The sequence below is a fragment of the Paroedura picta genome, chromosome 10 (genome assembly GCF_049243985.1).
Source record: "Paroedura picta isolate Pp20150507F chromosome 10, Ppicta_v3.0, whole genome shotgun sequence".
Lineage (NCBI taxonomy): Eukaryota > Metazoa > Chordata > Lepidosauria > Squamata > Gekkonidae > Paroedura > Paroedura picta.
In genome coordinates, this window is record NC_135378.1 from 53,702,904 (window position 1) to 53,909,793 (window position 206,890).

At 41.7% G+C, this 206,890-nt stretch overlaps 2 protein-coding genes and 2 long non-coding RNA genes across 8 annotated transcripts; 2 read left to right on the forward strand and 2 right to left on the reverse strand.

Moving 5' to 3' along the window:
* Window positions 1-71,191: 71,191 nt before the first annotated feature.
* On the reverse strand, window positions 71,192-91,011 carry LOC143819082 (uncharacterized). Of its 4 annotated transcripts, none has more exons than XR_013224773.1 (4): window positions 90,822-91,011; window positions 85,264-85,412; window positions 73,799-74,875; window positions 71,192-73,237 (listed from the first exon to the last, which is right to left on the reverse strand). It is a non-coding gene; the product is annotated as an uncharacterized LOC143819082 (long non-coding RNA). The 4 variants fall into 4 exon arrangements; XR_013224775.1 differs by having other exon boundaries at window positions 73,799-73,900; window positions 84,869-85,412; XR_013224774.1 differs by having other exon boundaries at window positions 71,194-73,237; window positions 73,799-73,900.
* Window positions 91,012-91,028: 17 nt separating this feature from the next.
* Window positions 91,029-170,575, forward strand: FREM3 (FRAS1 related extracellular matrix 3). Its single transcript, XM_077300200.1, has 24 exons — window positions 91,029-96,524; window positions 99,024-99,113; window positions 117,356-117,502; window positions 125,693-125,923; window positions 126,100-126,225; window positions 130,918-131,169; window positions 145,246-145,395; window positions 146,846-147,055; window positions 147,563-147,760; window positions 148,789-148,953; window positions 149,150-149,332; window positions 150,015-150,145; window positions 151,154-151,312; window positions 152,985-153,288; window positions 154,954-155,085; window positions 156,512-156,843; window positions 158,831-159,023; window positions 159,871-159,975; window positions 161,050-161,177; window positions 162,994-163,128; window positions 164,738-164,864; window positions 165,827-166,014; window positions 166,104-166,250; window positions 167,293-170,575. Exons 1-24 carry the CDS (start codon window positions 91,289-91,291, stop codon window positions 167,815-167,817), a joined length of 9,594 nt encoding a protein of 3,197 aa, XP_077156315.1. The 5' UTR covers window positions 91,029-91,288; the 3' UTR covers window positions 167,818-170,575.
* Window positions 170,576-170,865: 290 nt separating this feature from the next.
* On the reverse strand, window positions 170,866-196,820 carry SMARCA5 (SNF2 related chromatin remodeling ATPase 5). The gene is made up of 24 exons (XM_077300202.1): window positions 196,481-196,820; window positions 194,455-194,526; window positions 192,291-192,457; window positions 191,173-191,273; window positions 190,306-190,406; window positions 188,874-189,053; window positions 183,933-184,088; window positions 183,717-183,848; window positions 181,699-181,767; window positions 180,542-180,651; window positions 180,206-180,432; window positions 179,527-179,648; window positions 179,290-179,442; window positions 178,345-178,477; window positions 177,770-177,918; window positions 177,383-177,502; window positions 177,169-177,279; window positions 176,345-176,458; window positions 176,029-176,151; window positions 174,853-174,985; window positions 173,829-173,947; window positions 173,253-173,465; window positions 172,045-172,155; window positions 170,866-171,166 (listed from the first exon to the last, which is right to left on the reverse strand). The coding sequence occupies exons 1-24, from the start codon at window positions 196,634-196,636 to the stop codon at window positions 171,101-171,103; spliced, it is 3,138 nt and encodes a 1,045-aa protein (XP_077156317.1). The 5' UTR covers window positions 196,637-196,820; the 3' UTR covers window positions 170,866-171,100.
* Window positions 196,821-196,902: 82 nt separating this feature from the next.
* On the forward strand, window positions 196,903-200,755 carry LOC143819084 (uncharacterized). 2 transcript variants are annotated; one of them, XR_013224777.1, is made up of 2 exons: window positions 196,903-197,424; window positions 198,226-200,755. It is a non-coding gene; the product is annotated as an uncharacterized LOC143819084 (long non-coding RNA). The 2 variants fall into 2 exon arrangements; XR_013224778.1 differs by having other exon boundaries at window positions 196,920-197,040.
* The last annotated feature ends 6,135 nt before the right edge of the window (window positions 200,756-206,890 follow it).

The window sequence follows — 206,890 nt, forward strand, 5'->3', positions numbered from 1 at the left end:
GTTGGGATTTTTCCCCCTGTTGTTGTTCAATCAATTTTTTTAAACAATTGGGGGGGAGGGGGCTTGGATCAGTAAATTTATAGGACAAAGAAGGAAGGGAAATAGAAGAGTTTCCTTTGTTCTTGTAAGGTTTGGATGCCTCTCTCTCTCTACTCATTCCTGCCTCATTCAGCACCATGGCTACTGTAGTGTCTGAGCAGTGCTCCCTGCGGTAAACACATAAAGTGCAAAGGGGAGATAAAAACCACTAAGCATGGAGCAAGCAGTGCCAGGAAGAAGCAGCCGTTGGGTTCATCTCCCTGCTGTGCTCCTGAATGTTTGGGATAATGTTATCTCCTGTATGTGTGTGTGTGTGTGTGTGTACATGCATGTTTCCCTTGCTAAGCTTTCCTTTTTTTCTTTCTCCCGCCTTCTTTTACTTCTTCATACTAACCACATTTGCTTTCCTGCTTTCGATGGCTGTAAAAAGTGAGGTCTGTGTGCACTCTGCTTTCACTGTCTCCCTCAACTTCAATTCCACCTCTTGCTCTGTTTGTAACAAACCCAAAATGGTCAACCAGTACAATTTCATCTGCTGTTTCCAAGGGATTTTGTGTGTGTGCTTAGGGAAGGAAGGATTCACAAACTGCTTAGCCCACCCAGATATTGGCCATTTATGTCAGGATATTCTCACCACACAGGATAGGGAGTCAGAGGTAGAATAAAGAGTGTTCTGTCCTTCTGCGCACAAGCTCTAAGGCTGAGCAGCAATGTGAAAAAGGCAAAATGATTTGACAAGTTTTATGCTATGCATTACTGACAAAGACTAAAATGAACCCAAAGAATGGCTTGTTCATCCACTTCTCTAATCAATATCAAATCTATTATAAGTATTGTAAAGTCAAAGGTTTTCTTCAGAACAATATATAATAGTAAGGAAAGCAGCTCTGCATCTATTGCAAGTGTTCTTGCTCTTCATGTCTATGTCATGATGACTCAGTTCAATCCATGGAAAGCCCATGACAAAACCTGCATCCACAGTGCTATTGAGCTAGTTATTGCCCATAGTTAGCGTTCACAGATGCCTTCTCCTCGATAGGCAAAACAATCAAGGTACAAATCTTTGCTCATGACAGTGCAATATTCAACATTCTGCAACCAGATTTCTCTACTGGAGTTTAATGATTTATTTTTTAAGTGCATCATACTAAGTACTTCTCTGGAATAATTTGTTGTCTCCTATGCTGACAATGAAAGACAAGGCAGGTAAGGGCAACATCCTTCAACTAGGGTTTGTTTAGGTTGGACCAGTGATTCTACTACCCTTTACAAGTACTAATTCATCCAGCATAAGGATTGAAAAAAACACAAAACTTTTAAATTGTGTAACATGTCAGCTTCCATTTTAGGAATGGGAATTTCTATTCAGAATAAGAAAAAGTATGGGCAAAAAGAAAGCATTGGTGGTTAGAATCCCCCCCTCCCGAAGTAGCAGTAATCTAACATCATTTTCCTGAGCTGCCAAGATAGTGACTATCTGAATTACTTCGACTTGAGCTACTGCTTTGGCAGTTAATGTGGCTTCTTCTGTGGATTCTTAACTATGGTAACTGGGTCCATAAACAGACAAAATCTTTCCACAAATATGTTTACAGAAAAAATCTGAAATCTAGAAATATACAAATGGAGTGTTAATGCCCCCCCCCCCATGATAAAACCCCTGTAGCTTTAGGAAATTGATCACATAAATTGCCATTGCTAGGCAACCACAACAGTATTGCCCACCTTTAAGTCTTAAGGTTGGGGGAGGAATCAGGGCCCTTTCCACGGCTATTCAACATTTGAGGGAGGATTCCTGTGCTTAGACCTGACAGCAACAAAATCCAGTGTGGTAGAATCATTAAAGTTTCAAACAAAGATCTCAGAGACCCAAGTTTGAATTCCCACTCTACCACTCACACACACTCAGACTAACCCACTTCAGAAGGTTGTTATGAGGACAAAAGGTAGGCAATGAGATTGATGTAAGGTTTGGGTCTCTATTGTGGAGAAAGATGGCATATAAATGAAGTCAATAAATAAATGAGCCAATTCTGGGAGGACAAATTATAAACTCCTTACATAATAATTTAATAAATAATAATAATAATAATAAATGTAGTTGAAGATAGGGAACAAATAAAAGCTCGGTTGTTTGGTGGGTTTAATGGAGAGAAGGAATCAAGAAAAGGTAAGGATATGGGAGCTGACAGAAGGAGGGAAAGAGGAAACAGTAAGAGGAGGTGATACAGAGGAAATTACCCCCAAGGTCAACCAGCCCTATACAACTGGGTTTCCTGAGGAGGGGTTGCCAAGGAGAGGGTAAGAGGGAAAGCATTGTGGAGGTGGTTTGTTTAATTATTTAACATGCATTGTTAAGACAATTTAAAAGAGTTAAAATATATGCAGAGACATAAAAAATAGCCCTTAAAACTTTGGTCAGGAAGGAGGGATCACTAAGGGAATGAGAACAAAATGAAAAAGTTTTCACCCAACTGCTTAGAAGGCAGGGGCACTTGAAGCAAGGCCTCCAAAGATTACCATAATGGCCAGGTAGCTTCCTAAGGAAGGAGGTAGTCCTTCCGATCTGAACAGTAAGGCTTCTCTTAGGAAGAAGCAGAGCTGAGTTACCTGGGAAAGAACTGCTGGGAAGGTGGGTGTTTTTTTGGGGGGGGATGAGGGGGGTGTTCCTAAACTGCTAAATTGTCAGGGAGCACTAACTGAGGTTGCTTTGTGAGAGAAGAGCATCTGAAGGTGCATGGGCGCTTGTAGCCTTCTGGAGGGTGGCTATTTTTCTGGGTCTTTGTATGGTCTTCTGCTTGTTTATATGTTTTTAATTCCTAAAGTTTTTTTTAATTGTGCTCAATAAAAGTAATATAATTTAAACATTTATACAGGCATTCAACCTTTGAAAGTCCTAACTGTTGTCAGTTGGGTTTTTATGGTTCCATCTTATGCCTGTTGAGCGAGGTGTGTTTGTCTGGGGCTGATGCTGTTGCTGCTGGAAGGCGGGGGCTGTGGGCCTCTGTACTGTAAGGCAGGGGTTGTCAACCTGTGGTCCTCCAGATGTTCATGGACTACAATTCCCATGAGCCCCTGCCAGCAGGGGATTCCCCAGGTCCCACTTGAAGGCCAGCATCTCTAATTTAATAGCCCAAGATATTTTCACACAGCACAATGGCTATAAAGAAGTCAGGCAAAGCTCATAGATCTCTGTCCATCTGAAGAAATCAGAAGGCTCTTTTTAAAAGAGGTGGCTTAGATTTGGATCCAGAGAGGTCAGGCAGAAACATAAACAGAACTTAATGCTGTTCCATGTGTGGTAGATATTGTGCAACACCTAGGGCCTTCCTTTCTCTATATTATACTGGCCAGAAATTGGCTGTTTGTGATTCTGCAGGGGTGGAAACAATAACTTAGTGCATGCAGCTACTGCTGTTCTTTCCTCACATTTCTCCGTGTACAAGAGCTCTAGTGTGTGGAAATTTTGCACTGGATCCAACCCACTGAAAGGAAAAGGTGGCTTTCTTAAGGACACGCCTTTCCCCTTTTAAAATGCTAATAGCAGAAAGCATCTGGCTCTGAAGAGGAGGTAACCAGCTAAACTGGTCCATTACAATCAGGGCTACATGCACATGGAATTTGCTTTTTACAGACTGGCAAAGATCCATGAGCTTCATATGCCTGATGGTTACCTCAGAACTTCCACTTTCTTTATTGTGAAACCTACATTGGCTAGGAGATGCAATCACATCATCTCCCACATTAACAAAAACCACATGTGGCATAAATGCCACAACAGAGGCTCAAATGAGTTTGTAATATGTCTTGTGTGAAATTGCCAAAGCATCTCGCTGTCTGCATTGCATTGCGTGCGGTAGCTGGGCTGTCGTCTTGCCATTGTCCTTGGCCTCCTGTCTCTTCGGAACTAACTTAACATAACAGATCATCCTCTGAGCAGTCAAAGGGGAAGGAGGGAGTAGCTATACTAAAATCTGGGAAGAGAAATCATTTCAGTATGTGGCTCCGCAAAATATACATCATGTAGTATTTAAACATCCTCTTTCAACAAAGTTTTTTAAAAGCTATTTTTACTTGTTTAGCCTATTTAGCAAAGCATACTCTTGTCAGTTAAGGCAAGACTTTGAGCTTCAAATTACTTTAGCCTGTTACAGCCATTTCATGAATAACATGCGCTTATTATTGGGGAGAATAGGCTTCCAGTGTGTTAAGATTTTGTTTGTCACTCATGCATTGGAACCCTGCTGTTAATGGCACACAACGTTTTGTGGTTATACCACAATTTAACCCAGGCTTACACATACAAACTAGAAACTTGGTGGTCTATTTTAAAAAAATACACCCAATAAAGCAAAAAGGTATTGGAGGAACCTGCTTTGTGGGTTAGTAGTTGCAACAGGTTGTAGCAAAGAGAAAAAATGTTAAAAATGCACACCGAAGAGCAGCTTCCGATGTAGACTGCATTATTAGCAGGAAAACACATCAAAAGTTAGCATAGCTAATACTGATGGGAAAGACTGTGGTCTAGTAGGGCACAAATACTTCCAAGCATCAGTATGTGTATGGAACTTCTAGAAGTACATAGTTCACCATCCATTTCAGCAAAGGAGGCAGATCAATTCCCATGTTTATACAATGTACTTAAACAATTTTCAGGCATCACTCACACTATTTATGTGACCATATGATCACTGTTGGCTAAGCAAAACGAGACATTTGGTTTAATTCAACCATTCACCATTCTTTTTGCAAGTTTGTTAGTTTTTTCACTTTGTTTATAATGTGTTAGCTCCATTGAACATTGATGTATTGGGATGAAATTCGGTGCACATGTTCAGGCTAGAATTCTATGTTTCTAAACTGTTACTGAACAGCAGTTTGCCCAATGAAACCATATTAAGAGAGAGAAATTTAGAATAAAATGCCCTGATTTCTTCTTTGAATTAGAATGGAAGTGAGAGTACAAGTTCAAGACAAGCACAGGTGAGCTGGGAGGGGAAATTGAAGCTGAAAAAAGGCCCTACCCACAGACCCACCTTGGCCCTGGACCCCAAAGGAAGGAGGAAGGCAAAGGCACTCTTCCTGCCCACCAAAGGGGTGGGGAGAGAGAGGAAGAGGCAGCCTGGCTACCCAAACTGGTGGACCATCATCGGCTAGGATGCACAGAACTTGGTGGACCAAACACTGCTTCTATCACTCTATGCAGAGCTTAGGCAGGCCAGGTGGTATGGAGCTCAGGTTGGTCAGCTGCTGCCTCTCCTGGTTGGAGCTTGGGTGATTGGACGCCTCCACCCTCATTCTGGTAAGAGGTTGGATGGGCCAGCTGACTCTTTTGAGCATCACTCCCTAACTCTGTGTGGGATTTTAGTCCTTGAGGACAACATTCTGCAGACTCTTCAGCTCAGTCTCCACATGTGTTTTCAAGAGTCTTCATATTCAGGATTCAGTTCTACATTCATGTACAAACTTAGGCTAACCCTGTAATAGAGCTAGGGAGGGTTGCCAGCCCTACCCCCAGCCCCCACCCCCCAGCAGGAAATGGGGGGGAGATAGAATTGCTGAATCCAGGTTGGGAAACTGCAGAAGATATGGGGATGGAGCCTGGGGAGGACAGGGATCTTAGAAGGGGTATAATGCCATAGAATTCACCCTCCAAAGCATCAGTTTTCTCCAGGGGAACTGATGTCTTTAGTCTATAGATGACCTGTAATTCTATTGTGAGGATAAAATGTAAGAAGATAAAGGCATACATGATCTCCCTAGAGAGTGAGTGAATATGTCATTTGAACTTGCAAACTGGAGAATGTAGATTGTCCAGTTATAAAACTATTTTTAAAGCAACGTGAATCAAAACAAGCAAAGCCTACAAAGCTAATCCTCATATTGCAGATGAGCACCAGCCATTTGAAATCATGTCTGCAAATTCTGGGAGATGGTTGATGCTATGGGGAAGCTCTGATCAGCCCAAGAGTTTCAAAAAGAACCTTTGATCACGCTCTATACTTATCACTCTTGCAAAGGCAGGTCACTGGTTGAACTGGTTACACTGGCAGCCTAGAAATTGCTTGTATTTTTAAAATAGTAATGGGTTTCTAGACAGGTTTGACTACATGGAATAGAGTTTTGGATTAGGCATCTACTCTTGATTTATTGCAATCAGATTACAGGCCTAGTTTTGAACTGAGATGATACCTTGATCTGAGCACAATCTCTGGCTGCAAACTGGCAAGGGAAACTCTTCCAGTTTGATTTTATTGGACCCATCAACAGCTTTTGATACTGTCAGCTATACCATTTTACTCACGTGTTCTTTATTAGAATGTTATAAATTTTTAAAATGAGAGAATTTGTTATTAAAATGGTATAGTTGCGTGTTCTTTGTCCCTTCTGCAGAAGTAACTCATGAATGTCTCTGGCACTCTATGATGATATCTGGTACAAGAGTTGCAGTTTGAATTTGATGTATGTTGTTTTATGTCTTTCAACTATGTTTTTAGCTGTTTATATATTTTGCAAGCCAGTTAGGGTGTTGTTGAAAGGCATGATATAAATATTTTCAATAAATCATTGAAAATGAAAGGCTGCTAGGTCCAAATTGGCTCCTGACTGATCTCCCAAACCTGCTGTACTTTTCTCATACTTCCTGCTTCTTTTGGTCATCCTCCTTTGAAAGAGCCCTCCCAGGAGTTACAAAGCATAAAGTGGACAGCCAACAGGAAAGGGAAGAGGGGATTAAGACTGGAATTTAATACCTGAACAAATGTTTACAATTTTGCAAATGGTGTTTTGTTATTACATTACCAATGGGAGAATGCCCAATAAAAGTTCTTAAAAAAGAAACACATTTGTCTTTCAAAAATTGGAACTCCTTTGTGCTCTTTTCTCTCCACAACGTTATGGTTTACACATTCTATGGCCAGTGCTGGGTTCTGCAGAGGCATGCGCAGACTAAGTAGGAGGAAAGTGGGGGAGAAAAGAATTTGAAGTGCTGGTCCACAGCGGTTTTGGCTATGATCAGAAAGATATATATGCACTAATATATGTCTGTGTGAATAAGGCCCATTTTCCAATTTGGCCCAAATCCACACCAAACCTCAAAGATACCTTCCTTCAGCTACATCCCAGCCCTGTGCTACGGGAGCTCCTGACTTGGATCCCAACTTAAAGGATTCCTCTGAGCCATGGTTCACACAAATGGCAAAAAGAGGTCTTTGACAAAATGGTGAAATGCCACACACATACACACAATACCTTTATTGGCATAAAGCAGATTAGCAAAATGAACAGAGATAGTCAGGATACATTAAACAGTTTAAGTTTAAAAACTGAAGACAAAAATTCAGCTGTAATAAAGGTGACATTGGCATCCTTATCGCTCAACAAAAATTGGCAGATCAGGTCTTTTGAATGATTTCTCCATTTTGGTATAAGAGGTATAACATGCCTTCACTGGACAATAAACAAGGGACAAGGGAGTGTTTAATTCACAGGGACATAGTCTATTTTCGAAAGGAATCTTGGCAAATCTCCCTTGTAATACTTTGGATGGAAAGGCGTTGAGCCGAGCAAGCAAAAATGTTCCGCGATAAAGGGGATTTGCCAAGTTATAGAAATAAGCCAACATTATCCCATGCTTCACTTGGAGACCAAGAGCACGGGGAGAGCAAATTGCCGGGACAGTAGAATGAACTTTTTGGAATTCCTGATCGAGGAGCCTTTGTGAAATGCCTATAGCAAACAAATAAAGTGAAATAGAAAACAGAATTTTATTGAGGGGAAATATCCAATTAGCTTGATTGGGAAATGAAGACATTCAAACAGCTAAAAATAATACCAAGTATCTGAATCTTTAAACTGCCCGTGGCGCCGCGGGCGGCGCCACGGACTATATAAAACACTAAGGGCTGGTGGGGAGGAGTTAGGGCGGGCTCTGTCCGAGATAAAAACTCGGAGGAGCGAATCAGGAGCCGCAAAGTGGCTCCTGATTCGCTCCTCTGTGTGGCAAACCAGGGCCAAGTGTCCAATTGGGAGGCGCGCTTTGCGCGCCTCCCTGTTGGACACTTGGCCCGTCTCCCGGACCCCGCACCACACACTCCACTTCTCCCGAGCCACCATCCTGCACGGATGGCCGCCAGGGAGGAGGCTCGCCCCACCCCGCTGGCCTCAGGGAAAATTATTTTCCCTCTGCCCAGTGACTGCCCTTCCCTGCCTTCTACGCCTCCCCGGGCGTTGCCACCCGTGCCCTTCCCACCCCACCACGAACATCCATCCCCGCCCGTGCCTTTACTTCAACCTTGCCGCTCGCCACTTCTCCGCTTCTCTTCGGCCTTTGCTGCCGCTGCCGCGGCCAGCCCTCACGCTCCGACGCCCTTCAAGTGGTCCGCAGCCACACGGCCACAACTGCCCCGCCCAGTCCTCGCCGGCCACCACCAAAATGGCCACCGCCAACCGGAGAACCCCCTGAAGCCGGTCATACGCCCACCACGAGCCCAGCCATCCCCACCCGGCCCAAAAATCGCCGCCGCCACTCGCCGACCCCCCTGGAGCAGCTCAGACGCCCGCCGCAAGCAGAGTCGTCGCCGCCCACGCACCCAGCCCTCGCAGCCCGCCCCGATAATGGCTGCCGACACCTGGACACCGCCATGCAGCCGCTCACACAGCGTCAGGCCGCCGGGGAGGCTGCCGAAACACCACCGGCAAGTCCCCCGACCCAGCAGCCTACCAACGCAAACTTAACTCAGATGTGGGCAGCAGCGACGAGATCGACAGCGGCGCCGTGATTGCTTGCGCCAGAAGATCCGCCATCACTGGAGGAAGTGGCGCCGCGATCGCAGCCGGTGCCCGCCCAGCGAACGGCCGTGCCCAGGCCGCGATCGGCGGAGGGGCTATGCTTTGCTGCGCCCAGCCGTGGCAGCAACTCGCCTGCCAATGCCACGGGCCGCCGAGGAGATGCAGCACGCTGAAAAGCCTCCGAGGAGCCACGTCAGGAGCCGATGATGAGCAGCCAGCAGAAGCCGCGGAGGTGCCGCCGAGGAGATGCTGCAGCCCAGCACGCTGAGGAGCCCAACCCGCCCAACCCACAGCCCAACCCGCCCAACCCACAGCCCAACCCGCCAAGGAGCCGCCGAGGAGCCGCCGCCCGCCTCCTCTTTCTGGTAGCCTTCCGTCCCTCGCTCTGGCCCCTGCCTGCTAGAGCCCACTGTATTCTTCATACAATGGGCTTTTTTACTAGTATATAAATAAAACGGTAAAAGGGTACTGGAAGTAGTTGGGACTCATTGCCTACCAATCATGTTGGCTGCTCTTGCTGTCCAATCCCTGATTGGCCATCTGTCCAATGAATGGCCAGTCAGAAGGGATTTATTTATTTATTTATTTGTTTATTGTTTATTTATTTATTAGATTTTTATTCTGTCACTCTCAGACAAGCTGGCTCACGGTGGCTTACAACATAGTAAAAACATTAAAACCCTATAGAATACAATCTAACAGATAAAACAGCAAAAAACTGCAAGATGGCAATCACACAGTCCTAGGCCCAGTTTTCCTCATTGCATCTGTTCCCGGCTATGTCATTTAGATGTAAATCAGATGTAAACTGGGGGCAATAGTAAGCCCCCTCCTGGGGGGTCCCAATTATACAAGGACAGGGAAGGACCCGCTGTTATCATCCGGTATTCAGCCCAGCCTCAACCAAGAGCCTGGCGGAAGAGCTCCATCTTGCAGGCCCTGCAGAACCCAAAGAACTCCAACTGGGCCCTCAGCTCTTACAGGAGCTCATTCCACCAGGTTGGGGCCAGGACCGAAAAGGCCAGGTGGTTTCAACAAATTCATACCTGTAGCGTGTAGGACCCTGCAGGGGGCATAAGGTAAGGTGCCCATCTGTCCCAAAAACCACGGGACACTTTCCTAGTCTTTGTCCTGGGTCCTGTCCAGGTCCTTAAAAGTCTCGCCAGCCGGAGCCCCCTCCATGCTTCCCTCCCTCCCTCCCTGCCGCCTGGCCAGCAGGATGGCTGGCAGCAGTGCTCTGCCCTGGCTGGCCTGCACAGGCATGCCAGGTAGAGGCCTGCTCTCGGCCCCCACCTGGCCTGCGCCAATGCTACGCAGGCACACAAGATGGGAGAGGTGCGTGGGAGGCGTGCGGCGGCGGGAGGCGAGGCTAGCCCAGTCGGAGGGATGGGGGAGGCCACCACCGCACGTGCTGCTGCCGCCGCCCACACAACCACCGCCACTGCCACCCGCGAGTCTCCCACGCACCTCTCCCGTCTTGTGCGCCTGCATGGTGGCAGTGCGTCCCGCCATACAGTTTCTAAATTCTGGTCACCTTAGCATAAGGAGACAAGTGGTCCCCCAGACCACATATAGCCTTAAAGGTCAAAAACAATACCTTGAACTTGATTTGGAAGCAAACCAGCAACCAATGCAACTGTCTCAGCAACAGCTGGGCATGGGCCCTTCAAGATGACCTAGTGAGGACCCATGCAGCTGCATTTTGTACCAACTGCAGTTTCCGAGTCAAGGACAAGGGTAGGCCCGCGTAGCACAAAGTCCATAAACTTTGAGCACAGGTATATCTTACATTACTTTTGATGATTTTAATGGATTAGTTCATTCCCCAATTGATTTGTAGTAGTGGAACATTCATATATGAGTCCAAAGAAATAAGCAAAACAAGATAAATGCTATCCTATTTGGAGTCATTTTATCCTTTCTGGATGCTTTGAGATCCTATGGATAAATATTGGGTTACATAACCCATATTCCTGCTAAGAACAGTTTGGTTGTATAACCTCAAGCCTGTTCCTAGTGATAGCAGCAGGTAACTCTACACCAAGCCTTTGTGTTGATTGTCAGGCTGCACAAGTTATGCTGGGGGACAAAGCTGGGGCTTACCTATAACTGTCAGGCAGTAAGGGAATTGCTGGACTTGCACGCTCCTTAACACTTCCTTCTGAAATACTTTCCCCAGAGCAAATTCTTTCCTGGCCTTCTACTGACCTATCACCGTTTATATATAGATGGACAAACGCTCAGTTGGATGCTGTTTCATGGACCATGTAGCACTCCATCAGAAGGGGCAAATGTTTCTGAGAATTCTTGAGCTGTATTTACTATAAGTTGTATTTACTGTGAAAACTTTCTCTCTCTGATGCAGAAATTCTGCCTCTTTCACTAGTTTGTCATTTTTGCTATGCTTATTAGAAAAGTTAATAAAATATTCAATAAAATAAATTCTGGTAAATGGCCACAAAATGGACTAGATGGGCATGGGGAGTAAAGAGGGTGTGATGGGTACTGTGTAATTGTTAATTGTTCAAGAGTTTCAATGTTTTTCTATTTGCTTCCTTGGGGAGCCTGATCGTGTAGAAAGGTAGCATAAAAACGGTTGAAATAAATAAATACATTCTGGCTGTGCTTGCAGAAACTGAGCATGGAGGAGTCCAACAAGTGGTGACCTTAATTAATGGGGTATAATCATACCAGACAGCCTTATATTAAGGGAACAACCTATTTCTTAAATATGTGGTACTAGCAGGCAGCAAGATGCTGTAAGAACATAAAGGATAAAAAAGAGGTTTATGGTATAATTTACTCAGAAGTAGTCCCATTTTATTCAGTGATGCTTACTCCCAAGTAAGAGTTTTATGGGATTGCAGCTTTACCACACAATGGTCTGTAACACCATTCCAACCTAACTGAAGAGACTGAAGTAATTGTTAGGATTGCACTTAGAAACATACGTTTGTACACATACACAGATGGCTCATGCAGATACTGTTTTAGCTATTGGTTCTAAAGCCACGCTTATAAGCTTTTTATGCTCACAAACCTAAGGGTGGCCTTGGTTGCGTGTGGTTTTTTTTTTTTTTTTTTTTTTTTTTTTTTGCATATTGTATTAATTTTGAAGAAGTTCCTGGAAAAGGAGTGGAATGTGCAGAATTTAATTTCCATGGCTGGAAATTTTTTGGATCACTTAGTTCTCGTAAAGCTGTGAATATCCTGTTTAGAACATTCAGAGGAAACTGACCTAAGCACAAATTTTCTTCCATTATATTTAATCTTTTGGAGATTCTGATGAACAGGAACAACTTGCCTCTGCATACAGACAAGTTGACAATTCTGATGTTTATCAGTGTCTGGTTTAGTAATTTCAGAATGTTTTCCATAGTTATGACATATCACATCGAAAAGCAATTCTGCTAATTATCGTTTTCCTCCCGTTCACATCATACATACAAAGAAGTGCTAGAAGAATGCACCAGCTTGCCAGCATTTATTCGAAGAAATACCTAATCCGATCAGCAGTTTTCAGTACCTTGTGGACTTGTTGTCTGTGATGTGCTGGTGGTTCTGATCCTACATAGCAGAGTGGTATCAGGCAATGGGGGAGGTTCACATTACACTTTTGCTATGTGATTCTACAAGGTTCTATTATGTCTCACATGTCTCATCTACATAAAACAGCTGGGAGAGGTTTTAAGGCATTTGAAGGGAGTTATCAGTCACTGTGCTGATGATGGGCAAGTCTGTTTCTCCTTATCAGCAAAATCAGGTAAGGCAGCAGATGTTCTGAACAAATGTATGGAATAGGTGATGGTCTGATGAAGGCTAATGAACATAAGTGAAAACCAGACAAGATTTAGGTGCTGATGGTTGATAATGAGGAAGCATACTGATCTATCTATGTAAGGTTACACTCCTCCTAAAGAAACAGGTTTCCAGGCTGGAAGTTCTAGTAGATCCTCTTGTGCAGATGGATATGCAAATTTCTTCTGGGACCTTTAGTATCTTTAACCAACAGTGGTTGTGCCAACAGTGCCCTTTCCTGGAGAAACAAGGTCTAGCCACAGTTAGCCATATCCTGAACATATCCAGCTTAGTCTATTGTAATGCTCTTTGCAAAGGGGCTGTCTTTGAAGATCTTCCAGTAATTTATTTATTTATTTATAATTTAATTTATATTCCACCTCTCTTGACTAAGCTGTCTCGAGGCAGCTCACAACAATAAAATGGTATACCCCATAAAATTCATTAAAAGTATTAAAATCTACAATTACATACAACAACCTTTATCAAAACCATAAATCCCCAGATGGCGGTAAAACCAGCTGTTACCTTATATTCTCGTCAGCTGGTACGATCTTCCAATGCATCAGTAAATGTCCATTTATTCTCAGTGTACCAATGAAACTGTTGTCAGGGGTCATCAACCCCCGGTTCGCGGCCCGGTGGCAGGCCGCCACCAGCCACGCCTGCCTTCCCTCGCCAACAGCAAGAAGGAAGGGAAGAGGCAGGCGCAGCCGCCGGCATGGTGGTGACACGAATGTGCATGCGCACTGTTGCTGCGCATGTGCGTTAGCGCCCCCTAGTGGTGAAAACACGCACACGCAGTTGCCGCACATGCGCGTTAGCGCCACCTGGTGGTGAAAACACACATGTGCGGCAATTGCGCGTGCACGTTTTCACAGCACCCGGGCCGTTGGGTCTTCCCTCACTCCGGAGGTGGTCCCTGACCTGAGAAAGGTTGGGGACCGCTTGGCACATCCGGTCAATGTGTAAAAGAATTTCACTGGCTGCTAATTCACTGCTACATGCAATTCAAAGTACAATTCATTCCTTACTTTTAAAGCTCTAAAAAAACTACTTACTCCTATATGGACCTGCCTGATGGTTAAGAGCTTCCTGTTAAGAGGCCCTGTTCTATGTTTCATCTCTAGCCCCACCCACCCCCCAAGTCCTCTAGATGTTGATGGTGGATGAGTGGATAATTGAGAAGGGGGGGGGGGTTAGTGGTAGCTTCTTAGCTGTGCAGTTCCCTCCTTTTATGTCTTTTGAGTTTTAATATCAAGATTAAAACATTATTTTCCCTTTTCAGGGTAACATCTACTGACCCTTGGGCTTGTTTTATTTGGTTACTACAAGGAGTAGCATATTTTTGTAATGTTGTTGGTTTTAATCTCAGTACAAAGTTTTATTTTAATATTATTTAAGCTGTCTCCTTTTAAAAAGATGTGTGGGCTATAAATATTTTAAATTAGGGGATTCACTATATAAAAAGATCTCTAACCTTAAGCTCATTACTGATGTTTCTCTCAGAATGTGTTTGTAACATTTGAGAACTTAGCCTCCGGGGAAGGGTGTGGTATAAATGTAAAAATAAATAAATATACATTAAAAAATTAAAATAAAATGGTTCCTTATCTGCCCTTGATGAACCAAGGAAATGGTGAGCCTGAGCCAAGAGTAACTACTGCCATGTTGAATGCCCCAACTGCATAGACCCAACCATTCAAATGGCTGTTTATTTTGAATTGTGAACAAATAATCAAGGCAAGGACTCCGCTTGGAGGCAAATAGGCATTGCAGTCTCATCCATGGAGTGTGGGTGTGCGTGAAAACTGAATCACCGCTACCACTGGAAATTGAATTACTGCTACTAGAAATTGAATCAACACTCATGCTAGCCATCTCCATAGAGCAGGCTTTCTCAGCCAGGGTTTTGTGAAACCTTAAGGTTTCTGGGCAACCCTGGAAGGGTTTCCTGATTGGGTGGGAGTTAATTAACTTTAACATTTATATATTTTAAAATGCTAAACATTTATCATGTGATATGACCATATATGGTCATGTTGATCCACCCCTTGTCCCAAAATGGCCAACGATGGGCCTGGAGGGGGTGGGAAGGTAAGACACCATGTGTGGGCATATACATAGCTATGCTTCTCAACCATATTCTGCACCATTGCTCCACTTCTGGGGTTTCTCAAAACCTGAAGAATGTTTCAGGGGTTTCTCAATAGTAAAAAGTTGAGAAAGGCTGCCATAGAGTGCCATAGAGTGCGTATTCATCAACATATTCATCCGATTCAATACAGTGATAAGGGTCAACATACAACTGAAAACGTGCCTGCTAAAGGTGGCCTTCCAAGTTTATTATTATGTGGTATCAATGTAATGTTTTTAAAAAATTAATTATACTTGCTTATTTAGCCCTCTGACCTTGAGCCGTGTCCTTGTCTCAGTTCCTATGCTTGTGAAACCAGAAGATCACAGGCATCATGACTCGAGATTCCTCACTGGATGCTCATTAAAAAGTTCTTGACAAGTTAAGTAGGGAATAAACAACAAAAATAAAAGCCAAGTTTTTTTAGGCAATGGCTGAATTATAGATTATAGTGGTCATATCAAGTCTCACACCAATACTGTCATGGTAAAAACCATGCTAACAGATTATATTGTCCGTCCATCCACCTGAACAGAACTGATTGAGATCACATTAAATTGTGAAGCAATGAGAGTTAAATGTGTGCACAGATGGGTACCCAAATATGAATTATACCCGAATGCTAATTACAGACAAATATTTAAAACAACACATGTAAATATTAATGGTCAAGAATTCCCTTGGTGATGCTGCTATATTACTTCAAGCAAGTAACCAATTATATAAATGTTAACTGAGAAACAAATGTCACTGATTTTAGTGGGACTGATATGAAAAAAACACACCTAATCATAGAATCATAGATCTAGAAGGGGCCATACTTCTAGTCCAAGTCCCTGCTCAATGCAGAATCAGCTTAAAGCATCCATGTCAATTAGCTGTCCAACTGCTGCTTAAAAACCTCCAGTAATACTACTCAGATGCCCAGATGTATGAATGAACATCAAAATAAAAACATTAGGGGAATTGATATGAGATGGAGCCACAGGAATGAGGGAAAGTTGTTTCACTTAATGGAAATTGAGGGTGGGACTTTCTTCAAACCAAAATATGGGGAAAAGATAAATACCAATAACATGCTTTTGTTCCTTCCCAGGGACTAAAAGAGTGCAGGAGGAGTGACAGTAATAAACAGGAAAACACAGTATGGGGAGATTACCCGCACCCCTTTCCCAGAACTGTCTCCCCAGTCTGCACGTTCCTCCATGAATAGAATCATGAACCTGTAGTCTGGTTCATGAACTGAACCAGTTTGCATCAGTTCATGAACCATTTAAAATTGAAATTATTGCTTTCTGATCCTCGTGAAAAGTGTCCAGGAGCAGAAAACAGGAGTTTAAGTTGTTACCAGCTATTTCACCTCCAGCTTTTTGCTCCACGTGGCGTTTCTCAGAGATCATTTCATCCCCAGCTTTCTGCTCTTCATGAAATCCACAGGGAGCAAAAAGCAGGGAGTGAAATACAGAAAAAATACAGGACCGACAGAAGTTGAGAGAAATTAGGGGCTTCTCCTTTAAGGCAAGCTTGTCACATGAGCAGGTGTGGCCTATCAGAGGTTCTCTACCACGGAGCTTGCTTTCCCAATCCGGATTTGAAAAATATTGAGGGTTAAAAGCACTCTAAGATATCGCACAATAAAGGTAGGGTCACTCCGGATTAATCCTTCTTGCTGCAGAAGGAAAATTTAAATCGCCCCAAATCCAAACGGAAATTGCATTCTGTGTAGACGGCAGGGATTGAATCGACCTGGGATTGGAATAAAAGCTCTGTGCAGTTCACACCCAGGATACTCTGCTGGTCTTGTACTCACCATTTTTCAAAAACAGACACCACTGTGAAACTGATGAATTAGAAATTATTGCTGATGATCTCAAGACCAACAGGTGAACTGAACTGAGCCATGCTAGAGCAGCTCAGCCCGTGTCCAAAGATGAAACTGGACCTCTTTTTTCATTAATAGAGAGAGGTTGAGTAGGGTAAGAAGCAGACCTGGATCTAGTTCAACTCTTTTCACCCAACACACCTTTTTTGTTCTTCACATTATGCCCCACCCACTAATCTATGTGTAACCTGGACTGCATTTTCAAAATGGCTGTCTTCATAAGTTGCTCAGAGGATTCAGAGCAGAGTCAGTGGTCATATACAACCAAACAGAAACCTATTATATCCTTTTGTCATCTGATACTTGCTGAGGACGTAATAGTCATTCCAGCCCTCGGCTCTCTGCTGTTCAGCATGAAAAAGTCAGTAGCTTATTCGACTGGCTGCCATGATGGTACAGAGAGCAAAGTGCCTGGGTCCTGATAATAGAATCCTTCATTTGAAGATCTTGATGCCTTGCAAAAATGCCCATAGTTAAGTCAAGTTCAGGAGTGCCTTCTCGGAAACATTCAGGAATTCTCATGACTGCTTATCTGAAAGGCTGAAAGGATGACACAGATGCATGACACACATTCGAAGGGGACATGTAAGCAGTGCCAGCTGTCACCTTCCTGGTAATATGTAATCGGAACAAACTGTCCGATGATGTCACGTCAACATTTCCCCACTTTGTACAAAAAGATGCCAGCGAACCAGAACATATTGCTAGAGGATGAGTGCCCATGTTCTCCCCATCCCATAGTGTGTGTATTATGCTCAAAGTAACACATATTAGACATTTTAAACACTTTAAAGTATTATCACCTTTATCAAGCCATGACCTTTCCCTTAACTTTTGTTAGATCTAGTGTGTTTAAATGACAGGCCTCTAACAGAGCTGTTGTCACATCAGTGAATCTGCTCAAAGCACTGGCTGGTGTGCCAGATTTTGGCATTCCTGGATCTGTGCCCACTCAGCATGTTTTCCCTCAGTTAATGAAGCTCTAATTTTTTGGCAGTGCGTTTACAGTATTGCAGACTGCAGCCTACAGCACTGCATTTATTTACACCTTTCAGACGACTCGCAGAACAGGTTTCCAGTTGCACTAAGCTTTGGATGCAATGGAAAACAGACTCTCCTGTTTCTCTGCATGTTTACAGCATCATAAATAACAAGCTGATGTGAAGTGTTCTAAGTGCAGCGACATACTTAAGATGCTGTGACCATACAGAAATGTGCTACTTTAAACAAAGTTGTGAAAATAAATAACACACCGTATCCAGATATTTTTTCTTATTCCAAGGGTAATATTCCCCACACTGCCCACACCAAAAATTTTTATTTAACTTTATGTTTTGCATAACTTTTTAAAATCCCTTTACACTATACCTCAAAGTAAAATGAAGTTCAAAGTCAAATGAAGGCTGCTTAATGAAAACAAGCATGAATGCAAACTGTGTGATATCATTTGCTTGCATTTTTTAAGACTTTTGGTTTTATGCTCAACTGCTGTGAATTCATGTGACAAAGCAAGTCTTTAATAACAACTTGGAGAAAGATTTTTTTATTTAATGTACTGGTCTACCTTTTTTTTTTTCTTAGCTGGTAATGTCTGATCCTCCTGGAATGGACAGTGTGTTTATTTCCAAATCTAAAATATACCACGTAGGTAGGGTAATATTTTACTGGGAGAATTTCCCTTGGTGTACAAGGTGTGCATACTTGCAAAGATCTCCTGGGCTAGCAGTTTCTAATCCTGTTAAAAAAAATGAAAGGCTCAGTTACAGTACTTAACAAACAAAATATTTTAATACTCTGCTACTTTAAGAACCAAGATCAATTTACCTCAAGATGTACAGATACAGAATTTATAAAAGGATTCCCTGTGGAATGTTTGACTCCACACTGGAATACAATATATACTTGTATTGACAGGCATTTGTGAACAGCCATTATGGGATTTGTAGGGTTTCTGTGGCGATCCCTCTAAACCATGGCAGTCTATACATGTTTTACAGATAACTGACATGAAAGGATGAAGATATTACAAGAGCACACATGATTTTGGTACAAACGTGTAAAGTATCATGAGAATAGAAGAAGAAGAAGAAGAAGAAGAAGAAGAAGAAGAAGAAGAAGAAGAAGAAGAAGAAGAAGAAGAAGAAGAAGAAGAAGAAGAAGAAGAGTTGGTTATATGCTGCTTTTCTCTACCCGAAGGAGTCTCAAAGTGGCTTACAATCCCCTTTCATCTCCCCACAGCAGACACCCCATGAGGTAGGTGAGGCTCAGAGAGCCCTGCTTGGTCAGAACAGCTTTCTCAGGGCTGTGGTAGGCCCAAGCTCACCCAGCTGATTGCATGTGGGGGAGTGCAGAATCAAACCTGGCTCACCTCCTAACCACTACACCAAGCTGGTGACATAGATATCACTAATGTAAGCATGAAAACAAATAACAATTTAGTGGTCCTAGACAGTTAAACAATAAACATACAAATGAATTGCCAAAAGCATGGCAGATTTCAGGAAATCATTCAGTCTGTTGAACAAGTATTTCTGAATCACAACATTCAACCTGATATTCTCTGTCCTAATTTCAGTTAGCAATTGTAGAATGGTCATCCAATTAAAAGTATTGGTTATATTAGGGCAGGCTTTCTCAGCCAAGGGTTTCATGAAACCCTGGGGTTTCTTGACAGCCATGGAAGGATTTCCTGAATGGGTGGAGATTTAATTAATTTTTAAATATATTTTTTAAGTTTCTTAAATGTTTATTGGGTGATAAGATCTTATATTGTCATGTCAACCCATGAACCCCCTCCCAAAATGGCCATTGATGGGCCTGTAGGGGGTGGGAAGGGGAAGGACCCTGGGTGGGCATGTACACAGCTATGTTCCCCAACCAAGTTTTGCATGATTGTGCCATTTCTTGGGTTTCTCAAACCCTGAAGAATGTTTCCGGGCTTTCTCAATGGTTAAAAAGTTGAAAAAGGCTGTATTAGGGGTTGACAATTGTTCCTCAGTTATGAGTAGATACCACACATTACAGCTTCCACACTCAACGCGCAAGTGCCTACAACCAGTTTTCCAAAGTGGCTTTGGACAGTAGACTGGAGATCTGCAGATAGCAGATTCACTGCCATCTGTAAGTAGAAATAGCTAGTCAGCTGAGAGTCTAATAATGTGAAACCTGTGATAACACAGATTTACTTCTGTTGGGCATAGATTGGTCTTTTAAATGCTCTGATATACACAGTTGAGTAGCCAGTCAAATTTATGACATCTATTAGTCATATCAACAATACATGTAACATAGTCACAGCTGAAAAATTATTTGTTTGTTTGTTTATATTTTTATACTGCCCTTTCCATATGGCCCAGGGCGGTTTACATGGAACGTTTTAGGAAACATACAACATTATATTAAATAACAGTCACAACATAACACTAACAGTTCTAACAATAAATAAATATGTTTAACAGCTTACTATAATTGATTCATTAAACATTTCAATAGAACAGCCCCTAGGGAGGACAGAATCCTTCAAATTATGGAGGGTATGGCTTGAGGGGGACCGCCAGATGTACTTTATGTCAGATGTTTTGAAGTCAGATTAACCTCAGTCAAATGCCTGGTGGAGGAGCTCTGTTTTTCAGGCCCTGCAGCATTCTGAGAATTCAACCAGGGCCCTGATCTCTTCAGGGAACTTGTTCCACCAGGTGGGGGCCAGTACAGAGAAGCTGGGGGAGGGATGGGCATGAACCAGCTGATGAGCTGAAGTTCATCATGAATTTTGGCTTAGAGTTCACAACTGAAGCTCATGAACTGAAGAACTGAGATGAATTACCACAAATCTGGACAGTCCATGGTAGTCCATGGTGGTTCATGAACAGCAGAAAGCAAGGGGCTAGCTGCTTTACAAGAGTTCCCTGCCACTTAACTGTTTGGTTTAAATGCCAATGTAGCTAATTTAGTACTGGTCTTATGTGGGTCGTTCATGGTTTCCTGGTGAGGACCCAAGCAGCAGCATTTTGTACCAGTTGTAATTTCTGGATTAGAATCAAGGGTAGGTGAGCTACAGTAATCCAATATAGAGGTGACAGTTGCATCGATTACTGTGGCCAGGTGTTCTGGCGCCAGATAGGACGAGCCTCTGTGGGGCTTGCAGGGCCAGGTGGAGTGGCGGCTGGAGAGCTGCAGGGCAGGGCCAAGACATTTCTGCCACCACTCTGCCCAGCCCCCGGGGGGACGCCTTCCCTTCCCCTTTGGACCAGGAAGCCCTCCAGCTGCCTCACTGCAAGGTGGCTGGAGCCCTTCCTAGTCCAAGGAGGAAGGGAAACCACCCCCTCCCCCCTTCTAGCGCCAGTTTTATCAGTTACAACGGGCTTTATTTCTAGTTGTAATATATGCTTTCTTTGGAGAGTAAAGGTTGAACCCCTTGTTTGGGGCAGGGGCCACTTGATGCCACTTGGACTCCCCTTATAACTTCTCTTGCTCATGCTGATGGTAATGATCGCTATAACATCAGTGGCAGCTTCTGTGATCTAGTGAGAGATTGCAGCTTGTCTTTGCTTGCTGCTAACAGCAACTGCATTAGAGTGGTGATTTGGGGGTCACATTTCAGATGTCTGCCATGCTCATCATCAAGTCACTATTGACTCATGACAACCTCAGGCTCGAGGGTTTTCCAGGCAAGAGATGAGCAGAGGTGGCTTTGCCTTTGCCTTTCTCTGCCTAGCAACCCCAGTCTTCCTTGGTGTTCTCCCATACAAATACTAACCATGGCTGATCCTGTTTAGCTTAGAAGCTCTGATGTTATTCAGCTAGGCTGGACTATTAGGCTGCTACAAGGTCCCCTTACTCACTAAAAACATCAAGTGGAGATTTGTGCTAACAAATCAAACAGATCAGAACAGGGAAAATAATATTACTGGTAATACTTCATCGTGTTCATATATATCCATTATTCTAGTGTCTGGCTCAGATTTCATGGTGGTCAGAGCAAAAAGAGTGAGAATTAGCAGGTTTCCAGTCAGAAAAGCCACACAAATCTTGCCACAGAAGAGAATTGGAAACATGGCTTTATCCATTCAAAGTGTTTTTAGCAATCATATTACAGGCTCTCTGGTTTGGGGAGGGCTCCAATTCAAAATAAATCAGCATGAGCTTTGTAAAAAATTCATTGCAATTCATTGCAATTAACTGAACGGTTATCTGATACTAGAAGTGATGTAATAATTGACTCCAAATAGAAAGAAAACCTGCTTCACACTCACCTGAAGATGAAGCTTTCACTTCCTGTATGCAATGCTAGATATGAGACAGGAAATGAAAGAAAAATGATTCTGCTCATGGGAGTGAGAGCCTGTTCAAATATTGTCCTGGATTGCACCAGCTCAGAATGTACAAGGCCCACTTGATTATGAGGGGGGCTGGGGGTGACTCTTGTTCTTTGAAGATAGATTTTTTTCTCCCCTCCCAGGTACCATTTGTGGGAGTGGCAGGATATAAATATAATAATAATACCACCTTCCTCTGCAAAGCATGAGGCTCTGCTGGTGAGTCCAGAAATTTACAGTAGACTCCCTTTGATCATGTAGGATTCCTGAGATGAGCGGCATCAGAGCCTTTCTTGCTTATCACGCACAGTTAGAGTTCACTGTCTCCCATCATCTGTGCTATGCAATAGAGAGGTAGGTCCTTTTTACATGTAGGTCCAGGAAAGGGAAGGATCAGCAGTTTTATCTTTTCTCAGCTGCCTCACGTTAAGGGAAAGACTCTTTCTATGGAACATGTAGTTCTAACTATTCCCACTCAAGAAGGTTGAAAGTATAACCATTCTTTTACTTGAATGTAAAAAAAAGAAAAAACCCAAACAAACAAAACTCAAACCATATGTTAGACCAGTCCTGTACATAGGCCAGGCTCTGCTGGCATGTGTAATGCCAGCACGTATAGGAATGGGTTGCTGTGTTTATGCCAATAAAAGGTTACTGACTGACTGACTGACTGACTGACTGACTGGCATTGCTGTGGTCCGTGGCTCACAGGTATAGTGTTTGCATAAAATTATAGGCATTTTGTTTAGCCATCAGCTGAACCACAAGTCTCAGCCAATCAACACTGCGACAGGAAGTGAGATCACAAGCCTCAACCAATCAACACCAAGACAAGAAGTAAAACCACAAGCCTCAGATAACCAACACTGAGAAAGGAAGTGAGATCACAAGCCTCAACCAATCAACACTGAGACAGGAAGAGAGACCACAAACCTCAGTCAATCAACACTGCGACAGGAAGTGAGATCATAAGCTTCAGCCAATCAACACTGAGACAGGAAGTTAGACCACAAGCTTCAACCAATCAACACCAAGACAAGAAGTAAAACCACAAGCCTCAGATAACCAACACTGAGAAAGGAAGTGAGATCACAAGCCTCAACCAATCAACACTGAGATATGAAGTGAGATCACAAGCCTCAGCCAATTGACACTGAGACAGGAAGTGAGATCACGCACCTCAGCCAAGCAACACTGATACAGTTGGAAGACCAGATGGAAGGTGATCTGAAGGACATTTGCCTGAGTCTCTGGAGATCCATTGCCAATCAGAGTAGACTACACTGACCTTGATACACTCATGGTCTGAAGCACTGCTTCATGTGTTCATGAAGGTGCTTACTAGGGTGCATCCATGGACTGAACATCTATATGTGATGCAGTTGAGAGGAAAGGGAAGCAAGCAGTAATAAATCAAGATGGGTGAATCCCCAGGCAGGAAAATTTGCATATTAATACACAGGTATGTGGTAAGTAATAAACGGTAATGACTGGGGAAGGCACTGGCAAACCACCCCGTATTGAGTCTGCCATGAAAACGCTAGAGGGCATCACCCCAAGGATCAGACATGACCCAGTGCTTGCACAGGGGATACCTTTACCTTTTTATGTGGTAAGTGGTCAGCATGTTTGCATGTGTTTGCCTATAGTGTCCCATAGCTGAAATGAAGAGGGAAATTCCCTGATAGGGCTAGATGGACTCTTAGGACTATAACTATGTGACTGGAGAGAACTAAAGTTTTGCTGCAGATTTACAGTCACCTTCACTGTCAAAACAGGAGACCTTTGGGCATGGTGTACAAAGAGCTCCCTCACTGACCTCCCCATGTGGCACACAATAAAGACATGTTTTCTTTACAAAGATTTTCATCCTTTCCCAATAAGCAACTGAAAAAGGCAATGAGTGAACGTAAGTAGGGGATCATTTTCTATAAAATATTCTGCATAATTTTGAGTTATATACCTATACAACTGTATCTTTTCATAAACTAGGGACCTGCCAGTCTCTAAGATTGCCAAGAGCTGAAAAGCATGCTTTGGTTTCTCATTCAAATGTGCCCTTGAATGTTTTGCTTCACTGAGGGCTCCACAAGGTGTACATGTTAAAAGTTAAAGGCAGCTGTTGCTTTCTTGAAATGGACCATGCTGTCTCTTTTGAAACCAGGTGGGTGTTGCTGGTGGTTGTTCTGTGGCTCTATCACAACAACATGACTCAGAATTCAAACGCAGCCGGTATCAGACAGAGAGTTTCTGAATAGCAGAGTCATAGAAATAGCACTTTCATGAAACATCTGTCTCTCTCAGAAAGGTGCCTTTCAAGTACTTAACTCTTAAAAGAAATGCTGTAAGCTGTTCACTTGCCTTAAATCTGAGGTGCCAAAAGGCTTCCAGTAACAGCTTTGCTAAAGATACCCAGAAAGAGCCATCTATCTTAAAAGAGAGGTTTAGTGCCAGTGTGATTTAACAGTATCCATGGTTTTGGTGACCTCTAGCGTCCATTCGAAAGAATTCTAATTCAAGATTGCAGTGAATGAGATCCAGGACATCTTTCCCACACAATTGGTCTTTAAGTACGGGAGCCAGTGTGGTTCCTTCAGAGGCTGGTAGCTGGACTGGGGTGCTGACTCAATTGGTTTTGGGGTTAGAGCACACTCGGTGGTCTGTGGCAGATCAGTAGGTTGCTAAAGGCATGTCTGGGACAAGTCACTTTGATGGCAATCCCTGGAATGAATGCCAGGCAGTGAGTCCTGAGTCTGAGGCATGCAAACTTACATACTAAAGTACATGGCCTTTAGCCTGAAAAGTACATGAAGTTCACATACAGCCAGTAAAATGTTTGTTATTTGCTTGGGTAGGAATGCTCTAGCAAAATGTCTGTTGGGGGGAGAGAAAAAGAGACCATATACATCTAGAAAAAGGGTTTTTTGGGGGGTGGGGGGTCAGATTTTCTCTTCTCGCACATGGATTTTGTCCAAGGAATATAGGGCATCATATGTGGTTCTCCCCTTCATTCCCACTGTTGTGTGTGCAGTTTAGCAGAGATTGTGAGCGGAGATCTTAGCTTTAGCATCAGGGATACATAATTGCAATTGGCTGACATGCAGGATCCAGCCTGCTACTGGTTGTTGTCTTTGTCCAATCAGGGAGCTCTACTTAGGGTAAATTGCAGGCTTTGGTTGGAACCATTTAACTGTGCGTAAGTTGTGGTGGTGGGCTGTTCAGTAGTTCAATTATGTGTAACCAATAAAGGGCTGATGCTTGCCTTATTGAACCCACTATTTACCCTACCACTGCCAAAGTCAAGGCCATCCAGCAGACCCTGCCACCAAAGTCCAAGCAGGAGCTGCAGTTCTTTCTCAGCCTTTTCAACTTTTACCACACATTCCTGCCATATAAGGCCACTGTTGCTGTTGCTCCACCACCTGCTTGACAAGAAGGCACTGTGGGTCTAGAGCCACATTCATCAGGTTGCATTCACATCTATCAAGAATCTACTGTCTTCCTCAAGCATCTTGACCCATTTCAACAAAAAGCAACTAGTTATCCTGACCTGTGATGCGTCTCCGCACAGACTTGGGGCTGACCTCAGCCACTGGTTATTGGATGGCAGAGAGGCTCCCATCACATTCTACTTATGGACATTGTCATTGGTGGAGATGAACTATGCCCAGATCAACAAAGAAGCACTTGCCATTGTGTCTGGGGTCAAGACGTTCCACGATTATGTCTATGGGTGAAAGTTCATGGTAGTCACTGATGACTGATCACTGTTCTCCACCAATTGCCAGACACCCCGAATTTTGTCATCTCAGAGGCTGTGGTAGTCTGGGACTACAAGCTGCTGCGCTGGCTTAGCTGGGACATGAAGAAAGCTGACACCCTCAGACACCTCCTGCTGCCAGCCATCTATGAGGACCCATCACCGGCCTATGGGGCCTGCTGCTCAAGACCCTGCCATGGCCACCACTCCTCACTTCAGGGATCACCACATTCTCCACCAAAGATTGCACCCTCTCCTGCATCCTCAACTGGGGGTGGAGGAGATGGCTGGAAGGGCACCAAGACTCAATCTTTATGCCATTCACATCCCAGGAGAACAAACTGTCAGTCTGCAAAGGCTGTCTGCATGAATACCATGCAGCTACATCTGATTGTTAATGAGCCTCTTGTGGCGCAGAGTGGTAAGGCAGCAGAAATGCTAGCTGAAGCTGTCTGCCCATGAGGCTGGGAGTTCAATCCCAGTAGCCGGCTCAAGGTCGACTCAGCCTTCCATCCTTCCGAGGTCGGTAAAATGAGTACCCAGCTTGCTGGGGGGTAAACGGTCATGACTGGGGAAGGCACTGGCAAACCACCCCGCATTGAGTCTGCCATGAAAACGCTAGAGGGCGTCACCCCAAGGGTCAGACATGACCCAGTGCTTGCACACATCTGATTGTGGACATGGATGAGGAAACTGAGGACTGGGTTGCACATTGCCAGACCTGCCAGACTAACAGACTCGAGATGCCCTAAGCACTGGTGCAGCCCTGGGAGGTAACATGGTCTGTGTGGTCAAGGCTCCACATAGACTTCACAGGATCTTTCTTAAAGCAGTGGACTCCCACTCTAAGTGGCTGCTGCCTGCAATCTTCCTTATGAAGCTTGGGGAAATGTCTTGGTAATTACACTGGCTTTGAATCCTACACTTCCCCTAACTCACATAGCTCCTGAGCAGTAAAGTGCCCAGCACCAGAGTCATCACCCTCTGCAACAGAGAGCTGTACTGTGAGAGGAAGGAAAGCATAGGATGCAAGCCTACCATTGTGAGAAGGAAAAGAAACTTGAATTGGATGAAACTTAACCAAAGGAAGCTGTGTTTAAGGAAGTAGATAAAAGGACCAGAACCATCACACAACAGGGCCTCCCAGTGCCAATCCCCAAAAGCCACCTACCTCACAGGGTGCCTGTTGTGGGGAGAGGAAGGGAAGGCGGTTGAAGGCCACTTTGCGACTCCTTTTGGCAGAGAAAAGCAGGTTATAAAAAACAACTCTTCTTCTTCTTCCTCAAAAGGCAGTCCAGAATTATGTCATGATTAATTGTATCAAAAGCTGCAGAGTGGTCCAGGATTATTAACTGGATCACAATCTCCGAGTCCATCTCCCTGTGCAAGTCATTCATCAGGGTGACCAAGGCCATTTCAATCCCATAACGACGCCTGAACCAGATGGGGGGGGGGGGGGGAATGCAGACAGAACACTCATTGCAAATCATTTCCATAAGATAAATATTAGTGATCTTGGGAAAATATAGCATTATCCAATCGGTAAAGTTGCCTGCATATGGGAGAAGGGAAGGAGCACCAGCTGGTCTGGGAGGAGGCATCTCTTGTTAAGCCACCATTAAACTGTTGTTTTTAATGGGGCTATAGAGTTCTGCAAGTCTTCTCGCATGCCTTCTTTGTTTGAATTGTTTCCATTTACAAAGTTATTGACCGGCACAGCATGACCATAGACTATTGTTCCTACCATGCACTGGGCAAAGTTTTTTCTGGTTATATTCTCCTTGCCCCTTTATGCTTTAAACATGGCTGTTTCCCAATACTACTCCTCTCTTTTTCTTGAACTCTGCCAGGGGGGATGGTCACCACCACCCATTTTACATTTGAAGCTTCTGAATTAACCACAAACTGCCCTCCCTTTAAATAGGTTTTTAATTGTTCATTTCCCCATAACACTCATTCGAACTCTCCTCTCCATTCATGAGACCAAAACTGTTTATCTTTTATCTGGGGACATGGGCATAAACATATGATGTGGTAAGTGTAAAGTATACCACTTCCTTTCACACATGCCTATTACAAACAAGCTCTAATTCTATAGTACATTTTATTTTACTACCTTCTACAAGAATTTCTATACAGAAACAGAAATAACCATTATGTGGCAAAAATCACTTGCCCACATATTGAAAAAGCAGGATTAACTCCAGCTTTGCAGTAAATTTAGTAAGTGTCACCTTGGCCATATTTCTGTTACCAAAGAACCTCCTTGTTATTAAATTGCAGGCTTGAAAAGCTCCTCACAGTAAAAGAGGGCAATGAGTGCAAACAGGTTTCAAATGAAATCCATAGCAGGTCAACCAATTCCTGCTAGAATAAGAGTTCAGTCCAAATCAATGAAGTGTGTTCTCTATTTTTATCCTACCCTTTTTTATTTGTTTATTTATTGAATTTATATCCCGCTGTTCTCAGAGACCGGTCAAGGTGGGTTACAGAAGATAATCCAAACAATAAAACCCCGTAAAATACCCATTAAAACCCCAATAATTACAATTACAACTACCCAAGATGGCAAAAGCAACCCTCCTAATAGGAAAGGCCTTACGAGGAGGAAACCAAGCTGCGCCAAGCTGTCCCCCCATCAACATCCGTCTATGTCTTTAGCTCCACCCCTTCCTCATCAATCTCCCTCTCCTTCTCTGTCAATCTTCCCCTTCATCTTCTCTGATAATACCCCTCTTTCTTCTTCCTCTCCTTCTTGTCAATATTTCCCCAATCTTTCTTTTCCTTCTCTCCTTACCTTAATCTCCTCTTATTGGTGGTTCCTGAAGACTTTTTCCACTGCCTCTACAAAAAGGAGATAAGAACATTCTCTCTACTTGAGCAGAATATGATCTTTTATTTTTGGGATGGTATTTAAATCCCCAATGGAATTGCAACAAAATGATGCTGTTTCTTAAAAAGAATTTTTAGAAGTCCACAATACATTTTAAAGACAAGCCTCCTGGCACGTGTCAAGAACTGTATTGATGACATTCTATTTCGAATGGCAATTATTTCTATAGTTTACAGCTCCCTTTTCCTGTATCTGAGGTTACATTCATAGATTATTATGTATTTGTGCTCCTCTTGACTTTGTTTATCTTTGTTTTGCTCAGTCTTGCTATTTGTTGCTTTGGAAATAAGAATGGTCAAATGGATTTCTCATGAAAGATCTGGAAAAAACAGAGAGAGGGGCATTGGCTGCTGCAAGTAAATATCCTGTGAGAAATGATTTTGTATCTCTTGACACCCAGTGTAGTGTTAATCTTCTCTATCACGCTGAAGTGCATTGGGTTATCCTTCATGGTAACTACCATAAGGAAGAGCTGATTACATGTGGAGATACTGTCTCTCATTAGCAGCTTTAAACCATGGATAGAGATCAAAGTGAACAAAGTGGTTGTGTGTTACTGTGGATGAAAGGATGCATAAGGAAGCCTAATCTGGACTGACAGCAACTGTAGGTCATCAAATGATAGTTCTCAATGAAATATCAAGATAAGAGGCCACACGAGAGATGGCATGATGGGTCCTCTTCACACTTCCCAACTCTGAAGAAAACATTTCCCTCCAAAATAAAACATTGTTTCCTCACTGACTGAGATGCCCCTCTAGCATGATGGGTTTTGCACAGTAAAAATGATCCCAATAAATAATCCCAATAGAAACAACATCTTTTGGGGAAAACTTTTTGCAAGGTTTTCTGCCATGCATGATACACCTAGGGTTCAACAACAACAACAACAACAACGACAACAACAACAACAACAAATCCTTTCTCCCTTTCCTCCTCTTGGTGAATGAGCCATTACAGAAAACAGGATCTCTCTACATGCCTCTCAAATTCCTAATCACTTCTCCCCTTCCTCTCAATCAAGTTTTATGAGTCCCCTGAATAGAGAGAGATGTTGATTATTTCTGTGGGGGACCATCCATGTACACGCACTGTATCCATGAAGATACATAGAGAGATAATCTTTCCTGTTATTCTCATGTTTCAGCCACAAGGTCAGAAATAGTGAGTGTGAATAAATATTTACTGTATTTCCTGTACTGACTTGATAACTGTTTTGGTTTTATAACCTTTAGAGGGGCATGTCAGAGAGTGTTCTAATCTGTTTAGGTCTCAACATCATTTTCCCCTTCATAGTTTGTTAAATTATCATGGACAGATGTAAGCAAAGAAAATGATCAGTGATACATCAGGTGAACTTTGATGTAGAAGTCTAATCCATGGGTTAAGGATTATAATTGGTAGGTAGACAGTTTCAAATAATATAAGTGATTCATAACGCCAGTGCAAACTTCAAGTGCTTTAATTCCAACATAAATTCCCTCAACCATAAACAAAAGACTTATGTCCAATTTTTTCCACCCTCATCCAATTATGCTATCTTTTTCAGAGAACTGTTTCATATTCCAGTTTTGAAAACATTTTTACTCATGGCATTAGCCATACCTTTGGTTTTTTGTGCAAATGATGTCAATGTGTAATAGACTGCCAGAGTAGCTAATGTAGATTGTATTTGTATTTGCATCAATTGATGCACTTTTTAAGTAGATTATGTTGATAATCATCTTTCACATATAGAGATTGTTTTTGTGATTCCAGGTCTTTTTTCCTGAACAGTTTTATCTAGTTGATAACACTCAATCAAGGACAACACTCAGTTTCTACATAACATTTTCACTAACTGCATATTGTTTAATGACACAGGGAAAGTACAAGATGGGTAGCTGTGTTAGTCTGTAGCAGTAGAAAAGAGTAAAAGTGCACTAGTACCTTAAGGACTAACAAAATCTGAAGAAGTGAGCAGTGACTCATAAAAGCTGTTACAAATTTTGTTAGTCTTTGAGGTGCTACTGGAATCTTGCTCTTTTCTGCAGCCTCAGTTTAGTCATTTTAACTTCAAGGAAGAATTCAGGTATGATTTGATCTGTACAGCTCACCCCCAACATCACATTTCATGTGAATAAAATTTCTATCAACTTTCTTCACTGCCCAGATTTCACATCCATACATAGTAATGGAGAATAAAAAGTAAAGGTAAAGGTATCCCCTGTGCAAGCACCGGATCATGTATGACACTTGGGGTGATGCCGTCTAGCGTTTTCATGGCAGACTCAATACGGGGTGGTTTGCCAGTGCCTTCTCCAGTCATTACCGTTTTACTCCCCAGCAAGCTGGGTACTCATTTTGCTGACCTCAGAAAGATGGAAGGCTGAGTCAACCTTGAGCCGGCTGCTGGGATTGAACTCCCAACCTCATGGACAGACAGCTTCAGACAGCATTTCTGCTGCCTCACTACTCTGCGCCACAAGAGGCTCTAATGGAGAATAATATGGCACAAATTAACTTGATTTTGGTTGCCAGTGACATGTCCTTACACTATTTGGATGCAATTCCCAAAGTTATTTGTAAAAAGTTTTTAAGAACAATCAATTTTAACATAACTTCTGAAGGTCGATGCACATGTTCATCTCTTGATTACTAAGGCCATATAAATATGTTACAAGGGAGTACTCTTTGTTTGTGGCAGGCATTAACATGGCTTGCACATACCCTCCTTCTTCCTATTGCATGCTAAAAAAGATGAAAGTCTTCTTGATCTGGGAAGCCTATAATCCAACTCCTACTTACTGGGCCATCTGAATATAGGTGACTGTACTGTAGTGCTACAGGGAAAGGAAGAAGATATATTATAAGCCAGACACCTAGTATTACTGGGTTCTGTGTAACAGACACTGTTCTGTATTAGACTGTACAAACCACATCCGTCCTGCTGTTTCCCTGCCATTTAGACTAAAAGGGATCAGCACAATCCCAACATGGCATGCCATCAACATAAATGACATTCAAAACCCATTGGTCAAGAAGCGCTATAGATTGGTCTGAAACAGTTTTGATTATACGAAACACTAGGTATGGACACAAACTAGGTGCCAAAACCAATAAAATCAGAGACCAGTCGCACCTTTAAGACCAACAAAGATTTATTCAAGGCATGAGCTTTCGAGTGCAAGCACTCTTCCTCAGACAAAGAGTGCTTGCACTCAAAAGCTCACACCTTGAATAAATCTTTGTTGGTTTTAAAGGTGCTACTGGATTCTGATTTTAGATGACAAACCAAAATTTGTACTGAATTTGGCCTGGCTTGCACTGAGGTTCAGTGGATGTACCTTACTTGAACATTTCCCCAGATTTTTGTATGGATTGATTTGGAATTCACCTTTCAGCTGTTAGGTTCAAATGGCTGTGAGCCATTTAAATCATCCATTTGGTTTCTCCTAAGCCTAACAGTTAGGTGAGCATGCCCACTCACTTTTAGGGTGAAATAACTCACATCTTAAATTTTTATTCTTATTTAAATTTAGTTTTCTACTTGTATTCTGCCCTTCCCTGTTGGCTCAGGGTGGATAACAAGAAGGTTCAATTCAGTGGTAAAATACAGATAAGTTAATATATAAAAGAAATAAAATCTAATAATAACATTTAACATTTCATTTAAAAATGAAAACCAACATATCATGGCCATGAGAGCCTAACCGTTGACACAGATGGGTGCACCTGGCCTCCTCTTGGGTTGTCAAGCAGTAGGCCATTTAAGCCTTCCCTTTCTCTTCCCCCCTAACACAATCTCTCATGGCTGCAGTCTTTTTAAGCCTTTCCGTTCTCTCTCCCCATCAAGTAGGGGGAGGGAAATGGAAGAGTTTAAATGGATAAGAGCATACTGGTATGCCCCTGCACTGTGAGCCTACAATTTCTGAGATCCGCTTAAACCCCTCCATTTCCCTCACCTAGAGAAGAGGAGTGAAATGACGGGCTTAAATGGTTCACTGCTGTGACAGCCTCCCATATTGAGCTTTTATTGTTGCAGTTCTTTTAAGCTTCCTGTTTCCCTTCCCTACCAAGCAAGGATGTGCAAAAGAGACCTCTGAAATGGCTCACAGACATTTTAGCCTATCAGTGGGTGGATGTAGATGTCCACTGTAAAAGCTGAAATGGCTGCCAGCAATTTTAACAGTCTCTTTCATTCCTCCCACCTTGGAAACAGAGGGGGAATGAAACCAATGGGTTAAATGGCTATCAGTCATTTAACTTTCCCCAGGCGATCCCTCCTTTCACCCAACTGTAGCTGGGAGAAAAGATGTCTGAATTGCCGTATCAGGGTTTTTGTTAATTTTTTAAAGTTCAGTTCAGGAAAATTCCAGTTTGTGTCTATCCCTACAAAATACTATTTCCCAGCAAGGAAACAACATAAGGAGAGGCAGCTTGGTGTAGTGGTTAGGAGTGCGGACTTCTAATCTGGCGAGCTGGGTTTGACTCCGCGCTCCTCCACATGCAACCAGCTGAGTGCCCTTGGGCTCGCCACAGCACAGATAAAGCTGTTCTGACTGAGCAAGAATATTTCTCAGCCTTACCTACCTCACAGGGTGTCTGTTGTTAGGAGAGGAAAGGGAGGGTGACTGTAAGCTGCTTTGATATTCCTTCAGGTAGAGAAAAGTGGCATATAAGAACCAACTCTTCTTCTTCTTCTTCTTCTTCTTCTTCTTCTTCTTCTTCTTCTTCTTCTAAATCAGTTCTTATTTAGAATTGTGGTGTCTCACTGAAGCCCATCATGGAGCCTCTTGCACATTGGATGGAAGAAGTGAGGGAAACTTACACTTTGTAACAAGTATTTGGGACAGATGGGATCTCTTAAACATTAATTTTTACATTTTGCCTTCCATTATTACGTTGGCATTTGATCTTCAAATAAAGCTGTAAAAAGAAATAAATTTTATATAAGGGAGCCATATTTATGTTTGTTAAGAATCTGGTGCTCGTAAAAATGGGTAAAATTGAATCCAGAACAGACAATTCCAAGAGCAGTTTCAGTCAGACCAGTTTTCTTTTGAGGTAGTAAGATCTTCATTTGTAAATGGAGATATTGTTCCTTGCCTGTCAGACTTGTCATATAAAAGAGTCCCTTTCCTATCCCATGTTACAAGCTGCCCATTGTAACCAGAAATACATTCTGTTGGGGAAGCAGAATTTTCAAGTTAAGTTAATACCTTTTAAAGATGGGATTATTGCAAGGGTGATTACTAGAGATATCTACAAGTCCTGATCCTTCTTTGATTAGAAGAATAAAGAACTCAAAGCCATTGTGCACTGTGATTTGTGGCTTGGGCCAAGTAGTATGATTTGCTTTTATCAGGCTCATAATACATCTTGTTGATGGAAAAATGGTCTATGGCCATAAAGAAGACAGCTGTTGAAAAGGAGAGGGAAGTAGTGCACATGTTTGCCACAGATAGTTTTATTGTGTATACTATGCCATAAAATCTGGTCTGCTTAGAATTAGAACAGAAATGTATAGCATAGCAAAGCAAAATAATTATGATTACTTATGAACTTACTTGAAATGCATTTACTTAGAGGCAAGATCAATGTTAATTTTAGTGCTACATAATCTAGTAGTACTGTCCTATGCAAGTTTACTTTCAGAATCATACTCAGGACTATTCATTGGAGTTTACTCCATGTAAATTGTCTTTAGGATTGAGTGTTTATGCATGACACTGAAAATACTGTTTACATTAGATGTATTAGTAATGTGAACATTAAAGGTAAAGGTAAAGGTATCCCCTGTGCAAGCACCGGGTCATGTCTGACCCTTGGGGTGACGCCCTCTAGCGTTTTCATGGCAGACTCAATACGGGGTGGTTTGCCAGTGCCTTCCCCAGTCATTACCGTTTACCCCCCAGCAAGCTGGGTACTCATTTTACCGACCTCGGAAGGATGGAAGGCTGAGTCAACCTTGAGCCGGCTGCTGGGATCGAATTCCCAGCCTCATGGGCAAAGCTTTCAGACGGCTGCCTTACCACTCTGCGCCACAAGAGGCTCTAATGTGAACGTTAACCCTACATTATTAAACAACCAGTAACCACAGCAAAATCTGCTTGGATTGTTTCCTTCAATGAAAAAGGAATACCTTATGAGAAAATATATTTACCGCTATTTTCTAGAAGCCTATGAATATAGGTGGCCACTTTGTCTTACCATCTAATGGCTCTTCTTCAGCCATTCAAAGAAAACAGCCACATCAACTGTGAATAATCACACATGTATGATCAGCACTTAATCATCCAAATATCAAGTGATGGCTTGTATGCATCACATTTCCAACACCTCATATAGTTTTTTTTTCCCCAATCCCATCATCTTTCCATTCACAGAACAACAACTTCTGTTGGTGGAAGGGTTCTTTCTACTCACATCAGTTTCGTCAGTGGATGGATGGATGCCACTGGAACCAACTTAATGAAAGTCTGTAGTAGGACAGCAGTCTAATTTGTTGATGCTGGCATGTACAAGACATACTGTATGGGGAAAGTTCAAGGTTTGCACTGAGCAACTGAGAGGGCTTCTGAAATGAGATGTGAAGAAACAAGTTCTGTGAAGAGAATGGACTGCATGTAGACTGCTCCTTTAATTGTACTGGACCAAAAACGTGCCTATTTTACATGCTTCTGTTCCAGCTTAGTCACAGGGTCAAAGAACAGTGGATTTCCCCACCCAGAGCATAGTCCTTGCACTAAAGAAACTAATCGATGTCAGGTACTTTCAGCATAATCAGCAGACCATGACAGACAGAAGCATCCCGTTTGGGCTTTGAGCAACTGACTTGAACAGAACAATTAGGAAAGATTGTCCAGGCTTGATCATTCTTTGTCATACCCTATTTCTCTTCTCTCTGGTTCACCTCCTTTATGACCAAATTGTGTCAGTCTCAATCAACCAATAGGGATGTGCACCAAAATGTTGGTTTAGATTTGGATAATGTTGATCATATAAAACAGACAATTTAGTGGCATTTATAAAAGACTAATAACATTTCTTTCAGTTGAAAATATTGTCTTTTATTTGATGGCTCCAATTATTCTTTGTATTAAAATAACCCAGACCTGTCTACTTGTTGGGTGACCACATATTGTTGGGTAACTACCCTTGCAGATAACACATTTGGACTCTTTGCAACTCTGAGGAAATACTAGACATGCCGTCCCTCTGTATGCTGACTCTGGAAACCTCCAGCAGCTGCATTCAAGTTCCTTGGGTGCCTTTTTGTCCTGGTCAACCGCTTCAGCTGTCCTGGCACCCCAAGCACAGCATCTCCCTGGCCAGACAGGATCAGCAGTCACTTCTTCTTCAAAGCAAAGCAGAGAATTTGAGCTCTCCAAGAAAACTTACAGCAATTTCCTGGCTCTCTGTTACAGCAAAACTATGGTACACGTTATCAATTTCAGCTTTTTAACCACAAAGACACCAGCCAAAATGTATTTCCCTTCTTCATTTTTTTCCTTGTAACTATATTCTGAGACTCTGGCCTGGATAGCATAGGCCAGCTCAATTTGCTCAGAAGCTAACAAGGATTGGCCCTGGTCAGTATTTGGATGGGAAGTTACCAAGGAAGGCTAAGGCAGGGGTAGTCAACCTGTGGTCCTCCAGATGTCTATGGACTGCAATTCCCATGAACCCCTGCCAGCGTTTGCTGGCAGGGGCTCAAGGAAATTGTAGTCCATGGACATCTGGAGAACCAAAGATTGACTACCCCTGGTCTAAGGTCTCTATGCAGAGGCAGACAATGGCCAGCCTCCTCTGAGTTTGTTTCACCTTGAACAGCCCTCAGGGGTGTGTCTTAATGACAAAAGAAACCCCAAACCAAAAAAAATCATCAAGTTTTAGTCTTGCTACCCATCTTAGGGCAGGAAGTCCCCATGCTAAACAGCTGTCAGTGACCACACATTATGTATTCCCATTTGCGCTATTTACAGAACGAAACAATTTATATAGCAATATATATTAGATCCCATCTGCCTCATTGAGTTTTTCCCCTGAGTATCCGTTCACTTTGTTACTATACTGTACTAATTGAATCAATAAACAAATTAAAATCTTCAAGCCAACATCAATATATGTTTAACGGCAGGGGACAAAATGGTTTTCTGTGCCTTTACTGCAAAAACATGCAGGAGAAAAATGCTCTCAGCATATGTGGTGGATTACTTTAAGTTCAATCACTTACTTGATTCCAGTACGGCGCACAATGCATCCCAAGTTATGTTTCAATGATCTACATTCTGTCTGTCTGAGTAAGTCATATGTGTACATGAATTATGCCACAATGATTCTCCAGAGATGCACAACTCATTTTAACCAGCTCTCCCTGAACCCTGTATGACAGAGCAGTACAGTTATATCTATATGTCACACAGCCGTTCTGGGGCTCCTGACTTCCCCCACTTAAGGCCTTCAATGAGTTTATGGCTGGGTTGAGATTGGAAGGAGGACGTTGACAGTCTCTGCTCTTTGTTAGTTAACACCCCCATCCCGCAGGAATCCCAGTTTGGAAAGCACCACAGGCTGCAGCTGGAATGAGGAGGTGGGAAGATCAATTTGATGAACAGATCTCCACTCATGGTCCTTTAGACCCAACCTAAAGTATGCAAAGACATGCAACATAAATGGTTTAGCAGAAAGTGTATTAGTATCTTGTATTCCGTGAGCAGGATCTAACCCAAGGGTCACAGAAAATGGCGATAATAGCATGCTTCAGAGCTATACATGCAAAGAAAGCCCATGCTTGGATGTGGCATGCTAGCTGTAGCAGGTGAAGGCACAGTTGCAATACAAAGTCTAGAAATTTGGTCTTGCCCTCTTGACCAGGTATTAATGCACAAATTAAATTATGGCTATGGAGAGGAAGAAGTTATTCTGTGGCTATGAATTAGTGCAAAGAGAGTCGTGAACCATAACAAGGAGCTAGATTGGTCTTATCTTCCTTCTGTTATCAGTTTCTGCTTCAGGTTTGGATTTGCTTTGGTGTGAAATTTGGATTTTGGCGTACAGGATATTCCCACCATGGCACTCAAAGTCTCAGGTAACTGATATTCATTGGATGGCATTTGATGAGAGACATAATTCTATTGGGAGCATACAAAGTTGCCTCATTACTGAGTCAGACCACAGTTCTTTCAGAATCATCTCCTCTGAGTGCCACCAGCTCTCCAGAGTCACAACTGGATAGTTTGCTTTTTAAAAAACCTGGAGATGTCTTGGATTGGAGCTGGAACCTTCTGTGTACATAGCAGATGCTCTGCCACTGAGCCACGGCCCCACACAAGGCTATTGAAAAAAATATTTGCATTGATATACAGGTGGCCAATCGAGTTAAATCAGAACTTAATAAGTGCATGGAACATGGAGCTGTACAGTCAGCTTCCAAAGGAGATGAACAGATGGATGCCAGGCAGCTGTATGGGGGAGAAACAAAGGCAAGGGGCTTTCAGACTGACCCCTTGACACCTGCCTGGCATGAAACCGGCTATGTTGCTGGCAGTGAGAAAACTGGAAACAACTGCTGAAGCCTGCAAAGTGGGGGAGGGGCAGAAAACCCAGCAAATCAGGCACAAAAAAATACAAAGGAGAAAAAAGGAACAAGCTGCCAGCATGAAAGCAAGGTGCAAATAGTGTAAAATGATTTCATTTATACACAGAAGATGATGGAGGATATTTGGGGGAATCATTTGGAAGATGTAGCTGTCAGAACAGGATAATAAAGGGAAAGAGGAGAAGAGAGTCCCCCCCCCCCCTCCAACTAGCTTAGAAATTCTTCATGGTTATTTGCTTCAGGGCTCCTTCCAATATTACAATGTTCTGCTTTTGTTTTGCAGACATGTTCATGGTAGATGCCAGAGAACAGCTAAACGCACCTGTGATCTGCAGTTTGTATCTTGTTTGTTGTTGCTTAGGAAACTCACATAGTACACCTCAAACTATTATTTGTTTTTTTTCTATTTATTTTTGCATTTTAACCAACCTTTCCCCATTGAGATTTTACAATTTAAATGTAAACAATCAGTTTATTAAAATACAATTTCCTTTTAAAATAGAATAGATAAAAGCAACAGTACTGTTGAGTGTCTGGTGTCCTTTCTTCTCAAGGAGAGGATGGAATAAATTTTGTTCAGATGACATTTCTGGATGGATTAAGGCAGGGAGGCCAGGCAGTATTTTGATGTTCTTATAGGCTTCAGCGGTAGGTCTGGTAGAGCAGTTCTGTTTTACAGGTCCTGCAGAATGACTGAAGATCCCACAGGACCCTGATTTCATTTGGCAGAGTGGTCTACCAGGCCAGGGCAAGGACCAAAAAAGGTCAATTTAAGTTGGGGGGGGGAGGGGGCAAGGGATCATAAGCAGTTTTTGTTGACTCGACCTGATACCTCTTCTGCACTGGGAATTAGGGCTGGGCAAGTACTCGTTTGGTTGTGGGGCTAATGCCCGCATCAAGATGACATTAGCGCCAGGCTTGGCCTTTCCCAACGCAGGTTCATGGCAAGGGAATGCAGATATATCCTCCTTTCCTTTTTTGCCCCAGGTGCCAAAAGGGTCTAGGTCAGGGCAGTCCCATATAGCAGGGGAAGAGTTGGGCTGTCCAGTGCACTTTGGGGAACATAATGGAAGAGTCAGTCTCACAGGTATGACAGTCCCAGACTCGTTAGGGCTTTAAAAGTCAGAAACAAAATCTTGAACTTGTCTGTCCTCAACTTGGAGCCAGTGCAGTTGGGAGAGCACAGGTCGAATATGCGCCCTCCACTGTGTCCCAGTGAGGATCTGCTCTGCCACATTTTAGACTAGTTGACATTTCTGGAGCAACTTTAAGGGAAGCCCTGCATAGACTAAGTTGCAATACAGGAGGATTAACCCAACCAGTCAACAGAATAGATTGTTGTACTGATTTAATAAAAATAAATAACTTGTTTTAATTCTGATACTAAAAAAATCCAATTTAGGTACTTAATCAACAAAATGACTAGAACCTGACTCATACATTTGGTTTTCGAACATCCCTACCTCTCACAAATCCTGCAACTCCCTCCATGAAAACATTACATCTAAAAACACATGGTGTTAGTCTATGTAGCAATGGCACCCTTCCCATATTATTCTCAAGAACTATTCAATGTACATATTGCTTCTTATCTAGCACAGCTAGACAAACAAAAGGGTACCTTTTATGTGAATAAAGTTAACATTTACAATTAAGTCTTATACAAAAATAAAAATGTAATATTGCATATTGTGAAATGTAAAGTGATCTTTGAAAGGGACAGTCAGGAGGCAACAGAACAAAATTTGTGTCCAGTGACATCTTTAAAACCAATGAAGTTTTATTCAAGTTATTATTCAAGGTATATATATTAATGTCACTACCCCCCCCCCCCCCCAATTAAATCCAAACAAATTGTGACCATATACACTAAGCTCACTCTGCCTGTTGGGTCCTTGCATCCGTCAATGTTAATTTGCTGCTGGTAACTTCCATTTCAATGTATCTGAAGAAGTGTGCATGCACATGAAAGCTCATATCTGGAATAAAACCCTGTTGGTCTTAAAAGTGCCACTGGACTCAGATTTTGATCTGTTGCTTCGAATAAACATCGTTACCCTCCTGAATCGATCACTCGGGAAGCAGAATACACCAGAGGGCAGTATTGCCCCAAAATTGTCACGTTTACCTTGCACTTGTATTTATGTTCCTTTTAAGAAAAAAACTCCTGTCTTTTCAGAAGACTCCAGTTAAATAGCTCTTCATTTTTGTGAGTCACACATTCTCTAGATTTGTTTTTCAATACAATTTTCGCCCACCAGGTTTGCAGAATCGTCATTGCTGGTTGTTACTGGACCTGTTCTGAAGATTACATCTAATGACTAAGCATGTACAATTATTGAGATGTGACATCATTGATTAAAAATGAAGTTTATTTTAGTACACTTTTATCTCACCCTTCCTACAAGGAGCTCAGGGGTCTCTGGTTTATCCTCTCAACAACCCTGAGAGGTAGGTCAGGCTGGCCCAAGATCCCTCAGCAAGCTTCTATGGCAGAGTAGAGATTTCAGCCTGATTCCAGCATTCTGATTGCTATACTTTATCAAGAAGCACTGTCTGTACAAAGAGTAGTTCATACATCTCATTGGAAGATGATGTAGCAAAATAACTGCCAGGAATGAGTCCCTGGGATATTAGTAGGATGCCAAAGTTTCATTATTTGGAGAAGGAACTGTAGAACTGAAAGGCTGAAATATTTGATTATATTTTAAATGTTTAATATTTAAGGAATGTGTAATATTTCTGTACAGAACATAGATCTCACATATCTTGCCTGTTATTTGATAAGAAACTGAAAAATATTTTAAATGTGCAGGAAGGTAATTTTATTTAAGCTACCTACAACTCCAACACATAATTTAACACAGATAGTTGATGAACTGTGATGACAACTATTTGCATGAAGAGATATCTCTATACCGTATCTCCATATGTCAAAAACATCTCAGTTGTTCAAAGACACCTCCAAGATCAAAGTAAGCATTCCTGATATTCCCCTTTGTCTCTGTCCAGACCTGCAGAGGTTTGTTCCTTTAATACACATTATTCCTAATCCAATATTACAAAAAGAGTTAACAATAGCTACATGGTCCTGGTTAACCTTTTTTTTTGGGGGGGGGGGTTAGGGTCTTTCCTCACCTGTAATTACCTGGGGTCAATTTCGCTATAACTAGCATGTACCAGGCACCCTTCAGCACCAACTGTAATCTTCTGCCATTTGGTGTGGGAAGTGAAAGGCAGTAGGATGTCTCTTTCCACCAAGTACACCAGTGCTGTAAAGGTAGTAAGGTGGACAGGTGAGATAACTTTGCTGTGCTTTGCCTCGTTAATCCTGCTGCCACTACTTTGATCCCAGACTGCTCTTCTTGCAGATTTCCTTTCAGCCGCTCTCCTTTCTCTAACCTTCAAAGCACAAAGTAGCAACATGTGTTTTGGAACCTCTTTCTATCCTTGAGCTACATAAATAGCTAGAATACCTAGTATTGATTTCTTTAATACGGAGTATCCATTCCTTTCCTAAAGCACGAAGCCTCATGCGGACTTCATTCCAAAGCAGAGGCTCCTCCTCTTGTGGCCAGCCAGCACTGCTAACATTTGTCCCACAGGTTTCCCAGGGGAAACTGTAGCTACTCTTCTCAGAGGCGCTTCCTTTGCTACAGCATTAAGACAGGAGCATGAACAACTGCTGTGCCATTAGTCCCCCAAGCATTCCTGCCTTAGCCCGCAATCACTTCTTTTGCATATAGTTTGGTCCATTAATTACATACACACACACCCAAAATTACTGGGTTCTTGTAATTATTAAGATCCAAAATTGGTCTAATATTGCTTTTGTGCCAATAGATTGCCAGTAGACCATTTTCTGCTTCTGCAGGTGGCACTGGTGTGAAACAACAATACAAAGAGCTGCAGCAGATAGAGATAGTTCAATCTGCACTTGAAGCTTTAGTGATCCCGAAGAATGAATTTTGCTGTTGAGAGCGTCATGAACATTTGCTAGTATCAAGCTCAGGTTACCTCAGCAATAAATATCTATGGAGCATGATAATTTTATATAAACAAGCTTGTTTTAGAAACATCCTGGCTCAGGAAATAAATGTTTGCCCTTTGCCAAGCTATTTTGATGGATCATTTGATAGCTTTCTTAAAACACAGTCTATCAAAATAGCTTTGACACACTCAAGACAAGGAGGGGAGATCATGGTTTGTATGCATTCCATGGTACGAGCTTTCCCTGGTGATTACCACTATCATGTGTGGACACAGAGATACGAGTGAGTCTCTGCTCTGTGAAAGACACACCTCTGTGAAATGGCGAGTAAATTCATGTTTGTGACATTAGAACCTAAGAAGGAAGGGCAGATCATGTGTCCCAGTCCTTCCCCTTTCCCTTTAATCATGGGAAATGTTACCTCTGCAACAGCTCTACAGTGCAGTCCCAGTGTTTTTGCAGGGTTGGACTGCAATTAAGGGATGCATGCAGGCAAGTTGAATTATGACAAGGCTGAAAATAATGATGGCATTGAGTTTAACCTGGCCATTTTCTTATTTCCATTTGTAGCCTCAAGTCTAGCCTCATGAAATATGCACATTCCGCAGAAGACAGCGCTTCAGTGAATTTTGATGAGCTTTTGTACAGAAGAGGACAACCAGAAGTTGATTGTGTAGGTATCTGACTTTCAGTAGAATTCTGCTTTAGACCTTTGAAGCACCTTAGAAACCACAGCCTTCCTCTATAACCATCACTTTAATATAGTAAGGCAGGGACTACTTTGACAATGATCTCCATAAATCAGACAAGAGTGATGAAAATGGCAAATGGTATTTTGTAATGGTGCTAAACTCTCATTACCATGATCTGCTGCATCCAAACCTGGACATTTTTTGCATCCAAAGTTAGAATTTTAAAATACTGTGGGGCTAAAAAAAATCCCTGCTCTCTCACTGTAATAGGAACCCTCCTGCCATTCAACTCCTTGCTGGTGCTTCCAAGACACTGGGAGAAAATGGGGATAAATGGGGTGCGCTGGCACTGAGAGTATTGGGAAAAGATACTATAAGATCTGTGCTAAGAATGGTAGGGTTTAACCACAGAGTTTTGATTAAATCCTACAAGGTAAAGGTATCCCCTGTGCAAGCACTGGGTCATGTCTGACCCTTGGGGTGATGCCCTCTAGCGTTTTCATGGCAGACTCAATACAGGGTGGTTTGCCAGTGCCTTCCCCAGTCATTAGCGTTTACCCCCCAGCAAGCTGGGTCCTCATTTTACTGACCTCGGAAGGATGGAAGGCTGAGTCAACCTTGAGCCGGCTGCTGGGATTGAACTCCCAGCCTCATGGGCAGAGTTTTCAGACTGCATGTCTTCTGCCTTACCACTCTGCGCCACAAAAGGCTCCTGATTAAATCTTAGAGTGTCATAGAATCATAGAGTTGGAAGGGCCCACAGAGGCCATCTAGCCCAAAGCATCCTAAAGCATCCAAGAAAAGTGTGTATCCAACCTTTGCTTGAAGACTGCCAGTGAGGGGGAGCTCACCACCTATTCCACTGCTGAACTACTCTCTGTGAAATTTTTTTTCCTGATATCTAGCCTATATCATTGTACTTGTAGTTTAAACCCATTACTGCGCGTCCTTTCCTCCGCAGCCAACGGAAACAGCCTCCTGCCCTCCTCCAAGTGACAATCTTTCAAATACTTAAAGAGGGCTATCATGTCCCCTCTCAACCTCCTTTTCTCCAGGCTGAACATTCCCAAGTCCCTCAACCTATCTTCATAGGGCTTGGTCCCTTGGCCCCAGATCATCCTCGTCTCTCTCCTCTGTACCCTTTCAATTTTATCTTTGACCTTCTTGAAGTGAGGCCTCCAGAACTGCACACAGTACTCCAGGTGTGGTCTGACCAGTGCCGTATACAATGGGACTATGACATCTTGTGATTTTGACGTGATGCCCCTGTTGATACAGCCCCAAATGGCATTTGCCTTTTTTACCGCTGCATCACACTGCCTGCTCATGTTTAGTTTACAATCCACAAGTACCCCACAGTGTTACCTAGAAGCGTATCCCCCATCCAGTAGGCATGCTTTTCATTTTTCTGACCCAGATATAGAACTTTACACTTATCTTTATTAAATTGCACCTTGTAATTTGTCAATCCCAATGTAGCGTCCAGATTTTTGCTAGAGGGCATATGATGTGCTGGCATCATGCCAGCATGTGTGTCCACATCTCCTAGTACATCTCAAGGAGTGCTGGCTGTAACTGGTAACCCTAAGTGGGATATCACTGGGAATATCACTGGGAATAACTCACTGGGAACATGAAGGTTAAATCTTAAACCTTAAATAAAGGTTAAAATGGTTCTGCAGTTTTGAAAACAACCAAACAAGTCTGTTTGCTGTGATAGGCTTGCATGCTGCTACTGTTATGTATTCCTTATGTTTGCAAGGGTTTTTTGGCTATACTGTAAAACTGATTTGTTTGCACACTTGATAGACAACTGTTTGATTATGTCTGTTATGCAGTCTGCAGGCACCCAGGTTTGATAATTAAGTTACTCAGGTTTGGTATTTGGACACTGCAGCAGACTCTCTCTCTTTCTCTCTATGTCTCCTTCCTCTTTGCTTTCAGTGTAATATTGTGAAGAAAACTATTGTGCAGCGTCTATTTTAATACCTGTTAGCAGATTTTGCAGCGCTTAGCTTCAGCGCAGTTTTTGAAGCTCTTGCTATGAACTATTGCTTGTTAGGATCCATCTGACTGAGAAGTGAGGTGCAACTTAATTACAGAAACAAACACATCTATCTGTGTTCAAATAACACCTTTTCCTATCAACTGCATTTTCAACCTCCTTTCTTGTAATTTCCTTTTGCTTCCATGGTAATTTGCTCAGGAACATAGGAGAGCTGATGCTGCTGAACAAAACAATCATCCCGTATCACCACTAATTGATGCTTTTCGACTGCACTAGCATTTATAAAAACAACTCTCAGTCTTTTTTCTTTCCTGTTTTCCAGATTGCACAGAAGAGTCTCCTAAAGGAGAGCAGTCACGTAGTTCCAGTTGAAATAGCCGCTGTTCTTGTCCATCTGCCGTGTATTCCAAGGAGAGCGTTCATAGCCACTAAGAGCCCACTGCAGCTAATAGAGTGCTGGGTGGACAGGTCCCCTTGAAGAAAAACACTGAAAAACAGAACCTTAACTTTGGAAATGGAAGACGAGAAGGCTAGGGAGATTAAAACTGGATGACGGAGATATCAGTCCACTATTTATGTTCACTGGGCAAGTTAGGATTGCTAAAACCTTTTCTACCAGTGGAACTCAAAGGCACAGCTGCATACATGAGTGGCAGATGCTGCAACGTTACACCATCTCCTGGCACAGTGAGACCAAAGTATCAACTTGTTGGGGTCGTTTCTAAGGTTCGCCGCTAAACTTTGTTCTAAATTATGGTCCTTGCTTAAATCATTTGTTGTGTGTGCATTTTTGTTTTGTTTTTTTCACCCTGCCTTTCAACATAGCACACCGAGATATGATGCAAGCTTGTAAGAATTAATGTTTCTCTACCTCTTGCTTAAGTTCCTTACCTAGATTGCTCGGATGAAACAACAACATGGATGTTGATACTGCAAAACATTTGATGCCTTTGCAAGGTGTCCACCCATATTACCTCCACAAATATGACTGGTACGTCTTTATTTTCAATAAAAAAAGTAATCCACAAAGCACAATAGCTAGTTGGACTTCTAGTACTTTGTATCATGCAGAAATTAAATTGCACCACAATACAGATATATTAACATATAAATCACGGACTAAAATATCCACAGAGTATCTCTGCTGTGGAAGATGCCTCTTAATCCACCTGTTAACTCTGCTAAGAGAAGCTCATTGAAAGGAGTGGACCAGTATCTTCCTTTCCCTAAACTGTGGTTGTGCCTGAAAGCAATGTGTGAAATGAGCCCTATGTTATCCTCAGTCACTGAACACCAAACAATGCCCTGTTTAGCCCAGCTATAATGTTGTCCTATAAATATTGTACATCTCTTGTACTATAAAGGCTTCTCTTTTTATCCTGTACAATTGTTTTACTCCATTCTTGGTATTCAGTATGATAACCCTTCCAGCTATTCAGAAGATGGCTTCTCAAAGCCGTGCCAAGGGGTTGAAAATCTCCTTTCATTGATCATGCCAGGAAATCAGCAACCATTTCCTTTAGCTCAGCAATATGTAGGGCAGCATAGTAAATCTGATGCTGACAATATATTTCCAGGAAACATTTACTTATTATTAAACTGGAAAGATTTGTTGCAAAATAGTGGGCTTTTATGATCACATGCTGAGCTTAAAATACAGACTGTTTGAGAACTGTCAGCCTTCATGGAGGGATACAAACTTGGAAATGACTATGCAGCACATTAAAGCTTCAGTCTCTTGAGTGGGAAAACATCATGTGGTGGACGGAAGGAAGACCTGAATGTCACTTGTAGCCTGAACAACACATCTGTCCCAACATGGATTGTGGTGGGCCAAGCCACCCTGCGTGGTCTGCCAGTGATCGTATGCAACTTCTGGTCTGGACGTATTTACTTTCAGCCAGGGTGCTAGAAGCTCACCACCTTATGCTGAGGCTCTGTGGGGCAGCCCAGGCAGCCAAAAAGATAGTCAAACGTCCTTGGGTTGCTGTTTAGAAATTACAGCATCTATGTATTTACTTACTTCATTTATACTCTGCTTTTTCCCCCAATGGAGACTGATAGCAGCTTAGATCGTTCTCCATTTATTTGTTTAGGCTGAGACTGTGACAAGCCAAAGTACCAACAGGTTTCAGTTGTAAAGTGGGGATTTGAACCTGGACCTCCTAGATCAGGAATTCCTAGCCATGATTTCAGGGAACCCTGGGGTAACATGAGAGCTCCCCATGTTGCTCTACATGCATAGTCTCCTTCTCCACAATGGAAATGGTATATGATAGATTGATTGGCTCCCACAGCTTACCTCTGTACCCACTTTCTGAAGGGGCATGTCATCACTTCTGGGGGTTTCTTGAAACTTGAAAAAATATTTCAGAGGTTTCTCCACAGTCAGAAGGTTGAAAACGCTGCCCTAGAGCCTTGTCTGAGACTTTATCAGCTACACTACATTTCCTCTCACAGTCTAGAATTTAAACACAGGCCAAAAATTGCTTGGAATTAGTAACAGAGAGCACCACTAGATAGAGTCTGTAGATATTGTGATGTTATACAATAAACTGCATTTTACAGGCCAAGAAGGCTTTTCAGCACAGTCTTAGAGACCTATAGCTCTACTCCTATCCCCTGGGAATGTTGTGAAGTAGTGTTAGTATCAATCTGTCCCATTGTTTTAAAGGTTATAGTCCTTAATTGTTCTTTCTGACCTATTTTGCCTTTAGCTATGAGTTATTGTATACTGCATTCCTAATATTCAGTTCAGCAGCAACAAATGCTACATTTATGTCACAACAGAACCAGTGTTATCTCGCATTATTATATCAACTCCTACAGCACAAATTCTTAGTCTCCTTTGGAATAGAAACTTAAAAGTGTATGAGCACAAGAGATAGTAGATTGTCTTCTGAAATGTTGGAGGTTCTGGGCATGGGCAAACTCCCAGCTTTGGATCACAGTAGGATTTAAAAAATATAACACTTAAAAACTCAAGAAAACCAGAAGGTTGGCATAAGGGTTTTCAGATTACCAGACGAGCCATAGATATATTCTTTGTTGCTTGTTTTCATTAAGGACCAGCATGAAACAGCTGCTTCTCCTCCCCAAAAAAGCAGCAAATTCCTTTGCCCAGTGATGAGAAGAAGGAACAGAACCCTCTTCAGGCACTGAGAATGAGCTCAATGGATTAGCAAACAGAATGTAGCCGGCAAGGTTTGCTTACCTAATATTGGCCTGCATGCCAGTTTCCAGGTTCCAATGGATGGGCACAAACCAGCTCACAAATGAAATTTTGTGATGAATTTTGGCTAGTTCATGATTCATGAAGTAAAGTCCATGGCAAGTCAACCAGCATGAATTTTCCATATTCATGGAGATTCGTGCTGGTTAATGAGCAGGTACATTTAAAGACAGACTGTCATCACTGAAACAAAATGTTTACAAAACTCCAAAGCAACAACTTGGAAGGTATTTAGAGGAGCAATCAGGGGAGGACCACTGTGACTTGCATTTTGACAGGCACAGATTCAGGAGTGTATAAGAATGGATCCTGTCCAATCTAGAGCTCCCAAACTTGCAGGGGATCTTCAGCTGACCCTCCTCTACCAGGAAAGCAGTTTTCTGTGGGTATGTTATTGGGGGGAACCTTGGAACCCATAAATCCAATCCTCACCAAACTTGGATGGCAGGTAGAGGAGAGTCAAAGATTCCTTGCATGTTTGGGGTCTCAGGCACACCAGTATTCTACCACCTCATGAACCTCACAAACTGATCCAGTTCATGAGGCAGCTAAACGTTTGTGACAGTATGTGGTTCATGAATAGAGCACACTAGAAACCACAAACTGAACCACCTGTCAAAGTTCATGCCCACCCCTAGTCCTGGCTCAGTATCTGCACTGGATTCTATATCTGGTTCTTCTGCAGACTGTGCCTTAAGTTCTCAGTCTTCCCCCTCTCCATATCTTTCAATGAGTGATGTCAGACTTGTTATCACATTATCCAAGGTTTTAAAGGAACCTTCCAAAACTAATTAATATCTGCAGTGCTCTTTGATTGCTCTGATACATTAATTATGCCTCAGTGGATTTATTTCATTTGCTGCCCATCATCTGCTGGCTTCCTATTTGTACTACACATTGGTAACTAAGTGGGGTTACAGGGAAAAAGAGGGCACACCAAATTACAACTGCTGTATGTCAAAAGACAACATTAGTGAATGAAAGGTTTCAAAAGACATGGCCAGAGCCAGATAAGGCCCAGTCTCCAGGTGAGTGATTCAGTTTAAGATTCCCTCATTTGATTGCAACAATTGTCAAATAGCAAAGCAACCAAACCTTGTTCTACTTCATTATCTCTGTCTTAAACTGCTGGGCACTGCTACTTCTCTCAGGTAACACCTGCTCCCTTTGTAGCTGGTGAAGCCCATGTCAAAGCAACATCCTCTTTGTTTAACCCAGCTCTGCAAAATAACAAAGCAAAACAACCCCCTTTTTTATTCTGGTACTGCACTAAACACTGACAATTGGTATTCAAGGGGTGTGCTGCCTTTGAACATTTAGTCATCATCCCCCCCCCTTTCTATTTCTCACAGTTCCAAGAGATGCCAAGCCTTCTCCTACTCCCTCAGTGCAGCAACCAAGGGCTTATCTATCTATCTATTTATTATATTTCTATACCGCCCTCCCCGGAGGCTCAGGGCGATTTACATTAAACATTACATCTCTGGTTGTTCAGCACCAGAGATGTTCTGTCCTGAATCCACCCTGGCTGCTTGAGTCGACAATGGGCTAGCTTGGCATACAGCCTCTCGTCCTTAAATGCCTCAAAGTGCTTCCCAAACAACTCAGACTTAACCACTAATCTACACCAAATCTTGGTGGAACTTTACTACTATGGCTAATACCTATTCATAGAGCTGTCCTTCGTGATGTTATGAAAAATTCCCACACATACTGAGACACATCTTATGGCAGCAAATGCCATATATTCTAATTATGCATTGTGTGAAGAAGTGCTGTCCTTTTCCCATCCTAAATCTACTGCCTATCAATTTCATCAACTCTCAGTATAAGTTATTAGGGAAGAGGGACTAAAAGGGATCATACACTATGTATAAAAACAATGTGATCGCTAGAAAGATCTACGTGTTGCAGCAAGTTCATCTTCTGTACCATTTAAAGCTCTGGGGTTTACATGTGGTTAGATTTTATTTGCTATAGTCCACATTCTAGGCTGCTGGCTAAATGGTAAGAATGCAGCAAAGTCTTCTAAATGAATGACAGATTGCAATATTAAATATTGAAAAGAGACAGCAAAATCATTCTCACTTCCTTTTGCAAGGACCTGTTTCATCAGAGGTAGAAGGTTATACGAGGTTCCTTCTAACTAACACTTGGACCTCATTTGCACTACCTTAGTAAGAACACCCATCCTATTTATTGACAGTGTTCATTTTTAGTTTGAAAATTTCATTTATTTCTCGTTGATAGTTACCCACTTCGAGCAATTTCGTGCAAGTGTTCTGTTGTTGTTGTTGTTTTTAAAATCATATGGCCCAGCAGACTTTGGTTTCTGGACATCATCTGCACTACTAGGATAGGGAAGATGGTTAGCACTGAAGGTTTAGACTAAATGGTTCTGGGCTAGATGACACATTAACTTGCCTTAAGACATTTCGGTCTTTAATTGTTTCTTGCCATCTCTGCACCAGTGCTGGCAGCTACCCTGGTTTAGATCAGCTATGCTTCCCCATCTTCCCCATGAGAAGGGAAGCTAGCTCGGGCCAAATCTGCTAAGAGATGGATGAGGATTTGTCAGGCAGGGAGGTGGGTAGCAGTGCAAACCAAAAAACTATTTGACGTCAAATGCCACTGAAAATGTTTGGAGGTGCATTTGCCTGTGATTTGGATGGATCTGCATGGGAGTAAAACAGTGGTCTTGCAAGAATATACCCAGTAGCTAAGTTCTGGGTCCCTGTTTTTGTGCTACAGCTTCAAGTCATGCACTTAGAATCCCACAGTACCTTGCCAAGTAGTAATACTTTCTGAACACTGTCAATGAGAGCAAAGCTCTCAAATTAGTCTCAGAATTACAGAACCACCACTGACATAACAGTCAGCTTCCAACTGTAAACAGATGGGACAACAAATATGTCGATGACACACATTCCAAGAAAATACAGCTCTAGAGGCTTCCTCTGAAAATCAGTCAAGCAATTGTTGGACACCTGCATATTACTAGGGTGACACAAGCTTCTCCGCAAACACATTCAGCAGGAGAAAGTATTGTACTCAACACCAGCATGCCAAGCTTCTGATCTGTTTGGTTTGCTGCTGTCCAAATTGAACAGCTTTGCAGCTGGGCAGTAGCTCTGGTAGTAGAGTTTCACACCCTGGCCTGGCAGGATCTATTGCATTTATGGAGTGGGGTAATTAGTTGTCTCCCAGGGTCAAAGATGATCAGGTCAGGTAATTAAATCATGCGGCAACAGAGCAATGCACAAAATAACAGCAATAAGCAGCAATAATAATAAAGATGATGATGATGATGATGATGATAGTAGTAGTAGTAGTAGTAGTAGTAGTAGTAGTAGTAGTAGTAGTAGTAGTAGTAGTGGTGGTGGTGGTGGTGGTGGTGGTGTGATAATGACAACTAGTATGGTGCAGTAATTAGACCATCATTTCAGAATATGGGAAACTCCATGTTCGAATACCCACTCTGCCATGGAAGTCTTTCAGGTGACCATGAGCCAGGCACATTCTCTCAGCCTGACCTACCTCACAGGGTTGTGAGGATACAATGGAGAAGAGGTCAACCCCCCAACTTTTAATGAAAGAAACCAAGACAGTTGTGGTTGCTTAGCAATTGACATGGAGGGCAACTGTTTTTTTTATTTTTATAGCTACAGATCCTCCTTTTATCATTTGGGTTTTTAAAATCAACCCCAAATGTATATTTTTTAGATTTCAGATTTTTCTACAATCCTGGGACATTTTTCAGCTTTGTAGAAAGATGTTTCTGGTCTGTTCATGACTCCAATCTCTAGATCAGGATTTTTCAACCAGGCTTTCATCAGTCCCTGGGGTTTTGTGACAGCCCTGGAAGGATTTCCCAAATTATTGGAATTAATTTTTAACATATTTTAAAAATTTGTTAAATATTTATCTGGTGATATGATCATATATAGCTATGTTGACCTGCCCATCCACCAAAGTGGTCGATGACAGGTCTGGAGGGGGTGGGAAGGGGAGGGCCCCCAGGTAGGAGTCTACACAGCTATGCTTCCCAGCCATATTTTGCAAGATCATACTACTTCTGGAGTTTCTCAGGCCTGAAGAATGTTTCAAGAGTTTCTCAATGGTTTCAAAGTTAAGGAAGGCTGCTCTAGATTTAAGACCGTTTTTGCACAACAAATTTGCCCCCAGGACAGCCTCTCATTACTCATGGGTTTTAGTGCTGCTTCCACATGATGTTGGCAGCAACCTGGACCTCTCAAGTGGCTGGTGGGAGGTTTCCCAAGTTTTTCTCCATGATGAGGGAAATACCAAAAAAAACAGTTTGCCACTTCTTGTCACACTTCACATTGGTGAGCAACCATGGGCAAGCCAGATCGAATAATTTTTTTAAAAATGGTGCAGTCCACATTGCTGCAGGACCACAAAGCTACATGCCCTCTATAAAACTAAAATGTTTTCCTCATTGTGCTTGATAATTTTGTGATTGGGCAGCCAAAACACATTCCTGTGTGTGTTTTCTGGCATTTGGGTATGAATGGGAAAAGAGGGGAAGGCATGTGATGAAGCAGCCCTCTCCTTAATAGCTCGGCATCTCTGCTCTGTGTTTTAAATCGTTCCTGTGAATACACTCAATCAGTTTCCAGTTACCATGGCCAGCCTATCAAAAATGAAGCTGAAAATAAAGAGATACCATTATAAGAATCCTGGAAAGAGATCTAAGGGGGAATGTTTTCAAGCAGGAGGTGACACGAGCTTTACCCCCTGTGCGGAATCAGTCCCAGATGTGACCAACTTAGCTATTAGAATATAGACAAGTGATGACCTACTGTACTCACAGAGTGGCCTAAACTGGACCCTGTTGCTGGATCCACTGCCACTTCTCTTCCTCCCCTTCACTGCTGCCATCCTTGGGATCACCACTGCTCCTGCCCTTCATCTCCAACAACTAGCACAATTACTCAGGTCCTGCAAGGTGGAGCTCTTTTTCTAGGCTTTTGATTGGGGCCAATGAAGAAGTAGCATCTATCAGACCCTCCCTATCAAAAAGATGCCCCCAGACCTACTCCAGCTCTGGAAAAACAAAAGATAAACTGAGACTGTTGATGCTGATATTCTGGTTTTGACATTAGATGCTATTTTAAATTATAAATTTATCTTTTTGGATTTTAAATCAATTTTAACCATTTATCCTACTGATGTTGCTTAATATGATGTACACTGCCCTGAGCCGGATGGATGGATATAACTGTTAGGCCCAGAGTTTAATAAAGAAAAAACTATCAAATTTAAAACGGTATACAATTTAAAATTCTGCTTGCTTCCATTTATTAAATGTAGAGAGTTTATTTAGCCAGTACTATCCGGCAATCTGGAATGACCCATCTATTAATAGGAGGGGAGATGCATCTCAAGACAGCCCAGTGAGATATGATGCTTGGTCCTTGGCCTCTTTGATTTCTTATGACAGCAAATGTCATTTCAGCAGTAAATCAAGCGCGTTTTTCTCATAAATTTTTCTCACAGTGAAGTGCAAAGTCGCTTGGAAGAGAGATGTTATGTCAAAGAATTTAAGAGCTAAATGACATTTCCTCTCTTTAGAAAGGCTACATGGAAGTCTTTAATACTTCAGGCAATGCTATGAAATCACATTAAACTTTGAAATGTGAAGAGTCCACAGGAAATGGTGGTCTGACTATACAAGTATAGCTAAAAGCAGAGACACATTTAAGAAGACTAACCATACTTCCATACATGATAAAATTCAAAACATTCTTCCAATTCATAATATTTTTGTTTTCATTTAACCAATACCTAGTACATTTTCACTCTGCCCTTCCTCCAAGGAACCAAGAGCAGCATATATTGTTCTTCCTTCCTTATTTCATCCCCACAATCAACCTGTGAGGTAGGACAAATAGTGTGACTGTCCCAAAGTCATCTAGATTGCTTTATAGTAGAATGTAGATTTGAACTCGGCTCTCCTAGATTGTAGTCCAACACTGTAAATACCATGGTAACACCATGGTAAATGTTACATTTCCAGCCTTTCAGTTCCATCAGAGATTAATCTGTTTAAGGTATTCCATGCAGAAGACAATCAATGACATTTACAATTGGTGGATTTATGGCCATGGCTATAAGGCACTTCTGGATTTTTCCGACAGCAAGCTATAGCATTAGGAGGGAGCTATTGCCAAAATTCCTTCACAGACGCTGCTGACTTCCAGGACATGTTGCTGCTTGCTCACTTTAGCACTAGGAATATCTCTTTAGGATATTATTGGTAGTTATTTCAAGGCACTTCCATAACATCTCTACCTGACACTTGTAACACATATTTCCATCTGCTACTGGAAGCTCCTTAGGTGAAAGTTTCTTCTCACAACTGAATGCATATTTGCATTTCTTTGTGTTCTTTAAGATCTCTAGCCCTGGAACTGGAATTTATATTCTGCTAGTGACTAATGGATTTTTAGACATGATGCAGTTCTCACCTGTAAAGCACTTCTTGCAAGACATGGTGTGAAATTACATGTATGGTTATATGCTCTCTTTTATATAGTTTTTGATATTTAGAAATGAGGTACTTTTGGCAGGTTGATAGAAGGGGGCATTTTAGTACGGTCATCAAAATGTCCAGCGTTGTGCATAGCAAGCAAATGATTAGCTTATGTTACATACTAGCATTTTTTCTGATAAGCATTAATTACTCTGATCCAAGCAATTTGACCATGGTAAGATCAATGGTCCTATTGACATGCCATGGAGAAGACAGAAAGGGACCAGCAAGGAACTGACAGGTTGTCTAGAGAAGAAAGTAACAAATTCAGGGACCACACCTGCTTGCTAAGATCCCCTAGTTTTCATTTAGCCTCTTTTAAAGACCTGAGATCTTGATAGCTTAATTCCATGTGATGCAAACCTCCAAATGTTGCCCTTTCCCCCCCTTTCATGCTAAAGATTTTCTAAGCTGGCAGTCAAGAACAGAGTGGACTGTATTGTAGGAATTTAGCACAATTGTACAATAACCTATTTTTACAGCTTAGAAACTCAGCCCAAGACTTGAAAAATGAGATCTCAATGTATCATCTTCTTCCAGGATTAGAAATGTACTATATTTTTTACTTCCTGCTGGGGCTGCTGCTTAGAAGATGGACACAGAGGACAGTATGGCAAAAAAAGAAAAAGGAAGAAGCTCAAAGAACAGAGAATTCAATACATTCTGACCCACCCGCTCCAAAGCTAGATGGCCAAGGGATCTGTTATTTATCTGAGTGTGTCACTGCATTGACAGGGAAGGAAGATGGTTAGCAGAGATCAGTAAATACACTTTGTGAGCTATTTCACTGAAAACAAGAAGGTGAAAAGGCCAACCACTAGTGAGGTTTTGCTGGAAGGCAATTACCTTAAATACCTTAATTGATTTTAAAACTTGTTGGTTGCGTAAAATACCTCTAATGTAATAGGAGATAGTACAAAAACCCTGTGAAGCTGATGGCATCTTAGAAGAGGCATTATTTGGGGGAAAGGGCTGTGGTACAGTACAAAGCAATTGCTTGGCATGCTGAAGTCCTAGGTTCAGTCTCTGGCATCATGAGTTATAAGAAGCAGGTAGGTGATGTGGAATCATAGAGTTGGAAGGGACCTCCAGGGTCATCTAGTCCCACTCCCTGCACAATGCAGGAACTCACAACTGCTTGTCCACCCACAGTGACCCCAATTTCATGTCCAAGGGATCCCCTCACCAAAAATCTCCAGAATCCAGCCTGCCCCTACCATCCCACAGTGGTGATCAGCAAAACCTACCTTAAATTTGAGCCTAAATGCCAGGGATTCACTGAAAAAAAATCTGTTGGGACTTTTGGACCAGATTTGGTCCTAGGTCTCTCCAGAAAAATAGAGCTGCAGAGTTACAGAGCATTTTGATTAGTTAGTTATTAGTTATTAGTTACCTTTCTGAATAAAGCACATATCCAGACTCACAGCACTTTGAGATTTAAAAGAGAGGCTCTTTACTAGGAAATATTATTTACAAAATATATCACACTCATCTGCTTCAATCTCCTTACTGAAGCAGAATACAAAAGCTTAAAAGACAGCACTGAAAGCCCCTATGGCTGACTCAAGCAGACTACATGCCTACACATCAACAGAGTGCCTTAATGGTTGCTGCTCCTTGCTTGAGAGCACACACAGAGATCAGCTCTTCCTCTTTCTTCAAGAAGTGGGTGGGAGCCCACTTTAAAGAAAGGAATCCCCAGGACATGTGCTTGGGGTTGTTTCACTGCAAGCTCACCTCGAATCAGTTGATGCACTAGTGAGCACACAGGTACAGCTGAGCAGCTTAAACAGCTTAACCACAGCCCTCAAGGTTTTCCCCTAATTACCTGCTGATTGCAATTCCAACAAAATCCTTAACTCCATGAAAAGATGGGACTATTTTAAACTTAAAGAGGATCAGTCTCTTCTGTTTCCATTTCTCTTATCAGAAAATGTTTGAGTTGCCTCAATACTTTTTTTAGTTAACAGTTCCCAAGTATCATTACTTTTTACTGTTATATGGAGTAACCCAGTTACAGATATAAGTGGCCATTATATGCTGTGCATTTTGAAAGCTGTTTTTTCTTCCAAAAACAAGGCTACTAGAATCTATCCAAAAGGAAATTGTCTGGCTGAGCTACCACGGGCTTGATTTCTTTGCACAAGGAATCATTAATACACTTTTAAAATGCATTCAAATTATTTAAAATGGAGAAACATTAAAGACCAGACCCATATTTGCTCTATGTTTCCACCTGCTGGTGACCAAAGACCAACACAAGGCAGTTTTAAAAGGACAGAGAGATTGAATTCCATTCTTAACTGGCATGTTGGCTGCTGTTGACATTTTCAAGAGAAATCACACATGGAAAGGCATACGTTCTGTGTCTGAGAGGCCCTGTACCATAAATAGCACAATAGCAGCAAGGGGGAAAAACCTTCAATGTATGCTGAAATAAGGATAGGGTATTGAAAGTTCTTTTTATTTCATTTGACATACATTTTCTTTAGTTGTATAGAAATTCATGCTTTTTTTTTTTGGTTTAAGCAGCCAGGCCAAATTCTTACTCTGCAAAGATCAAACACAGCCTTACATGCCCTACTTAATTTGCCCACTGAGCAGGAAAAATGGGTGTGTAGATCTCACAAGTCAAGAACTGCAAAGAATGATATCCTAGGAACCTCACTTTGTCTCCCGATGACATGACAAGAATCACTGGCCCATTAGATCAAAAATGCTAGTTTACTGCTCACCAGCTTGATTCTAACCAGATTTTATTCCGATGGGATTTACTTCCAAGCTTTAAGCAATCATCTGGTTGAATGCAGAGTAGATGTCCCTTTGGAAAATGAAACTTTCTTGCTTTTACCCTCTCACTGCAACCCAATGATCCAGGGGGGGAAGGGGTGGATAGGGGATCCTAAAAAAATTGGCATGAGAGGGGTCCCCAGTAGGAAGGAGCATTGTTAGAAAATGGCCAGTTTAATCTGGATTCAACTGATCTTCTGGGATTAATTGCAGAGAAAACTGAGCAGCCAGTCAAGATTTCAATATGCAGGGTTGTGTTTAAATCAAAAAAGTTTCTATCCATGAAATTGCAAAATGTATTGATTTAAACAGAGGTCCATTCCACACAGCATTAATGTAGCTGAAGTCTTACCGTTGTGTAATGCAACACTCCCGCAAAAAGTGCTTCAATGTAGTGCTTTTCGGGGAATCGTCAAAAGTGGATTCCCCCTTTAAAAAACATTTCACTCCTGAGAACAATCTGCAACACATCTGAAAAATACACGTACGTTCTCAAAATAGCGGTAGAAAGAATGTTCCTCCCTAGCTCTTGCCCCTGAGCTTCCAGAAACGAGATCGCCATTTCCCCCCCCCTTAAACAGGTGAAAGCAATAAATAAGCGAGGCTTCTCCACCTGTAGTCCCTCCACAAGCAATTCAGAAGTGCTTAACAGTAAAACAAAGCTCCCTTCTGCAATTGTCGTTAAAGTTCCCAAGCACAGTACAGCCCCCTGTTCGACACTGCCCGTAATTTCGGCCGAAATTGCACCCATGTTGGGGGGGAGGTTACTTGAAGAGCATGTAAACGATTAAGCGCCAGCTCCTACACCCACAAAAAAGGTCTTGAGACATTTAATGAACAAATATTCGTTGCTACTGGTGTTTTTGGGTTTTTAAAAAACAGTTTTTAAAGGAAAATGGGATTTTCGCGAGCATGAGCGCAACATTTCATTGGCTGTTCTGTTTGATTGATGGCCGGGGGCGGGAAGAAGCGCGGAAAAATTGCAATTCCAGTGAGACCGGAAATCTGAGGGGAATGAAAACAGCGCTGGTGGGAGAGCCCTTTCTGCGGTAGGGATGGCTGTGTGCGCTATCAAGACCTGCCGCTATTAATTCTAGCGCTTTACGATAGTTCTTACATTTGGCTACGTAGGCGGTTGTGTGGAATGGACCAGAATGTTACATACTGAAATCTTGACTGATTGCTCAGTATAGAGCAGAGGCAGGAAATCCATAGATTCTCACCCTGGACTCACCCTGAATTCCTGGACCTTATTTCTTTGAAGTTCTTTTGCACTGCTCTGCCAGCCAAAACTGTTCAGTCTTGTCCTCTCCACTTGCACAGAGGCTGCCAGCTGTTTTCCTTTCTCTGGGATGCCTCCACTGCCTTACCTTATTTCTCTTTGGGATCTGTGGAAACTCTGCCTAAAACCCCTTATCTCAATCCGTTGCTCATTGAAACAGACTGGAAATTAAGGTGTTTTTGGTATCTTGGGAGTCAGGACTTGTAGTGTTAGAGAAAAAGAAATAAAAGAATTGGGAACATTTCTGACTTTAGCCATGTATGTTGGGATGGGGCAGAGGAAAGAGGCCTATGACTTAGATGATGGATGTTAAGGTGATTTTGGTATCCTGAAATTTAATATTTAAATTAAATATCTAATTTAAATCCTGAAAGTTGCAGCTTTAGAGAAAAAGGAATGAAAGATATTGGAATAGTTGTGTGTGTGTGTGTGTGTGCGCGTGCACACAAGCACACATCTGTACACGGTAGAGAAGGAAATATAAATGGTTCATCAAATACAGAAAACAAGGCAATTCTGCTGTTCTGAAGCCTACTTCAACCACAAATGCACCCATATTTTCAGACCAGGGTATCCGAGAAGCCAGTATTTTCTCTGGATTCTGAGATCTATTCGTACTGAGTATCCAGTGTGTGAGTGATGTAACTGTTAGAATATTAGTACTGAGGAGACAGAGTTCAAATCCCCAGTCACAAACCATAGTCAACTTAAGTTATGAGGAAAAGGATTTCCTTTCATACACAAATGAAATATTCACTCCAGTTGTCCCAGTGAAAGATTTCATAACATCTTTCCTCTCTTTGTACAGAATCCTCTTTCCTACTATAAGTGAAAAAAAAGATTACATTTTTTCAAATATTCATTGTTTATGCCACTTTTTAAAAATATAAATAATTTCATAGTTAAATAAGTAAATAAAGATAGTAAGTTCTATTACTGGCCCTGGACTAAGTTCAGCCCCATTCCCCACCCCCACCCAGGAAACTGAGTTGTCTATGCCCCTGCCCAGTATTTCAACCCATGCCATAGGGCAAATTCAAGCCAAACTATTTGACCTCTTTCAACTCTGAAAATACTGCCTGGAGGCCTGCTAGGCTAACCAAGAAAGAAGTTTAAATCACAGAGCTTAAGAAATGCATTTTGTTTAACCAATTAGAAATTTTTAAAAATAACTTTACATACCACCTCAGTAGAAGGTAAATCATGTGGCTGCAAAACTAGTAATCCTTCCTTACGTTGAACATCTTGTTTACACTGAACTTGCTGCTTCTAATTATGAGATATACTTCTTAGGAAAAAATGGTTAGTATCAGACAGTAAAGAAATCTAAGATGATAGCTAAAGTCAAGTATACATATTTAAATCAGATAATTTCTTTAACCAGAGATTTGCTGAAACTTGCAGAAAACCACTTTTTAAGGATTTTTCAATCATCAGTACTGAAATTCACTATATCTGTGGCAGGAGAGTAGGCAGGCTCATCTCTCTGTCAAAATCTCATTCCAGTTAGTTTGAAGCCAACAGGATGCTGTTTCCGTTGGCTGCAGAGGAGAGGGCACACAGTAATGGGTTTAAACTACAAGTACAACGATATAGGCTAGATATCAGGGGGGGAAATTTCACAGTCAGAGTAGTTCAGCAGTGGAATAGGCTGCCTAAGGAGGTGGTGAGCTCCCCCTCACTGGCAGTCTTCAAGCAAAGGTTGGATACACACTTTTCTTGGATGCTTTAGGATGCTGAGGGCTGATCCTGCGTTGAGCAGGGGGTTGGACTAGATGGCCTGTATGGCCCCTTCCAACTCTATGATTCTATGATTCTAAGCAAAAGGATCAAAATCAGGCTGTTCTCACAACTGCATGACTATCTTCCACTAATGCTCCAGACAACATGGCTACCCACCTGGATCTTTCCAGTAGAACAGGGGTAGAGTGTTTGCTGGCAGGAGCTCATGGGAATTGTAGTACATGAACATCTAGAGGACCACAGGTTGATTACCCCTGCAGTAGAACACAGTTTGAAAGCCACCAACCTACATTTTTTATTCTGGCATGTGCTAGATATATCTATTGGTGTTTGGATTAATTCAGAGTGGGGGGGGGGAGTAAATTGGGAGTGCTGCATAATTTGATAGCTGAAATGTGAAATTAACTGTATTTGCCATTTTAAACTATAATCTCCACACATGAATCCAATTCATGTATCTTTGTCCCCAGAAAGGAACTTGTGAAGTTGAACACTTGAGAAGTCAGAAATTGCAGTAATTGTGAGATTTGCCTTTAAAATCATTGTTATTTGTTTTATAATGGTATCTCTATTGCTGTGAGTGAGCAGAATAAAAGGCAGCAGTTTCTGAGTACGTTATATTGTGATTGGCAAGTAGTTCTTTCTTTTTTTCAGCAGCGTTATCAGTTTAAAAAATTATTCAAAATTTACAACGAAGTCCCACTTTTATCTTCCATGATAGTCTTAAAGATCTGGAAAATGGAAATTGTACAAATTAGGTCTGCCAGCCCCCAAGTGCAGTCTAAGGATCTCCCAGAATTTTCACTGTTCACCAACTACAATGGTCAGTTCCCACGGAGTGAATAGCTGCTTTATCCCCACGTTCCAACCCCAGATCTCCAGGTATTTACCAACTCAGAATTGGAAACCTTAAGTTGTTATATGAAATTGTGTGATTAAAATCAATATTAATATCATTATCAATGCCCTCAAGTGCAAGTGGCAAGGAGAAATCATTTTCTAAGCAAAATTTAAATTGTTCCTCCAACCTAAGGAGCCTTTCTCCAACTTAAACAGCTCTTCCATTGATTGAAGAGCCACTTAAGTTAGCAGAAGGGTTCAGACTTGACTTGGTGGAGTGTTAGGAGGCAAGGTGTTAATTCTGGCTCCCCTGCCTTCTTTCACCTTTATGTTTCCTACAATGCAAAGTGCTCTCTAACTTTAACAGCGTGCAATAAAGCAGAATAAACAGCAGAACAACACTTTAATGGTGGGAACATTGAGTTGGATCCAACCAGCTTTTCTGCTGGTGAAAGAGAAGAGTCCATATTGACCACCCAAAAGTCAGTGCTAGAGACCACGGGGGGCCTGCATGGGCAAAAGCCTTGTCAAATAGCAAAGGGAATTGGCCAAGACTGAGACAAAAGCTGGCTGGATCCAATCCCATTAAAAGCTTCCTTCTGGGGATTGAATGTAATAATCAACATTCTATTGGTTTTCTAATAGGAAATCCTGGATATTCAGTCTTCGCAAAGTAAAGTTGTTCTGAAACTCATCCTCTGAGACTTTCTGTTTGGAGCAAACATATGGATGTTCTTCTGTGGGGGAAATGATGGGGCTCGGAACAACCACATTGGCAAGTGATGTTTCTTTATAACAGTGAAGTTGACAAACAATAGTTTGAATGAGACACTGGACTGTTCAGGATGCTCCAAGATTGCATATAAATTATGAAATTGCTTGTTTTCTTAATCAAAATAAAGTAGCCCTATTGCCATTACAGTTTGCCACCAAAAGAGCAAATGCAAAATAAATAAATAAATAAATAAAGTAATCCCTTTTATAAATTATCCCAATTTAAAAACTCTTTCCTGATTACTGCTAACATGAAACTTTTTTCCTGAAGACTTAGAGTGATGTTATCATATTATAGAACAATGACTTGCTAACTCTGCCTTTTTCTGGGTTCTTTGACCTTTGGAGACCTGAGGGAACTAACCTACTGTGAGTTCATTAAGTCATGATTAAAGGGTAGGAGATCAGTTGACTGCACTATTCTTGGATTGTAGGCAGTCACTTGGACAAACATTCTTGGTAAATAGGCCTTCTTACCAAGTTCCTGTTAGCAGTCAAATTAGTAGATAGTGTGTGTGTGTGGGGGGGGGGCTTGTTTGTTTTTGTGGATCTCTCTTTTTTTGTAAGAATTTTTCAAAAAAACACTTTTAAATGAGTTCACACTTGGGTATTGAAACAGATAACATAGTTCAAAAATGTTTTTTGCAGGCATTTATGGGATATGATTGGTTTTCAGGGCACTGTCAGTCAGTGTTAAATCTAAACAATCTTCTTTACTTGTTTCCTATTAATATTTATTTCCTCAAGCCACTGTCCTATGGTGGATAAACACGTAATAAAAGCATAGTACTAAAATAAAAGCAATTTATAGATATTTAGTTTCAATCCAAAAACAAAACAAAAAACCCAACTCTGCTTAAATGTATTAAAGCGTATTAGAATTAACATTAAAAGTGATCACTTCTAATGCTGGACTCAGTTTGTAACTGTTCATAGTCTTCATTTGTCACTTTTAATCATATTTTAATTGCAGCAAGAACAAAATATGCCATTGCTCTTAAGGCTATGGAAAAATTACTATGCAACAAGCAAATAATTCTAAAGATCAGAGGCGGGAGGGGGAAGAGATAATTTCAAGCACTTACTTGTTCCTAATCTCCAAGTACATGGAAGAAGGTACATAGTAACTCTTCAGAACTTTCACCCCCATAGATACAGTTCATAATTCATTTCATTAACCTGTTATGGCAAACCCCTACACACTTCCCCCACCCTGTGGTAAATTTTTCCTTCCAAAATAAAATGTTCCCTCTAGAGAGAGGGGAAAGTGCCCATAGTTCATAGGATCTAACACAATTAAAATAAATGCAGTGACATGCATTTCTAGCATACAAACATCTATATGGAGGCCCCTTCTTGTGCTGGTGATGTGGGAACTTTCACATTACAGCTTCTTCCCATATTGCAGTAGGGAATTAATGAATGAAGAGCCACATGGTGGTTTCATCTCACTCCCCCCTTTCCTAAAAAGTAGGGCAAGAGTATTTCAGAGAGGAGCCATAGCATGGCTCTTCTTACATGGCCCAAGAGGAAGGCTTCCTGTGTCAGAGGAGAAAGCTTAGTTACCAGAATAGACTCTTCTGATCCAACCACATTAGTAGTTCATCTTCAATGACTCTTGTATAAAAATTATATTTTACTATCCATACGTTACACAGATGAGAGTTCTAGTTGGCATCTGAAGACAAAACTGCTCTGAATTATTGAAGAGTCTGACTAGTACCCCAGTTATTCAGGTAATGTGTTCTTGAAAATATGAAGGCCGGATTTACATTATTGTTGTATATCATGCTATTTTTGCACTATAGCAAATTGTCTGGCCACGCATTATCTGCTTTTACAAGCCCCGCCAATGCAGAGCAATATGCACCCATATTTAAATTAAACTTCCATATGATGCTCTTGTTGACAGAGTTCAAATATTCAAAGAGGGTTAAGCACCAAACTAATTAAAATAATAAAATTATTTTATTTAGAACAGTAACAGACTTTCTAATGATGCTAAATACATATTTTTTCTGATGCCTCCCACAGGGTATTCTTCACATGGTTATGTATTATTCATACTACAGATTTTGCATATTCCAACAGTTCTCATTGTGAGCACAATTAGACCGTTTATGCACTGGGGGTTTCATGTCGGGCTGCAGGCTGGAGTTTTACTTGTGGCAGGTTGCCCCACCTCTTCCTGCACCCACATGGGGGAGCATTTGGCCTGGTGTACCTCATCCACCCCCGATCTGTGTTCCTGACAGGGGGGTGGGGCAGTGAAGGTCCCAGTGCATAAACGGTCTTAGTGACCTCCTAGGCCTTCATTTTTAGCTGTATCAATTGAAAAACATTCCATTCAGTGATAGCTGTGAATAGTATGGGTACCCACAAAAAAAGAAGAGCTGGGGTTTTGTACCCCACTTTTCACAACCTGAGGAAGTCTCAAAGTGGTTTATAATCCCCTACCCTTCCTCTCCCCAGGCATGTAGGTGAGGCTGAGAGAGCTGTGACTGGCCCAAGGAGCCAGCTGGCTGCATGTGCAGGAGGAGTGAGGAATCACACCTGGTTCTCCAGATTAGAGGTCACCACTCTTATTCATTACAACAAGCTGGCACTTACTACTTCCTGCTTCTTCAACAGGGGGTGCCCTTTTGTGCCTTATGTGGAAGCAGCTGTTGTGAATTCTTTCTAAACTTCAGACAAAGCAGTGGTCCCCAACCCCCGGTCCGGGGACTGGTGCCGGTCTGTAGATCAGTCGGTACCGGGCCGCAGCTCCTCCTCATCCTCCTGCCCAGCTGCTGCTTCAGGGGTTGCCCTGCCACTCTGCCACTGGCTCACCTTTGATGCTCTCCAGTGGCCACCATGTCTGGGGCTCCCCCTCGGCGCAGCACTGCGCAGCTGCTGCTGGCAGCACCCCAGTGGGCAGCGGGAAGTCAGTGGCGCCGGCAGAAAAGCAAGTGGAGCAGTGGCTCAGGCAGCGGCAGCGACATCCCTTGGCAAAGGTCTACCCCCCCGCCGGGCCTCAGTAAAATTGTCAAGCGTTGACCAGTCCCCGGTGATAAAAAGGTTGGGGACCACTGAGACATAGCAAGATATTTGCCAATATGTGAATGAGGCAAAAAACTTGTCATAGAGACCTGTCCATTCCTGTACTTTGCATTAACACAGTTCATCTTGATCCTTTTTAGAGCTGATAATACCAAGTGTATCTAGAATAAGCAACATTTGCTTCTGTATCTGGAATAAGCAACATTTGAATGGTCAAGTTGGCTTTTATATACATAATAACACATATGGTCTATCTATTCCCGTTCTGCCAGCTTTTCTGTCAGAATTTCACTCCACACTATCATGTAACAGGATTCAACATAAAGGCCCACCGCTGTTTTCCACTTCCCAGCCATTTCTGATTCCGTGGCACAGATAAGGGAGAGAATTTTCTTTTTACATTTTTATTTTATCCCTAAAACTCTCTAATCCTGATTGAAAGACACAGATCCACGATGCCATTCTCTCCAGTTATCTTGCGAGAGGATCTTTACACACAATATTTATAGTTCCAAGTATCATTTAAAATAAGTTATTCATTGTCAATGTCTGGACAAGTGTGCCATGGAAATAGAACACGTGGCTATTAATCGGAAGGTTAGTGAGTTCATTTTTTTATTACTACTACATCATCTTAATAAAACCAGCGATTCAAAGTCTTAATTTTATTAGAAAGCCTCACAAGTAATAAATTATAGTAAGAAGCATCTGACTTATTTTAAGGCATTGTCTTACTGAAAATGTGAACTCTGCATTCAGGATGCGCCCAGGTCACAATACAGATAGCCTTCTGATGATGGTGCTGAAAAAACATGTCATTCTTCCACAAGCCTAAACTTGCTAAGCTATATAAGTGAGAAGGAAAAGATCCAAGAACATCTATTTCTGAATATATTCCCACCCTCCATTTATATCCATTGAAACTGGCAGAAGAGTACCACTGCAAGTCTTTATTTGCATACCTTAGCTGGAGCAAGAATTGTTGTGTTTTAGCATGAAGTGTGGAAAAGCCCTGACTGTCAGATTTCTTCAGTGGTCCCTAACTGCTGCTGTCAAAGATGTGCAAGTCACTATCTGACCTCTGAATAAACTAACATCTCTGTTCTGAACACCTTTTTCTTGAAAGCAGACACCACTTGTTTCAAAGTAAAGATGTTTAAGATCAAAGTCTGGTTAAAACTGATTACGGCTTCTTGGACTGAAAAAGGTCTTGACAGTGCTTTAAAAGGCGGTGGTCATGGGGACGTTGCTGTAATATTGCCTCTGACTTCAAACCTCATCTTAGCCTTAGACTCATTACAGGAGGCTGAGGTATGTCATTGTGGTAGCTTCAAGTTCCCATTTGTAGCATTGGATGACAGTTCTGACAATAGAGTAGATGTAAGGATTACGGAGGTAACAGGTTGGATCCAGCCCTTTGGCAAAAAGAAAGTTTGTGAAAGGTACCAATTCTACTCTCCTTTCCCTAGTGCTGCCCTCTATGCTTCTGAAATACACTGCTGAAGACTGGAGGCTTTTATGCCTGTTTTTCCTCTGTATGACTGATTATGCACAGGGTGGACTACCCAAGGTGGTGGTGACTGGGGCAAATCCCCAATTATGCCACCCACCTCCTGCTCCTCCCCACCACCACCGCTGCCACCACATTTCTTCATGCTGTTATCAGCCACTATATTCATCTTACACTGTGTCCCATTAGGTTAGTAGCATTTCCTTCACAGAAATATGTATTCAACCCACCAGGAGGGTTATAGAAGAAAATGATATGACAAAGGCTGTATCGGTAGGTGTTGCATGCTGTTGTTATGCTATAGCAAGCCTTTACAAATCATCAGTCCAGGCTGTGAACAATGGCATCCACAAGCTGGGAGCTGTTGCATGCTAGTGTTACGCTATAGCAAGCAAATTGTCGATTCGAGTGATGAAAGAGTAAATGCTCAATGATGTGTGGATGTGGTCCAAGTCAGGATCCAGCCACTCTGGCTGGCTTCCCTCTGAACTGGGCCACTTCCTAAAATGAAGAGAAATGCAAAGATCAGGCAAGTCCTGTGGACCAGTGCAAGATAAGTTTTCATTACAATTGGCTGTACTGTAGACAATCCTTCGTCTGCTTCCTTTCCACACAGCTTAGCCCTTGCAGCAGATAATGGAAACTATTGTGCTTTGTGGTTTATATTCGTTTTTTTGTTTTTCATTACTCCTCGCCTTTCAAAGGCTTGAACTAAAGATAAAGAGTTTTGTTAGAAAAACCCATCGGGTACTAGTCTCCACAAAGACTCTTTCGTTCAAGAGGCTTCATTTTTCTTATGAATGATTGACTGATAGCATCTTAGGCTGACCACAACTACATTCTTGGGAGGATTACTTTGATATCTGGTTCTCATTCAGATTTTCATGAATCAATATTTCAGAGGCACATTTCTGTTTATCTTCTTTCCCATTGCCATTCATTACAGAAGAGCTTTCACAGTTCAATAAAGCCTATACTCCCTAGGTTGCATCCTTAAGCCTGTATCAGGAGAAGCTTACCATAAATAAAACAAGATCTGTTTCCAGTCTGTACCACATTCTTGTGTCCTGTAATTGACTGGGACTTTATAGTGCTCCCACCCCCATTATATGAATGTCATTTCATTTTTATTTTCTTTCAAAATGAGCATTTGTAGGTGAGCTGAAAATCAAAAGAATTATTGCAATAGAAAGAAGACAACAAAATGAAACATGATATATTTTAGACTGTAATTAAAAAAAATAATCTCATTCTAAGAATATAGTAAATTAAACACCATGGAAATTATATTTTCTACTTTGCTACACAAATTTACTATTAAAAATGGAGAAGAGTATTATGCAGTGCACCCTATGTCTGATCACCCTTTGTTCTTCTACAACACTCTTGGTTTTTCACAAGCAAGCTCACATGATGATAGAGAATATTTACAAAATAAATTATTCTGGAATTTGTTCTGAGATCTGATCCTAGCAACAGAACCTGAGAAAAAGGTAGGTACCAAAATACATATTTGAAGACACAAACTCATATTCCTCTGCTGCGTATTCATTCACAATGTTAATTTCAGGTGGAATGTGGCCACTTCTAATGATTTTGATGAAAATACAAAATGAACTTTTATCCAGAGACTGGCTTTCTGGCAATCTTCTGCCCATAGTAGATGCATTGACTGTGCATTTGTTTTTCAGCTGGCAATATGGCTTTTGTTTCCCTCCGTTTGTTTTATAAAAGAACATAAATCACAGAAGGATTTGAAAACTCTGGTCGGCATAGTTCTATCAAAAACACTGTCCTGTTAATTAACAAAACTCATCCTCAAGGCAGTAAGGCAGTCATGCGGGAGGATGATTCACCCTTTTTGCCTATCAGAAACCCCCTATATCTATTAACAATTCACTTTGGAAACTTTGGCCCTGCTTCAACTGAACATGCCCAATTTGCTTTTCTTTTTTGCCCCTCCTTTCTTCAGTCCCATGTCTACAGCATGCATTTCAGGCCACTGCCTGCTTTAATCACATCTTTCAACCGTCTTTCCTAACATTGTTCTCCTCTTCTCTCTATGCCATGTATATTTGCAGGCTCCTTAAGTTAAGACCCAGTTTGGTGTAGTGGTTAGGAGTGCAGACTTCTTATCTGGCGAGCCGGGTTCGATTCTGCACTCCCCCACATGCAACCAGCTGGGTGACCTTGGGCTCGCCACAGCACTGACAAAGCTGTTCTGACTGAGCAGTGATATCAGGGCTCTCTCAGCCTCACCCACCTCACAGGGTGTCTATTGTGGGGAGAGGAAAGGGAAAGCGACTGTAAGCCGCTTTGAGACTCCTTTGGGCAGAGAAAAAGCGGCATATAAGAACCAATTCTCCTCCTCCTCCTCCTCCTCCTCCTCCTCCTCCTCCTCTTCTTCTTCTTCTTCTTCTTCTTCTTCTTCTTCTTCTTCTTCTTCTTCTTCTTCTTCTTCTTCTTCTTCTTCTTCTTCTTCTTCTTCTTCTTCTTCTTCTTCTTCTTCTTCTTCTTCTTCTTCTTCTTCTTCTTCTTCTTCTTAGGTTTTGTCAAAGTCCACTCTCTTCTTAGTTCTAGCCTCAGTTCCATGTCTTCTCTTCCCATTCTTTCTATTGGCCACCGCCTATCCTTCCTTTTAGTTCCTTTTTGTTACCCTATTGCCTGATCTGCACTTTTCCTTTAAACCCTCGAGACCCCTTAGCTTTCCAAGTCTGATTCTTCCAGCTCCTGCTTCTGTGTGAAGTTTTAATTCCACACAGGCCAACATCCTTCCTTTCCAACACAGAAGCTAAACTACAAACTGTCCAATTTCTTGGAACAGAACATTCCATGCTTGGTGTCAAGGGCTTTAAAAGCCACATGCAGGATAGAAACCAGTTCCTTTTGGTACTTGAAGAAGCATCTGAATAAAAATGGGACAAAAATTAGTGTATGCCTATATGATTGCAACCTATAACATTTTACTTTCAATGCGAACACTTTTTGCTGCACGACTTGAAGGAAATAAAAAGCTGTCTGAGGAAACTAATAGTTGGAGAATTTACCTAAAAGTCCCATTTTCTTCTGTAGTCTTTATGAAAATAAGCAGGTCAAATGACAAATACTTACCTTGATCTTTGGTTGAGCAAATAGTTTCCCAATCTCCAGTTCCCAAGTTACAGAAAAAATAATTATAAAGCAGTCCTTGTAGCACACCTTTAGAAGTTTATCTCTTTGCAGATCAGCAAATGAGAGAATGAGAAATTCTGCTCTTTGAATCCTGTTATTATATGTATTAAGTACTGCTGTGTGAATAGGTCTCCCTTTCAACAAGTTTCTCATTAAACCACTGCACCAGGGATTGATTTTCCACACCAGCGCTTCCATTTCCTCACCACATAATTTGGGTTTCCGCAACCATTAGGAAGGCCCAGTTAGAGTCAGCTGCCCAGAAAAGCAGAAATGCAAAAGAGAGGGAAAATTAGGAGAGAGAAGTTTTGTACTATGCTAGTGAAAAGAACGGATTTTGGGGTGTATTTCTTTGTGGAATAAACAACAAGTTGTTCCTACAAAATCGTTGCTGGACAACATACTGATGTTACAATGATGTGCACTGTGCATGAAAATGGTCATGTGACATTTATTTATGTATTTTTTATGTTTATGCCTGTGACATACAATCTACCAGTTCCTGAATCGTCTTGGAGACAAAAGTGTCATCCAATTAAGTTAAAATCATATAAAACATTAAGTAGAATCACTTTCAAACAGCAGCTTTAAAAGACCCCCCCACACACCTTGTATAAAGCAGCATAAGTAAAATCGTGCAGGCCATAAAACAAACATAGCAGAGCCCCCCCAAAAAGAAAGAAAGAAAGAAAGAAAGAAAGAAAGAAAGAAAGAAAGAAAGAAAGAAAGAAAGAAAGAAAGAAAGAAAGAGCCTGAGTTAAAAGGAATGTCAGAATTCTCAAAATTGGTGTCAGGCTAATAAATGACGGAAGGCCTTTAATCAGTCAAAGATCCACAACAGAGAAACAGGGTTACCAGGTAGCATAATTTTGGTATGTACAAATGGCAGACTTGATCAACTAGCTTTAGCTCACTTTTCACAAAGCTCACTATCCACCCTGCCAAGCCTCTCTCACCACACCATCATAGGATACATGAAGTTGGTCTGTCTTCTCTGTGATCAGCATCAGCTGCCCATGGTTTTGGCAGAGGAGATCTTTCCTAACCCATGCTCATTTGACTGGAGATGCTAGGGATTACACCTGGGACAACATACCAATGAGCAGAGGAGGTGGGGAAATATCCCTGAACCAGTTTGATTCACATAGAACCTCAACCGATTTGTTGGAATTAAACTCAGTATTAGGGTAAAACCTCTTCCCACTTCCATAGTCTCATTAGCTCTGGAAAACCAACAAATTTGTCAATTAGAGGTAGTAGAACGTGTGGTTTAAATTGTTTTTACCTGTGTCAGCAAAATCAAAGTGCATCTAAAACACTATCATTGACGATGGAATGGCCAGATATTTTCCAAAACAAGGCTAAGAGTTTATTTAAGGAAATATTGTGGTACAGGAATTGGAAGGTACTTAAACATAACTGCAATGTAGTGGGGAAAACACAGCAACAGTGAAATGGTTGAGCTCAGAAGGACATGCGTTAAAAAAATTTTAGTAATAATTTTTATTTCAATTCAGGAAAGAAAAAAAACAATAAAATTAGTAAAAAGGAATACACATTTCTAGACTAATCTTTAACACTTATACATAAAACACTTCGCTGTATTCATCGTACGTACTAGATTTTCTTTATGCACACTTTCCAAATATTTTGCAACCACAGGGCAAATCCACCATAGATTTAAAAAGAAGCCCTCCTCCTCTTCATATTTCCAATGGATACCTCTGAAATTTTAGCCAATCTTGCCAGGGCTAGGTAACATCACTATATCTTCAAGCAAATTTCTCTTATCCCTACATTTAGTGATACTTTAGAAAACCTATACTATGTTCTGTTCTATTCCATCAGTCAGATAAGTAACCCTAAATACATTTACAAATTTATTTTACAGTTTCTCTTTATTTAATTGGTGGAACAGACAGTGAGGTACCTGGCTCCAACCAACAGTCTTCCACAGTATTCTGCAGAAACTGAAGCTTCCAAACGATCCTCAAGGATAGCTCCAATAGAGCATATTGCAATAGTCCAGTCTAAATGTAACTAAGGAATGGATCACTGTAGCTAGGTCTAACTGACCCAGGAACAGATATAGTTAAAGCACAAACTGGAGGTGGGCAAATAGCTATAGTAGCCACCTGGTTTTCTAAGGAGACCACTAGCTAATTGCTCTGCAAAAAGTGTGTGTAGTCCCTGGTCGCTTTTTTTTACTAACCCAGAGACCCTCTACCTTGTGAGGGTGAAGTTTCAGCTTGTTCACCCTCACCCAACCCATTCCTGACTCCAATGTATATTTTATATACTTGGATTATCCAAACCCAGTTATACTAAGCTTACAAGAACAGGGGGCACAGCAAGAGATGTTTAAACCCTACCCTTCCATCCTACTAATAAACCCAGTCTTGGGTTTCATGCAGTTCAAGATGTTTATGGGCACCAATTCAGCTTTGGAAACTGCTATGGAAACCATGTTAATTATGTGCCCTTGACCAAGGGATACCAAGTGACATGGAGAAAACAGAGGCTTAATGTATGGAAATAGGCAATTGAAGCTTTTCATACCATATCAAGCCTTTATTAAGGGGGCAGACCACCTGGCTATCTTGACCTACAGAAATGAGCTGTTTGTAATGTGTTCCTCATGTTGAATTACTCAGTATTTCTGATGTGGCTCAGCACATTTGCCTTACTCTTGGGATTTTGTTCTTGAAGAATGTGTAACTGTCAATGAATTAAACATGTGAGAAGCCGGGCAACATTGTCCATCCGCAAGTGGTTGGGTGATATCACCAGTCATGTCACGTTCTTTTCATTTTACAATGCCTAGGAATCCAGATCCTAATTGGAATGAAGACAGAAGTTAAAACGAACATCTAATGCTGTTTAGATTTGCTTGTTTTCCCCTTTTAATAGTTGCTAGATATTCCTAGCTAATTAGAATTGTTCTGAAAGAGATTTTTTTTTTAGGGTGGAGTTTTGCAATTTATTTTAATTATGCCTTTCATCCCTACTGTTGTCTTCTTCATGACTTTGTTGATAGTTTTGGTTTATTGTGCAGATGTTATCTTGAAACCTGTACATAGCTTTGGCAACCAAGGTATATAACTGCTGTGGTATCCTTCTCTAATCTCACATTCTACTGTCAAGTTCTGCTGCGGACACATCAAAGAGTCCTCCATTTAATCTCTTCTAAATTACACATTTGAAATACACAGAAACAGCAACAGCTGAATAGACAATTATTAATAGGGTTCATAACAGAAATCTGCATATAAAGACAATAATCTTTTCATCACTGAAATTGATTCCAGTCTTAGAGAACATTTTGTGTCCATGTTGTATGGAATAAAGCCTATTAAAAAACAACTCTTCTCTTCGGTGCTTGTGTTGCTCCATTTTCTTTATTATGTTTTTCCTACACAGATAACATTTTCAAGTGAGACAAGGCGAGTGGGATGCACTAGCTTTGCTAATAGTGTTGTTTAACTTTTCCTCCCTGTTGTTGCCTTGTATATAAAATAGTAAACAAAATCGAAGCTCCAGTCAGAACCATTAAAAAAAAAAGAAATGTTATACTACTGTGCTCATGTGTTGAGCCAAAGAAACGAGCTTTATGCCTTAGCAAGTACATAAAACACAATAGATCTCTGTACAAGACTGCAAGCCTTTAATCCTCAAAGGACAGGCAGTTCCTACAACAAACAGGACAAGAAGCAATGCCTTTGGTGTACATCTGCAGGTCCTAACTTAATTGCTTTAGGTTGGACTGCTGTTCTGCAGACATCCCTGACTTTTGGTGCTCTGTTTCCCTGCATCCGTTTTTCAGGGCTGATGGGAGCCCTGAGCTCTTGGGTCCCTCCTCTGCATGCAAGAACCCACACTGCATCCAGCACATGTGGAATGAAAGTTCTCAGATATGACTATTGACTCCTGTATATGCATGCAAACCATGAGCAAATCCCACCTATCTACTTACATGTAGTCCTCAAAAATGAGTTCCAGGCAATTGGTTGACATACAGGAAACCTATTAACATTCCTGGAATCTTCTGCACACACATTTCCTCAGATTCAAGTGTCTGTGAATTCAATGGGTTTAAGAAAATTTACATAAGATTAATTTTTTAATGTGGCGGAAAATCAGGTGTCTCTATTTTTTTTCCAATAAGATTTTTGTGATGTCAGCCTCATAACACAAAAGTATTTCAATTAATAAAGTAAAAGTCCAGGCAAAACCCTTTGTTTCCCTCGGTCACTTGTCCAAGTAATTCTTCCTTCCTCTTTCCCCCACCCTTGTAGTCTCTCCTTCCCCACTTGTTTTGCCCAACTCGTCTCCTTTCAGTGTCAGTCCTGCCCTCTGCAGTGGCTGCACATGCGCAGTTGCCATTGTTACTGTTTGGAATTTTTTTTAACAGTCCTATAACTTTATTTTTTTACTTTTCATATTTTCCTGTTTGCTTGAGGTTTGCCCTGGGTTTGCAGAAACGCATAACTTAGTTCTATGTTCCCTTTCCCCGTGGACTTGACCTACATTAGTGGAACCACCTTCGGCTAGATAGATAATGATATGGTTCTCAAAAGCAAACTGAACCAGATTTTGAACATGTGCAAACTAAAAGCTGTAAAACTCAGTGACAAATGCCAGGGATTCTTTCCTTTCACTGCCTTTCCCAGACATACTGTCTTTCTGACTATAGAACAAAATTGGGGAGAGCCAAACTGTCTTTTTGACTGTAGAACAGCAGTAAGAGCAAAACTGGGGAGAGCCAAACTATCTGAACTCCTAAAATTAGAGAAGGGGCATGTGGCAGGAGACTTCTGGAGCAAATCACAGGCAAGCCTGACCTGGAGCCAACTGAATCCTCTCTATATTTAACTTACAGTTGGAATGAGCTCGATTCTCAAGTATCTGTGCCTGAGCAAGTGGCAGATACAGTAAGGGCAGCATCCGGTTTCATAGGTCTTTACCAAACGTGTCGCTGAAATAATGTAATACATCGCTTGCCAAGAATCCGCAGTATGCTGTTAAAGGCCAACATGCGTGTGTGTAAAGCCTGATAAAAATAAAAAGAAGAGGTTACTGGTAACAGCCGCCAGAACACTACTTGAAAAGGGCTAGCTTGGCTTTTGTCTTCCTAAATCCCTTATTGGATCGCCCTGTATTGTAACAGCGAGAAACGGCAACTGAATGAATGATGACGGCATCCCTTAAGACTGCCAACAGCTGCAAGTGACAATATGACAGTGCAATCCTAAACAGAGTGAAACCCTTTACGTCCACAAAGTCAACAGATGCAGAAGGGCATAACGCTGCTTAGGATTGTATTGTACCTGTACAATACTTACTCACCAATACCTTACTCACGAAATCAGTTTTTTGTGCGATGCCTTCACATCTCTCTTTCATTTCTTCCACAAAGTCTTTCCATGTTCCAAAGAGGTCCCACATCAGTCAGAAGCAACTGCAGGTTCTGCGACTTCCTGCGTGGAATGTAGCTGCAGAGGTTGGCAGGCACTACTAGGGCTCTTTTACACCTCCTATTTGCTCCAGGATTGCAACTCCTGGGAACCCAGGTTTTTTCTCCCCTACTTCCCCACAGCACTCCGGAATATTTGTGATCCTCCTGGGATTTCCTAGCATTTTCCTGATCTTTCCCTAATCTGCTTTAAGTTGAAAATCACAGCAAATCTTGGATGATTGCCTTGTGGGGGGGGCAAGTTTGGGGTTTCCTGATCACTCCCATTTCCCCTTCAGCAGATGTTTTCTCCCCCCTCCCCTACCATCAGAGGCTTTCTTAAAAATCTGCAACTGAATATCATCATAACAGTTAAATGTATCTGATTCTTAGTTCCCCTCCTTAAAAAAAAATCTCTGTCCTCTTTCACTGGAAGCCTTGGAGCCACTTTGACAGCCCTTCTAAGGGCAGAAAGGAAGGATACAAATCTTGTAAATGAATAAATAGATATAAATGGTGAAGCTATGAAGGTAAAGTTACATCCTTGCAATGAAAGACAATATTTATCTTTTAAAAAATAAAAGAGCACCTAAAACCTAGATTGTTCTAATGTTATAGAGATATATTGATATATTTCTTGCTGATTAAGAAACCCAAACCTGAAATAGCAGATAATGTATGGGGGATGGCTACTGCCAGGGGACTGGGCAGGGAAACTATGAGCCACAGGACCAGCACAATGTCCCCAGAAAAAACTGTGCCATTGTGGCAGTGCCAAAGCCCAACAGGACTGAGGTAAAATCTGAGCATCTCTGAAGTAGAAACGGAGGGGGTGGCATTGTTCAACAGGACTGGTATCAAGTACAGAATCACAATCCAAGTGAGGGAGGAGGGGTTGCAGTGACAGCAGAATGAGCACAATAGTGACCAGCAGTGTAACCCAGTGCCAATGTGGCAGCTGTGCAAACCCAACAAAACCCAACAAAGCTAACCAGTGTCACATCAAAGAATCCCGGCAGAATTCCACAGCTTAATGTCCCAGTTACTTCTTTCTAGTCCTCTTTGAATTTTGATTTGAGAAGAGTAGTTCATCTCAAATTCCTAGCACAGTGAGTGAGGAGGCAGGCACAAGTAGGTGTTCATTTTAAAGTCCCAGGCTGGGTAGCCAAACAGTGGCAAGTTCTTCAGGAAGACTAACTGCTCAAGTGTCCACGGAGCAGGTGTGAGTGATCAGAGCTGGCAATGTCGCTCACATGGAGAAAAACCTGGTCTTTCTGCACACTTGTCAGAGAGCATGAGAGGAGCCTCTGGGCCAGCACAGAGAGGCCAAGCAAGACTGCCTCTTTCATGGCCCAGTAGGTCACCAGACTGGCGGCCTGTGACTCAGTGCTCCACAAGCTACTCCCTCCCTCACCGTTGCAGCCCTGTCTCATGTGCCTACCATTCCCAGAGGGGCCAAGTATCTTCACAATGAGTGCCATCTCATAGGTGATCGTGTTGTAGCTGTGGGGGGATGCTGCCTATCAGGGGAGGTGGGAGTGAACAGCTGTGGAGTTGCTTTCACACACACACTTCCTCGGCTTGCACCAGCATGCTACTCTTGGCCTGCCTGTGCTTAACTCACTGGGAGAGCTTATCTCTCCAGTGAATGAGTTTGTCAGCCCACTCGGCAATAGTTGCCAATATGTAGGCTCTTACCCTGCCTAATACTAATTTCTCCACCCCCCACATCCACAACTGCTGGTTTGTCACCAGTGAGCAATAAGCAACAGATATATGTTGTGCGCCTGAAGAGAAGTCCAGAGGAGGGGCTGCCAGAGAAGCAGATTCCTGCCCAGTGCCAGCATCTGAGGGCATCTCTGGCTGGTGTCTTCATTGCACCACTGCAGCCAAAGAACCAAAGTCAAGAATTAAGCAGACAAAGGGTCCCTTGGCCTCCTTACCTACCACCAGGTCCAAACAACAGCAAAACTCCACACAAATAACTGCAAACCACAAAACCAGAAGGAACTAAACCCTAAGAATAAACCTAAAGTCAACAAACAAAAAGGCTTGAGACTTCCCCCTGCTCCTTCCCCTCCCCCAAACCACCAAGCCCCAAATAGTGAATGAGAGTTCAATGGTTTGGGGAAGTTTTAATCCCCCAAAGTATTTTTCAGCAAACCTGGGATTTTCTTCATGTTTGTAGAGAACTTCTCCCTATCTGGCCCTAGCTCCATTGTGCAGATCTAGTTTGGAATTAGTTAGATGATAGCTAGCAAGCAAGCAGGCAAGAAAGATCCCTATGTATGAATATACACCATTCATTGTTATATAATCATGTAACGACAAACTATTTATAGTTTTTATTAACTTATACGGGCAAAGTATTTCTTTGCCATTTTACCTTCCCATCATATTAATAGTCAATTAAATTTGGCAGCTGTTAAAAATAATCAGTCAAGAAGGAAATCATTCAACTTAGTATGGGCTACATGCCTCCTCCAACAGCTGTCTGTGCTGCTCCCTGTTTTAATAAATTGTAAGGCAATTATGTGAGTGAAGCTTGTATGAAACGGATTTTAAAAGGAGGGATCAGAAAGTCAATGCTCCGCTGATCAAAGATATGAAAGTACTTGGATATTGCAGGACTAGTGGTATTCCCCTGTGTTGGAATGTGGAATTTCGTGTGGCCAAAACATTTCTGAAGGGAGTCTTCTCTCTCCTACGCACTCCAAACCGCTGCTTTGTGAGGAATCCCGGGATTGTTCGGTTAAAAGCTTACAATCAAAACGTGTGTTTTCGTATAGCTAAATACAGGGTTGTACATCTGGGAACAAAGAATGCAGGCTATGCCTAGAGGAAGGGAGACTCCCCTCTTGGAAAGCAGCCCATGATTTTGACGTCCTTTGTAGGTAACTGACATATTACAAGTTCTTAATAGTTCACAGGGTAATGGTGACCTTTTAGATTTTAGAATTTATCTACACGGAGGGGTTTTTTAAGGGGCACCCTTAAGGTTTTGCTTTTTTTTAAGTTGACATCTGAAATTGTCCAAGGATGAATGAAACCAGCAGGAGTTTGGAAATATGTCTTTTACAGGTACACTTGTCAGAAAGGTGAGATTGGCCTCAGCATCCCGTTGAGTGTACACACTCCAGAAAGACTGGCCATTGGATAATATATAAAATGCCCCTTTAGTATGTAGGAAGAAAATAGTATGTGTTCAGCTTTAAACTACCTTAAATTTTACTAGTGTTCTGTTGTGCAATGTGTATTTATTTTTAACTATTCTGGTTTAAACAAGTTCATCAAAGTTATTTTGTGATGGTGAACTGAGCAACAGCAACTTCTTCTCCTGGGAGGGAATATATGTTGATCCTGCATGTACATGTGCATAACTATTGGTAGGAAAGTCCCAATGTGTTCACTTTAAAAATAAAATTGAAGACAAATTGCTGGATAAATGTGGGGTTGATATCCTACACTAAGCCTTATAAGTTTTGCAAATAATGTTAGAATTCCTGTTTGAAGAAAATCATGCATACACTGTAGGGTGTGTGCAAGATTAACTTGCAAGTGCAGAAATATGAAGGCTATCTTCATAACAGGTGATGATTTTTATTTTAGAATATTTCTTACCATTTAAGTCAAACAGGTTTTATTATTAAGTTGCAACCTATCTTTACACAGCCCCATCCTATGAAGAATAAGATTACTTCTTAGATGAATAGAATGAATGTTGCAGGAATTATACCCAGGTCCATGTTAGGCAGACAGAAACCAGCTCTTTGGACCCACCCCCATTGGGGATACCTATTAACAGATTATTGAAACCTGTCTCCTATTTGTAAATAGAAAGTTGTGGAAAGATGCCCTTCACTTAATGTCCACCAACTCAAACAGTAGGTTAACTGCATCTTCCAACTATCAATATTAGTTCGATATCACAACAGAATATGTGAGTTTTGTCCTACCCCCTTGTCTTAACCTGGATCTGCCTTCCAGTCTGCTACTGGCTCCTCTAAGCATTTGGGCGGGTCTGAGAGTCTCCCATCCATCAACGCATTCATTTATCCCTTTATTTATTTATCTGTATCATAAATAAAGCCAGAGAGGGGTGGTGGGAGGCGTGGGGACTCATCACCTACCTGACTGGGCCCCTGGGGAGTCACTCACTCTGGAGCAACAATCAGGCAGGGTATGGCCTGCTCCTAACTGCCTCCACCTTGCTGATTGGTGGACGGAGACAGCACTCACCCTTCAGAGGACCAATGAAGTAGGGGACATGCCATCCCCAACTGCCTCCCCCTCCACCTTCCAGCTGCACGAAGAGATAGCAGTCAGGTAAGGCAACCGCAGCCTGAGCAGCCCTGCTGCAGCCTCACCTGGTCTCAGCGAGGATGCCTGGGAGGGTGGATGGGGAGAGAGGCAAGAAGTGCCTGGCTGAGCTCACCCCTGCCCCAACCAGCCTTGCCGCAGCCTGGTGAGGCCTCAGTGGGGCTGCCCGGGTGGGAAGATCGGGAGGCAGAGCATTCCAATCCAAGCTCACCCACACCCCGACCAGCCTTGTCACGGCCTGGCAAAACCATGGCAGGGCTGTCTGGGTGAGTGGAGGTAGGGAGTGCTCCCCTGAGCTTGTCCCCACCCAGACCAGTCTCATTGCAGCCTGGCGGGGCCTTGGTGGGGCTGACCGGGTGGTTGTCGGGGGGAGGCGGGTAGTACTTGATAGAGCTTGCCCCCACCCCATCCTAGCCCTCAATGGGGCTGCTGGGAGGGGGTGGATGATAGAGTCCATTGTATTCTTTATACAACGGGCTTTTCTGCTAGTTTATTTGCATACTGCCCTTCAGTAATGTTCAAGATGGTTAACATAAAACGAGTAGCAGCAGCCACCTTCAAGAGATCAAGGTTTGATGTTCATCCTTTTTCATGCTGTCCAAACAACCTCTGGAGAAATGGACGAACTTATCTACTGAGCTAGGCCCTTCCCCCTGTCCCATTCTCTTACTTCAAACTAGCCAGCCTCGCTACTTCTGACTGGGCTTGGCTGCTGCTGTTAGGATTGGAGTGTCTGTTACTGCCAAGCTGGCTCATCTCCACCTCTTTTCTCTGCAGTGGATAGTCTTTTCTGAAGCTTTGTATCAGGGTGGGCTAATTACCACTGGCCAGGTAATTAACAACCTGCTGGGCTCAGAAGGAGGTTTATGGCAGGGCATCAAAGGGCATACCCTACCCTGAAAAAAAATTAAACTGATTAAGTTTGGTTCAAAATAGAAGGATGGAGTAGCAATGCCTAAGTTGTTATAGCAACTAAAGCATGCTTGGTTGGAAAGATGAACAACTGAAAGGAAGGCAGTTTGGGTCACTACTAAGGACAGGGGAAGAGAGGAAGCAGTATCTGTGATTGATTGATTGATTGATATTGTATTTATATACTGCCCTCCCCGAAGGCTCAGGGCAGTTTACATGAAACAACAAAATAGTACAGGTAACATCATTTTTTAGGCCATGTGACAGCTCATCACTAACCAAAGAGAATAGGGCTGGGACTTTTTCTTCACTATCCTTTAACTCATCAAACTTGGGGAAAGAAGTGGCAGAATAGTCTTCATAAGGAGATGCAGGACTCTCAGCAGGCCCAATTTTAAATGGATTAGGTTGTGTATGTATGTGTTTTTTCATGAAATCTAATGCTCTGCTCTCCATAAATAAATATTTGATCAACACCCCTCCTAATATATTAATGTCTTCTAAGGGCAGAGGGGACACTTATTGGGTCAACTTGGAACCTCTTACCAAGTTCTACCAGAAAGACAGCCTGGTTATTTCAAGCCCTTGTCCTCCAGTGTGAAACTATGTGAAAGTTCATTGTCAAATACAGTTGAGGCCCTTTTTTTCATCCAGTTTATTATGAGGGGAACACATTAATCCTCCCCCTGTGGATACAGTATATAATGTATGCATCCCTGCCTCGTACAAGAGCTGAAGTACCGAATGGCAGTTAGGACACCAAAGCTTACTCCTAACAATGTGTACTTCATAATTAATCTCACTGATTACACATCAGCACACCCTGTCAGACTATGTTATTTATGATACATAATTGAAGAACCAGTGGGGTGATATACTGGCTACAATTCTAGACCATGACTGGAGAAACCCAAGTTCAGACTCACCCTTTGCCTAGAGCTCACTAAATGACTTTGGGCCATTTGTTCTCATTCAGCCAACTGACAGACTTTTTTATCGAGGTTAGAATAGAGAAGAAGTCACATATGCCACCCTGAGCTCCTTGCAAAAAGAACTGGCTAAAAATACAATCACCAGTATGTATTCTCCAGAAATGCTTTTTAAAATCTCTCCTATTGAAAGTACTGGAACTTCAAAGATTTTAACTTTGTCCTGGTTTGCTATTAAACACATAAATGAACTTCTCCTTTTTGTTTGTATCTGACTAAATAGTGCCATTGAGTACAGGGTGCAGTAACTAGCTAATATGTCCAAAAAACTTGCAGCAGCTCGAGAAAGTGACTAGAAAGAATGTTCTTTATGTTTAAAGAAGATCTAGAGATAATTTAACCCATAGACTAACAATTATCCAGCTAACAGCGACTCTGAAAAATCGAGCTAGCATGTCAGAGCAACACTTTGGAATTAATTGGAAGCATGCCAGCAAAAGAAAAAAAGAAAAAAGAATTAAATACCAAGAGAACTGCATAATATAAACACACTGATTGCATAACTCAAAGCATCTATGTGCATTGTAACTAGGGTTGCTAACTCCAGTTTGAGGAATTCCTGAAGATATGGGAGCAGTGCTTAGGGATGGCTGATTTTGGGGACGGATGCAGGAAGGAGTTCAGTGAGGTTGTGATGCCGTAGTCTGTCTCCCAAAGGTGCCATTTCCTCCTGGAGAACAGATCTCTGTAGTCTAGAGATCAGCAGTAATTCCAGGAGAACTCCATGCCCCAATTAGAGGCAGACAGCTCTTAATTGTAACATGCTATATTGTTTTATTGCTGCAGCAAAATACACTGATACTTGTTAAAATTTATTTGATGAATTTCTAGACCACCACTCTGTGATAAATGACTCAGAGTTACCAAAGCATCTTGCCTTAAGCAGAGAACTACTATAGTGGTTGGGTTATCACATGGTGAGACTTGAGTTTCAACAGCCAGGTTGTGAACAAATCACACAATGTTTGATAAAGTTTTGCATACTTATAGCCCCTTGTCTAATGCTGGGAGCGACTGAGGGCAAAAGAAGAAGGGGACGACAGAGAATGAGGTGGCTGGATGGAGTCCCTGAAGCAGTCGGTGCAAACTTAAATGGACTCCGGTGAATGGTAGAGGACAGGAAGGCCTGGAGGATCATTGTCCTTGGGTCAGAAACGTGATGGGTCGGACACGACTTTGTACCTAACAACAACAAGCCCTTTGTGAGGGTTACCCATGTGTCTTCTTCAAGTGGAACCTGGAAAAGCTAGATTATCAGCATCCACGCCATAAATGATGGTTGCTGGCAAACCCGTTAATCAGGGCATGTTAAGAGAATGCAAAAAACCTGCTTTGTTTTGTAAGACCCCACAAGCCAGTCCTGCTCTACAGCCAGGATCCAAAGAGCTATTAGAGATAAAGGCTTGGATGTGAAGGTTTTTTTCCTCTGCTTGTTTAAACAAACAGCAGACTTCCATATCATATCACAACTTGCTGCAGCTTCAAAAGAGTTTTGATACCTGACCTTACAGGGAGAGGGGCTTCAGTTTGAGAAGTACAAGTTCAAAGCACCCTTAGATGTGAGGAACAGCTTGGGCGGCTGCCTGGATTCATAGTAACAACACCGGGTCTCCTACTCAGCCCTCTGGCTCTCCTACAACACATTTTAACTAGAGATGGGATTTTCAACCTGGCACTTTTCAGGCGTGATATATGTGTGGACATTTTCAGAAACATTGTGAGAAAAGCAAGATATGGGCCAGAAACCAGAAGATTTCATTACCAAAGGGTGAACTAAAATGTACAAACACTGTGAAATAGGGGTTATTACATTTCTACTGCCACTTTTGACAACTGTATGCTTGAGAGCTTATCCAGTTGCCTGAGAGCTTGACCATTTGTGCTCGTGTTATCTTGTGTTTAGTGCTTAAAATTTAAAATTGTACATATTTTAAAATGTGTCAAGAGCTGTGCATTTACTATCAGCACATTCAAAGACAGTGTAATGGTTACAAGTCCTGTGGAATATACTTATGCAATAGACACCTGTTCAGGATTTTCTATAAGATTTTTCATTGTTAAATTATACAAAAAAGCTTTAAGTTCTGAAGGATCTTCCCAATAATTTGTCAGAGTTAAATGCAGAATCAGGTATCTGCTTGTGCAGTAAATAACACTGTACATTCTCAATCCTTTCCATCTGTCCATTTTATGTGACTCTGAATCATAGTGTGACAGAATCATGCATTGCTATAAACCGGGTTTTGTGAAAGACCTTTCTGTTCTGATGGGCTGTAGTTGGTAATGACCATAGTAATTGGCTCTGAAATGCCAACCCTCAAATACATCAGAGACCCCACAATAGGCTACTCTACTTAACTTACCACCTAAAGGTTAATATATGTACAGCACTGTTTTCACAGCCAAAGGGATATTGACTAACGGGATAGAACTCAGCATCATGCTAAGTGGAGAACACAGCCAATAACTTCCAATTTTTTGCAGGTTTAGAAGGCAATGCAAAGAATATTTTTCACACATTGCAAAATCAGATGGGCCGATAAAGCTGTAAAATCATGTTACTGTGGTCCAAGCAAATTATTATCTAATAAACTATTTTTAATTTAATATCATTGCCCCCATCTTTGAATAGCTATTAAGGTGACTTATAAATGCTAAAAGAGGCTGTATAATTTAACGATTAAAAACATACAATAAAAACTATTACAATCGAAAGAAATTCAGGGCATTCCTTAGCACTTTGGTTCAGACATGCTAGTTATATTCCTATGGTTAGCATGATCATCAAGCTGCTAAAAATATCTTCATCATCATTATTTCACTATCCCAACTGCGTAAAGCAACCAGATTTTTTTACCTGTAAATGAGCATGACCATGTACCCATAGATATGTATGCAGCCTAGAATCATAGAATCATAGAGTTGCAAGGGGCCATACAGGCTATCTAGTCCAACCCCCTGCTCAACGCAGGATCAGCCCTAAGCATCCTAAAGCATCAAAGAAAAGTGTGTATCCAACCTTTGCTTGAAGACTGCCAGTGAGGGGGAGCTCACCACCTCCTTAGGCAGCCTATTCCACTGCTGAACTACTCTGACTGTGAAAATTTTTTCCTGATATCTAGCCCAGTGGTCCCCAACCTGCGGTCCGCAGCCCGGTGCTGGGCCGCAAAGGCCAGGGCGCCCGGCCGCGGTTCCCTCTCCCCGCCCCCCCCCCCCGCAGTAAAAAACGTCCCCGGGCCGCAAGAGGGCTATCATGTCCCCTCTCAACCTCCTTTTTTCCAGGCTGAACATTCCTATTCAATACCAGTCACATAATTTGCCAGTTTGTTTCCAAGTGCTTTTTAACTTTCAATATCTGGGATATGCGTACCATAAGAGCTGCCTCTTTCTTTACAAGTCCATATGTTGATTAAGATCTGATCAGATACAAGACTGGTGGCAAGAAGTGCTTGGTCTTTCCCAATGGTGGTTTCTGGCTCTTTGGTATAATCTTCCAGAGAAGGAAAAACATATTTGCCTTTATCCTTTTGAAAGAATAAGAAGTCTCCTACTTGTGGTTAATCATAAAAACACTAAATTCTGTAGGGAATTTTAAGAAACATTTCTGTGGCTGATGTTTTGTCTTTTATTATGGTAGCATTGTGTATGTTATTTAAACATTTTCTTACTATTTTCATGTGCCCCCAAACTTTGAATTTAGGAATGGTGATATATACATCTTTGGATAAATATAAATATGCTTTTGGGGAAGGAAGATTAGTATACCTGTTCTCATCAAATCTTGGGAGGATCGATATTGGATGGGAGACCACCAAGGAAGGCTCTGCAGAGAAAGGTAATGGCCAACCACCTCTGCTTCTCATCTGCCCGTTGCTGGGGTCACCAGAAGTCAGGCATGACTTACAATACAATACCTTTATTGGCATAAAGCAGATAAGCAGGATAAAAGTTAGTCAGGATACGTCAGACAGTTTAAATTTAAATCATGCTTGTAATATAAAAGGCTGATTATGCACGGCGGCAGCACACAGTCTGCCCTGGAACTGTGCGTGCATGCACACAACTCTGAAGTGGGTGGGTTCCGCTGCGCCTTACGGCAATGACGACAGCAGGGAGCATGGGGGTTCCATTGTACAATGATGGGAGAGGTGGAGGGGAGGAGCCTGGCCTCAAAGGCCCAGCTGTTCCCATATGCAGGTGCCTGGCCCAGCCAGGCTTCTGATGGCCACTGTGGCAAGAGACACAGAAGAATCTACATTCCCTTGCTGCAGGCCATCAGAGGCCCTAATGCGGTCCAGGGCCGGGAGGGGGCCCAGACGGTGTCAACATCATATATAAGGGGGATTAGCCCCACTGTCATGCGGGTGCCAGCCCCCGTCCCTGCTTGTGCATAACTGGTCATAATGTTCCCACAGGGTTCAGCAGTGTCTTGTTTGGCACATTTTAGATTATGAATTTCATCATATTAGAGCAGGTTTTGCACTTTTCATCTCTTGAAGAGGATTCTGCCCCTTAGTATGTATCTGTAATGGGGTGAAATAACCATTTGCTCTTTCTTCCTGCTGGCCATATGCTTATAATGTATAGGCTGCATAACTCTTAAAGAAAATCTTGATTATGTATAAGCAGTGTTTGCCAGAAATTTACAAACCAAAACAAGCTGGGCTTGGACATCGAGTCTGAAAAGAAAAATGTTCTAAATAGATAAACAAAAGAGATTCTCTCTCCCCCCCCCCCCACACACACACAATCCTCTACTCTTGCCATCCATTTTTTAATTCTAACCTCTTCTTAGCATCATGATAACCAAATCTAGCTTCTTTCCTCTTAAGCTTACACTTATGCGTAGCTTACACATGCAGGAGGATGAGAAGATACTGTCAGGGGGGTTTCCAGTTTGGCAAGGTCCATCATACAGAACATTCCTTGCAAAGAGATCCTCTTTTAGCTTGATGTGCTAGATTTCTATTTACTGTGGGGTTTTAAAAGAGGGGAGCAATCAAAATGTGATTCTCAATCTGCGATCTCATATGAAACTGGCCATCCTACCACCTTAGTGTTCAATTACCTAATTTCTTACTTTATTCTCTTACATGTATAACTCAGGCCTTATTCCTTCTCTGTAGAATCTTAAGAATGGGACAAAGTTCAGATCTGCTTAGAAGCCAAATCCGAGGAGTATATTAAAAATTAAACAAACATAGTTAAAGTAACTCAAAAACAACAACACACACAAAACCTTTGTACAGTGTTGTCTCATTACAGAAACTGGAGGGGTTTTTTTCAAAATAGATTTTTATTATTTTACAAAAACAAGAAAAAACACAAAAAATCAAAGCATAAAGAACAAACTACTTGCATTCTACTACAGTTTTAGAAGATAGAAATCTGTATCCCATGCATCCCCCTCCCCAGGCATGACCATTTCTGAAAATGTATTATTTAAATGGATCCATTTAAGGTAAACATATCAGGGTTCGTAAGAAGAAATGTTCTAAAAAGTATACTAATCATATTTGGCATTATGTGCAAAAACATGAACATGAAATTGATATGGAACAGGATATCAATTTTATACTGTCTACCCATTTGCCTAATTAGATCTTTGCTGACTAAAGTACAGATAAGCAACCTAAAAAGATGAAACGTAACTCTACGTACATTTAGTCTGAAATAACGGTATCTGCCTCAAGGAGTTTTGATGCAGCAGATTTTAGAAGTTTCTGCTTCCTTAATGAACTGCAACATCCTGTGTCTGTCATTCCAAGTCACTATGTTAGTATTTCTTCTGGGAAAGAATTTAGAAATACAGATGTGTAAAAGGTTTATTTTCCCAACGCAGTGCACAGAATGACTGGGTGTATGGACAACTAATTTAAATTTGTGTCTCAATGGATCCAAGGTTCTGTGTGTCCCTTACTAAACAGATGCTTCCCTCTTTCAATAACGGGGAAAACATGTACTACATCAGAAGAGACAGATCTCTTTTGAGGGAATAACCCTCTGTTCCTGGTCCTTAAAAAGGAGTGTAATCCCATGTTAAAACTGGTTGGTTCTTTGTTGTGTATCTTTATGTTTTATCTTAAGAACGTTTTCCTGGGATTAGGCTCCATTGAATAAGGTGACTTCCAAGTAGGCCTGTTTAGGATTATTCCTCAGTCTTGTCTGGGTTGTGCTTCAGCTTGTTAGTCCTCATCTAGCTCATTATTGACTTCAAAAAACATGTTCAAGGCATCCACCTCACCCAGACACAGCGTAACAACTGAGCACACACTTTGCCTGCTGAAGGTCCCAGGTTCAGTTTCTGGTACCTCCTGTTATATCTCAGAGTGTTCTAGAAAAACACTGTCAAATCAGGCAATATCAATATCCAGACTTATTACAATGTGGTTTCAAAAGAACATTATCTAAGTGTGTCAAAAAAGGATGTGTGGCATCTACACATACTACATTCCAAAATTCTAGATGCTTTATGTAGGTTTCAAATACTGCAGGAGACAAGACAGAATTCCCTGGGACTACCCAGCACAGGTGCCACAGGGTTGAGCAGCTGGCCCAAACCTTCTCATGCCAGGTAATAGCAAAGCTGCCAGAACCTGAAGTCCATCTCTGCCAACAAGGCCAAAGGATAACAGTATCAACAGCTTCTAAGAGAGCTGGAAGAATAATAGGATCTGAAGTGACCAGAAATGAAGTTCTATACTTACTGGGGAAATTAAAAACTGGTAAGTCTCCAGGTCCTGATGGAAAACTCAAAGATGAGATAGTTGATCTGCTAACCTGCACATGCAATCTATCACTAAATTCAGCTGTTGTACCAGAAGACTGAATAGTAGGAAATGTTACACCAATTTTTTAAAAGGTATCCAGAGGGGAACCAGGAAACTGCAGGCCAGTCAGCCTGTCTGTCTTAGACAGATTATTAGAAACTTTAACCAAAGAATTATTGAGGCATAGAAGGCAAAGCTTGCTGAGGGAAGTTTTGGAGTTCTTTTGAGAAAGTGAACAATATAGACAATGGTAACTTAGCAGACATTATATCCTGTACTTCCAAAAGGCTTTTGACAAGGCATCTTACCAAAGACTCCTGAGTAAATTTAGCAGTCATGGGATAAGAGGATGGGTTCTCTTATGGATTAAAGAATGGTTAAATGACAGAAAGAAAAGAGTATGAATCAATGGACAGTTCTCACAATGCAAGGAAATAAGCAGTTGGGTCCTACAAAGTCAGGATTATTTAATTTATTCATAAATGACCTGGAATTAGAGATGGTCAGGATGGTGAAAACCAAGGCTGACTGTAAAGAGCTCCAAGAAGACCTCCACAAATTGGGTGGCAAATCAACTTCAATATTGGTAAGTGTACAATGATGCATACTGGGACAAAAAAATTCCAGCTTCCAAGTATAGGTTAATAGGTTCCGAAACTGCTGAAACTGAGAGGGGAAAAAACCTTGGGGTTATAGTGGATAGTTCAATAAGAGTGTCACCCCAATGTGCTGCAGCTGGGAACAATTCCGTGTTATGGATTATTAGGAAAGAACAACATGGCCAATTTCATAACACCCCATATAGATCTATGGTGCTGCCTCATTTGGAATACCGTCTATAGCTCCGGTCTCCAGAAGGACATTGCAGAGTGAGGAGTGCAACAAAAATGATTAGGGAGTTGGAACTCCTTCCCTATGAGGAAAGGCCAGGACTTTTCAGTTTAGAAAAGAGATGGGGAGGACCATAATAGATGCTTATAAAATTATGCACAGGGTGGAGTTGACAAAGATAAATTGTTCTCCCCCTCACAAAATAGTAGAACTCAGGGCCATCCAATGAAGCTGATGGGCAGTGAGTTCAGGACAGACAAGCGGAAATACTACTTTATACAGAGAATGATTAAAATGTGGAAATTACTGCCAAAGGATGTAGTGATGGCCACAGGAATAAACAGTTTGAAAAGGGGATTATATTGGAGGATAAGTCTATCAGCCTATCAGCCATGGTGACTGAGTGGAACCTCCACATTCAAAGACACTAATCCTCTGAATCCCAGAGCCAGGAGGCAACATCAGGGATTGTCTTTGGCCTCTATGTCCTGTTACTGGCCATGCAGAGGAACTAGTTGGCCACTGAATGAGACAGGATGCTGGATTACATGGACTAAGTCTGATCCAGCAGGGTTCTTCTTATGCCAGCACGGTCATACCCTCATGTCTCTCACCAAACAGGGTGACCAGGCCTGTTTAAGTACTAAAGTAGGTCGGAAACTTAACTGGAATGGGTCTGGATAGCTATTTCCTCCATTCGTACATTTTTCCCAGACAGGGGATTCAATGTTGGCAGGTGACCAAAAGTTATTAATGTCTTCTAGGTCAAAGAGAGCTTCATCAAAAGGGATTCAAGCAACTTCCTTCACAACCATTTTTATTCCTCTCACTGGCATGAACCTGAAATAAGGTTTCAGAGCATCCTACAAGTTCCAAACATTATAGAGGAGATAAAGAATCAAATCTAATTTTACATATCTCAAGCTTGTCAACTTTAAGACTGGAAAGGGACTAATTCATGATTTTTCACGTAGAATCTTTAATATTTTGGAAGTAATTTTGGAGGACAATAAGCAGCAACCTGTCCGGCATGACATAAGGAGAGTGAAAGAAAAGTGACAAGCTGGGAGGAGTGAAATGATGCCTACAGCAGGAAATAATGCAAAGTGGGGGATACAATCAGGAGTAAACAGTGTTGACTGCATATGTGGTTTTCATATAAATTATATTTTAAGTACTTCGTAGGCAGCTTGGTCCTTGAGTGCTTTGCAATCTCCCCAAATCTTTGGGAAATTAAACAGAAATGCAGTAATCTAAAAATTCCACAAAATGGAAAATTAATTCAGTTTATTGACTTCAGCAGACTTTGAAGTTATTCTTCATAGGGTTGAGGACAGAATGAATATCTGTGATAAGGGTCCACCTGGCATGCATTCTGATTCTATGCATGTAATTTCCAGTAAGTTATTCCCAAGTACATCTGTGAAGGAGAAAAATGCATATAAATTCTGTGCTTATTCGAATGGATGTCTTATACATACACCACCACTTCCCCAAGATAAATAGGAAATTAATTACCATGGTCTTAATCTTTCTTTCAGAAGCTGACTGATCGAATTACTTCTGCAAAGAGTGCTGAGGCGCCTGAACTCCTCTATCTCCTGTAGATATCACACAGCACTTTGCTTTTTTGATGCCTCAGGCTGAGAATTCAAATGCAGAAAACCACCCATGTGCAGTACTAAACCACATTTGTTGCGAAGAGTGCTTTTCCTATCTTACCTCTGAGACCGGCACAACAGCGCTGGAGAAGGTGTGTTTCACCCCGCCGAGCTAGCAAGCCTGGGCTCCTGACCCTTAGAGAAAAGTTCTGCCCCAGGCCGGGGGGGGGGGGCGGCGGCAGAGGAGGCGAGTCCCTCCCTCGGGGGCTGGCTCAGTTCGCAAGGGGAGTCTGGCACGCCGCTTTTCGGCTGCAGGGAAGGTCTTCGGTTCCTGGGTGGGCCGCGGAGGGGGGCGAGGGAGTTCCTGGGCGGCGCGAGGAGCCGCCAGCGCCCACCCCCTCGGCTCGCTTCCCTTTAGTACCTGCCGAAGCCTGTGGCCGCCGCCAGAGTGTCCCGCTCCGGAGCCGCCAGGGTCGTGCACCTTGCCTCAGACGCCGCGGAGGCGAGGCCGGCGCCGGGTCCCAAAGCCCGTCGCAGCCCAGGCGCCGACTTGCAGCGCGCGACGCCGGCCGGGCAAGAAGCAGCGGCATGGCCGGTGCAACGAGGCAGCTCCGCCGCTGTCTGGCGCTGCTCGGCGGGATGCTGCTGCCGCTGCCGCTGCTGCTCCTCCTCCTCTGCAGCCCGCTGCCGGCGGCGGCGGGAGACCCTTCCCGGCCCCAGAACTCTGCCGAGCCGTCGCTTCTCGTCCTGCCCGGCGAGGCCGGCGCCGCCGACGGCAGCGCGGCCGGGATCCTCGTGGCCAAGCGCGGGCTGCGCGTGCCCTTCGGCCGCTCCGTCTGGCTGGACCCGGCCCGGGACCTGGTGATCCGCGTGCAGCCGGGGGACCAGTGCGTGGTGAGCGTGCTGGAGAGCGGCCCGCCGCCCGCCCCGCACCGCCCCGGCGCGCTTTCGCCCAAGCGCTTCCCTTGCGCCTTCGGGCCCGGCGAGGTGACCTACACGCACTACGGCTCCCGCAGCCCCGGCCGCGACCGCCTCAGCCTGCAGCTCCGCTACGACTCGCCCAGCCGCACCCTCATCGCCCCCTTCACGCTGGACGCCGAGGTGCTCTCGCAGCAGCTGCGCCTGCTCAGCCGCAACCTGCCGCTCCCCGTCGAGAAGCTGCGCGGCCTCAGCCCGCCCCTGGACGCCAAGGTGCTGGCCTTCGCCGAGGCCGGCGCGCCGGGCCGCTGCCGCCTCACCGCCCTGCCTCACCCGCCCGGCAGCGGCAGCCACCTGCCCGCCTACGGGCGCCTCGTGCACGCCGACGGCCGCCCCGTCGCGCCGGGCTACACGCACGAGTGCGGCCGCTTCCTGGCCGAGGGCATCCGCTACGAGCACACGGCCGCCACCCCGTCCCCCAACCGGGACCACATCCCCATGCGCGTGGAAGTCTGGGAGGAAGGCGAGGCCGGGCCGGGCCCAAGCGAGCAGGAGTACTTCCAGGTGGTGGTGCGCATCCGGGAGGGGGCAGAGAATACGCCCCCCAAGCCCAGCTTTGTTGCCTTGCTCATGATGGAAGTGGACCAGTTTGTGCTCACGGCCATCACCCCCGACATGTTGGCAGCCGAGGACTTGGAGTCCCCTTCGGACCTGCTCTTGTTCAATCTCACTTCACCCTGGCCCAGCGCCGGGGGGCAGGACGCGGTGGCCAGTGATGACCCCCGGTTACGAGGCTACTTGATCAGCACCGATGACCCCAGCCGGCCACTCACATCTTTCACCCAGCGAGAAGTAACAGAGCTCAAGATTGCCTACCAACCCCCCACCGTGGATTCCGACTATGAGCGGCTCTTCCAGCTGGAGATGGAGGTGCTGGACCCTGAGGGTGCCTCGTCGGAGCCCTTTGCCTTCATGGTGGTGGTGAAACCGATGAACACGTTGGCCCCGGTAGCTGTCTTTAACCGTGTTGCTGGGCCCCAAATGATGCTTTTCGAAGGACAGTCGAGGCCACTTTCTGGCAATCTGGAAATCAGTGATGAAGACAACTTGGAGGATGTGAAAGTATGGGTTACAAGGGGACTAAAACATGGTGAACTCAGGGTGTTGGGTGCCCCGCTGAGTCGCCAGTTTTTCACTGCAGCGGAGTTAGAGGCTGGACAGGTGATTTACCAGCACGACGGCAGTGAACACAGCTACAGTGACAACATTGTCTTCCGCATGGGTGACGGACAGCACCAAGTGGAATTTCTTTATCCAATCACCATTGCCCCTGATGATGACCAGCCACCCCTTCTCAATGCCAATACCGGTTTAGTGCTAAGTGAGCACCAAATGGTGCAGATTTCTCCTTTTGTCCTCAGTGCTGCAGACATAGATTCTGATGACTCTACCATTCGCTTTGTACTGAAAGAGGCTGAAAGGTCTCCAGGGGCATCTACTCCTTCCCACCTTGGTGAACTTCTGCTGCGTCAGGCGGAGGTTCCATCATCTTATGAGAAAGAGGAGTATGTGGGTGGGGAGCATGGCAGTGTACCCTCCTGGCACTTTGTGGAGAGTGAAGCTGTGTATGAGAAAGTGGTGACTGAGTGGCTGCAACAGGATATCCTGGATGGGAAACTGTTCTACAGGCACACGGGGCCCCATAGCACCACCCTAGTGATGGATCAGTTTGCATTCTATCTCCAGGATGACAATGACCCCCCAAATCAATCTGGAGAACAAGAGTTCATCATCAAGGTCCAGCCAGTAGACAGCTTACCTCCAGAGTTGTACCCTGGTACCACTTTGCAGATGACGGTCCTAGAATATCAGATAACCCACTTCAGAAAGCGCTACCTCCGCTATACTGACTTGGACACAGATGACAGGGAGCTGAAATATACTGTGCTCACACCCCCAACAGATATTGATGAAAACCATCCGGTGTTGGCTGGGGAGATTGTGTTGACTGACAGGCCTCTAATATCCATTACACAGTTTACTCAAGCACAAGTAAATCACCACAAGGTGGCATATAGGCCTCCAGACCAAGAGCTTGGAATTGCCCCAAGAGTAGTGGAGTTCACTTACAGGGTAGAAGACACAGCAGGCAATTCTGTGCCAGGCACTTTCACTTTCTTCCTGCAGCCAGTGGATAATCAGCCCCCCCAAATTACCAATGCTGGCTTCACTGTGCCTGAGGGGGGCAGCTTCCTTCTGACTAATAGTCAACTAGATGCTACAGATAAGGATACAGACCCTGACCGGATTGTCTTCACTTTAACTGAGGTACCCCAGCATGGCCACCTGCGCTACCTGGAGGAAGGACAGATGGCACAGGGTGAATCTTTTCTGCTAGATGACATTGCTAATAGCCGCATATCCTACCAACACAGTGGTGATGAGTATACAAGTGATGCCTTCCAGTTGGATGTGAGTGATGGAGTCCATCAAGTGCCAATCACCATTCGGATTGTCGTTCAGTTAGTGGATGATGAGCAACCCAGCATCACTGTCCCTGGTAGTAATGGACTGTTGGGGGCTTTTATTGATGTCCTGGAAAACAGTGCTACTGAAATCACTACTTCTCTTATACAGGGTACAGATGAGGATACTGATGAATTGGCATTAACTTTTATTGTGGAGGATCCTCCTAAACTGGGTGACATCTTAGTGGATGGGGTGCCATCTGAGAGGTTCACCCAGCAGGACCTCATCAGTGGCACGGTAGTATATGCTCACACTAGCGGAGAGATTGGATTTAAAAAGACATCTGATTCTTTCAACCTTACTATCTCAGATCTCTCTAGTGAGTGGGTGGTGGGAGGCAGCACTGTGGAAGGGGTGCGTGTGACTGTGACTATTTTACCAATGGACAACATTGCTCCAGAGGTTATGTTGGGGGAGGAATCGTTCACTGTTTATGAGGGTGGGAAAAATGTGCTAAGCTTACAGCTGCTCGATGTGGAGGATGTGGATACTCCTAGAGATGACATCCTGTGTACTATCCTCACACAGCCCTCTTCTGGGTACTTGGAGAATATCTCTCCAGCTCCTGGGTCTGAAAAATCAAGGGCTGGGACTGCCATTAGTGCCTTTTCTATTAAAGATGTCCGTCTTGGACATATTAATTATGTGCAGAGCATCCACAAGGGAGTAGAACCTTTGGAAGACCGATTCACTTTCCACTGCTCTGATGGAATCAATTTCTCCCCCCATCACTTCTTTCCTGTTGTCATTATCCCGACTAATGATGAAAAGCCAGAGTTGTTTGTACGTGAGTTTGTGGTGCTAGAAGGGATGAGCTTGGTGATTGACACTCCTATTCTTAATGCTGCTGATGCTGATGTGCCCCCAGATGAGTTACGCTTCTTCATAACCATGCCTCCTAAACATGGACAGATTGTTCACCAGTTGACCACTGGCACTGTGTCCATCCACAACTTCACCCTGGATGAAATCCGGGAAGCATCCAATATTGTATACGAGCATGATGACTCGGAGACTAAGGAAGATACTTTCAAAATCCAGTTGTCCGATGGCCTGCACACTGTGGAACAAGAAGTGTTAATTATGATCATTTTGGTGGATGATGAGACACCCAGGTTGTCTATCAATGATGGACTTGAAGTGGAGATTGGTGAATTCAAAGTTATTACTAATCGGGACCTCACTGCCACTGATATAGACTCAGAGGACAAAACGCTGACCTATGTTATCCGTTTGTTACCCAGGCATGGCCTTCTGCAGCGTTTAAGCAGAGATGGAGAGGTCTTGGGCAACATTACACTGGGCATGAATTTCACGCAAGATGATATAGACCAGGGTTATATACGTTATATTCACACTGGCCAACAGGGAATACGTGACTTGGTTAAGTTTGATGTCACTGATGGTATAAACCCTTTGATAGACAGGTATTTCTATATTACCATAAGTGGCATTGATTTAGTATTCCCTGAGGTGATCAATAAGGGGGTGACATTGAAAGAAGGTGGAAAAGTGACTCTTACTACCGATCTGCTCAGTACAAGTGACATTAACAGCCCCGATGAGCATCTGCGATTTAGTATCACCCGTGCCCCAATTAGAGGACATCTGGAGAACTCTGACAGACCTGGAGTTCCTGTCACTACCTTCACCCAACTTCAGCTAGCAGGCAACAAGGTCTATTACATCCACACAGCAGAGGATGAAGTGAAAATGGACAGTTTTGAGTTTGAAGTAACAGATGGCTATAACCCAGTTTTCCGGACTTTCAGAATTTCCATTACTGATGTGGACAATAAAAAACCAGTTCTAACAGTCCATGACCTGACAGTCCAAGAAGGGGAATCCAAACTGATCACTCCATTTGAGCTGACTGTAGATGATCGTGATACGCCTGATCATTTACTCCGTTTCATAATTACTCAAGTCCCTGTTCATGGCCAGATTAGATATAACAATAGTTATTCTGTAACCAGCTTCACTAAACAAGACTTAAATGAGAACATGATCAGCTATAGACATGATGGTTCAGAAACTTGGCAGGATAGTTTCTCTTTCACTGTTACTGATGGCACCCACTCAGATTTCTATGTTTTCCCCGGAACCACCCTTGAAACACGCCACCCTCAGATGATGAAAATACAGATCAGTTCTCTGGACAATGGTGTTCCACAGATAGTAGTGAATAAGGGAGCCTCAACCCTGAGAAATCTTCCGACTGGGCATCTAGGATTCTTAATGACCAGCAAGGCTCTGAAGGCAGAAGATAGAGACAGCCCACACAAATTACTGAAGTACAAGATCACTGATGGGCCAAAATATGGACTCATAATTAATACCGGCCTAGGAAATGGAAGCATTAAAGCCTTCACACAAGGTAAGACTTCCACCTTTGTTTGTATTTCGTGTTTTTAGTTATCCAAAAAGAAAATGTATAAATGTAACATTCAGTCTGGGAGTTCAATCCCAGCAGCCGGCTCAAGGTTGACTCAGCCTTCCATCCTTCCGAGGTCGGTCAAATGAGTACCCAGCTTGCTTGCTGGGGGGTAAACGGTAATGACTGGGGAAGGCACTGGCAAACCACCTTGTATTGAGTCTGCCATGAAAACGCTGGAGGGCGTCACCGCAAGGGTCAGACATGACTCGGTGCTTGCACAGGGGATACCTTTACCTTTAACATTCAGTCTTCTGTAATATTTCAGTTCCATAGTCATAATTTATTTTTTAAAGAAGATGCACTATAGCTTCAAAGTATTTTTTAATGGAACTGACAAGAATGTACAATGTTTCTATAACAGAGGATGCAACCTACAAGGCAGTTAATTCTGATTAGACTGCTATCTAATTCCTGATGGAACTCCTGTTTGGCCTATAGGACAAAACATTGACCATCCTGTTTAAGGAATAACAATTCTCTAGGTTTGCTTTGTATCTCTTCAAGCAAAGGTAGTATACACACTTTTCTTGGATGCTTTAGGATGCTTTGGGCTGATCCTGCGTTGAGCAGGGGGTTGGACTAGATGGCCTGTATGGCCCCTTCCAACTCTATGATTCTATAAAAGAAACATTGTGATTTCTTTACATTTCGCCTTTTGTACCAGATGCTTGTAAGGTAAAGGTAAAGGTATCCCCTGTGCAAGCACCAGGTCATGTCTGACCCTTGGGGTGACGCCCTCTAGCGTTTTCATGGCAGACTCAATACGGGGTGGTTTGCCAGTGCCTTCCCCAGTCATTACCGTTTACCCCCCAGCAAGCTGGGTACTCATTTTACCGACCTCGGAAGGATGGAAGGCTGAGTCAACCTTGAGCCGGCTGCTGGGATTGAACTCCCAACCTCATGAGCAAAGCTTTCAGGTGGCTGCCTTACCACTCTGCGCCACAAGAGGCTCTTGTAGCAGCACTAATTATAACACAGAGGGTGAGTGGTTGCATAAATAGCAAGGTATTTTTTCAAGTCTGATAGTTATGCCTGATTTTGTAAACATCCTTATTTACTCGTAATCCAAAATTTAGACTATGTGAAACTGGTGAGGGTTTCCCTGTATCTTGAATTGCTGCTTGACCTGGGCTCATTCCACACATGTTGGATAATGCACTTTCAATGAACTTCAGAAGTAGAGTTTCCTGTTTTGCACAGGAAAATGCAGCTGCAAAAGCCCATTGAAAGTCCAACATGGCTCAAACGTAATCCAAAATTACAACTCGACACTTTATATGAACTAAGGTTCACTGCTAACTAGGGATGTGAAATTGTTCCAACTCTGGTTAGCATCATCTGTGATTCAGAGTGGTGCGGTTGCAAGGCTTAGCTATGGTTGGCTTGAAGAGGATGGTGGGAAAGGAAGGAAGGGAGCAGAGAATCCAGTAGGTTCAGTACCTTAATCACAGTTAACAGATCAGGAGAATTCCATTTATCCTGGTGTTAGATGATGTTAGATGGGCCCCTGTCATAGTCTTAGTTAATGAAATACTTATAATACCTGCTATTGTCTGGTTTCTTTCCTTCCTATGGTGCTAATATGACAGAATCTTAACCACTTGTGTATCTAATTTTTATCCCACCCTTTCTCCAAGGAGCTCAGGGTGGCATATGTAGTGCTTCCTAAGTTTTTATCCTCACACAAACTCCATGTTACGTTAGTCTGAGAAAGAATGGCCAACCCAAATTCTTTTAGTGAGCTTCATTTGAACTGGGGGTTTGAACCTTGCTCTCCCTAATCCTAGCCTGACATTTTATCCATTACATTCCACTGGCTCACAGACATACCCTTTCTGCTAAAAGGCCATGTCTAAAGAGCCATAAAACTAGTGTTGTGCTCAGGAGCATTATGTTTCTTGAATTGCAAGCTGTCCCTGCCCCCTACTGCGTAGTAAGCTACTTTTGAAACTGAGGGGGTCTTTCAAGAGCTGTTTCTAACATGGCATGGATATCTGGTGTTTCAACAGAAAAAAACACTGGGCATGGCTAAAGTAGTTTTTTGGACCCTAGCCAGCCTTTATTCTGACGATGTGGTGTAAGTGGGTGACATGTGCCAGTTATAAAGGAATTGAGAATGAAATCACAATTTGAAAAAACAAGAACAGAATGGATAACAAATATATGACCCTCAGCTCTAAATTCAAAATTATGCTTTAATTTAGCTCACACAGCAAACAACAGCAAAACCCCCCTGATACATCATGGATTATATGAGATTGTGATTCTACTAAATTCAGTAGAACCAGGATTTCACTCATAGAATGTTAAAACGATATAGAACACCTGTAATGTGAGGGGATATTTTTGGAATTGTTTTTTTGGGGGGTTCAAACAGTACTCAGAAGACTTTGGTGTAGCATTTCAGTGATTCATGAAACTTTTCTTCTTCCCTACTAGCTGACATTGATGACATGAAAATCTGCTATGTCCTGAAGGAAAGTCAAAATGCTACTAGCGATATCTTCTATTTCTCGATTGAAGACAGTGGTAAGAAAACACACTTTAATAAGTGGTATATATTTTTAAATCAGCCTGAGAACATTGTAATTAAAGGATTCATAATTTGACATTAGTAAAAAAGGTATATATTCCACGTTGATAGAAGCAAATGTTTTGTATATTATTACTGCCCAATCTTATGTGTGTTTATTCTCAAGTAAGTTCTTTGTAGCAGTGGTCCCCAACCCGTGGACTGTGGCCCGGTGCCGGGCCGCGAAGGCCTTGGTGCTGGGCCGCAGCTCCCTCTCCCCGCCCCCCCCCCGCAGTAAAAAACTTCCCAGGCCACAAGCGTGCGGCCCGGGAAGCTTCTTACTGCGGGAGGGGGGGGAGAGGGAATCAGGGCCGCGCCCGCGCATTGCGCATGCGTGGGCAGGCCGCGCATGGCGCATGCACATGCGCGGGCGGGCAGTTGCCCTGCCGGTCCCCAGCCTCAAAAAGGTTGGGGACCACTGCTTTATAGAATGTAGAGTTACTCCCACATCATAGGATTGGAGACTTTTGCTTAGTGAATGGGAGATGGCCTGGCTTCTGAAGTTTGATTAATTATGATTTTTGAAGCGGGGTAAGATCCATGCATGTGCTCAAATCTACTACTTACACGAACCTCTACTCTGTCCCTCTCTAGCTGCATCCTGTGTTACATATAACTGTATTTTTGGTTCCCAAAGTGAATTTAGGAATGTCTGTAGATTCCTTTGAATCCAGATTGGTCACAGTCTAGTTGGGGAGGAAGTGGAGATGGGTACACACAATCCAGCGAGACACTTCTAGTCATTAAATTCCAGGCAGCTGCTGGTTTGTACTAGGTTTTTGGCATTTCTCAGATGTTTATTTCATTACTGATAAAAGTTTATCCTATGCACCTTAATTCTAAACACTGTTTTCCCAATCTTCAGCTCATGGACGTTTCCTGTGCTGAACAGATGGTTGGCAAATGGAGAATTATAGAGTGTATACATACACAGTCACTTGAGGGAAGCTGCCAGGTTTCTTGATGCGTAGGTTTTGACCCATCCCACTCATAACATCACCTTTATTTGTATTGTGGAGAGATAGGTACAGGACTGAATCACTAATTCAGATCCATTCAGATCAAGGGATACTTAGAGGAAGAGCAGAACTAAATACCTGAAATGCATATATTCTGCATGCACACCCACCCACACATTCACATATACAAAATGAAAATGCCAAATTCTGAACTGACCTCTATAGCTGTTTCATGAAGCAGTTAGTAAATGCTGGTGTTTAGCTCCAAGCCACAAAAAGTTGCACCTGTTGATTTGCTAGTTGCATAAAAGGGACCTGAGCAAGAAAAAAGGCTGTGCCTCAATCCTGTCAGAAAATTGCACACTTTGATATGAACATTCCAGGCATGCAGTAAGTTGGTGACTTAAAAGATACTCTGTTCTTTTTCAACAGCACTTTGTTTTCATCATTAATTCATTCATCTGAAAGATCTGAGCTCTGGCACTGGGAACTATTTATACCCTTTTTCATGACTTGCTATAAAAGTGACTATTCTGTTCCTATTCTTTCCCTTGTTGTTTTCGTTTACAAAGTAGAAACTATGGATCTTTGATTTGCATTCATTTGTAATTAGAACTATAAGCATTGTGAATTCTTCAAAAACTATGAGACAGATTGAAGTTCTGTGTACTTAAGAGAGAGCTCTAAAAAACTAACTTGCCCAAACACAGTTTGGTTTTTGAAGTATACCTGTTCTACAAGCTTGTGGTCATCTTTCAGAAACAAACACCATGATTCCTATATTTTAAAGTAATCCTTTTGATGTTTCTCAGAGTGCCTTTTTTAACCAATCCTGATTTTCTGCCTTTAACATCATAAGAACCTCTTGTGGCGCAGAGTGGTAAGGCAGCAGACATGCAGTCTGAAAGCTCTGCCCATGAGGCTAGGAGTTCAATCCCAGCAGCTGGCTCAAGGTTGACTCAGCCTTCCATCCTTCCGAGGTCGGTAAAATGAGTATCCAGCTTGCTGGGGGGTAAACGGTAATAACTGGGGAAGGCACTGGCAAACCACCCCATATTGAGTCTGCCATGAAAACGCTAGAGGGCGTCACCCCAAGGGTCAGACATGATCCGGTGCTTGCACAGGGGATACCTTTACCTTTACCTTTATATCTAAATATATCCAGATATATCTAACTGAAAAGTCAGATCTTCTGCAGATGCTCTTGCACAACAATACCTCAGTCTTAGCATTTATTGGTAGGTATATCAGTTTGTCAATGCCTTGAACCTCTGTGCGTTTCATGCCTGTAGGATGCCTCTCTGCAGTACTAGACAGTGTGGTTGTGATGAATGCTAAATATACACTGCTCTTGTATACACGGTCTTTTGAAGAATAAATCAACACAAACATGCTAAAGCCCTGTTTTCTAACACTATAGAAGAAAAATAAAATAGGAGGGACTTTAAAACAATAGAAACATATGGAACATGTTAGAGCTTGTACTTCTGTAGTAACTCTCAGCCCACTGATAGAACAGTATGGGAGCATGCATCCAGTCTGCACCATTACCCTGTGTCACTGCCCCCCCTCCCAGAATTACATAGTTTTATAAAGCTTCTTCCAGGCTGTAACTTGTGGTTCACTGTTGGTTCACTAATGGTTCACATTAATGGACCTTTTATCCTTATTATCAGAATCTATGACTATTTTAATGTAATTTATTAGAACAATAGTATATAGAATACAACACTTGCAAATAAGATTTGTTCTTAAGAACTTAATATCAGTAATTTGTAACTACTTTTTAATGGTAGAGAAGTGTGAAAAGTTTATAATGAGCCAGGCAGGAGTTACGCTTTGTAGTGGACTTTGGCAGAAAGAATACAGCAAAGTTTATCAGTGTATTTACTCTGGCTTGGATTCTATATAGCACAAGTGGAACTGCACTGCATAAACAGTAACTCTTCTGCCTCTCCTTCCCACTAAAATTATGCTCCCTCTTGTACTTTCCTAGATCAGTGGATCTGAACAACATTATGGAGGACTGTAGTGAGAGAAGGAGAATTGGCAACAATAGTTCTATTTCCTGCCTCAAGTGGAATTTCAAGGTCTTTCTGCTAGTAAAGTGGATCAAGCACTGATTGATTGCATAGTTACCAAGAGAGGTTACCAACAATTTCTGTAGTGAGTTCAGAAGCTCTGACTGTAATTGATGAGCTGATACCAAAGCTAGGAGTAGGTAATAATCTCCTTTAGTAGCTAAGTCAATAAATATGACATAAATGAGAATGCACTGATAATATTATAGTTCAAATTATAATACTTTCTGGGTGTTTTTTTTAGTTTTCTAGCAGAGTATTGTTCAAAGAGATTAGAAAAATTAATGGAGGCCAGGTGTATTGATCTCTGTTAGCCATGATAACTGAATGGGACTTCCACTGAGAGGCAGTATTTCTACTAATGTCAGTTGTTCGGGGTAACAGTGGCTGAGAGGGTGAGCCTTGGCCCCAGTACCCCTGTTGTAGGCCTACCAGGACATCTCATTGATCATTGTGCATACATATGCACAGAGTCTAGCTAGAGTATTGTTTTGAGCAAGAAGGCTCTTGTATTCTGAAGTGTTTTACACATTTGAGTATCATTTTTCGGCAAGGCAGATCAATGCCCCCCCCCCCCGGTATGAGTTGTACATCATTTGACCAGCTTCCTCACCTCTCTAGTAGTGGGGGGTTGGGAGTGGGTTTTTCCACCATGTTGGGTTTTTATGTCTTTTAATGGGGGTTTTAGTGGGGATTTTATAAGACATTGTAATCCGCCATGAGTCGGCTTTGAAAGTGGCAGGGAATAAATTGAAATAATAATTATTATTATAATTATAGTAACAGCTGCAGTGATTGAAAATGGAAGGCTAGCTTTCTTAGTTCATTCTGCTGCTGGTGACCACTGATTGCCTTCTGTTGCAGCAGCACTCAAGGAAAAAGTGTGTGTGTGTGTGGCAGCTTTCTTTTGAGTGGTTGGTAGGTGTTCTTATGCACTATTTTCTCCCTTCAGAGTTTAAAGCAATGCCTATTTCTGTACTGCATGAATACTTATGATTTGTACTAATTTAAATGGGATGTGCTGGGATTTCATCCGGATGGGAACCAAGGCAGTGTTAGGACAATAAAACAGGCAGTGTTGTATTCTCTTTGTTGCTCAGCAAACAGAGTCTTAAACAGAGCATTGTTGGATACTGACTCACAAAGTTGGTGAATGTCAATGAGTATGATACCCAGTGGCTCTCAATAGTCTGGGCACAGGAGGCTACTAGTACGACAGCCTTGAACAACTAGTAGGGTCCTAAAAAACATTTCCATTTAAAATAAATTTCCAGACTTCTGTCAACTGATTGTCAAAGCTGTTGCACTGGTCTTCACAGATACCTTGTGCTGGCACCTGATTTCCCTGGTAGTGAGTTTGAAGTGGAAAAGGGCAATCTCTGAACCCTTATATGGAAAATTCTGTTAGTATGTCTCTGATGAGTTGCTGGCAAACCTTGATACAGAATCAACTTCCATGGTGCTTGGAATACTGAGCAGTAATTGCTGCAAGTTTGTCCAGACTCATGAGATATTGGCCATAGTTGAATGTAACTAGCAGTGGGTTGAATTCAGCACCATCTGCTGATGGACCACAGATCTTTCCCATGAGTCCCTTTCCCTTAGCAATCCTTTGCCATGGTCATGGAGCCTGTGTGGACTAATATAGCTATGTGGGTCTTGAGGCTGAAGTGAGGAAGGGAATGAAACCACCCTTTTCTTTGTCTTCTGTCCACTCAGGAAGTCTGAGTTGTCTGCAGGAGAGAGCAATTTTTCACTCACACATGGATTGCTGTATGTATTTGTGGTACTGTCTTCCTTGTTCTCATACAAACTTGTCACTTGCTTTCTGTACTGTTTCAATGGCCTCAAGTGAATTTTGGACAATGAAAAGATGAATTGATAAATGGACGTTCTTTGCATTTTCCATGCAGATGATTTTGCACTTATTTTTGTTCTGTTTTTAAAATATGCAGTAGTGCCATTTTTTTAAAAATGCATGAATTTTCATTCTCTTCAACAGTTTTGAGAAAAATAATCTTACTTATTTTATAAAAAGATATGACAAGATTTAAAAAATCTTGTCTAGCTTATACGGCTTCATTGAGACTTACTTGCATTGGATTTCTAGGAATAAGAATTCTCCTTTTTGATCAGTCACAGAATGCCCTAAGCTACCATTCTGTTTTAGCTGGCTCTTTTGAGTCCCTGGTAGCTTTACAACTAGAAGGACATATTTTTTTAGAACAAAGCCAATATAACAATCAATAGATGAAGCTGTGAAACTGTGAATGGCTTCTGCCATACAAAACTATATTAACATGGAAGAGGAACACTGAAGTCAGGCCAGCTGAAACAAAGTAGGTGAAATAAATAAAATATCTGCAGTAATTATTTTCCATCCTCCTCTATAAGAAATATAACTGATGAAGTTACACATCCAATAGATTTAGTATGGTTGGAATTGCAGTTCTTATTTGTGTCAGCCATAGTTTCCTCCTCTTACTATGCAGGTGTTTTTAATGTCCTAATTTCCCAGTGTCTCCTTTCCCCATGGATTCCTAGATCATGCATTGGCTGCACCGTACTAACTAATCATGTTATGAAAAAGAAAGATATAGAATGGAAGATTTCCCAGAAAGTACGTCCCTTTGGTTCAAACAGAGCATTGAGTGCTGCCCTACAAAGAATCCTGCTAATTTTAATGGACAGACTGGAATATCTCTGCATATGGCTGAACTCTTAAGACTATAGCCATAGCTAGAAAAAAATGCTGAGATGCATTCTTCATAGGTTAAGGCACACAAAAACATGTGGACAATTAAAAGTTGGTCAATGGTAAACAATTCTGGCAGAAGCATTTGTTTTCACATTAAAAAACATAACATAACAACATTATCAAATAATAGGCAATATATCAACTTTTCAGAAGATGGACCCTTCAAGGCTAAAACTTGTTTTCACATATTGATAGTTTCAGACATGTGAAAAGCTGCAGGTATCCCAGTTCCGCACTCTGAACTGCACACATATCTTACATGAAAACATGTAGTCAAGCTTCTGAGATTGAGTACTCTTTATTGGAATTTTAGTTGCTTGTGTTGCATGCAGCCTTCTGTTGCAGTCATGATGATAAAATACATGCTATCCACAATGAAAGAGACGGAGGTTTGGATCCTGCCAAAAAGCAGGACTTCTCAGCCTCCCTTCTCCAAGTACAGCTCACAATGATCCATGATGCTGTTGCTGCAGGAAAGCCGCACCCCGAACAGCATGAGAGCAGGGTTTGCTGTAGACAGGGGGGGGGGGGGTAGGTAAATAATCACTTCCTTTAATCAACAGGAAAATACCAGCAGGGTCCAATCCAACATGGTGCAGCAGCTGAATGTTGGTCTGGATTCAAATTTTCACTCCATCCTGAAGCTCCTTGCACCAGTTGCTGTCTGTAAACCAACTCTGACTTGCAGGATATAAGGATAAAATGGAGAGAGAACTGAGTATGTTCCCTGAACAGCTTGGAGGATGAAGGGGGATAAAAATGTGATAGATACACTACAGCTGACTGAGAACGCTGGTGTTCAGCAAGCCCAGTTGTCTTTTGAGAGCTACTTAATATATTGCAATCTATATTTACAGTCAGAGCAGCTGGCTATCAGGTTTTTATGTGTTGACCTGTGTTGCTGTGCCTCACTTAGCAGGGTCTTGTAGAAAGAGATAACAAGCAGGAAATCCAATTTAAATATATTTTAATAGGAGAAAGAAGCCAAGCAACTTGTGATGACCTCCTTTTGTTATATATATGGGTACAAAAAAGTTTTTTTTTCCAGTTAAGAAGTTTTGATATACTTAGCTACTTTTGCTTATTTTCAAGTATGCTGTAAAGTGCCTTCTAGTAAGTGGTTTTAAACAATGGAAATGGTTTCCCAATTTAGGATGTGATTATAGGACTTCTGCCTTATAAGGGAAGAAATTCAGCAGGCTTGTGCAATAGTATTCTAAACAAAATTTTATTTTTAATCCCCTTTTGTTATACACCTTCAGTCATGTTATAGAAATATCTAACAGATTAGATTTTGCTGAGAGTACACTTATGGATAACTTATAGTAGGTTCCTTGCTTTGTATTGATAAGGAGGCTTTTTGCTTGTTTCACGTAGAACTGCTGCTGCCGTTGCACAGAGGCTTAGTTCTGCTTATGGTAAGCAGTTCCAAAAAGGTGAGGATGCTATAGCCAGCCTAGAAACATGCTTGTTTAAGCCATTCTTACGATGGCATTGCTCTGTATTATCTGTGGCAGAAGACAAGCACTTGGTGACAGCAAATGTTAAAGAGCCAGCTTGGTGTTGTGATTAAGAGTGTGGACTTCTAATCTGGCGAGCCGGGTTTGATTCCGTGCTCCCCCACATGCAACCAGCTGTAACCTGCCACCCCCTTGAGCCTTCACAGAATCAGCCTCTCGGTCAGATGGCTATCCAGCCTCTGTTTACAAATTTCCAAAGATGGAGAACCTGCCACCTCCCAAGGAAGCCTGTTCCACTGAGAAACTGCTCTAACTTGTCAGGAACCTCTTCCTGATGTTTAGACGGAATGTCTTTTGAATTAATTTAATGCCATTGGTTCTGGTCTGTCCCTCTGGGGCAAGAGAGAACAACTCTGCTCCATCCTCTATATGGCACCCTTTTAAATATTTGAAAATGGTTATCACATCCCCTCTCAGTCGTTTCCTCTCTAGGCTAAACAGACCAAGCTCCCCCAACCTTTGTCTACATCCCTCTTCAACTGGGGTGCCCAAAATTGAACACAGTACTCCAAGTGAGACTGAACCAGAGCAGAGTACAGCGGTACCATCACCTCCCGTGATCTGGATTTTCTCACATTTTAGAGCTTTATCCACTTATAACTCTTTTGATAGAAGTATTGATTGAAAGCATCATCTAGATGTAATGCAAATACATTAGTATTAGAGTTGCCAGGTTTCCCCTCCCTCCCCGGTCACTGGTGGGGTAGGGCTGCCAGATTCATGTTGGAAACTCCTAGAGATTGTGGGATGGAGCCTGATGAGAACAGGGACCTCATTGGGATACAGTGCCGCAAACTGTACCCTCCAAAGCATCCATTTTGTCCAGGGGAACTGATTTATGTAGTCTGGAGATGAGTTGTATTTCCAAGGGATCCTCAGGTCCCACCTGGAGGTTGGCACCCCCCTATAGAATGCAATTAATGTGTTGGGTGGATCCACCCTGCTTTCCCATGTAATCTTGTCCAGTTCTTATTGCAGCCCCTGTCAGACATGGATTTGTCATCCCCCCCCACACACACACACACTGTGGAGTGGAAAACCAAACCAGATCTAACCCAATGTAATATATCATCTTAACATTTTCACTGTAGCAGATTTCCTCAGAAATCCTCTTCTAGTTCATTTAATTAAGTTTCTTTTTATTTTAAATCTGAAAAATAACTGAAGGTACAGAGTATAATCTTGCATTTATCTACACAGCAGTATAGCAGTATAGTAAAATCAATGGGATTTAACTCTGATTCAGTGTCGGCAGGAGTCACAGTCTTCATGCAGAAGGCTGTTCTCTTAATTGCTATCCTTTGTCAGAAGGAAGCCTTCTTAATAAGCATCATGTACAGATCTCAAAATAGTCCTGCACATTGTGCGTAACAAACTGGTATAGACAGGTCTTAATCATTTCTCTTCTTTAGCCTGTTCAATAATACATGGAAACCTAATTGGCACAATTTAATTAAGTCTTAGCTTTAATCTTCTTGGTGAACCTAAGCAATATGAGGGAATAGATTATCACCTGTCTTTCCTTTTAATGCCAGTACTCTGATTGCTTTGTGAGCAGAAATATGTGACACCCCCATCTTATCGACTTGCAGCTCATACTACAATGTTTTGTCTGTATTTGTGTAAAACCGTGACAAGCAAATAAAAGATACATTTATAACACTTTGTTTTTGTTAAGTAAAGTTAAATACAGGATTGAAATGTTATGGCTGGTTTTCTCTAATTAACACGTTACAGCTTGCTCTGAGGCCATTAGCGTTTCAAGCAATATGTCAACTCAATTTCTGTTCTTTCAGTAAAACTATTGTAAAGGTTATTAGGGCTTCAGAGTTGGTAAGGAGACCACTGCACTGATGGCCACCCAAGAATATAAGAGAAATGTGCATTGCACAAATAGAGCTTCATCCCATAGGGAGTTTCTAAGTGTGAAAAGCAGATTTGTCTGTGGATTTATATTTTTTACTCACAGCATGGGCATTCTCATGAGTGAAGTTGTTTCACTCAAGGCTTACACATCTGAATTAGAACCTGGTTTCTAGCATACGGATAACAAAATCCATACAATGGGGTCTGATACTATCTGAGAGGAAAATCCACAGATTTGCAGAAAAACTTGTTTGTTTTCAAGAAAACAAAACCCGCAGACTGGAGAAGCACAAATCACATTTTTTTAAAAAAATGTGGCTTGGAGAAGAAATTTTGTAGGATGCCCTTTCTTCTTCATCCCTTCTCCACTGCTGGCCAGGTAACTGGGAGGAGTCTTTGAGTGGAAAGCATGCTGAGCACACTGCACTTCAAGCCCAAGACCCCTCACTGTTACCTAGATGGCAGTGGCTGGGGGAGGGCGTAGTGCAAAGTGTTGGAGCAAGCTTTCTCCCCAAGCCTGCATGTACCACAGGGGCCAGCAAAATATGGAGCAATGGGATGACACCTGTCCAATGCCTAAGGCTCCTTTTTTTGTTCAAATCTGAGTAATTCCCATACTTTCTTGTTGAATTTGCATCATAATTTTCACTCCTGATGCAAAATGACAAGGACATTTGTAGCTTTTGTGAGTACTTACTTGCATGACATTTTTGAAATCCATTTACCAGGTTTTCTGTCCTGGAAACAACTTTAAAGCCTTAAGCTACTGTAGCTCTTGGGGGCTACTAGGGCTGAAGGGCTTAGGAATTATAAACTCTTGGGCTATAGTCTTTCAAGTATCATGAAATGGACATCAGCTCTTTGGAGGTGTTACTCCTTGTGATGCATATATATCTATTGATGCCTTTAGTGACTGCGGAAGATTTCCTGAGCTCTAAGCTGATAACAAGAGCCTCTTGTGGTGCAGAGTGGTAAGGCAGCGATATGCTGTCTGAATCTGTCTGCCCATGAGGTTGGGAGTTCAATCCCAGCAGCCGGCTCGAGGTTGACTCAGCCTTCCATCCTTCCGAGGTCGGTAAAATGAGTACCCAGCTTGCTGGGGGGTAAACGGTGATGACTGGGGAAGGCACTGGCAAACCACCCCGTATTGAGTCTGCCAAGAAAACGCTAGAGGGCGTCACCCCAAGGGTCAGACATGACTCGGTGCTTGCACAGGGGATACCTTTACCTTTTACCTTTTAAGCTGATTGTGTTGTGTTCAGCATTATCTTTGCAGTCCTAGACCTACCCCATAAAGGAGCCAATTAATCAAGAGGTATTGAAGAGAGAAACCTGGTTTTTATTTGGAGGGCTGTTCTGGCAGAAATAACTTAAAACCATAAAGCTCACCTTTATAAGGCAGACCATAAAATAAGTCTTAGTTACTGCTTCAGAACTTTGAATATATTTAGCACCTTTGCAGAAATATATGAAAACACATTGTGAATGAGTAGTTGGGGGGGATAATTCACATTATGAATAAATCTACTGTTACAGCGCTCTCATGCTACAACAAAACAAAGAAAGCCTTGTAAATCATGATTTCTCCCTTCTTAAAATGGCAAGAGGATAATTCTTAAATATGGTTGTTGTGAGATAATTGCATCCCTTGTATTTTGGAGCAGTTGGCTTGTCTGCCTTGAAATATATGATTACATGAGGAAATTGTTATGTTGACTTCTTAATCTTGTATGAATGTTTTAGGTACTCTACAGCTGCTAATAGGGTAATCAGAGCACCACTTTATGAAGCATGATGACTGCATAGTATCCAGTAATGTTTATTATTATATTTTTAGCATATTTTAAAATACTAAAATGGTTTCAGCTTGTTAATATCTATTATTTATAATGCCATTTACAAAATTTGGAGTGAGAATCCATGACTGTCAACTATTTGATAAATTATAATAAAACCCCAAGTGAACAAAATTTCCCATTGTTGGGCAGGAAGCAGAGTTGTGTGAGCTACAGTGAGGACTGGCAGGACAAGTGGTTCATCCCTGTGTAGCTTCAGTTGGCGAATGTGCATCACCCCCTGCATGGCCTCATTCTGTTAGCTCTGAGCTGGTAGCAAAGTGCTTCTCCCTTAGATGGAAGGGCTCCACAAAGCACATCAGTTAAATACTTGCTTGATGGCCCATGCAACCTATTAGTTCAAACGTTGGTTATATATTGAATATTCCCATATTTATTGGATACATTGATATGAGCATTGGTAGATTGGCAGGTTCCTGAATCAGAAAGGAATTTTTCTGCTCCTTATGATAGCCAGGCATGGCATGGCTTCTCTCTTCCATGTGACAGAGGGGGAGTAACTGGATGAGGTAGTTTAGGTGCTAGTTGTTCATTTCACTGACACTTGTGACATACTAGCATTGGGCAGGGAGCGCAAGGAGGAAGAAATGCCCATGGTTAAAACCTCATTTGGGGGGACTTAGGTCTCCCGTAGCAGCTTGGAGACTGTACTTACAGTGGTAGAAGGTAATGCATGACTCTTTTATCACTTTCCCAGTCATGTGTATGGGAGCGGAATAAAGCAGATACACTGAGTTGCGAATGGTGCTTTACCAACTTCCTGTTTCCACTGCAACTATATGCCTTGAAATACAACTCCTAAGATTCAAAGGACCTCCAAAAACAGCACTGGGCCTTATTTCAGAGAGTAGGAGGAAGCAATTAGCATCTCCTTCCAGTAAAAATTACCATTGGGGTGTATTGTGAACAGTGCATATCTTTGACAGTCCAGTGTTATCCAGCTTTTCTTATGCACCAAGTGCTATTCTCTTTTAGCGTAGGACAAATTCATCAAATTTCCTTTGTTTACAGTGTAGAAGAAGAAGAAGAAGAGTTGGTTCTTATATGCCGCTTTTCCCTACCCGAAGGAGGCTCAAAGCGGCTTACAGTCGCCTTCCCATTCCTCTCCCCACAACAGACACCCTGTGAGGTGGGTGAGGCTGAGAGAGCCCTGATATCACTGCTCAGTCAGAACAGTTTTATCAGTGCCATGGCGAGCCCAAGGTCACCCAGCTGGTTGCATGTGGGGGAGCGCAGAATCGAACCCGGCATGCCAGATTAGAAGTCCGCACTCCTAACCACTACACCAAACTGGCTCTTTCATCTATCTTGGGTTTATTCAGTGAAAGATCCATAGGTCAGTCAAAGCTTAGTCCATGCTTCTAATGTAGGCTAAACTTTACTTTTGTATTATGTCATCATTCTCATTACTCAGCTGCTTTTGTGCCTGGTATCCAGTTGTTTTTTAAGTATGATCCTTGCAGAAAGCTGCTAAGGAAACGTTTTGCTAAGCAACTGAAGATAGTCAATAATTATTTTAAAAAGGAATTACTCCTTTGATTTAAATTTTTATAAGTATGCCATAGTGCCCGTAGCCATTAAGTATCAACTAAATAACTAGGAAGGATGGCCTGCAGTTTAGCAAAGTGCCATTGACCTTTTCTAGTAACATGAGAGAGACTGGCTAGAGTTTGTTCCTATAGAAAACCTTAGCAAATAGGCTGGTCTTGATGCTGAGCCAACAACAAAGCTGTGTTGTACTTGAGGATGCTATTTCCGCAGCAGTTAAGTTCAGATGTAATGCATTATTCATTAGCTAATCAGTTAGAAAAATCATTCCACCTATTGTGTAATCAAGGATGAACAAGAAGGAAATATTAGCGTATTGAATACATCCACAGGTAGGAAGAGAACAATTTTATACTTCTCATGGAAATTTGCTATTGCTGTTAATCTTTTATGAAGCTCCATCTGTTTTAGCAGTAAATTATATTTCTGTCACTGAGAATGCAAATACTGCGTAAGCATGCATGACCTTGAGAATTTTTAACATCTTTCTGCCTTAAGGCTATGTAGTAACAACAAAAGGAAATGAAGAGAACTTATGAATATTCAGTATAAAAATGGGCAATCTAAAGTAGGGTGCTTTCTGTGGCTGCTCAACCTGAGGTTCAAATCTGCACTTAGCCATGAAACCTGCTGGGGGACTTTGGGCCAGACACTGCCTGAGTCCAGCATCTCTAAGAGTTGGCGGAGGGATATACTGGAAAACAGGAATAACTCATAATATATCCTCAGTTGCTTTGATGAAAGGGCTAATGAAAAGGTAATGGAATTTCTTAAAAAGGAAGATCCCTAAAATAGTAATGTTTATTTTTATTAAGACCAGAATATAACACAGCTATTGAGTACTCCAGAATGTTTAATCAGGCTGGATGTTAAAAATACAAAAAGGAGATGAAGGAAAAACAAGCAAACAATAAAATATTTTAGGCTGTGATACAAGACTAATCAGCATCCTTGGCAGAATGCTCTGTTGACTTCATTTGGCACACAGTGTGGCTGGCTTGTATTATGCCATGCTGGGAACAAACAAGCAAAAAATAGAAGCCATCAGGTTGAAAATAGAACAACCAATAGTTGATAAAATATATTTTCAATGCCATAGGAAAGAGATAAATTCTTTATAAGTATGGTTGCCAACTCCACATTGGGAAATACCAGGAGATGTTGGAAGTGGAACCTGGGAGGGCAGTTTTGGGGTGGGCAGTGAAGGGACCTCAGCAAGAAATATTGCCATAGTTTCCAGCCTCCAAAGCAGTCATTTTCTCCATAGGAATGGGTCTTGTCTGGAAAGAAGTTGTGAGACTTCACATAGAGGTTGGTAACCCTTCTTAAAAGACTGAGAGCAAAGAGAAATCATAGTCGTCAGAGACTGCATAGCAGTCATTAGTGGCTTTGGTAGTCTGTCACAGGCCCATTATGCACGGCCGCCGAAACAGCGATTTCGGGTCACATGGAAAACGCGGAGGGGGAAGACGCGACGCATACCGGTTATGTACGGGGCGGGGCGCGATGGCGGCAAAACCCAGAGTAACCGATTATGCACGCGGCGATCCGGGTGCCGCTTCTGGTTGCGCCCCTTTCACCCGGAAGCTGCGCTTTCTTCCGCGTTTCACTGACGCGGCTTTTTCGGCGGCATGCACCGAAGCTGCGGCCGGTTGCAGCCGGCTCCATGCGTTATCGGTGATTTTAGTCGCCGCCATTCCACCCCGAATGTGCGCTAAAACCCCCGTGCATAATGGGTCACAGTGACACAGATGCCACAAGATTTGTTTTTGTTTTAAAGATAATGTGTATTACTTACTTGGAGTGTTTAGGGAAAATCCTGTATAAATGGCAAATACTTTTAATAATCAGGAATATTATAAACGTGTCAAGTATAGTATTAATTTTCATCTGGATTGCACAGAATAATAAACCAGTGGCCTAATTAATTAGCAGAAGAGTTGTTAATAGCAGCGCATGTGCAAATGAGAACCAGAGAAGTTGTAGAGCACAGGAAAGAAACAAAATGGGAACTATTGTGATTATGCCAACAACTTTTGCCAGAATAACAATTAGAATTGGACTGTGAGACACTGTCACCAGCGGCTGCCAATTATGCTATAAAAGTCAAAGGGAAACCAAAAAACCCTGTTTTCCCCTGTCTGTTCTTTCACTCTTATTTCACTGAGGGGAATACTATCTAGAAAATGATTCCTTGGCAAGTGGAAAAACCTATATTTCTGTTGCATAGCTTGGAACGCATTCAGAATACTAGCAGGATCTTTAGAGTTTTATGAATAAGATGTCTATTCTTATAATGGATTTATTTTTACATCCTGTATTCATTTCATTTGATACACTGTGCTGGCACCTGTAAAGAGCATTTATCATAGTTTCCTAAGGTTTACAGAACACTCTTATGGCACTGTGTATATGTGTTAATAGGATAGGATCAGTGTTTTCATTTAAAAGATAAACAGTCTTGTGACATCATGAACATACAATTGAGTAAATAGTGAAATACTGGGCTCATAAGTAGTGACAAGTGCCTTGACCATTTGTGAATATTTCTACTGGATCTGATCTCTTCGGCAGCTAAGATATTGCTTACGAGCATAGCAATAACGAGATGCAAACAATCATTAACAGAGATTATTTCCCATCCGGTTTCCAGTGTACTTATAGGGGTTGAAATAGCCTTGATTGCTCTGGTGGATGACTTGTGCCAGGAGATGGACAGAGGGAATGAGACTGTTAATTCTCCTGGACCTCTCAGCTGCTTTGGGCACCATTGATTATGGTATCTTTTTGGACTGGCTCTCTGTGCTGAGACTGGGAGGCACCATTTACAAACCTATCTGACTAATACGGTCATCTTCTGAGGCCCTGCTTCAGATGCCTCCACCTTCTAGGCAGGTAGACACTTGGGAGAGGGCCTTCTCAGTTGTGACACCAAAAGGATGGAGCCCTTTCCTCAGAGAGATGTCTGTCCCCTTCTGTAGCAGCCTTATGTGCATGCTGCCTGCTTCCCCATCAAACGATCCAGTGGTCTTCAGCCCACAGTGGCTGCTGCCACATGGGTGTGGTGAAGCTTGCTGAAAATCTCTGACTTGAACCCCCAGCATTGCCACATCATGGCTTGCCTTGGTTGGAAGAGGCTGTTGGCATATGGCCATCTCTAGTTTATTGGGCTTTACTTGGCCAGAATCCTGCTGTGCTCATGGCCTTGGACCTGGGGTGCCACCTTCCCACTTCTGCATGTGAGAGGGGAGGATTGGTTCAACTTGGGCAGTTCAACTTGAGCATTGGTTCAATAGGCAGATGTTTATTAGAGTTAGAGCTTTTTTAGTGTTGGCAGATAACCTTTGGATTGCCCTTTGCTTTGAGACTTGCCTGTTGCATACAATCTTAGGATTCAGGCTATTTACTTAGACTTTTAACTAAGGGGCTGCATATTATTTAGCTGTTTCATGGTAACCTTCTAACCTACAAGCTGCTTATTGATATTTTTTAAGCCTGCTCATTGTTTGATGATGTTTTAATGTCTTGGGCTTGTTTGTTATGTTTTGTTTTTAATAGTGATAATCTCTTTTTAGTGATTTCTTTGAACCATCTTTTATTTGTAAGCTGCCTTGAGCAGGTCTCTGAAAGTCAGCATGTATATATTTCTAAGTAAACAACGAACTTCCTGCTATTGGAGTTCTGGATCATGCCCAAGTATTGAACCAAGAGATTTAAAACCCCTTCACTGGTGTTGTAGATAGCTCTGATTAAATATGGAGCAGGAAACATAAAAGTGTCTTTCAATCCATCTTACATAGAAATAAGAATTAGTTAATATATCTGATTCTAATGTTTACTCTTTTTTCCATTATAATCTTTTCCTATCTTGATTTTTCCAATATCTGAGCTAATAATTTCAGCAAAGAAACAAAACTAAACTAGGAGGGCAGAGTTAAATGACATCCCTGAAAAATGAGTTCACTTGTGTTTGTTTTCAATGAAGCTCAAGATGTCTTTCTCACATATATTTTTTTCTGAAAGTGGAAAAAATGCAGACAATTCGTCTTGAGAAGCTTGTAGCATCTGTCATCCTTATGAAGCACATATTGTGCTGACAGAGGCCTTGTTGTTCCACAGTGTAAGAGTCACAGGTCTTATTAAACTTAATAGCCAAGGAAGGAGCTTCATACAATAAGAACTATACAGCTGTCATTCTTTAGAGTTTTGAGTATTTTTTTACTGGCAGCTTTACCAAAAGAACTACATATGATTTGCTCAATACAGGTATTGCTATCCTTTTGTTAAAATGCAAATGTTGCATATTGTCCTTTTGCCTTTTTTCAGATTAAAATAACTATAAAATAGAGTTCATAATTATGTGATACTTCTAATTTAAGTAGCTTCGCTGTGTACGCAGGTGATACATTAGAATTCTATCTAAGATGTTTTTATCATTATAGGGTTGTTTTTAAAAAAAAAAACATTATAGGGTTGTTAACATTATAGAATCCTAACTTGGAATCATTGGAAGCTCTGACTTTTTCAGCACTGGCAGTGTTGCTCCGGGCTGCCACTGGCTATTTGTTTGTCCTGTCTCTTCCCAGGTCCAGATGGAGAAAGATTGTATTTATTTTATATAAAGGTAAAGGTATCCCCTGGGCAAGCACTGAGTCATGTCTGACCCTTGGGGTGATGCCTCTAGCGCTTTCATGGCAGACTCAATACGGGGTGGTTTGCCAGTGCCTTCCCCAGTCATTACCGTTTACCCCCCAGCAAGATGGGTACTCATTTTACCGACCTCGGAAGGATGGAAGGCTGAGTCAACCTTGAGCCGGCTCCCAGCCTCATGGGCAGACAGCTTAAGACAGCATTTCTGCTGCCTTACCACCCTGGCCCCCAAGAGGCTCTTTATTTTATATATTTATATTTAAATTTACGAGTCCTTACTATAACATTTCCTCCCACTTCTCTGAGAAGCTACATAATTTCATTCATAACGACTCTGTATACTTATGGTTCCAACCCTGTATTTGTCTCTAATGCTAGAGGTGGGGGACATTTGCAGGGGAGAATAAAAAAGGAAAAAGCAGTGCTTAAATTCCCACTCAGCTTGTCCCTTGCACTGGGTCATTTTTATACTCACACCCTTCACTGGACTTCTAAACTTGAAATTAACTCAGCTCAGGGGCAAAAGAAGGCTTGACCAAGGGGCATTAAAATAAAGCAATGATTATATGCAAATTATTATTTGTGATTAGAATGAGATCCCAGAATGTAATTCTTCTCCTTCTCCTCTTGGTTACTAATAGTGAAGGAACCCTCGGAAGCAGTCTGCAGGCCAAAGGGCTACAAGAAGAAAGGGAAATGGCCTACCCACAGTTTTGTGAATGCTTGCTTCACTGTTGTGGGGTGCTTTCTGCCAGTTTCACTTAAGCTGTAGTTCCAGGCCCAAGGTTTTTGTGGGGGTACACCGCAGCAGTGGAAGAGCAAATTATCACAATCATGGTTCATAGTATCCAACTCATTAATTTTCCTACTATGTTTACACTGCATGTTTAAATAATTATTTCCCTTTTTTAAGGTTACATGTTTGGTATGATGATGTTTATTCTGTTTCAATGAATTTCAGGAGGGAACAGGTTGAAGAGCCAGCCATTCCGTTTGAACTGGGCTTGGATTTCTCTAGAAAAAGAATACTACATAGTAGACGAAGACTCAAAGGTTCTAGAGGTAACTCTGAAACGCAGAGGATATCTGGGAGAGACATCATTCATTAGTGAGTATAGCTTTCAGTCATCTCATAATCAAGAGTGAAACCATAACTTTGTTATGGAACCTTATTACAAGTAGCATTACGTAGATATTAATAATTAAGAAATGTTTTTCTGGAATATATTTTAAAAATTTTGGGGGGAGTTTTGCCCTGTTGGTTATTGTATGTTCATTATTTCCACAAAATGTAATGGCTAACTGAGTTCATGTATACTCTGGTTTCTCTTCAGATCACATAAAACTTTTGCCTTACTGGGTTCATGTACTGTAGTTTTAACTTATGAATATTTTTAGGATCATATACTCCTGGTTATCTGCTCATGTTATTATTTGGGAAACTACTCGTTCTGATTGTTAGGAAAGATATTTATTCTTATCCATGAATTTCACTGCCTCTTGTACTACTTGCATTGATAGAGAAATCTCACTTAGAAACTAGCAGCCGGTCAGTCCTGTCTTGAATTATGTGACCTCTTTAAAAATGGAGGCAGTGAACAGCCAAAATACACAATGACTGGAGCAGAGACCTAATTGTTAATGTTTAACATTTATAAAAATCAATGAGCTTTTCCAGTTTCAGCAAGATGTCTTGACTTGTTTAACTGTGGCTCAATGAATTCCTCTTACAAACGGAGAAAAGTCAATAAGAAACACTAAATGCCTTTATCAGATGCTTTTGAAAAGTATTTAGATAAATGTAAAGTGGAACATTCCAGTCTTCTATTGGATATTGCTGTTAAGGCTCATGGTGAAGAAATGTGAAGCTCAAGTGCAAGAGGCCTTTGCATATGACATGTGCAGGCATACCTATTTTAATTGCTTTGCAAAACTTGAGCTCATTTGCAATGAAGGGTATGTGATAGTCTGTCAAATAGTATCTTCTTGTCTCATGACTTCACTGGAATTGTGGTTCCCAGGGTATTTTTCTAAAGGCCAGATTAGGGGAAAATGGGGAAAACAATTTAACAGTTCCTTAAGAGTGACAGGTTGGTCAAAGACTCACAACCCCAGGGTAATGCTATCACCAGTCCCCTTAACTAACCCATCAGTTAGAAACAGAAGAACCAATCAAGAGTGTTTCTAAGTAGATGAGCCAACCAATCATATGAGTTGCCATAATCGTATATTCTACAGCTGTATTGGGCTTAATCAATCAAGCACCATCTCGCAGCATTGGGCCCTTGCACTGAGATAGGCCATACTCCCTCCGACCATTTATGCACAGCGGCAGCTAACCCGCGCTGCTGCCATGCTGTTGCGGTGGGGCACAATGCCCTGCTGTTCCCCGTGTACGCATGGGGGCCGGATATGTTGAGCTACCCCGGCGTAGCACGTGCACAGGCGCTTTATGCCGGGGCCAGGAGGGCTGGATCACTGCTGGCTGAGGTAAGCTGAAGCGTCAGGGGGGAGGGGGGGAGGGGGGGCAGGGGGGGCCAGGCCTCCTCCACACACACTGGTGGGGGCAGGGGATCACCCATGCCAGCTCCATGGCTCCACGGAGCCCGCAGGGGCGTGCGGTGTCCCTACAGCGACCTACAGGTAGGTCAAGGCTGGGCAGGCCGAAAGAACCAGGGCTGGCGATTATGCACAGTGCTGGCCCGCCTCAGCCCCTGCCGGCCTCCAGCGTACCCAGGAAGCTGCGGAAGTTCCCATGTTTGCTTAACATGGACCTTCCATAGCCCTGGGCCAGGACGTGTCTGCGTTGGCGGCGGCAGCGAGCATTATCAGGGATTTTTCCCAAAGCATTGCTGCCGCCAGCATAGGCATTATGGCCCATGCATAATGAGACTCCAACATTCTTTGTCCCTGATGCCTGCCTCCTGGTGGGATTTGGGGACCCCTGGAATTACAGCTCATCTCCAGACTACGGAAATCAGTTCCTCTGGAGAACATGGATACTTTGGAAAGAGGATTTTACACCATTGAGGTCCCTGTACTCAGGCTCCATCCCCAAATCTCTAAGAGTTTCACAACCAGTGTGCAGCACCCCTTCCATTCCACCCCAGCTGGTGGCCAGAGGGCCCCTGGCAACACTGCCTTGAAACCGTTAGGCCTAATGGTCTGGCTGGCACCTCTGTCAGCCTCCCATCTTGATCTCAAGTTCCCAGAGTAAGAGTCTTCCATGATTTTGTACTAGTTCAGAGGGTAAACCAATGCTGCTGAATGGACAAGCTAGGAAAGCCAGTTTCTCAACAATTACTACTGCAGTCTTTGATACACTAAAACCAAACTAGACATTCACTGTTTTAAAGAGTTTAGACTGAATTTCCTGGACTCCACTAGGGTTTCTCACAGCTACACAGCAGCCATGAGATATGGCTATTAAAAATAAAGCTCATTCTGTTTGGCCTCATGTTGCCACCATAAGGGGAGGAAGGGCTTTTATCTCCCCTGTCGCCATTTCTCTTGTTTTTATTGCCTTACTTCCCCCAGTGGTGATGTTTTAAGCCCAAACAAATTCAACTTTATTTTTCAATAGCCATTCCCAGCAACTTCTGAATATTTAGTCTGGCCCTTAGATTGGGGGTAAGTTTTAATTGATAGAGAGTAATAACAGCTGTTGAAATTGTGTTATGGAGATAGTTGATGCAGGATTGTTATCCTTCATCAAAAACTCGTGATTTTTGACCGGGAATCTCATTGCATCTCAGTTACAATTCCATACTCACTGTTAGATAGCTCTTGAGTCACTGCTAACTAACTTCATGTTACATAGTTATTCTTTTTTCAGGTGAATTTTAAAAAATGCAAACAAGTGGCTTTGAAGCTGAGTGGAAGGTTAGTGAGGGAGAAAGTTGTTAAATCCTTTCCCTGATAGCCTTTTGCCCACTTAAGTCCCCACCCAACTATGTCCCCACCCAAAGGGTGGCAGAATATATTTTGCATAGTAAAACATACCACTAGAAAAAGAAAGCAGCACTATCTGCTACAGGTATCTTTGCACAATCCAGAAAAATCCTTAGCAGGTGCGGTGTAGCTAACTGAAACCTCTTTAGCAATGCAAAGTAGCTTTGAAACAAGTCACAAACTATTTCCCTCAACCTCAAGTCATTTTGACACCTTAAAAAACAACAGAAAAAAACCCGTAACTGTTGACTGATTGGCCAAGTGTTTCAGAGTACTCCTGTTTTAGCAGAGTTATTCTGCATCCAGACTCTCCTAAGTATTACATTAAGGATTTATAAATCAGTCTGCAGTGTAAGAACTGAGGGAACTAATGTCAGGAAAAGGTTTCACACTTCACAACTTTTTGGAACTTCTTGCAGGATATCAGATTTTCTCAGACCCATGTGAGGGATTCAGCATGACAAAGGTTTATTATTCTTGCAACGAGGTAAAGTTTCCTAACTGATGATGTCAAACTATAATTTAAACAAAATAGTTCAGTTATTTGAGCTGATCCTGTGTTAGACATTAACGAAAGCTTCCTAGATATTATATTGAACCTGGATTGTACTCACTTCTTTGTTTATGACTATAAACAGCCATCAAATAACATTTTTAAAGCTAGAATAAGGGGGGAACTCTTTAAGATACAGTTGGCACAATTTCCTTGTGTAGTAGATGGTTTTGGTATTGCTCAGTACGTCAGCATCTCACTTTGTTTTTAAGAAATTTATTTTAACCTTTTGATTCTTATGGATTTTAAGACAATGGACAAATCAAAGTTGCCTTGATAATAAAATAACTAGCTGCTTAACCCATTTTAAAGTTTGCTAAATGGAATCACCAGGAATGCTACAAAAGAATCAAGAACCCTTCTTGTGGTGATCAGAGCAGTACCATTAAGGCACATTTGTAGTTGTGCTTCAGTTTACAAGCTGCATCAAAAGTTTAAATTCAAGATGTTTATTGGAGATGAATTGTTGCATGAGTGTGCAAAGTGTTGTTAAGTTGCCACTGACTTATGGCAACCCCACAGGATTTTCAAGGCTGGTGATTAAGCAGAGATAGTTTGAGATCTTTCTTGTCAGTCTCCCATCCAGGTACCAACCTTGCTTAGCTTCCAAAATCTGGTCTGTGCCATTCCACATCCCTGGTGAATGGATAGGGGGTATAAAAAAACGATTTCACACAAGGATGACTATTGCATGCCAGTGCTTTTTGTGGAAATCACAGGAGACCAACACTTTTGTAGGGTAGGACTAATAGCTTCAACTACTAGTTATAATTACCAATCAGTCCTAAGTGGAGTTACACCAAGTTCATTGTCCTTCATAGACTTAGAAGGGTGTAACTCTGTTAAGGATTGCTCTGTAAGTCTGTAGGTACAGATTCTGATATTCTGATAGAAAATGGAGCTGTTGTGTGGTTGCCGATATACTGTTCCTTAACATTGGACCTTGAATTCTATGAATAAGTTCCATGCACACTAGATAGTCTTAGCCATGGACCATGCTTCATTTTCCTCAAACACTTATGTTTGTGCAAGATCATTATTTTTCCTTGGGTCTGTGATATTCCATAGATTACATGAAAATTTAATGATGGTGTTGGTAAATAAGGGCAGAGGGATTGGTTGAATGAGGCAGGGAGTGACACATCAGGAATTGTGTTTTGCTTATGGTGTATGATTGCTTGAACGTGAAGAATGTGTGTGGGGATGACAGGGAAAGAGTCAGTGTCAGGGTATGTTGAGACTTTGTCAGCGTTTCTGAATGGTATTGTGTCTTGTCAGAGCTGATGGATGTGTGGTGTCCCTGCAGAGACACCATAGTTTGGGGTAAGAGCCAGGCCCAAAGGCCAATTATACATGGCATTGCCCCAACCTAGCCCCCGCTGGTGCCCACAGCATCCCAGGGAACACGGAAGATTCTGCGTTCCCTTATCGGGACGCTGTGCTGGGCCAGGGCTGGGATGGTGGCAGCGTCATGCACAATAGGAACTGCCTTGCTGCTGCCACCCCAGATTACCTGCCCCGTACATAATCGTTCTCTGTGTTAGAGTCTGTCTAGTGCACCCAGCACTCATTCATAGGATCTAAACATTGTGCATTTGTGGGTAGACACCTGAGTGGTTCTGTTTTTGCTTTCTTCTCTCCCAGTCTCTAAACTTGTGTCATCTCCATGGTCCATACTTTCTCTCTTTGCCTCTGCTCCTTGGTAATTGGCTAGCATCCAGGCAAGTGTTTTGTCTCTTCAGAGGAAGGGCTGGTCTTGCAGCTAGTGGCTACTTATGTTACATGAGAGGAATTGATGCTATTTAATTTTCTGAGTGCAGAAACTCAGCTGAGAATGGCCGTAGAGTAACAGGTTGCTTGTATTGGCAGGAACACCCTGATGTTTGAGGGACAGTTGACCAGGGGAAAAAACTGGATGACATTGCTGGATATAGTTACACATAAAGGGTGCAAAACACAAAAAGATGGTCCAATAGACCATCATGTATTATTTATTTTTTATTCCCAACCAACCCCAACTGTTTTCATGTTTTGTCAAGAAAAGCCTTACAACAACTGTGCTTTGAGTTTCTCTATGAAACGAACATGTGTTGAATCTGTCACACACCCCTCACTAGCTGACTGAAGCCCAGATAAGTCTTCTTTGGAGTAGATCGTCTTGTACAGTGCTAACTTAAACAACCTGAAGATCCATTTAAGCTTCACACTACTGTGGCCAGTTACTTTGCAAGCTGCAGTTGGAAAAAGGGCAGAGTTATAGATGTATGATCAGAGTAATTAAATTTTAGAATTCACTGTTTATGGACATAGTTGACAGCTACAAACATGAATGGTTTTAAAAGGGATAATATAAACCTCTGAATACCTTGCTTTCTGTGCTAGAAGGCAACATCAAGGTGAATATTTGGCCCTTGTACCCCGTTTATTGCCGAGAACCACAAAGGTTAGAGATAAAAACATATATAGAAAATATAAACAATTTATTATTAGAACTCAAAAAGATTTAAAACCATAAAATAATGTCTTATCACCTCTCATTATGGACCTTTTTGCAGAGAATTACACAGCAGGATTTTCCAATACCCAGGGGAGGAATAAGAAATATTTGCTGACTGAGAATTCAGCCAATACAAATATTTGCAGGACCAGAACCAGCCATAACAGATAAAATATATTTTTTTTACCCCTCTGTTGAAAATTGGAAAACAATGTTATATACAACTTTATGTACCTGTATATTGACCTCTGAGGAAGATCAGTATGATCGAAACATGTTAAGTCTGAACTTGTTGGTATTTGTTCAGATGTTTTATAGGTGCCCAAGAGATTTTTAAATGGTTTTTAAACATTTTTGAGCTCTAATACTCCATTGTATTTATATATAGAGAGTTTTATTTTATCTATAACCTTTGTGGTTTTCACCAGTTTTCCAGGTTGGGTTTTTGTTTCCGTTTATGTTTCCCTGTTTATGTTTCCCTGCCTCCAGGAAAATTTTTGGCTACTTTATAAAATAAAGGCTGACATAGATGGACTACTTTTATGTTCTTCTATTCTGGTCCCTCTATTGATTCCTCCTCCACCCCCCCCCAAAAAAAAAGTCCTTGCTATTACTAAAGTAGTAGCTATTGGAATGGGATATTGGATAGGGCTGCCAGGCCCCCCTTGGCAATTGGTAGGGTTAGGTGTAAGGTTGCCAGATCCAGGCTGGGAAACTCCTGGAGGTTTGGGGATGGAGCTCAGGGAGAACCAAAACATCAGCAGGATACAGTACATAGAATCACTGTACAAAGCATCCATTTTTCTCCAGGGAAACTGATCTCAGTAGCTTGGAGTTGGACGTGAGTGATAATTCTGGTGGCTCACTAGTATTGGAGTCTAGTTGTTACAGGACAATTGATCCCAAATATTTTGTCAATAAAACATCCAATATAATTTAGTATTTTCATCATCAGGTCCTTATATTTTTGTTCCACCACCACTATGAAAGTATTCTCAGTTTAGCACACTTTGTGAAATTATGAACAGAACTGCTACAAATTTTCCATTTCCAGAAATGACTGGTATAGGGCCCAGGGAAATTTCAGCCTGCATGGAAAGAAATGTAGGGTAGTCAACTGTGTCTTGGGATGTAAGAATACAGCAGGAACACACTGGTTAGCCTGGAAACTCTGGTCTTTGTGTCAGAAGGGCATTGAAATCTTGTAATGGGAGTCAGGGAATCTTCATCTGGATTAGGAAACGGTGTTTTTTCTGTGCAGCTGCTTTTGTTTCACTCTGAATTACAATACTAAAAACAAGAAATAAAAAAAACACGGGGTATATGTGAACAACTGTCCTGAAAATAAACTTGTGTTTCTACATGTTTAATATTTTTAGAACAAGGTAACTGATGCAATGCATTAATAATTGTAGAATTGTGTTGTAGTAATATTTATTTTTTTCTAATATTATCATGTAAAACTTAATAAGCATTTAAAGCGTTAATAAGAATCGAAAAACTCAGAAGTCAAACTTGTGTTTCAAGATGTTTTCCATAAGACATAAGTATTCAAAATTAAGCTAAGAAAGCTAAGAAAATTTTAGCTTTGCCTTGTGATACCCCAGTAGCTTTAACATGCACTGAACTTAGTTTACTGCAGCACACACTATAAAAATAAAAAGTGATAATTCCTTGTTGCAAATGGCATCATGCATCCATACAAAAATTATCTAATGAGGTGGAGAACAGCAGTTTCCCTCTCTTCTAATTCTCTTTTTCCATTGACACTCACATTTCTGGCACCAGTAGAGCCCTCAAAAATCACCATCTACTGAAGTGGTGTGTGAAATTATTTCCTCTTCTCCCCCAAAGCCATCCTAGGGGTTGCTTAGGGCATTATGGCATGAGGACTTAAGGAATGGAAATCCTGTTTTCTCTGCCCTTCATCTCAAAGACATTACAAGTGGGGGAAAGTCTATCTAACGGCGCATGTGCCTCAGGGCACGTGCTGTTTGAGGCCAGCCTCCCACTCTTAGTATTCCTATAAACTGCAAAGGATGCCGTCCTCCTTATCATGAAGAAAAGTCTTTTGGACAATCAACCAAATCAATTACAATTCTCTTACATATTTCATGCCTATACAATGGCAAGAGAACAATTTTTACAAAGTTACTTAAGAAATAGACTGCTGGTATATGGGGTGCATATGTGTGTGCTGTTTAAAACATGATAGTTTTTAAATATAAAATTTTTTCATTTTCATTATTTTTCAGAAATGTTAATACTGCTCTTTTCTCCTCCAAACATTTATTCAGGTATTGGGACTAAAGATGGAACAGCAGAAAAGGATAAGGATTTCAAAGGGAAAGCTCAGAAACAGGTTCAGTTCAACCCAGGACAGACTATGGCTACCTGGAGAGTCAGGATAATAGTAGATAATGAATATGAAGAGTCAGAGGTTTTCCAGATTATTTTGTCAGATCCTGTGATGGCTTCCTTGGAGTTTCCAGAAAGAGCAACTGTGGAAATTGTGGATCCAGGGGATGGTATGTTAGTCGTTTACATTTTCTTCTTATTTTCGCTGTTAGTCCTCCTATTTGCATTGATAGGAATGGAACTCTGAATAACAACACAAATACAAATGCTATCAACTTAATTTGTTTTTGTTTTCAGTTTTACTAATGTTTTTATTTGCTTTCCGTTGTTGTGGTTGTTTTTACAGAATCTACTGTGTACATTCCTGGGTCTGAGTACAGAATAGAGGAAGATGTTGGGGAGCTGCTTATTCCTGTTAGGAGATCTGGAGATGTTAGCCATGAATTAATGGTCATTTGTTCTACACAGCAAGGTATGGTAGAGTCAAAGGTTATAGGGCTTCCACAATCTGAAATTCTTTCTGTTCTTTAGCAGAGTTTACATTTGCTTGACACATCCACAGATGTATTAGAGATATGTAAACTGGAATACGTTTTTAGTAACAGGAACTCATGGATGAACTCCCATTGATCCACGGCAGGATCCCAGTTTCTCTTCCCCGTTGCTATTTTCTATCCCTTTTCCACCCCATTGCCATATTCCCTTTTCTCATTCCTTTATTGGAATTGCCTTTCTTTTCCCAGCCACAGACTGCTGTTGGTGATCTCACATGTTTTCTTGGTTGGAATTCTGTATTTGAGATTTTTTAACAGTCCTCCAGTATTTTGGGTGTTTGCAAAAACATCTCTCCTCTCTGTATGTGCTCCCATTGTGCAGATTTAAAGCGGCATGCCTCATACAAATGTTAAATGCAGAAACGTGTACTAATTATTCTAGCTTAATGCAATGGTTTATCTCTGTGTTTATATATCTGATCTTTTCTTGTTCAGCTTATTCGTACTTTAATGGGAAGGCGGTGGAAAATATATGTAAGATGGTTGTTTAAAAATGCTTTGTTTCCTTATGAGGAAGCACTTTCTTCTGCGTGGTGCACATGCTGAAAGATTTATGCCACTGTGGGTCACACAGCTAGTCAAGTTGTGCTTGTGAAACATGACAGCTGGTGGTCAGTTTCAGATGTTAAGTATGTCAGCACAGCTGTGGGATGTAACAGGAAGATGAAAGTACTATAGTTGGCCTGGAACTACTTTTTACAGAGATGAGATAGCTTTGGCTTCTCAGACTTTTATGCTAAGTCTTTCTTGGCGGCCTTCATAGAGTTAAAGTGATGGAAGCTTGCTGACTGATTTCAGGTTTTACTGTTCCTTTTTACATTGTGACCTCTCTTTGTCTTGGAAAGCACAGTTGACCCTTGTAATATGCAGAGGAGAACATGTGAAGGTGAAGAAACATTCCATTGTCATTTCAACAACTCTTTATTTATTTATTTGTTTGTTTGTTTGTTTGTTTATTTATTTATATTTTTATACCGCCCTTCCCTACGGCTCTGTGCGGTTTACAGAAAACATCTTGGAACATTTACATGGAACAGTATCAGTATCAATATAACAATATAACAGCAATAACATACCAACTAGAACTAGAACAGTATTTTCAACAACAATAACTTTGACACTCCCTTGATAGGTTCGGCCTCTCAGTCTGGGGTGGGGGGGCTGTAGATGTTATGGGTCAGTCGGCCTCAAGCAGATGCCTGGTGGAAGAGCTCATTTTTGCAGAGAGGGAATCCAAGGAGGAGGGACTATGCAAGCTGGAAGCTTGTTTGCATAGTGCTAAACCATAGTTTTCAGTGCATTTCTCAGATTTTTACTCAACTTTACCCACCGGGGTTTGCTCCCAGGAACATATTCTTCGGATGGCACTGTTACAATTCCATCCTTAGCAGAATCACACCCTTCTTGGTCCACTGAAGTCAATGAGCTTAGAAGGACGTAAATCTGCTTAAGACGTTTCATCAGAACCAAGCCATCATATGAGCTGGATGGTATACCTAGCAAAAAAGAGGTTGAAATGACACAATGAGTCATGGGAAGCTCCTAAAATAAACCAGACAAGATTTGTTTGAAAAATGCAATAACTTTGTAAAATAGCAATTTATAAATGAAATCCAGCTCCTGATATGCTAATGTTTGCCCTGATCAGTGAAATGTAGGAATTTTGATAACTATTTTTTTTTTCCCGATTGAGAAGACATCTACTAAGTAATCAGTCTTTGATAACAGCATTCCGCGTGCTCTCTGAGCAGGAAAATGGAAGCTAATCTTGGCTTTGTCAGGTTTTCTTGTAGTTCACAGAAACTTAAAAAAAAAATCTTCTGTTTCTTAGTTACCTTGGCAGTCACAGTCAAAAACCTCAATGCTAGGCAGCAACCTTTTAAAAGACGGTGATGCCAAGGTTGTTTGTTTCGATTCCTTAGTCAGTGAGTTAATATGGCACTTGAATATGATTTGTTTCCTTTCCTCATCTTTCTGTACTGGGGTACACAAAATCTTCAGGGTTCCCTTCTGCACACCACCATGCCCCCCATGTCTCCTTTTCTGTTCATCCACATGTATGTTTTCCCAGCTGACTGTGAATCCTTCCCTTGCTTCCAAGCCCTCCTGCCACCTGTGCCCACAGCTTCCTGCACCACATTAATGCCCTGTCCCCAATAGCACTGGCTCTTGCATGCAGCTGCTGGGGTTGCCAGGAGTACTGCCAGTATGCACCACTTGCATGTATTTCTTCATCAGTACTGGGAAGCTAGAAGCATGGGTGCTGAAATGCTTGCAAGCAAATGGACAGGGAAGGGCACATGGCAAGGAAGGTGAATAAGTCAGGGGCCATGACAGTGGGCCCTACCAGAAGTCCCACCTCAGGGGATGCTGACACCATTCTAGAAAAGTGCTTACTGAGGGAAGCCATTTCACCCCCTTTTACAGGTAAGAAGGACATAAGAGGAGCCTGCTGGATCGGACCAGTGGCCCTTCTTTTGCCAGGCATGGGATGTGTCTATCAGTGCCTTGCATTCAAAGTTATTTATGTAGCACTTAAAATGGGATTTTATTTTAAAGCAGGCTGAAGTGATTTGAAAAGGACTTTTTGTTATTTTAAAATTAAGCCTTACCTCATTGTGAAAACTCTCTAGTTGTAGTCCATCACTTCTGAAAGTAGGAGGGAAGATAAAACATCTCATTCAGATGGCACAATGAAATATAGTTCTTTGTGTGCTAGGCAGAGGTCTTGATTTATAACAGTCCAATACATTTAATTCTAGGATGCAGTGTTTGAATTTGATATGTCTGGCTGTCATGGGAAAAAAATAAACTATATGTTTATACACAACATAGAGAACTTTAATTGTACGTCTGTAACTTCAGTGTTATCCACTGTAAGGTTGTGTTTTTTTGGCGGTGGGTGTAAAGTAGTGATGGATGTGAAAAGTAACATTTCAAAAACTCATACATCTTTCTGCACGTTAAACATAATTTCAGTGAAATGTGTTCATCTACTATTATGTCTATTAATCTTAAGAGTTTAAGAGTTACAGCAAGCAGTGACAAGATTATCCATTCTGTAAAAGTATGACAGTTTTGTGCAATCCTTACAGCAAACCTTGTGCTGAGATTGCATTGCTTATACTTTTAGTTCCTTTGTGAAGGGAGGGTCATTGGATGTTCAAAGCCAGGGCTGTCCACACTGTATATCATGCCTTATGTTTCAGTTGTTGTTGGGGGAGTTTGTATATGCATTTTAACTTTGGTTTTAATGTGTTTTTGTTTTTAATCCATTAGCCACTTGCTGGGATTTATGACAGCAGAAAGGCAGGGCATACATTATGCTATTAAAATCTAGCATGGAATGTAGAAAGATTTTTGAACGGTGTGTATGGCATGCCAAGTTTTAATTAGAGAAAACCTCAGATTTGATTTGGAAACCAAAGGAAAACTTGAATGGGAGACTTGTACTGCCTATTGGAAAATCACATCTAAAGAAATTATTTTTACTTGTTAAAAAGACCATGTGGCCAGATACTTCCATCTAGGGCCATATTTTATTCCAGTGTTCTGTTTCATGAAAAGTGGTAGAACTACAGGCAGATCCTAAAGTCACAGAAAAGACTCCACAGCCTCATGTGGCTTATCCTACAATTAAAGCACAGTTTCCAAATGGTTTATTTCCAAGGTCATCTCTGCAGAACCAGCAAGTTGTTTGGCAGATGAAGTGTAGGAAACTGTCCCATTCTCAAAGGAAATAGCTTTATGTTAGGGAACATAGAAAGAATGGGAAACAATGGGAATCTGCCGCATAGCCAGAATTTTTTTGCTGGGGGGGATTTTTTTTTAAAGGAGGAAGTTACCTGAGTCTGTATGCTCAGCTGTTTGCTGCCTGGCCTCCCGCAGATGACACAATCCTCCTTCCTTTCCCCCTCCCCCAGGACACAAGGCCCCTTTCTCCTCCCTTCCCCCCCCCCAAAGGTGCTTGAGCCCTGTTGCCAGTTTCCACTTGGAGCCAGTGAAACTGCTTGCTCAAAGGTGGTGGATGTGTGAGATGCAAGCCGGGCCAGGGCATGGGGACTCAGATTATGATCATGCGCAGCAATAGCAGCCACTGCCACCCCAGTTGCTGCCCCAGCTGCTGCAGCTGCTTCTTCAGTAACTCCTCACAGTACCTGGCTACAGCTCAGCAGCAGGCCTGGCAGGTGCCCACTACCTGCTGGATTATCTGCACTCGTTGGTGCCTGCCTTGCACTCACATGCTCACCAGCACTACCATCATGCCACACCCTACCTGCCCGGCCCCTCCACCTCTGCTACCAACTCCTATAGCCATTGGTTGCTCATCGCTGACACAACTATGAGACTAGTGGATGGGTGCTTTGTGGGCAGGGCAAATATTAGGAGGGGCACTGCCCCTACCAACTCACCTATGGCTACAGGCCTGTTGGGAATTCAGGAAATAGGTTTTCTGGGCTCATAATAGGAATTTTTTAAAACTTGCAGATGAGAGGGCAGCAACCCCAAAAAATCTTTTGATACTAAAGTGCCATATTAAAAGATCTGCCGTGAAATTCTGCTTCTCCCCTCCACCACTGATTTCTTCTCTTCTCCCACCCCAATTTTAGGCTCTGCAACTGGTACAGTTCCCTCTACTGTCTTGTCTTATTCTGACTATATCTCTCGCCCTGAAGACCACATGAGCCTCATTCGCTTCGATAAGGACGAGACAGAGAAAACCTGTCGTGTCATCATTATTGATGATTCACTTTATGAAGAAGATGAAACTTTCAATGTCACCTTAAGTATGCCAATGGGTGGACAAATCGGAGCAGAATTCCCCAGCACCAAAGTGATCATTCTGGCAGACACAGATGATGGTGAGTAGGTAAAATCATGTGAAATGCTTCTTATTTTGTTGCATGAGAGAGTTTTGCATGATTAAAATGTCAGGTTGTGGTTTTCCCCCCTTTATACATAGTCTATTTCTACATTATATACATTTTTAATGATCCAAATTTAGGATGCCAGTCCCCAAGTGGGACCTGAGACCCCCTGGAATTCCAGCTCATCTCCAAACTAAGAGATCAGTTTTCCTGGAGAAAATGGCTACTTTGGAGGGTGGACTCCATAGCATTATACTCCAGTGAAGTCCTTCCCCACCCCAAATACCGTTCACTCCTGGCTCCACCTCCAAAGTCTCCAAAAAACAGCACAAAAGGAAGTGGTGAAGAAGCAAGGTTCCCTGTGCTAGTCTTCCACTAGTGATTGCAGACTAAGCAGCTGTGTTTTGTAAAATAATAATAATAATAAAATAACCAAGCTATATGCAAGTAGAAATCAGGTGTAGTTTGCTCTTAAGTCTTGTGAAGACCATAAGTGGAACTTGGTGCATGTCTAAGCCCAGTTAAATCAATGGGTTTCTGCATAGGACTGTTGTGTTAATTTTTTAACGTTGACTTGTATTTGCATGTTGGGCAAAAATTAACTTTTGTGGACAAAGTATGTGGATAAAGAATTTATTAACTCACAGTCATTAATGAGTTTTGTAATAGGTGTTGCTAAGGTACCAGCACATATGACAGAACTGATTCTGCTTGTTAAAGAAGTCTTTGCATTTAATTTGTTAAAAATAATGGGTTTGTGTACTTTTTGTTAGCCACCTATATAGGATGCTCTCTGTCATGTCTAGTGGTTAAAATAAGGATCAGCACCCCTCAGAAACTTAGTAGGGTCCATTAAAAATTGGGTGCTACTTAAATTGTAAGATCTTACATTCCATCTTTTAAAAAAGGGAAAGGTCCATGACTTTCTTTAACAGGTCCATTCCCTATGTTTCAGCACCCTCTAATATTGTAAATATATTACAATTTCAAATTCAAAATGAAAGATTTTTTTTTAAGTTTCAGCTTCCTTTAGTAATAAATAGTTTGGGGCTGACTTTCTGTTTACCTACAAAATGTATTTGTTTGAGTTAAATAATGATTTTACTTTGAATCAGAAAATAACATTTCAGTCAAATGCTGCTTGAATGCTCTTTTGAAGTTCAAGAATGCAGGACAGACACAAGTAAACGAATAGGCCGAAAGATAATATTTTGTTTTCCTGGGCAGAGAAAGGAAGAGAACTGCCCACAGAAATCCCAAAAGAGTAAAGTTAATCAAGTCATAATGGCCTTTTAACTAGACAGAACTTGTTTAAAAGCCATTATACTTTTTACTTGCATGACATCCTTCCTTCTTTATCCCTTTTTGCTAACAGGAAAGGAGAATAAAGAGGGAATTAAGCCATTGTGAAAAGAAGAGAGTTATTTTCTTCCCCAGATTTTAAAGGCCAGGTTTTTGGTCTTTTTTTTTAAGTTCCTGAAAGAAGTCCACTTGGCAACAATGGACAGAGTTGCTTCCCATGCTGTGTTCTAGTCTCCGAACTAAAGGCATTAATGGCACATTAACCACTGTTCCATACTATGTTTCTTATCTCAATTTGATTTGGCGTCAGGAGAGTCTGCTTGTCTGACTTGAGCAGAGCTGTCTCTCTTAGATTTCATTAGTGCACACTCTTAAGCATGGGAACAGCCCCATTAACCAGTTGCTGTGTCGCAGTGTTTTGTTGGACAGGGGAAAGCCTTTCAGAAAATGAAGCTGCTTGTTACTGTATCTTTTGGGGAAACAATGTACAAATGTGTTGTAAACCACTGTATTCTGAACACGATTTTGTTCGACGGGAATCTCTGGAGTGCAAGAAATTGCAGGGTGTTCCAGTGACACTACATGATGTTTGAACAGAATTTAAAAACTTCTTACATTTTATCCCCCTTTTAAAGCCGAACTTCAGGGGTGGTTTATGAGTTAGGTATGAGAAGCCAAATAACATCTATCACTGGAAGTAGCCGTTTTGATAGCAGTGGGCAGGTAATGGGCAAGGAGGTACAGGGCAGAGAACTTCTCCCCACCCAACCTGCACTATCAAATCCCGAGAGCCCCCTTGGGTATGTAGATGTAATAAAAGCTATGCAAGCATTTGCGTTTTACTGATTAAGATGGCACTGCTAAGAAGTTCTTTTTAAACACTTAGGAAGATTGAAGGAGACGTGAGCTTCTCTCTTGTCGACTTCATGTACTTGTTTAAAAATGGTGCTTTAACTCAAGACGTCTTGTAGAATTGTATGGCTTGTTATACTGATGGAACATTTCCTTCTCTTAACAGAATTCCCACTGCAGCTATTTATGTGGTGGTGAGGGGCTCTCAGCACTGTCCTTGCCTAAATGATGGTTAGGTGCTTAGTAATTTTTTTTCTTTTATTTCGATGGCAGCAATTCATACATGTGCTATGCATGTTAATGCTTAAAGCAGGAGTTTAAAAAATAATTTTAAAAATAGTACGTGCATGTGTGTGACTATGAGGGCGACCTGTTCTTCTCTGAAATAGAAAATACCTGGCTTGCTTTCAGATATGTCAGCATCAGTAGGCATGTTTATACTTAGGCTCATGTCAGGCATCTAATAAGTCAGGTAATAAACAATGATTAGGAACATGAGAAAGAAGAGTTTGCCAAGACACTCGCAACTCATTGCTGGCTGTTGTTTTCACTGGGATCCTGTGCTATCTCAGCTGGGGGGCTTCACCTTGGAGAAGGGAATAATAAAGACCTGTGGTTGCCTGTTTCCCTTCTGTATGAAATAACCTCTTGAGCAGGGGTAGTCAACCTGTGGTCCTCCAGATGTCCATGGACTACAATTCCCATGAGTCCCTGCCAGCAAATGTTGGCAGAGGCTCATGGGAATTGTAGTCCATGGACATCTGGAGGACCACAGGTTGACTACCCCTGCTCTTGAGGATGCCTTATTTACAGGTGATTGCAGCCAGTGGCCATCTGATTGGAGGACGTGGAAGACTGTATCCATCAGTGGCCTGTCAGTGGGGAGGGATGTGGAATAGTATTTACTGCTTGTTTTGCATTTTGTTAGAGATGATTTTTGGGATAATTAAGATGTGGAATAAATTTAAAATGGACACACCCCAGTTTGTCTACACCCCTCTTCAACTGTGGTGGCCAAAACTGAACACAGTACTCCAAGTGAGGCCGAACTAGAGCACAGTACAGCGGTACCATCATTTCCTGTGATTTGGACATGATGCTCCATTTGAGAGTCTTGTAAGACTTAAAAACCAAACAGATGCAACTGACATGTTAGAGTTACCAGACTGACAGCCAATGTCTGCAAGAGGGGGCCGTGAGGATTATGAAACTCTTTTGGAAAGAAGTGGTAGGAGCAATAGAAGAAATAAATTATAAAAATTAGCATTGATGCCTTAAGCAGTTCTTGTAAATGATGGCAGGAGAGATATCTAAATATGAAAACAAAGAACTAGACAGGAGCTTGGTAACTGCAGGTAAAATATTTAAAGCGGGTCATTCTACTAGAAACCATGTATAGAAGACTGGATTTGGAAAGTTTGGCAAGTAATGCTAGCTGTAAAATTTTGACATTTGCTTATTTGCATTTAAGAAGGCACACAAATAGGAAAAAAATGGCAATTCTGCGCTTGTGCAAATTCCTTATAGGAGACCATGTGTGCATAGGTTATCAATGCAATAGAAATATGCATATCTGCATTGTAATGCAGAAAAATGCAGCAAATATTATTAATTACACATTTTATTTATGTTGCTTTTTCGGTTTTGAAATGTGTGCTTATCACAACTCCTTTTTACAAAACCCAATAAATCAATGTTTTAAAACTGCACTGTTAATAAAAATTGCAAAACTATATATCATGGCTGACTTCATCCTAGTGTTTATAAATCTTGCAGTGGAGAAGAAATAAATTTGAATGTTATCACTAACAAATGTTCAGGTGTTTATAGAAAGATATACAATGCAATGATAACCATTTAAACATTGAATTTGTGGCTAAGAAAAAATGTGCTGAGCGACAATCATAGTTCAACAAGATCAGTATCAGATGCCTATCAGATATTCACTCAGCAATAAAGTAATTATGCATCGTATTTCCTTTCTGCAAATCTGGTATTAGAATTTGAAAGCAATAACATGAAATCATAAAAACTTGAATACAAAATTAAGTTTATGGTGCAGATTAAGCTGCCTGGAAATCTTAAGACTCATGAAATATCATGTTGCTCGGTATATTTGGATCTGTCCTGAGTAGGCACCTTAGAAATCATAAGAATTCAGGTCCAAGATCTCTATTGATCATTAACATGAGAATTCCAGACTGGAGTGTCTAATGTTTATTTGGTGACAGAAGTGATCTGTTTGCTTTTGTTGAGCCTTATATATGTGTGTGTGTATATGGAGGGAGTTTGAAATAATGAAATAAAATTGAAAGGTGATAGTTGTACTATGAGCTAGCATAAAAAGGAATCTTGATGTTTTCCACTGGCTATGGGTATAAATTACTCTCAAGATTTGAGTCCTGACTCCACCAGGGCATCCCTGAATGTGGGCTCACATCATAGGAGAGAAAGTGAAAATTAAAGGAAATGACAGAGGCTATGTAATTGCTTTCAATAATTAACTTTTGTTATTTTCTTTAAAACAACCTAAATCCCTAAGTGGAGTGACTTGAGAAAGTGGGTTAGGCATAAATTCTGGCATGTTGGGAGTAGTCTGCCACGATTGTTGTTGAAAGACAAGCAGTAGAGGGAGGTCACTCATGTGAGATGTTTCTCGAGTGTGTCTGTAATTTGAGCAGGGAGCCTGTTTCTGGATAGTTTTATTTAGATTTCTTTCGACTGACCTCAGGGAGAACTAGCTATGTATGTTTATAAGAGCAGCTTTCCATACACAGTTCTGATTGGCCAGAAAGCATTTTTTCAGCAACTGAAGAACTGTTTTTTGTTTGTTTGTTTGAAAGGTGGTCTGTACGTTTCGCTGAATAAATGTCCATGTGATGTTTTGCAGATGAAATTTGCCTGAAGAATCAACATTAAGTTTGCTTCGGTATCAAGAAGGAAGAAATGAGGCTTTTTACTGAGGGAGAAACCTAATTTGCATGTATATTCATATTTATTCTTTCTGTTTCCAGCCTAGCAGGCACAGCTTAGGGCAGCAGCAGGAGAATGAAAATTCTGAATAGGAAGTCAGCAAGGAGAACTGGAAATGATATTGTTCAGTTCGTGTTCCTGCGTCAGTGCCTAGAACTACTGAAGAGCTCTGTTTCTCATGTGCTTGCTCTCTCTAAGTTTGCCTGAATGGAATGTCTCTTTTGGCCTGTTCTCTACCAGGACTCTCCTTTTATGCCATTGCAATCACCCATTCCTCTCTGCAGATATACAGTCCCCTACCAGTCTTTCTTCCCATGCTTCCAGACAGTGTAGAGAGCCTCGGTAGAAGCCACAATACTCAAACCATTCCTCAAGCAATTGATACATAAGCCATTCCTCTCTTCATGGGGGTTTACACAATAGGCATCACTTGAGTTCCCCTTCACAATTTAAGATGGAATCTGGGGACCAAATTCAGAGGTTAGTCTTTAAAAGAGAACAAACCCTCAATTTGGTGGGCAATTGAGCCCATATAAAGCAGGAGAAAAAAAGTGTGGTTATAGGAAACGGAAAGGAGGGGGTAAAGATGCCATGGTGCTTCGGCATCTGAAGCAGCCAGCGCTGCGGTGTGGGGAGGAGAGGAGGCATGGGCCCACACCTCCCCCCCCCCAAAGCGCCCTACCCTAGCCCTGACTTGGATGGCCCAGGCTACGTGGATCTCATCAGAGCCCAGAAGCTCCACTTAGTACTTAGATGGAGACTAGCAAAGAAGTCCAGGGTTGCTGTGCAGAGGTAGACAATGGCAAAAACTCTATGGAGTGACCTGCCTTGCAAACCATATGAATTTGCCATAAATTGCTCAGCTCCTGGTGCATAGCTGCTGAAAGTACAATTATGGCTGTGCTAAGATCTTTATGCACTGCTATATGAAAAGATGGTGGATGCTAGGAGAGGGATAAAGATAGACTACATTTCGAATAGAAGGCCAAGTTTTAAAAGGTTGAGAAACATAATCCAACTAGTACTCTTCATCTGATTTAGGAATATTTTAGTGCTGTTGCAGGTACAGAAGCCTAAACGAGTATTTGTGCTTCATGTCAAATACCATCAAATGATTAGTCTAATATATGAGAAGACTTAAAATATAAGAATTCAAAAGGTAATCAGCACACGTCTGACCAACATCTCAGGAAATGTGTAATGTTAACATTTCTATAAAGATAAAAAGGAAAAGCCATATAAGCCAGGTAGACAATACCAAAAGCCAGTGCTTTGATCTTTGCTTTCTACATGCAGCAGAACAATATGGGTTTTGTAATAGGCCCTTGATTATACATGAGTAAAATCTAGGTTCTATATCATTTTCCTATTATATAGAAATATGCTGTCTCATCATATATAACTGAACAAAGGATCTGGTTGTACAATAATGAGCTTTGAAGGCAACTTGAAAACAACTTGTGATTTTCTAAGGAAGCGGAAATCTTGTCATGGGTCTTTACAGGACTATTTAAATGGCATGGCAGCTACAACAGGTTTCAAGATCAGTTTGTGTTTGTAAATAAATAAGAGTTTAAGGAATTTCCAGCTTGAGTGCTTTAAAGTTATTTTAAGACAATCACAAATATATTTGTAAAGTGACTAATAAATGATTGGTTAGCAATTTGTTTTTAAAAAATGATCTCCCTTAATGAAGGTGCTTTTTTTATTACTTCAGAATATTCAGAGTTTTGCAGTTTTGTTTTGCTCTAATTGTTCTCATATCTCAGTCTGTTGTTAAATTTCCTTGTAAGTATAAGGAAAGTTTAGAATATATATAGCAGAGAGTATTTAATCAGTATTTAAAATTAACCCAGCAAATGTACATATATATTCTCAAATCTCTCACAAAACGGACTGCTCTTGTTCAGATGCTCTATGCTGACCACATTCAGCTGAGTGATAGAGGTATCATCTGAGTGCTTAACATAAAGATTTGTTTGCTGGTTATGCCATCATTTCTGTTATGGAGGTTTTTTGACAAAGTATTAGTGGCACCAAGATGGGGTCATCTTTTAATAAATATTATTTAGCAACAAAACAAAAATACCTTTAAAAATGTTTATTCTTCTTGAACTTATTTCCTGTAGCCTGTTTTCCACAGCTTGTGCTAAAAATGGCACAGGTGGAATAAGTTAAGTTGAGCTGTTCTACTGACAATACACCTGGTCTGGACCAGTTTTGGAAGGAGCCAGTACAGGGGGAGAATTCCTTTTTACTTCAGTTGAGCAGTCTGATTTGTTTACATTTATGTAACAAATTGAAAATGTGGGAAAAAATGTGAAAAAGAAAATCAAGTGTCATTCTTGAATAGTTAGGGCAGAATCATAGCCTAGTTCTGCAGCTCTAGTTCTCTGCATTGCTTTTGCTTGGCAGAGGTATAAAAAAGAATGAAGAAGATATTTCCTTCTCCATCAGGAATGTAGCTTTAACTAAGTTATGTATTGCCATTCATAGAAGAAGATATGTTAGATAGGCCTCTGTTCTCCTCCGCTTAATAGGGGGCTCCACCTCAAAGATTGTTTAGGTCCACCTAACAAGAATGGATTATATTTCAGAAACAAGTGATTAAATCCTTGTAATAACTGAGGCATGACTACTAGTGTCATGTTCTTATGGCCTTTAGTCATGTCTTTTTAAACAAGTCTTTATTAATTTATTTAATGTATAGAACATGGGAAGAGTAAATTGATTTAATTAAAAGAACAAAGTTTAACTCCTGTGGACTAATAAAAGTTTTATTCAAGGTATAAGCTTTCATATGTATGCACACTTCCTCAGATACCATACCAATATTTGGACCTGGGATTTTTCGGAAATACCAAAATCTATTCAGGTCCAATAACCCCCCCCTCCCGATTTCGTGCACACCCCTAGATGCAGCTATGATCTCTCTGGTTCTGTTATCAACATGGCTACCATAAGAACTGGGAGAATAATGGGCACTTTATGAAAGCAACTTAGCAGTCTGTAGACACAGAACAAATAGTTCATATTAAAAGATGTTATTCTTTTTTAAGTAGGGATATCAAAGATAGAAAATATTAGGTAAATTAGTACTGTTTATATTTTTGGCATCCCATTCAGTGCACAGCTCCATTTTCTGGTGTGGAATTTTGTTTTGTTTTGCGGGTATATTATATATTACAGGTGTTTTCTGCTTGGGTCATATTGTGATCTAGATTGCGTATATCTGTAAGGTTAGACATGGTCTTTGGACAAGGTGTAAATAGAACCTATGTTTCTTCAGTGACACCTGAAATTTAAGCAGTGTGGTCTTCTGAGGCAAGAGGGATCAGTTTTAAAGGCTTCCCCCTTCCCTCTCTTAGCAGCCTCAGAAGAGAGCATGGGGAAGAAAGATGCCACCAAGTAGCTGATCAAGAGGATCAGCTGTTTGATGGAGTCTATAACTGCTTTCCTGATCTGGTGCAACTGCCACTGCCTAAAGCAGGCTCACTTGACTGGAGGAGCTTATGGGAGGCGAGCAGACGCAAAGCCAGGCATCCTTGGCGAGCAGATGCACGGCCATGTACTGATGTCACACAGATCCTGCTCCCAGCAGCCACTGCTTTAAGAGGCGAGTTGTTGCCACCATGGCTTGTGTTTTATATATATGGTATATATGGAATGATTATGATGATATTTGTTTTATTCACATGTACTCACGCTCATGCACTATCCCTCCGTCTTATGTAAACTGAATTGGATCTAGTGTAAAACTTCAACTTTAGCCAGACCTCTTGTGCAAGTGGAAATACAAGAAAGCACAGCCTCTTTCAGACTGCCTTTGTAATCCGTTTTGGTAGCTGGTTGCTAATGATTTTTTGTATGTCATTTTACACACAACCATTTTAGCAACTGGCTGCTAACAGATTTTATTTACGTTTTCATACAAAATTGTTTGTATCTGGTTAGCAAAGTGTAGTTAAGCCTTTATTGTGTTAAACTGCTTTCTTTCATTTTCACCTCTGTGCAATTCTAAATCACTATGGTATGCTGTTTAAAATCTCTGTAGCATTTCCAATATTGCAGCAGTTTTTTCCTGTCCCTTTTCACTGGACGATCCTCCTCAAACTTTATTCCAGTGCTTTTATTTGAGTGCTGTATCACTAGATCAAGAACGCACCAGTGCTATACTTCAGTGCTACAGCAATGCTACTGAGATGTGAAAATTTTCCATGTGAAGCTTAATTCAGTATTGTGTCTATGTTGCTCATGTTAAAAATCAGATAACTGATAATGTGGAATTGATAATTTTGGTTGGGTTTGGGGTTTTCTTAGGTTTAAAGTCTATAGTCCACCTATGGACAATTTTTCACAGTTAATGGCAGTACAAATTTGGGGAGCAGTTACTAGTGAGAGACTAGCCTTAGAATGAGATCAGTATCTGGCTCTATGCCTACATATATTTATATAAATATATTTATTCTAAGATGGTTTTATGGCATGGATCTTAATTGCCGAGGATGCACAAACAAAAATACGTGCAGCATAAATACCTCTCAGCATATGTGCATAGCAAAAGAAATATGGGCATATTTATATCCCAACAGCTGTTTGCTGCAATTTATAATATGGGCTACAATCTGCTTATCATCAATGTTTGGAAGTAGTAGTGCATGTGGCCTGTATACAGCCCCACAGTTAAGGAAAACTGTGGGGCAGCAGTTTCCAGTGATTGCTCCCTTCCTATGCAATACACTTAACTCCCTACCCAATTCTGTTTCTCAGAGTCAGTAGATCCTTAGGAACAGCATAGTGGGCAGTAGAAGCCTCCATCTCCTCTTAAGAAAACTTAAATACCCTTAATTATCAGAATGAGGATGACTATATATCTGTATAATTGTAAAATGAATTTTTCATTGTATAGTTAACTAAAAAAAAAGAATGCTAAATCTCACTAACTTTGAAGTAGGCAAAAAAATCCAGTGAAATGACCTTGGAAGTGATTTCTCACCAGCACTGTGAAAATAACTCCACATAGACACATAACTTTTATTTTGGCATTATGTTGCCACAGCAATCGCAGATATGCTACTAAAGTGCCATTAGAAATTGCTTTTAGTCCTTCAAGATATGATGAGTCTTCGGTGAATGTAAAGAGCAATTTCTTTTTCCTCATTAGTGAGAGAACTGGGCTTCCAGAAGCTGCTCAGATTTTGATCTGTAATGACTGCAATACCTGGAAGAAATGTTGTCCATTTAAAAGTGGTATAATAAGAGAAAGAGAGGACAGGGGATCTATTCCTAGAAATTTGTCTTGGCAGTATCTGCTAGTAGTGCTAAGCCTTGCCAATGCTATTTCTCAATCAGGCAGATCATTCTGCAAGATCCTGAATTATTCTGACACCACTCCAAGATAGGAGAGGGCCAGTACTACACAGAGGAGGACCTTCTTCCCTGTTGTTAGTTTTTTTTTTTTTTTAAGGGGGATTGCTTTCCCAGATAGTTGATATTTGCTAACCCTCCAGGTCTTGTGGAGACTGTTGTTTTCAATTACTCCATTTAAAGACCGGGCCATAGATGGTAGATATGCTGAGTAGGCACTGACTCTGAAGATTGTTCAGATGTTTCAGCTAGCCAGAGGTGGAAAGGCTGCTGATGGGTTCTAATTACTGTGATCCTGTCTCACCAACAATCAACACTAAAACGTTTCTACTTCCAAGCCTAAGTCAAAATAGTGTTTATGCCCTTGAAAGCCCTACAGCACAGTTACACCCATGGAAGTCTGTCTACGAATTTTATGCAGATCTCATGCTCTGATACACCCCCCCCCCCGCTGCCAACTTTCAAAGGGCCTTCAAAGCCAACTTGACTATGGAACTTCTTTTTCAGTATTAAGTGCCACGTTAAAACATTTTTATTCACATAGGCTTCTTGCTAAGTGTAACAGTAGGGCTTGGTTTTTTTCTTAGTATATATGTCTCTGTGTTGCTCGTATAACTACATATTTTAATTGCTGTTATTGTTGAATATTAATTATTTTAATGGCTGATTTTATGTGAAACCTGTCTTGGAAATGTTGGGTTGAGCGGTAGGATGTTTTTTTAATTGATAAAGTAATTTAATGAAGTATACTTTGTAGATGACTGTACATTTTATGAGCTACATTGAGAGTCCAATGGCATCATATAATGGAAAATAAATGTTTTTAAAATGAACTCTAAAGGCAATGTACTCATTGTGTTATGCAAAATGCAAAAAACTTGGTAATGAAGAAATTCTGCTTCCTCAAGCCATGCTAATTAACGTACCACAATCTCCTAAATTAGTGATACTCTCAGTTAGTCTTGTGATGTGTGATCTCTCCCACAAAACAAAGAGGTGACTGCTTAAGCCCATTTTAACTATGACCTTTTCCCTGACCCCTTTAGGGTACTCTCTATTAAAGGATAAGGACAGTTTTTCACTTTGGGGAATTGAGGTTGATGAAACTTTTAAAATACTATGTATATAGTAAATATATACCTGAGCCTTCGGGGAGGGCGGTATATAAATCTAAATAAATTAAAAAAATAAATAATAAAATAAAGTGCTGTATTTTGGCAACATTTCTGTTAATTGGAATTTTTAAAAATCAGTTCATTCTATGTTTTTGATTGGCATGATCCTATTAAATCATTTTCATTTCTAGGGGGGATATAAATGTTGTTATTTATTTTGAATGATTTACTTGCAACAGTGTTTGTTAATAAATTTAATAAATTTAAATTTAATTAATTCCTTCCATAAACAAATTAAAAGCCTTAGATGATCATGAAGTTATGAGTAAATGTCTAATGTCTCATATCTTACTTGCTCATTTGACAGTCGTTTAATATTAAATAATTTTAATTTTGTATAATTTAACAACTATGTCATTCATGTTTTGCAGATACATTTGATCATCTCAGTGCCTGTTAACCTAATGTGTTTCATTGTTTCTTTTGAAATTTAATGTTTTCTCTTCTAATTATATTAATTTATTATTATTTATTATCTGTGTTGAGTACCCAGCTTGCTGGGGGGTAAACAGTAATGACTGGAGAAGGCACTGGCAAACCACCCCGTATTGAGTCTGCCATGAAAACGCTAGAGGGCGTCACCCCAAGGGTCAGACATGACCCAGTGCTTGCACAGGGGGATACCTTTGCCTTTACCTTTATCTGTGTTGTATGGCTATATGTTGTATTGGTATAGTTGTATGGAGTGGCAGGATATGAATGTTCAAATACAATAAGACCGAACAATCCCTCAGGTACATTTGTGTAACCATAGTTAGCTGTTAAGTTGGCTGAACTTAACTCTGTCTAGTTTTTACATATATTTAAAAGCATGAGAAGAACTGCAAAAGTCAGTATGAATGTGAGTGGAAACACACACATGCTAATATGCATTGTGCTCATTCCAACCAGTCTTTTAGCTGTTGAACAAAGTAGGAAAGGATTCCATTTGACCTGCAAAAAAGGCTATGTTAAGAAACTATGGACAAAAGCCATGCAGGATAGGGGCTGTAGTAAGAAGGGAATTGACCTGTAAAATAACCGAAATCCAAATTTTGCACCATGAAAACAGTTTATAAGAAGAGTTGGCTTTTGTACCCTGCTTTTCATTACCTGAAGGAGTCTGAAAGACCATTTATGCACTGGGAACTTCACTGCCCCATCTCCCATGCAAGAGTTCAGATTGGGGGCAATTGAGGTGCACCAGGCCAAATGCTCCCCCGTGTGGGTGCAGGAAGAGGTGGGGCAACCTGCCACGACTAAAACTCCAGCCTGCAGCCTGGCATGAAACCTCCAGTGCGTAAACTGTCAAAGTGGCTTACATTTGCCTTCTCTTCATCTCCCTGTGAGGTACTGGGGCTCAGTAAGCTCTGACACAACAGTTCTGTGAAAATAGCTCTGACAGGACTGTGACTAGCCCAAGGTCACCCAGCTGCCTGCATGTGGAGGAGTGCGGAATCAAACCCTGTTCTTGAGATTAAGAGGTTGCCACTCTTAACTACCACAACAAGCTGTCTCAACAGAAAAGTATAGGAATGTAATGAAATTGAACAAACATTTATAACCTGCATGTTGTACTAAGACTGCAGTATGTAAGATATCATAGATATCAGAATATTTTCATAAGGAAAGTATCTGTATCAGTAATAAGAAAGGAAACAAAATGTTTTCTTATATATTAGGAAGCAGTATTATCTGGCTTCTGAATATGAAGGGATCTATATGGAAACTAAACAGTATATCCTGTCATGTCTGAAGTGCAGAGTGAATCCCACCCCCATTTATAAAGATCTGTAGGCCTGTAAAAATATTTGGTAATTAAAAGATAAATCTGAGATACCAACGAAATCAAATAACCGGTATCCAGTTCTTGCACTGTATCATGAAGAATATGGATAATCCACTAACTACTTCTTATTGGAAAGTTTATTTGCTTGCCTGGCCTCAAAGAAGTAAGACCTCAACCAGAGCCAGTGCCTTTTTGGCCCTATCCCCAGCCTGTTGGAATGCTCTGCCAACTGATATCAGGGCCCTTTGGGGCCTTAATCATTTCCACAGGGCCTGTAAGACAGAGTTATTCCACCAGACCTGTGGTTGAGGCTAGGAACACAACATCTAAGGCACCAAACTGGTTCACCTCCCTGGGTGAGGGGAGGAATTTGCAGGAATAGAGAAGGAAGATCCATCCACCTAAGAACAAAACCTCCTCAAAGATTGAATAAAAAGTGTTGAATTATTTTAATTAATTTAAATTAATATGTGCTATTAACCTAATTATGATTGCATTTTATGGTTTGACGTTAGCCTCCCTGAGCCTCACGAGAAGGGTGGGTTAGAAAAATAAAGTTGTTTGTTGTTGTTGTTGTTATTCATCCCTTATATAAGAAGCTATATGTTTTCTCCTTTTATATATTGCCTCCAGAACCTTCTTTTTACTTTGGCGACACGGAATATAATGTGGCTGAGAGTGCTGGTTATGTGGAAGTCCGTGTTTGGAGAACTGGTACAGACTTAACTAAAGCAGCGACTGTCACAGTGCGTTCCAGAAAAACAGAGCCAATATCTGCAGAAGGTGAATTAGTGTTCCTGATGCACTCTATCTACATGTCAGTCCTTACCCTTGTGCCCCTTGCAGAGGTCATTTTAAGGTTCTTACCAAGTCTTACCTCACATTTGGATTGTTTATTTGTTCCAAAAGCTCAGATTACAGTTTTGCAGGAGGCAAAATTTGACATCAATTTTCAATAAATAGTCCCTAAAACATTCCCCAGTCCTGTTGTCCTTGAGAATCAACGGAATATGGGGGGTGGGGATGTCTTTTGCTTTGAAGGCAAGCAGTTTTAGCTGCTTCCTGTGATACCCCAATCTCTAACGGCCCTTCAATTTTAGATTTAGTGTTGGAACTCCCCCTTTATTTCAACACTACATCTAAAACTGAGAGGCAGGGATTGAGGCATCATAGGAAGCAGTTCAGACTAATCTCCACCTTTAAAGTAAAGGACATCCTCCCTTCCTTTCCTTACTTTATTGTGTTTTCACCTAAAGGTATTATTGATTTAACTTCCACTTTTACTACCTTTCAGTTTATGAGCTTATGGGCTAAACAGCTACAGTTAAGAACTGGGAAAAGGAATGGGAAAATACAGATATTACATAAAAGGTGGGGCAGAGGAAAGGTGGACTGAATAGAGTTGCCAGTTGCAGTCTAGGAAATCCCACAAAGGTTTTTGGGGGTGAAACCTGGGGTGGGTGGATTTTGGAAAGGGAGTTCAGTGGATTAAATACTATAGAGTCCATTCCCCAGAGAAAACATTTCCTCAGGGGGAATTTATCTCTATAATATAGAGATCAGTTGTAATTCTTGAAGATATCCAGGCCTCACTTGGAGGTTAGAAATCATAGGATTGAATGTTGTAGATGTGAAGACAAGATAAGATGAGTGAAAGGAAGTGTTGAATATGCAACAGTCTAAGGAAAGAGTGAGAGAAACAAACAGCATAAAGTAAATTAAGGACTGGGAAAATTGGCTAAAGAAACAATAACAATTTTAATTGGGTGATTTATATGCTTCAGTCATTCATGTATAATTTTATTTGGGAATATTCAGCACATATACCTGTAACCTGTTGGTACGAGATAAAGAGAGGTGGATTTAGAATAAACTTTTCAGAAATTATTACAGACTTCTGCATATGTGGGACATCAAGGAACTATCAAATAAAATACCTAACAAAGGAAAAGGGGTGCCTAATTTGAGTGGAGTAAATGTGGAATTCATATGTGGAATTCATACAGATTATTATATGAAATTATGTAACATGTGATATGGCTATAATTCTGATGGCGGTTCCTAACAACGAATGCTTATTTTAGGTAGTTGTCATTCAACTTTTTAAATTAAATATATAAATTATGTCACACACAGTCAAAACTAATTACATTGAGATGAAAAGAAGATATACCCTGATCTTTTGAACATGTTCTACAAATAATTAGTCTTTTTATTTACTTTTTTTATATAGCTGGCGTTGATTATGTTGGCATTAGCCGAAACCTTGATTTTGCTCCTGGTGTCAATATGCAGACTTTCCGTGTCACCATCTTGGATGATTTAGGACAACCTGTCCTTGAGGGCCCAGAAAAGTTTGAACTTGTTCTTCGAATGCCCGTGAATGCTGTTCTTGGTGAGCCAAGCAAAACTACCATCTTCATCAATGATACCATCTCTGATAGTAAGTGTTAACAAGATTATAATTTCAGTTGATTTAATGTATATACAGAGTCCATGTGTGTAGAATGTGTGTACATAGTGGACACATTGGGGTCATTCCTTAGGCTCTGGGCTTCTCTCTGGCAGTTCATAGGATTTCTGTGAAGTTCCCCCCCCCCTTGTATTGTTTTCTTTTACATTTTGTAGTTTTCAGATATGTAGAGTCAGTTAGATCTATTTGTAGGGTGTAATCAATAATTCTGTTTGTATCTGCAATGCTATCTTCAACCATAACATGGAGTTAAACTCTAGGGGAGCATAGTATCTTGCTAAGGGTTGTAATAAGTTGAGTTCCTGATTATTCATGTCAGCCATTTTTGTAAACTTTAAGGGACTTTTCGCATCATACTACAGTGGATTAATCTGTAATTGTTCAGATGAAAACTACATTTTTTCCCATTCTAAATATTAGGCAACAGTAATGGTATTGTTTCAGGTACTAAGGTGTTTTTATTTTTTATTTTTGTAGTTCCAAAAGTACAATTTAAGGAACCCTTATATACAGTGAATGAGAAAGAGGGGCGACTAGTGGCTATAATTTATCGTAGTGGTGACGTTAGCCATAAATCTACAGTCCGCTGCTACACTCGGCAAGGTTCTGCACAGGTCATGATGGACTATGAGGAGAGACCAAATACAGATGATTCTATTGTTGTGTTCTTCCCCGGTAAGAGATCTGCTATTTAAAAAGGAATGTCTTAGCAAGCATGCTGTTGTATAGTCAGGGCTTCTTATGAAAGGATGTCTTTTGATTTGTAATTGAATGCCAGCAAATTTTTGGGTGGCACTATAATGTACTTTAGTTTGTTTATTCATTCTTATGCATCATTATAATTAATTTTATCTTGAAAACATATATAAAAAGGCAAGCCAGATAATTCTAAATTGGGAGGGAGTGAAATGGCTTGCTCCTGAAATGGCTTCTCCACTGTGAGCTGAAATGGCTGCCAGCCATTTAAAACCTCCATTTTGTTTCCCTCTGTTTGGAAGAGAAGAAGCAAAATAGAGAGTTTAAATGGCCTGAACCCAACTGGACAAAAGGCCTGGGAAATGTTTGAGGAAAATACAGCTAAATTTGTGACAGATTTAAGAGAATCCGCATTCCCTTAGCCACTGCGGGGGCCAACAGGGCCTGTCCTGCAGCAGGCCCCTGTGGACAAGGAAGAGCCATGCCTGGAAAAGTCCAGTTCCTCCCTGCCCTATGGTGGCCCAAAGGGGACAAAGAATGTCTCAGTTGGCTTGGCAGTACTTTGCTGCACCACAGGGTGGACTGGGACATTCATTTTAATTCTGCAGGAATGCAATCCCACCCTCCTGCAAAATACACCCCCCCCCGACATGGCAGAACTATTCTGCTGCTGCTTTGTTTCACGGGGGGTGTCACATTTCGGCGCTGGAGCACATCCAATGCTGAATTGTGTCCCCCATGGGGACACAGTAAACTGCAGAGTTTTATCTGCTGCACCACCAGTGGCCTGGCACAGCTGTGCAGAATGGGTCACAGTTTACCAAATCAAAAGGAATGTATATGTGTAGTTTCCCATCATTAGATTATTCCATCCATACTTTAGCAACCACAGGTCTACATTTACTATTAAGAGTTTCATTGTGTATTGAATTTCTAATTTGGATGCTGGAATTAAATTGTAGGTGTGCCAAACATTTATTTTAGTGGATGTTTTCTGCCTCCTGCAGGAGAGGTTGAAAAACCTTGCATAGTGCTCCTAGAAGATGATGCCATTTATGAGGAGGAGGAAGAATTTAGGCTAGTGCTTGGGACACCAAAAAGCACTTCTACATTTGGTGCCTCTATTGGGGAGCAAAAAGAAACACTGGTGAAGATTAAAGATGAAGAAGACAGTGAGTTTCCCAGAGACTTTGATATTCTTTCTGCTATGAAAATAGCATTACTTTGTTTGCTTCAGTATCCTACACAAAGTACACATTTTAAATTAAGTATTGTATACTCCCTGTATGAAATTCCATAAATAATTCTGTAGACTTTTATATTAAACAAAGGCAAGAAGGAATGAGTGACTTTTGAGTTCTCTTACAGAGCCAGTGATTAAGTTTTCTGAAATCAAATACAACATTCAAGAACCTCAAGAGGCTGGAGAGATTGCAGTAGTAAAGATCCCAGTCTTACGCCTGGGGGACAGTTCCAAGGTTTCGATTGTGAGAATTCATACTAAAGATGGTTCAGCTGTCTCTGGAGAAGACTATAATCCAATGTCTGAAGGTAAAATAATCCCATTAATTTTAGAAAAACCTTGGAAAGTACAAGTCTCTGGCATAATAAAATTAGATAGGGAAGACTGGCTAGGGATGCAAAATCTTGGCTTCTGACATAACAATTTTAAAGTGCCATGACCTGAAGAAGAAGAAGGAGTTGGTTCTTATATGCCGCTTTTCCCTACCCGAAGGAGGCTCAAAGCGGCTTACAGTCGCCTTCACATTCCTCTCCCCACAACAGACACCCTGTGGGGTGGGTGAGGCTGAGAGAGCACTGATATCACTGCTCGGTCAGAACAATTTTATCAGTGCCGTGGCGAGCCCAAGGTCACCCAGCTGGATGCATGTGTGGGAGCGCAGAATCGAACCCGGCTCGCCAGATTAGAAGTCCGCACTCCTAACCACTACACCAAACCTGGACTTCTAAATTGCATATTCATTCATTTAAAACAAACATTAGTTTGTTTCATCCATTTAAGATCAACACCATGCAAAGTAAAAGTACCACATTTCATGTTACTGTAATTTCTTTTAGCATTTATGAATATGCCTTTCTGCTTATGAGTTGCCCATGTTAAATTTGGCACCAAGTGCAAGAAGCCAAATCTGTTATCCTTTAGATCCCAGCTGAAGTCTCCTATGGATGGTAAAAAAGAGTTTGATTTTAAAAAACTCCTACTCTATTTCAGACATTGAATTTAAAGAAGGAGAAAAAGAGCACGTTGTTGAAGTTGAAGTTTTATATGATGGAGTGAGAGAAATGCGAGAAGCATTTACAGTACACCTGAAACCTGATGAGAATATGGTAGCTGAGACACAGGTAAGAACTGATACATCTGTTAATGGTGGATACAGGTAGAATTAAGAAACAAAATCTGTGTCAGTTAGAGAAATGCTTTCTTTCTTTAGGGAAAATCGTCAATAGAGATATGAATAGGAAAAATTTGGAAAAAGTTCCTTCTTACATGACATTTTTTCCAGTTCTTTTAATGAAGAATTAGAGTTTTGGGGGAGCACTTTAAAAACCCCTCTGTAATATTTTCTGTTTTGGAAAAATCCTTTTTAGGACAAAATTTGACTAACTCATGGTGTGTAATAATGAAGCTTTTCATGTAAGGCAATCTACAATATTAGATAAGGATAATTTCTGTGCATGTTGCAGACCCAAGCGCCCAACCCTAGCTCTGACCAGAGCATCCAGTGAGTTTGTGGAAGTCTAGCGATGAGGTCAGCAAACACTTTCCATTCATGCTTCTGTTTGTTCCAGCCTCCTAAGATACATGCAGTAAGATAGTATAAGGTGCAGCAGTGTGCAGTGTTCTCTCTTACACACACATGCGCACACATGCATATTGACAAGAAGTACAATAGTATATGCTTGGAAAGTTATCAATCATGCATTTTGTGTTGGTGACACAGTAAAATAAGTTAAGGTTTAATCAGAAAGTACATATTACATATATTTCAATTTTTCTCAACATTTCTGTCCCTTCTATCCCTCCCTGACTTCTTCTGTGGCTTCAAAATTTCCAAAATTTGTACATTGTAGCTTAGAAGAAGGAAGCGATTGGATCCACTCTGATGTTCCATATGATTTTTTAGTCTGTTTGCCTCTGTGCACCTTCTAAAGATGCCCATTTCAAATGGATGAGGTGTTCATATGGAAAGATGCATAGAGTTCAAACATTGTACTCTGCTAATGTTTGTCCATAAAGTAATTTAAGAATATCCTTGGGAATAAATGAAGCACTTTCTACAAGTTGTCTTCATATGAAACAGCACTTTTGGATTTCCTTTAGTTAGAACTTTTTTCTGTCCTTCAATGCAGATGAACAAAGCTATTGTGTACATTGAAGAAATGGACAGTGTGGCAGATGTAACTTTCCCAGCAGTGCCTCAGGTTGTCTCTCTCCTGCTGTATGATGACACTGCTAAAAGCAAGGGAAGCCCCCAGCCTCCAACTGGCTACCCTGTTGTGTGTGTCACGGTAAGCCCTGTTCCTTCCAAGTCTTCTTCAGATTTATAATTCCCAAAGAAGATCTAGCTGAGAAATGAATTTGGTAGGATCTTTAAGCAAGCTAGTTTGATGTTTAAGTCAGAAAATTTTGAATTCATTTCCTAGAATTAGGTGGCCAGTGTAATGACTCCTAGCATTTATAATTTATATTGAATTTATAATTTTCAAACTGTTGTATGCTCTTTGTTCGGTGTGTTTCTACCATAGCTCTATGAAACAAGTTACTGTTCCATCCATTTTGCAGATGGGTGCAATGGTTTCATTGAGGCAGAAAGCCTGAGTCTTGACACACACCTTGCTGATCTGTATTCAGCTTTTATTAACCACGTTTCCTATTTGGCATGGTGTAGTTTGCCTGTTCAAGAGATATGTTTCTCCTGCTAAATGCCTGGGAGACATTCAAGCCATAGTAAATTTATGACATGGAAACAAAGGTTCTTTTTGTCTGTTCTAAAGCAACACATGGGCCACTAAACTACAGTGATTCATTCATTCATTCATTCATTCATTCATTCATTCATTCATTCATTCATTCATTCATTCGATTTATTACCTGCCGCTATAGATCTTCCACACCCTGGCCTCAACCAAAGACCTGGTGGAAGAGCACTGTCTTGCAGGCCCTCCAGAACCACAAAAGCTCCTGTAGGTTATTATTAGTAAGGTTATTCTCTTCAATATCCAATCTCTGTTGATTAAGGGTGGAGTTAGAGGCTTATTTTAGGCATCAAGTGATTTGCCAGCCAGCCAAAGGCCTTTTTAATAATCTTTACTTTTTAATAATTTTATTTAAAAAACAGTCAGCCTTGAAATAAGTAAATATGAAAGAATCACAGTGACACAAAATTCTTGCACGTGCAAATGAAATCAAAAAGAAATGCCCGTCATCCCTGATCTAATATATTTTAAGATTTAAATTTAAGATTAAAAGATGAAATATAATTTCTAAGATTATCACCAGAGCAGCTCACATCCAAGAAATTCAGGGCATTTTGTTTGGGTGTGGCTATCTTATATAGGCCAAATTAAGTGAAACTCAAAAGACTGTATCAAAACTAGATTCTGTGAGGTAAGTATTTTCACAAGGTTTATTTCAGGGCAAGTCTTCAATGATTCATAGTTATCTTTCCAAGGATATAATGGTGTCATTTGCTAAAAAGGTAAAAATAAACCCTCAAGCTTGCTTTGTTCAGTCAGATATCATTAACAGTCAAAAGGCTGTGACAAACACAAGAGTCTTTCTATGATATCCATTAAAAAAAGATAATCTGACATGAATACTTAATTTCTCAGTATAAACCAGTGTCCATAATGGAAAAAAGATGTAAGAAAATATTATTACATATTAATAATGGAGGGGGGGACCAAAGTTTGAGTCCACTAGCACCTTTAAGACTTACAAAGTTTATTTCTGAGTATAAGTGCATGCACATGAAAGCTCATACCCAGAAAAAAAACTTTGTTGGTCTTAAATGTACCACTGGATGCAACCTTTGTTCTGTTGTTTCAGACCTACACAGCTACCCACCTAAATCTATCTTCATGGGGAGATAAACCTTACTCTTACCATTTGTTCTCAATTGTTGTCTTAACCGGAGTAGACTGAGCTATAATAAAATTGTGTGTGTCTATCAAACATCAGGCATGTAACCCCAAATACTCAGACTATGACAAGACTGGATCTATCTGTGCTGCCGAAAACATCAATGACACACTGACTTTGTATCGCTGGCTTGTCAGTGCTCCAAGCGGCAGTGATGGTGTCACCAGCCCCATGCGTGAAGTGGACTCCAACACTTTCTTCACCAGCACCAAATCAATTGCCTTAGACTCCATATACTTCCAGGCTGGTTCAAGGGTTCAGTGTGCAGCACGTGCTGTCAACACCAATGGAGATGTGGGCTTAGAACTGCTGAGTCTCATTTACACAGTAAACGAGGAAGAAGGTAAGGGGCCAAATTTTGTGCGCATTTAATCAAATCAAGCTGAAAGCACTGCTGGTTCTTAACACTTTTGCCCTGCCAGAGAGCTCTTCCTCCACAGGAAGGTATCACATCATTACCATATCACACTTGCCATTTTACCAACCAAGGGAAGGTGTAATGAGAAGATAAATTGCCTTTTTGTGCCAGCGAAGTAAACTGGAACATTGTATGCCACTTCTTCTCTCCCGGCTTAGAGAAGAGGTGGGTAAAAATAATACTGACAAATCCTAGAGTGTCATTAGAACTTCTCTAAACTTAATAAACCTGTGAACCTAATGAGAGGCAGATGTTACAGGTTTATGACCAGGTGGTGTCTTCAGAATTGTATATATTTTTAAAAGATCTTAGTACTCATTAAGAAGGCATATATAAAAATTAAAAAATATATAAAAATAAGCACGCTTATTTCTGCTCATTGGATTTGAAGAACTTAGCTAGCCTCCATCTAACCATCTAATCTAATCTTATTGAAAGTGTGCAACAGTAGTGCAGGATCCAGTGATGTTTAAATGCAGTCCTGGAGCAACAATCTGAGACCCGAAGGCTGGTCCATACAATGTCAACAGAGCTGAAGAGAACTGACAAGGGAGCTCTGACTCTTGGAAGCTCATATTACAAAGGTCTGGTTGGTCTCTAAGGGGCTACTGGGTTCAAATCTAGGTGTTCTACTGCAGAACAACATGGCTGCCCTCTGAAACAAGATCTTAGTATTGCTAACTGAGTAGATTCATTTCCTGCTATTCTGCTTCTTCAAAGAAGGTCAGGAAGGACTGTAGAGATTAGTTCTGTTATATTTATGGATGATAAATCATAAATGAAGTTGGGTAGCATGTGGGGAATAGAGACAACCTTCTTCCTCTTACAACATGCTTGCTGCTTGAATTTGAGACTGCCCACTGTGTAGATTCTTGGACACTATATGATTGACAGTTCCACTGCCAGAAATCAGGACAAAGGGGCCTTTGATTCCATACAGCAGTTCCTGTGAGTCACAGTGTGATTAACTCTAGGAAATTCCTAATAATTTACCTGGCCTTGTTGATATCCTTTGCCTTTTGTGGCATCTGTGGTACTGGTAGTCTTGCTAAGGAGGATATAAATGTTTCCTTTTTCCTGTTGAACAGTGAGGTTGGGGGAGGGGGGGCTCTTGTCTTTGGGTAGGTAAAAGGGGTCCTGCCATTACTGCTTTATGTAATGACTATTTTTGTTTATTTAAAACATTTTTACGCTGCTTTTCCACCTAATTCAGGATCTCCAAGGTGGCAAAACAATAAAAACTTTAAAGCAAGCTTTTTTAAAAAAAAAATAACTAAATCAGTTTAAAACAACAATAATGAACCACATAAATGAGAAGCAGAGCCAGTGAGGGAATGTCAGAAAAAACAAGGAAGTCTTCAGCTGCTGGCAGAAGGTAGTAATAGAAGGAAACAGGTGAATTGCTCTAGGGAGGGAATTCCATCATATTTAGCAGAGTTTAGCCACATTATCAAGGTGAGGAGCATATAACGTAAAGCTTAAGATGACCTGTGCTATTAGGAGATTCTGTTTTTCCTCTAATAAATGGCATGCCAGAATTGCTTGCCTTGTTTTAATTTTTGCCATTCATATTTGTTCTGTTCATTGTAGGCCTTTGCCAGCCTCGCATACCGGGAACAGTTGGAGCAGAGCCCTTTTCAGCCAAAATACGTTACACAGGTCCTGATGATCCCGACTACCCCAATCTGATCAAGTTAACAGTTACAATGCCTCATATGGACGGTAAGTGCTGGGCATGTGTCTTTGATTGGATTTTGCACAGTTGTGCCAATGCAGGGAAAGACAGATGCCAGTTCAAATGCAATTTTTTACACGCACCTGCTCTTTCCTTGCTCAGGCTTCCTTCAGTTGCACAGAATCAGGTGCAGAACGTGCTTTGATTTTCTGCAGTGCTGTTACTTGCACACATTCTCATTTTACTGATTGCTGTTCAGGATGCAATTTTGTTTTTGAACCCTGGTCTCAAGAACCTGTGTTGCTGTAAAGGAGTATGAAATTAGTTAAATAAACACGTTACTTTAAACAGAGTTTTGTGGCACTGTAATGACTTCCCACATTTATTGTGGCATGAGCTTTTGTGAGCCAGAGTTTATTACATTTAAAAAGACCTGCATTGTCTTCAGTGTGCCGCAAGACAGCGTTGCTTTAGCTGTAGCAAATGAACAGAGCTACCCCTCTGGGATTATGTGATTGCTTCGTTAATAGGGTGGCATGTATAGGATAAAGGCTAGACCCTCCTGGAGGAAGGGAGATGACTTTTGTGGCATATTAAATTCCTCCATCATGCTGTTCCAAGGAGTTCCTTGATGCCCAAGAACAGCATTTCAGGGGGTATTCAGGGCTACAGCAGGGGGACCTCTTCAAATGACACCTCAGCCATGAATTTGCTAGGTAGTCTTAGGCAGACTGCAGTTCTCTTCAGCATCAGTTGCACACCGTCTAGGCAAGACAGCTGTGTTTATTTTCCTGGCTCATTTCTACCTAGCTGTGTGACCTCCATTTTGGAGGGATTGAGTTTCAGGTGGCTTTTCTTGATCCATACTGTCACTGCTTCCAGGCAACTAGCAAATGGTTCTGGGGGTGAGTCCAGACAGCTGTCCATCAGTAGGTAGCATTGGGTGTCTTCTGCATATTGGTGGCACCCAAGCCCAAATCCCTGGACCAGCTGAACAAGGGGATTCATAAAGATGTTAAATAAAGTGGAGGAAAGCCCCACACCCTGCGAGACTCCACAAGGGAGCTTGCAGTGGTGCAACTATTTCCCCCCCCCCCCCGCTGCAACCCTTTGTCTGCAACCTGGAGAAGGAGTTCAGGCATTGAAGGGCTGTCCACCCTATTCCAGCATCAATGAGGGAGTGAGCCAGGAGCTCGTGGTCTATCACATTGAACACTGCCCTGAGGTCTAACAACATAAGCAGCAGCAACCCAAAACTGGCTCAACTAGGGTTGGCTGCTTCAGCGCGCTTCGGCCATTTTGGCAGTTGTGGAAGCGGCTGAAGCACCCAACCCTAGTCTCAACCCTATGACCAGGTTGGAAGCCAGACTGGAAGGAATTGAGAACAGAGGGAGTGTACATGAGGTGATTTAGAAGCACAGTATTGGTGCCAATTAGTTGTTGCATTAAACTGAATTGATGGTGTGCTTTCAGGAATGCTGCCAGTTATCTCAACTAGACCTTTGACGAACTTCGAGCTGACACTCAGCCCTGATGGCACCCGAGTAGGCAACCACAAATGCTCCAACCTCTTGGATTATAATGAGATCCAGACAAAATATGGCTTCATCACAGATAATACCAAGAATCCAGAAGTGATTGGAGAAACTTCACCCTACCAGTACAGCAGCGCCATACGGTCTTCGAAGACTTTGCGTTTCTACCGTAATCTCAACCTGGAGGCCTGCCTGTGGGCATTTAACAGCTACTATGACATGTCCGAGCTGCTGACCGACTGCAGTGGCTCCATTGGCACAGATGGTCAGGTATGTTCCATGGATGAGAAGCAATCTGACTCAAATAAAAGGAAGCAGGGCTGTACTTACATGCCCTGAAATTCATGGAGCCAGTCAAAGTCATGGACCATCCACACGCACCCTAGTCTTGCTTTGAAATGGAGCCAGTTAAAACAGCTTGAAAAGAAATGGTATTATTTCTGAGATCTTCCAAAGCCCATGAGGGCTCCACTGTATTTGCAACTATTCCCTTGCAACCCCCCCCCCAACTCTATTTGAGTCTATCCCCCTTTTTCTTTTCCCAAATCTTACCTGGTGGTAGCATTCTCTCTTAATGAAGCAATCTGGTAAGTCAGTCTCCATTATGTCCAGGAAAATTACAGCAGCGCTAGCTCAGGTAACAGGACCACTGAGAAGTGCTGTTTCAAAAAAGGTGCTGATGACTTGGAAACTCAGGGGAGCTATATTTTCAAGAGTGCCGAAGATAGGCTGTCCAAGATTATATTCAGGTTGCTACTGTCGCAGTGTTCTTGGGATGCAAATGGCAACAGAAATCTGGAAATGTACCTGTTCCAGAGAAGCCACACATATGTGTGGGGGTGGGGGGCAGGGGGGGGCTGAGTGAGAAGTCGTAAGGGGAACTTAAGTATCTCAGTCCATTATTGAGCAGTTTGCAGCTGATAAATAAGCCAGGGACTGAATTTGCATCAAGACAGACCCAGCCTTTCAGAGAAAGAGGAAGCAAATGATTGACAAAACTGTCCTTAGCTGGTGCATTCTCAGCAGGTTTCATTCCCAGTTTAATCTTGGCAGTGCTCCACTGATTAGTAAAAGCTGACAAGAAAATGACATTGTAACTTGTTTTAAAATCAACAGTTCTTTCAAAACTCTTGGCAAAGCAATATTAAGATAATAGCAAACTCACTTGTGCCGTCATGTAATTTCATATCACATAGGTATTTCCCCACCTCCCATTTCACATTGCAGGTATTTGTAGTTCTTCGCCTGACATAATGCTTCTGTAGTTTAGTTGCTTACTAGTTTTGAACTGCACATTTTATATGCAGATACCATCTCTTGTGGCGCAGAGTGGTAAGCGGCAGAAATGCTGTCTGAAGCTGTCTGCCCATGAGGCTGGGAGTTCAATCCCAGCAGCCGGCTCAAGGTTGACTCAGCCTTCCATCCTTCCGAGGTCGGTAAACTGAGTACCCAGCTTGCTGCTGGGGGGTAAACGGTAATGACTGGGGAAGGCACTGGCAAACCACCCCGTATTGAGTCTGCCATGAAAACGCTAGAGGGCGTCACCCCAAGGGTCAGATATGACCCGGTGCTTGCACAGGGGATACCTTTACCTTTTACCATCCACACAGAGCCTTTCTCTCCCTCCCTCCCTCCCTCTCTCTCACTTCTCCGTGTTCCCAGGCACGTCCAGTTCAGCATGCAGGCATCTGCCTTGTGAAATTGCCTAACACTCATGGGTAGTGACTTCTCAGTCTGTGCATTCTGTTTCATATACAGTTGAATGAATCCAAAGCTTACTGGGAGCTTGAAAGATTGTTGTTCACCAAACATGATAACACTTTTCAAACTGTAAACCCTAGAAGGACGTATGCCGAATTATGTGGATGTTCGCTGGTTTATTTCTTAGTTTCCTCCAAGAACAGCCCCCTGCACCATGTACAAATTATTTTTTATATCCTCATCAAAAATATGTAGTGAAAGCACACAGAGGCATGGGCTACTGACTAGCACAGGGGTGGCCAAACTGTGGCTCTCCAAATGCTCATGGACTACAATTCCCATGAGCCCCTGCCAGCAGTATGCATTACATTTTTCTGATAATAAATATATAACTACATCATCATCTGTCTTTATTCTTTAGTATGGCCCCGCCATGCAGATCAAAAACTACACAAAGGGATAGAGCATCTGCTTTGCCTGCAGAGGTTCCCCACATTCAGTCCCCCGTATCTCCAGTTCAAAAGACCAGCTAGTTTATTGCCATTATGTGTTGCAGGTGTTAAACCTGGTGCAGTCCTATGTGACCCTGCGAGTGCCCCTCTACGTCTCCTATGTCTTCCATTCGCCTGCTGCTGTAGGTGGCTGGCAGCACTTCGACCTGCAGTCTGAGCTGAGACTCACCTTCGTCTATGACACTGCCATCCTTTGGAAGGACGGCATCGGGAGCCCTCCTGAAGCAGAGCTCCAAGGTGAGATTGTGTCAGCCTTCCCAGTTTATCTTGCAGCGGCTCCTTAACAGGGCTCCTTAACAGGACACATGCGGTGTAACCAAAGTGAGGCACACCCTCAATTTTAGAATGAAGCAAGGCAGAGAGGTGGGAAAGTGCGTGTCCTTCTTTAAAGCAGCAGTTGTGCTGCTTTTCCAGGACTCTTGATTTCTGATATGCTTGTGAGATTTTCCCAAGGATATATTTCACTAAACTACACACACACTCACAGTTAATAGTGAAGTCAGCTTAAGACAAAAGCAAAGGGAATTTATTTTGTTTTGACAGGAAAAGTCCTCTGAGGATATTCTCAGTGGTGCATGCTCCATACCACATAGGACCCTGGATGGATGGAGCTGTTTTGCCCCCATAGAGGGTTTTGCTGCCTCTTCCTGCACCCCCTCCAGCTCCTTCCAAAATGCCTACAAACCTTCCCATGGATAAACAAACTAATATTGCTTCCATGTGGCAGCAGCAGTACTTGGAGACAACGGCAGCCACGAGGCACCCCAACACCTCCTTATGCATCACTGCCCTCCACCATCTGTAGCACTTCATGCCGTCACCCGAGTGGTGAACTGGGCCTACGTAGAGCTCTTTACTTTTGTACCTTTGTTCCTGAATTGTATCGAGACAATGGGAGAAAAACAGGTCCGGAAAAAAATAGTCTCATTTTTGCATTGAACAGATCTGGAAATGTATAACGTCAGCTTCTGTTACACAAGTGCAGTTTAACTGACCAGTAGAAAATTCAGATGTAGCAGCTCACAAATAGCAAACATATCCAAATGCTTCTTGAATAATAACTGTGGTTGTTATTTCCACCTAGGCTCCCTCTACCCCACCAGCATGCAAATCAATGACGAAGGGCGTCTGGTAGTGTATTTCAGGACTGAGATTCATTTCAGAGGGCAATTTGTCATGTCCCACCCAGGTAAAAACTACCTTTTTAAATTTTGTTTCTCCAACTGTAGCACTGTTGGTTCTTGATAGCAGATTTTATCAGATACTTTGTGTACAGATAAAAAGATAAATATTTCTTTACAGGAACGTTTTTGTTGTGTCTTGGATAACATCTGTTGAAGATCCAATAACCTGTAGAGATCAAGAGAGCCTGAGCTACAAATCAGGAATCCCCCAGCACTGTTCAGGTCTCTCCCATGAACTCAGTGGTTTGTGGCAAGGTGTTCTCACCTCTCCCACCATACAGCAATGGTGTAATGACCTGCCCCTCCCTCACAGGGATGCTGTTAGGGATTGGCATGAACTGGGAAAATGCAGTTTGTGGCTGAGCCACAAATCAAACCAGTTTGTGGGCCTGCAGCCACAGTCCCTTTCAATGGGGTTTGCAGAAAGTAGGAAAAACAGCTTGCTCCCACTCTGCTGTTTCAGGCTGTCTTCTGCAGTCCCTTTACCCTTTATGTATATTTTAAAAATTTATTCCCTGCCACTCCATTATTGTTCCCTGCCACTCCATTATTTTGAGTTGTCTTCTGTAGTCTCTTTAAACTGCACAAGACAGCCTGAACAGCTGCACAGTATGAAGCTCCTCCTTTCCTTGCAGCTGTTTTTCCAGCTGTCACCTGCAAAGGGACTGCACAAGACAGCCACAGCTGAGTGGCAGGAAATGTCTCCCTGTCTCTCAGCTGTTTATGTGGCTTTCCCTGGGAACAGAAAGCATGGGATTAAAGGGACTTAGACTCTCTCTAAACCCCTGCTTTCTGCCCCAACCATGAATAACCACAAACTGCTTTAAAAGTTCACGAAAATTCATGAGAATAGACTCATCAGAAACTTCTTTTTGTGAAAGTTTGTGACAAATCTTGCATCCTGGTTTGGTTGATTATTATTATTTATTAAATTTCTATCCTGCCCTCTTATGCCCATCCCTAGTTGTTGTACAGATTTCATGATTGCATTTATACAATGCTTTCAAGTTCAAAATGCTTCACATACGTTGTATGACTACTGGTCGTCCCTTGATAAATCACAGTTGTTGCATTGGCAGGAACGTCTCTTTCTTCGGTGGTGATGTCTGCTGATCACCCTGGCCTCACGTTCCTACTGAGCCTTTCTCAAAGTGAGCAAACATTCCACCAGCCCATGCAGCAATGGAAATTCATTTCAGATTATGCCGTAAGTGTAGATGCACAATTCTGTAGTGCTTTTCAATATACAAAATGGTTTACAATGGTTTACAGTGTACAAAATGGTTTACAAAATATTTTTATTAAGCCGAGAGATTATGATTTGCCATAGACAGGCTTTCTCAACTCTGGGGTTTTGTGATGGTCCTGGGTTTCCTGAATGGCTGGGACTCAATTAATTTTTATATATTTTTTACATTTGTTAAACATTTATCGGGTGATATGACGATATATGGTCATGTCAACCCTCCCCTTCTCCCAAAATGTCCAATGATGAGCCTTGAGAGGTTGGGAAGGTGAGGGGCCCTGTGTGGGCATATACACAGCTATGCTTCCCAACAATATTCTGCATGATCAGGTCACTTTTGGGGTTTCTTGAAGCCTGAAGAATGTTTCAGGGGTTTCTCAGTGGTAAAAAAGTCAAGAAAGACTGCCATAGACAGCTGCCTGTGTGTTTTGTCAAGACCACCCGTAGTTGATCAGGTTTTTGAAGATCAGCTTTCCCTATTGAAACTAAGCACAACATCCAGTGATCCAGAAGAAAGTTCTGCCTAGTTTACGGATTAGTTTTTGATTATGGATAAAGCCATTACAAGGTGGCTTCACGTGGGTTGTCAGCCCTTTAAAGTTTTACAGACGACTTGTCATTTGACTTCTAGTAGGTAACATTTAAATATATGTGTTGGGTCACTCAGCGTTTAGTAAAGGGAGCCTTTGGATGATATCAAAAGAAATGTGAGCATGAGCCAGAAAAGTTCAAAATAAGAGTTGCTGTGCATTGTTAATGGCAAATTTGTAATACTACACATAATCCATTCTGAGCAAAAGTAACATTTTCAAGACTCATCCCTATTGTGGAAGATTTATATTCAATAGCTGTTTCAACACTGATTTCAAGTGACAGATTTAGTTGTGTGATCTTTATGGTGAGAAGGAAGGCCATGGTAATTCTTCTTAAATTAGCCGTGTTCAAGCTAATTCCTCAATGACTTATTTCCGGATTGCAGGAGTTGGAGATTTTAGTTGTACCCTGCTTTTCAGTCAATTGTCTGCCAAAATGGGCCACAACAATCAAGAGCCTTCAGTCTCACAGTGACCATTTATGCACTGGGAACTTCACTGCCCCACTCCCCTGTCAGGAGCACAGATCGGGGGCAGACGAGGTGCACCAGGTCAACTGCTCCCCCATGTGGGTGCAGGAAGAGGTGGAGCAATCTGCCACAACTAAAATTCCAGTCTGCAGCCCTGCATGAAACCTCCAGTGCGTAAACGGTCAGTGTGAAAAGATGAAACCTGCAAGGGAGGGAGAATAGAGGGGGGAAGCAAACAAAATAAATCTTTTGGACAGTGTCAGTGTTGATCTCCATTTGGGGCCACGCTGATTTTCCCTGCCCTGGAAGGCAGGGCCTGGATCTGTAGCCAGAAGCAGAAACCATGGTTTTCTTACCCTTATACAATTCTTAACCAGTCGGTCAGGTATGGCTTACAAATTATCAGTATCAATACCCTAATATTAGCTTAGACCAGGGATAGTCAAACTGTGGCCCTCTAGATGTCCATGGACCACAATTCCCAAGAGCCCCTGCCAGCGAACGTGGACATCTGGAGGGCCGCAGTTTGACTGCCCCTGGTTTAGCCCCTAAAAGCTGACACTGCTAATTTTAAAAGGAGGATCCAAATTTAGACAAATCAAAAGTGAAGCAGTATTATGCCAGACATTGAAAAAAATGTCCTCTTTGGTGCTTTTAACAGAAGCAGTTCTTGCGCAGGATGTTCACACTCTGATTGCATTGCCCTTCTTTTAGGTACGTGACTATTCTGGTACTTACACTGTAAAACTTATCCCTTGTACTGCCGCACCCAGCCAGGAATATTCACAGCCTGTCATCTGTAGCCCACGGGAACCAATCACCTTTGATCTCGATATCAGGTTCCAGCAGGTAAAACATTTCATGTGCTCAACTAACAAAGTATTTTGACTTTATTTATCTGGCACATTGCATACACTCCCCATAGTAATTACAGTGAGCTTAATTGCTTGTTTGTGTAGATCACCTCCAACAGGGTCTGAGCGAGTTTTACATGTAACGCTTTTCCACTGATTTAGAAGAACTGATGACAAATATTTTTAAATCCTGTCAACTGAGGTTTAGGGTGTTTTTGTTTGTTTTTAAAACAGCAGATCAGCCTAGACGTTTACATTATCTTTGAGGCCATGTCAAAACAGCCGTTACCACAGATAATGTTGCACTAGACTGACGTGTAGATCCACTGAATACTGTAGACCTGCAGTCCTCTCTCCATGATATTTGGGTGCACACTACAGTGTTGGGACATCAACATGCCATTTCATTTCACTGATGTCCCGCCTTGCTTTCTAATGTCGGTCCAGAGCAGTGCCCCTTTTCCATTTTATCCTCGCAACAGCCCTGTGAGGTAGGGTTAGGATAACAGTGTAGGACAATCTTAAGGAGACCTACCTCAATCTAAGTTCCACTTTATTTAAAGGGGCTTACTTCCAGGAAAATATCTTTAGAACTGCAACATGTTTCAGTGACCCAAAGTCACCCAGAAATTTCCACAGCTGAGTGGTCATTCAAACCGAGTGTATCTTCTGGATCCTAGTCTGACACTCCAACCAGTACACCAAACTGGTTCCATTATGTTATGCCTCTTTTATTTCTTGGCATCTGCTGATGAGGGAAGGGAAAAGACAGTGGTGTGCCTGAACAGTGTGCATGAGGGAAAAGGACATAATTCTCCTGCTTCGGATAGCATCTCTCTGCCTTCTGTAATGCCCAGTGGAAAAATTGCATCTTAAGGAAGCAGTTCCATGCAGGGCAGTGAAACTGCACCCAGATGATTGATCTGAGCTGTGTTACCTGTGCTGATCTCCTGCCATTCTAACCATGGTCTTGGGCCCCACTGCTGTAAATCACAGAAGCACCATGCCAGTTCTCATGCTTACAGCCAGCTGCGTTGAGCTTGGAAACTGGCATGGTGTTTGACCCCTCAGCTGTAGGGCACAAACCCTCTGCCTAGCAGGCCCTTAAATTAGATATAACACAATAGTACTGATCCTGATGAAAACTATGCACCTCTCCCAGAATGCTGATTGTTTGAATGAGCCTTGGAAGTGAGCAAACCTCTTCCTAAGTGGGCACTTTCTATAAAGGACTGGATGCATTGTCCCCTTTTCCAATTTATCATTCTACTGGGAGATGAGGGGCAGATTGAAAGTCCCTAGCGTAGCATGCAGTATCTGAAAAATGCATCTTCTGAAACGATTTCCACCCATAATCCAGTTTGGATCCAGTGTTCTGTTTCTGAAAACATTTTCAGTTTTTCCTGAGTCCTCCCCTCCCACAGTAGGTCCTTCAAATTCCAGGAAAGTTGATTCCCATGGTCAAGGGACTTGCATGTATTAAAAGTCACGCAATTTGGGTGTCTGCACAGAAGAGGTGCTATGCAAATGAGAACAAATGTTTAAAACTGTAGCTTGATTTTTACAAGAAGACAGTGATTCCCCCAACTTATTCTTCTCTGCAGGTCAGTGATCCAGTAGCAGCTGAATTCAGTCTCAATACCCAAATGTTCCTGTTGTCTAAGAAGGACCTCTGGCTCTCTGATGGCTCCATGGGGTTTGGGGAAGGAACTGATGTTGCCTTCACAGAAGGTAAAATATAACTTTATTTTCTTTGTATATCAGAAACCTGCACCAAGCATCTTTTAACTAAAGCTCAGTGGTGAATAAATAGTAATTATATAATTACAGAAGATTAAAAACTAGATCTGGATTGAATTTCTATGCCAGCAGTAAACACCCTTGAGATTCTTACATTACCCAAAAATATTTTTACAGTCCTGCTCATATTTCTGAACCCCCAGCATTTTAAAATCTCTGTAAAAAGCACGATTCACATTTATAACAATTCTCTTATCCCATCTGGAAAACACAAATCATGTTTTGATCAGTACAATGTCTCTTTTAGATTAGGTAGTTGGGTTTGCACTGCCTCCTGCTGAAGAAGAAGAGAATTGCACTTAACAGTTTTTAACTGATTATGAGGGAGCAGGAATATTGAACTATTATCATTGAAGCATAGAGTTGGAAGGGACCTTCAGAGTCATCTAGTCCAAACCCCTGCAGGGACTCACAACTACCTGCTTACCCACAGTGACCCCAGTTTCATGCCCAAATATCCTCATACCCAAATGTGCTCATGCTCAAATGTCCTCCAAAAATCTCCAGAATTAATATAGATATTAATATTATGATGTTGGAGCAAATGTTGATTTCAGCTGCCCAAATCTATCCTTTGAGTGGTGTTTGTTCATGGAAGACCTACCCACTAGGATAAGACCTCTATTGGTTTTGCTTTAGCTTCTGGCATTTCCATAGACATTACTTCTAAGTTTGATTCCACAGCCTCGTAAACGTATTAGTAAAGTGATCCTGAGAATGATAAATTCTGTGCCACTTCAGTAATCACAGCACGTGCTTGTAGGATAGTCACAATCCATCTCACAAACACAGAAAAGGCAGGGTGGACGAATTCCAGCATTCTCAGTACTGAAAAGCAAAAATATCCTTTGATATCTAAAATGTAGTAATCCTGGGTTTTTCCTTACCTTTAGGTGCTGAAATCTATGGTCGGGTCATGGTCGATCCCGTTCAGAATTTAGGAGACTCCTTCATGTGTACCATTGAGAAGGTATTTCTGTGCACTGGGGCTGATGGCTATGTCCCCAAGTATAATCCAGATAACACAGAGTACGGCTGCCTAGCTGACTCCCCTTCCTTGTTGTACAGATTCAAGATTCTGGTAAGTGAATACACAATCGTGTATTTATACAGCAAGTTAGGTTGGAAATGAGATTAATGTCCTGTCAATGTTTCATTACTGCTCTCTAGGATAAAGCACAACCAGATTCACAAGACAAAGGTTTTGGTGATATGGCCTTCAATGCCAAATTAGCAGTTGACCATATAGATGGCTATCCTTTGGCAAAGCAGCCAGGGTCTGATGGATTCAGCCTACTATCATCTCCACTATTCCAGGTAAATTTGGGTAACACACAAGAATGGAGAAGTTCTCAGACTTCTTTAACAAGTAACAAGACCCTTTCTTCAGAAACCTGTCTTTTGAGAAGTCTAGCAAATACTGAGTAAAAAACTATCTGTCTGAATATAAGGTGGAAACTGTTATGAGAATCCTGCCGCAGCATTTGATAACGATCCATGGACTTGCTTTCTAACCCGTTTTTCTGTTTACCAAAAACTAGTTGCAACAAACTCCCTTCGACTTAATTTGAGAGCTAGCATGGTGTAGTGTGTAAGTGCCTGACTTTAATCTGCAGAATCAGGTTTGATTACACACTCCCCCACATGCAGCCAGCTGTGTGACCTTGGGCTAGGCCCCATTCTGTTAAGAGCTCTCTCAGCCTCACCTGACTCACAGAGTGTCTGTTGTGGGGAAAGGACGGCAACTGTAAACTGCTTTCTGACTCCTCCAGGAAGTGAAAAGCAGGATATACAAAAACTGCTCTTCTTCTCTCAACTAAAACTAATGTATCTAGTTAGACTAATGTATATAGTTGTAACGTGGCAAAGGGAAACGTGGTCGCCAAAGGACCTGCTGCCTCGACACGATCAAAGCCGATACAGGGATGACCATGAACCAACTAAAAGAAGCAGTCAGAGACAGGGGCACATGGCAAAGACTAACCTATAGAGTTGCTGAGGGTCGGACACGACTGAACGGATGACATCGTATAGCTAGATGTTTGAATCCGATTGATTTCATGGAGATAGCCACCTTTCTCCTGAAATGCAGGATACAAATTGTGGTGCTCCTTTGCTTTTGTTTTATAAGCAATAAATGTTTGGGTGTATACAAATAATTTTACCCTTGATCGGGAGACTCATACTGACAAGGAAAATGGCATATTGTCTTGCTGCTTTTCAAGTATACATCCAAGGAAAATGACAGTGTCATAGTTGTTATCTTTAAGCTCAGAGAGATTTAAAATAGCCCTTGCTTTAAAAAAAAAATTGTGGTCAGGGTGCTTACATTTTTCACATCTGTTTTAAAATCTAACAGGTAGCAGCAGGCCGAGAGTGGTACATCCATGCTATTTACATGGTTCGGTCACGTGAGAATGCCCACAAAGGCCTAGGAAAAAGAAGTCTTGAGTACCATCATGCTTTGTCTTCAGCTAATGGACTCCCTGGTGCTACACATCTAAAGCGCATGAGGAGAGCCATCTCTGGTAGCCCTGCTCTTCTAGAAGATATTGGGGCAGAGAAGAACAGAGGCACCAATATCCAGCACATAGCTCTTGATCGGTCCAGCAAAATTACCATCAAACAGAAAGGTCTGTCCCCAGCAGATAAAGCTTATGAAAAGCCCATCTTGGAAATTACAGGCAATGATGTAGAAGACAAGCTAATACCAGTTGTTGGAGGTGCAGCTGGGCTGCTGCTTTTGATCTGCACTGTTTTGATTATCGTCTGCCTTCTGAAACGAAAGGGACGTTCTACTGCTAGGAAAGCAGATTCATCCATCAACTATTCTAGCAGCAACGAAACGGTGACCACACAGCACAGCCACGGCTCTGAAGTTTAATTACATTACGGAGGTGAGGTTATCCTTTGAAGGCGCAGCATTTCATCACAGGAACAAGAATTTGGGTGTTGCCTTTGCAGACTTGGAACCTGACTGCTGTGGTTTTGATGCTGTGGTTTTGATGCTAGGTTGTGTGCGATTCCAGCTTATGAAACATGTAGCAAACATGAAGTGTATATTAAGTGTGAATGGCTTATTTATAACTTAACTTTTTTCCAGGAGCACAGGAACACAAATGCCTGGAATAAAGTGTTCTCTAGACCTAGCATTTTTTTTTCAAATGGTGCTCAAGAAATAATCTGCAAGCAGCTTTAAATGTGCCTTATCTACTATATGAAAGCCTGGTGCTGTTCAAAGGGATATTGATTTCCTAATCGTTTACCATGCATAGTGTCTAGAACTCTACTTTTTTATACGGAAAGATGAGGAAGTCAGATTTTAACTACATAAGGTAGGACTAAAGTATCTATGTACTGTCTATATTGATGAAAACACTGCACTGGAAAAATGCTATGCTATTTAGAGCGTTTCTCTGGTGGCTTTTAACCATAGGTATAATAAATATACCTTACAATGTGAGTACTATTGTGCCTTTCACAATCACCCCAAATGTTTAGGTTCCCCTTCCTTTTGCTTGCTGTTAGTGAAGAACCCAGTTACTTCAAAAGGAGTTAAAATAACTTGACAAATATTGTATCATAATCATAGATACTGATTTCCTGCAGATTGTTGGCATTCATTTCATAAAAATAACTCATTCAAGTAAGCAATCAGCAAATGTTAAGCTATCAAATGCAGGCATAACAATGAAGGAATGTATAAGTATTACCCAGTTGGCCATCAAATACTTTCATAAAATTTAGAAAAATACCCTTCATCTATTACTTTAGTGGCCTACAAAAGCTGACCTGTATAGGGCACTTGTCTACGTAAAAAAACAACGTGGCCCTTTTCTAACTAGAGAATCCCTTCATGGATGGCGATCTACACTAATCAAGGGGCTTTATACTCAGGTGGACACAAGATGAAATCTTAGTTTAGATATGTAGCCTTTGTGATTTTTTTTTCACCAGTTAAGGTATTCTGTTCTTTCCCATCATGTTCAAATGTATATCAATTTTCATATTTTATTTATAACAGATTGCTACCCAGTCAGGTAGAGAAAATCAAAACTGTCTTTTTAGTAAATGTCTCCACGGAAACATCCAGTTTACAATCACTTCCTGCTATATCATCACTAGATACTAACATAGTTTGCCTCTGCAAGGTGCATCCCTTAGGCAAACCAGCGATCAATTAAAAATATATATCTATGCCTACCTGTTGGCGTTTGTAGTTGTACAGAGAACAGTTTGTGTAAATGTACTTGAAACCTGTACTCATTCAAACAGTACTCTCCTAGAGAAGGTACACATGTATTTATCCCCTACTGTTATCAAGCACTGGAAAAGAGAAGTAGGTCAACAAAGGGTTTTAGGACTACCTTACTTTCCTGCTACAATTAACTGCATCTCTGCCTACTCCCTTTCCCAGCATTGTATACAATGCAATGCTTTTACTTACTAGAGAATACAGCTGCTACCTGACAGAGGTACTTTGCAGTTTTAGACAAATTGCTGCCACTGCTCTCATCAACTCCATTTACCTCAGTGTACAGATATGTAGTACACAAACCACCAGTTCAATCTAAGACAGCAACTGCTAAAAGCATCTATGGGCAGGATTCCAAAGAGGAAAGAGGATTTAAATGTGATTCTCCAATAGAGTTGGAAGGTACCTTATGGGTCATCTAGTCCAACCCCCTGCACTATGCAGGATACTCACAACCTTATCGCTCATCTACTGTAACCTGCCACCCCCTTAAGCCTTCACAGAATCAGCCTCTCCGTCAGATGGTTATTTAAAAGTTTCCAAAGATGGAGAACCCACCACCTCCCGAGGAAGCCTGTTCCACTGAGAAACTGCTCTAACAGTCAGGAACTTCTTCCTGATGTATAGATGAAATTTCTTTTGAATTAATTTCATCCCATCCCTCCATCCCTGGTCCAAGACAGAACACGAGAAGGACTCACTAGTATAAACCAATGAAATGCTGTTTTTCTGCAGCTTGTAGAATCAGAGGTAAGCATTAAAGGTATACATACTGGTCAGTTTTATATTTTTTCAATGTACTTTTTACTTTTTTAACATCTGAACATATTCAACTATGCACAAGTACTGAAATGTTGCAAAACTTAACTGTACTGATCACAAATGTTGTGTAAGTAGGGATGGGCAAAAACCTGTTTGTGAGCCAAAATTTGACACAAACCTGGCCCAGTTTGCAGCTTCCAAAGTAATGTTTGGGGAAGGCACATTTACTTAACTTTTGCCCAGTTCAGTGGCTTGGGACATTTATTTTGCTCTCCCACACAACTTCCAAGTGTGTGTGTGTATTGGGGGGGGGGGTATGTGAAACAGACCAGTGAAATGGCTACCGGCCATTTAACCCTTCCTGAACTCTCCCCTCCCCCCCAAAAAAAACTTTCTCCTGGGCACAACTTCTAAACAGAGATATTCTAGTTCTGAGATTCCCCTAACCAGGATTTTTGGTTCATGCCCATCCTTTATAGTGTGACTTTATACTTTGTGACATTTATAAAATTGTTTTAAAACCAAATATTGACAAAGTATTTTCTTTCACATCATATTTGTGTCCTTATATATTCTGAATACCAAGCACTGAATTGGAACATTAAAATTGATTCTATGGAATATATACATATCTAATCTTTATTTTATGTGTCATTGGTGCACATATTATACTGAGGACACAGAACTCAGACTTGTCCTCTCTGCAGCTGAAATCCAAGGTAAATGACTGCAGTTCTTGCCCCGCCCCCTTTTCTTTAGTGATCCTAGAGAGTACGGCCAAAGGTAACTGATTAAACAGTGCACGCTATGCATGTTAAAGGGATCCGGCAAGCTTAAAATAACCTAGTTCCTCACTTAATGGGTCAATGTAGTGTTAATAAAACAGAAAGGGACAACATGAGCCAAGGACACCCATTTACTAGTAAATGAAACTTTTATTTCAAGTGTTAATGGTAAAAAAAAGCTCAGCACAGCTGTTGTATTTAAAAAAGTGAAACTACATAAGTACTATTTTCCTAGCTCAGTAAGTACACACATGAACCCAATGTCCTTTAATGACATATTAGTTGAGAATTATACAGTACATCTTATGAAGACCCGTAAAATTAAAGAACTACTTTAAATTTTAGTGATTATAAGAAGTCAGCATTCACAGCTTTAATTTCTTTTTCCGTCCTCTTCCATCAGGAGTGCCATCCAGTTTACGTTTCTGTGCCTGAGGAAGGAAATAAGTTTAGCTTTACTTCTCAGAATGTACAGGCCAGGATCCAAACAGCCAATCAAATAGGAGTGACCCTGCTCCTCACCCAGAAATTACCATTGTGGGGGAGGGGGAATTCCAAGGTGGTTTGTGAAATGACATGCAGAAAAGAATAAGTTAAAGTTAAATTCAACAAGGCTAGCATAAAGGCTAAGCATAAACCCCGGACACTAGTCCAATCAAGTCTTTGATCATGGTTACTGATATCAAGTCATTGCTAAAGCAGCTTAAAATGGAACTGAGATGTAATTTAAGCAGATCAGCATGTGTTGCCTAGAGCAGTGGTCTCCAACCTTTTTGAGGCCGGGGACTGGAGGGGGGGGGAGAGGGAGGCCTGGGGACCGGGGGGGAGAGGGACACTCACCGGAGAGTGCAAATGCGCAAGCATGGAGCCGCTCTGCCTGTACGTTTGCGCCTGCGCCTGCCCCACCCCCTGCAGCACAGCTAGGCTTGAGCAGCAAGCGCCGAGGGCTCCACGGCCTGGTACTGGGCAGCTGCATAGGGGTTGGGGAACACTGGCCTAACGGAGTAGAAGGAAACTAATCTTATCTGCCAGTGGCCATTTTTCTAAACAATGCTCAAAGGCTGAATGATGAATTGGCCTTAAGAGCAGGGGTAGTCAACCTGTGGTCCTCCAAATGTCCATGGACTACAATTCCCATGAGCCCCTGTCAATGTTCACACATGCTGGCAGGGGCTCATGGTAATTGTAGTCCATGAACATCTGCAGGACCACAGGTTGACTACCCCTGCTTTAGAGTATAAATCAAAGTCATTTGCATTAACTGTTTAACAAAAATACTTCAACAGATTCACATTTCAGACATACTCACCAAAGATGGCTTTGGTCCACGCTTCTTCTTCTCTGCTTTCTCCTTTTCTTCCAGTTCCATGTTCTCTCTTTCAATTAAAGTGATTAAAGTATTGCATCTTCTCTGCAACTCCTGAGTTGTGGAAAGGCATTAGGTAAGAGACCACAACGTGCAATATATTACTTTATTTGTAATATATTTCCAGTTCTCCCTGCTCTACAGAAGTAGCCTTTCATTCCCTTCAGTGAGGCTTCAAGGCAAGTAGGTATGTATACAAAAAACAAAATTAGTAGCTAATGTTTCTTGGGTACCCATGCATAGCCAAGCTAGGACCATGTTTAGCTGCTATCACTGGATGAGGTTCCTGACATAAACATTGGTTCGTAACACCAGATGATCATTTCCTTTTTTGGCACTGAAAGCTATACTGACAATTGTGTGGGAAACTGACAAGAACTAGTAATGCAAGTATGGTCTTTTACAGACTGTTCGTGTTACAGACTTTTCTGAGTATCTTGTATGTTATATGCTGTGAAGAGGTTGTACATACACACAGAAACCCTCAGTTACAAGAACACATTTTTTCATCAAGTGAGATACTGCTCTCAAGGTGGAAATAGACTCTGGCATGTGAATACTAACGTTACTTTTAAAGCCAGCCATGGAAATTTCCTTTTGGAAAAACTTATAAAAGTTAAGTTTATAACTTTTATGACATTTGCAAGATGAACTGTCCTTTAGAACAGTGGTCCCCAACCTTTTTATCACCAGGGACCGGTGAACACTTGACAATTTTACTGAGGCCCATGGGGGGTAGTCTTATGACGAGGGATGTCGCCGCCACCACCTGAGCCCCTGCTCTGCTTTCTTTCCTGCCAGCGCCCCTGAATTCCCGCCGCCCGCTGGGGGGCGCTGCTAGCAGGAGCTGTGCAATGCCACACTGAGGGGGAGCCCCAGCCATGGGAGCTGCTGGAGAGCACCAAAGGTGAGCTGGTGGCAGAGTGGCAGGGCAGCCCCTGAGGCAGCAGCCGAAGAGGAAGAAAAGGCGAAGCCACAGACCAATTGATCCACGGATCGGACCGGGGGTTGGGGACCACTGCTTAAGAACATATACCAAAATTATTATTAGCATTAATTTTTTAACGAAAGCATTTCAACAGGTGAAATTCACAAGATAATCGAAATAGTCTAATGTACTACAAAATATGTAGACATAAATTAATACACACCATTGCAGTCCTGGACTTAAGAAACCAGTCAAATCTGAATTGGGGAGAATTACGGATACACTGCCTCAACTCATCATAAACATTTTCTTTATCAAATCCTAGTTTGTGAAGCATACAGATCAAAAAGCGATCTTCCTCTTCTGTATAATTTTTCCCTTTGTTAGTACCATATGATATTCTCAGCTGGTGAAAAGGTGCTTTGTATCTGCCAATCTAAGAAACAGAAGTGTTTAGGTCACACTTAGGCATAATCAGTTAACAGTAGCATAAGACATGGCATAGTAAACTGTCACATGATTTTACACTCTTATATTCCTCTAGCAACCTGAAGGGCCCTTACTAATAGGAAAATGACCTTTCTTTAAAAGAATGATTTTTCTTTCTAGCTCGAGAACAGACTATCAGTGTTTCACAAAAAAACAGTAGGAAGTTCTACCTATTTGACAGTTCCATGCTTTTAGAGACTCAAAAAACATGCTGAAGTTATTTTAGAAATATGTAAAATAGGGCAATACAAGGGACATGTAAGAGTGTTCGAATTATGAATATACCAAGGGTAAGCAAAGTAGCAAATACCTTTGTGTCAAGTGCTTTTTTAATACTAATCCTCCTCTGAATTCGAGCTTCACCTCTTTCAATCTGAGCCATAATCTTCTCAATGTCTTGGAGTTCATTACATCGCTCCCAAAATACAGCTGAAGAAAGTAATTTGTTAGCTTGCATCACCATTTACAAACATAAGCCAAGATTAATTTCATGGTAGCAAAAAAATTGCTCATTTGATTAACAACTTTTGTCAAGTCTTCTAAATTTTTTTTGTTAAATTGGCAGTAGTGGACATACCACTAAGTTGCAGGTGGCTTATGGTGACCCCAAAGGGTTTTCAAGGCAAGAGATATTCAGAGATGGTTTGCCACCACCTGACTCTGCATAGTCCAGAGCCACCCAGAGCCGAATGGAAGGTATAAAAATCTAAAATAAATAAAATAAAAATAAAATAGTGACTGATCCCCCATCCAAACACTAACTGGGGCCAACCCTGCTTAGTTTCTGAAAGCTGATGAATTCAGGCTAGCCTGGCCTACCCAGGTCATGGCTTTATGAGAATAGTGCCTGCTAATAAAGCATTGCTATAGTTCCACAGGTCAGTGAAGAACTAGAGTTGTTATTACTGGAAGCCTGACCTCTTGTGGCTAACCAAAGCTGCTGCATAAAAGGTTGAAGGAATTGGGGAACAGGATAAAATATAATGGAAGTCATTAACGGGGGTAAAAAGCCTCTTCCCTTTTAGATCTACAAATGGTACCTTGTGACTTTCTCTTCCCAGCTTACCAGAACCATGATTAGATGCCATAAATACTTTCAATGAGGAAGTCCTTACAACTCAGGCATGAGTTGAGAAAAGGACACTGAGGTAAGTGTCTGGAAATATTTACAAGATAGCACCATAGTTTCCTGGCTCTTCAGATGCACTTTCAATTTTTAAAACATGAAAAAATCCCAGAACTACTTGAGTATTATTGAGATGATTTAGAACTTTTGCAAAACAGCCTCACAAAGAACTATCTAGTTAGATCTCTCAACAGAAAGGTTGTGTTACCAGAATACTCAATGACTTCTTCTGGAGTCTTTCCTTCCACTTCCCGAGCTATGTTTTCAATGTCATCACGGCCCCATTTTTCATTGGCTTTGATGAACTGATTGAAGTCTCTCTTATTCCAATTAGTAAATCCCTTGAAAAGGAACAAAATAAGAAGTTTAAATACTGCCATGCTAGTTTCTGAGTCCTACATCATTTGACTTCCTTCAGAGTCTTTTGCACTTAAGATCAATAGTTTGGCACTAATGTGTTACTATTCTGAATTCTACAGAACAAAATTTGAATCCAATTGCACCTTTAAGACCAACAAAGTTTTATTTAAGGTGTGAGCTTTCATGTGCATGCACACTTCATCAGACAATGAAATATGAATCATCAGGGTATAGATGTAAGGGAACAGAAAGTGTGCATGCACATGAAAGCACACACCATGAATAAAAATCTTAAAGATGCCACTGGACTCAAATTTTGCTCTGCTACTTCAAGCCAACATGGCTACACACCTGAATCTATTCTGAATTATATTTAGGATTTCTAAGCTGCTGAAAGCAATTGATTTAATTGATCAGGATGCCATGCACAATAATATCAGTACAGTATTGTAACTAGAAATTCAGGAACTCATTCAACAGTCTAGTATTCATTAATTATAACAATCTGTTTTTCTCTTCAGATTCTCAGGTAGGACTTTCCTGCTTTCCCCCTAGGAACAGGTGACCAATCAGGTAGGCAATGAGTCCCAACTCATTCCACCATCCCTCTCTGGATTTATTTATGGTACAGATACAGATATTAATAGATGCATACCAAGCAATACTGAATTTACAAACCACCATCCTGGTTTCTACATAAACACACTACTACTACTACTACTACTACTACTACTACTACTACTTCATATAAGACAAACATCCAGGACAAGCAAATGAAATCACTAGAATTCATGAGTAGATCCATAAATGATAAAACCTGATCAAGATATGAACATTGTTATAATTAAAACCAAGCTTAAGGTATTTCTCTAAACGTCACTTAATTTACTAAGAAACAGTATGAAAGTATGGGCTAATGCAAAACAAACAAACCCATGATCTGAAATTCTATTTTTTCTGCATTATACAGAAAAAATACAAAGTGCACATTCAGACAGGGTTTGTCATAGATGGCTGACCATACCTGGGTTAACAGCTTCTCTTTCTCTTCTAACTCTTCTTCATTAAGGGGCTCAGCCTCATCAATTTTAAGTTGTTCTTCCTTTTGTGCCTGAGCTGCATTTGGCAAGTCAGGATTACGCGGAATCTAAAGAAATTCATATTGTATGACTGATAGTCTGACAAACATTTATCCAATATACCATATATATAGAAAAATAAAACAATGACTTACTACAAAGATTAACAAATATGTCTAATCTTAACACTGCACCAAAATTACCTTAATTTAATCTTAATGTTATGAAGAGAACATAAGATTGTGTTTCCATGCTTATTACCTTGTACCCAATAGTCTTCCTATAATAAAGAATTTCTTTTTCCAGTAGCTCAAACAAACGTGGGGGAAAGAATTGGAAATCCTGAACATTAGGCTGTTTTGGAGGTCGTGGTGCCTTTGGGGGGGTAAAAAGAAACATGTAATACTTGTATTTCAAACTTGGCATATTTCACATTAATTAGTCTATTTTAATATACCAGAACAAGACAGCAGCTAGAAAATATTTTAATTCTCTCAGGAAACTATGGAAGATAAATCTACTGACATGCAATCATAGCCAGAGAAGGCACATCATCTGAACATTACTCATTGGAAAACTCCTGTCTCACATCCGTTTACCTGGTACTTAACTTTACTTCAGACACCAGGCCAGAGTATTTCTCTTCACCCATACTTTTCACTGAAGGGTTCCATTTTTAGTGGCTATTTCTATGGTCTGCTTATAGCCAGAAAGTTGTTTTATGGATACCATTATACGCTAAATATAATTTCATGTTGTTGTTACACACTTGAAAAGCTCTTGGTTTGCTTTAATATAGGTAAATGTTGTTTGTTTTCATTATTTTAATCAGTGCCTTGTGAAGGGGGTCTTTGTAAGCTTGAACAATTATCTGGAGAAGGTGGCATATATGTTTTCTAAATAAATATTACTTGCACCCCACGGACTATTAAACACATTCCTACATTCCTTTAATTCCCCCTCTACTTCCACTTACACAAATGAGCGCTTTGCTAAAGCGGAAGATAACCTCTCCTAAATGCAGCCGGGTTTTATTGTTTCCACCAAAATTATTGTCAGATTTTAACGTGATTATAAAAGCTCACCTTTGGTGCTTTTGGTTCACTGACACGAAGAGCTTCCCTGAAATAAGCATCAACAGCATAATTTGCTTTTCTCTCGCGCTTCGGTGGTTCTATCCATTCTGTGAATGCCATCTGCAGCAGGCAATTTTATTGGAAAGCATAATTAACATCACAAATCGACAGTGCGATAATTCTACTGGTAATACAAAAATAAATCAATGGAAATACAATGTACCTTTTGTTTTTCTCTATAATCTTCCCCTTCAAAGTTATACACACTGGACTCTGTATCCACTGTAAAGTTTCTGAGTGAGCTTTCACCCATTTTTGAGAGCTTCTCATTCATTTCTGCAGTCTACAAATAGAGAAATTGTTTTCAATACAATCTACTCAGCAATTGTATGCTAAAAAATTAAGAAAATACTACATCTCATAATAATTGAAAATAATTACAAACTGGAGCTCACAAGTTTATATATTAACCACAGTCAGTTTGTGACTATAAACTGGGGCATAGATACTTTAAACATTCAGTGAATTCACTTTTTTGACCACAATGTTTTGATTCTGAAAAACAAAAACTGACATTTATACTGTTGTTTCCTAACACATGGTGACTCACCTTCTTAGCCCCTCTTTCTAAAATGCCATCGATATCTTCATCTGTAATTTCACTCTCCTTTGAAGCAAAGACATGGGTAGCTCCATGTCGAATCATCTGCAACATTTCATCTTTCCCTAATTTGTTTAGATTTTGATCCACTAGTCTTCCTGAAATAAAAATAGCCTGTTAGCAATAAGCCAAATAATTAATAGCAATAAAGTTTTAAGTTAAGCACTAAGCACAATTCTTTCTTATTCTACAACAATATTATTTGTGTTGCATTTATATACTGAAGCTTCGGCAGCTATATTGTCAATACTATTATTCCAAGTACCTGTTCTCCTAAGGCCATAAAATAGTAACTGGAATTTTCAAAAGAGAAATTGAAGAGCGTGTACTCTTAGAACTCTTTTCTTCTCAGGCTTTACTTATAATACTACTATATTTACTATATACTATTTATAATACTACTATAGGATAGTATACTAATATAGTATAGTATTTATGATACTTTTATTTTTCTTTGCTCTAATGATGCTACAAACAATTGATCAAACTGCATTTAAAACTCTGCACATGTTAGTTTTATTTACCTTGCTGAATAACTATGGAATCCAAACGGAGTTTCATTTCTGCTCTTTCTACTATTCTTTCTTCTACTGTGTTGTCTGTAATGAATCTGAATACTCTAACAGTTTTTGTCTGGCCAATTCTGTGTGCCCGATCCTACAGAAGAAAATATTCAATGTTATAGTAAAATATAAGTATTGGCATCTAATTAAAAAGTTTGCATTTCTCTAAGAATTTTAAGCAGCACAGAAAAACTGCCTGAACAAAACCTCTGCAGATCCAAATGTTTCTGCCATACAAACTAGGTTTTCTTGTTAGTTTAATTTAATTCAGGTTCTTGCCGGACAGGAAAATATACAGCTCACGACAAAAAACAGAAAATGAAGATGTGCCCTAAGCAGTGATCCCCAACCTTTTTATCACCAGGGACCGGTCAACACTTGACAATTTTACTGAGGCCCGGGAAGGGGGCTAGTCTACTCTCCTCTCGACCACTGCCCTGTCTGTTGCAAAGACATCTGTTTCTGACTCATTTTGCTCGCTTGTGGGTTCAATGTGCCTCACTATTTCTACAGCTGGGTTGAAGCGCGCTTTTTGCCTTTTGCCAAGGGATGTTTGCCACCGCCTGAGCCCCTGCTCCGCTTGTTTTCCCGTCAGCACCCCTAACTTCCCGCTGCCCACTGGGGGACGCTGCCAGCAGCAGCTGTGCAGTGCCAGGCCAAGGAGGAGCCCTAGCCATGGCAGCTGCTGGAGAGCACCCAAAGTGAGCCGGATGCAGAATGGCAGGGCAACCTCCGAGGCAGCAGCTGGGGAGGAGGACGAGGAGGAGCCGCGGCCCAGTACCGAATGATCCATGGACTGGTACTGGTCCCTGGCTCGAGGGTTGGGGACCGCTGCCCTAAAGACTCCAGAAAGAAATTTCCATCTGGCTTCTGCTTGACTCTAAGCCACTTTTATTTGAACCTTACCATAGCTTGAAGGTCTACTTGTGGATTCCAGTCCGAATCATACAGAATTACAACATCAGCTGTAGCTAGATTGATTCCTAGACCACCAGCACGTGTGCTCAGCATGAACACAAATTTGGAGCTGCCAGGCTCATTGTATGCATTAATAGATGCCTGTGTAAGATCAAGTCAGATATTAGTGGTCAGAAAATAAGTAATACTACTAACAATAAAAGCTGTGTTCTTCTAAACACATACTTGTCTTTCATCATGAGGTGTCTGCCCATCAAGGCGACAATATTCATAATTTCGCCACATGCAGTAATCTTCTAAAATATCCAGAACTCTAGTCATCTGGCTAAAAATGAGCACGCGTGAATCTGTTCAAGGTTTTCAAAAACAGAAAAGTTAATGGTTTGAAATCTGGAGAACCAACTGCTTTCCAGATTTTTAAAGAAAGGCTTCAAAAGTGAATTATTGATAGTACCTGCAGAGGTGTGATTAATGAATTCAAATTTTAAAACATACTGGATTTGATCCAATTAGTGACTTGTGCATAATTGGAGTCAACAGCACTTTTCCATTGAAACTTCTTCAAATTAATTAAGGTTTAACAGAATGGAGTCACAGGACCCAGCTCATTATAAAAATCCCTCTAAAATGGTTTCTAGAGTAGATTTTAAAAAATTCATATAGCTATAATAAAGTTAAATCAATTTGAACTCAAAAAGAAAAATACAATAAAATAAGAATAAATGGTATTTAATGAAATAAGAATTAGTTTATTGTTGAAAAGTTAATATACAAGCCAACTTTCCAACAACTAAAACCAACTACAAAGAAAAATAGGACACACTAAGACAGCTGGGGGGGTGGTGGTGGTAGGAAAACCTGTGTAGGGGGAAGCCATATATCTTTTCCAAGATATAAGCATTACCTTGCTCTTTCAGTTTTGGTAATAGTTTGTCCAAAACCACCATTTTGCCACTATTAGTAACCAAATGCATATCTGTTGTGTAAGGCGGGCCAGGCTCTGCTCCATCAAAAAGGTATGGATGATTGCAACATTTCCGTAACTGCATTAGAATGTTTAGCAGTCTCATTTTGTCCAATTTTCCAGCAGAGTTCAATATATCTATATCCTTCATTAAGATCCTTGTGTACCTGTATTAAAAGACAAGTCAACTGATGTTCATGCCACAAACACAATTTAAGTGCCTTTTATATACAAAGAGTGATTCTGTGCATCTATACTCTAATTCTAATTACTTACCATTCTCTCTGCATTTTGCTGAGACCAACATATATTTTAACTTCCTTTTTTGGAGGCAAGCTCTTCTCTACATCAGCTTTAATACGCCGTAAAAGAAACGGCCGAAGCACCTATCAATGACAAACAAACAGATTCCATATTATTCATAACTATGTGGCTTTACCTTTATTCAAGACTATAGGCTTTCCATGAAGAAGCTAAGCACAGGAATCCAAAGACCCAAACCACAATTCCACCTATGCACACTGCCTGCACAATTACGCGTTAGCCACCCTGAGACTGTGAGGGGAGAGATACAAATTAAATAATAAACTATTGACTATAACTTCACATTCTGCATTAAGTGTTGTTCAACAACTGAGGGTTAGAGGTGTGCAATTTCCCTCCCCCTTTTCGGTTCAGGTATACTGAACCTTTTTGTTAACGTTTCCTAATATGGTATTTGGATCTGGGATTTTAAGGAAATCCCAAATGTGTGTGTGTATGTATGTGTGGGGGAGATTGTACACCAGAAACTATGCCTGCAGAGAATAGTCTGCTCCCTGTGAGCACAGCTGATCCTGGGCTAACTTCTCACGTAGCCCAGTTTAAACTGGGTTGCAAGAGAAGCCAATGTCAAGCTGAAGCAGAGGGGAGCTCTCAACGCCCGCCATCCCATCTGAACCTCTGCTTATTTATCTTGCAGCAGGAAAAGCCAGCCAGGCCCAAGTCAAGCCAGCAAGGCCTGTCTTCTGCAGCCTCTTTAAACATTAAAGGGACTGCAGAAGCCAAACAGCTGAAAGGTGGCAGCGTCTGCTCATGCCTCTTGCTATTTTTGGATCTACTGGCGATTCCTGAATATATCTGGGATTTTCTCCCCATTTTTCATAATTTTTTCTAAGAAAACCTGGATACATTTGGGATATTTTTGCCTTGGGTAGATCTGAATGCACACCCCTACTGTGAGTAGTCTTCAGAAATCTGAATTAAAACAGCATGTGGCCTTTTATCTCAGCAATAAAAATATTGTTCCATTCTATAAGTTTGGCATATCAGCTGAAGAGTACAAATTATACAATTATCACTTCCAAAATAAACTCAAAATAAACTGAATGATGTAGGTTAGCAAAAGTAATAGAATAATAGTATGCGATAAAATATTCATTTCAAAAACTTACCATATGAAGACGTTCCACTAGTTTTTGGTCCCCCAGACAGTTGTTTGTATCAAACCATGAATCAAAGTCCTGTATTAAGTTTTAGAATGTTAATAAGTGCACTCAAATTTCAAAGTTTACCATTTCAGTGTCAGTGAAAACAACTGAACATAAGGCTCTCAGGAGTGGGGTTGTGGCAGAATTGAGAATTCTTTTTTGTACTTTAAACTTATTACATCTACAATTACTGTATTAATTTACAACTAGCACTGAAACACAAAATGCAATGGAAGAACACCCAAGTAATTAAAACAATTAAGATCAATGTCAGAAGGGGAATAAGTGATACAATTAAATGTATTGCTTCTATTGTAATAACTGCCATGATTAAATATCAGGAGTCTCAAAGCAGCTTACAATTGTCTTCCCCTTCCTCTCCACACAACAGACACCCTGTGAGGGAGGTGGGGCTAAGATAGCCCTGATATTACTGCTCAGTCAGAACAGCTTTATCAGTGCTGTGGCAAGCCCATGGTCACTCAACTGGCTGCATGTGGGGGTAGTGGGGAATGAAACCCAGTTTACCATATTAAAAGTCAGCACTCCTAACCACTACACCAAGCTGGTTCTATCATAACACAATGATTTCTCTATGCATTTTTACATCCTTATCCATGGTTCCTCTATATATCTGTGAAACAGCCTAGGGGGTGGAACGTGTCTGGCTGTCCAAATTAGAACAGGGCCAATAGGGCAAAGCTGGCTGCACCCTGGCTGGCCCTGTCCCTGCAGCTCCCACCCTCCTTCCCTGGGCTCTAGCCTCTTTGTTCTCAGACGCACCTCAGTGCCTGGAGCCAGCAACAGGTAAGGGGAAAGGGCCCTGGGCAAAGAGTCATGGTGGAGGGTCTGCTAACGAGAGCCTCCCGGCCTGCTAGGCTTGGCCTGCTAACGAGGGCCTCTTGGCCTGCTAGGCTGTGCCTGCTAATGAGGGCTTTCCGGCCTGCTAAGGAGCTCTGTCCTGGGCCTGCTAAAGAGCTGGCTAGCCCTCGTCCACCCAACTTGATATGGCCAACGTAAGCTGCCTGGCCAGGGAGGGGGCCCTTTCAAGGCCCGTTCTTAGGAATGGGCTTTGAAGCTAGTCCATAATAAAAGGAGTCACTATTGAACAAGAAACAGTATTAATTACTTGGATGAGAGCTGTCTGCATACAAGCATTCCCCATGACAGTGTTCCTACTGGATACAATCAAATTTCTGTTACATACATACATAGATCCTGATAAAATTGACAGATAGATTGTTGGGGAAAAATTTAATTTTTCCAAACAATTCCAGTATCAGACAAGAGTTACACTGGGTAAGCCCCATTTGCCCCAAATGTTGCCAATTTAATCATGACTGCATCTACAATCTGTAATTCATTTTTCTTGGCTATATTATTGTATAAATGTTAGTTGACAACTGTTTTGCACTATCTGCACAAAGCCGGACAGAAACTGGGATTATATATAAATAAACAGATATGAACATACATAGCTGAAATAAGGCAGTGGCCAAGGTTAACTGGATGGAAACCCAATAACAATTTCACAGCTGCTAAAGAAAATGGCTGAGAAATTTTGATTTGAAAGTGTGTTGATGACAAAGATTGCCTTTATACCTGAGCAGGTGCTGGGTTTCCTCTGATTCAAAAGGTTCTTGAACTGTGTTTGGAAAATATTGTTTATTGATATTTTAATGTTCAATACACGGAAAGTCTGAAGGCTTCTTAAGTCTTTAATGAAAATGTATACAAAGGGCTTCCATCTCAAAATGGAAGAGACTCCTTACTGCATTAACCTACATTTGCACGTACATTTGCACATCTTTAGCCTATCGTTTAGAGATCTGAATTTGTATCTGAATATTTGGTTGTGTATATGATTTTGTCACATAAAAATGGTGCTTATAGGTACATCTTCAGTCACTCTTATTCGATTTGTGAAGGTGTGCTTGTGAGATCAATGAACTTTAAGGAACCAAAAGAGTTCCGTATCTTACCTCAGATGAATTAAAGACATCCGGCAACAAAAAATTAAGAAGTGCCCAGAGTTCATGCAAGTTGTTTTGCAGCGGTGTTCCAGTTAACAGCAACCTGTTAGTAGTCTTGAATTCCCTTACAATTTCTGACAGCTGAGAAAATAACAGTTATTAACAGCTTAAAGAAACATGCTTTAATAAAATAAAAGTTTATGTTTACTGAATGTTTAAAATCACCTTTGATTTTTCATTTTTGATCCGGTGAGCTTCATCAATAACTAGGTATCTCCAGTTAAATTTTTTGAACACAGATTTCTCTTTAATGAGCATTTCATAGGATGTTACACAGACGTCCCATTCACCTGGCAGCAAAACATCTCGTACAAAGGCAGCCTATTAAAAAAAAATACTGTTAAACAATATTTACCTTTGCCACCCCAGCCCAAAGCAGAGGAGATTGGCCTCAGCCAGGGCCTTTTCAGCTCTGGCCCCAGCCTGGTGGAATGTGCTCCTGAGAGAGAATTGGGCCCTGTGAGACCTAAACCAGTTCCGCAGGGCCTGTAAGATGGAGCTACTCCATCCTTACAATTGGGGCCCAAAATAACAACCACCAATAAATGCTGACTTCACCACCATTGGGAAATATGTGTTCTTTTAGCTGCAGTTTTAGTTAGAAGCTGGATTCTTATGTGAATGCTGCTGAGCTCTCTATGCAGATTTGTGCCTCCATAATGCCAACATTATGTGTTCTACATAGCTGTCTTGAACTTGATACAGAAGCTTCTGTTATTACAGAATGCAACTGCTTGTTTATTGACAGATCATATAATCTCAATTTTATGCTTTATGCACTGATGGCCTCTTTGTTTCTGGGTCAAATTCAAAGTGCTGATGTCACCCTATGTCAATCCATGCTGATTGACCGTTTTCTGGTATAAGCTTGTGCACCAATCTAGATCTTCTAAGATTTCTGCTTTCCCTGCCCTAAATTCCATTAGATCTCCCAATCTGAGCATATTTCATCTCATCTGTGCCACTTTGCAACTTCTCCTCTGGGTTTGATACTAGTGAACTAGAGCGGTGGTCCCCAACCTTTTTCGAGCCAGGGACCGGGGGGGGAGAGGGAGGTGCGGCTGTACCTTCCCCCCGCAGCGTGCCACTTGCTACGCCGCAGGGGGGGAGGAAGGCACGAGTGCAGGAGCCCGCAACCTGGTACCGAGGGCTTCACGGCCCAGTACTGGTCCGCAGCCCGGGGCTTTGGAAACACTGAACTAGAGGCCCCTCAGCCGTCTCAGTCTTATTTTGAACCCCTTCAGTTTGCTCTATTTGTCCTCTTATCCCATGTCCCTCATGATTACTTAAAGCTGATGGTAAGGAGATTAGGAGCCCTCTTCAGATATTATCAACCTGCCGCTGACTTCAGGGACTTTCCCAGAGACTGAAGGAGGCAGTAGTGATGCCCTGACTGAAGAAATGAGCTAGATCCCAGTGACCCAGCCGGTTACCACCCAGTTTCACAACTGGCATTCCTGGGTAAAGTGATTGAATGGGTGGCGGTGGATAACAACTTCTCACAAATGCATTAATCAGATTTCTCAACAGCAGAGCAGGATCTAGTAAAATTCCTATTCACTGAATTTGTCAACTTAAGCACCATCAATCTAAAGGTTCAGAATCAACTTCTTGCCTGAATTCAGCTTTAGACCGTTAGTCCTTAGCTACTTGACCTCAGCATTCTAGGTACCAGCACAGAACAGAAACTGTCCTTGGGCAAAAGTTGCAGATCTGCAGAACCCCACAAGATAGATTTTACATGATTATTCTGAGTTGTCCACAATTTGGTGACCACCCAGATTAAAAGAACAAACTACAGACACTTCAGTGCATTACTTCGGTGGCCCAAAGTTCCTTTCATAAAACGGAAAGGTCTTGTTCTGTCAAAAGCAGAAGACAATCAAGCAACAATATCAGATTTCTATAGTTCTTTTCTATAGTTCACTGTATGTGGATAGCATCCACAAGATAATGCGGTCTCCATTTTTTTAAAGGCCTAAATTCAGAATGAAATAAATTAAGGGAACACGTGTCTACAATAAGATCCTGCAGATGTTCTGCCATCCATTTTTCAATCACTCTACCTAAAATTGACAAATTTGACTTGTAATAATTACACAGTTTCTCTGCCAACAAAGTATTACATAAAAATCAGAGGAACAACCTTTTCCAAAAGCTTGGGAAGCATCCCTCTTGAAATGAAACTTTATATAAGCCAAATAAACCTTCAAAAGATTTAACCAAACAGATCTATATTACAAACCCCAAGATCCTGCCAAAATTCTATCTACAAACATTTGACCAAGCAGAGCATTCAGCACTCCTACACTCAGGCTAGAAATCAGACCAGATCTGCAACTGCTCCACCTTCGAGCAAAGACAGAGAGCTATGCTGTGCTTTCTTGGGTGCAATCCTGGCACCCTCTAGCTGCTCTTGGGGAAGTTAAAAGGGAAAGCACTGCAGCCTTCCCCTTCCCAACATGGTTTTGGGAGAGGAAGGGATAGACAATCAAGATGCTTGCCTTCGCTGTGTGACAAGGCAATCCGTTGCAAGTCTGCCTTTTTAAAAAACTAAGAGCCATGCGGAGGGTGGGAGGGAAGTTGTTTGCAAGGAGCCCTGCCTTTTGTTCATGAAGCCTGGCCCTACTTTTTTTCATTCATTACAGGGGAAGAGAGGGAAGCACATGGACAGCACACATGTGGGTGGATTGGGGGGGGGGGGCATTACGGCAGCTTTTGTCCTGAAAACAAGGGAAGGTCCCTGCAAAGTGCAAGAAAGGGGGCCCAAATCCTCACCACTGCAGCCCAGGCAAGCCAATGGGAATGGAGCACTGGCTCATGGCCTCCTTTGTGAGCCAGCAACCAGGCAAGCTGTGTGTGAGAGCTACCTTTCTCACTGATGCACCTGAAGCTTGGTGAAGGAGGCAGACAGGCAGGCAAGCACAAAAGCAAGGGATGCCATCCCAGAGGAACCCGAGTGTTGGGTGAGGAGAGACAGAAGCCTGCCCTGGCCATGTTCCTGACACAGCAGAGTAGGCTACTGGACCATTTTTAGCACGGGAGGTTGGTGGTAACAGAGCATGATGTCACATCCATTTGGTGTGTCTTGTGGTGAATTGTGACTTCCGAGGGCACGTCAGGACTTGCTGACATAATTTCTGGGGTTTCTCACAGAACATTTCACGGTTTCTCAATGGTAAAAAGGTTGAGAAAGGCTGCCATAAGGGAAGAAGATGGATGGTGATCCCTGGTCCCAAGGAAGCATGTCTGGCCTCAACCAGGGCCAGTTTGACCTCTGTCCTGACCCCCACTTGGTGGAACGAGTTCCCAGAGGCAATCCAAGCCCTGACGGAGCTAGCACAGTTCCGTAGGGCTGGCATTTGGCTGGAGCCAGTGAACTGACAACATCTATTGGGCCCTCCAGAACTCTCTCCTATCAGTTATGCCCACAAGACACATTGTAGGGTAATTTCGATCTAACCAACCTGCTGGGCTATGGTCAGAATGTTAATAGTCCTGCCATCTTATGCATTTCTCCTAACTTACTAGTTTAGTTAATTAAAATCCAGTTGAAGAATTTAGAGAACACTGGCATTTTTACATGGACTATGTAATCGGACAGATCATTTCAGTGTACCCCAGTTAAGATGTAAAATTGAAGACAAAAGGTAGCAATGGTCAAAATTCTACTAACTGGTGCATATTGTTATTCTTGTTTTCCTATATGTTTTCTTATTGTTTCTCAACACCAATAAAATCATTTTAAAAAATGTTAATAGTTAAATAGTAAATAATTAAATGGTCAACATTGTTGTTGATATTGATGCGATTACTGAGTTTACCTTGTATCTGTCATACTGGATTTCATGGTGGTATAAAAATGTAAGAAATAAATTAATAAGTAAATGAACATCTGGGCATTAAGTATGCAGTGAGGTGACCATGCCAGGTACATTATTATATCAAGCTACTTTGCCAGACTGCTAGTCAAATGCGTGGTACAAAGAAGATGCAGAGTCTTAACTCATTAATGCTGGAACACAATGCTGGCTCCAATGAAATTCTAAGCTTATCCCTATAAAGCAACTCCAGTATGGATACTGTAAGTCTGCTAATGCAATTAACCCTAACAATAAACCTGAGATCGTCTTTACTACCTCAATCAGCCTGACAGTAAACTAGCAGAAGCTCCAAACCATCCCTAGCATCCCACACAACATGAAGAACATCCAAACTAGAAAGTGTCTTCAATAGTAATGCATAAAACCTCCAAGAGAGCCATATAATAGGCCCACCATATATTCCAACATTGTAAAGCTACAAAAATTTACAGTTTCATCTAGTCAGGTTTCAGTCATAAAAAACAGATTCATCCTTCCTCAAGCACTAGACCAGCATACAAGAGATTATTTCTATCTGATCTGACATTACACAAGAGCAAGTTCAAAGCAGAGATTTAAATCCTTTGATCAGAGATGGAAACTAGATAATTTACAAACTGACATATCTCCCAATATTTATAACCCCATCTCTGTATCACTTTAAAGCAAGACAACATCAACTGACCTACTGGAACAGACAGCATCCAGGCCTCAATACTACCACGCAAGAGACTCCTTCCCCAATGCACCTTTCTCAAAACCACACAATCCAAGCCAGATTACATAATTAGGTATCACAATTTGCCAATACCAAGCTCCATGTCAGAAAGGTATGCTGGTGGGCAGCACCTCAGTAAAGAGCACACAGAACTCCTCAACGAAAATATGCTTCTGCTTGTCTGATTGCCCACTCCTATTTATTAACAAACAAACAAACCCTTTTCAACTTATTCAAGGCTGCAGAAACTTTTAAAGGCTTAAAATACATTTAGTATATTTACAAAAACTAGAGATTCAACACCAGTCTTATATAGAAAAAATCATGTCTCCTGAGAAAAAAGGGAGAACTGAAGATGTAAAGATATCTTATGCAGACAAGCAATAAAGGTTCTTTGGATATTTTCCCTTATGGAAGCTTATGTATAGTTAATTAACTGATTAAAATGCATATAATTAACTAAGATACCTCCATTACGTTAACAGTATTAACAAAACAAAAAATACTGGGGAATTCGATACTCACTCGCTGGTCTTTATCACCTATCAAACAAACTGCCCGAAGAGTTGGTACCCATCTCTTGAATTCATTCATCCAATTATGCAAAGTCGATTTAGGAACCAGTACCATGTGAGGACCAGGAATGTTTCTGTAGTGTTTCATGTACCCAAGAAGGGAAATTGTTTGCAGTGTCTTTCCTAGACCCTTTTAACAAAATAAAAACAAAGTTAATTTTAGAAGCGTCTAGAAAATTAAATAGAAAGCATCAAAATAAATTATTTGCACAACTATATATATATTAAATATACAGAGATTATAGGATAAGAAAATCAACTGGCATAATTCTCATGTCATTTACAGTAGCATCTAAAAGCCAATTTCCATATTAACTAGCAATCGTTCACAATGGGACCACATGTGACACAGTTGTGGTCTGACAAAAATGGAAGAGAAAGTATCATGAATGCCTGGAATATACTCAGGCAAAGGTATGTGTCAAACACCAGGTCTATGACAGCATACATGCTATGTATGCATTCATGAGATATCGCTACTTCTCTTAATGGAAAGGACATGAATCAGTCGAGTCATTGTCCTGAGGAAATGAGGAAGGGTTGTCTGTTATTTCATCCAAGTCACGGCCTTCCAAGAGGAAAGTACAATGATATATAATTCAGCACCCAGGAGCTTTTCGTTGTACCATCTCAGCAAATATTTCTGAATGTGAAATTCTCTTAAACAGAAAAGATGGAATTGAAAGTATTCTCAGTTCCACAAAACAAAATGGCTACTCCACAGTTGATTATCTCGAGGCAGATCAGCACATTAAAATCATTCTGTTATAAAAAAAAAAAAAAACATTACCACTGCTACTATTATTGCAAATTGTTACTAGGGGTGGGCTTGAATCTTTAAAAAGGACAGTTTGGGACAGCCCTAGAAGCCCAGGAAAAAGGGGGATGGTCCAGGAAAGGACTTCCTTTCCCCCTCTCTTCTGGCCCCAACAGGCCACAGCTGGAAGAAAGGGAGCAAGGATCTCCCTAAGAAGGCTAAATGGCTTAATCCAACCATTTAAACCTAACAGCTGAGCAGCAGAGCCCACATCACTGAGCTATTAGGTATCAATGGCTAACCCCACACAGCCAAGGTGGCCAAAAGTATGGCAAACATTTTGGGAAGGCGCCTTCCCCGAACATTGGTTCCTGACCTCCAAACCGGCCAAAGTTTGGCCCATATTCTGGCTCATGAGCCAGTTTTTGCCCATCCCTTACTGTTACTACACAACTAGTGCTATCCAGCACTGGACTCTGATTTTATTGTGCTACTTCAGACCAACACAGCTACCCATTTGAATCTAGAGCTATCCAGTGTTAGATTTCAGCTATGTCATGCACAATTAAATATGCAACAATTAATATGATTTCAAAATTTTACTGAAGACTGGCATGTCACATACCATTTCATCTGCTAGTATACCATTGATGCCATTTTCATACAAAGAAATGAGCCAGTTCAACCCCCGAACCTGATAATCACGTAGTTTCCCCCATTTTACATCTGCAACAAAAATGGGAGATATGTTATAAAACATATTTTGAAGACATCACATACATAGGCATTATTCATCCAACAACACTGAGCCAAGGTACAGAAAGATATCAGCTGTATTTGGAAATAATTTATTATCTCTAATTTTTTGAACTAATCACAGCAAAGATCCCAGGGCAGGAGAAGGAATCCTATAGGGCCAAACAAAATGGCCAACTTGTCAAGTGAGATAAGGAGAAGGGAATATGACTGAAGGAAAGTGCTGAAAAAAGAAGGCAAACAGGCAAAGACTTCTTTACAATAGGCTTTCAGGTTTAACATTTTCTTCTTCTTCTGGGCAACTGCAGTGTTCTTTATAACAGATGTTTTGTGGTTTTAATGTTTTTTGATTCTATGTCACTGTAAAATTTCTTTAGGACTTGCTCAAACTTAAATTTATAACTATAGAATCGTAAGAGTTGGAAGGGACCTCAGGGACATCTAGTCCAACTCCCTACACAATGCAAGAACTCACAACTCAGCCATGGTGACCCCAATTTCATGGCCAAGCAATCCCCTCCACCATCAAAAATCTCCAGAATGTGGCCTGGAGGACACTGACCTACCATCCCATAGTGACTATTAACATTTCCCTGAGAATGGAAGGAAGGGTCACAAGAGACAAATACTGGCACATCCCTTCCTGCCCTCCCACTCACAATCTTCCTAAGTTCATAAAATCAGCATTTCTGTCAGATGACTATCTATAGATTTTGTTTTAAGAGAAAATACATACATGATGGTGATTCTTCAAATCGGGTGCATACATTAGTTGTCTTTGAGCTTTCTGTCAACAGCTCCTCATCTTCCTCCTGTTCAGTCCTCCGATGCCGGTAGCTAAAAACAGTATTAGTGGAGATGAAGAAGCTACAGTGTTTTCCACATACACCAAAATATTAATGTCCTTCATAAACAAATGTCTTAATTAAAAAAAAAACAAATGTAAACTTATCTAAACACTTGCAACCTTAAGAGTTGTTTTTATACCCTGCTTTTCACTACTCAAAGGAGTTTCAAAACTGCTTGCAATCGCCTTCCCTTCCTCTCCCCACAACACACACACTGTGAAGTAGAAAGGACTGATAGTTCTAACTGAACTGTTCTGCAAAAACAGGTCTAACAGAACCAGCTGGTCACCCAGCTGGTTGCATGTGGAGGAGTGGGTAATCAAACCTGGTGCCGCTCTTAACTGCTGCATCAAGCTGGCTCTCTTTAATAATAAAGTAGCGGTCCGCCTCCGGGGGTGGGGGAGAGCTGCTGGCCCGGGTGCTGCACATGTGTGTTTTCACCAGCAGGTGGCACTAACGCACATGCGCAGAGTAGCCGTGCATGCGCGTTTTTGCCAGCAGGGGCACTAACATGCATGTGTGGCAGCTCCGCGCATGCGCGTTTGTGTCTGCTGGCGTGCCGGGGGCCACGCCTGCCTCTCCCCCCCCAGCAAGAAGCTAGCTGGGCCGCTTGGGGCCTGGCAAGCTTCTCGCTGCAGGGGGGGGGGGGTGAGGCAGGCTGGCGGCCTGGTACCGAGGACCAGGGGTTGACGACCCCTGTAATAAAGCACAAATAAAGCATCACAATATTAAAACAATTTTCCCAAATTAAAATCTCTCAAGTTTCCATCAAGTTTTTCACACATGCGCACGGACACATTTTGCATAACTGGTTCCCTGTATCAGACCTGATCTCTGTTATGGACTTTCCTTCTTAAAATTTATGTAATTTATTCAAGTCATACAATATCGCTTACACATGCAGAAACAAAAGCATTTATGCAAATAACTATTTTAGGCTGCTACTTATCTGCAAATAGGGGCATAACACCTCTTCATGATAACCAGTGTAGCAGATAATACTCACTCTCCAGCTGATAGCAGATTTTGTTTTTCATCCTTCTTTATTCGTGGCCGGCCTGGTTTCATTTTCAAGGGAGAAGTTGGAGTCTTTTGTGCAGCAGGCTGAATAAAATGAGCAAACAATTCTGTTTGCTTCAATAGATACTCAAATCTGTTTGCTCGATCTGTTTGCTGCAATAAAAATATGCCAGAGGTAGACATATCACAATTCAGATGCTAGAAGTCTGTTAGCATTCATTATTTCAGAGTCAAATGAATCTGGCCATACCAAAGAAAAGCACAGTCCTAGTTCAGGCCAACTTAAGCTAAATGTGAAAATACACTCAACATTCAACCTTTGTTTAAAGCATTTCATTTTGGTACCAACTCAGGAGTCTAGATTTTCCCTGGCATCTATCATGTATCTATTGCTTTCAAAATAATCAAGTTGAACAACTCCTTATCCATATCTCATTTTTACAAGTAAAAGACAGAAATTATCCACGGAAAGAATTGGGGAAATGGAAAGCCTTCACAAACTCCAAGGCAGAAATTAACACGTTAAGTTCCAATGTGCATCATATATTCTGAAAGCCAAGTGTGGCCCCATCTGCAAATACTTAAATCTATGGATTAGATCTATTTAGACAGAAGGAAGATTTTTCTGCAAACCTGGAGGACCCCCCCCCCCCAAGACTTGCAGAAAAATGTGAACACTTTTTTAAATAGAAGGGGAGCTTAACCTCCCCCCCCCACCACCACCACCAAAGAAAAAAAGAAGAGTGTTTATATATAACATGTCTTGGATAACGTGAAAGCGTCTACTCTTCTCCCCATATGCAGATGTAGGGATGAAATAGTTCCTGCTTGATGAAGGCAAGCAGAGAAAGGAGACCGCAAGAGACTCCCACTGCCATCATCATTCCCCCCAGAGCAGGACAGAGGGGGAAATGCTGAGTGCAGGGAAGCCTTGAGGATGACTGTCACAGCAGGCAGAATAGCAGGGCAGGAAGCAACCATTCAGAGAACCATAGGGCAGGGAAAGAACTGCCTTCAATGTCACAACTGTGCACACTATTTCTCCTGCATGAAAACAACCTCCAGTATGAGATAGGCACCAGTCCCTCCTTTCCCACAGCAGCAGCAGCCAGAGAGAGGTGCTTCTCAGCCATCCCCTTGCATGTTCAACATTCTGAACAGCTACAGAGGATTGGGGGTGAGGTAAGTAGACAGTGTCAAGGATGGGGGTGGGAGAGGGAAGTAAATAGAACACCAAGGACAGGGCTGGCCAGACAGGCAAAGCAGCAGGGAAGAGGATGGGAGGGTAGAGCAGCGAGAGGTAGGTGGGCAGAATGGCAAGGAGAAAAGGCAGGGGCCATAGAGGCAGGGTTCAGTGTAGGGTGCGGGAGAGACGTTGGAGGAAAGGGCCAGATGTTGTCAGAAGGATTATGGTTTGAATAGAAAAAGAAATGCAGTATACCAGAAAAGCAGGAGGCTCAATGATCCAATAATGAAAAGAAGAGCTCAGAATCATCAAAGCTGTATTATGAAACATGATTCAGAACCCAAATGTATAAATCAGATTTCAATTATATTGGAAACGTCGTGTTTAAGAACATTTAAGAACATAACACCCACATTTGGGCCTCCCTGCCCAAAACATCGGTCAGTCTTTCACCACACTTGGCTCCTCAAAAATCTTTCAGCATTTCAGCACTTCCAAAGCCTTCTGGCCTTAACTGGAAAATATGATGCATGCCAAACAGGACCACTACAATTACTAGCAGTTGCCCATGTGCCAGTTCAGATTCCAAAACTGTCCATTTCTTCCTTCAATGGGTGTCTAAGATGGCTGCTAGCCAGGACATAGCAAGGCCAGGCTGTGGCAGCACTTTATGGAAAGAACAGTTATTTTTGCCTTCTCCTTCTGGCTCCATTCCTATCATGCCTGAGTAAGGTATATGGTGGAGCAAAGAATGGGGACGCGCAAGGAATGAGGGAGGATGAGACAGGAACTAGGAGGGCAGAAGACAGACAGGACAGATGATGGTGACCATTTCCTACAATGGTATTTGCATCACCAATATAAACAATTTTAGGGGGGGGGAATCCTCAGATAATCACAAGATCAACTTTTCACCAACTTTCTAAACTTCTAAGCCACTGTTCTCTGGTGAAAAAATACAAACCATTTTTTCTTCATATGTAGGATCTGGTTCCTGGTTTTCTTTTTGTTTTCCTGATGATTCATCAAGCATTTCCTAAATAAGAAAAAATAATTAAAAGATAACTTCATGGGAAAATAAGAACAGTAGGCGTCTAAATGTGTAGTGAAATAACTTTTGTAGCTTCACAACATTTTAAACCAGGTAAACTTGCAACAAACAAGTTTTTCTAACATGGCAATGTGAAACCATTTTGTCTTAGGGGTAAGGTGGAAAAATCTTATTTTTGATCTACTTGATTCTGTACTGATCTATTCTTGATTTTAAAAACAGTGCTATAAAAGACATAGCACTATTATCCATGTATCTTTTGGATCTTTTAATCTTTCAGCAACAGAATAAAGTTGCATATACGTAAGTTTCATTCTTTAGAATACTACAGCAACATAGTGAAGTACTGGAAAAGAGCAAGAGTCCAGTAGCAAAGATTAACAATTTGTAGAGGGTAGGAGCTTTCATAAATGACTGTTCACTTCTTCAGATATCCTCAGATATTCTTCTTTCTTCAGATACCTGAAGAAGTGAGCAGTGACTTGTGAAAGTTCATACCCTGTCACAAATTGTTAGTCTTTAAGTTCCTACTGGACTCTTTCTCTTCTCAACTGCTACAGACAGACAAACTTGGCTATCAATCTTGATATAGGGAAGTATAAAATGAAAAAAAGTTAACGAAGAGGTTCTATACAAATCACATTTCATGGGCAGCATTAGACTAGTGATCTAATAATATATGTGCTACACTTTTTCTAGACAATGAAAATTGGAGGGGCAGAGGAGGAGAAAGGGAAGGAGACTGAAGAACTATAGAAAACAAGCAAACAAAAATATATCAGGTGGTAAAGAAGAGTCAAACCAAACCACTTCAGAAACTGTCTTAAATGTTAAAGAACAAATATACACAAGAAATAAGTGGTTTGCAAAATCCTTGATTTCCACAACTACCTATTGTTTCTACCACAACAATTATAAATTCACAGGCAAAGGAAAGACCTCCCCAACATTAATGTCAACCCATCTCATCACAACCACAGAGTTAACTCCATCCTTAGATACTTGCTTCCACAGTATAGCAATTTAACAGTCCGGTATATGTGTGTGTGGGGGCGGATTGCAACTTCAACAAAGTCCCAGGCCTGAATCATAATTTACATTCAATGTAATTTGCCATTCAGGGATTGTACCAAAATTCATGCGGTGGCATGAAAGACACTGCCTTCTACAATAAGAGGAAGAAGCAGCAAGCCAATCAGCTCCTTGCAATCCGCCAGTGTTAGGACTTGTTAGAAAAAGCTTCTGCGTGGTGTTGTTGCTGCCACACACGAACTTTGGGGGGGGGGGGCTTAGATCTCCAGGGGCTCCCGATATTACACTGAAGCGCCTTCCGACGACTGGAAGGGAAGGCCCCGCGGCCAGCGGGGATGCCTGGAAGGGAGGCAGCCCCATCACGCCGCAATCAAGCCCTGCGCCCTGGAGGCGCATTACGCGGCACCGTATTTCCGGGCACCACGCGCCGCACAGACACGCACCCCCCCCCCCCCGTTTCGGAGAACTCGGCTTGGAGGAAAGCGTGGGTGAGGGGCTCTCCCGGCGGGGCGCTTCGGCCCCGCGCCCTCGTCTCTCGCCTGGGCTCCTGGAGGGGCCGAGCGGCTCCCTGCCCAGAGCGAGAAGAGGGGGCGCCGCGCACTCCCAAGGCGCGCTTCTCGGGCAGCAGCCGGAGGCGCTTCGGAGGCAGGGAGGGGGCGCCCGCCGCTATTGTCTCAGCCCCATGCGGCTCGGCGTTCGGGAGCCCGACGCGCCGCCGGCCGCCAAACCGCCCTCGGGAGCCTGCCCGGGGCACTCAGAGCCCCCTCCGGAGACGCCGCCCCGGTCCTTCGCCACCCCCGGAGCCGGCCGGCCGGCCAGCCAGCGAGCGAGCCGCGCGCGGAGCAGCCTCGGGCAGGAGCCGGGGACGGCCAAGAGCCGCGCCGCCCCGCTTTCCCCGCGCGGCTACCTCGGCGGCGGCGGCGGCGGCGGTATCGGCTGCTCCTCCGTCGCCTCCTCCTGCGGGCGCCCCCTCAGTGACGGCCGGGGCAGGCTCCGCAGCGTCCGCGCCGGCGGCCGAACCCGCGGCAGGGAGGGAGCCCCCGTTCTCCGTCTCCGCCGACATCGCTGCGCCGCGCAGACGGCAACGGCCGCGTCGAGAGCGGCGGGCGAAGGGAACTCCTCGCCGGCCGCTTTCCTTTCTTCCTCTTCTTCTTCTTCTCCGCTTCTTTCAGGGCCCCCTTGCCGCTGCCGCCCCGGCTTTCTCAGCGCGATCCCACCAACCAGGAACCGAGCCGGCTCTCGACTCTCGCGAGACCTTGCCGCGCGCTCGGCTGGACGGGCGGGGCGAGGGGAGCCAGATGGCGCGGGGGAGGCGGGGCGGGCAGGCGCTGATTGGGCGGCAGGCCAGAGCCAGGTGTGCGCGCCTCGCAGCGGCCCAGAGAAAGGCTGGAGGGCGCGGCGGGGGGTCCCGGGGGCGCTCCTTTGGCCCGCCAGGCACCGGCGCGGCGCGGATGGGTCCGAGGGCAGGTGAGGTGGGAGATGCGCGCGCGCGTCAGGCTCGCCCGGTGGAGAGCGGAAGGGGGACGGAGCCCTCGGAGAGGACAGGCAGGCGTCTCCTGTGGCCCTTTAAAGACGAGCGTGCAATCGCAGCCTAAGCGTTCGCAAACGACCGGACTCTTTTCCCGACACCGCGAGTGGAAAGCTTAAGCTGGAATAAGGATATTACTCCTGCTAACTTTCTGCTTCGGCGCTCCCTTGGAGCCTTCAGCGAACGCCACGAACTCTTACGGGCTAAACGCCTGATCCTCAGTGTGACGGAAGAGGTTCCACTCTTGGAAAGCTTATGACGCACCTGATCCATCTGCCAGTTATGAAAGCTCTTCTCTGTTGCAAAACGGCTCCGAATCATATGTGCGTTGTTAAATGTGGAGATGCTCGTTTGCCGCCAAAACAAGAGTCCTGGGGATGCTTAAAGGCTTGCACATTCATCATCGCGTAAAGTTGGGGGGGGGGGGTGAGTGCTGGTAAGTGCTTCTCACAAGAGCTGCAAGCTGTCCCTTTTGGGACAATAGGGGAAAGACTCTTGGGATAGCAGGCAGTGCCCTTCCATTCTGTTCTGGTTCCACAATTTAGAGTCCTGCTTCAGTAGCACGCACCTCAGTTTGCAAGTTGGCAGATAAAGTAGGAAATTTTCTGCCAACCTGCTGAACCAGGCTAACCTTGCTTTTGTCTATTTTAGCTAGGACTAGTATATACTTGCTGGCATTCTAGCAGCTGATGAGAAAAAGTAAAAATAAAATGGATGATGTCACTTCTGGGGAAACCTGGAGGTGGTGTCACAACTTGGAATCATCAAATACTGTTATAGATTTACCATCTGACAACTCCTGGAGAGGAATAATGTCACTTCCAGGTTTTCCCAGAAGTGATGTCACTCCACCTCATCTGCTGATTACCAAAGTGAACTGGTCTTTTATGTATGTTCAGTATTTTAACCATTTGTTTAAAACGTTTGTCTACCATCTTTCCTCTCAAATAGAACCCCCCCCCCAAGGCAGGCAACCTCAAAATAATTTAATACAAATGTATACAAAATATTTAAACAATTCAGTAAAAACATATTAACATACAACACATTATTATTCAACCAAGGAGGGAGGCCAGTAACAGTTAGTTGGAGAAGGCCAAACAAAACAAACTCTTTATCTGCAGGTGGAAGATAAAGGGAAGCAGACCAATCCTCCTGAGAAGGAAGTTCAAAGTTTGACACCAAGGCAAGAAGGTTACCACCTGTCTAGGTGAGGGTAAGGGATATATGCATATGTCCCTTCCATAGAAGTTGCTGGTAAAACATTAACTTGAGCCAGGGTGAAGTCTCTTCAAAATTTAGGGAATTTTTAAATATAAAACATATAATCTACTGGAAGATTTACCATGGTTCCCTGCCACGTACCATTATTCCCTACCAAGGCTGCAGCCACAGTTTGATTTTTGATAGAGCAGATTTACTAATTATATCTTTGGCTCTCATAAGTGCAAGTTGGTGTAGAGCCAGGGACATAAACCCGTAGAAATATAGTTTTTCCTCAGTAGCTCTATGATAGTTTCTTGTGTGCATTTTAATAGCATTTGTATTTTTAAAAACCTTTTGATTTAATCTGCACTGTTAATCAGAAATGCTTTAGTCTATATGAATGTTATAACTGATTAATCCAGCCAATTTATGACCTAAACATTATGGCCTAAATCAAACTTTTAAATGTTCTCAGGTGTTTTCCAATGCACTTGCCTAGTTCCTGATGTCACTTTGCTGGGATCCTTTAAACATACTGCAGAACAGACTTGGTTAGCGTCATTCTTATTCTCTGTCTTGAAAACATAGGATTGGATCAAGACAAGTGTTCTGCAGTCATATAGGATAAGCATCACAGTGTGACTTCCTTGGATCTCCCCTATCCAAGAGCTCAAAATCCCCTGCTTATTAATTTTTCAGGGGAGCCCTCTAACCCAGGTACAAGATTTCAAGAGGGCACATTTTAGGCTACTGGAGGGGGGGGGGCAGGGATGCAGCATAATTGTGAGCTGTGGATAGAAATTCTTGTGCCCACAGCTGTGTTAGTCAGAATCCAAGCCCTAGAATTCTTATACAGTGTGCATGGCGGAAAAAAGGAGCTAAGGGGCTAATTAATTGAGAAACATTGCTGGAGTGAAAGATGGGGAAACAAAAGTCTTCATATCTAATTCCCCTAACTGATGACATTTTATATTAAATTGACAAAATGCCATTTTTGCTGCAATGGGTATTTGGGAAGATTACTTTTGGATATTATATTTCTCCCTTTTTCTATTCTATCTTTGCTGGTATGTATAGACAGCCTCTTCCAGCAGACCTGTTGCAAAATGATCAGTGCAACAGAAGTACATGTGAAAGTTTGTTTCTAGAATGAATAAAGTCAGACCTTAAAAGCCCAGAGGTAGTTTTTAGTATTATAGTAAAAACAGGGAATTGGATTAACTTTACCTTCACCACTGATTTGATCGGGAACAAACCAATCTCAATCTGAATATGTGGAAAGCAAGGCTGCTAGGCTCTGGTACGATGCATGGTATCTGTGTTCTGTGGCAGGGGCTGGGGGCTAAGAACCAACAGGGATTTCAGTCATACCAAAAACAGGATAAACTCTTGTAATGTATTGCTTACCTGGATCCCAGCAAAGAATTTTCAGAAAAGATTACTGTTCTGTGCTGAGAATCACCATTCAAGCAGAGATGAAGGGTCTCCCTCATCTATGTATACACGATGGAGTGTACTGACAGGTTCTCTGTTAATAACTCTTGATTCCTATATGCCACTTTTCTCTAACAGGAGTCTCTAAGTGTCTTACAATCGCCTTCCCTTTCCTCTTCCCACAGACACCTTATGAGGTAGGTGAGGCTGAAGATCTGCTCAGTCAGAACAGCTTTATCGGTGCTCTGGCGAGTCCAAGGTTACCCAGCTGTTTGCATGTGGAGGAATGGGGAATCAAACCCAGCTCGCTAGACTAGGTTGGCGCTTCTAACCACTACACCAAGAGTACCACAATTGGGATGCATCTGTCCATTAGCCTCCAATCTTGATATTTTTGGTTTCTTTACAATGTTTTTCTCCTAGAGATGTACCCAAGCAAAAAACAAAACAAAACAAAAAAACCTTATAAACTTAGCTTGTTATTCCTGTAAGGCCCTTGTATGCTGTGTGCTAATTCATGGCCAATATGTGTAAACTTGTAATTCCCATTTCAGTATGTCTGAGAAAGTGTGCTGTACAGTTTGAAGCTTAACAGATAGTCAACTTCAATTAAATAATAATAAATCTTAACAAATACTGTATTGTCACTTAAAAATGAGAAAATAATTTTAGGTATTAATGGATTAAATATCTGATATTAGCATATTTCTTGCCCTGTAATGCAGATCTCCAACTTCCTTTGCAGAAGGCTTTCAATCAGCATGTCTACTTACAACATTGAGTAGCTGCATTCTGTGTGTTTCAAGCTCCAACTGGGCTATATGTTTCAGTGAAACTATGGAGTTCCACTGAAATTCAAATTGTCCCCTCGTCCCGGATTTTCTAGAAGGAAATATTGCCATCCAAGAGACACTTTTTTAAAGTTGTAAAAATACATTCACGCTCCTCAGAGAATAGCAAAGATAGAATATCATTGTGTGTGTATTTTAAATAAATAAAATATATTTAAATATATTAATAGTCTGTTTCATTATTGCAAATGATAAGTTTCCTACTTAAGTGGTTACAGAGGAATTAAATTTAGGTTATCTAGGCCAGTGGTCCCCGGTCCGTGGCCCGGTGCCAGGCCTCGAGAACTTCGGCAGTGGGCTGCGGTTCCCTCTCCCCGCCCCCCCCCGTAGCAAGAAGCTCTCCAGGCCGCAAGCAAATCGGCAGTTTTCAGAGGCCTTCATTTGCCCAGAGTAACATTATATACACTGTGGCCTAAAGGGGGGAGATGGGACTTGTCTTTTGGCTTAGATACCATTGCAAGAAAACAGATCTGAAGGAGGAGGTAAATAGCATTTTCACAGTTAATTGTTTATGATAAAATTTCTGAGAGGAAAAAGTGATCTTGACAGGCAAACTCTGCAAGAAAAAGAATAGCGAGGATTGACTAAGCAGGAAATCACTTTTGCAATTTGTATGTGTGAGGGGAAGGAACCTGAATTCAAAATGTGGGTTTGCCACTATAAGGCAGAGTCCTCATACATGCCCAGGAAACTGGTGCTAGAACACATAGGAATGATCATATCGCTGTATTGTATTTAGGAAAGCAGAGAAAAGGAATTTTCATATAGCCATAAAATAAGGCAATAAGGAATAACTGTCAGGCTGGGTCTTAAAGATCATGATTTATTGTCTTGAACCATTAAAACTGGTTGCCCAGCAAAATATTGTGTAAATTGTGTAAATTAATTCAGCACAGTATGTGAGTAGGCATAAGATTCCTTCCTCCCTAAGCAAATACTGGAACTTTTCTACCATACAGAAACATATTTCATCAGAGTCCCTAACTCAGTTTCTAGTGACTTTCTAGTGATGAATTCTAGTGGGTATGTTTGAGAAATCTTTCTCTACATAAACACAAGAGGGTGCTCACTACTAACAACAGCTTTGGGGATGCTTCTCAAGAACTGTTGTCTTTGGAACACCTTAGTTGATTGAACTAAAAACTAAATAGTAGGTTGTGCCAAAATAAATAACTAGGTTCTCAGATTTTATTAGCAATGTTGCGAATAAAAAAATGTGCATCCCATTTATGCCAGGTGATTGTTTATGTAATTGGCTTTCTGCCGTTTCAGAGCAGCACATTAAAACAGCCAGGCGTAGTTATGCAATATAATCAATTTGGTCTTCCCCCCCCCCTCCCAAAGAGCCTATTCAGTTTGAAAGCTGACAGTGCTAAACAACTGGTTGACCCACTTTATTACATAGAATGACTCATTTTACTTGTGAATTTGATGGTCTCCCACATAGCTGTAGCACTGTGAAACTGGGCCACCAGCAATCGAGGTACAGAACTCTGAGCCATCAAGCTGACTCACAGCTATACAGAGAAATATAATATCTGTAAGTCAAAAGAAACTGCCAATCACTCTGGTAAGGTGCACACGCTCATCACCCTGCAGGAACCATGGAACATTGGTGGGAGAGGGGAAGAAAATAGAAAGTGATGAGTTGTCCACTTGATTGAACATCTTACAAGTTTTGGTGTCTTCAAAGAATATTAAGAATGGGGGTACAGTTGCCAACACTATCTTGAGAAATTCCTGGATATTTGAGGATGAAACCTGGAAGGCTGGGATTTGAGGATAGGTGGGAGCTCTGTAGGGATATAACACCATAGAATCCATCCTTCAAAGCTGCAATTTCCTCCAGGGGAACTGATCTCTGTAGTCTGGAGATCATTTGATTCTGGGAGATCTCCAGGTCTCACCTGAAGGTTTGCAAACAAATGTAGTTGTGAGGCACACATCTCCAAGCCCTTCCCTGCCCTTCCTCCAAGTCTTGCTGTAAGGTGGGATGGGTTTTGAAATCAACACAGTCCACAAGAAAAGCTGTGGTATCTGAGAAAATGCATTTCTAAGAAATCATGCCTGCTCACCTTTTTTCAATCTAAAAAGAGGAAAGGGCCACATAAAGCTTAAAATTATCTGTTCATGTTAAAAACAGAATCAGAAGATATGAGCCATGAAATCATTCCTAATGTTGCCCCTCCATATATTGGGGGAATACTCAGTTACTCCTGCCCTGCAATTCTTGGCAGATCCCCTATCTATTTAATATAATTACTGTATCTGTTTTGCCTTTAATTTTGAGAAATATTGATGAGAAGCAATGACTTCTTGAGTTTGCTTGTTAAGCACTTAAAATATAGCATTTAATATATAAAAAAGTAAAAAAAAACCCTCTTAGACATGATCTCCGTTGAAAATAGGAATTTATGAGTGTTCGGGGGAAACATGCCAATTACTATAGGAGCAATTCAGTAATGGTATGAATTGCACAAATAGATAAAATGATATTTCTGTACTTGGAGGTTTTCAAGGTAATGGTAACAAGTCCCATGAACTCCCAAGCCTTAAAGTACCATACTTCGAAGCATGGTTTTACTTTACACAGGCCTGGAGACATCAGAGACAGCTTATTTCACTAAGACAGCGATATTCGCCATGGCCCTCCAGCCAAACTGAATCCAGTTCTGGGCCTAAGGAAATGCCAACCAATGGCAATGGTTTGATCCCCACTCTTGTTGAGGAGGTAGGAAACAACTACAAAAAACAGAATTTCAAATTCTGTTCTTGTCCAATTGCCATTAATGTTGAATACATTGCTTTTGAAGAATCACTTTTGACAATGGCGAATCCACATGGTTTATTAGCTCTCACTCTTCCAGACTGACTGCACTGTACTAATTCGGTAATTCAGATTTCTGTCCCCTATCTCTTTATATTGTTCTCCTCAATACACAAATGCAACTCAAGCACCTTTGGATTATTGCATTTCAATGTAAAATTATTTTAAGCAAGCTGAAACAAGAGTCAATCATTTCTTCATAGTGTTTTGAAAAATGATAAAAGTCCAAATGAGGCAAGCAGGAAGAAAATAAGGAGAAATGGTTCTTTAACAACCGACATCTGCCAAGACATTTATCCACTAGTAGTAAGTACAGCTAAGGCTCATGACAAGGTGGACAAATGTGGATTGTTCCTTAGCTACTCTTAACCTTATGATTAAAACATTAACTGTACCTGCAAAGCGCCACATAATAGCAGAAGCCGGTGCACTGCAGTGTTGGCCTGGGGTGCTGGAGGATTTGGATTCAAATCGCTACCCAGCCATGAAGTTCCCCAGAGGACTTTAATCCAGTCACCTATTCTGAGTTTAACCTGTTTCTCAGGACTGCTTTGAGAATAAAATTCTAAAGTGAGATCTATGCACACTGCCCTGAGCTCCTTGGAGGAAGGCAAGGTAAAACATATTCCATATATAGCACTTCTGAAGATGAATGACATTTCATCTCAAGACTTCTAGACTACATTTTCAGAGATGAGAAAAACCTCATCTCTGAGGGGAATGGATTTTAGCTGCTTCCTCCTCTCCAACAAGTCTGTGATGCTTCAGAACTGCTTTTAAGGCCTTAAAATATTGTAGTTCTGTCACTTGTAAGCACTTACCTGTGGTGCCAAATGAACTCCCATGTTCCCCTTTTAAAAATTAAGTAGAACAAGGATACTTCTTCCTCCATAGCACTGCTTAGTCTTTTTTTAAAAGCTCTTTTTGACTTTCATGGATGCATGCCCTTGTAGCACACATCTCCTAAAAAAAGAAAGTGGGGTAAGAGCAAAACTTGATGTTACATCACCAAATCCAAAATCATAAAATACATTTGCTGAAGTCATGTTAGGGTAGGCCAGGAGATATGAAGGCTTCAAGCTCACCATTACTATGTATTCATATGGCGATCACACTAGTTAACAGGTTGGGGCTGGAGCCTTCATAGCACTAAGTAGGAACCTACTGCTGTTGCCTTCAGAAATGATTAATACAAGTTCTTCTTTATGTGATTTCCACACTGAACTTTCTTTGGGGGGGGAGGGGTGAAAGGATAGGGTTGCCTGATCCAGGTTGGAAAATGGTGATTTGGAGGTGGAGCCTGAGGGGTGGGGAAGAACAGGACAGGGATTGTAATGGGGTAAAATTCCAGCACATTTTCAACAGGTGATTTGATCTCAGTAGTCTAGAGCTGTAATTACAGGGGACTACCAGGTCCCATGTGGAAGGTGGCATCCCTAATCTGTGCTAATCCTGTATACCAGTAGTACAGCTAGGTTCAAAGACACAGCAGATATTGGTAACAGAAACAACAGAGGGAAGGAGGTACTCCACACCACAGTGCTGCTATCCCTATAATGACTCTTATATGTTCACTTTTAGTGCTGTTTGTAAATGCCAGGCGGCATACACACCAACACACACAGAGCCCCAAAAGCTAACGGTGGGCATGTAGAATGAAATGTACACCCTTATTTCCTAAACTAATAGGATGTTTGGCATCAGGACCATTAATTCTTCTTGGTAATGACTTCTTTTAAATTATGACTTCTTTGATATTTAAAAATGGGGAAATGGCAGCAGCATTACATAGCATGACAATTGCTAAGGACTTGCTCCTGTCTCCTGTTGTATTATAAATCCAGTTTTTTCCAGTGTATACTGCCAACATAAGGATAACTGGCTCTCCAGCATCCCTCAGTCATGTTTTTCTTTTTTGTGCATACATACTTGAGAAGGTAGAGCCTCTTGTGGCGCAGAGTGGTAAGGCAGCGACATGCTGTCTGAAGCTGTCTGCCCATGAGGTTGGGAGTTTGATCCCAGCAGCCGGCTCAAGGTTGACTCAGCCTTCCATCCTTCCAAGGTCGGTAAAATGAGTGCCCAGCTTGCTGGGGGGGTAAATGGTAATGACTGGGGAAGGCACTGGCAAACCATCCTGTATTGAGTCTGCCATAAAAACGCTGGAGGGCGTCACCCCAAGGGTCAGATATGACCCGGTGCTTGCACAGGGGATACCTTTACCTTACTTGAGAAGGTACATAATTTAACTCATGGTTTATATTCAATAACAGTTTTTATGAACATGAAGATAGATACAAGTGGGTAGTCATGTTGGTTTGAAGCTGCAGAACAAAGTTTGAGTCCAGTGGCACCTTTACGGCCAATTCAAGGTATTCACTTTTGTATGCATGCCCACAAAAGCTGTTTAGGAGTTAACTTAACTTTCTTGAGTAAAACTTGGTTGGCCTTAAATGTGTCACTGGACTCAAACTTTGTTCTTTTATAAACATAGTTATTGCCAATAAGGGATGGTATTATTTATGAGGTACATCAACTAAAACAAAAAAGTCCTGTCAACATAGAAGAGAGGTGCTCATTAAACAACACATGCAATAATTAGGTTGTCTTGCTTATGTGTATTATCTGAACAGTCACTACAATTGGCTGGATATCTGGAAAAGTATTTTTTCACTACAGAGTATAGTGGCAAATGCAAAATCCAGATGGCCATAGATAAAAGAATCCAGTTAATGAATATCAGAAAAAATATTAAAAATGGGTTGAACGTTTTCTTGAAAAGATTTAGAGGAAAATGTCACATGGTGCTTTGAAAGAGCACATTGCATGCCTTCTTAGGGCCAAACTCCGTTTATCTCATCCTAAACAGCAGCTGGGGAAGGGGGGGGGGTGATGGCAGTATGGCTATGGATCCTGGTGTTAGAGATTAACCTCTCCTAGTACAATTTTTTTATTACAATAAAATGGTTCATCTAGCATTTCAGTCACTGCACTCCAGCATCGTCTGTAGTTTTGGCACCTACTGTTTTCATATAGGTATGCAACTTCTGGACAGTTCCCAAGTTCATGTCCAGACTTTACAACTGTTACAAGGAAATCACTATGTTAATGGTAATTAAATTGGTAAAAAGCAATCTGATCTTTTTTTGTGGCTGCAAAGTCATGAACCTTTTTTTAATGTAATGTGTCAGATGATCTGTACTACACTTCTCATAAGGATAGGTATCCTTGATTTAAAGTTTTAGTTTAGTGAAGAAAGTTAAGTGAACTCCTAAACAGCAAACAGGAAAACAAAACAGATACAGCAGTTTGGATCCAGTGATTTTCTTCTGCTAATCCCACTGGATTGGTTAGGTCCAATCTAAACATTGTAGCATCTGTAAAGTGCCCATATAGCCCCGATCTTGTCCAAGCTTCAAGGCTAAGCAAGGTTAGCACTTTGTTTTGGGAGACCACCAAAGAAGTTATGCAGAG

Bases quoted from the DNA above. Each gene is read 5' to 3' on its own strand.
- FREM3 (XM_077300200.1), top strand. From the start codon at position 91,289: ATGGCCGGTGCAACGAGGCAGCTCCGCCGCTGTCTGGCGCTGCTCGGC. The intron at 96,525-99,023 runs GTAAGACTTCCA...CTTCCCTACTAG, and splicing joins CATTAAAGCCTTCACACAAG to CTGACATTGATGACATGAAA. The intron at 145,396-146,845 runs GTGAATTAGTGT...TTTTTTATATAG, and splicing joins AGAGCCAATATCTGCAGAAG to CTGGCGTTGATTATGTTGGC.
- SMARCA5 (XM_077300202.1), bottom strand. From the start codon at position 196,636: ATGTCGGCGGAGACGGAGAACGGGGGCTCCCTCCCTGCCGCGGGTTCG. The intron at 177,919-178,344 runs GTAAATAAAACT...TTTTTATTTCAG, and splicing joins TTCCATAGTTATTCAGCAAG to GAAGACTAGTGGATCAAAAT. The intron at 177,280-177,382 runs GTACATTGTATT...TGCCTGCTGCAG, and splicing joins ATTATAGAGAAAAACAAAAG to ATGGCATTCACAGAATGGAT.